The sequence below is a fragment of the Microcaecilia unicolor genome, chromosome 3 (genome assembly GCF_901765095.1).
Source record: "Microcaecilia unicolor chromosome 3, aMicUni1.1, whole genome shotgun sequence".
Lineage (NCBI taxonomy): Eukaryota > Metazoa > Chordata > Amphibia > Gymnophiona > Siphonopidae > Microcaecilia > Microcaecilia unicolor.
This window is the reverse complement of record NC_044033.1, coordinates 372724216-372949188: the sequence shown is the minus strand read 5'-3', so window position 1 is coordinate 372949188 and position 224973 is coordinate 372724216. Positions and strand designations below refer to the sequence as shown.

Below are 224973 nucleotides of genomic sequence, written 5' to 3'. Positions count from 1 at the left end.
CTTTTTCCATTGTCTGCTAAAATTGACCCATGGACCCCAAGTTTTAATGAAAGAGCTGAGGCTCTACACACCAATTCTGCCTTGTCATAGATTCTGTGACTGGTTGCAGGGGGCCAGGCTATTGTGGGGTGGGTCCCTTAGTGATCACCCCACCCCTGAAGTATGGCTTAGGATTTGAGTATTGGCACCTTTTTTGGTATAAAAAATGCTCTGGTGATAACCCAGGTTATCTCGTTAATGCAATCATCCAGGTCCTGGCACACAGGAGGAGGAGGACATGACAGACCAAGGGAAGAGAAACAGGAAGGTGGGGGGGGGGGGGGCGGTTGGCTATCTTGCCCCAGGTCCGGCTGTCTCTCTCAGTGGCCCTGGTTCAGAGAGAAACTATTTATATGAGACTGTTCCCAAGAAAGACACAAACATGCATACACACATTCTGTTGCATTCAATCACACACAAATGTACCTGCATTTACTCCCCCCCCCCCCCCCAAAAAAAAAAAAAAATCCTGAATCAGGCACACACATAACATTCTGACACTTTTCAGAAAGACGCACATTCTCTCTCATGCTGCTGTGTTGTGCTGCTATTTATGTGCTCATTCAGTCAGTGCTCCCCTCCCCCAACCTGCTCTGCCCACCATCCTGTAAAGTTCTCAGATTCACTGCCAGATCCTTTTCTCAGTTTGTAACAGCCCCTTCACACTTCATCCTATTCCTCACTTCACCCCATTCCTCTTAGATTTTTATCCCTTCTTAACAACCCCTCTCAACCCCCCCCCCCCACTCGTTCCCCTGGTTCTTTCCAAGGGTGGGGGGAGAGAGCTCAGCTACCCCCGCCCCCCAGCTTAGCTCCTCCTTCGTCAGCCCATTGGCTGGATCCTCCCATAATTGTTGCACTGGAAGTTGGGGAGGGGATAGGAGAGCTTTAGAGGGCTAAAATATCTAGACACTTTAGCCATCACTCTGGCTTTGACAGAATTAAAAGAATTTGTAGAATCCTTAATAGAAAGTTGTGGAGGCTGTGTTAGTCCACTTTTAAAGGTAATTTATAGAAGTAAAAACAAAATAAGAATATGACCCTTTTTTTATTGGACTAACAATCCTTTTTTCTGTTTGTTTTACTAGCTTTTGAAAGCTAGTTAAAAATATATATTGTTAGTCCAGTAAAAAGGTATCATCGAGTTTTCTTTTTTTGTTTTATTTCTATTTAGAATCCTGAAAAAATCCAGACAGTTGGTAATTCAGCTCATCCAATAGGACCCCTCTGAACTTTTGGACCAGTTTTTCTTTACAGTCAGTATTGCTTTGCTCTTGTCTGATCTCCAGTTCTGTCTATATTTCTTATTGAGCCTCTTTCTTTTTTTATCTTCTCTGTTTCTACTAATAACGTCATACATTTTTACTCACTGCATGGGTTGGAGTGGAGGAAGAAAGTGGGGATGGTCTCTCTCCAGTTGTGTCTTCACTCGAGTATCCCTTCCAGCCCTCATACCTGTATCTCCTATCCATCACCCATCTCTCATTCTGGACTTTTTTCCTTCATAATTTTTTCAGTTCTGTACGTCCTCTTCATTTTCTCACATAGTTTCTTCTCTCTTTGTCTTCTCCTTCACTAAACTCATCCCTTCTTTCATATTCCCTTCCCTCCAACTCTTCCTCCAGCTTCTTCTCCTAGTCCTAAGGCCAGTTCAAGTTATTAGTTCTCTAGGCAAACTTTCAGCTGTGCACACCCCCTCAATTAACTTTCAGACACCCAGACCCACTGCGATTTTAGATAATTAATAATCATGATCATTTAAAAACCATCCCTTTCAAAAGAATCCTTTGCAAAACCTAAAGGACAAGGTTTGTTTTGTTATATATAAAATGCACAGATATACAGACGTATGCAAGAGCTATTTCCCTGGGTAGATGTCCTATTTAAGACCCTTGGTCTTTTCCCAGTGTAGCATTACTTATGTACTTAAAAAGTACCCATCTTTCCTGCAGGTAAGGATGGGTGCTTTTCCTAAGAGCAATGGTTAAAAGTGATCTGGACTCGAACAATAAACTCAGACTTACTAGGCAGGAGAGAAATTCCAGTGGTCAGCTTTTCTCTTCTTAATTTTTAGTACATTATGGGGCAGCTTTTGGATATTTTTCTCACCAAAATGTCCAAATCTGTATTTTTGAAACCCATTTTCCAGGTGTTTTATATGTAGTTTGTCTACAGTGTGTCCAGATTTCTTGGGGGAGTGTCAGGGGCTTGTTAAGAGCAGGATTTGGGCATTCCTAAGGCTTGGACGTTTTTAGCTATAATGGAACAAAAAAAAAACAAACTTCCAGAACTAAAACCAAGATGGTTTGAGCTAGACCTGTTTTAATAATGTCTAAGTGCCCTAAATGATCAGGTGACCACTGTAGAAATAAAGGAATGACCCCCCCCCCCCACCCCCCAAAGATGTGAAAGAAACAGTACATACCAGCCTCTATGACAGCCTCAGATGTTATATCCAGGCCTATTAGAGCAGCAAGCAGGTCCCTGGAGTAGCCCAGTGGTCAGTGCAGTGCATTGTGGAGAAGGGTCACAGGCCCATAATCCACCCTGTTACACTTGTGGTGGAAAGTGTCAACCCTCCAAAACACATTGTACCCATATATAGGTGACACCTTCAGACATATAAGGGCTGTTGGTGGTGTATAGTTGGGTACAGCAGGTTTTTGGAGGGCTCATACAATATAAAGGAGCAATGGTGAGATGTGTATCTGGAAGCTTTTAAGTGAAGTCCACTGCAGTGCCCCACTGCTCTGCTGAGATGTGTGTGTGGTCAGTCTGCTAAGAATGCTGGCTCCTTCTACATCCCAGTGGCTTGATTTTGTGCATTTTTCACTTGATTTTTTTTTCTAAAAATGGACCATAAAGATAAATGTAAAGAACACAAAAAAATCTAGCAAGTGGCCATTTTCGGAAAAAAAAAGTTTTACTGTTTTGAAAATGGCTATATTTGTTGTTTGGATTCTGGATGTTTTGAGCAAAATGTCCAAAGTCAGACTATGATGTCATAAATAAAATGCCTCGCCATGTGTTGGAAGATAAATACTGTAGCCTACAGAATAATGCTGCATTGTGTGTAAATGACCCCCCCCCCCCCCCCAAAAAAAAAAAAAAAAATCTGTTCTCTGAACTTTTTCCCTCTTCCTTGTTTCCTCCCTCTTTCCTCCAATTTTTTCTTAGCGTTGCCAAGATTCTGTCCCTTTCCTGGTCTCTCCAGGTTCTTTGATATTGTACTTCCCTCTCCTTTCAGATACCTTCTTTCCTCCTACAGCCTTCAGGTTCTTCTCCTGCATTTTTCACCTCTGACTTTTTATTCAGGTTGCCCCAGCTCTCCTTTCCTGCTTTAAGGTTCCTTTCATTCTTTATCTCCTCCTCCCATTCCCCCGCCCCCCCCCCCCCCCCCCCCCCCGGCTAAAAAAAAAAAAATCCTAGTTGAATATCGAGAGTAACAGTAGGGGACAAGCAGCACAAACACACAGGGAACACATTACTGTGGTGGTTTTTAGCCTCTCCTTCCTCTACCCCATGCATTTCATTCCTAAATAGATTGATACAAATTTAAAATAAAAAAAAAAGGAAGATGATACTTTTTTTAGTGGACTAACGATACATTCCTTCCTCAGTTTATTATATTGACTTGAGGAAGGAAGGTTTGGTCTCCGAATGCCAGTCAAAAATATAGTATTAGTCTAATGAAAAGGTATCATCTTATTTTCTTAACCTTTAAAGTGAACTAACATGGCTGACGCATGACTTATTCCTTGATAGGGAGAACACTCACAGAGCGAGTATGCTCAATGTGCTTCCAGTTTTCTGCCTTCACTGATGCATTATACTTTTCCAATTAAAAAAAATAGGATTAAAAAATTGTTTCCTCCCACTGTAGTCTTACTTATCAATGGCAAGCAAATGAGTGGATTTTTCAAGCTTTTTCACTAGTGAATATCCAACATTTACAAGCACCATTGGGAAAGGTCAATGATGTGATGAGGTCCTAAATTTCGATGCTGGGCAGCGAATAGACCGATCAGACCATTTAATTTCTCTGTCATTTTCGAGACCAGTGTTGTAAGTAATGAATATGAGATGAGATGGGTGCTGAGGTGTATGCACATTGTAGATGTGTTTGGTTGAGTGCCTTTTGCACTTGTGAAGCATTTCTATATGTATCTTGGTGTGTGTTAATTCAACTGATAAAGTGCTTTCTTTAGTATCTGCATTTATACTAACTGATGAAAATAGTCCCACCAGTTTTCTAAGTTGTTGTTTCTAGCTGCTGTTTCATATGTTTGTTGATTAAAACAACATCTGAACGGAGAATAGCCCTGGACATTTACAGTAAAAGCATCATTCTCTGGCATGTGTGGGGATTAGGCTGTGTTTGCTAATTGAATATGCTTATTACCAGAATCTTCTGCTGCCAGGAGCACAACAGAACGAAGCTGAGAAGAGCGACTCTGATTAACAAATGTGAAAAAAAAAAGCCACGTTGGAAGATTTGCTTGTTTTGTTGATTTTACTAAAACTTTTCTATCTGGTACCCTGGCTGCAATTTCAAAGTACTACAAAAGGTGGGGGAATTGGGGGAAATACCTATATTATAATTAAATGAATGTATTCATCCATCAGCTGTAAGATAAAAATAAGCATGCCAACAGAGGGCTATAAACAAGAATAAGGTATTAGACAGGGATACAGCCTGAGCCCCACCTTCTAGTATCTACAGTAGTGGTAGTGGAGCAATCTTCAGCCCCAGCCCTAAAAACTCAGTGACCCAGAAATCTAATGCATGTTCATTTTATCTTCTACAAGTCATCAGAAATCAACTAGGCCCTACAAGTAAACCTGATTTAAAATAAAAATGAGCCTCCAGCAAAGCCTCAAAAAATCTACACCTAATTTCAAATTCTCCTTAATAAGTTGAGCATACTATAAAATAGAGATAACCTTGTCCTAGGCCAACGCATATATATTATCAGATTTCTGATTTACAAATCTGGAACACCTGCATGGGACAGGGCAAAACGTGGTGGGCAAGCTTACACCACAAAAATGATCATCTATTAAACAATATTTAGTTCCTTAACCACCCAATCATCCCCTGCCCAAATTCATGATTTAGCAGTGGTTTTATCATCCTCACTGTTCTTAATGCCCACTCCTTAATTTCAAAATTGATTCCTCTACTCTCCCCCTTCCCGGCCAGGTTTCTCAGTCTTCCCCAGTCACCGACCTCTCTCCCTGAGTTCCAGTACCCTACCCTCCTCTTCATCACATCTGTGTCTCTTCCCCCCCCCCCCCCACCCAAATAACCTTGTTCCAACCTCGCATTCCATTGAAGATTGGAGGGTGGCCATTGTAATGCCTATTAAAAAGAGATCCATGTGTGATCTGAGAAATTAGAGACCGGTAAGCCTGATATCAGTGCTAGGCAAAATAGTGGAAACTATTATAAATAATAAAATCACTGAACTCATAGACAAACATAGTTTAATGGGACAGAGTCAACATGGATTCAGCCAAGAGAAGTCTTGCCTCACCAATTTGCTTCATTTCTTTGAATGCATGAATAAACATGTCAATAAAGGTGAGCCAGTTGATCTAGTTTACCTAGATTTTCAGAAAGCATTTGACTAAGTCTCTCATGAGAGACTTCTGAGAAAATTAAGAAGTCATGGGATAGGAGGCAATGTTTGGTTGTGGATTAGGAATTGTTTGGTGGATAGAAAACAGAGAGTACGGTTAAACGGCCAATTCTGTCAGTGGAGGAGGGTGAATAGTGGAGTGCCCCAAGGATCTGTACTGGGACCAGTGCTATTTAACATATTAATAATCTGAAATGGGTTTGATGAGTGAGGTGATTAAATTGGCAGATGACACAAAACTGTACAGAATTGTTAGAATGCATGCAGATTGTGAACAATTGCAGGAAGGAAGTTGGAAGACTGGGCATCCAAATGGCAGATGAAATTTAATGTGGAGAAATGCAAAGTGATGCACATTGAGAAGAATAATCCAAATCATAGTTACTTGATGCTAAGATCCACCTTAGGAGTCAGCATCCAAGAAAAGGATTTAGGTGTCAACGTAGACAACACGCTGAAATCATCTACCCAGTGTGTGGCGGTGGCCAAACAAGCAAACAGGGTGCTAGGAATTCTTAGGAAGGGATAGAAAGTAATATTATATTGGCGCTGTTTCACTCCATGGTGCGATCACACCTTGACTATTGTGTGCAATTCTGGTTGCCGTATCTTAAAAAAGATTTAGCAGAATTAGTAAAAGGTTCCAAGCAGGGTGGCCAGAATGATTAAGGGAATGGAATTCCTCTCATTGAGGAAAGGCTTGAGAGGTTAGGACTCTTCACCTTGGAAAAGAGACGGCTGAGGGGGGATATGATAGAGCTCTACAAAATATTTTGTGGTGTAGAACAGGTAAATGTAAATCAATTTTTTACTCTTTCAAAAAGTACAAAGACATGGGGACACTCAAAGAAGTTACATGGTACTACTTCTAAAACGAACAGGAGGAAATATTTTTTCACTCAACAAATAGATAAGCTCTGAAACTCATTTCCAGAAGATGTGGTATCGGCAGGGTTTAAAAAAGATTTGGACGAGTTCCTGGAGGAAAGGTCTATATTGTTCAGCTATTGAGATAGACATGGGGAAAGCCACTGCTTGTCCCTGGGATCAGTAGCATGAATCTTACTACTATTAAGCGCTGCGTACGACTGGTAGTGCTATCGAAATGATTTGTAGTAGTAGTAGTACTATTGGGGATTCTGTCAGGTACTTGTGACCTGAATTGGCCACTGCTTGAAGCAAGATACTGGGCTAGATGGACCATTGGTCTGACCAAATATGGCTATTTTTCATCCACTCTTTCTCATTGTACTTTACAAGAAGGTAAATTACTTGCACTGTATGTGGTCACCATCATCTACCACCCACTGCCATTCAAATTCTTGATAATTGCTGCCTGCTTGGCCTCATGATGTGCCTCTCCGCCATGGTGGCGCTCCCTTTCCTGCTGGGGTTCTCGCAGGCTGCTGGTCCTCTTACACTGCTCTCTGTCTCCCAGCTCCTCCTTACTGTACTGCAGGGGTGGGTCGGCCCACAACTGTTGTGTTTCAGCTGTGTGTCAGGATGGTCCTGCAGCATGGTTCCTTGCCTTCTCAATAGCACGACCCTGCACGGAGGAGCTGGAATTCTTGATCCGCCAGCAAAGAACTTCCTCTGTTTCTAAATGGTCTGTGGATAAACTAGGCTTTAAATGCATTAAGGGTCTAATGTACTAAAGAATTTTTCTCATCTTGTTGTCAAGGAGCCTTGATCTACTTCTAATTTATATAGTTTGATCAGCACTAAGCATACCTGGGAGTTTTTTAGGTTTCACTCACCCTGAACATTTCTGGTTACAGAAGGGGGTAGGTCAAGAGGTGAGGCAGGAAATGAAAAGTCACGCAGCATTTTTTTGTTCTTCTAGAATAGCAGTAGAAGGGGCACCTAGAGCTCACTGGCAGCACTGCTGTTCCTGAGTCAGAGATTCCTACCATGTGCATTACCAGTTGTTGAAATAAGCCAATATGGGATGAGCTATGAGAGGTGTACCTGGAGCTTACTGGCATCATTGCTAGTCACAAATTAGGCTGCAGGTTCAGATCTTCACTTGGTTAAATGTGAAGCAAAAAGCCAGTGCCACTTTCCATAAATGGAATGCACTCCAGTGACTTTTTTTTTCCTGCATGTGCGTTTGCTGCTTCTTCATGTCCTGGCTTTTCCTAAAATCATTACTATAGGTTCTGAGCAATCAGTAACCCTTTTTTGGCTTTGACTGAGATTTAGAATCTGTACAGTACCAATGACTGGAAAGATTAATGCTTGGTCACTCAATTCCACGTTGGACACACTATGATGACAATTACCGAAGCAGAAGCTAAAAGCCGCAGCTTAAAACAAACATTTTTAAAAACGAAAGTTACGATTGTACCATAAATTCTTGTATACATTAATGAAGTTTTTTTTTATGGAGCGAGGAGCAGTCTTTAAGCTGAAGAGAAATAGAGACCATTGTTGTCTGATGACACCCACTTTGGGGGAAAAACATATTAGAATCTATATTTTGATTTTTTTGGCACATCTGTATACCAGACAATCCTATTTTCCTCTCTCTCTCTCACTATCATCTACCTCAGCTTTTATTTTTCTGGCACTGCATCTCTTACCTTCCTCCTTTTCCTCCCTACGCACTGGTACAGATATAGAAGTTGCTTACCTGTAACGGTAGTTCTCCTTGGACAGATGTTCTTGCAGCCATACAAGTGGAAGTGACTCCCCCATGATGTCACGGGCCTGGACCTATACCAAAGCCTAAAGCTTTAAAATAAAACACTAATAGAGTACGCATGCGTGCAGATTCCCGCCATATCCCACCCATAACCCCCCGGCCGTAACCACCCCTTTCCAGTTTGGTAAAAGAGCTAGCGGCAACTTAAGAGAGGGTTGGGAGGGATTGTGTGGCTGCAAGAACATCTGTCCAAGGAGAACTACCATTACAGGTAAGCAACTTCTATTTCTCCCTGGACAGATTTATCTTGCAGCCACACAAGTGAAGACTCCCCAGCTCCACAGGTAACAGGTTCAGGCGAAACCATACAGAAAGAGATGTTATGGAAAAAATAACAAGAGAGAACCAAGGTGAACTGGTACCTGTGTGAGGAGGAGGTGGTAGTTGTCGCCTCAGAAGACCGAAGAAAGGACAGCATGGCCGAAAGCTGCATCAGTAGATGAAGCTGTATCCAGGCAGTAATGCTTCACAAAAGTGTGTACTGTTGACCATGTAGCTGCTCTGCAAATGTCCTGCAGTGAAGTTCTCTGCAAGTGAGCTGTCGTGGCGCCATAGCACTCAGATTATGAGCTGTAATATGAGGAATGGTGGAGGGAGTGGCTGCAGCGAGCTGGTAACATAAAGTGATACACTGTGCAATCCATTGGGACAAAGTCCCCTTCGTCACTGGCCGTGGTTGGTGAGGAGAACGGAGTGAGAGGAATAATTGAGAAGGTCGATTGGTGCCTTTAGTTCTATCCAAATAGACGAGCAGAGCTCTCCGACAGTCCAGAGTATGAAATCTTCTATGGTCCTCAGAAACATGTGGAGGAGGAAAGAAGGTTGGCAGGATGATTGTTTGATTTAAATGGGAAGGTGAGACAACCTTTGGTAGAAATTTGGGATGAGTACGGAGCAAGGCCTTATCGTGCAGCAATTGAGTATAGGGTGGATAGCGGACGAGTGCCTGGATCTCACCAATATGGTGAGCCGATGTCAACGTGATCAAGAATAATGTTTTCCAAGACAAATACTTGAACTCTGCTGAGTGAAGTGGCTCAAAGGGAGAGGCGGTAAGCACATTGAGCACCAAATTAAGGTCCCATGCCGGGGTTGGCGGACGAATGGGAGGATAGAGATGCATGAGGCCTTTAAGAAATCGCTTGGAAATAGTGTTCCATGCTCCGGTGGATGATCTGACACTCATGCAACACCCTGAGAGAGCCGAGAGATGAAGCCGTATGGAGGAATAGGACAATCGCGATTCTGAAAGATGGAGAAGATAATCTAAGACACGAGATATAGGAGCATTGTCGGGGTGGAGATTATGGCGGGCACACCAGCTGGAGAAACGCTTCCATTTTGCGTTGTACGACTTCAAAGTAGAGTCCTAGATGCGAGGAGAACTCTCAGCACCCCATGTGAGAATATCCTGTTGGATTGGGACCGATCCGCCAAGCTGTAAGGCGTAGGGATACGATGTCTGGGTGAAGAAGAGTGCCGTGTTGTTGTGTTATGAGATCCGGTTCCAACGGCAGCGGAAGTGGAGGCTACGATGTGAGGTTTAGGAGAGTCGTGAACCATGCTTGCCTTGGCCAGTACGGCGCTATCAGCAACAGAGACGCTCCGTCTGACTTCACCTTTTGGATCGTCCTGGAGAGGAGTGGAATTGGAGGAAAGGCATAGAGGAGGCCTTCTGTCCACGGAATTTGAAAAGCATCTTCTGCCATCCTGTGCGGACTGGAAAACTTTGAGCAGAATCTGCAACACTTGGCGTTGAGAGGGTACGCAAAGAGATCGATGAGAGGTTGACCCCACTTCTTGAAGAGAGCATGCGTAACAGTGGTCTTGAGCGACCACTCGTGTGGTTGTAACTTCCTGCTGAGTGAATCTGCTAGGCATTTTGCACCCCGGTCAGGTAGGATGCTAATATGGTGGACTGGAGTCCCAAGACCACCTGCCAGATGTGTAGAGCTTCCCAGCACAGTAGTCTGGAACCTGTTCCACCTTGCTTGTTGACATAGTACATCGCCACCTGACTGTCTGCACATGAATTCGCTGGTGGGAGAGGTGAGGGCGAAACGCCTGAAGTGCTAATCTTATGGCTCTCAACTCTAGAAGATTGATACTGTATGTCATTTCTCCGGGAGCCCAAAGGCCTTGAGTCTTGTAAGAGCCCATGTGCGCGCCCCACCCCTGTTTGGTCGCATCGATGATTAGATAAACGGACGGTAGAGGAGGCCTGAATGGCATACCCTGGAGGAGATGTGGTGCGTGGGCCCACCATTGCAGAGAGGCCTTCACACTGTGAGGTAGACCTATCTTTGCAGACAAAGGTTGAAGAGCTTGGATCCACCTGTCCCTTAGGGGCCACTGCAACGGCCGCATATGGAGCCTGGCGAGCGGTGCTACCGGGATGGTGGCTGCCATATGACCTAGAAGGACGAGTAGTGTTCGAGCTGTGGTGAACGATACCTGCATCAGGTGAGAAACGAGGATGGAGATCTGCGTGGCCCTTTTGAGGGGCAAGAATGCTAACATCTGGGGTGTTTGAAGAGCCGCTCCTATAAACTGGAGGTCCTGAGTTGGAATGAGTTGAGATTTTTCGGAGTTTATGAGGAACCCCAGAATCTTGAGGAGGTGACCTTTTCCAATGATTGGAGAGCCTCCTGAGCCGTTGGCGACGCGATGAGCCAATCGTCTAGATAAGGGAAGATAGCTATCCTTTGCTGGCGAAGATGAGCGATGATGGTGATTACACATTTCGTGAATACTCATGGCGCCAAGGAGAGGCCAAAGGGAAGAACTCAAAATTGGTAATGCTGAGAATGTAGTTGAAAACGAAGGTAACTCCTGGACGAATGGTGAATCGGGATGTGTAGGTATGCATCCTGCAGGTCGAGAGACACTAGCCAGGCATCTTGGTCCAGAAGTGGAAGAATCATCTGGAGAGTCGTCATTCTGAATTTTTCTTTCTTGAGAAAGTAGTTTAGGGATCTTAAATCTAGAATAGAGTGAAAACTGCCGTTCTTCTTTGGGATAAGAAAGAATCTGGAATAAAATCCTGTATTCCGTTGATCTGTCGGCACCGGTTCGATTGCCTTGATGTGCAAGAGGTGGGAAATCTCTTCTTGGAGAAGATGAATATGAGATGAAGGAACTTGTGAAATGACTATGCAGGGGAGAGGCGGAGGGGTCGTAAAGTGAAGACGGTACCCGTGGTGGACAATGGAAAGGACCTATTTGTCTGATGTTAACGGGACCACTGAGGAGCAAAAAATTGGAGACCACCCCCCACCGGTAGCTGCATAGTCATCTGCGTGTCAAAAGGAAGATAAAGGTTTGGGTGCCATTGAGGGCGCTGGCTTAGATGTCTTCCGCTCCCGATATGCTTTCCTAGACTGCTGAGGTCTTTGTGGTTTATTGTTGATTCTGTAATTAGCATTGTACTTATTGAAAGGGTATTGTCTACGAGGCTGATGCCTCCTTTTAGGCGTGACATAGGATGAACGATGAAAAGAAGACCGAGGCTGGTTAAGATTGTCCTCTTCCAGGGTGTCCAGAGTCGTGCAATCTTGTTTTATTTTATCAATGATGTCTTTAACTCCATCACCAAAGAGATTATCCTCTGTACAGGGAGCATCAGCCACTCGGTTGTGAACATCTTCCCGTAGGCCAGATGCTTTTAGCCACGCTAACCGCCATGTGGAAATGCCTACCACGGCCCCTCGAACCGACGTGTCATAGGAGTTGTGGGCAGCTCTGATTAAATTGGTGGCACATTCTTCTAGATTTTGTAGACATGGCCTTAGTTGAGGTTGCATTGTGGCAGGGAGAGAATCCAGTGCTCGAGATAGGTTGTCTAGTATGGTGAATTGGTAGTCAGTATAATGGAAGATGTGAAGCCCTATCCAGGCATGGAGCTTTGATACATCTTACCCATGAGATCCATGAGTTTTATGTCTTTAGTTGGTGGGAAATTAGAATGGTCTCGTGAGCTTTTATGTTTACGCATGGCTGAATGAACCACTATGGATTGGTGAGATAGTTGAGGTTTACCAAATCCCAAGGTATCCTGGCCTTTGTATTTGGTATCTAAATTCTTCTTGGTAGGGAGAGATGTGAATGGGGTAGACCACACCAGCTTGTGTTGGTCCGCCAGCACCTCGTGCAAAGGCAACGCTATGATGTCTTTCGGTGCTTTCCTATAGCGTAGAGCTTGTAATTTCTTAGACCGTGGGTCAGGTTGAGAAGAGGAAGGAATATCCAAAGCTGATGCCAACTTGAGGAAAAATTTTGGATAAGAAGTATCCTCCGGTTGAGATGACTTAGATGGTTGCGGGGGAGAGGGGTCCAAAGGTAGACCAGGAGAGCCCGCGTCGAGTTCCGAATGGGTATCAGAAGCGCAAGATCCAGACCACCCCTGAGCTCATGGTGGGGAAGATCCGTAGTCCGAAAAAATTTCTGCTGCCAGAGATTCTGAAGAGGACCCGGAGCACGAGCACTGCCTATGAGATGCAGGGGCAGAGGGCGAAAACACAGCTGCCGGGCGTGACGCTCGCTGAGTAGCCGAGAGCTGCTGGTGAGCTGCCTGGTTTTGATTGTTCAAAAAGGCATGCAGGAGATTGCGAAGATCCTGATTTGAGTGTGACGGTAGCATAGAAGAGGAGAAATCAGTAGGAGGGACTGTGTCTTGAACTCCTCAATGATGGTGAGGAGAGGGTATTTGGTCAGTGGCAGCCTGCCTGCCATGTGGAGAGAGGGATGGCATCGCCTGAGCCTGAGAAGGAGAAGAGCCAGAAAGGTGCTGAGGAGAAGCCTGTTGCTCAGGAGGGGAGGAGTAGCCCTGATGATGTGAAGAATGGGAGGAGCTGTGTCTGTGATGCACCGAGTGGGCGGAACCAGCTCTGTGATGCGAAGAGTGGGAGGAGGGAGCTCCGTGATGAGAGTGGGAGGAGCCCTGACGGTGCCGAGGAGCTACTGCTGTGCCAACGATCAGGGGAAAGGCTGTCTCGGTGCCTAGGATGATCGGAGGCACTCCCACGGTGTCGAGGAGGCCTAGGGGAAGAGCTGCTCTGGTGCCCAGAATGACCATGCTGATCTATGGCAGATGGTGTTTGCTGGGGTTGAGTCTGAGCACCGACAACTAGCTCGAGTTGTGGTGGCAGAGACTGTTGCCTCTTGCTAGGCAGGGCACTCTCCAGGGGTTCATCAAAGTGCCTCTTTTTACTCTTTGCCTTTTTACTGGGCTGCTGAGAAGAGGGAGGAGGTAAGTCGTCCACTACTGCTCTCATTTTGAGATCTCTGATTTTCCTCATCTGAGCGAGCATGGCTGCACATTTCTCACAAGTGGAGTCCAAGTACGCCGTGCCCAAACAACGTACACAAAGATCATGAGGATCTGTGTTGGACATTTTGTTAGCACAATGTGTGCAGTGCTTGAATCCGTGCTTCTTCGTCGACATAGTCGGGAAGATGATAGCTGCTAAATTAAATTTGGTATACCCGGAGGTAATGTTGGTGAAAGAAAAAAGTAAAACGCGAGAAAACTGCACGAAGTATAGTCAAAGGGTCTGACCACCAGAGCGGAAAGAATAAAAACTGGAAAGGGGCGGTTATGGCCGGGGGAGGGGAGGGTTATGGGGGGGATAAGGTGGGAATCTGCACGCATGCGTACTCTATTAGTGTTTTGAAGCTTTAGGCTTTGGTATAGGTCCGGGTCCTTGATGTCATGGGGGAGTCACTTCACTTGTGTGGCTGCAAGATAAATCTGTCCAGGGAGAAACATGATTTATTTTTGCAGCAACAAATTGCTACTGCTCTTCCGCATTCCCTTCCTTCTCTGCTCTCTAACCTATACCTCCTTTTCCCTTTTGTTCAAGCCTTCATTCTTCTTTCTTACTTTGGTCTCTTCTTACCTCCCCTCCTCAGTCTCACCCTCTCTCATGTCCACTTTAGAGTATGATATTGATCAAGCAAGACAAGTAAAGGATGTTCCTGGATGTTGCTTCATTTTTTGACATTCTGACCAGTTGGTCAAGGGAGGAGGGTGAGCAGCACTTGTCTACGCTGTACAGTGGGATCTTGAGGACTGGAGGGCTCCTGAATACGTGGGAACTGTAAGCAATGTTTGAACCCCCAAACCTTTCAATTCTGACCAGAACATAAGATGCAGAAATTATTACAGTATGGTCTGCTCAGCTCAGTTAAACAACATACTTTCTTTTGAATTATACTGCTCTACTTAGAATGAGAGAACTAATTAGCATCAATGATCATTTGGCATTTTGTAGGTCCAGATCCCAATATTGAGGTGAGTCCTTCCCTTATTGATTCCACTTGTTCCTTGTGTGCCTTCAACTGCCTTTCTCAGTTTTCTTTCCAGAAAATACTAACTATGAATTAATCAACTTCAGTTTTAGATCTACTCCCAGCTTATTTGGTCCAAGACCCAGAACTGGGCCTGTTGCCCTTTATTTATTCAGTTGTCAGGACTAGCATAGTTGTCTTCTACCAACTGAAAAAAAAAATCTTCACTCTCTGTACTGTTTCAGGAAAAAGTATGGAAATACTATTATCAGCAATTTTGAGGTGGCTATGTAGGGTCCTCAGTTCTAGCAGACTTTCCATTACTATTTCACGTGACCTCTTTTTTTTACTTTGATCTAGTTAATCACCATTTTCTGCTATCCTGCCCTGTAAATTGTAGGATTAACAGTACAGTACTATGATGGAGCACCAGCTTCCTCTTTGTAGAACATTTAGAGTTCTTTCTAACTCTTGGCTCTCGGCTCCATATCCCTGGAACTGTGAAGTTCCACAGAGGATTAGTCCTTGCCCCTATACTCTTCAACTTTATTCCTTAGCTCACTAGCACCATGGATCCCAATCAAATGGTGCAAAAAGTTCCTTTAACGGGTAAAGAACTTCTAGATAACAAGTCCCGGACAGAGCAACTCAACACAGGCTGTGTTTCAGCTGGACAGCGCTCATCAGGAGAATCTGTTGAGACTCCACAAAACAGAATTTAATCCAACCGAAAATATCATTCACTGCATTAATTAAACTGGAAGGGTGCATATGGTCAATATAAAATGTTTAATCTGCAATGGAATATATCTGCATTTACATGAACCTACTGCATACCAGCAGTCCAAACTGGCATATCCGCATCAGTACACAAACTGACAAAAAGTTGATGTTAACCCAAAACATATTGATCTGACCCTTCTTTGCAATGTCATGGATTCTGGGTGTTAGGTGGCTAGATGCTTCCCATTATTTCAGCAATACTATGGGGTAGTCCAATTCCCTGTTCTCTACTCCATTTCCATTTTGTGTGCTATTTTCAATGCGCAACTCAAGATTGAAGAGGAAATAGCACCAGGTAGCAAGATGTCACTACTGAAGCTTAGATGTATTTGCACTGGTAGATCCTCCCTCGACACATCAGCTCTTCAACCTTGATTTATTCATTTGTGTTGAGCTGTACGGATTATGCAAATCTCAACATTCTTCCCTCAGCAATGATTGCTTATCTTGAGAGCAAACATTTATACATTTCAAAGTTATGTAGTATGTGAGCTTTTCAGATCACACCCAATGAAGCGACTGATGGTGTGTAGAGACCTCATGTTGTATACTGTCTTTACCTTATTCTTATGGTAGTCTGAGAAAAGGTATCCATTCCTGCAGTGATATGCCCACTAACTTCTTGTGAGGTGGTTTATCTTGCCACTTGTACTCTATGTAGTTACCAATTATTCATTCCATAAAATAATTTAACATGGATTCTCCTACCAGCACAACATTTGCAAATAATTCAGTACATGAGTGTGGGGGCACAAAACTCAATATGAATTGTTTTAAGACACCTGGAAATCTAGAAAGTATTTTTAATTCAACTGAAATCTTTACAGTTCACATTTCATTAAAGGAGTCCCACGCCTACAGATCTGTGAGGGTTTGAATACGAGTGATGGTTTTATTAACACACACCATGATCTTAAAGCTGAAGCCACCAGAAATCAGTGTAGTTTTTATATCTCCTCAGAATTATTTATTGAATGTGTTAGGATTTTAGTGGCTTTTCATAGAAAGAGGTTACAAGTGCAATCTGGTTATTTGCAGTTCTACTGTGTAATTATCCCCTAATCTTTGGTCTTGTATTTGACTGAATCAATTAAACCTTCTATTAAATAAACCAAATAGTAAACACATGTTTGAAAATGACTGGTTCAGAGTATCATATTAAAAAAATTATTTAAAACATTTTTCTTGTTGACATTCCTGATAGTTTTGGAAAAAGGGTAGTTTTGCTGTTTATGATGGACATTACTTGAGATAAGTCTCTAGACAAGTAAAGAAATTCTGCCTAAAAGTTGTATTTTCAGGAACACCTAAGTCTCTTGTTCAGATATTTTATTCAAGACTGTGTGATGCAGTGTCCTATTTCTTGCATATGTTATGGTGCTTTTAGACCCACATAGAAGACACCTTAAGAGGTCTTCTGAACAAGAGATAGATATGGTATCTTTGGAAATGATTCACAGAAGGCATTACAAGCTGAAAAAGTATCCCATTTGTCTCCAAAATGAGACTAGCTACTGTAACACTTCACTACAGAAGCTGTGGAGAAAAGAGACAGAGCATGCCAACTGACCTGTTGAGGTACGTTTGCTCGTATACTTAACCAACTGTGAATGAAAGCACACAAATTTTATATGTAACAATGTCTGAAATGCTCATAAAAAAATTTTTTTTTTCAAAAACCAAGGAAAACAAACTTGAAAGCAGGTGAGAGTTATATTACTTAAATGTTTATTTTGCCATGAATTATGATAGCAAAAAAAAAAAGCTTAAGCTTACTTCAGAAGTGAAAGTGTTTGTTTTTCTATGTTATGGACTGGGGCATGTACCATGAATCTGGGATTTCCCCTACCTGTTGCTGCTGTTTTAATTTTCTCTTAAACTTTGCTGTCATGTAGGTGGAGTTCTTGCAGTACCCTAGGTCACTGAAGGCAGTTTGGTGATATTGAGGTGTCTTAGTACACAGATATTCATCCTGTCAGTGGTGTTAGTCTTGTCTGCAAAGCTCAGAAGTATCTGTGCTACTACACAGTTTTATTCTTTTCAGGTATTTTTGGTCATTCATTTCCAAAATTTCAGACATTTCCATCTTTTTAGGGGTTATTGAATGAAACTACTAGCATTGCTCCCAGTGCCTGAGGCTGTTAAAATGAGTTACTCCACATGGGTCCATTTCACTGTTTCACATTGAGGGGCATAATCAAATGGTGCCGGCAAAATCGATCGCCGACGATCTATTTTGGCGGCGCCACAACAGCTCGCTGGAACCGTATTATCGAAAAAGATGGCCGGCCAACTTTTGTTTCGATAATACGGTTGGGGCCGGCCAAATGCCACAGATCGCTGGGTTTGAGATGGCCGACTTTGTTTTTCAGCGATAATGGAAACTGGAACCGGCCATCTCAAACCTGGCCAAATCCAAGGCATTTGGCCGTGGGAGGGGCCAGCATTCGTAGTGCACTGGTACTTCTGGATGTTTAGATCTTGCTGATCAGTTATGTTATGACTTACTTGTTCAGGAGTGCTGTATTTTGTGATACTGTTTTGAGAAATGTTCAAGAAAGACTTCATACAAATGAAAAAAGTCCCTGCCGTGCATTTTCCCTTGATGGCCGTCCCTGACGTGCACTTCCCTTAATAGCCGTCTTTCTCTCCGAAAGTGCACTTCTCTTAATGGCCGTCTTTCTCCCTGAACAGGGAAATCAAAAGTTTTTGCACACTGCTTTTTTTTTTGTAGTAACAGTGGGATTTGAACCAGCTACCGCTGCATTTCAAGAGCCATGAGGCAACCACTTGGCCACAGCTCCACTTACTTGGGTGTCCCTCCCTTTTGATTATACCCCTCCAGGTCTCTCTCAGCCACTCACAGACAGCTTAATGCACTGTGATTGGCTGAGAGAGACCTGAAGGGGTATAATCAAAAGGGAGGAACACCCAAGTAAGTGGAGCTGTGGCCAAGTGGTTACATCATGGCTCTTGTAATGCAGAGGTGGCTGGTTCAAATCCCACTGTTACTACTAAAAAAAAACTGTGAGCAAAAACTGTTTTGATTTCCCTGTTTGGGGAGAAAGCCGGCCCTTAAGAGAAGTGCACTTTCGGAGAGAAAGACGGCTATTAAGGGAAGTGCATGTCAAGGGAAAATGAACGAACAGCAGGGACTTTTTTAATTTGTACGAAGTCTTTCTTGAACATTTCTCAAAACAGTATCACAAAATACAGCACTCCAAAACAAGTAAGTCATAACATAACTGATCAGCAAGATCCTTTTTTTTTTAACGAGCTGGCCGACTGGCTTCCCCTCCTAGGAAGGAAATGTTTTAAAGTTTTTTTTTTTGGTGGGAGGGGGTTGGTGACCACTGGAGGAGTATGGGGAGGTCATCCCCGATTCCTTCCGGTGGTCATCTGGTCAGTTTGGGCATCTTTTTGAGACTTGGTCGTGAAAATAAATAGACCAAGTAGAACCGGCCAAATGCTCGTCATTGCCGGTTTTCTTTTTTCCATTATCAGCTGAAGCTGGCCATCTCGTAAGCATGCCCACATCCCGCCTTCACTACCCTGCCGACACGCCCCCTTGAAGTTTAGCCGCCTCCGCGACGGAATGCCGGTGTGTCCAAAAATCGGCTTTCGATTATACCGATTTGGCCGGTTTTAGGAGATGGCCGGCCATCTCCCGATTTGTGTCGGAAGATCGCCGGCGATCTCTTTAGAAAATAAGCCTGATTGTTATTTGTATCAAAATAAGTAGATTAAAAGTGGAGGGCAAAGATTTTTATATACTACAGTTTTTATACATTCTTTAAATTAGAATTTCAAGGGAATATATAGACAAATACCAATGAATTTTCAAATTACCAAGCCCTGTCATTAGGCCACAGTCTAAGAGACAGCTCACCTCATTTTTTAAAAATCCATATAATCAGTGGTGTACCAAGGGGGGTGGGGGCAGTCCGCCCCAGGTGCATGCCGCTGGGGAGGGGGGGGGGGTGCTGCGCGCCGGTCAGCGTTGTTCGTTTCCATGCTCCCTCTGCCCCAGAACAGGAAGTAACCTGTTCCGGGGCAGAGGGAGCATGGAAACGAACAGCGCTGACCGGCACGTGGCACCCCCCTCCAGCGGCGTGCACCCGGGGGGGTTCTTTCACTGGGGTGGGGGGATGTCCTTTTGCTGGGGGGGGTCACGCTGCACTGGGGGGGGGGGGGAGGTCGCTGCACCCGGGAGGGTGGGGGCGCATTGGCAGTCTGTCCCAGGTGTCAGCCCTTCTAGGAACGCCACTGCATATAATACAGGGGTTTTCTTTTGTCCATAGTTTGTATCATTCAGGTGCCTTATGACCTTGTAAGGTCCTGCCCAATTAGCCTGAAGTTTATTCTGATGAACTGGGACTAAAACAAGTACCAGCTGGCCCTCATAAAACTCTCTTACGATCGATCGATCATACCAGGTCTTTTGCATAGGCTGGGCTGCCTGCAGGTTATCTCTGACAATGCCCACAAGGACTTCTAATCTCTGCCACATATTAACTACATATTCAATTATAGGAGTGTCAGAGGTATCAAATTTCCCCTCTCAATGTTCTCTTATTAGGTCAAGGGGTCCTCTCACCATCCGACCAAAAAGCAGCTCAAAGGGGGAGAACCCTGTAGACTCCTGGGGTATTTCTCTGTATGCAAGCAGTAGGTAGGGTAAATACTTCTCCTAATCTTGGGCTCCTGTCTCCACGAAAGTATTTAAGAAATGTTTTAATGTCCCATTAAATCTTTCCACCAACCCATAGTGTCAGGGTGATATGGTGTGGTACGTAGAGAATTCACTCCACAGTGTGCCTGCAGATTTTGGATCAGCTCAAACATAAAATGTGGCCCTTGGCCAGAGTATTTCTTGTGGATATTCTACCCAGGAAAATATTTATAGCACAGCAATGGCGATTTTCTCTGCTTCTATTGAGGATAAGGCTACCGCTTCAAGATATCTGGTAGCAAAGTCCACAACTGGCAGTATATATCTTTTCCCAGTCCGGTTAGGGACAGCTAGGGGCCATACTATATCCACAGCTATTCTCTCAAAAGGCTCACTGATAATGGGTAAAGGTTTAATTCAACACAGGTTTAACAATAGTCAGCTATGGCTCGAGATATTCCCAGCTAATAGAAGTTCTGTGTCAATCTAGTGCATGTGCGGGTCACCCTCTGATATCCTGCTAGTGGAATGTCGTGTGCAATCTGTACATAAGTAAAAGTATTGCCCCACTGGGACAGACCAAAGGTCCATCAACCTTGCTTCTAGAATGCCCCTGTGTCTCTGTTGCAGTGTGTCTGGCTTCTAGAACAACCATGTTTCTTAGTGTGACTGTGGCTTCTAGAATTCCCGTGTCCATGTTGCAGTATGACTGCCTTCTAGAATGCCCATGTATCTCTGATGCAGTGTAACTAGCTTCTAGAATACCCCTGTGTCTTGGTGTAACAAGCTTCTAAAAAACCTCTTTGTATTAATGTTATTGGCTTTTAGAATGCACCTTTGTCTGTGTTCTAGTGTGACTGGCTTCTAGAACACCCATGCCTCTGTTGCAGTGTGATGGGCTTCTAGCAAGCCCCCTGTCTTGGTGTGACTGTCTTCTAGAATGTTCCTGTGTCTCTGTTGCAGTGTAACTGGATTTTAGAACGCCCAGTTTCTCAGTGTGACTGGCTTCTAGAACTATCCTGTTGCACTGTGACTGGCATCTAGAACATCCCTGTGTCACAATGTGACTGGCTTCTAGAACATCCCTGTCTCCCTTGTAGTGTGACTGGCTTCTAGAACTCCCCTGTGTCACAGTGTGACTGGCTTCTAAAATGCCACTGTGCCGCAGTGTGACTGGCTTATAGAACACCCTTGTGCCTCTGTGGCAGTGTGACTGGCTTCTAGAACATCCCTGTCTTCATGTGATGGGCTTCTAGAACACCTCTGTTTTGCAATGTGTGTGGCTTCTAGAATGCCCCCGTGACTCTGTTGCAGTGTAACTGGCTTCCAGAACACCCGTGTCTTAGTGTGACTGGCTTCTAGAAAACCCGTCTCTGCTGCAGTGTGAATGGCTTCTAGAATGCCCCCGCTCTCTGTTGCAGTGTTACTTCTAGAACGCCCATCTATCTTAGTGTGACTGGCTTCTAGAATACCCTGTGTCTTAGTTTAACTACCTTATAGAAAGCCGCTGTGTCTCTGATGCAGTGTTACTGGCTTCTAGAACATCCCTGTGTTGCAATGTAACTGGCTTCTAGAACACCCCTGTGTCTCTGCAGTGTGACGGGCTTCTAGAACATCCCTGTCTCTGTTGCAGTGTGACAGGCTTCTAGAACCCATCTCTTCTCCCTTGCTTTTGGCGCCTAACCACCTTCCCCATTCATGATACACTGACTACATAGTTTGTTACCTTTAGATTGTAAGCTCTCTTGAGCAGGGACTGTCCTTCCCCATGTTTTAACTTGTACAGCGCTGCGTAACCCTAGTAGCGCTATAGAAATGCTAAGTAGTAGTAGTAGAACACCCCTATGTCTCTGTTGCAGTGAGTGGCTTCTAGAACACCCTTGTGTCTCTGCTGCAGTGAGTGGCTTCTAGAACACCCGTGTCTCTGTTGTAGTGACTGGCTTCTAGAACACCCCTGTGTCTTAATGTGAATGGCTTTTAGAATGCCCATGTCTTTCGCAGTGTGACTGGGTTCTAGAACACCCCTATCTTAATTTGACTGGCTTCTTGAACACCCATTTCTTAATGTGACTGGCTTATAGAACACTCCTGTATCTGTTGCAGTGTGACTGGCTTCCAGAACACCCCTGTGTCTTAGTGTGACTAGCTTCTAGAATGCCCATGCCTCTGTTGCAGTGTTACTTCTAGAACGCCCATCTATCTTAGTGTGACTGGCTTCTAGAACACCAGTGTCTTAGTTTGACTACCTTATAGAAAGCCGGTGTCTCTGATGCAGTGTGACTGGCTTCTAGAACAACCATGTGTCTCTGTTGCACTGTGACTGGCACCCCTGTGTCTCTGTTGCACTGTGACTGGCTTCTAGAACACCCCCGTGTCTCTGTTGCAGTGTGACTGGCTTCTAGAACACGCCTGTGTCTCTGTTGCAATGTGAGTGGCTCCTAGAATGCCCGTGTCTTAATGTGAATGGCTTCTAGAATGCCCATGTCTTTTGCAGTGTGACTGGCTTCTTGAACACCCGTTTCTTAATGTGACTGGCTTCTAGAACACTCCTGTGTCTGTGTTGCAGTGTGACTGGCTTCTAGAACACCCGTGTCTCTGTTGCAGTGAGATTCACTTCTAGGACACCCCTGTGTCTCTGTTGCAGTGTGACTGGCGTCTAGAACACCCGTATCTCTGTTGCAGTGAGATTCACTTCTAGGACACCCCTGTGTCTCTGTTGCAGTGTGACTGGCTTCTAGAATACCCGTATCTCTGTTGCAGTGTGACTGGCTTCTAGTATGCCCGTGTCTCTGTTGCAGTGTGACTGGCTTCTATAACACCCTTGTGTGTCTGTTGCAGTGTGACTGCATTCTAGAGCACGTGTCTTAGTGTGACTGACTTCTAGAACATCCGTGTCTCTGTTGTAGTGTGACTGGCTTCTAGAACGGCCTTGTGTCTTAATGTGACTTGCTTCTAGAACACCCATCTTTTTCGCAGTGTGACTGGCTTCTAGAACACCATTGTGTCTCTGTTGTTGTGTTACTGTCTTCTAGAATGTCCCTGTCTTAGTGTGACTTGCTTCTAGAATGCCCGTGTCTCTGTTGCGCTGTGACTGGCTTCTAAAATGCCCTGTGTCTCAGTGTGACCGGCTTCTAGAACGCCCCTGTGTCTCTGTTGCAGTGTGACTGGCTTTTAGATCACCCTTTTCTTAATGTGACTGGCTTCTAGAACACTCCTGTCTCTTTTGCAGTGTCACTGGTTTTTAGAATGCCTGTGTCTCTGTTGCACAGTGACTGGCTTCTAGAACGCTCATACCTCTGTTGCAGTGTGACTATCTTCTAGAACGCCCGTGCCTCTGTTGCATTGTGACTATATTCTAGAACGCCCCTGTGTTTTAGTGTGAGTGGCTTCTAGAACAGCCCTGTGACGGGCTTGTAGAATGCCCGTCTCTGTTGCAGTGATTGGCTTCGAGAATGCCCGTGTCTCTGTTGTAGTGCGACTGGCTTCTGGAATGCCCCCGTGTCTCTGTTGCAGTGTGACTGGTTTCTAGAACTCGCCGGTGTCTCTGTTGCAGTGTGACTGGCTTCTGAAATGCCCTGTCTGTGACTGGCTTCTAGAATGCCCGTGTCTATGTTGCAGTGTGACTGGCTTCTAGAACTCCCGTCGCTGTGCGACTGACTTTTAGAATGCCCCTGTGTCTCTCTAGCAGTGTGACTGGCTTCTATAACACCCCTGTGGCTTAGTGTGACTGGCTTCTATAATTCCTCCATGTCTCTGTTGCAGGGTGACTAGCTTCTAGAATGCTCCCATTTCTTAATGTGACTGGATTCTAGAACAGTGCTGTGATTCTGTTGGTGTAGCTTGCCTTTAGAATGCCCTTTGTCTATGTTGCAGGGTGACTGGCTTCTAAAACACCCGTGTTGCAGTGTGACTGGCTTCTAGAAAGCTTCGGTGTTTGGATATGCATAGGTCTGTGGTGAACTATCTGTAGGGCACCAATGAGTTCAGGCATTCTGCTCATCTTTGCCTGGGTTGCTGGTCCCAGGAGTAGCAAACGGTCTTCCTGCCAACTAGGTGGCTCACGGATGCCTTTTCTTCAGCAAATATCTTGACTGGTAGGAGACTTCCTTTAGATCCCTAAGTGCACTCTATAAGGTTCAGGCTCCTTCCTTTGTTGAGTCACAATTTATTTCTATTGTCAGCAAGTACTGCTCCACGGTTGGTTTTCTACTCTCACTTCACTGCAGCATCTTCACTTGAATGTTGGTGGCTGGTGGCCTTTGGGGCAGCAGTCTTTTCTACATGGATTGCCATGTCCTGGACCTATCCCACTAGTGGACGGCTTTGGTACATCCCATACACCTCTGGACTGATCTGTGGCACATAATGGAAGGAAAAATTAGTTCTTACATGATAATTTTCTGTCCTTTGGTCCCAACAGATCAATCCAGAGGCCTGCCCTTGGGTTCTATGGAGGCATGCTGTTACATGCGTTCTGAGTTTGTTTGGATCTGATTGCATACACCATTTTCAAAGTAAATGAGAAGCAGGGATAAAAGAATTGGTGGTTTATCCTGTTGGTTTGCCACAGTTTCTGCTACTACTTCCCTTTTTGTTTCAGAGGCAAGAGATTTATTAATTGTCTCCTGCTGGGACTAAAGGAAAGAAAATTCATCAGGTGAGAACCAATTTTTCCTTAGATTTGATTGGTCTCAGTAATCTCTCCATGGCTAGGATTCTGGCATCCATCAAATTTTCTGTGCCCTAAGACATAAGTCATCAACCAACACTGCCCTTCAGTAAATTACTGCTGACCCTGCAACTCATTTTATATAGTTCCTTCTCTTACATTTCCAGGACCTCATACTAGTTCTTGAGCTCAAGGAAAAGTGGAGTTGGGTGTAGAGTCATGGCTGATGACAGAGTCCAGCTGTCATTGTATGGTCCCCCATTCCCTCATACTTTTTGCAACCTCTATAAACATTTAGTAGATATTGTCCTGGATACTTCAGAGCTTTGTAATCTCTATTCTCAGTTCTGCAGTATCTTCCATATTGAACTGCTTCTTCACTGTAGATCTGAAACAGCAACAATGGAAATAGCTTTAGAGACATTGCTTCTAGATATCCTTCATTTTAACTTACTACGTCAGCCTGTATGCTTACTGTCACCAAGTAAAACTTTTAAAATGTTTGCTGATTGGTCTCTGAACAGTTAAGGGACTATAGGACAGAAATAGTGTTCTAATTTTGTGTAAAAGTATCTCAAATATCTAACCAACCTCCAGCTCTCAGATACTGAACCCAGCATCAACATCTAGATAGATTGCCTTCAGCACCCAGATACTTGGGCCAAAATCAACCAATCCCTCCATCATATCCAGATGCCTGGCCCAAATCAGCCATTGTCTACACCAATACAGATGCAACTGTAATTGACCAATATGGGTGTGGTACCTACCAAATATCTCAGAAAGCAATGCAGAATGAAAAAAAAACCCAACTAATTAGGATTCACTTTAATCATGTTAGCACTTTTGTAAACATTATTTGGTATTATACATTAATGGTCATATCAATTTGTAAACATAGAATAAACTACAAGCTTAAGATTACAAGCATGTGAATATTATGCTATAGTTTCTATTTATAATGAAAAATTAAAGGTATAGTAAATCAGAATACTGTCTCTTCCAATAATGTTTACAGATATAAAATTTTATTTCTTAAATTGTTCTTTGTGCAAAAATACTAAACACTAATTTGGCATTTATGAAGAAACAACAGTTAAGCTTTACCATTTCAGAGAACAAACAGTCCGTCTTATGCTTCTGAGGCATCTTTCTAAGTACTCTTCTTTCTATTCTGTGCAAATTGACTGGTTATATAAGTGCAAGCTTGGATGCAGGATTGGCCAGAGGGACATTTGACAGTACATTTTATCCGTGACTCACCAGACAGTTTTCAGTTTCCATGATTAATGCTCAATACATAGGGTCTTTCTAGGAAGTTCACTATCAAACAAAACTGTACACAATTTTTTTTAAAAATCAGATAGATTTTTATACTTCTGATAATCTTTCCAAGATCACCCCTCTCTCTTCTGGAATCTCAATACTTGGATTTCCTGGCAGTCCTGGGGTTCACGTCCAAAGGAAGGTAGGGTGCAGACAGATCTGAGTTGGTGGTACTCTGAAGGAGCTGAGCAGATTCTAATAAGCTCAGAGGTCACAGAACAACAGTGAAGATCAGGCAATGTAGAAACACAGAAGGAACAAAAATCAGCACTTTGGCCCTGATTTGGTAAAGCACTGGCAGTCATGAGCAAAGGCCAGATAAGAGCTGCCTGAGCGTGTGAAACCTCTCATACACTCTAGAGAACAGAGAAGACATGAAGAAAATTACAAAGATCTCAGTTAAGACGAGAATCCCCCACATCTATCCTTGGCCTCTCTGGCCAGTCCTGCATGTCATTAGGCATTATAGGGAATGGGAATTTACAGGTCATCGTCTCCGATGCCCTCGAAGGCGTAGTTCCCGTGGAAATCATTGGCACTCAGATCATTGGAAGAGCTGGAATTGCTGATCCCACGTAGGCTGACTGAGGTTAGCTTACTCTGAAGCACAGGAAAGAAAGAAACAAAACATTATAAGTAAGTAACAGCACAATCCCCCATCTCTGGAGCTGCCTTGCTCTTTTCCTTTTATAGTCCACATTCAATTTAGCTTTTAGGAACAAAGTGTATTCAAGAGATTAATTCTTTCAATACCCACACACTTAGCACACATTCATCTGCACTCAAACACACTGCAACACCAACATCTACTGACCGACATAAAGGTGCGCTTGTATCAGACAAGAATGTTGTACAATTCATTCTGTTGAAGCAAACAAACGTAATAGGGATGCCCAACAAAAGGGGATAGGAAAACTGGTTTGCAAAAGCCTCATTTGAGTAAAAATAAATCTCAAACCCTCAGGCTTGGAAAGACTCAAGATGACCCTGTTGGTGACCTTATTGCAAGAGTGCCTTCTTCAGCGGGGATCTGAATGTCGGCAATCATTTGATGTCATCACCTGCGCTGCTACTGGATGAGCTTAATAAAGGCATCAGGCCTGTGATGCATAGTAATAGGGGCATGCCAGACCCCTTTGGAGCCTGAAGAACTATGGACTCCATCTGTCATCCGAAGCTGAAGTTTTAGAATCAATGGACTCCTGATGCAGGCAGTTATGCCAAAATTCAGCCCTTGTAGAGTCCTTACAAGCCTGATGGTCAGAGATGTACTGTTTTTACTCAAAGATGCTTTTGAGAACCAGGTTTCTTATCCTCATTTGTTGCCACCCCTACCATATTTGTTTGCTTCAGCATGCTTTGGGATTCCAGTTCTCTTTGACGTGTCAAATTTTATTGCCACCAGAAGGCCTGAGCGGAAATTACAGTTCACTCTTTTTTCAGACACAAGTCTGGCAGCGTGGACACATCAGTATTAAAAAAAAAAAAAATCCATCTAAATGGATACCTCCTGGCTCTACAGACCCAGACCCTCCAATATATGCATTTGATCAATGTGCATAGCATGACATTGTGAATCTAGAACAAAATAAAAAGCAATTATTTTTTTTTTACTTAACTAAGGAAGAACAAATGGTTGTTCAGTCACTTGCCCACAATTCCAACATTGTCATTAAGTCTGCGGATAAAGGCAGCAGGATAGTGATTTTGAATAGGACTGCTTATATCATTGAGGTGGAAAGACAACCTAATGATACAGAATACTACATCCCTTTAGAATATGATCTCACTCCAAAAATACAAAAAAAAAATTTGACGAAATTGTAAACATAGGCATTAAAGCTGTTTTTCTTACTCCCAAGAGTGATTTTTTGATTGTAAAAAAATCCTGTTATTCTACCATCTATACGTTACCTAAGATTCATAAATCCATGAACAATACTCCTGGAAGACCTATAGTATCTTGCAGTGGCTCTATCCTTGAACCTCTATCTTTGTAGACTTTTTTTCTTACGTCCGTATGTATCATTAATCCATTCTTTTGTTAGAGACTCATCACATATGATTAATCTTTTGGATGAGTTTGATGGAGATCTGTCCAGTATCATATTTGCCAGGTTAGATACTGAATCTTTATATACTAATATACCACAGACTGAACACACTTAGAGGCTGCATACAGAAACAAAGAATTCCTAACCATTTGATTCTTGCCCTCGCAAGCATTGCTCTCACCAAGAATTATTTCAGTTTTCAAGAGACCTTTTACCAGCAAATAAAGGGCACAGTCATGAGGGCTTCCACAGTCCCAGACATTGTCAGTTTATGTAGCAAAGTTCGAGAGCATTCACCTGCAAAACCATCCATTTAGACATAATATATGCTTTTATAAGAAGTATACTAATGATTTCTTTTTACTCTGGCATAGTGGTTTGGATAGCTTTAATGATTTCTATACATGGCTTAATACAAGGGGCAGCGTAAATTGTGGACTTGAGATTAGAGGGAGGAAATAATGTTTCTTGTTATATGGATATTTGCCTAATTTTAATTTATATTACCTATGTCCCCCTATCTTTCATATCAAGAGTTTTCTTGAATTATTGTGAATATTTATAAAAATAAATAAATAAATACAAGGGGCAGCAATTTATCATTTAAATGCAGTACGAATGTTCTGAAATCGATTTTTTGGATATCTGAATAAAAACATCTACCATACTGTCAATTTCTTAGGTTAAGGCAGCTGTGTACGGACCTTGATGAGTTTGATAAACAATCTACCAATAGAGCACAAATGTTTGTAAATAAGGGATACCCAAGGAAACATATTAAGGAAGGATACCCTAAAGCTAAATCAAAAACTAGGGATGAACTTTTATCAGCTTCAACTAAGAAACAGGCTCCAGACATTGTAAGCACTTGGAGTTTTTCTCCCTTGGCACACAAAATCCAGCAGGTAATCTGTAAATATTGGTATATTTTGGAAGGCCACCACTGTTTTAAAGACAAGAGAAAAACTTAAACGAAATGTTGGTACCTTCAGCATTACCAGTGGCACAAGATAAACACATATCGAGCATAGAGGGCACATATAATGCGGCAAATGTATCATTTGCCACCATTCAATCTCAACTCCCACATTCACACATCCGGTAAAAGTGAACTTTTCATCTGAAGCATACTTCTGATTGCAATACAACACAGGCCATTTATATCATTCAATGTCCATGCTCCCTAATTTATATAGGGAAAACCAAGAGAATGAACAAAAAGTCACACTACAGAGTGCCGCAGTTGCATTAATCTTAGCAGTCATTTTGGCAATCCATGCCGATACTGTGGGGCTGGGCGGGCTTGCAGGCGGCGCCATTTTATCCTCCACACCCTTACCGCGGTTTTTCTTTATGCATGCTTCTCGCTGCCATATCAGCACCGTTGGGAAGGGAGTCGCTTGCCCCGCTGTTGAGACACGGTCTGGGACCTCGTTAGTCCCGATTTTAGTTTAAAAGCAAAAAAAAAAAAAAAATGAATCGGAGGGGCAATGGGAGCTGGAGAAGTCTGTACTAAAAGCCTCTCGCGGTCATGGTGTCACGTGATCTCAAGCTTATGTTTATAGTTTAATATTTTTGCCATCACCACTCTCTGCCGATTTTGATCTTCTGATGGGTGGCCTGTGCGGTAAGCTCTTTCCAATACCAATGGGCCAACTGAGTCTGATAGGGCCAGTTCCTTGCAAAGCCAGCCTTCCATGTAGCCAAGTTTTTGTCTGGAATTTTCTCAGTAAGGCCAACAACCCGTATGTTATTTCTACGAGAGGGGTTCTCCAGATCCTCTAACTTTTGCAAGTGCCCCTTCCATCTGTTGATTTAAATGAGCAGGATCCGGCGCACAGCCACGCACATCGTCCTCCAGGGCAGAGACCCGAGTTTCTAAGTCTCCTGTGCGGGTTGAGAGCCCATCTAATGTTACTTGAAACGCATCCAATTTTTGATCCATCACCTCCCAGCGTGGTTCCAGCGCTTTTTCTACGGCTGTGGTCAGTTGCTGTAGCTGCATGTCTGTGAACAGCACGGGTGAGGGCGCACAGGTCTCCGCCATCTTGGGCTCCCGCCGCTGGTTTTTGTTTTGTCTTTCTTCGCTGTTTTCTACGTCATAGCTAGCGGCAACTTCTCTAGGTATTTGTCCATGTGATAGGGCATCGAAAGAGGCTAATCAAAGGCACATGCAAAGTTTTTATCCGATATTATTTTGTGCGAAAGCGGCGAGGGCCCCGGAGCTACAGCGGAGCGCTGCTTCCACGCTCACAGTATCACGTGGTCTCGGGGACACTGATTTAATTCTATTATGTAGGAACAAAGATTGATTTTCCAATTCAACTCATAGCAGCACATGCCTTAAATATGGAATTTGATCAGAGACCTTTTCTTTAATTAGAAAAGAATAGGGCTATTCCAGTTTTCTCTCTTGTCCTTCCTCCTTCTTCCCCTTATTTTTTAGCCCATTTTTGAACCCCCTTCTCAAACACTCCCCTTCTCCACACACCCCCTTTTTCCACCCCTCCTCCCCTTTTCTCCTCTTCACTTTTTTTCTCCATCTCCTTTCCTATTTTTCCCTTCCCTCCTTCCCGTGTGTTCCCTAACACATTCTTTCCTCTTTCTCCTTTTTTTTCCCTTTTCCTCTTCACTGATATGTAAACCCATTAGTTAATGGAATTTGTGTGCAATTAGATGATTCCTATATATCTATATCGATAGATATAGATATCTATAAAGCTACCATTTATGCACTTTAATGCAATACCACTTTGTATTTCTTAATCCGGAAATGGCGATCGCCATTAAGGCATAATGTAAGCCACACTGAGCCTGCAAATAGGTGGGAAAATGTAGGATACAAATGCAACAAATAAATAAATATAGATATAGATATCTATAGATATAGCGAAAGATGCATACCTGTAGCAGGTATTCTCAGAGGATAGCAGGCTGATTGTTCTCACATGTGGTTGACATCCACGGCAGCCCCTCAGATCGGAAGGGTTTCCACAGCAAATTCCAAAAGTCTCCGGGGAGGTCCAGCGCGCGGGGCATGCCCACCACTCATGCGCGGCCGTCTTCCTGCCTGTGCGCGACCTCTCCCGCTCAGTTGAATGAATAGCAAAAATGAACAAAACAACTCCAAAGGGGAGGAGGGAGGGTTGGTGAGAACAATCAGCCTGCTGTCCTCGGAGAATATCTGCTACAGGTATGTATCTTTCGCTTTCTCCGAGGACAAGCAGTTCTCACATGTGGGGTATTCCCTAGCACCCAGGCTCACTCAAAACAAAAAAGGATCAATTGGGCCTCGCAACGGCGAGGACATAAGAACTGACCTACGAAGAACAACTAACTGAGAGTGCAGCCTGAACAGAATAAAACAGGGCCTAGGAGGGTGGAGTTGGATTCTAAACCCCGAATAGATTCTGCAGCACCGACTGCCCAAACCGACTGTCACGTCGGGTGTCCTGCTGGAGGCAGTAATGAGATGTGAAAGTGTGGACTGATGACCACGTCGCAGCCTTGCAACTCTCTTCAATAGTGACATGACCCTCCAGAGTAAGCCCAGCTTGGGCATATGTGAAGGAAATGCAATCTGCTGGGCATAAGTGAAGGAAATGCAATCTGCTAGCCAATTGGAGATGGTGCGTTTCTCTTCCTATTGGGGTCAAAAGAAACAAACATTTGGGAGGACTGTCTGTGGGGCTTTCTCCGCTCCAGATAGAAGGCCAATGCTCTCTTGCAGTCCAATGTGTGCAACTGACGTTCAAGCAGGGCGGGTATGCGGACGGGGAAAAAATGTTGGCAAGACAATGGACTGATTCAGATGGAACTCCGACACCACCTTTGGCAGGAACTTAGGGTGAGTGCGGAGGACTACTCTGTTATGATGGAATTTGGTGTAAGAAGCATGGGCTACCAAGGCTTGGAGCTCACTGACTCTACAAGCTGAAGTAACAGCCACCAAGAAAATGACCTTCCAGGTCAAAGTACTTCAGATGGCAGGAGTCCAGTGGCTCAAAAGGAGGTTTCATCAGCTGTGTGAGAACGACGTTGAGATCCCATGACACTGATGGAGGTTTGACAGGGGGCTTTGACAAAAGCAAACCTCTCATGAATCGAGCAACTAAAGGCTGTCCAGAGATAGGCTTACCCTCTACACGGAAATGATAAGCACTAATCGCACTAAGATGGCTTCTTACTGAGTTGGTTTTAAGACCAGACTCCGATAAGTGTAGAAGGTATTCAAGCAGGGTCTGTGTAGGACAAGAGCAAGGATCTAGGGCCTTGCTGTCACACCAGATGGCAAACCTCCACTTGAAAAAGTAACTTTTTAGTAGAATCTTTTCTGGAAGCAAGCAAGACTCGAGAGACACCCTCAGACAGACCCAAGGAAGCAAAGTCTATGCCCTCAACATCCAGGGCACGAGGGCCAGAGACTGGAGGTTGGGATGCAGAAGCGCCCCCTCGTTCTGAGTGCTGGAAAACACTCCAATCTCCATGGTTCTTCGGAAGACAACTCCAGAAGAAGAGGGAACCAGATCTGACAGGGCCAAAAAGACGCAATCAGAATCATGGTCCCGCAGTCTTGCTTGAGTTTCAGCAAAGTCTTCCCCACCAAAGGTATGGGAGGATACACATACAGAAGGCCATTCCCCCAATGCAGGAGGAAGGTGTCCAACACTAGCCTGTCGTGGGCTACAAGCCTGGAACAGAACCGAGGCAGCTTGTGATTGGTTTGAGTGGTGAAAAGATCCACCGAGGGGGTGCCCCACTCCCGGAAGATCTTGCGTACCACACTCGAGTTGAGCGACCATTTGTGCGGTTGCATAATTCTGCTCAACCTGTTGGCCAGGCTGTTGTCTATGCCTGCCAGGTATGTGGCTTAGAGAAGCATGCCGTGCCGGCGAGCCCAGAGCCACAACCTGACAGCTTCCTGACACAGGGGGCGAGATCCGGTGCCCCCCTGCTTGTTGATGTAGTACAGGGCAACCTGATTGTCTGAATTTGGATAACTTGAAAGGACAGCCGATATCTGAAAGCCTTTAGCGCGTTCAAGACCGCTCAACTCCAGGAGGTTGATCTGCAGACCTGATTCCTGGAGGGACCAGAGTCCTTGAGTGTTTAGCCAATCGACATAGGCTTCCCACCCCAGGAGAGATGCATCCGTCGTCAGCACATTTTGCGGCTGAGGAATTTGGAAAGGGCGTCCCAAAGTCAGATTGGACCGAATCGTCCACCAGTGGAGTGAATTGCGAAAACTGGTGGACAGGTGGATTGCATCTTCTAGATTCCCCACAGCCTGATACCACTGGGAAGCTAGGGTCCATTGAGCTGATCTCATGTGAAGACGCGTCATGTGACGACGAGCCATGGGAGTCACATGGACTGTAGAGGCCATATGGCCCAGGAGTCTCAACATCTGCCAAGCTGTGAGCTGCTGAGACGCTCCGGCCCAGGAGGCGAGGGACAGGAGATTATCCGCCCTCGGCGCAGGGAGATAGGCATGAGCCGTCTGTGAATTCAGCAGTGCTCCTATGAATTCGAGGGACTGGACTGGGCAGAGATGGGACTTTGGGTAATTTATCACAAACCCCAGTAGCTCCAGAAGTTGAATAGTCATCATCTGCATGGACTGTAGAGCTCCTGCCTCCGAGGTGCTCTTCACCAGCCAATCGTCGAGATAAGGAAACACATGCACTCCCAGCTTGTGTAGCGACGCCGCAACCACTACAAGGCATTTCGTAAACACCCGTGGCGCAGAGGCGAGCCCAAAGGGTAGCACACAATACTGAAAATGCTGTCTTCCCAGACGGAATCGCAGATACTGCCTGTGAGCTGGTAGTATCGGGATGTGGGTATAGGCATCCTTTAAATCCAGGGAGCATAGCCAGTCGTTCTTCTGAATTAGGGGAAGAAGGGTGCCCAGGGAAAGCATCCTGAACTTTTCTCGGACCAGATGTTTGTTCAGGCCCCTTAGGTCTAGGAAGGGAAGCATCCCCTCCCGTTTTCTTTTCCAAAAGGAAGTACCTGGAATAGAATCCCAGCCCTTCTTGCCCTGGTGGAACGGGCTCAACCGCACTGGCGCTGAGAAGGGCGGAGAGTTCCTCTGCAAGTATCTGCCTGTGCTGGGAGCTGAAGGACTGAGCTCCCGGTAGGCAATTTGGCGGGGTGGAGATCAAACTGAGGGAGTACCCACACCAAACTATTTAAAGAACCCACTGGTCGGAGGTTATGAGAGGCCACCTTTGGTGAAAAAAAACTTTAAACCTCCCCCTGACCGGTAGATCGTCCGGCACGGGCACGTTTATGGCGGCTATGCTCCTCTGGATCCAGTCAAAAGCCCGTCCCTTGCTTTTGCTGGGGAGCCACAGGGGCCGGCTTGGTCGCACGCTGTTGACGCGAAAGAGCGCGCTGGGGCTAAGCCTGGGCAGGCTGACGGGAAGGAGGATTGTACCTCCGCTTGTTATAAGTGTAAGGAGCAGTCTTCTTTCCCCTGAAAAACCGTCTACCTGATGAGGTAGATGCTGAAGGCGCCTGGTGGGAGAGGTTATCGAGGGCTGTTTCCCGATGGTGGAGCTGTTCAACCAACTGCTCGACTTTCTCACCAAAAGTATTATCCCCCTCCCCCCCCCCCCCCCGGCAAGGGACATCCGCCAGCCGCTGCTGGGTCTGGTTGTCCGGGTCAGAGGCACGCATCCATGACAGTCTGCGCATCACTATACCTTGGGCAGCGGAACAGGATGCAACATCAAAAGTGTCAAATACCTCTGACAGGAATTTGCGACATGCCTTCAGCTGCCTGACCACCTCCTGAAACGACCTGGACTGCTCCGATGGAAGCTTGTCAACCAGGTCCGCCAGTTGCCTCACATTATTCCGCATGTGGATGCTCGTGTAGAGCTGGTATGACTGGATCTTGGCCACGAACATGGAGGAATGACAGGCCTTCCTCCCAAAAGAGTCCAGAGTTCGAGACTCATGCCCCGGGGGCGCCGAGGTGGTGTCCCTCAAACTCTTGGCTCTCTTGAGAGCAGAATCCACCACCACAGAGTCATGTGGCAACTGGGTCCTCATCAACTCCGGGTCGTTGTGGATCCTATACTGGGACTCAGCTTTCTTCGGGATGGTGGGATTAGATAAGGGCTTCAACCAGTTACGAAGCAGCGTCTCCTTCAGGACACTGTGCAACAAAACCGTGGAAGACTCTCTAGGTGGTGATGGATAGTCGAGGACTTCGAGCATCTCAGACCTAGGCTCATCCATGATGACCACAGGGAAGGGAATGGACACAGACATGTCCCTTACAAAGGAGGCAAAGGAAAGGCTCTCAAGTGGTGAAAGCTTCCTTTCCGGTGAAGGAGTGGGGTCGGAGGAAAGACCACAGGACTCCTCGGAAGAGAAATACCTGGGGTCCTCTTCCTCTCCCCACGAGGCCTCCCCCTTGGTGTCGGATATGAGTTCTTTGACTTCCGTCCGAAACCGGGCTCGCCTCAACTCCGAGGAACCAGGTCCTCTCGATGGTGACGTCGAGAAGAGGACTCCCTTGCCGGCAGCGATGAAGCTCCCTCCATCGACGTTGACGGGGAGTCCACCTGAGCGGCGGCCGAGACCGATGCCGCAAGCGGTACTGGTGTCGGAGGCCGCAACACAGGGCCAGAGCCACCCGGCGCTTCCATCGATGGAGCCGAGGGCGCAGGCACCCCCGGCACCGGTAGAGACTGGCGCAACAGCACTTCCAGGATACCTGGAAGAATGGCTCGGAGGCGCTCGTCTAGGGTGTCCGTCGGAAAAGGCTGAGGGGCCGGTGCAGGAGTCAGAGGCAGAATCCGCACGGGGCCAGGAGACGGTACCGGACTGCCCGATGACCGGTGCGTCAACACCTCTTGGATAGGGGGGGGGAGCGGTCCTCCCAGCACCGACACTTCTCGGGTGCTGAGTCCCTCGACGCCCTGGAGCTCCCGGTACCATGGGAAGGACGGGACAGATGACGATGCTTCCTAGACTTCTTTTGGTGCACATCATCGGTGCTCCTTGGTACCGACGAGGACGTGGAATCCACACGCCTCCTCGGGGTCGGGACCGACCTGCACCACAGGAGCCTTCAAGGCAGGTCGAGACCCACTCGACTGCTCACTGCTCCCAGCGGGGGTTGGTCGTCGGGCCGGTGTTACCTGCTCTCCTGATGTTGATGCCATCTCCGGCGCCAAAGTCGACACTGCCAGTGCCGATGCTGTCGACGTCGAGGAGCCAGGTCCAGCTCCAAACAGATGATTCCATTGAGCCTGCCTCGACACCTGTGTCCGCTTTTTAAGGCTAAGACACAATTTGCATGCTTTAGGGTTGTGTTCAGGCCCAAGGCACTGAATACACCAAGCGTGGGTGTCGGAAAGCGAGATAGCCCGGCTGCACCGACCGCACTTTTTGAAGCCGCTAGAAATCCTCGATGTCATCGACGGAAAAATAGCGGCGGTGAGATCAAAATTGTCGATGGTGGCAGAAAAAAAGGCCACAAAAGGGAACAATGCACGGCCAAAAGGGCTGCGACGGCGGCGAAGAGAGACTTACGGAGGGAGAAAACTAAAAAGTAAAGAAAACGCAACAAGTGTTTTTTTTTTTTTTTAACTAAGTAGAAGCGTGAACGGCACCTATACAAGAAAACAAGAAAGAATCGAAAACTGCTTAATGATTTCCAAGGGCTGAGAGGAGAGGGACGCAACGCAGTCTCTCTCCACCGCGGAAAATGAGAAACTGAGTGGAAGAGGTCGCGCACGGGCGGGAAGACGGTCGCGCATGAGTGGTGGCCATGCCCTGCGCGCTGGACCTCCCGCGAGACTTTTGAGTTTGCTAGGGAAACTTTTCCGATCCGAGGGGCTGCCGTGGACGTCACCCACATGTGAGAACAAGCAGCCAGCTTGTCCTCGGAGAAAGATACAGATATCTATAGATATAGATATCTATCTATACCTATCTATATTCACACACACACATTTAGGAGCATCTTTTGGTATTCTTTCTTTCCCTACCTGTCTTTTTTTTTTTCTTGTGTTTTGGTATTACATTATTGGTTTATATTATAACAGTATTCTTTTCAATTTTTCAGTGCAGTACATTGCACATAGCAGTCAAAGAACCCGCTATACTATTTTCTTGTTTCCCACCATCATTTTGCTTCTGAAAAGTAGGACAGAAGCAAAGACCATTTATCCTTACAGGAAACAAAACAAGGTGATTTTTTAGCAAGATACAATTCAAATTTATAAGTTTGATATAGTAAATTCCACCATTCTTGATGAGTAGCTTGATGCAAAGCTTTGCAGTGCGCAAAAACTACTTTCAAGGCTAAGGTAAGCATGGTTTTAACAAGCATACATGCACCAGAACTTAACATGCTACAAAAACACTGGTCCTTAAGTAGCAGATACTTATATAATATTGGACCAGTAAAGTGAAACATCTGTCAGAGTGAGCCAAATGCCACTCCAGAATTCTTGGATACACCTAGTGTCAAAAATAAGATGCTTAAGGTACCTTGTTGGGAATGACAAGACCAACATATGCTGGAAATATGTGGGTCAATTAGGTGAGCCTGATCTCTTTGCATGTTTTCTATTTAAATATATAAACATATTTTTCTATTTGTATGTAGCTTTGACTTCTGAGGCAAGCATTTCATGTCGAAACACGACTGTGTCAAGTCCTGGTTTAAAGATGATTGAATAAAGGTTGACTTTTGTGTTTAACTTTGGAGTCTCCTCTTGGATTTGTTTTGGAAGGCTGTTTGATGTTCGTACTTTGGTGTTTTTGGACTGGGTGGAAAGATCATCAGAGCACGTGACATCAATTTTAAGGCCATGTAACAAAGCACAAATTAATTTTTTATTTTATCTGACATAGTTAAGACCACAAACCATTGCATGGCGCTGTAGCCTGCACCAAGTTTCCTCTCTCCTGCCCTAACTTCCCTTCTCTTCACAAAAGGAAGATTGAACAGTTTAAGAATAAAGCTGTCCTCAGGCTCACTTACTAATATGAACAGCCATGAGCCCAGCTGCCTCTGCTCATATTTTCCTCAACTTCTCAGTGCCAGAGGAAACAAGACAGCAACCTAAGCCCAGCATGGCTCTCTAGCTGACATATACCAAACTAAAATACATTTAAAGAATTGGCAATCTTAGTTACATATTTTCTCTCCTGAATTCCCCAAACCCCAGCTCACTCCTACCACCCAGGGAACACACTGCTGCTTGTTGGCTGCTCTCTTCCTCCCTAGCCCTCAGTGCATGGCCTCCACAGTGCAACCAGGCCTAAATGTCCAGATGGGTGATCTGAACCCAGATTCTGTGCTCTGGATTGCACTGTACTATGGTTTAAGCCATAAGGCTAGTCATCTATTTCTCTCTCTATTTTGGCACTAAACTGTAAGGGTTAAACCTTCCTTACATTCCCTGCTCCAGTTCCAAATGGCAGATTTTGTTTTATCACGGACTGCTTGAATAGCTATTTATTTTGGCCTCATTTCTAGTCACAAAACAATTGAACTGACCCCTCCCCAATATTAGATCCTCCCTGAAATAAAACCAATATAAATTTTGTCAGATATGTTCTCCTACTCTTGTGAATCAGTACCATAAAATAAAATATTAAACTAGCACTGCCACCTTGGATGTTTTCAAAGTGAAAAGTTTTCCAGATATCCTGAAGAACAAAAGCAGTGTGCTCAGAAGAAATAGCTGCCCAAGTTTCTTTCTGAACGGAGTAAACAACTGCAGCATACCAGAAGCCAAGCCTGGAGGAATGGCCTAATGGGCAGGTCTGGGACTGCCACTGTTGATGACTCATGTGGCCCAACTCTGAGCAACAGTAGCATTCCTCCAACACTACAAGATAGTACAAGGTCTGCATGCCTTCAAATGGCCCTGCCCTCAAATGGCTTTCCATGATAACCCAAAGTCTTGCTAGAGGAAGGAGACAGCAATGCAGAAATCAGTACAACTCACCGAAAGTTTGACAATAGGTTCTCTGCTTGAATCCGGTGAATCCTAGAGTGGACAGGGAAGAGAGGTGGCAATATTATATATACATGTTAAAATGTTAAAAGATATGAGCTGCCATTGTGCTGAAAGTTTCAAAGTGGGATTTCTTCCCTCTTACCAGCAAAGGTGGAGATTTCACAGCTTGCTGGCTATTGGACCGACGCAGAGCACCATTCATGCGCTTTCTTAACATCTGAAAGTTGAAGTATAATTGTAAGCCTTAGTTACATGATTCATTAGATAGCTGGAATACAGCCTGGAGAGACTTGGGCTATCAGTGCACCCATCTTCTCCCTAAAATGGCTTTTGATCCAGGGATGCTGAAGACTAAGTAATTCAGCTTTAATTCTAATATTTTGCCTATTTTATTGCTTAATCATAAAGCATCAGCAACCACTAACTGTTTCTTCTGTTGAGCTCTCATCTGATCAACAAGAACAAGACATCTCAGAAAGCACAAAGCACTGTATTGACAAACCACAATCGTGAAGCCATCCATTCAGCAGCAAGATCCTTTATCACATCACATAATTCACAAACTTGCTTACCATGCTCAGCAGTTAGACCACATCACAACTGTACATTACCTGCAAACACCCTAATGAAATCCACTGCAGCAAAAACCACCACCTGGTAGGCTCAGAAAAGGGTCAAGACCTGAGAGGGTCCAGAAACTGAAGAACACTTCACAGGCAGCAGAATGAGGTTGGCCACAGGGGCCATGACAGCACCAGTATTTTCCTCAAAACATTCAGCAGCAACTAGACTTGCAGACAGGGCTGGAATCTGGCTTGTTTGATCCCTCCAAACAAAAAGATGTTCCGCTGCTCCTGCTTTTTGAGGTGGCTTTCAAGTAGTGCAGGGCTGAGGAATACTGGTAAGGGGTAATAAGGAAGCTTGAACTGCTGCAGCTCCTGCTCTATATGTTGTCAATTTTTGGGTACAGCCTCCAATCCTGTCAAACGTCACCTTGGAGGTAATTCTAGTAGTCGCCGCATAGATTTCAGTGGCAAGTATGTGTGTAAATGCCCTTACTCTAGTCATGTACATGCATAAATAATCTCTTCCATAGCATGTACTCTACAGCTGAGCCTTCATGTGGATGGAGTTTGGGCGGAGTGCTATGCATGTATCTCCCTAGTCTAGGCAGGAGCTTTTATACCATTCTATTGCTGACATAACTTCTCATGCCTAAACAAATACGCCTCTGGTTACACTGGTATTATGTAGGTTACATCCTTTAAAAAATAGGATCCTAATAGGAATGCTCTCCTTGTGCAAGCACATATATTCTCTGCAAAAATAAAAAGCAATCTCTGCACCCCACAATGCTGTTGCCTTTTCACCATTAGAAATGAGGGACAAAAGTTTAAATTTTCCAATCACCTTGTATCCAGTTTTTTTTTCTGGTGCTAGGGTTTGTCACTCACCTTTTTGATGCTGCCTCCCGACTTCTTCACCATGAGCTCATCCACCATGGACTGCAGACAGATACTCATCATGATGGCCTGAAGAAGAGAGGAAAAAAAAATCAGACCTGGGAACAAAGGACCCCTCTTCCCCCCTCCCCCCCCCCCCAAAAAAAAGCAACATGTGCAAACTGCCTTGTCAGGGAAGGAGAAGAGCATTTCTTCAGAGAATCCTTCATCTTTAGGGCCCCTTTTACCAAGCTGTGGCAAAAGGGGGCTGGTGTTGGAACGTGTTTTACAATTGCGCCAAGGCCCCCTTTTACCGCAGCTGGTAAAAGGGAAGGTCTCACTTTCCTGTAGGAAATAGCCGGGCGGCAAGTAAAATACGGCCACTTTGTGGCGGGGAGGGGAGGCCCTTACCACTACCCACTGAGGTGGCGGTAAGGGCTCTAGTGCTAACCCAGCGGTAATCAGGCAGTGCGCTGCACCACCCCATTACCGCCAAGTACTGTTTGGTGCTATAAAAACACATTTTTGTAGGGCCAGAAATGATGGCGCGGTAGGAGTGGGAAGTACTGCCAGGCTGCTGCAGTAGCCTGGCGGTACTTCTGTTATAGCGAGCGGTAAGCTCACGTTCAGCTTACTACTGCTTAGTAAAAGGAGCCCTTAATGAGCTCTGCTCCATCATCCCACTGCAATCCTCCAACAAAACACAGAAACAGTTCTACACTTATACCCAGGGCCTGCAGAATACTGCAACTAGAATACATTTTCTAAGGTTATTGTTTTTAACCAGCTTAATGGCTTGCTAGATTTATTCATTTTTACGGTTTTGCTGCATTCTTCACCTTGCAGATTTGCAGTTATTTGGTCAGAACAAGGTCCAAGCCAACTTTCTTCCCTGAAGATATAAAAGGGTGAAATACTTTTGTCTGTTTTTGGTCACATAGAAAATTTTTTTTTATAAAGGGGCACCTGGTTAAAGAGGGTAAGTAGTGGGTGCTGTTTTATTAATGCACACAGTTTTGTATATTGCACAGTCTCCGGAAGAAACAGTGTGAAGATGTATTATTGAATGATCATAAACGAAGTGTTAAAACGAGAGGCACACAAGCATGTGCATCTTTATAAAATACTAACATAAGAAGCAGAAACTGCGCCTACTTTGCAGGTGTAGATACTTACATTTACTCTCAAGCAGATGTAAATGTCCACGTCTGCACATTTTATAATCTACACACATACTTGAGAATTCTGGCCCGTACATTCCTACCAGCAATACTGGACAGTATTTTATAAGAGGCTACATTTGTCCAAATATGACTAAAATTATCTCCATAATGACACCACAACTATGCCAAGGACAATGCCTACAATACAACCAAAACGATGAGTTACAACTAGACTGACTCGATCCTACCTTGCATTTCTAAACTCAATTCTTTTGCATTCGCAGACTTGGTGATGATCTTAAGAGGAAAACATGTTAAAAGGCTTGAAAGTCCCAAGATTTGCTGGAACAGGTTTGAAGAAAAGGACTGATCAGCCCATCAAAGCAGAGCAGTACTGCACATTCTGGTTAGTAGATGTAAGTGCTCTCATATCTCAATCACACCCAAAAACTCCAGGTGACAATCGGTGACTGTCTTTATTTACTGTGCAGGGACTACAGACAGTGTCTGTATGCTACTTTTAGAGTGCCACAAATATCTACATAGGAATTGGCTTCATACATGATTTTTGGCCACGCAGTTTTCTCCTGCTCCTTTCGGTTTTCAGCTCAAAAGGAACCAGCCTCTGTTGGAAAGCATCACTTGTAACTAGACAGGGTTTCTTCTCATTTTGAACTCTCTCACACCTTCTACTTAGCCCAGCTATCACACAAAGCATGTCTCCCTCAGAAATCCTGTCTGATCCATAGACGCTTTCTAATATGGTTTAGCTCACATTTTCAGTAGTAGTAGTAGTAGTTCAAGGGGAGTTAAAAATCAGGTAGAGTAGGTATTTCACTGTTCCCTGAGGGCTCACAATTCAAAAGTGAGTACCTCAGACATTAGAGAGTGAAATGATTTGCCAAGATCACTATGAGTGTCAGCAGGATTTGAATTAGACTTCTCTAACCACTAGACTGCTCCTCTACCGGATGCTGACACAGTGCAATAACTTGGACTCTCTACCCTCACACAAAGCATTACTCCCTACAGCATTTCCATCCTTAGCGGACTTAAAGAAACCACACTTTGGAAATGAACCATCTTTCTTCAACATGACAGCTCACAGAATTGCCAGAGTTATCCAGATAGCCTTCTACAGATAAGATTGTGTTGTGGAGTAACCACCTAGTGGTTACAGCAGTGATCTAAGAAACAGGAAAGTCAAGGTTCAAATCCCACTGCAATTCACACTTAACCCTCCAATGCCTCACGTACAAACTTAGATTGTAAGGTCTTTGGGGATAGCACAATACCATACTTGAATGTTACTCAAATCCAATTACAATTTTAAAAATAAGGAAAACATACAAACAAAAAGATCCAGTTTTTAGCAAAAACCACACACTTCAGAAAACTGGAGACCTGTGCATCAACGGCTTTCTATTTTGCTGCATGGCTAACAATCTCCACAAGGATATCCTGGCTTTTTACTAACCCTCATGTTTTCCTTTCTTGTAAGGAATCTGAGCACCCATGGGATTTTCATCCAATGGATTATCAGAAAGACCACTCCTCCCCAACCTAGTAATTCACTATTTGTGAACGCAACACTTCATCATACGCCTTTGCAGCTTCTCACATACGAACAGTGCAAAACTTGTGATAGTCTCGTATTACTGTTGTTACACCTCATCTCTTACCTGAGGGCTGGTGATGGTGACCCACTGCAGCCGGTCTTTGCTCATTAAGTATTCAAATGCCAACTCCAGTTTCACCTCTGATTTATCTGGGCTGGTGTTGGCTGTGCCATTCATCATTGCAACCTAAGAAGAAATGAGTGTATTTGCTACAAGTATTGAGAACCCTATATATTTACATTTATTTAACCAGTTGAGGTATCTCATCCCCATTTCTATTGTTGAACCACACACACACATCTATGGAGAAATTAGGTCTTACTTGATAAAAATCCATTAGTCCTATTCCAGAACCTGTGGGATAGTTGTGTCCATCAACCAGCAGATGGAGACAGAGAACTGAAAACTGAGCTGAGACCTCTCTTAGCATCCAGTTCAGCTCCTCAGTATTTATGTAGACAAGCAGTAAGGAGAAAATCAGAACAAACACGACAACCTTAAACAACTCGCTAGCCTAACACTAACTAGATCAAACATGTGGACCTAATTTCTGGACAACTTGTAAAGAACAAGAGATATGCAAGAAGCACCATGCAAGGTGACAGTCGTTATCTGACATTACTTCACACCAATATCTCAGAAATCTCGGGTGGGCCTTTGAAGTAGTGGGAAGGACTAATGGAAAAAAAAATGGTCAGGTAAGGCCTAATTCCTCCTTCCAATATGTAGCTTCCCACTACTCCAGAACCTGTGGGGATGTTCAAACACAATCCTTAGAGCGGTGTGGGATCCTGGCGCTGCCACCCTGAGGACCGAAGCCCCAAAACTAACCTCTGAATGTGGTGCGAAGTCCATCCTGTAGTGCTTGGCAAAGGTATGAAACGTTGACCATGTTGCTGCCTTACAAATACCTACCAGAGACAGTAAGCTAGTCTTCACCCAGGATGTCGCTGGACACCTTAGAGGATGAGTCCGCAAGGCATGAGGAGCCTGCTTCCTCACAAGCAAATAAAATTGACACAATAGTCTCCTTCAGTCATCTAGCAATTGTGGGCTTGGAAGCCATGAAACCAAGTTGTTTACCAAAAAGCATAATCGGTCCAATTTGCTAAGCTCATTCATGAGTTCCAGATATTTAATGAGGACTATGTACATCTTAATGAGGACTATGTACATCGAGAAGTTTCAAGAAAAATAACGAGCCTCTGCGAAAGGATGGAAACTACATAGATTGCCAGAAATGAAATGCTGATACCACTTTCGAAAGAAAGGAAAAAACTGTGTGCAGGGAGACCTCCACCTTGGGAAAGCGAAGAAAGGGACCCAGACAAGAACACTGCCTTTAGCGTAATATCTTTCAAGGAGACTTTCTGGAATGGCTCAAAAGGAGGCTTCTGCAGAGCTCAAGGGGCTAAATTAAGGTTCCACTCTAGACACAATGTACGAAAGGAAGACTACAAGTGGTCCACTCCCCACAAGAATCGCACAATATCCGGGTGAGCTGCAAGAGACGTATTCTGTAGCCAGCTCCTGATACAGGCCAAAGCCGCAACCTGAACTTTTACAGAACACAATGTCAATCCTTTCTAAAGGCCTGCCTGGAGAAATGCTAGAATGTATGCAATCTGAGCAGAGAAGGGAGAAGTGTCTGTGCTCTGAACACCAGCCCTCAAACGTCTGCCACACTCTCGCATATGCCATGGATGTAGAGCATGTCCAGGCCTAAAGCAAGGTAGCAATTACTGAATCAGAATAACCTGTCCATTTTGACCAAGTCCTTTCAATGGCCATGCTGTATGACAAAGGGGCACAATCCTCCACAAGCACCAAACCTTGCTTCAGTAGGCCGTGTACCTGCAGAAGATGAAGAGGACCCCTCTCCAGCAGTAAAATCATGTACCATGGCCTCCGCAGCCAATCCGGGGCTACAATTATTATTTGGCCCTAGTGCAATGTGATCTTTTTGGGCCAAGGAGGGAAGCCATACAGTAGATGCATCTCCCGTTAGGGCTGCAGTAGGACATCAATCCCAGTTCTATCAAACAGCTGAAAAATTTGGCCACTTTGTCATTCCTTTTCATCGCCATCAAGTCCAGAAGTGGAGAACCTCATTGGTCCACTATCAGTTGAAACCCCTGGCTGGATAGTTCTCATTCTCCCAGGTTCAAGGAGTGCCTGATAAAGTCTGCCTCAACATTCAAGGACCCCGCCATGTGTGCTGCCAAGCAGCAGATAATTTTTTTTCCATCCAACTTATGAGGGAGGACACCTCCACTGCCACTGGACGACTACAGGTCCCGTCTTGCTTATTGATATATAAGCCACTGTCACCACAATATTGGAGAAACCTCAGACCAGAGCCCCTGCCATAAAGGGAGCAAAGAGTGCCCTGAGCCCCGAGCCATTTATCGACTGTCATGAAACACCTAGCCATCCACCTGGCGTTACCCCATGGCCGCTTAGAGGGTCTATCCCCAGCACAGCTCAGGTCCGCCTGCACCTGCCGCTTGTGCTCTACACTAACACCCTCCTCTAACTGACTGGGTCACAACCGCCTCCGGGCGAGTCTCCAGCTCTCAAATTATCCCTAGTGATTTTTAGGTTACTGAGGCCATGTTCTCAGTGGTCCCACAGTTCCCAAAAAGCACTCACAGACCCAACCCACAAACCACCAGGATTCTTTATGTCCAGATAGAGAGGCAATAAACTAAATTTATTGTCTTAAAAATTGAACAATGAACAAAAATGTCCAATCAGCAGAACAATAACGGAAATATGGATCAATTATAACATTAACTAGACATTTGTATACTTTCTAAAAAGTACCTGGGGAGTTCAGGACATATAATTCACCGAGCCTCAGCAAAGAGATCTGTCTTTTTTTTTCTCCTGGGCTAAGACTGAAGCAACAGATTGGCCTGGGTAATTTCAAACTCCAGGCCAATCAGAGCCCAATCAACAAGTTTTAAAAGTATACTGCTGCTTGCTTCCTGCTTGTGTTAAAGAAAAAAAAACATTTAGTTTCCTATAATGATGGCTTTAGAGCAAAGAAACACCACCTGCTGGCCAAATAGGAGAAATACACTTCAGGGCATTATTAAAACAGGAAAATATCCAATACATTTTACAGGCTTAAAACATACCGTTTCTTAACATCAACCACCGAGACTCCTGTTCCGTCCATCCTCTCACCGGAGGAAGAGAACAATGGACCAGCCTCACATCATTGCAAAGCTCTGGAGGTATTAGGCACTCTCACTGACTGAGAGGAAGACTTCCTGTTCACATAAAAGGAAGATTAACGTGCTTGAAAGTACTTGCCTACGACTAGGCCGGTACCATTTGCCATCTCAAAATCAAGATTGAGAGCCCCTGAAGACAGACAACTAGAGGCCTCTGGCTTATCCTCTAGCAACTGCTGTGGCTTAGTTTCCCCCAGTTTTTTCCACCAAGTTACTGAGATCTTCTCCAAATAGCCACAACCTCAAAAAGGGAATTTAACTAGATGTGACTTGATGCTGCATCTATTGTGCTGGAAAAGAAGAGTTCCACAGGAAACAGGGGACAGGTGAAGGAGGGGAAGAAGTAAATTTGCAGGGCACCAGAGAAAGGGATCTGAAGACCTCCAGATATGACTCTGCAGACGTCACCTGCACAACTCAACTGAGAACAAGTTGACCTACTGGACCAGGAGCAAAGCATTCTGAACCAGAGACTGAAAAGTGTGTCCATCCACCTGTAGAGATAGAAAATACTGAGGAGCTAGACTGGATTTCAGTTGTTTATCTCCACCTGCTGGCTGATGGACACAACTATCCCACAGGTTCTGGAATAGTGGGGAAATACACACACATATACTATATATAATACATACATCATGTGTGTGTGTGTGTGTGTGTGTGTGTGTGTGTGTAAATATATATATATATATATATATATATATACACACACACACACACACACACATATATATACACAAATACAGTCATGAACACTTTCTAGGATGCCATATTCACCGTTGTAGAACTCACAGAAGATGTCACCCTCCAACACCTCATCCGTGTAACCTTGAAGCTTCCCTCCTTCATCTGCTCATTTGGGAGCTTCACCTGGAAGTTCAGTTCATTGTTACCAGCACTGACAATCACTTGACAGCCCTTCTCTGGGAAATCTGTGATACACGGGTCAAACTTCAAATAGCCATAGTGCTTCAGCGTCTGTGCCAGCCGGATAAACTGCAAAAGAAACCATCAGCATTGCTCCCAGCTGCTATTGCCTCCTCACTGTAATGTTCAGTTCCCAAAGGACAGTAACAGGGCGTATGAAAGAGTGAATATGGTACATGGAGATAGACTGGCAGAACCACCTTCTGAAAGGAGGAGTGGAGCAACAGCCTAGTAATTACAGCAGCAGGCTGAGAATGAGGGAAGTCAAAGTTCAAATCCCACTGTTCCCACAGATGCTCCTTCTGACCCTTAGAAAGACATTTCTATTTCCTCAAGCATAAGCATATTATAAGCCCTCTGGGGGAGGGAATATAAGCACTCTTTGAACTTTGGAAAGCTGAGTAATTAAATCTAAAATCAAATCCAACGTGTGTGTTAATTGATATTCCCCCCTCCTCCGTTGTCTTAGTAATTCCAGGAAATGCAGATCAAATTATTAAACCATCTCTCCCATTGCCCAATTTTATTTGAAAGCTATACTTAAGTTCAGAACACAGACAGTATAAGATATCCAAAGAGGAAAGTATCATCAATTCCAGAAGTCCTAAGGGCACAGCAAAACAAAATCCATATTGAAGCAGTCTACAAACATCTAACACAGATTCAAGGTGCTGTTATACAATTGTGTCTGAATGGCAAACAAAAGTATAGCAAAGGCTGAACTTTTAAACAACTTATTGCTCAAGTCTGTGGTTCAGTGCAAAAACTCTACTGCAGTGTTAGCAGCAGACATGCCCAATACTAGAAAACTTGGAGAAAGCCAAGTTTTGTTTTCTATGTTCACATACCTCAGTTTACTTGTTTGCTAGCTTTGGAGGTGTACTCTGAGCCTCTCTGGAGGGTGAGATGCCATTCCTCTTGTACGTTAACTACAGATTTCAGACCAGGGTCTCTCTGAATGAGGTGTTCCCTGCTTCAAATAGGCTAGCAACGGATATCCAGTATTGAGCCAAAGAAATATTACTAAACACTAGGGCTGCAATTTAATCGCAGTTAACCCTGGGATTAGCACATTTTCAACTTGTGATTAAAACTATTAATCACACTGCAGCATTTTCTGTCTCCTCCAGACATCTATTCTGTTATCTTCCACTCCCAATTCCTGTCCTTGGCACAATATGGCAGCTTTCCTCACACCCACAATTAAAGGTGGCCTTCTGCTGGTCCCCAGAAGCGTTGCACATATATTGCCTGTGGCCTGGTCTGAAGCTTTCTCTCAGGCCCATCCTGCCCGTGCAGAAACAAGAGCTGATGTCAGAGGATAGGTCAGAGGAAAAGCTTTAAAGCAGGCCATAGGCAGTGTATGTGCAATGCTCTCACTGCCAGGAGGCAGATGTCAAACCCCAGTTGTGGGGAGGGGAGTGACTGGAGGGGCTACCAGTGGAAGCTATGGCCTAGGCAGTGAGGTCCAACAGCCATAAGAGTTTGGTGCTACTCACCAACAAGTTTGTGTTGCTGTTCATGGTGGGGGGGGGGGGGGGGGGTGGAAGGGAAGAGAGGAAGAGAATGGGTCCCAGAAAAGAAATATAATAGACCAGGTGAAAAGGAGGGAAGTAAGAAGAAAAATGGAGAGATGTTGGATCTGGGGATGGGAAAGGAGAAAGATCAGTCTTTTAGGGAAGAGTAGGGGGATGAAACTTAATATACGGCCTTTCTGTGGTTACATCAAAGCAATTTACATATGTTTAAATTTGTTTATTCAAGCACAAAAGAATGCACATATACAAAACAAAGAAAAAAAAAAGGCAAACAATCAGTGCAAACTGTCACAAAAGGACCTCAAGAGTGCTCCAGTTTTATCGCCAAAACAACCCCCCCCCCCCCCCCCAAAAAAAAAAAAAAAAAAAAAAATCTTCCCCCCACTCCAACCCTCCCATGGGTGTGTTAAACAATATTCAACAAATTAAGCAAACGACTACGAGCCCATGGTGTTAGTGTAGACCAAATCCATTGCAAATCTTGAATACAGACGCACTCCAATTGCAACAAAGTGAGCATGGAGGCACGCCAGGCCTGCACGGAGGGCATCTCAGAACAATGTGCAGCATTGTCTTTAAGGCCAACATGGCTCTTTCACGCCACCTGGGGTAGGCCTCTCCAATTCATAATGTCCAAAAAGCAACAAAGGGTCAGTTGAAAAAGCGTGGATAGCAAGCATGTCCAAAAGGCACCAATCACTAGAGAATGCCAAAACACATGTCCTAAACTCGCTTCTGGTAACCCACCCTATTCCCTGCCAATGTCTCTTGTATCGCACAAGCCCCTTTCGCTAACCCACTCCCTCCCTCTGCCTTCCCCCTCCCTATCGCAGCCCACAAATTATCCATCATTCAAAGAGCAGAGGAATGGAGATCACTATTACATGGTTGGAGCCCTGCACCCCTCCATAGCTGTGAAGATAGTACACTCGTAATGAGAAAACCTGCAACATTATAAAAAGACAAATCGGATAACAAAAATACAGTGCTGTATAAATGACAGGCAAGAGCTAGATAGCATAAGGTACAGCAGTTAAACATGCTTACGAGACAGCAACAGGACAAAAGAGAGTCCCGGATGCCCTGAGGACCAAACTATACTCATTTGTTCGTGTTAAGTTGGTTGACAAAAGTTTGTGCAGCTCCAAGGGAGTCTAGTGTTATCCATTTGCCCTCAGAAAACACCTTAAGGATGGCAAAATACAAAAACATAAAACATGGTTTTAATCAAACAGTGTGGTACAGATGGGGGAGAAATGCTGATGCTCCTGCAAGACTGGCGAAAAATCTTGAAAGATCTTAATGGGCACTCCATCATACTGAAGCTCATCCTGTTTAAGTTTGTATCTCTTATTTCGATAATTTGAGCAGCTTCATAACCATCACACGTGGCCATCTTGCATGTGGCCCACATGGTGCAAACACTCCAAACAAAGCAGGCCCAAACCAAGAGTGAGCCAATGTTCTAACAAATCCGGTAACTGGAACTCTACAATGTGTTCCGGTAATCTGACTATATGCAGGTTGCTGTGGTGTGACCGGTTTTCCAGGTCATCCAGTTTGGCACCCTGTTCTTTCACTTGCATTTCCAAGGCTGTAAGGTGGGTGGCCTGAAATGCAGCTCAGTCTTCCATGCCAGACACCTGCGTTTCTAGCTCTCCGGTATGGCGAGTGGTGTCCGCAAGAAGGCTTGGCCTGCAAACTGGTCTGACAGTTTGTCCAGCCGCAGATCCAAGGCACATCCCACCACCTTCGTAATCTGTGCCTGCTGAGTGTCAGTAAATGCAGGCAGATCCGCGCCATGTGTGTCAGCCATCTTAACTTCCTGCCCACAGCCTTTTCCACGATCCTTATTCAGCGCTGTACTGGCTATCGATCTCCGCTTCTCGACAAACATTTTTCCTTAAATAGGTGTACCAATTGCAGCAAATGAAAACACCAAAAAGTCTCAGAAAAGACACGATGCTAAGCTGGTGAGGCACAGGAACCCCAGAGCTCCTCCGAAGAATGTCTGAAGGACTTAGTGCAGCACGATCTCCAGAAGGTACTTATTTTGCACCTGGGGCAATGGAGGGTTAATTGACTTGCCCAAAGTCACAGAGAGCTGCAGTGGGAAATAACATTTAACGGTGCGATTAATCCCTATTAAACATTTTTTATATCCTGCAATTAATCACTCAAAATGTAGCCCTACTAAAATGTGCGTATAAATAGGGGCCGAGTCTCAAACACTTTATAGTCAGTAGCAAGCTAAATGGCAAACATGACTGTTCTTAATCATTGGTTTCACTACATGTTATAAATCCAATGTGCTATAATGCAAAAATTAGTGCTAAAATATTGTAACTCTAATATGGAAGAAATTTCACCCAAACAATGACTCAAGCCTCTATACTGTGCAGCTCAAAGACACAGCTTGCAAAGTCCAAACATCCTCTACTTCACGGTAAATTTTTGTCTACACAACTGCTCCAAGGGTAGGATACTTTTGCATCACATGGGCTGGGATGAAACCAGAGCAAAGTTGAGGACGTTGGGACTTTACATGCCAAGTGTCCTTGAGCGACACAGTATAGAGGCTTGAGTCATTATTTAGGTGAAATTTCTTCCAGACTGTTTTGAATTATAATAGTTCGATTAACACTAATTTCTGCATTACAGCACACTGGATTTATAGATGCAGTGAAACCAATAATTTATTTTATTAGGATTTATTTACCGCCTTTTTGAAGGAATTCACTCAAGGCGGTGTACAGTAAGAATAAATCACACAAGCAATAGACAATTAGAGCAGTAAAAATATTCAAAGTATGGCATAATACACTACTTACAATGTCAACACAATACGTAAGGTAAAATTATGTATCATACCTGATAATTTTCTTTCCCTTAATCATAGCCGATCAAGCCATAGACTGGTGGGTTGTGTCCATTTACCAGCAATTGGAGATAGAGAGCAATCTTTTGCCTCCCTATATGTGGTCATGTGCTGCCGGAAATTCCCCAGTATGTCGATATCAAAGCTCGATCCGCAGGACTCAGCACTTAGAGAATTACACCCACAAAGGGACACTCTGCCCAGCTCACCACCACCGAAGCGGGGGAGGGGAAATATTCCAGCGCACCACCGCCGGGGCGGTGGGCGGGAAACCACACCCGCCAACGCGGGGGGAACTGGCTTATCCTGCTACCGCAACTGCGGGAGGAGCTGGCTTACCCTAACACCGCCGAAGCGGGAGGGATACAAAGCTACCCTACAGCCGCACGAAGCGGGAGGGAGCGCCGGCATAATTTAGTTATCAATCCAGCCACCGCCGAAACGGGGGGAGAGGAAGCAGCAGCTCACTGTAACACAAAATCGTCTCAACTCGAAGAAACCTCAATTGGAAGAACTTGAACACGAAGACTGAACTTGAACCTGAAATATAACCAGAACACAAATACAGATATCTGGGAGGGGCTATGGATTGATCGGCTATGATTAAGGGAAAGAAAATTATCAGGTATGATACATAATTTTACCTTCCCTATCATCAAGCCGATCAATCCATAGACTGGTGGGATGTAACGAAGCAGTACTCACCCAGGGCGGGACATGGAAATCCCTGAACGCAACACTGAAGCCCCAAACTGGGCTTCGGCCCGAGCAGCCACATCCAAGCGGTAATGTCGTGAGAAGGAATGAGCCGATGACCAAGTAGCAGAGGAGACAGATCTGGACTCAGTCATCGAGGCTGCTTGTGCTCTAGTAGAGTGTGCCTTCAGCTGAATAGGCGGAATCTTCTCTGCCACCACATAAGCTGCCGCGATCGTCTCATTGACCCAACGTGCCACCGTAGGCTTAGATGCCTGCAGACCCTTATGAGAGCCTGCGAGCAGTTCGAACAGGTGATTCAACTTCCGGAACTCATTGGTCACTTCCAAGTATCTGATGATGACCCGTCTAACATCCAGGTATTTGAGCGCAGGGTACTCCTCTGGGTAATCCTCCCTATGAAAGGAGGGTAGGCAAAGCTGCTGATTCACATGGAATCGAGAAACAATCTTGGGCAGGAAGGAAGGCACTGGGCGAATCAACACTCCTGCCTCAGTGAATCGCAGGAACAGCTCTCTACACGAGAGCGCCTGGAGCTCGGAAACTCTTCTGGCTGAGGTGATAGCCACCAGGAAGACCGCTTTCAACGTCAGGTCCTTCAGCGATGCCCTTGGCAAGGGCTCGAAGTGCGGCTTCTGCAAGGACCCTATCACCAGACTGAGATTCCACGTAGGCACTACCAAGCGCAGCAGAGGGTGCAGGTGATGAACTCCTTTGAGAAATCGCACCACATCTGGCTGTGAGGCCAGGGAAGCCCCCTTCAGACGACTCCTGAAGCAAGCTAGAGCCGCCACCTGGACTTTCAGCGAACTGAGTGACAGGCCTTTCTCCAGTCCCTCTTGCAGGAATGCCAACACTGAAGATATTGGAGCAGTGAAGGGCGATACAGAGTCTGCCTCGCACCACGACGCAAAGGTACGCCAAACCCTGGCGTAACTGGTAGAAGTAGAGCACTTCCTCGCTCTCCGCATAGTGGCGATGACCTTGTCTGAGAAGCCCTTCTTCCTCAGCCGCTTCCACTCAAGAGCCAGGCCATAAGACCAAAGGAGGAAGGATCCTCCATCACCATGGGACCCTGATGCAAGAGGCCCCGCTCCGCTGGCAGCCGCAGAGGGCCGTCCACCGAGAGTCTGATTAAGTCCGCATACCAGGGACGTCTGGGCCAATGCGGACCCACCAGAATCACCCGGCCTGGATGCTTTGCCACCCGGCCTAGCACCCTGCCCATCATGGGCCAGGGCGGGAACACGTAGAGAAGCTCCTGTGCCGGCCACTGCGGGAGAAGAGCATCGACTCCCAGAGATCGAGGGTCCTGTCCTCTGCTGAAAAAACACGGCACTTGGCAATTGGCTGAGGATGCCATCAGATCCAGGCTCGGCCGGCCCCAGCGCTTCGTGATGTCCAAGAACGCCCGAGCCGACAGTTGCCACTCTCCGGGCTCCAAGGTATGGTGACTGAGAAAGTCCGTCTTCACATTCATGACTCCCGCAATGTGGGCTGCCGACAGCTGTTCCAGATTCGCTTCCGCCCACAGACATAGCTTCATGGCCTCCTTGGCTAGAGGGGCGCTCCTGGTACCTCCCTGGCGATTGACATAGGCCACAGCCGTGGCATTGTCCGACAGGACCCGCACAGGCCTCAGCACCAGTACCGGGAGAAACTCTAGAAGCGTCAACCGAATGGCTTGGAGTTCCAGGAGGTTGATGGACCATTTCGTCTCTGCAGGAGACCAGAGCCCCTGCGCTGTCCATCCCAGGCAGTGGGCTCCCCAGCCCGTCAAGCAGGCATCCGTTGTGACGACAACCCACTCCGGGGTTGTAAGAGGCATTCCTGCGGACAGCTTGCCTGGCCTCAGCCACCAACTCAGCGCCTTTCGCATCGCTGGATCCAAAGGAAGGCGTACAGTGTAATCTTCCGAGACTGGCGTCCACCGCCGCAGAAGAGAGTGCTGTAGTGGTCTCATATGAGCCCTGGCCCAGGGCACTATCTCCATCGTGGCCGTCATGGAGCCCAACAGCTGCACATAGTCCCAAGCCCGAAGAGTAGAGGAGGCTAGGAACTGGTCCACCTGGGTCCGAAGCTTGACGCTCCGGTTGTCCGGCAGGAACACTCTGCCCACTTGGGTGTCGAATCGAACTCCCAGATACTCCAGGGACTGAGTTGGGCGCAGCTGGATTTTCTCCCAGTTGATGATCCATCCCAGGGAGCTTAACAGAGCAATGACCCTGTCTGTAGCTCTCCCGCACTCCGCATAGGAAGGGGCTCGGATCAGCCAGTCGTCCAGATAGGGATGGACTTGCACTCCCTCCTTGCGGAGGTAAGCCGCGATGACCACTATTACTTTGGAGAAGGTCCGCGAACCCGAACGGGAGGGCTCTGAACTGGAAGTGTCGGCCCAGTACTGCAAAGCGCAGAAAGCGCTGATGAGGCGGCCAGATGGGAATATGTAGGTAAGCTTCCTTGATGTCCAGGGATGCCAGGAATTCTCCCTTTTTCACCGCAGCTATTACGGAGCGGAGAGTCTCCATCCAGAAGTGCCGTATCTTTAAGGCCTGATTGACTCTTATATTCCGCCAGAACCGATATACTCATATCACCCCTCTCCTCAAGTCACTTCACTGGCTTCCGATCAGTTACCGCATACAATTCAAGCTTCTCCTCCTTACCTACAAATGCACCCGGTCTGTGGCTCCTCACTACCTCTCTACCCTCATCTCCCCCTATGTTCCAGCCCGTAACCTCCGCTCACAGGACAAATCCCTCCTTTCAGAGTACCCTTCTCCACCACTGCCAACTCCAGGCTCCGCTCATTCTGTCTTGCCTCACCCTATGCCTGGAACAATCTTCCTCAACCCCTACGCCAAGCCCCCTCCCTACCCATCTTCAAATCTCTGCTTAAAACTAACCTCTTCAATGCTGCTTTCGGCACCTAACCTTCCGAGAAATATAGTATGCCCTATCAGATCAACTCTACACTTGTCTTTTAGATTGTATACTTGTCTCTAGATTTACACCTGTCTTTAGATTGTACACCTGTCTTTTAGATTGTAAGCTCCTTGAGCAGGGACTGTCCTTCCATGTTAAAATTGTACAGTGCTGCGTAACCCTAGTAGCGCTTTAGAAATGTTAAGTAGTAGTAGTAGTAGGTCAAGGATAGGCCGCACAGCACCTCCCTTCTTTGGCACCACTAAGTAAATGGAGTAACGTCCCTTGCCAAGTTGATCTACTGGCACTGGGACCACCGCGCCCAGGCGGAGCAGGTTGTCCAAAGTCTGCTGTATTGCCGCCGCTTTGACTGGAGACTTGCAGGGAGAGTTTACGAACCCATCTCTTAGGGGCCGGCAGAACTCTAGTTTGTAGCCGTCTCTGATGACTTCCAGAACCCAAGCGTCTGAAGTTACCCTGGTCCACTCGCCCAGAAACGAGGATAGCCGTCCTCCGATCTGCTCTGGGGCATGGACCAGGGCCCCGTCATTAGGTACGAGACCCTGGGGGAGGGCCGGAGGAAGAACCTCCAGGACGGCGGTCCCTGCGAAAGGAATGCTGCTTGGGGGAGAAGTTCTGCTTGAAAGAAGAGGAGGAAGAGGAGGCCGACTTGCCCGGGCGATACCGACGGGCTTCCTGAAATCGGCCATTGGAGGGACCAGGGCAAGCACTGCCGGCCTGAGTCCTGACCTCCGGCAATCTCATGCCCTTAGATGTGCCGAGCTCGGTCACAATCTTGTGCAGCTCGTCCCCAAAGAGCAGCTTGCCTTTAAAAGGCAACTTGGCTAGGCGAGATTGTGAGGCATAGTCAGCCGACCAGTGCTTAAGCCACAGCCACCGCTGGGCAGAAACTGTCTGAGCCATACCTTTAGCCGAGGCTCTCAAGACATCATACAGCAAAGTCCACCAAGTAGGTCAGGCCCGACTCCAGGGCCGGACAGTCCACCCTCAAGGAAGAATCTGAGGGAGAAGCCCGCTGCAAAACGGTCAGGCATGCCCTGGCCACATAGGAGCCGCAAACCGACCGCCTCAAAGTTCGACCTTAAGGACGCCTCCAATCTCCTGTCCTGAGCGTCCTTCAGGGCAGTGCCACCTTCCACCAGCAGAGCCGTCTTCTTAGTCACCGCAGTGATTAACGAGTCTACAGTAGGCCAGAGAAAGGCCTCCCGTTCACCCTCAGGCAGAGAGTACAGACGGGACATGGCTCTGGCTACCTTAAGGCTTGCCTCAGGGGCATCCCATTGAGCCAAAATTAAAGTCTGCATGGCTTTATGAACGTGGAAGGTTCTGGGCGGGCGCTTAGTTCCCAGCATAATGGCAGAACCAGCTGAAGCTGAGAGAGGGCCTTCCTCCGGAGAGGAAATTTTCAGAATGCTCATGGCCTGCACTAACAGGTTGGGCAAATCCTCTGAGTGAAAAAGTCACGCTGCAGAGGGGTCATCCGCTCTGTCCGAGCGGGGATCAGTCTCCTCCACAGAATCCCCTAAGGACCTTTGAGAGAACTCAGATACGCTGCCCTCATCCACATCAGAGGAGACCAAGTCCCCTAGGGCCTGGAGATCCACCCGAGAGCGCTTGATCATGGAAACCTCATCACCCTTATCAGACAGAGGAGCAGGGGCAGCATTTTGCATAAGGGAAGCCTGATGCAGTAGTAAAATAAACTCAGGGGAGAAACCCCCCAGTTTGTGCACTTCTGCAGCCTGGGCCACGGCCCTAGAGGCACTCTCAACCTGTGCTCCCAAGAGCGGGGGAGAGGGGCGCTGCGCGTCTAAAATGGCGTCTGCCGCGACACTCCGCGAAGGGGCCGTGTGGGATGAATGGCGCTTTAATTCGCTGACTTTATACCATCGCCCGAGTCAAGGGCGACCATACCATTAACGTCTCCCACCTCAAAGGCGGCCCAAGAAGGAGCCGACCGAGCAGCGTGGCCGGCCACAACTGGGAGGGCGGCCAGCGGGGGATGGGCGCCTAAGGCGGGAAAAACCGCCGCACTGGAGGAAAACCCGGGGAACTCTCCCGATTCCGAAAAGGCGCCCAAGAAAGGCGTCTCTGCCTTTGAACCCTCCACTTCCCCGCTAGACGCGCGCACGCGGTCTGGGGAGCGTTTTTTTCGCGCCCTTGCCATCCGACGCCATAGACACGTGGAGACCGTTCGGGGAACCCCCTGCCCGCTAGGAAAAGGTAAAATTACCTGCTTCTCGCTCTGAGTTGCAACGATTTGGAGTCCCAGTGAGTAGCTGCAACCAAGGATGTCTTTCTCTCAAAGACGTCTATTTTTCTGGGGTTTTTTTTTTTTTTTTAAACGGAGCCAGCGGGAAGGGGGGGAGAAAAGGAGGGACCTGGCACCACCAGGTTTGCACTCGCTCACGAAGAACCCTCAACCCCAGGTACTCAACAAAACCTAAACAATTAGGCTTGGAGACCTAGCCAGAGCTGCTGCTGTGTGACCACACACTTACTACTACTACTACTACTACTATTTAGCATTTCTATAGCGCTACAAGGCATACGCAGCGCTGCACAAACATAACCTGCTAGATAGAGAACATACTGGGGAATTTCGGCAGCACATGACCACATATAGGGAGGCAAAAGATTGCTCTCTATCTCCACCTGCTGGTAGATGGACACAACCCACCAGTCTATGGATTGATCGGCTTGATGATAGGGAATAAAATATTTTAATAGAGAGCGTAGGGTATAAGCAAAGATGGAACATACAGATAGGCAACAGTAAGAGGAACTAGAAAATAAGGTGACTAATTTAAAGTTGCACATGAGGTCAGAGAGATGATTAAATGTAGCATCACAGTAATAGGTTCTTCCCTTTCTTACTCTTTTCTCTCAAGTTCTTAATAACTCTATTAAAGTTGAATACTATTTCCTACCTTTGAACCTTCTCCCCCCACCTCTTAACCCTATTTCATACAATTTTTATTCAATTTTTCAACTGCTCTATACTTTCTCCTGATCCTTCAAATACCAAAGCTGTATTCCCTCCTAACTTCACTATTTTCCAACCTGTTAATAGCAAGAAGCCATGGCAGCATGATTATAAATTCACACCTAAAATTTACCTTCCACTCCCACCCCTACCCTCTTCTCTTAAATCTAACTTTCATACCACCATTATCTCTCAAATCCCCAAACTCTACACCTTCTTTGAGGATCCTATCCAGTTTTACACACACATCATATTTGCCACTTAGCAGCACTTTATAGCAAGCTCTATGTCAGCATGGCGTTTTAAATTGACTATAAAATGTTTGAGACTCACCTCTATTTATACACAAATTTAATAACATTTCTTTGGCTCCACATAGGATGTTCTCTGCTTGTGTGAATTATTGATTCCTGTTTGAGGGTTTTTAAAAACAAAATATTATATGAGAAATACAGCTTTGCCCCTAAAAAGTGAATAAGATTACAAAGACACTTTTGTTACCATATATTTCAAAATGTTCCATCCATCGTGATCAAGATTTTTTTATACTACCTATGTACTCTGAACAAAGAACAGTAACAGGCTCATACAAAAATCAGTGAGATATCAGTGTCAGAAATGGTATTCAATGTTGATTGCTAAGGTAGAGAAACAAACAAATCTCTGTAAACTTGGAAGATGTATGGGAGCAATTTGATAACTTAAAGAGTAGCAAATCATCTGGATCTTAGAGTACCCACAGATTTGAAAAATGAACTTGCACAGCAATTGTTAGTAATATGTAATTTATCTTTAAAATTAAACAAGGAACCCAAAGATTGGAAGGTAACACCAATTTTTGAAAGGGTTCAAAGGTGATCCAGGAAAATAATAGACCAGTGAGCCCGATATCAGTGTCGGGCAAAATGGTACAGACTATTATAGAGAACAAAATTACTGTACTGGTCTGCCCAGAGAGCTGAGGAACGTGAGCCCAAGGTCCTAGTTCAGAGAACTATAGACAGCCAACAAACTCCTGGGTTCTTCACTACAACCAACTGCCATTCCCCGGAGGTTGAGCCCCCAGGCTCGAGCGGCCAGAGGGACTAGACCATAACCAAGAAAAGTCAGTGTGAGAGCAGGAGGTACTGGACAGGAGCAAGCCACACAAACATAGACAAAGGTCAGCTGAGAGCAATACTGGCAGGTCACGAGGACCAAAGTCGGCCAGGCCCGGCAGGCAGGCAGCGTGGTCAGAAGTCAGCCAGGGAGGCAGGCAATGTGGTCAGAAGTCAACAAGACCAGCAGTTGCCGAAGCTCCGAGGAAGCCGCAGAGCCAGAAGAAAACTTAGCATGCAGCTGACATTACCAACAAACTGACAGGTCAAGACGCGAGGGGATGGAACCTATCTCCAGCGCCACGAAGACATGCCTTCGGAAGACGTGCCACAACACCACCCACTGAACTATGCCACCAAGACACAGACTCCACATCTCCACCCGCCGCCAGACATCTCCTCACAGCACCCCCTACGCGCTTCCAGGTAGGATGGCACAACAATTACCATGCATATACATAGGCATGTTGGGCAGACTGGTTGGAACGTACAGGGTATGATACATACCTGTAGCAGTTGTTCTCCGAGGACAGCAGGCTGATTGTTCTCACGACTGGGTGACGTCCGCGGCAGCCCCCACCAACCGGAAATAAGCTTCGCGGGACGGTCGACACGCAGGGCACGCCCACCGCGCATGCGCGGCCGTCTTCCCGCCCGTGCGCGACCGCTCCCGCCAGTTGAATGACTAGCAAAAAATATGAAATACACAACTCCAAAGGGGAGGAGGGAGGGAAGGTGAGAACAATCAGCCTGCTGTCCTCGGAGAACAACTGCTACAGGTATGTATCATACCCTTTCTCCGAGGACAAGCAGGCTGCTTGTTCTCACGACTGGGGTATCCCTAGCTCTCAGGCTCACTCAAAACAAGAACCCAGGTCAATGGAACCTCGCAACGGCGAGGAAACAACAGAAATTGACCTACGAAGAACAACTAACTGAGAGTGCAGCCTGACCTGAATTAATTCGGGTCCTGGAGGGTGGAGTTGGATTTACACCCCAAACAGATTCTGCAGCACCGACTGCCCGAACCGACTGTCGCGTCGGGTATCCTGCTGGAGGCAGTAATGTGATGTGAATGTGTGGACAGATGACCACGTCGCAGCCTTGCAAATCTCTTCAATAGTGGCTGACTTCAAGTGGGCCACTGACGCTGCCATGGCTCTAACACTATGAGCCGTGACATGACCCTCAAGAGTCAGCCCAGCCTGGGCGTAAGTGAAGGAAATGCAATCTGCTAGCCAATTGGAGATGGTGCGTTTCCCGACAGCGACCCCTAGCCTGTTAGGGTCGAAAGAAACAAACAATTGGGCGGACTGTCTGTGGGGCTGTGTCCGCTCCAAGTAGAAGGCCAATGCTCTCTTGCAGTCCAATGTGTGCAACTGACGTTCAGCAGGGCGGGTATGCGGCCTGGGGAAGAATGTTGGCAAGACAATTGACTGGTTAAGATGGAACTCCGACACCACCTTCGGCAGGAACTTTGGGTGGGTGCGGAGCACTACTCTGTTGTGATGAAATTTGGTATATGGAGCATGAGCTACTAGGGCTTGAAGCTCACTGACCCTACGAGCTGAAGTAACTGCCACCAAGAAAATGACCTTCCAGGTCAAGTACTTCAGATGGCAGGTATTCAGTGGCTCAAAAGGAGGTTTCATCAGCTGGGTGAGGACGACGTTGAGATCCCATGACACAACAGGAGGCTTGATAGGGGGCTTTGACAAAAGCAAGCCTCTCATGAATCGAACGACTAAAGGCTCTCCAGAGATGGCTTTTCCTTCCACACGATAATGGTAAGCACTGATCGCACTAAGGTGATTCCTTACTGAGTTGGTCTTGAGGCCAGACTCTGATAAGTGCAGAAGGTATTCAAGCAGGTTCTGTGCAGGGCAAGAACGAGGTTCTAGGGCCATGCTCTCACACCACACGACAAACCTCCTCCACTTGAAAAAGTAACTCTTTTTAGTGGAATCCTTCCTAGAGGCAAGCAAGACCCGGGAGACACCCTCAGACAGACCCAACGCAGTGAAGTCTACGCCCTCAACATCCAGGCCGTGAGAGCCAGAGACTGGAGGTTGGGGTGCAGCAACGCTCCGTCGTTCTGCGAAATGAGAGTCGGAAAACACTCCAATCTCCACGGTTCTTCGGAGGACAACTCCAGAAGAAGAGGGAACCAGATCTGGCGGGGCCAAAAGGGCGCGATCAGAATCATGGTGCCGCGGTCTTGCTTGAGCTTCAGTAAGGTCTTCCCCACCAAAGGTATGGGAGGATAAGCATACAGGAGGCCGGTCCCCCAATGGAGGAGAAAGGCATCCGACGCTAGCCTGCCGTGTGCCTGAAGTCTGGAACAGAACAGAGGCAGCTTGTGGTTGGTCTGAGAGGCGAAAAGGTCCACCGAGGGGGTGCCCCACGCTCGGAAGATCTTGCGTACCACTCTGGCATGGAGCGACCACTCGTGCGGTTGCATGACTCTGCTCAGTCTGTCGGCCAGACTGTTGTTTACGCCTGCCAGGTACGTGGCTTGGAGGAGCATGCCGAACCGACACGCCCAACGCCACATCCCGACGGCCTCCTGGCACAGGGGGCGAGATCCGGTGCCCCCCTGCTTGTTGACGTAATACATTGCAACCTGATTGTCTGTCCGAATTTGGATAATTTGACAGGACAGCCGATCTCTGAAAGCCTTCAGTGCGTTCCAGATCGCTCGGAGCTCCAGGAGGTTGATCTGCAGATCCTTTTCCTGGAGGGACCACAGACCCTGAGTGTGGAGCCCATCGACATGGGCTCCCCACCCCAGGCGAGATGCATCCGTCGTCAGCACTTTCGTGGGCTGCGGAATTTGGAATGGACGTCCCAGGGTCAAATTGGTCCGGATGGTCCACCAGAGCAGTGAAGTGCGGCAACTGGTGGAGAGGCGGATGACATCTTCTAGATTCCCGGTGGCTTGAAACCACTGGGAAGCTAGGGTCCATTGAGCAGATCTCATGTGAAGACGAGCCATGGGAGTCACATGAACTGTGGAGGCCATATGACCCAGAAGTCTCAACATCTGCCGAGCTGTGACCTGCTGAGACGCTCTGGTCTGCGAAGCCAGGGCCAAGAGATTGGTAGCCCTCGCTTCGGGAAGGTAGGCCTGAGCCGTCTGGGTATTCAGCAGCGCTCCTATGAATTCCAGAGACTGAGTAGGCTGGAGATGGGACTTTGGGTAATTTATCACAAACCCCAGCAGCTCCAGAAGTTGAATAGTGCACTGCATGGACCGGAGGGCTCCTGCCTCCGAGGTGCTCTTGACCAGCCAATCGTCGAGATATGGGAACACGTGCACTCCCAGCTTGCGTAGATACGCCGCCACCACCACGAGGCACTTTGTAAACACTCGTGGGGCAGAGGCGAGCCCAAAGGGCAGCACACAATACTGAAAGTGCCGTGCGCCCAGGCGGAATCTGAGATACTGTCTGTGAGCTGGCAGTATCGGGATGTGAGTGTATGCGTCCTTTAAATCCAGGGAACATAGCCAATCGTTTTTCTGAATCATTGGCAGAAGGGTGCCCAAGGAAAGCATCCTGAACTTTTCTTTGACCAGGAATTTGTTCAGGCCTCTCAGGTCTAGGATGGGACGCATCCCCCCTGTTTTCTTTTCCACAAGGAAGTACCTGGAATAGAATCCCTGCCCTTCCTGCCCGGGTGGTACGGGCTCGACCGCATTGGCGCTGAGAAGGGCGGAGAGTTCCTCTGCAAGTACCTGCTTGTGAAGGGAGCTGAAAGACTGAGCTCCCGAAGGACAATTTGGAGGCAGGGAGGCCAAATTCAGGGCGTATCCGCACCGCACTATTTGGAGAACCCACTGGTCGGAGGTTATGAGAGGCCACCTTTGGTGAAAAAATTTTAACCTCCCTCCGACCGGCAGATCGTCCGGTACGGACACTTGTAGGGCGGCTATGTTCCCGTGGATCCAGTCAAAAGCCCGTCCCCGGCTTTTGCTGTGGAGGCGCAGGGGGCTGCTTAGGCGCACGCTGTTGACGAGAACGAGCGCGCTGGGGCTGTCCCTGTGCCTGGCGAGGCCTTCGGGCCGGCTGGTTGTACCTACGCTTTGCAAAAGAATAGGGTGCAGCCTGCCGTGCCCGGGAAAAAACGCCCACCCGTGGGGGCGGGTGCTGAAGGCGCCCGGTGGGAGAGCTTGTCGAGAGCGGTTTCCCGCTGATGCAGTTGGTCCACCATCTGCTCGACCTTCTCACCGAAAATGTTATCCCCCCGGCAAGGGACGTCAGCCAGTCTCTGCTGGGTGCGGTTGTCCAGGTCAGAGGCACGCAGCCATGAGAGCCTGCGCATCACTATACCTTGGGCCGCAGCGCGAGATGCCACGTCACAGGTGTCAAAAATCCCCCTGGACAGGAACTTTCTGCACGCCTTCAGCTGCCTGACCACCTCCTGATAAGGCCTGGACTGCTCCGGCGGGAGCTTATCGACCAGGTCCGCCAGCTGTTGCACATTGGTCCGCATGTGAATGCTCATATAGAGCAGGTAAGATTGGATGCGGGTCACGAGCATGGAGGATTGGTAGGCCTTCCTCCCAAATGAGTCCAGAGTGCGAGACTCCCGCCCCGGGGGCGCCGAGGCGGTATCCCTCGAACTCCGTGCCCTCTTGAGAGCAGAATCCACGACCGCTGAGTCATGGGGCAACTGGGGCCGCATGAGCTCTGGGTCAGAGTGGATCCTGTACTGGGACTCTGCTTTCTTGGGAATGGTGGGATTAGTTAGTGGTCGCACCCAGTTCCGGAGCAGCGTCTCCTTCAGGACATTGTGCAGCGGTACCGTGGAGGACTCTCTAGGTGGTGATGGATAGTCGAGGACCTCGAGCATCTCGGCCCTCGGCTCTTCCACAGAGACCACGGGAAAGGGAATGCTTATAGACATATCCCGCACAAAGGAGGCAAAGGAGAGACTCTCAGGAGGTGAGAGCTTCCTCTCCGGTGACGGCGTGGGGTCCGAGGGAAGGCCCGTAGACTCCTCTGAGGAGAAATATCTCGGGTCCTCCTCTTCCCCCCACGAGTCCTCATCCTCGGTATCGGACATTAGCTCATGTAGCTGCGTCCGGTACCGGGCCCGGCTCGACGTCGAGGCACCGAGGTCTCGGTGTCGTCGAGCGGTGGACTCCCGCGCCGGCGGGGACGGAGCTCCCTCCATCGACGTCGACGGGGACTCCACCTGCGTGGCTGTCGAGACCGGCACCGCAAGCGGCGGCGGTGTCGACTGCCCCGGCGCCGGGCTAGAGCTCGCCGGCGCCACAGTCATCGGCGCCGAGGGCGCAAGCACCCCCGGCGCCGGCACAGCCTGGCGCATCAGCCCTTCCAGGATCCCCGGAAGGATGGCTCTGAGGCACTCGTCCAGGCCCGCTGCCGAGAAAGGCGGTGGGGCCGGTAAGGGTGTCGGTGCCGGAAGCTGCTGGGGGCCAGGAGACGGCACCGAGGTGCCGGAACCCCGACGCGTCGGTACCTCCACCACCGACGGAGATCTCTCCTCTCTGCGATGACGCTTCGGCGTCGACTCCTCTTCAGGGTGCACCGAGGGCTCCCGGTGACGGCGCTTCTTGTCTTTTTTCCGGTGCACGTCACCGGTGCCGGAGGGCATGGAGGAGGAGGAGGTCGATCCCCCTCGGTCTCGGGGTACCGGGTCCGACAGGGTTCGGTCCCGTGGCTCACGAGTTGAGGGAGTGACCGGGGCCGACTGCCCACGCGGTCTCTCTACCCCACTCTCGCCGGCGGACCGGCGGGCCGACGGGACCTGTTCTCCTGGGGTCGCTGCCATCGGTGCCGATGTCTCGGGCATCGATACCGGTACCGAAGAACCGGTCTTCGATACCGATGCCGTCGAGGTCGACGTCGAGGGGCCGGCGCAAGTTCCAAAAAGACGGTCCCGCAGAACTTGCCTCGCAACCTGAGTCCGTTTCCGGAGACCGAGACACAAAACGCACGACTTGAGATTGTGCTCCGGCCCGAGGCACTGGAGGCACCAAGCGTGGGTGTCGGTCTGCGAGATCGGCCGGCCGCAGCGACCACACTTTTTAAATCCACTCGGGACCTTCGAGGACATCGACGGAAAAATCGCGTCGGCGAAGTCAAAGTCGGCAATGGTGGCTAAAATCACACCACGAAAACTGAAACCGACCGAGCGGCCACTAGGCCGCAACGAGGCGTCCCCGCTAGAAAGCGAGGGAAAAGAAGGAGCGCGTGCTCCACACGCGCAAAATTCTTTTTTTTTTTTTTTTTAATAAAAGAGAAAAAGAAGAAGAAGAGGCCGAACAGGCCAAAAGCGACGATCCGCGTAAACGCGGTCGAAAAAATCCGGCGGCTGAAACGAGAGAGAGGGGAAAACACAACTCTCTCAGTCGCGGAAAAAAAGTAACTGGCGGGAGCGGTCGCGCACGGGCGGGAAGACGGCCGCGCATGCGCGGTGGGCGTGCCCTGCGTGTCGACCGTCCCGCGAAGCTTATTTCCGGTTGGTGGGGGCTGCCGCGGACGTCACCCAGTCGTGAGAACAAGCAGCCTGCTTGTCCTCGGAGAAAGGTCTTTATCTGCAGTCATCTACTATGTTACTATGATTCAGAAGAAAGCCAACATGGACCTAGTCAAGGGAACTCTTACCTCAACAATATACTACATTTCTTTAAAGGGGCGAATAAACACATGGCTAAAGGTGAGCCAGCTTATATTGTGTATCTGGATTTCAAAAGGCATTTGACAAAGTACCTCATGTATGACTCCTAAGGAAATTAGAAAGTCACAGGATAGGAGCTAGTACTGTGAATTAAGAACTGGTTAAAATGGTCAGTATTCTCAATGGAGAAGGGTAGATAGTGGGGTTCCCCCAGGGGTTTGTGCTGGAACCAGTGCTTTTTTATAAAGGATCTAGAAATGGGAATAACTAGTAAGATAATGAAATTTGCAGATGACACAAAAGTTATTCAAAGTCAAAAAAATTGGAAGACAACTGTACAAGACTGGGAAATTGGGCATTCAAATGGCAAATAACATTTAATGTGCGCAAGTTCAAAGTGATGCATGTAGAAAAGAGGATCCCAAACTATAGCTACATGATGCAAGGTTCTATATTAGGAATCACTGCCGAGGAAAAGGATCTAGGTGTCATCGTTGATGATACGTTGAAACCCCATGCTCAGTGGCAGCTAAGAAAGTGAATAGAAAGTCAGGAATTATTAGTAAATGGCTATCTGGTCTTGACCAGGGGGTGGGGGGGGGGTGGTAGAGATGACTGGGAACATTCATGGAAAACGCAGAAAAACCACATTAGTGGAAAGAATACCAATGACCCACAAAGAGTCACATGAAAAGACAAGTGGGAACAGAATCAGGCTCTTCAAAACAGACCAAAGACGCTCAATATAGATTGCAAATTTTAATAAAGGATGACTCAACATGGTACCATGTTTGGGCACTGGAAGTGCCTTCTTCAGGAGTCTTGGTGAACGTGTCTGACAATCATTGTTGTCAAATTTGGATCTTTAAAAAGTAAAACGCTGTGGTCTTTACAAAGACTGTTGATAGGTGTTGTGAGTGATATTGCTTCTGGACACCACTGATGGGCTGGAAAAACACATTCATGGCAAACTATCCTACTAGCAGTATGCAAAAGAGTCATGCAAGCGGCAGCCCCCATAAGTTTGTTCACAACCTGATACTTGTGTACAGGGGACTAACCTATACCTAGTTTCTCTGAAACCCCATCTGATTTGGCCCATTTTTAAAATGTGATGTCTCTTTTAAACCCTTTTTGCCAAAACCACACTCGACCACATGAATTTCTGGAACGCACTAAAAACAGAACTGTTCAGAAGGGCATACCCCACCAACCCAACATAAAAAACCTGGACATCTGCGACACAACTTAACCAAAGATCGTAATGGACATATCCTAACTCTTCCTTTCCCTCTCTAAGTTCTCCCCAATTGTCTTTACCATACATGTATCTCACTACCATATCATCACCTTGATATTAATCGCAACTTGTATTTGTTCATACCGAAATCGGTTAACGCCGATTACGGTACCATGTAAGCCACATTGAGCCTGCAAAAGGTGGGAAAATGTGGGATACAAATGCAACAAATAAAAAATAAAATAAATAGATGCCAAGTTTCATCCCATTCTTTTAAGAGTTATTTGGCCTCCTCAGACACACATATACATTCTTGACCCCTTCCACTGGATTGGAAAGCACAAAAAATATATACATAGTAAAGAAAAATTCTGAACAGCTTATCTAGCACTTTGTAACACGCGGACCATAGACCCTGAAGCAGGTCCACGAAACGGCGGCCATCGTTGGTCGTGGCCGACGTGTTATAAGGATCCGCACGATATGATACCGGCTAAAAGTTAAGTACAATCCGGTTTCTGTTGGAGCTCCATAACTTGAGTGAGATAAAAATAAAATAAATGGATAAAAATTAAAAAATGGAAGAGTAACATTTACAATAGAAAGAGAGGTTTTTCTAGGCCGATGATGAAGAAGTCCAGCCCCTAACAGCAAAACTTTTGCTGGGGGCTTCTCAAGGCCTTTTCCTCTCTATAATGTAGACATGATCATGCTTTTCATAGATCCCCTTAATATTATTTTTGTTACTATTTTTTGTTACTTATATAGCTAATACTCAAAGGAAAATAAGTGACCTTTCAAAATTGATAAGGTCTATTTAAAAAAAAGTTTTTTTTATTAGGATTTATTTACAGCCTTTTTGAAGGAATTCACTCAAGGCAGTGTACAGTAAGAATAAATCAAACATGATCAATACACAAATACAGCAGTAAAAATATTCAAAAAAACAATACAAAGAATGGCATAATACACTACTTACAATGTCAACACAATAGAAATAGAACATTTTAATTGACAGTGAAGGGTATAAGCAAAGATGGAACATATACATAGGTAAGAGTAAGAAGAGTTAGAAAGTAAGAACTACTTTAAAGAAAGTTGCACATGAGGTCAGAGGGATGGTTAACATATAGATAGGTAAGAGAGATTGTAAGCTCTGTCGAGCAGGGACTGTCTCTTCATGTTCAAGTGAACAGCACTGCGTATGTCTAGTAGCATTATAGAAATAAGTAGTAGTTAGAAAATAAAGTGACTAATTTAAAGAAAGGTGCACATGAGGTCAGAAAGATGGTTAAATATTATGTCAGATAGGGTAGGAGTGGATAAACATGTCTTGCTGCAGTATGTGCAGCCCATGTCACTCCTTGAGTGAGACTAACAAGTTATTTCTTCCATTAAAGGCCTGGTTAAAAAGTCAAGCTTTCACCTGCTTCCTGAAGTAGAGGTAGTCTTCTGTTAAGCGGTGCCTTTCAGACAGTGCATTCCAGAGTGTGGGGGCTACTCTGGAGAAGGCTCTCTTGTGGGTATCACATCGTGTAATGTCTTTTGGAGAGGGTGTGGTTAGTGATAGTCCTTGAGAGGACCTTAGTGTCCTTGGCGGTGTGTAGAGGGTCTTCCTGTTCAAGTACTCGGGGCCATTTCCTTTCAGGGCCTTGAAGATCAGACAGAGTTTTAAATTTAGCCCTGTATTGTTCTGATAGCCAATGAAGTTTTTGTAAGAATGGTGTGATGTGGTCACGTCGCTTGCAACCTTCTACGAGTCCTGCTGCAGCATTCTGAATCAAATGAAGCTGGTGCAGGCCCTTTGTCATCAGACCGTTGTATAGTGCATTGCAGTAATCCAGTTGATGTTATCATGGCATGCACAACTGGGATAAAAGATTTACCTTCTTGATGTAAGGAGAGAGGCAGTGTACCTGTTGCAAATACTTCCTGAAAGAGATTTTGATGTCAGGTATGTATCCACTTGTGTTAGGGACCTAGAGAAGCTCAGTTTTACTTGAGTTCAGGCCAAATTTGTTGTGTTTAGCCCATTCTTGAATTGATGTTAGGCAGGTAATCAGTTTATTCAAGGCTGTAGGTAAGTCAGGTTCAATGGGTATGAGTAGCTGCACATCATCTGCGTAGATGTAGAACTGGGTGTCCACTGACCGAATCAGCTCAGCTAGTGGCTTGAGGTAGATATTGAACAGAATAGGTGACAGTATCAATCCTTGTGGTACCCCACAGGTCAGTGCCCATGGTGGCAATGAGTTACTGCCCATGGATTGTTGCCTATCTGATAGGATCTGAACCAGGCAAGTACTGTTCCAGTGATACCTGTTTCAGTCAGTCGTGCTAGCATGATATCATGATCCACAGTATCAAAAGCTGCTAAGAATCTAGCAGTACTAACACCAAAGTGAATCCCGTCTCAGTTTCTGTGAAGATCATATAGTAGGGATACGAGGACCGTTTCTGTTCCATAACCGGGTCTGAATCCAGATTGACATGGATCTAGCCACTCATTAAGTTGAACACAAACTGTTTGTTCGATAAGTTTCCCTAGAAATGGGATGTTGGATACTGGCCAGTTAACTTTCAAGTTTGTCCTGGTCATGGTTGTTTTTCTTTAGCAAAGGGTGAACCATTGCCCTTTCTAATGCTATTGGTAGTTGTCCATTAGAAAAAGAGATATTCACAATTTTTGTGGTACTTTTTATGAGGCCCATACTTGCCTGCTAGACTATCTTTGATGGGCAGGGGTCGAGGGAGCAGGTAGTTGGTTGAAAGTCTCTTAGGATTTTGTCAAGGTTCTCCTCTGTCAATGGATTAAAAGTGTCCCATCTGTCTCTGCTGTTAGGAGGGGGGGGCACGTCTGTGCACTCCTGGTTAACTGATTGGAGACTGGGTGGGATTGCCTGTACATCCTGGTGGAGACTTAATTTTGTTGGCAAAGTATGCAGCAAAATCATTGCAGTTCAGTTTAGACTGGGCAGGCTGGTTCTGTTGTGGGAGTTGCAGAAGGCTGTTTACTATACTGAACAACTGCTTGGTTGAATTGGCAGCCTGTGCAATGCATTGAGAGAAATATTGTTTTTTAGTTGCTGTTAAGGCTTGGCAGTACTTTGTCGTGTGCTTCCTACAGTTTAGCCTGTCTTCATCCAGGCAAGATTTACGCCATCTTCTTTCCCGTTTCTGTCCTTCGCGATTAAGGATCCGAAGTTCTGGAGAGAACCAAGGTGACCATTTGTGAGTGGGGCATAAGACCGTTTTTAGTGGTGCCATTTTCTCTAAGGTCTTGGCTAAGTTTGTATTCCAAATGTCAACCTGTACTGACACTGTACTTGTCTTTTCATTCACATATGGATAGTCCAAGGCCTCTAGGAAATACTCAGTGGTCATCTTTTTTTGTCTCTGATCTCCTTCCAAACTCTGGGAGGTGCCATTTGTTTCAGGTGGTCACTTCGGGAAAATTTAAGTAGAAAATGGTCTGATCATGATAGGGGTGTTATTTCAATACTGTTATCCCATAATTCTGGGATGTCAACCCCTTTGTAGAATACCGGGTCTAGTATGTGGCCCTTTTCGTGGGTTGGAGAACTGATCACCTGTGTAAATCCTAGTGTTGTCATTGTGTCCAGAAAGGCGGCTGTGGTGGTATCTGGGGTTTCAATGTGTTGACTGAAATCTCCCATGATCACCAGCCTAGGGTACTTCAGGGTCACTTGAGTAATTAGGTCTAGGAGTTCTTGCACAGATAATGTGTTGCTATGAGGTGCTCTGTATACCATGAGCAGCCAGATTGGTTTCTCCTCTTCAAGTTGGATTAAAAGAGATTCTGATTTATGTAGCTGGGGAATGGAGATTCTGTGCAGTTTGATTGTATCCCGAATCAAGACTGCTACCCCTCCACCCCGTCTTCCTGGTCTTGGTTGATGTTGGATATTGAAACCTGTTGGGCATAGTTCAGCCAGTAGTAAACCCCCACTTTCATCTAGCCATGTTTCACTTATTCTTAGGATGTCAAGATGCTGTTCATGTACGACATCATGGATCGCTGAGGATTTCTTTCCAGCTGATCTGGCATTCACCAGTCCTATAGTTCCCATGGGTGGTCTGGGGGTAGCTTTGGTGTGGCAATGAGGTGATATGTAGGTGTTTGACCTCTTGCACTTTTGCCTTCTCTTTGATTGGTGAGGATTATAGTTTGCTCTCCCACACACCACTGGGATTACCGATGTCTTGTGGTCTGCTGGACTATGAGTCAAAATCCTCAAACTTTGCACCTGCTATCTGTACAGTAAAACCTTTGTATAGAACTTGTAGACCTGAAAATCAAATTTATGTACACTATTTTCCTAACACAGAGTGGAGGACAATTTTCAAGCCTACTTAATTTGTCCTCCTAATATGCATGCAATGCAAAACATTGATTTAAGTATCCTCAAACTCCTCCCTCACCCCACTCAGCTGGAGAAATCAGTGATAGGCATTGACAGAGACAACATTCCTGGAAATGTGCTGGTTTTCCTGGCTGTCCTATACTCACACAGCTGTCATATGCTTGCCTAGTAAAGGGATCTCCTCTGCTTACATACTCCGTCAGAACAAATGCACCTACCTCTTTCTTGGACACTTTCTCCTGTAGTGATTTCAGCTGTCGATGTTGTTCCTTGTTCACCAGGATCCACCCTTGCTCAATGTCGGATACTGTCTAAAAAAAAAAAAAAAAATTAGCAGATAACAGCTAGCTATATTTTTGAGGACCATTAGCAAAGGAAGGAATACATTCTGGGATACAGACAGCTACTTTTTCTCCTTTTTTTGCAGAAGTCTTCAAGACCCACTCTCACCTGAGCATACAACAAGTTGAGTCCGACCCGGTTTTCCATCACATCATTGTCGTAAGATGAATCCCAGTAGCTAAAGAACAAACAAAAAAAAAAAACCTATCAGTTACAAGTGATCCATTTTACTGTTCCAAGCCTTTAACATATTTGTGTGCATATACAGGCATCCATATGCACATATACAAAGAGAATGATACAGGCGTTGGCTAACATTTTCACAGAAAGTGAAAAAACAATTCATAATTATTCTAACCAGTGCAAAGTAGCTCTGAAGCAATCTACTGCTCTGAATTATGTCCTATAAAGTGCATAAAAAGAACATATCAAAAGTTAAATATAATAGCTCATCTCCAGCTGAAACCCCAAAACAAGAATGATCTTCACAAAAAAACCAAGGATTATGGAACATCTGTTAGAGATACTATATTTTGCAAGTATTTTGTAGCACTCGTGGTCCCTATGCTGCTTATCACAATACATAAGAAAAGTCTCATCACCAAGAGAGAACGAAGATCTATGGAAAGAGCCACAAGTTGTTCTATTTTTCAAGAAATAATGCGCAATACCTGGAATTGTTAAAGGGGGTAATTTTATAATTGTGTACAACTAAACAATAAAAGCACCTCTCTGTGTGGGTACTGGAAAAAAACAAAAAGTATGTGTGTGCTTCCATTACGGAAATTACCCCCGAGAATTTATGCTCATGTATTTATACCTGCTTTATGGCATGCATAAATTCCCCTAAAGGGAATAGGAGCAGACACAACATGGCAACAGAAACCAAACAGAACACATGTCCAATATCAACTTATAACATTTGTTTTTAGATATTTCTTATTTTTTTATATAGAGAAACAGAGGCAAGATATATGTTCCATAAGAGTGAACTATCAAATCTCTAACCAGCGCACAGCTATTCCAAATCGAAGCTCTATCAATGACTTGCCTTGTGTGTTTGTTTTCTAAAGTTCTCTGTGTATGCCTTAAAAACATACTTGAACAATAGGTGTTTTTGCATCAGTTTTTTCAGTCCATGGTTGAAGAGTACAGACTTTGGACTGCTAATGGTTATAAGCTTGGAGGGGTTCGCTTTAAAGTCTGCAGACAGGGGGGGTTTGGGTGGAGAGGGCACCTGTTTCAATGATATATAAAATTTTACCATCTGTTGGAGTGGGAAGGTATGTACTTAAGGAAGGGGGGTGATGGGAAATGTGGCTCCTAGCCACTACTCAATTGCTCTCCCCTTGTCCCTTCCTTCCTTCTCACCCATTACTTCCTTCACCCGTAACTATCTTGTCTGTCTGTATTATTTAGTTTGTAAGCTCTTTTGAGCAGGGAGTGTCTCTTTGTGTCATGTGTTCAGCGCTGCGTGCGTCTGGTAGCGCTATACAAATGCTAATAATAATAATAAATGTGAATCAATGGAGCTATATATGTTATATGTTGTATTTTCAATAAAAATTGTTGAAACAAAAACATACTTGAACAAAAGGAAAGAAAAACAGAGCTACTACTAAGCTTAAATGTGCAATTAGCACATAGCGCTGGCCAACTGAGTGTGTCCCTTTGACAGCTGGCCAGAGAAATGATACGCCCCTGGCATTAGCTTAATCTTTAAGACTGTTTACATTCTAAAGATAAACTTTTATTGGAGGAATCAAGTACACTTGATGGCGACTTGGGAAGCAGGAGACGCAAAGGGATCCCCCAGGCGGACAAGGAATTATTTAGCAATATGGAACCCATATTTGTCCAGACTTAACCCCAGGGGGAGAAGTCTTATTATTAACACCTTGTGATCTACGAAAGCGATACCTAATAGGGTAAGGGGGGGGGGGTTAGAGGGGTAGGGGGTAGGTGAAGGGGAAGGGAGGGATGGGGGAAGAGATCAACGGGGAACCACAGGGGGATAAGTGTTGGAAGGGAGAGGGGGGAATGATGGGGGGGGGGGGGATAAAGAAAGTTTGATAACGGAATGTATTTGTTTGATATAACGGAGGAGTATTACATAGTTGACTTGTAGTAGTTTATATAATTTTGTGGGGAAATCTCTGAATTGTCATCGAAAATAATGTTGTAATACAAAGTGTAGGAAAAAGGGGGTAGAAAGGAAGTTAGGAGATAGGGGAGAAAATGTTAAAAAGTGAGGGTTGTTGTTCAGCAAAGTGCTGGATTTATACAGCATGATGCGTTTGTGAAAAGTTCAGTGAAATATATTGTTTTGGAGTAACAAGCTGAATTATCAATAAAAATGTTTAAACAAAAAAAAATTACCCTCAGTATGTGTTGCTTGCAGGAGTACCTAGCCTTTAACGCTGGATGAATGTAGACAAGTGAAGACAGTCTACTCCATCGACTACTTATTCATGAACAGTAAACAAAGCAATCACCTCTCATCACTTCTCTATCAAACACTGTACTAAAGGCTTTCTGGCAAGACTGACATACACAGGTAGCAGCAGTGGCGTGCTTTCTGTCATCCAAGTACCATGACAAACTTTTTCCTTCCTTCTGGGAATGATTTTATTTGTTTCAGATATAAAGATTGCAAACAAAAATCAAGCAAAGAAACAATGACAGAGCAATTAATGAACAAGGAAACAGAAGAAAAAATAAAACCCATCATCTATAATGCACTTCACAGAAGGAAAACCCCAAACAAAAAAAAATTACAAAAAATTTCTAGAAGAGTGTGGGAATGATTTTTCACCTTTTTAAATGCAGATACTGCAGCAGTTCTGTACTTTGGATTGCTTGCCACCTGACTCGGGGCCAGATGCACAAAGCTTACCATGCTGTTAACTTTTGCTTTAGACTCGTTCTAGTCACTCTAAAGCAAGCGTTATATAGCTAGTAATGCACAAAGGGTTTTTCCGTGGCTCTAACATGTACTGTTAGCAGCCACCGAGAACCTCATGCAAATGTATTACAATGAGCTCATTCGTATTCTAATGAGCATTCCAGGGGATGCTTAGCTCCAGAGAAGCTATAATTTAACAAGCAAATTTTACGTCTGCTCTAGAGCTGTCGGAGAGGAAGGAAGAACAAGCAAGCAGCTGCAAAGGCTGCCTCCTTGTGTTTCCTACCTCCCGGCGATCTCCCCCACCCACCAATTTTTTTATTTTATTATTTTATTTTTTAAATTTCCCTGGTGGTTCAGTGGACCCAGACACCCTTCCCGCGACCCTCCCCAAACCAGGGAAAATTAAATTTAAAAAAAAAAAATTCTGGGAGGGCCACAGGAGGGGGGTTGAGAGGCAGGTGTGTCAGGAGGCCGTGAAGAGACGTGGAGAGGGGGGAGGGTTCAGTAAGCAAGCTGTCGGGATGGCACGGGAGGGGGGGGTGCAGGTGGGGTCAGGGTCCGGTGCATGAGAAGTGTCAAAAGCATTTGACAGCTCAGGATCGCAAACAGTGAGCAATGCACAAGAGGGATCTGTGAAGCTCATTTGCATGTAATCCCCTTTGTGCATTGCTTGCTGTTTGTGAGTTGCTAAATCTTATATGGCTGCCTTTGTGCATCTGGCCCTCAGAAATATTGTCCAGTAGGTGCATCTGGTTGCCTGGCTAACCCATGACTCAACTTTCTGCCATGTCGCAACTGGAAAGGAACTGGTTCCAGACGTAGACAAACATTTATACTTTACATATAAAACATAATGAATGAATTGCATTATGTTTTACTTATATGTGGAATTTTTAGATCTGCAGCATATACTGTCTTAACGTTCAGTAACTTATTTGAATATGCTGTTTTGTATAAATGTTTTGTTAACAGATTTGAACAATTCGTAAAGCAGGATAGAAAAAACTTGGATTGGACCCCTTTTTGATGATCCCTGGAGAGCAAGATAGTTTAAAACTTTTTACTGTACATGATGCTTTACTGCAACTTTCTCTCAAGCTCCTAAAGAACTACTACTTATTTCTATAGCACTACTAGATGTACGCAGCACTGTACACTTGAGCATAAGACAGTCCCTTCTCCAAAGAGCTTACAATCTAATCAGGACAAATAGGACAAATAATGAATAAAGGAATTACTAAGGTGGGAGTGATAAAACAGACAAGGGTACTGTACAAGTGAATAGGGGTTAGGAGTTTAAATTTAAAAAAAAAAAAAAACATCCAAAAGGTGGGCTTTTAGCCTGGATTTGAAGACAGCCAGAGCTTGATGTACCGGCTCAGGAAGTCTATTCCAGGCATATGGTACAGCAAGATAATAGGAACGGAGTCTGGAGGCAGAAGAGGAGAAGGGTAAATATAACAGAGATGTACCTAATGAACGGAGTTCCTGAGCAGTACAGGGAGAGATAAGATTGGAGAGGTACTGAGAAGCTGCAGAGTGAATGCACTTGAAAGTCAATAAGAGGAGTTTGAACTGTATGTGGAAACAGATAGTGAGCCAATGAAGTGACTTGAGGAGAGGGCCAATATGAGCATAGTGACACCGGCAGAATACAAGTTTGTGCAGCGGAATTTTGAACAGATTGAAGGGGAGAGAGATGGCTAATTGGGAGACCTGTGAGAAGCAAGTTGCAATAGTCTAAGCGAGAGGTGTGGATAAGGGTTTTGTTGTTTGATATGTGCAGAAAGAGAGAGAGAGAGAGAGAGAGAGAGGAGTCATAGATAACCCCAAGGTTACGAGCTGATGAGACAGAGATGATGAGAGTTATCCACAGAGATAGAGAACGGAGGGGAAGAGGAGAGGAGGGTTTAGGGGGAAAGATAAGAAACTCAGTCTTGGTCATGTTTAGTTTCAGATGGCGGCGAGACATCCAGGCAGCAATGTCACACAGGCAGGCTGATACTTGGGCCTGGATTCCTGCTCAAATTTCTGTGGTGGAGAGGCAGATTGGGAGTCATCACCATAAAGGTGAAACCGAAAACCATGGGATAAGATCAGAGCACCAAGGGAAGAAGTACAGATGGAGAAAAGAACTGGTCCCAAGATAGAGCCCTGAGGTACACCAGCTGATAGTGAGATAGAAGTAGAGGAGGATCCACCAGAGCATACACTAAAAGTGTGATGGGATAGATAAGAAAACCAGGAAAGAACAGAATCCTTAAATCCAAGTGAGGACAGAATATCAAGGAGTAGGCAGTGATCAACAGTGTCAAAAGCAGCACATAGATTGAGAAGGATGAGGATAGAATAGAGACCTTTGGATCTGGCCAGGAACAGGTCATTGGAGACTTTAACAAGTGCTGTTTCAGTTGAATGAAGGAGGGTGAAAGCCAGACTGAAGTGGATCAAGAATAGCTTGAGATGAAATAGTCAAGGCAATGACGGTGAACAGCACACATTCAAGTATCTTGGACAGGAAAGGGAGGAGGGAGATGGGGCGATAGTTGGAAGGACAGGTTGGGTCCAATGAAAATTTTTTGAGGAGTGGTATACTATGGCATGCTTGAAGGCATCAGGAACAGTTGCAGTGGAAAGTGAAAGATTGAGGATATGATAGATAAATGGGATGACAGTAGGAGGGATAGTGCTAAGTAGATGGGTGGGAACAGGATCAGAGGAACAGGTAGTCAATTTGGAGGAAGAAAGAATCTGTGCAGTTTCCTCTTTAATGATTTCAGAACAGGAAGAAGGAGGCAGGGGTTAAAGGAAGGTTGAGAGAATGAACTGAGGGAGAGGTGGAGGGTGACCTGATTGAGAATCCAAGGTTAATCTTGTGAACTTTATCATGAAAGTACTTAGCCAGAGTCTGGGAAGAAAGTGAAGGGGGAGTTGGAGGTGAAGGCACTTTAATGACAGTTCAGTGTGGCAGAGAAACATCAAGGGTTTGAGCCAAGAGAGTTTGTCAATTGGATGTAATAGTCCAGTTTGGCACGTGAAAGAGCAAACTGGACGGAGGTCAGCAAAAATTTGAAATGTATGAAGTCAGCATGGGCACGGGATTTCAGCCAAAGGAGTTCAGAAGATCGGGCACAGGAACTTAGATAGCTGATTCTAGAGGTCAGCCAAGGCTCGGGTTTAGTACGCCTTACAGAAACGGGGAACGGAAGGAGCGAGAGTATCCACAGCAAAGGAGAGAATAGTATTATAGGAAGACAGTGCCTCATTGATAGACTTGGATAACATAGTGGTTGACAAGAGGTTTGAAACACTGGAGGACAGAGTAGAAGAGTCAATAGCCTGAAGATTCCTAAATGTATTGGTGGAGATTGGACAGGACTGGGGGGGGAAGGGGGCAGGGAATTTAAGTGTGAAAGTTATCAGATGATGATCACAGTGGGGGAAGAGCTAAGGTGCAAAAACTGGAGAATGAGCAGTTGGAGAAGATAATATCAAGACAGTGGCCATTCTGGTGAGCATGGGTAGTGGAGCACAGTTGAAGATTGAAAAAGGATGTTAAAGTGAGAAACTTAGAAGCATAAGAGACAGAGGGATCATCAGCATGAATGTTAAAATCCCCAAGAATGAGAGGAGATGAAGTTTTGAGAAAGAAGGAAAGCCAGAAGTCAACGAGAAAGGAAGAAAGGGACTTATCTGGGGGGGGGGGGGGGGGGTCGATAAATGACAGGAGTGATTAGACAGATGGAGTGGACTTCAAAAGGAAGAAAAGCAGCGAGACTGAGGTGGAAGAATAGGTTGAAATCTAAAAGAGGGTGACAGTAGTAGCCCTGACACCACCACTGCGGCCAACCGGGTGAGGAGTATGGGGGAAAAAAGGTAGCCTCCATGGAACAGGGCCACAGCTGAAGCAGAGTCTTCAGGGCAAAGCAAAGTCTCAATTATGGCAAAAAGATGGAGAATACACGAGATAAAGAGGTCGTGCATGTAAGAAAGTTTGTTACAGACAGAGCGGGCATTCCACAGAGCACATGAGAAAGGCAGAGAAGGGGAGAGAAGAAGAACAGAAATTAGATTGGAGACATCACTGTGTGACCTGCACAAATAGGATGAGAGCTGATATGGAGGACCAGGATTTGGATTGATATCCCCAGCAGAGAGCAGGTGAAGGAGCAAGAGAGTACAGAGAAGAGTAGGAGAGGCATGACGACAGCTACGAAGACGAGATGCACTGAGAATGGAGATGGTTGAAAGAAAGGAAGGAAACGTTGAAGGTTAAGAGCTGAGAAGGGAGAAGACAAAAGGGATGGTGAGATGATGAAAACAGAAGGTGGGCAATGTGTTCCTGCAGTATACAGTGGTTTCAAATAGAGAAAGAGAATGGGAAGGAAAGTACCATGAAGAGAAGCTGTACTGAAGCCATAAGAAATAGCAGAGAGAAAATATAACAGTATAGAGAAGAGGCCCTGGGTGGATAGGGATGGTGGACCTGGGAGTCACCTTGGAGAAGGCTGTAGGATATGCTGATGGGCTGCAAGTCCGCCACAGCACCTGGAAGGTAGCTGGTGGAAGTGCTAGGCACCTAGAGTGGCGGCCCTGGGTGGATTGGGGTGGACCTGGGAATCACGCTGGAGAAGGCTGTGAGGATATGAAGATGGACTGCAAGTCCTCCACAGCACCTGGAAGGAAGCTGGTGGAAGTGCTAAGCACAAAGGGGTGTATCTGGGAGTCACCCTGGAGTAGGTTGTGAGGATATGCAGAAGGGATGGGAGCCAGAACAGGTCAGCTGCAGGTAGACTGAGGAGGCCAACACTGCAGTACAGCACAAGCATCATCCTTCTGTGCTTACCTTTTCCGCAGAATAATCCTATACTCTTGATTTCTGAGACTTGTCACAGACACATATGGCAATTCAAATTCCTGCAGTTTCCTTACAACTGAAAGTGAAGAAGCAAAAGCAAAGCTGAGAGCAGCACCCAAGGCAGAAAACAAAATAAATGAACCTGTGATTCAATTAGCAATACTTCCCACCACAAGCAAATTTGTAAATTGTAGCCCAATACAATGTAATTGAACGAATATGGCTACAATGTTGCACGAACACACAGGTAAAACTTTCTACTTAACGAAAAAGGAAACCTCAGCAGTGGTACTTGATGAAACAAACTTACATCATCACGCTTCATCCACCAACCTCCTCATCGGTTCTTTTAACTATAAAGTCATTATTTTTAATAAACTTGCAATGTTTAGAAAAAATTTTAAGGCTCAAATAACTTATCTGAACAAATGTCCTATATTTGTTCTGATAAGTAAACATTGCAAGTTCAGTTAAAATAACACATTGAATATGACTTCATAGTTAAAGGAATTGATGAGGAGGTATTGGTGGATGAAGCTTGACGATATAAGTTTGTTTCATCAAGTACCACTGCTGAGGATTCCTTTTTAGTTAAAGTAAAATGTTTTACGTAAGTCTATATGTGCAACACTGTAGCCATATCTGTTCAATTTCATTAGCAATACAGCACCCAATCATTCTCTTCTTTCTCAGGACCTCCCTATTCCCTGCCGGGAAGGGGGGGGGGGAGGGTCCATCTTACCACTCTAGAGCTGCAGTTTGATATATTGTGGCGAGCAGACAATATCAATCCACTATTTATTTATTGGGATTGTCTCTATGAAGAGATTTACCTAAGGCGGTGTACGTCAGGTACAACTTAATATAAAACTTACAATTTTGTTAACAGTATAAACATCAGTACAATGAACAAAAAGCATGAATACAATCAAGGAAGTAAATGTGGAGATGGCAAAACTGAATTCTAGTAATAGGACTATGATGAAACAACATCAGAAATTAAAAAATTTAACAGACCTGAAACACTGAAAACAAAACAAAACATGACATATGATAAATGTAATAAAAATACAAGTGATAGCATAATAGGCAGTGTGTAAGAACACATATAATATAGATATGCCATGTCCTAGTACCTACAGGTCTGGAATCTCTCAGACTTTAGTTTACTGGAGAAAGGGGGAAATCCAGGATTTTTAAGGATGGTTGTAGTGGGTCAATATAACCTTGTCCAGGTAACAAGGACAGTGTATTTAATCTGATATTCAACAGCAATTATACGCAGATAATGCTTGCTCTTTACTGTTATTTATACAAGAGAAGGTTTCATCCCTCCATGACCTACTAAAACCAGTTAAGATTTCTCTAATGCCTGTACTGAGAACTGATTGGTAATAACAATGTCTAAGCTGCTTTGCATCATGGTACCGAAGACCTACCTTAGGCTTTCTGGTTGTTGGGGTTGGCAGCAAGTAGTAATATCTCAAAAACTATGGAGAAAAAAATGCAAATCCTGGGATGGAATTCTGCTAGTGGGCAAGCAGGACTGAGTGGCTCACTGCTGCTGGGGGTGAGGTGGGGGGGACACTTTCTTTTAACTTAGTTGCATTTGTATTCCACTAGTCCAAACCAATGCTTTTCCAGAATATGGTCAGTAATGGACATGCCTTTCCCAGAAGTCACCCTGGGAATGAAGTGTTGGAGATGTAGGAGTAAAACAATGCAAGAGGTGATGCAGCTCAGATTGTCTCTCATGCAATCCAGAAATACTCCTTTCACCATCAGAACAGAAATGGGAGAACTAGGAATGCATATACGTTTCCCTCTGCCAGCCTAACCCAAATCACTTAGTACTAATATGCAGCCAGACAATACACTTGGGCCACATCAATTCTAGTGGTGTGCAGCTCATCTGCAATAGGCTTGCTAGGAGAAAGCAGTGGGACAATGCAATACTGGTAAAACTAATGGCAAGAACCTACAGAAAGTGTAACGTGTTCTCTGTTTATAGAGGAAGGTTTTGACCCAGTATAATGGCTCAAAAAAAGAAGTACAATGAAGTGAAAGTGTTTCCCACCTCCTGATTTTCCTTATTATTGCATGTATGTCACACTGAATGGTTTCTGATCTTTAAACACAACGTAATATTAGACAAAGGTAGCCTTTCTTGACTAAATATAATCCTGTCTTTTTGTTGTTTCTTTCCTATAATTTATTGAAGTTCTTTTCCTTTGCTTTTTATTATTATTTTGATTGTAAACCGCTTTGTTCTGTTTCTGGTAAAGGTGGAATATCAAGTTTAAAAACAAACAGAAAGAAGCAAAGGTCTACCCTCAGATAATGTAAAAACAAATAAAGAGAAGTGGTTTACTGAGTAGTTACTCAGCATGGCCACGTTTCACCCACAGGCTGCATTGGGGTAAAACTTAAATAAAAAATTATACATCAAAAAAATTCTTAACATAACTAGTAATTGATAAAATACAGTACATAAAAATATAGCAAAGGGCTCCATGAGTGATCTGGGAAATTACAGACCGGTAAGCCTGACATCAGTGCCCGGCAACACAGTGGAAACTATTAAGAATAAAATTACAGAACACAGCGGGTCCTCTTAAAGATTTGTTTAATAAATCCTTGGAGACGGGAGAGGTTCCGTGGGATTGGAGAACAGCGGATGTGGTCCCTCTTCACAAAAGTGGTGATAGGGAAGAAGCTGGAAACTACAGGTTGGTAAACCTCACTTTGGTTATTGGAAAAGTAATGGAAACGATGCTGAAGGAAAGGACAGTGAATTTCCTGGAAGCCAATGAGTTGCAAGATCCGAGACAACATGGTTTTACCAAAGGTAAATTGTGCCAAATGAATCTCATCAATTCTTTGACTGAGTGACTGGAGAATTGAATCAGAAACGTGCTATAGATGTAATCTACTTAGATTTCAGCAAAGCTTTTGACACGGTTCCCCATAGGAGGCTCTTGAATAAACTTGACAGGCTGAAGATAGGACCCAATGTGGTGAACTGGATTAGAACTGGTTGACAGACAGACGCCAGAAGGTGATGGTAAATGGAATTCACTCGAATGAGGGGAAGGTGAGTAGTGGAGTGCCTCAGGGATCGGTGATGGGGCCGATTCTGTCAATATATTTGTGGGTGACACTGCCGAAGGCTTAGAAGGTAAAGTTTGCCTTTTTCCGGATGACAACAAGATTTGTAACAGAGTGGACCCCCGGAGGGAGTGGAAAACATGAAAAAAAGATCTGCAGAAGTTAGAAGAATGGTCTAATGTTTGGCAATTAAAATTCAATGCAAAGAAATGCAAAGTGATGCACTTAGGGAGTAGAAATCTATGTTAGGCGGTGAGAGGGATCTTGGGGTGATAGTATCTGAGGATCTGAAGACAACGAAACAGTGTGACAAGGCGGTGGCCATAGCCAGAAGGTTGCTAGGCTGTATAGACAGAAGTGTGACCAGCAGAAGAAAGGAGGTGTTGATACCCCTGTACAAGTCATTGATGAGGCCCCACCTGGAGTATTGTGTTCCGTTTTGGAGGCTGTATCTTGCTAAGGATGTAAAAAAAATTGAAGCGGTGCAAAGAAAAGCTACAAAAATGGTATGGGATTTGCATTACAAAACATATGAGGAGAGACTTGCTCACCTGAACATGCATACCCTGGAGGAAAGGAGAAACAGGGGTGATATGATACAGACGTTCAAATATTTGAAAGGTATTAATCCGCAAACGAACCTGTTCTGGAGATGGGAAGGCGGTAGAACTAGAGGACATGAAATGCGGTTGAAGGGGGGCAGACTCAAGAAAAATGTCAGGAAGTATTTTTTCACAGAGAGAGTGGTGGATTACTTGGAATGCCCTCCCGTGGGAGGTGGTGGAGATGAAAACGGTAACTGAATTCAAAAATGCTTGGGACAAACAAAAGAATCTTGTTCAGAAGGAATGGATCCTCAGAAGCTTAGCAGAGATTGGGTGGCAGCACCGGTGATTGGGAGGTGGGGCTAGTACTGGACAGACTTCTACGGTCTGTGCCTTGAAAATGGTAGATACAAATCAAGGTCAGGTATACATATAAAGCAGCGCATACAAGTTTATCTTGTTGGACAGACTGGATGGACCGTGCAGGTCTTTTTCTGCCGTCACCTACTATGTTACTATGTATGTTACATAGACAAGCATGGTTTAATGGGACAGAGTCGGAATGGATTCAGGCAAGGAAAGTCTTGCCTTACCTTATCAACTGGCTTCATTTCTTTGAAGGCGTGGATAAAGGCGAGCCGGTTGATATAGTGTATCTAGATTTTCAGAAAGATTTTGATAAAAGTTCCTCATGAGAGACTCCAGAGAAAATGAAAGAGTCATGGGACAGGAGGCAAGGTCCTGGTGTGGATTAGGAATTGGTTATTGGAAAGAAAACAGAGGATAGTGTTAAATAGTCATTTCTCTCAATGGAGGAAGATGAACGGTGGAGTGCCGCAGGGATCTGTATTGGGAACGGTGCAAGTTAACATATTTATAAATGATATGGAAATTGGAACCACGAGTGAGGCGATTAAATTTGCAGATGACACAAAACTATTCCAAGGTAGTTAAAACACATGCCGACTGTGAAATATTGCAGGAAGACTTTAGGAAATTGGAAGACTGGGCATCCAAATGGTAGATGGAATTTACTGTGAACAAATGCAAAGTGATGCACATTGGAAATAATAATAAGAATCATAGTTACCCGATGCTAGGGTCAACCTTGGGGGGGGGGGGGGGGGGGGGGTTAGCGCTCAAGAAAATGAATAGGGTGTCGTAGATAATACACTGAAATCTTCTGCTCAGTGTGCAGCGGCGACCAAAAAAGCAAACAGGATGCTAGGAATTATTAGGAAAGGGATGGTGAATAAGACCGAAAATGCTATAATGTTTATGTATCTATCGCTGCATGGCATCTTCAATATTGTGTTCAGTTCTGGTTGCCATATCCCCAAGACTTTTCAGATAAAGTTCTATGGACAGACAAGTCAAAAGTGGAATTCTCTGGACAAAACAGGTTCCTTTTTTTTTTTTTTTAATGGTTTCAAACAAAAAAGCAGTACAACACAGAAAACATGCAACAATCAAGTGTACTAAACTGTGCAAAGGTTATAACAACACTCTTAGGCCCAAGGCAAAAGAAAACCCTGGTACAGCAAAAGAAGCTCAGATCCAAAATCCCCCAAGCAACCCACTCCTCACCCCCCAAAAGCAGGAACCAAAAACAAATCATTGCCCCTTAATGTCCTTTGAGGAAATTCTGCATATTGTTTCACCATAAGGGGCAGTCAGTTTAGACATGTATCAAACTCCACTTTCACCAGTAATTGGTGCCTCATAGGCATATGGACTTAAAAAAATTTCCCCTGAGCTCCGGAGAAGTTCAGCAATCCACAGCCCATCGATGGTGATAATGAGAACCCAAGGATCTCCATGAGCAAATCAAACACCACTGTCCAATAATGCCAAGTAAGGGGACAGTGCCACCAGATATACAAGAAGGACCCCTGGTCCCCACAACCCTGCCAGCAAAGGGCAGAAATGTTGGGGTATATAGCATGTAAACAATCCGGGCTGAGATACCACATATACAGCATTTTGTAACTATTTTCTACCATATTACCAGCCGCTGATACTTTTAACAGTCACTTAAAAGTTCGCTCCCATTCCTGATTAGTATACCCATTCCCCAGAGAACTCGCCCATTGACTAATATATTTAATAGGATGAGCTCCCTCTTGAATCAGAGCTCAGAAGCGTGAAATGCAACACTTGCCATTCATTGCCCACTGCAAAGGTGTCTCTGCTTTATGCAAGTCCGTGAGGGTCCATCGAGTGAGGAATTCTGACACTTAATGGTAATGAAAAATATCTTTCTGGGTCAACCCACACTCCTCTTCACGTCAGGGAAGGGTAAAAACTCCCCATCCTCTACTAAATGTCCCAACTGAGTCAGCCCTTTAGCTGCCCACCCATACCTAGGATCTCTACATCCTGGTACAAACTCATCAGCCACCACAATGAGGGTGGCCTGAAAACAGGCCTGCCCTGGAAAGAAACTGTGCCGTACCCAAGTACCATTGTCAAAGACATATAGGGATTCACCCCCCTCAGTAAAGCTTGGGTAACATGTAAAGGGAACCAAGGAACCTGAACCAAGGGTACCTCGCCCAGGACATGTTGTTCCATATGGACTCAGCTCTTATGTGCATCCTTCTGCCAAGCCACCAAGTATTTCAATTCAGCTGCTATATAATATTGATGAAAAATGGGAACCTCCATCCCCTCCTTGAAATCCAGGAGTGGCCTAGTGGTTAAGGTGGTGGACTTTGGTCCTGGGGAACTGAGGAACTGAGTTCGATTCCCACTTCAGGCACAGGCAGCTCCTTGTGACTCTGGGCAAGTCACTTAACCCTCCATTGCCCCATGTAAGCCACATTGAGCCTGCCATGAGTGGGAAAGCACGGGGTACAAATGTAACAAAAAAAAAAAAAGCTGAAATAGTCGCCCTAACCACCCAGGGAGGTTTACGCTTTGAAATATACCGAAACACTCTCCAGTGAAGAGTGTGGAAAAAGTTATCAGGCAACACAGTCCGGAATGCCACAAAAAGCACAACAGCCTAGGCAACACCATCATCTTAATGGCATGTACTCTGCCCAACCAGAAAGTATATAGATGTTCCCATTTCTCCAAGTCAGTCCATAAACAGCACAGAAGGGAGGGATAATTTGCTTCATACAAGTCCTTCTGCTTAGCTGTAAGATACAGTGGGGGAAATAAGTATTTGATCCCTTGCTGATTTTGTAAGTTTGCCCACTGACAAAGACATGAGCAGCCCATAATTGAAGGGTAGGTTATTGGTAACAGTGAGAGATAGCACATCACAAATTAAATCCGGAAAATCACATTGTGGAAAGTATATGAATTTATTTGCATTCTGCAGAGGGAAATAAGTATTTGATCCCCCACCAACCAGTAAGAGATCTGGCCCCTACAGACCAGGTAGATGCTCCAAATCAACTCGTTACCTGCATGACAGACAGCTGTCGGCAATGGTCACCTGTATGAGAGACACCTGTCCACAGACTCAGTGAATCAGTCAGACTCTAACCTCTACAAAATGGCCAAGAGCAAGGAGCTGTCTAAGGATGTCAGGGACAAGATCATACACCTGCACAAGGCTGGAATGGGCTACAAAACCATCAGTAAGACGCTGGGCGAGAAGGAGACAACTGTTGGTGCCATAGTAAGAAAATGGAAGAAGTACAAAATGACTGTCAATCGACAAAGATCTGGGGCTCCACGCAAAATCTCACCTCGTGGGGTATCCTTGATCATGAGGAAGGTTAGAAATCAGCCTACAACTACAAGGGGGGAACTTGTCAATGATCTCAAGGCAGCTGGGACCACTGTCACCACGAAAACCATTGGTAACACATTACGACATAACGGATTGCAATCCTGCAGTGCCCGCAAGGTCCCCCTGCTCCGGAAGGCACATGTGACGGCCCGTCTGAAGTTTGCCAGTGAACACCTGGATGATGCCGAGAGTGATTGGGAGAAGGTGCTGTGGTCAGATGAGACAAAAATTGAGCTCTTTGGCATGAACTCAACTCGCCGTGTTTGGAGGAAGAGAAATGCTGCCTATGACCCAAAGAACACCGTCCCCACTGTCAAGCATGGAGGTGGAAATGTTATGTTTTGGGGGTGTTTCTCTGCTAAGGGCACAGGACTACTTCACCGCATCAATGGGAGAATGGATGGGGCCATGTACCGTACAATTCTGAGTGACAACCTCCTTCCCTCCGCCAGGGCCTTAAAAATGGGTCGTGGCTGGGTCTTCCAGCACGACAATGACCCAAACATACAGCCAAGGCAACAAAGGAGTGGCTCAGGAAGAAGCACATTAGGGTCATGGAGTGGCCTAGCCAGTCACCAGACCTTAATCCCATTGAAAACTTATGGAGGGAGCTGAAGCTGCGAGTTGCCAAGCGACAGCCCAGAACTCTTAATGATTTAGAGATGATCTGCAAAGAGGAGTGGACCAAAATTCCTCCTGACATGTGTGCAAACCTCATCATCAACTACAGAAGACGTCTGACCGCTGTGCTTGCCAACAAGGGTTTTGCCACCAAGTATTAGGTCTTGTTTGCCAGAGGGATCAAATACTTATTTCCCTCTGCAGAATGCAAATAAATTCATATACTTTCCACAATGTGATTTTCCGGATTTAATTTGTGATGTGCTATCTCTCACTGTTACCAATAACCTACCCTTCAATTATGGGCTGCTCATGTCTTTGTCAGTGGGCAAACTTACAAAATCAGCAAGGGATCAAATACTTATTTCCCCCACTGTATATGTCCAAGTATTTCAGGGTCTTAACAGCCCAATGAAAAGGGTAATGGGACTTGATCCACACATCAGGACCTAAAGAAACATTTAAAATTTCAGACTTAGTGTAATTTATTTTAAAACCAGAGACCTGACCATATGTTTTCAAAGTCTCCACCACACCCAGTAGGGACTCCCTTGGGGCACCTAAAGTTAGGAGCATATCATCAGCGAATCAGGAAAAATTAGTTCTTACATGATAATTTTCTTTCCTTTAGTCCCAAAGGATCAGTCTAATGGATTATATGCCCATCCGCCAGCAGGTGGAGATAAAGACTAATTAGCTGGCTTTTGACTCGTAACCACTCGCCTCCACCTACCCTCCTCTCTTCCTTCCCGTTCACATTAATTGATTTGATTTGCTTACTTTATTTATTTTTTGTCTATTAGATTGTAAGCTCTTTGAGCAGGGACTGTCTTTCTTCTATGTTTGTACAGCGCTGCGTATGCCTTGTAGCGCTATAGAAATGCTAAATAGTAGTAGTAGTAGGGACACATGCAGAATAGCTCAGGCAGTATTTGATAACAAAGTAGTAGAGTGACTTATTGCTAAAAAAACAAAACAAAAAACTTCAACCTCTATTAAAACAATATAAACAAATTGTAAAGAGGGCTAAATACGTACCTCAGAAATAAAGAAACAATAGAACTATGTACACTAACAAACCACTAAGAATAACAGAAGGGTGGTTCTGAACTGATCCTTTGGCACTAAAGGAAAGAAAATTATCAGGCTAAGGGTTAATTTTTCCTTCCATTATGTCACCAAAGGATCAGTCCAGACTAATAGGATGTAGAAAAGAAGTCCTTAAGTAGAGAGGGAATTAGATAAACCTGCAAATAGTACCTGAGCTCCAAAGGAACTATCCGATCTTGCTTCGATATCCAAACTGTAATGTTTGACAAAAGAATGTGAAGAAGACCAAGTTGCTGATCTACAAATTTCTTCCAATGGGATAGCTCATGATTCAGCAAACAGAAGGATATCTGGTAAGTGAGCTTTAATCTGCAATGGAGCAGGTTTGTTTGAGAGGATGTAAGCCAAAGATAGTCTCTTAACCATCTAGCTACTGTTGCTTTAGATGCAATAAGACCTCTCTTGGGCCCGGAAAAATGAACAAAAAAGATGATCCAAGCGCCTGAAATCACTGATAGCCTTGCGATAACACATGAGCACCTGTTTAAAGTCCAAGAGGTAAAGAGAAGAGTATTCAGAAGTATAAACCTCTTTGGAAAAAGGACAGAAGAAATATAGTTTGGTTAATATGAAATGAAAAGACAATTTTCGGAAGGAAAAGTGGGAACTGTTTGAATAGAAACTCCTTCATCCGAAAAACAATGAAAGGGTTCTCTGCAAGAAAGTGCTTGAAGTTCCAAAATGCTCTGTGCCGAAGATAAGACAAGAAAAATAGATTTCAGACTAAGATCTTTAAGAGTGGCTTAACGGACATGCTCAAAAGGAGCTGGTTGAAGCGCTCAGAGAACGAAAGGAAGTATCCACTCTGGACAAATCATCCAAAGAGGATGCAAATTATTAACTCCTTTCAAAAAGCACACAATATCTGGATGTACTGCAAGGGAGAAATGTATTTATTTCTGTATTTGTACCCCACATTTTCCAATTAAGTTGTTGGTTCAATGTGGGGTATAATATACTTCTGTTAGACGTGTTACACAGATGTTTAGAATAGATGCATGCCTCGATTCAGTTTCTGTTAGTGGTCAAGCAACATGGTCATCGGTGGTCATCTTAACTATGTGGGTTTATCAAAGAATTTTCTAAAGAAGTGTGCTTTCAGGTGTTTTCAGAATGCTATGTAGCCATTCGTGCATTTTATGACTTTCAGTATTGTGCCATATCTTGGGGCAAATGTATGTGAAGCTGGTTGAGTATGAGGATTTGTATTTTAGGCCTTGACATCTGGGAAAGAGTAAGGTGAGATAGGTTCTTGCACCCCTAATTGCGTTGCGCATAGGTAGTTCTTTCAGGTTTGTCATGTATTCTGGTGCAAGTCTGAAGATGATTCTGTATGCCAGAGTGCATATCTTGAAGGATATACATTCTTTAATGGGTAGCCAGTGGAGGTTTTGAAGGAATGGTCTTGCGCTTTCGAATAGATTTTTACCAAATATTAGTCTTGCTGCTGCCGTGTTTTATGCTGTTTGCAGATTAGTCCATGCATCCGACATATGCCGTTGCAATAGTCTGCGTGGGCGAGGACATGGATTGGATTAGTGTGCGGAATAAATCTCTTGGAAATTAGTTTATGCGTTTCAGTTCCACGTGGTTTGGAACATTTTCTTCATAGTGTTTGAGATTTGTTTATTGAGGGATTGATAGCAGTCTATGATGACTCCTAGGATTTTTAAGTTGTCAGATATTGGGAGGGATGTATCCATGGAACTGATATTTGGGAAGTGGTCGGTATTGTGTGGTGATGAGAGTATTAGGCAGTGTGTTTTTTCCTTGCTCAGTTTAAGCTTGAACGACGATGCCCAGGATTCCATTACGTTTATGCCATCCGTAATCCTGGTCGCGATTTTGTACAAATTATTTTAAAACAGGATATAGATTGACACATCATTGGCATATATATGAAGGGACTGAAACCTTGTTTGGATACTGTTTGGGGAAAGGGGTCCATCATTAATTTGAATAGCATTGGTGAGAGTGGCAAGTCCTGGGGAGGACCCCACATTCAGCTTTCTATAGAGGGGAGAGAGAGGAAATTGTCTTCACTTGATAGCATCTGGTAGTCAGGAATCCTAGGAGCCATTCAAGTACCTTCCCTCCAATTCCAATTTTGTTGAGTATTTTATTGAGGGATCTGATGGTCAACCATGTCGAATGAGCTTGACAATGTCAAATTGTAGTAGAAGAATGTTTTTTTCCATTTGCAATTTCCTTTTTAAAGTTGGCCAATAGTATAGTCAGCACTGTTTCGGTGCTGTGATTAGGTCTAAAGACTGACTGGGATTTGTGTAGTATGGAGAATTTGTTGACGTAGTCAGTTAGCTGGTTGCCCACTATGCCTTCCATTATTTTAGTAGTTAGAGGTATGGATGCCACTGTCCTATAGTACGAGGTTTCATTGATGTTTCTCTTGGCATTCTTTGGGATTGCTGTGAGCAGTATGCCCTTGAGTGAGAAGTGGCCTTCCTGAAACATGTAGTTGAGATGGGAGGTGAGTTGATCTAGATATTATGGATACGGCCCCTTTAACATGCCAAAGCCGCAACCTGCTTCTTGATAGAATTGAGGGCCAACCCTTTTTTTTAAGCCCTCCTGTAAAAAGGCGAGAATATGGGGTAAAGAAGCTTTAAGTGGAGGAATTCTAGATTGCTTTCACCAGCTTTCAAAAGTTCTCCAAACTAGAGTATAAGAAGCAGAAGTCAAACGCTTTTGTGCCTGAAATGAAATAGTAATAACTTGTACTGAATATCCTTTCTTCCTCAGCCATGCCCTTTCAATAGACAGGCCATAAGACCAAAAGGGGAGGAATCCCCCAAGAGAATGAGACTTTGATGAAGCAAACCCTTTTGCTGAGGAAGATGCAATAGACAGGCGACTTGAAGGTGCATGATATCCGCATACCATGGTCTCCTTGGCCAATTCGGAGCCACTAGAATCACTTTGCCTCGATGAAGAGCAATGCAGCATAATATTCTGCCTATCATAGGCCACAGGAGAAAAACATTTAGGAGATCCCAAGTCAGCCAAGGTTCAACCAAGGCATCCATCATCAAGGAGCCCCTCTCCTTTCGGCAAGTGAAAAAGTTGTGTACTTGAGCATTGCGACTGGATGCCATGAGATCCAAAATAGGTAACCACCAGTGGGTTGTGATGAGGTGAAATGCTATTTTTGAGAGTTGCCATTCCCCTGGATCCAGAGATACCCCTGCTCAGGTAGCTGCCAGAGTATTCAGAGACCCTGCAATATGGGTCGCTGGTATCGGAGGAACGTTCATTGCCACCCACTGAAAGAGAAGATTGAGATTCCCTGGCTAGGGAAACACTCTGTTCCCCACTGCCTTTGATGTATGAAACGGTTGTCATGTTGTCTGAGAAGTTTCTCACTGGTTTGCCTCATAAAAGAGGGGCAAAGGCTAATAGAGCTTTCTGAACTGCTCGGAGCTCCAATCTGTTGATGGACCAAGATGCTTCCATGGTTAAGCATTGGCTCTTTGCTGTTTGTTGAAAACAATGAGCTTCCAGCCCACTAGACTGGCATCGGAAGTGACGCTTTGGAGCAAGACACTTTGTTGTCTCCTCTGGCAGCTATTCTACCTTTGTCCAGTGGCAGAAAGGGTAGTGTCTGCGAATGAACTTGCTGCGGAAGTCGCTGCAATAGATGTCGATGGTGGTGAGGCTCTCCCTCTAAAGCAAGCTGCTGAATTGAAGAACTCTGGAGAAGCTGAAGTGCATGCAACTCCCAAAGAGGTAACGCTGGATATTCTCTGGATGGCTATCCAGAAATTGGATATTACCCTAAGAAAGACCGCAGTGGACACTACTATACTTGAAAGTAAAGTTGACAATCTGACTTTTAACAGTGGATAAAGACAAAAATGTCTTGATCAACACAAAGTGAAAATTCTTAACGCTGTTGCCACTGTAATTACTGATCAAAAATCTTTTTATATAAAGATCGAGCAACTTGAGAATTACAACAGAAGAATGAATTTGAGAGCGCTGAACTTTCCAGAAGTATTTGGAGTGACCCCTATAGATATGTTTAAAACGTTTCTTCAGGAAATATTGCATTTCTCCTCAGATTCAGTTCCCCATTATGAATAAAGTATATTATTTATGTAGTTCAACAAAAAATGCTATGGAGGTTCAACCTATGGATGATGAAGTAAAAGCTGGAGCTATAGTTCAGCCAATTGATGGAGGAATCGATTTAAATAATATTTCTGCTATTTTGGAGGCCTCTTTTTCAGAGGTGAATGATCGTGCTACCTTGACTGTTAACTTTGTTTTCAAACAGGATTTAAACTCAGTAATGAGATTACACTTTAGAAATGCTGGATCCTTATTCTGTGGATATATCCTGATGTGACAAAATCTACACAGGAAAGGAGAAAATAAGTTTTGGTTATGAGAGAAAAAACTACGTTTGGGGGCCTCCTTTATTAGTGGAGCCCTGTAAGTGCTCCTTCCCACTCTCTTTCCCCTAACATAATTCAGGAAAGTCTGATCCTCCCATGTATACTACTAGAAATAAAGGTCCAAATATACAGTGCAAGAGATAGCCTCCTCTTGGAAGTTTGTGATACTGATCCTAGACTTTTCTTTTTTTTTCCCCTTTTTTTATTTTTAATTTGGTGGACCAATCTCTGACCAGAGACTCTGGTCAGTTGATGTACAGTGACACACAGCTGTTCCTTTATTCCTTCTCTAAGCCTGATGCTTCTGCTCTGTGGGCACAAGTTCACCATTTTTGTAGAAGAATATGAAACAGGGATTTTCATGTTTCACCCAATTTCAGGACTGCTATATCCCACAGGTGCCGGCCTGGTCAAATATGGATGCCATGGAAGGAGAAATTATGTTTTACCTGATCATTTTCTGTCCTTTAGTCCTACCAGACCAGTCCAGAAACTCTTCCTAGTTGTATATCACTGAACTTGCTTCCATTCTGGATGGTTCTCTTTCTTATTTCACAGTTTGAAATATTTCTATTTTGAGATTCCTATAACTTGTCATCAGATTTTCAGGCAGCTCCTGACACAGTTGGAGAACTGTGTATCAATACAGTATAGTGGTGCTTTATGGATATGCATGATGAATGAATTTGATATTTGACCTGAAGTGTGAACATGAGCTTGCCTGGTCATTTAAAATACTGTGCATTCTAAGGAGTAAATCAAGCAGAACTACATTTTTTTCTTTGTCTCCATCTGCTGCTTGATGGACATAACCCCCATGTTCTGGACTGGTCTGATAGGACTAAAGAAAAGAAAATCATCCTCAAGTAAAGACAATTTCTCCATTGATAATATGCATCATACTAGGACTTTTTGCTCAGTATAAGATGAACTGATGGCACCTGTAGAGTGCAGCAAACTTTTTTCTTATACTGTATATTGGAGGCTGTTTGTCATTTTATACTGTATGATTTATTATGGATTTTAAAAAAATTGTAATGTGCTTAGCTCAGCCTAGGCTGAAAAGGGCAGAACACAAGTGCAAGTCAATTTTAAAAAATAAATTAAAAGACCACCACCACTCCCCCTTCCCTGAAATAACACACTACACTGTGCACCTTAGTCCATGGACAAGCAGTAGTACACAGTAATGTTACTTTTAGTTAATTCTAATTATTCTACAGCTCTGCATTTGATACCAATCTCAGAAAACAGCATCGCAGGCTGCACAGATTGGTATGTGACCAGTTCCTGCTGGTATGTAGGGTCATTTATCACAGCACAGCCAATGAGTGGGAAGCCATCTGCAACACTGTTCTGATCAAGGAGGTTGGATAAAACAGGAGACGAAGTGAGCCTATCTAGTCCATTGTACGAGCTGAAGCCAGTAGGCGGAGCTTGCCATTTTAGTATACCCAAAACAATAGCAAACACTACTGAAAACAAACAGCAAAAGATTATTAGAAATAAGGGACTGCCTATATGTGGTCCATCTGTAACAAGTCTAAAGCTATTCCAGTTGGATAGGCAGTGTCTTAAAAAGTGGAGGACAAAAGTTTTTTTTTGTTTTTTTTGTTTTTTTACTTATTGGACAGCTTTTTAATTTTTTTTTAAAGCTTCCCATATGTAGATATAAATATCATGAAATCAAAACTGAGTATCATTAGAACAGCTTCAAAAATTACTGTAGCTGGTAGAAACAGCAATTATAAACTCTATTATGTGCACATTTTTCTACACTGTTCCATACAATACAGATGGCCTAATTTCACTGAGGATATCCTGTTTCCTGATGGGTTTATCTTAACTGTTGTTGTAATCTGCCTTGGAAAGCCTGGTGCTATAAAGATGACAGAATATACTAAAATTAAATGGAAGTAGAATTAAACTCTCCTTTCATTGGGGTACGTGGAATCACATCTTCATCTGTTTTGTAGAAGTTTACCTTTTAGATACACAAATAGATTATTCTGTTTTTGAAACATATTTCAGGAGCAAGTGGTTTTATAAGTCAAAATAAAAAATAAAATTTTGTTTCATGCAGGTCTCTCTTGCTTAAGCATAACTAAATGGGCTATAAACCCCTAATGCTGTCCATTGGTTTTCTTATATTTTGTTATGACTTATAGTGTGCCAAAACTAAAAACTCTTCTCTCTTCTATCTGGTCGCATTTTCAATATGGTAATACTAGGGTCCAGCTAAGAAACAGGTTATTTTGAGTTAGTATTCACTGGACCAAATTTGATTTCCTTGTGCCATCACTATCCAGCAGGTAGGCAGCGTCTTAAAAGGTGGAAGATAAAGGACTTTTTAAATTACATTTATATCACACATTATCCCAAGCAAACTCAGGTTCAATGTGGTTTTCATTTGAAAATACAATGAGACAGAATAATAGAATTCAGTTATATCATGGGAGCAAATAGATGGATATGTAAAGTTGGGATTAGAATATATACACAACTGGGCATTTAAAAATGTGTCCTTTAATGATGCCACATGTTCAGAAATCATACCCATAAGTATAGGCAGTTATTCAAAGATTATCACTTGCACACACCAGAACAGGCATCCATCATATTGCAAAAGTAAATAACCTCCTCAGAGTACATCCAAAATTTAATTTTTATTTTCTTATTTCCAACTTCCAAAATTCCAGACAGCACATGTACAGATCAGCAGGACCCAAAGCACTCCAAAACAAGTAAAGTCACAAACAACACAGTTTCTAGCTAACTGTTCAACCACCCTTAGGATTCACCTTTGGGTTTAAAAAGCAAAACTATATGCATGTAAGGTCTGGATAAACAAATTATAACAAAGTTTAAAGCAAATGTCCATATGTAATAAGTGGTAGCAATAATGAAACAATGATGGAATATTCACATTACAGGCAGCCTGAGCCAACCGATTTAATTTTCCACTGAACATAATTAACTTTGTATGAACTTGGTGGCTAACAGTGTGCTGAACTGGACAATGTTGGCACATTTAGACTGACTCTGGTCTTCTGCATGAAGGTAGCTCTGCCCTCATTATTCAGTATCTGTCTTTTAAATAGTAGTAATAAAAAATATCAAGTGCAGTTTTATAATATACCACTGCAATCCATAAAACAGAAGGAGCAAGTTCCCACAAGCCATCTTTTCCTTTAGGCACAGAAAAAGAAAAAAAAGATTGCTCCCAGGTTTCAACCTAATTCATGTTTAATGTCATAAATAACTAAATAAATAGAAACTCTGAATGTTGAGCATCTGATTCTCATAACATGATGGCTGTTTTAGTGGCCCTTTACCAGGAGAAAACAAACCTCTGCATGAATGTAACATGCTAGGGTGTCCCTATAACCAGCCCCTCCAAATGACACACTGATTACGACTCATGTAACTAATTACTACTCTACCTATGAAAAGTTATTCAGTTATTATATTTTCTCTGTGTACATCCATATGCTGCAAAAGCTGGCATGTTTGAAAATATAAGTGAGATTAAATAAAAATGCTACCAACAATAAAGAACGACAACATGGACGAAGCAGCTCATAGGTTTGTTTGCTTTGAGTGTATGCAGAACGACAGCTGTGAAAGGAAGGGGAAACACAGACTAACCTAATTGGCTTCAACGTTTTCACGTCACTTCATTTCCTGTTTTATCTAACCTCCTTGGTTCTGATAGTGGCTCATCTCAGGGATGGAGATGAACTGCAATTAAGCTGATTAAAGAATGTCAGTTGAAATCAAGTTCTTAACCGAGGGTGCCATAAAAGTTTATTTGCATCATTTGCTATACTTCTCCTCCGCCCCCCCCCCCCCAAAAAAAAACAACCCACACAATCAAAGCAGTTTAAAAAAGGCAAACCAGCTGAATTTAATGCAGCACAGAACAAAAAACAGTAACAAAAATTTCTTGGTTTCCCCACTGCTTTATTTTCCTGCACTATTCTAGTCACTCATGACCTCAAGAAGGCTAGCTCAAAGAAATGGGTTTTCAATCTCCGTTTTAAACAGTCTAATCGTACCTCAGTGCTAAGGTACTGAGGCAGAGAGTTCCACAAGTGGTGGAATAAGGTCAGCTCAGAGAATAAGAAATCAAAAATCAGACAAGTAATGAGGTAATCCCAAACAGATTGTCTTATGTGCTAACACAAGTATCTTGTACATTATATAATATAAACATGGAAACCAATGTACATCCTTAATAACGGTGTTAACACTGTCAGATCGCCAGACTACTCCAGTAAGTTTAATGGCTACATTATAGAAAGTTTGGAGAAGTCGATTAAGGAGAAATTATGTCTTACCTGATTTTCTTTCCTTTAGTCAGCTACACTGTTTTGCACAAGTGGGTGTTATCCCTTCCTACCATCTGGTAGAGGAAGAAAAATCCAAATTCTACCAGTTACATCAGCAGTATAAGCTGGAGTGCTCCCTGGAATAATGCACTATGCACGCACCAAGCATTAGAAAGTCCCTTTTTGAAATGCACCCATGCCACAATCAACCACTGCAGCCGCAATGAATAAAGCGAGTATACCACACAGAGTGGCACTCGCTATCCTGTATATTCCAGGATACAGCAATATCACAGGAAACCTGTATTGCTGCCAATTACAATAAGGACAGATTTCTCTGATTTCAATTTCATTTTTTCTTTGAAAGAACTGAAAGGAATCACAGAGCACATCCAGAACTCCGGGCTAAAGTTTTCCAAGGGTGGACTGCAGAACAATGTAGCTGACTAAAGGAAAGAAAATTATCAAGACAGACAATTTCTCCTTTCTTAGCATCTAGTTACACTCTTCTGTACAAGCGGGATGTACCGAAGCAAATACACAGAGTGGTGAGAAAAGGCCCCCCCCCCCCCCCCCCCCCCCCCCCCCAAATGACAAAGACCCCCAATCTGGCCAACACATCCCCCGCCACAAAGAAGCTCCCAGAATGCCGAGCCTCCCTGACCCAGAACAATGGCCACCTTCATGACCACAGTAACCAAGGCATCTACCTTGGGGGAACGCCCAATACAACCTCCTCAGGGGCAAAGATATAAAGGCGATCAAGCACCCTAGCCCCACTGAGGGGCTTATCCACGAACTCCCATTCAGCCACCATCATCTGTAGGGAGGCCTTATGAAGCAGGAAATGCTTCAGAGGCCCCCGTGAGGCCCTCCATCACATTTCCTCCTCCTCCTCAAAGCCCGAATCCACAAGGGACTGCAGCATCCGAAGGATCCAAGGCCTCAGGAAGGCCCAGGTCCTCTCTGTGGTGCTTAAAACCCAGAATAGGGGCTCCACCAGCCCCCATTAGAGGAGGAAGAACTAGCCTCCGCCTGCAGGACCTGCTTAAATCACCTGCATTAAACTCTGGAGCCAAAACTCCAAGGGCTCCATCAGAACCCCTCCCCTCTGCAGGTGGACCCAAAGTGTGTAGGGAAGAAACACTCCCCCCAGTCCTCCAAGCCCCTGAGAAGCAACAGCAGGAGAGAAAACTGCCTCAGAGAAAATAGTTGCTGGTCCCACCAAAGATATCAGGACCGTGGGTCACAATGATTCAGTGCGGGAACAGGCAACATCAATTCCAACGGGCTACCACCCCCAGGGGCCATTTCTGAAGTAGGAAACAGCTCACTGAAGAAAGGACAGATAGGGATGGCAGCTGTGCTAAGCAGCTGGCTCTTGCAGATGCTACAATATCTGCCGGCAGGGATGCTTTCCCTATTGATCAGGCCTGACCTGGTCCAGGGCTTTGGCATATCTGCTACTCCCCTGTTCTCCCTGGGTGCAAGCGTTTTTTCTTTTTTGAAGCCATAAGGCAGCTTTTTCTCCCCCCCTCCCCCCCTTCTAATTAGCTTTATTCCATGTAAAGAGGAATACAGCTAGCCAGATCAAATTGAAAATGGCAATTTTATTTTTCTTTTGGAGCCCTGGGGCTGCAGAGGGAGCCCGGGGACATTTTGCACCCAAACTGGGTATATAAGCAAGGAGGGGTGATAGGGGACGAGGACCCACACCCCTCATGCAGGATCCCTTAGGATCATGCCAAAGCCTCACCCAGAGGCATTAAGAAGTGCAACTTGGGGCTATGGAGCCAAGCCCCATGCTCTACCAGGACCAGAGAACCTGGGAATGGCTGTTAGGTTTGCCCACACTGTACAGCTGCGGCCAGCAGAGCAGGGAGCTAGGCCAGGGAGTAGAGCAACTAACAGCACAACCGAGCAGAGCAACTAACAGCACAACAAAATACTGGATTGTTCCAGGGAGCACCCCAGCTTATACTGGTGATATCACTGGTAGAATTCAGTTTCTTCTACCTCCACCCACTGCAGAGCAGTGTGGCTAGATGCTAAGGAATGGTATATTTCAGTAGACAGTTAAAGTGAGTTCCCATAATCTAATCTACTGATAACTAAAGCATATACTCGTTTATGTAATGAGTGGTCCAAGAATGGGCACACAAACCTAATGGCACATAAAGAGCTAAAGCAGCTTAGAATGGCTTACGCAATGCGTTGTTCAAAGGATAGAAGTGAATCTAAAATTTTTATTGAAAACTTCAGTGACAGGGTGTGACCTAATAACCATGGGGTACTGTAGGTAAGGAGAGATCTTCTGATACCCAAATAGCTTGAGATTTAATAGGATTTAGTTTCAGGTGATCAATTAACCATGATGCAATTGCATGATGCCCTTAAGGCAGAACAATCTGGTAGGCTATTATCAACATAGGTAATCAGTTGAATGTTGTCTGCAAAGAAATGTGCAATGATGTCCAAATCCTATTTTAAAAAGTGCTAATGGGCTAAGGAAAAGGTTAAATAACTTAGTTATGAATGTCAAACTAGTGCACAACACCCAAGGTGTACAATATTTGTTAAGAACAAAAGGATTGTTAAAATCTCTCACTTCAACCTGATGGGAGCACATGATACTCCAATGTCTTAAAAGCATCTAAAGTTTATATTAAAAAGAGCAAGTTTCAAAACTACCTACTATGAGTACTTTTTGGCCATGATCTTAGCTCCCGAAGATAAAGGCAAAATGTATCCAAAGATTTATACTTATCTGCTCCACAGATACACATGCAATTCTTGTCTGAAAATGTAATTCTTTACCTCCACAGAACAAGGAACGACCACAGAAGGTGGAGGAACCCACAATCCTATGTCAAACTAGTACAGCAGAAAGGAGGATGATGATCTGGCCTTTGCAATAACCCAGGGAGATGTCAAAATTCAATTGCAAAGGCCAGACCATCCTACTCCTTTCTACTGTATCCCTTATCTCCACCCCAGAACACCACCACTAAATGCAATCACACTTACATGCACTGTGAAACAAAGTGCACACACACATATGCATATGGGCTAGTCAATTTTCAGACAGGTGCTTTATGCAGGCAAACTGCTTTTTACCTGCAGATACCCTTTCAAGACCGCCCTCCCCATTTCAGTAACCTATACTGAAAATTAATTTCTGTGTATTAAATTCAGCTAAAATATATTTTCTTCACATGAAACATTAAGTCTGTAAGAAAACTTGTGACGTATAAAAATGAAAAAAAAAAAAATCTTTTATATCTCCACAGTTGTCTGTTTCTTTCTGATAAAATTCCTTTCTTACTGATAAAATTCCTTTTGGGGCTTCTACTCAACTTTAACTTTACAGCAATATGTTTTCTTTGACCTGGATAATTTTGTTGCCCAATTGTGGTAAACCAGATACAGTGCTGTTTACAAATTTTCCTGATTTTTGTTCCCTTTATTAATTTGCTGCTCAACCCACACCCCACGCCAATGTGGTGGACTGGTGTGTATGTGTAAGTTGCATTTTCCATGTTGTTAAGACCTGAATATAATTTCTGTGTATTCACACACACGCTCACTCAAGAATTCTTTTATTATTTGAAATTTCATTAATTAAAAAATTGTAAAGAAAACTTCTCTGGTCCAGATAAATCTACATGATGCTGATGACATGTATTTAGGGGAAGGGGGGGTGGAGTGAAAAAATGGGAAAATATCAAGATTTAAGAAGGCCTCTGAAGAAAGCAGTCCATAACAGTTTGGTACAACCAGCTACTTGGCACTCAAGGTAAATCAAAAAACAAAGCAACAAAAAGGCAAGACACTTACAGGAAAATGACCCATCCTTTCCTTCCCTCACAAGGAACAGGCTGAAGTATCCCACCAAGTCATCTGGCAGGTCAAGCTTGGAGGCTGCAGCCTGCAGACAGAGAAGAACTCATTTTCAAAATGTTTATCCTTTAAGTAAAGGAATTAGAATGCTCTGAAAGAATGAACTACCAGATCCTTGGGGTTTCAAGGGGCTCGATGAAGGATGGAACACAGTTATTTGTTTGTCCTGATTTACTTTCATAATGTTTACTGAAAGATATGAGCAGACTGAATTAAGGAGTTGGGAATGTTAATCTAAAAAAATGTATTGGCATTTTCAAATTTCTTTTTCATGGCTGTGATGTTTTATGTTAGGATATTATGTTTATTTTATGATAAAATTATTTTGTTACATGATTTGTTAGCATTCTGTTGTAACTTGCCATGAACTGGCTTTCTCAAGAATGGCTGAATATACATGCCACATTAAATGAAATTAAAGGTCACTTGAGATAAATTGGCATGGAGTAGCCACCAAATGATTAGAGCAATTCCCAATGTGGCTCCTTGTGACAATGGGCAAGTTATTTAACACTCCATTATCCCACGTAGAAAACAAACCTTAAATTATGAGCTCACTAAGGACAGGGAAAGTACCTGTACATAATAAGTAAACTGCTTTGGTTGTACCACAGAAAGGTGGTATATCAAATGCATAATCCTTACCCTCATTTGCAGGACAAAATGTATGATGGTTCTACGACTCTGGATTTTCTCATCTCTTAAATAGAAATTTTATTCATTTCCTTCCCTAAACTTTATAGTCTACTAAAAGAAAGTGCATCAATTTCCAGTGTTCAGCATGAGGAGAGCTGTTCACTTAGCAATCCTCCACTATACCTGCTCAATGAAGCAGGAAGACCTAGTATGGCCAGTGGGATTTGGTTTAAGTTTCTTCTGACTCCCTAGGATCTGCCTCTGTTGACCTAGATATCTTCTCCCTACTCCCCCCTTTCATGTTCCTTAAGATCTTCTTGAGTAACCCTCCGTCTTTACCAACTACTTCAATCATCTGTCTTGAACTTAACTCACAAAGCATCTTTTAACATTCATTCATTCTGGCTGATTCATGGGCGAATAGAGGGGGGAAAAAACGTTTTGCTTGGCATCCCTGCAATGAATGTTTTACCTTTAAAATATTGGGGATCCTGAAGGGCTACATAGAAATCCAATACACATTATGATGAGACATACTTCCTAGATTACAGATAGGCACTTAAACTCAGTTATACTCAAAAATAAGTTACTTCCTTCTGCCCCTGCAGGACAATATATCTCTAGTTCCTCTCCTCAACCTTATGTACCATTTTTCTACCATCTCCCACTCCTTTTTTTTTTGTTTATTTCAACTATTACCGACTATACATTAGTTTATTTGTATTGACATTCTTTATTTGAAGAGTGGTTAATCATTAAACATTTTCATTTAGACAGCACATGAGCATGGTAAAGATCACAAAGCAAAACCACCACCATGCATATCACTGAACACCCAGATTTCACACTTACTTCCAGCACCTCCTCTGTTCGGTCAGACGTAAGAATTGTGACCTTGATTTTCTGTCCATTTGAAAGAGACACTTCCAGCTGTACCTCTTCTGTGGGGATCTGTTGTGTTTCCTTACAAACAAGAACATTTTACAGGGTTTAGCACTGGCCATCACAACTCACACATATGAAGCAGTACCAGAAGCATGTATAAGATAGAAGAGACCAGACAAAGGAAGAGGGAAGAGGAAACTGTTGCAATATCCCAGGAGGAAGGGTTATGATAGACACAAATATATCAAAAGGTACAAAATCAGACACAAGTAACCTTTTCCAGTAGAACGAGGAGAGACAGATGCAGTAGATTCAGGAATTTTAATTTATTATCATGTCTAGCTTTTCAAAGTTTAAATTTTACTCACCTGCTGGGCTTTCCGCAAGAAGCTGTTAAATGTCTCACTCACTCCCAATAATGGGTCTTGACGCACTAGGGATCCACAAAATATGAGCATTAGAGGCACACCACCAAATCAATGTACTGGAACAGACAGCCATAAAGCGAACGCTACATACCTGTAGAAGGTATTCTCCGAGGACAGCAGGCTGATTGTTCTCGCTGATGGGTGACATCCACGGCAGCCCCTCCAATCGGAAACTTCACTAGCAAAGGCCTTTGCTAGTCCTCGCGCGCCCATGCGCACCGCGCATGCGCGGCCGTCTTCCCGCCCGAACCGGCTCGTGTTCGTCAGTCCCATATGTAGCAAGACAAAGCAAGGGAAGACACAACTCCAAAGGGGAGGCGGGCGGGTTTGTGAGAACAAACAGCCTGCTGTCCTCGGAGAATACCTTCTACAGGTATGTAGCATTCGCTTTCTCCGAGGACAAGCAGGCTGCTTGTTCTCACTGATGGGGTATCCCTATCCCCCAGGCTCACTCAAAACAACAACCATGGTCAATTGGGCCTCGCAACGGCGAGGACATAACTGAGATTGACCTAAAAAATTTACCAACTAACTGAGAGTGCAGCCTGGAACAGAACAAACAGGGCCCTCGGGGGGTGGAGTTGGATCCTAAAGCCCGAACAGGTTGTGAAGCACTGACTGCCCGAACCGACTGTCGCGTCGGGTATCCTGCTGCAGGCAGTAATGAGATGTGAATGTGTGGACAGATGACCACGTCGCAGCTTTGCAAATCTCTTCAATAGTGGCTGACTTCAAGTGGGCTACCGACGCAGCCGTGGCTCTAACATTATGAGCAGTGACATGACCCTCAAGAGCTAGCCCAGCCTGGGCGTAAGTGAAGGAAATGCAATCTGCTAGCCAATTGGATATGGTGCGTTTCCCCACAGCCACTCCCCTTCTGTTGGGATCAAAAGAAACAAACAATTGGGCGGACTGTCTGTTGGGCTGTGTCCGCTCCAGATAGAAGGCCAATGCTCTCTTGCAGTCCAATGTGTGCAGCTGACGTTCAGCAGGGCAGGAATGAGGACGGGGAAAGAATGTTGGCAAGACAATTGACTGGTTCAGATGGAACTCCGACACAACCTTTGGCAAGAACTTAGGGTGAGTGCGGAGGACTACTCTGTTATGATGAAATTTGGTGTAAGGGGCCTGGGCTACCAGGGCCTGGAGCTCACTGACTCTACGAGCTGAAGTAACTGCCACCAAGAAAATGACCTTCCAGGTCAAGTACTTCGGATGGCAGGAATTCAGTGGCTCAAAAGGAGGTTTCATCAGCTGGGTGAGAACGACATTGAGATCCCATGACACTGTAGGAGGCTTGACAGGGGGCTTTGACAAAAGCAAACCTCTCATGAAGCGAACAACTAAAGGCTGTCCTGAGATCGGCTTACCTTCCACACGGTAATGGTATGCACTTATTGCACTAAGGTGAACCCTTACAGAGTTGGTCTTGAGACCAGACTCAGACAGGTGCAGAAGGTATTCAAGCAGGGTCTGTGTAGGACAAGAGCGAGGATCTAGGGCCTTGCTGTCACACCAGATGGCAAACCTCCTCCACAGAAAGAAGTAACTCTTCTTAGTGGAATCTTTCCTGGAAGCAAGCAAGATGCGGGAGACACCCTCAGACAGACCCAAAGAGGCAAAGTCTACGCTCTCAACATCCAGGCTGTGAGAGCCAGGGACCAGAGGCTGGGATGCAGAAGTGCCCCTTCGTCCTGTGTGATGAGGGTCGGAAAACACTCCAATCTCCACGGTTCTTCGGAGGACAACTCCAGAAGAAGAGGGAACCAGATCTGACGCGGCCAAAAAGGAGCAATCAGAATCATGGTGCCTCGGTCTTGCTTGAGTTTCAACAAAGTCTTCCCCACCAGAGGTATGGGAGGATAAGCATACAGCAGACCCTCCCCCCAGTCCAGGAGGAAGGCATCCGATGCCAGTCTGCCGTGGGCCTGAAGCCTGGAACAGAACTGAGGGACTTTGTGGTTGGCTCGAGATGCGAAGAGATCTACCAAGGGGGTGCCCCACACTTGGAAGATCTGTCGCACTACACGGGAATTGAGCGACCACTCGTGAGGTTGCATAATCCTGCTCAACCTGTCGGCCAGACTGTTGTTTACGCCTGCCAGATATGTGGCTTGGAGCACCATGCCGTGACGGCGAGCCCAGAGCCACATGCTGAAGGCTTCCTGACACAGGGGGCGAGATCCGGTGCCCCCCTGCTTGTTGACGTAATACATGGCAACCTGGTTGTCTGTCTGAATTTGGATAATTTGGTGGGACAGCCGATCTCTGAAAGCCTTCAGAGCGTTCCAGATCGCTCGTAACTCCAGAAGATTGATCTGCAGATCGCGTTCCTGGAGGGACCAGGTTCCTTGGGTGTGAAGCCCATCGACATGAGCTCCCCATCCCAGGAGAGACGCATCCGTGGTCAGCACTTTTTGTGGCTGAGGAATTTGGAAAGGACGTCCCAGAGTCAAATTGGACCAAATCGTCCACCAATACAGGGATTTGAGAAAACTCGTGGACAGGTGGATCACGTCTTCTAGATCCCCAGCAGCCTGAAACCACTGGGAAGCTAGGGTCCATTGAGCAGATCTCATGTGAAGGCGGGCCATGGGAGTCACATGGACTGTGGAGGCCATGTGGCCCAGCAATCTCAACATCTGCCGAGCTGTGATCTGCTGGGACGCTCGCACCCGCGAGACGAGGGACAACAAGTTGTTGGCCCTCGCCTCTGGGAGATAGGCGCGAGCCGTCCGAGAATCCAGCAGAGCTCCTATGAATTCGAGTTTCTGCACAGGGAGAAGATGGGACTTTGGATAATTTATCACAAACCCCAGTAGCTCCAGGAGGCGAATAGTCATCTGCATGGACTGCAGGGCTCCTGCCTCGGATGTGTTCTTCACCAGCCAATCGTCGAGATATGGGAACACGTGCACCCCCAGCCTGCGAAGTGCCGCTGCTACTACAGCCAAGCACTTTGTGAACACCCTGGGCGCAGAGGCGAGCCCAAAGGGTAGCACACAGTACTGGAAGTGACGTGTGCCCAGCTGAAATCGCAGATACTGTCTGTGAGCTGGCAGTATCGGGATGTGAGTGTAGGCGTCCTTCAAGTCCAGAGAGCATAGCCAATCGTTTTCCTGAATCATGGGAAGAAGGGTGACCAGGGAAAGCATCCTGAACTTTTCTTTGACCAGATGTTTGTTCAGGGCCCTTAGGTCTAGGATGGGACGCATCCCCCCTGTTTTCTTTTCCACAAGGAAGTACCTGGAATAGAATCCCAGCCCTTCTTGCCCGGATGGCACGGGCTCGACCGCATTGGCGCTGAGAAGGGCGGAGAGTTCCTCTGCAAGTACCTGCTTGTGCTGGAAGCTGTAAGACTGAGCTCCCGGTGGACAATTTGGAGGTTTTGAGGCCAAATTGAGGGTGTATCCTTGCCGGACTATTTGGAGAACCCACTGATCGGAGGTTATGAGAGGCCACCTTTGGTGAAAAGCTTTCAACCTCCCTCCGACTGGCAGGTCGCCCGGCACTGACACTTGGATGTCGGCTATGCTCTGCTGGAGCCAGTCAAAAGCTCGTCCCTTGTTTTTGCTGGGGAGCCGAGGGGCCTTGCTGAGGCGCACGCTGCTGACGAGAGCGAGCGCGCTGGGGCTTAGCCAGAAGGAGGATTGTACCTACGCTTACCAGAAGAGTAGGGAACAGTCTTCCTTCCTCCGAAAAATCTTCTACCTGTAGAGGTAGAGGCTGAAGGCTGCCGGCGGGAGAACTTGTCGAATGCGGTGTCCCGCTGGTGGAGCTGCTCTACCACCTGCTCGACTTTTTCTCCAAAAATGTTATCCGCACGGCAAGGCGAGTCCGCAATCCGCTGCTGGATTCTATTCTCCAGGTCGGAGGCACGCAGCCATGAGTCTGCGCATCACCACACCTTGAGCAGCGGCCCTGGACGCAACATCAAAGGTGTCATACACCCCTCTGGCCAGGAATTTTCTGCACGCCTTCAGCTGCCTGACCACCTCCTGAAATGGCTTGGCTTGCTCAGAAGGGAGCTTGTCCACCAAGCCCGCCAACTGCCGCACATTGTTCCTCATGTGTATGCTCGTGTAGAGCTGGTAAGACTGAATTTTGGCCACGAGCATAGAAGAATGGTAGGCCTTCCTCCCAAAGGAGTCCAAGGTTCTAGAGTCCTTGCCCGGGGGCGCCGAAGCATGCTCCCTAGAACTCTTGGCCTTCTTTAGGGCCAAATCCACAACTCCAGAGTCGTGAGGCAACTGAGTGCGCATCAGCTCTGGGTCCCCATGGATCCGGTACTGGGACTCGATCTTCTTGGGAATATGGGGGTTAGTTAGAGGCTTGGTCCAGTTCGCCAGCAATGTCTTTTTTAGGACATGATGCATGGGTACTGTGGACGCTTCCTTAGGTGGAGAAGGATAGTCCAGGAGCTCAAACATTTCAGCCCTGGGCTCGTCCTCAACAACCACCGGGAAGGGGATGGCCGTAGACATCTCCCGGACAAAGGAAGCGAAAGACAGACTCTCGGGAGGAGAAAGCTGTCTTTCAGGAGAGGGAGTGGGATCGGAAGGAAGACCCTCAGACTCCTCGTCAGAGAAATATCTGATGTCTCCTTCGTCTTCCCACGAGGCCTCACCCTCGGTGTCAGACACAAGTTCACGGACTTGTGCCTGCAACCTGTGTCTGCAACCGTGCCCGACTCGACTCCGTGGAGCCACGTCCACGATGGGAGCGTCGAGAGGTAGACTCTCTCGCCTGCATCGGCGAAGCTCCCTCCGCCGACGTAGTCGGGGAGCCTTCCTGGGAGGCGACCGCAGTTGGTGCCGCACGCGGTACCGATGCGGAAGGCCTCACCTCGGGCATGGGACCAGCCGGCGCCTCGCTCGACGGTACCGGTGGCGCAAGCACCCCCGGTACCGGAGGGGTAGGGCGCAACAGCTCCCCCAGGATCTCTGGGAGAACGGCCCGGAGGCTCTCGTGCAGAGCGGCTGTGGAGAAAGACATCGATGTCGATGCAGGAGTCGATGTCAAAACCTGTTCCGGGCGTGGAGGCTGTTCCGGGCTGTCCAGAGTGGAGTGCATCGACACCTCCTGAACAGAGGGTGAGCGGTCCTCTCGGTGCCGATGCCTACTGGGTGCCGACTCCCTCGGTGACCCAGAGCTCTCGGTGCCGACACGGGAAGGAGACCGGTGACGATGCTTCTTCGATTTCTTGGAGCGAAGCATGTCACCAGAGCTTCCCGGCACCGACGAGGAGGACGTCGAATCCAGCCGTCGCTTCCTCGGGGCCGAGGCCGAAGGAGGTCGGTCTCGGGGGGGGCTGTACCACGGGAGCCCTCAGGGCAGGAGGAGACCCACCCGAAGGCTCACCGCCACCAGCAGGGGAATGGACAGCCCTCACCTGCGCTCCAGACGAAGCACCACCGTCCGACGACATCAGCAAAAGAGGAGGTCTCGATGTCACCGACGCCGACGCGGCCCTCCGATGTCGCCCCGATGCAGAGGGTCGATGCCTCGATACACTCGATGCAGTCAGGGGCGAAGATGAAGGTCTGGGCGCTGACAACGTCGATGCACTGGATCCTCCCGGTGCCGATGCCGACGAAGAACCCGAGAACAAAACGTTCCACTGGGCCAATCTCGCTACTTGAGTCCGCTTTTGTAAAAGGGAACACAGACTACAGGCCTGCAGGCGGTGCCCAGCCCCTAAGCACTGAAGACACGACGCGTGCCTATCAGTGAGCGAGATGACCCGGGCGCACTGGGTGCACTTCTTGAAGCCGCTGGGAGACTTCGATGTCATGGGCGGAAAAATCACGCCGGCGAGATCAAAAGTCGAAATGGCGGAAAAGGCACCACAAAAACAAGGGGAAGAAAACTTCGACCCGAGGCCTAAAAGCGGCCTACCCCGACGACGAAAGAAAACTTACCAGGGCAAAAAAATGGAAATATGGGAAGGAAAAAGACCGGAGAGTCTCCTTCCACACAGAGTTTTTTTTTTTTTTTTTTTTTTAACACGAAGTAAGAACGACGCGCGAGGTCGACTTTCCGGGGCGCGACACGGCGAAAACACGACCGTACCGAGCGCGGACAAAAGAAGACTGACGAACACGAGCCGGTTCGGGCGGGAAGACAGCCGCGCATGCGCGGTGCGCATGGGCGCGCGAGGACTAGCAAAGGCCTTTGCTAGTGAAGTTTCCGATTGGAGGGGCTGCCGTGGACGTCACCCATCAGTGAGAACAAGCAGCCTGCTTGTCCTCGAAGAAAATTCTTTATAATCAGAGCACTGCAGGACCCAACACAGATAGAATTTATCATGCACTGCCAGATCACCTCCACTCCCAAAAGCCTCTGAAGACAGAGCCAGGGCCTCCAAAGCCCTCTAAGTTCAGGTCTAATACTTAATTATGAGAATAATCGCTATGCATGCAGATGTGTGTCCTACGATAGTGGCGACAAGCCTACATACCAGCATAAGAGCAGCCAAACCAAATAATCCAAGAGCTCACTGGTAAAATGATATAATACCAAACAAAACTGTGAGAAAGCAATAAAAAATAAGGAGAAGTGCCCTTGGATAACACACCCACATGGTAGTCAGCTTAAGTGACCACTAAATGGTGTGAAGTATTGCACTTCATTCATCAGACAACTCAGTCCAAGTGATACTTTTTGTGCAATCATGTGCCCAACTGTGCCATCAAATAAATGTGCACAAATATAATGAAACAACAACATAATATTAATCATCCAGCGCATGAAAGTGAATGATAAAGTACTTTGTGACCTGGCGTCAACTAACATTGAATGATGCCTTGGGCTCCAGCAGGTACAAAACTTCCAAAATATGTCAGAGATCACACGAAACTCCCCTGGAATGAAGCACACCTTCATTCCAGGGGAGTTTCGTGTGATTTCTGACATACTTTGGAAGTTTTATACCTGCTGGAGCCCAAGGCATCATTCAACGTTAGCTGACGTTGGGCTCAAAAGATAAGTACTTTTTCATTCACTCTCATATGCTAGCTGATTATATTATTTCATTATATTTGTGCACATTTATTTGATAGCACAGTTGGGCACATGATTGCGCAAAAAGTATCACTTGGAGTGAGTTGTCCGATAAATGAAGTGCAATACTTCACACCCTTTAGTGGTCACTTAAGCTGACTACCATGTGGGTGTGTTAAAATATCCAAGGGCACTCCTCCTTAAATTTTAGTGCTTTCACCTGGTTTTGTTTTGCATAAGAGCAGCAGAAGCAACTCACCAGCCTGCATATACTTCTCTAGCTGTTCCCTCCTTTGCTCCACCTCTGCAGCTGTGAGAGTAAAAAGCTTCTTGGGAGGAAAGGCCGGGACCACATTGGTGCCATACTCTTTTCTTAGCTGAGGAAAAAGAAAAAAAAGATAGCCAAATTACTTTAACCAAACAAACAAACAAAAAAAAGTCAACAACATGAGTGTGGGAGGAGAGAGTCTAATACATACTCTAGGGTTCAAGTTAGCAGAACAGCCCTCTGAAAAAAAAATTATGGGGCTGTTCTAGTATCTGGAGACCCAGAATTAGGGATGTGCACAGGAAATATTTTTTTCCCCTAACCATTCATCCATTTGGTTTATATTTGGATTCTGAATCATTCATTTCCATTAATACCAACGGAGAAACACAGACGTAGTCTGCCTGCTTTGTTTTGGGGGTGGGGGGGTGGGGCCTCTCTCCCGCCCCTTAGATGGGTATTATTAATTTGGATCTTGCTCACACTTTTTTCAGTTGTAGCTCAAGGTAAGTTACATTCAGGTTCACTGGGTATTTCCCTGTCCCTGGGAGGCTCACAATCTAAATTGTACCTGAGGCAATGGAGAATTAGGTGACTTGCCCAAGATCACAAGGAGCAGCAGTAGAAATTGAACTGGGCACCTCTGGATGTCAAGACTGGTGCTCTAAACACCAGGCCCACTCCTCCACCCCCAACCTACATACACTCTTCTACACATACTATAATTCCTTCAGCTCGCACCCTTTCCTCCCAGCATGCCACCACTAGCATCTACTTTCCCACTTGTTCAGCAGTACTTCAAATCTTTGTACTATTTTATAGGCTTTTATTCTTTTATTTAGACTTTCATTCCTCTAACTTTTCCTAACTTATTTTTCCTTTTTCCATGTTTCCCCTCTGAATTCTAAGATTTCTTCTTCTGCTACCCATTTTATTCTCTCAGCATTTCCTTTAGATTTTTCTGTCCTATCATCTTCTCTCTTTGACTTATTTTACAGGCTCCATTTCTTTTCCCTTGTGTTTTTCTTTATCCTAACTATATTCTTCTATGTCCTGCTCCCTCTCCTTCTGCTCTCAAATACACCACCCTTGACACAGTAATTCAAGGCTTCTCAAACTACAGGTTATGACCCAAAATAAGGTCACAAAAGCCATATTTGGGGTCACGATCTGGGTGAGCTGTACTAGAAATATAATGAGCCTGTACCTCAGGGTGAGGCTTTGTGCTTTCTATGGCTGTGATAATGGGTTTGAAGCAAAAGAAAGTTGGATAAGCCATCTAATCCTCACACACATTTCTTCTCTCCTCCACATCTTCCTCCTTGCTTCTCTTTACACCATCCTTTCCCTCTTTCCTTCTCTACTTCCGCCCCTTCTCAATCCTCTCTCCTCAAACCATTCTCTCAGCAATTCTTCCCCTCTCATGTTTCCTCCTTCCTCTCCATTTCCTTTCCCACTCCTCCCTCTGCCTTCTTTCCTCCTTTATTCACACCTTTTCATACCCCCTCCTCCCACCCTCCCCTTCTCTAGCACATACACACTCACACTCTTTTCCTCCTCCCATACACATTGTTTCTCCCTTCACTGCAAGTTTTTTTTTTTCAAATAATATATTTTGATATTGCAACATATGTGGAGTTCTAAAAACATTTTTGATAAAATGAGATTTTTGGACCAATGACTGAAACCTTAATCATAGGGTATCTGAGGTCCCCTTTTCCTCATTTTTTGATGAGTATATATGAGTTATCAGTGTATTAAGTAACATATGAGCTTGCAAATGACACTCAGCTTACCATGCCATACTAACACCAAGCCCAAGAACTCAAACTGCACCAACCCTACCTATGAAAAGCACATCAGTACACCTTCAGTTTGGGAGGGGGAAAGAACAAAACGGACTGCAACAGATTCCTACACAGAACCTACATGGTCTCTCACCTGTTTTGCATGGAAAACCCAGACTTTCATCTAGTGAAGCATAAGAGACTAAAAATTAGAAACAAATGTACAGACAGAAAATAAAACACAAAAACCCAAGAACCCAGATTCAGAAGTGGAACACTAGTGAACAAAATACAAGAAATGAAATATCAGATTTGAAAATGTGCATAATTGGAAATAAATACTTTGTACCTTTGATCATTCTATTTTTTCAGATGGGTTAGTTCCAGCCTCTACCACTTTTGCTTGTTTTTCCTCCTAAGCTTTTTTTCCAGGATCTGAATTGTATTTTCTGTTTTCAGTTTTCCCTGTCTTCCCTTCCTCTCATACCTGCCTCAGTGATCCTTGTTTCATTTTTCTCCATTGCCCTTTTATCTACCTATAGCTAGATTTTATTCTTTCTTCTCCCCCCTTCAGTCTTCAGTGTCCCTCCACTTTCTACACTTAGCTCTCTAGTCCTACCAATTCCACGAGTGTCTCATTCCTACTAATAGATATATTCAGCACTGTACACAAAACATGAGTGTCCCTGCTTGACAGATATTACAATCTGCTAAAGACAAATAGGTCAAATAAGGGATTAGGGATGTATTCATTGTATGAATGATTAAAACAAAAAATGGGGTTAAGAGTTAGACAGCTCAAACTCATCCATAAGGTGTCACCCTAGTACAATCAAGATATTCGCCTCCTGAAGAGGAAGTGTAGAAAACTAGAAAGTGGTCCAGACAAATCTGATGAGAACAAAATGCTTTGGAGGAAGGCTATCAGGGATTATAAGAAAAAGACTGTAAAAGCTAAAAACCTTGACTACCAAGAGCAAATTGGTTGCAACCACTTAAATACCCATAAACTCATTCTTAATAGGCTTCTGTCCACTGAAAACTTATCAGTAACTGTAGCCACTCCCTCTGCTAATCAATTAGCTATGTACTTCAAACAAAAACTAAAATTAAGGGGGCTAAGGGGGCTGTACTGCAATTTAAGGCCACTAGCGTTCAAGCTTGCATCAAGAATCCTAGTCTGGATGCTGGTATTGCAGCTGACTTTGGCCCTCCTTTCTGCTACCCACTCATGAGACTGTCAAATTCGTTCTCAAAAAGTATTCTTCCTCACAGTGCCTTCTGGATGCTTGTCAGAGTTATTTATTAAAAACTGCACCGACAGGATTCATTGACCTTCAAAGCTCATATCTTGTTTATGCTGACTCAGGGTGCTTTTCTTCAGAGGAAAGGTTCCATAATGCTTACCCCGATCCCTAAGATCCCTAAGAGAACCTCAGCTTCATTGGAGACGTTACTAATTACAGGCCAGTCACTTCTATCCCGTTGTTAACTAAGGTAATGGAGGGAATAGTTGGCACTCAGCATATGAATCACCTTTCCTCTTTCTCTCTCTTGCATAAATCCGTTAGACTTTAGGCCTTGTTATAGTTCCTAGATAGTCTTGACCACCTTAGTCCTTTAGTATCTAATTTTAGGAAAACAATCAATCTAGGCTTTTAGTGATGCAATTCAAAATGTCACGTGCCTTTGACCTTGTTGATCATGAGTTACTTTTAAGCCTGTTGGACCAATTCAGACTGTGTGGGGAAGTTCACTGCTTCCTAAATTCTAGATTACATCAGGTGAACCTGTCAGGTTCTCTCTCACCATCCTGATCTCCAGACTGTGGGGTGCCACAGGGCTCACCACTATCTCCAATCCTGTTCAATGTTATGATGGCTCCATTAAGTGAAAGACTGGAAGCAGCGAGGTTTTGCTCTTTCATTTACGCAAACGATGTCACAATCTATATCCCTTTCAAGAAATAGTCCCCAAGATTAGGCTTAAGTTAATAAATAGATAAGAATTTCTTTTGGTAACCAACCCCTTTAACCATACTGTATATAATAATGTTAACACTGACAACGCATCCTAGTCCCTGGACACTATGCTTAGGGTAATAGGTGTAATGACAGTCACCTCACGTTTGAGCCTCAGGTTTCCTCAGTAGTGAAAAAATCCTTCTCTTTGGAAGCTGAGGAGAATTAGATCATATTTCTCACCCAACATCTTTAGTTCAATCCTTGATTTTAATTCAATTTGATTACTGCAATTCCATCTATACTGGATGTAAAGAGGGTGTCCTAAAACAGCTGCAAACAGCTCAAATACAGCAGTTAGGCATGTCTTCAAGGTATGTTTTGATAGAGCCGTTCCGTTATGCAGGCTGCATTGAATGCCCATTAAAGACAGGATTATTTTTAAATTATATGTTTTTGTCTTTCAAATATATGGCATTGACACCAGATTACACGCAGCCCATAATAACTATTCCCCTACGCAATATAGCCTCTGGTTCTAGGAACTACCTTAGATCTTCCAGATTGCAAAAGAGTGTACTATAAGTTACTATAAGTTGGTTCACTCCCCAGACTTTAGATACCAAGGTGCTAAATGGAGGAACTCACTGCCAATGGCAATCAAGGGCCAGCCTGATTACTTGGCATTTCGCAAAAGACTGAAAACTTTCCTTTGAGAGGTTTCTACCCATTGATGGAGTGTGTTAAGATTATAACTGGCCAATGGTTTATTATTTAGTTCTTACTTGTGCTACTCTGGTCTTACTTGATACTTTGTTTATGGATTTGTAAACCTTGCCTACCGTTTTATTTATTGTAAGCAACATTGAACTCAAATATGCTTGGGATAATGTGGTGTATAAATGTCCACCAACCATCCTCTCTCCACTGCCCTCCCCCCATATCCAACAACCCTCCTCTTTCCCTTGACCTCCCCCCCACCCCCCATCCACCAACCCTGCTCTCTCCCATGCCCTCCCCCATGTCCAGCAACCCTCCTCTCCCCCTGCCCTCCCCTCCATCGATCCATGTCCAGCAACCCTGCTCTCTCCTCCATGTCCTGCAGCCCTCCTGTCTCCCCTGACCTAACCCTGTCCACTGACCCTCCTCTCTCCCCTGCCCTCTCCCACATATCCAGCAACCCTCCTCTTTCCCTTGGCCTCCCCCCCCCCCATGTCCAGCAACCCTCCTATCTGCCCTGCTCTCTCCCCATGTCCAGCAACCCTCCTCTCTCCCCCCTGCCCTTCCCCTATGTCCAGCTACCTTCCTCACCCTCCCCCCTCCGTGCCGGGTCCCCTGCACTGACATGAGAGCGCCTCTCACCTTGTGTGAAAGCGCTGCAGGCAGCAGCAGATCGCTCTGCTGCTGCCTGCAGCGCTTCCACACAGAGGTGAGAGGCGCTGTCATGTCAGTGCAGGGGGCCCGATACGGAGAGGGGCGGGAGCGGCGGCGGCGACATCGGGGATGGAGGTTGGTGCGCCGGCAATGTTCCTTCGTCTCCAGCGGCAGCGTCCATTTCCCTCTCTGTTCCTCCCTCTGACGTCATCACGTCTTGACGCAAGGGCGGGACAGAGAGGGAAACGGACGCTGATGAGCGTTATGGATGACCAGACTGGCAAGGATAAACGCGCTGTTGAACTGGCTCGTAATCACTGTTAGATTCCCTACATATGCAGAAAAAAGCCTGGAATCATGTTACACAGACAACCATTGTGAACTGCTACAAGCGGGCAAGCTTTGTTAGGGATGTGGAGAGGGACAAAACAGAAGCAGCTGTTGCAAACGCGTCAGATGAACAGGCTATTGACATCCCAGCCAGTGTTACTGAAGAGGAGTTTCATCACTACGTAGCTGTTGATTACGTTCTACAAACAGCTGACGACAGCACTGATGTTCAGATATGTGCCTACACACAGGCAACGGTTGATGATGAAACAGATGATGAAATGAGCAGCGAGGCACATGCTGACGAAATTCAACAACCTCCTGTCACTTTTGCAAGAGCGCTGGAGAGTCTTAACACCATGCGAGCCTATCTGGAGGCCACTGGATGTCAGTGCTATGACAGTTTTTACCGTCTGGCAGACGTAGTCTATGGAACTCGCAGACACAAGAGTGTACAGAGGACTACGACTGATTACTTCAAGTAAGCATAACGTCAGTTAACGGAGACTGTATAACGCCAGTTAACGGAGACTGTATACTATACGTACAATAAACAGTACTGTACATATGTTTATCAGATGTCAAGCTTCTTTGGGTCACAACAGTTAAGTGCACGCTCCGGTTAACTGCATATATGTACATATACACATATACATATACATACATATCCTATATAATTCTCACCTCCAACGTGCTAATGTGAGACTGCCTCTGTCCTTGGCTCCTGGAGTTGCTGAGCTAGGCTCCATAGCCAGGCTGACATCACTCACTGCCAATTCCCAGGCAGGGGGAGAAGTAGGGAAACACGCACCGCGTGTTGCCCTACTCCTCCCCCTGCCTGGGAATCAGCTGTCAGTGCACCACTCCCTGCCACTTCGGAGCAAGTGGCAGGGAGCGGCGCATCAAAAAACTACAAGCGCGGCACGGCAGAACCCCCCCTCCCCCCGGGGCACATCAACCCCCTCGCCACCCGCAGCTGCCACTGGTAATGCTGTCCGGCCGCTGCTGTCTCTCACATACACTCTCTCTGACACACTCCCTATCACACTATCTCTGTCACACACACACACACACACACTGTCTCTCTCTGACACACACACTCCATCTCTCACACACTCTCTCTCTCATACACACTCTGAGGAAAACCTTGCTAGCGCCCGTTTCATTTGTGTCAGAAACGGGCCTTTTTTACTAGTGTGTGTGTGTATATATATATATATATAATATATATGGATTTATTTACCGTCTTTTTGAAGAAATTCACTCAAGGCGGTGTACAGTAAGACTAGATCAAACATGAGCAGTAGGCAACTACAGCAGTAAAAATATTCAAATAATACAAAGTATGGCATAGTATACTACTTACGTCAACAATATGTAATAGAACATTTTAATTGATAGTGAAGGTAAAGCAAAGATGGGACATATAGATAGGTAAAAGAGTAGGAAGAGTTAGAAAGTAAGGTGACTGATTTAAAAAAAGTTGCACTTGAGGTCAGAGAGGTGGTTAAATATTATTTCCCTAGGGTAGGAGTGGATAAAGATGTCCTGCTGCAATATGTGCAGCCTGAGTCACTCCTTGTGTGTATGAGTAAGACTAACAAGTTAGTTACTTCTTCCATTAAAGGCCTGGTTGATGATTTAACCACCCATTCATTTATCAATTATAAGAACTGATATAATGACCGACTATGTAGATACCTAGATATCTATCTTTGTTCACAGGGCGTTTCATAGTCACAGTTCTACAAGCATACAACCCCCGATGCAGGTACTGCCCAAACTGGGTCTTATCATTGAAATTACTTATTCCTTTATCTATTTGTCTTATTGTTTAACAGAAAAAAAAAAGATCATTTTTGACTGTTTTTTATCCTTTTTTATTCCAGACATTTGCTCTTGGACTGCACACTGAATGAACCATTTCAGTATTTTTCTGCCATCATTTACCATGGAACATAAACACGTGCTTTGTAAATTTTTTTAAATTCTCAATTTCTCTATATAAAACCTTATATGCAGACTAATGTGTCAACCATATTCCACATCAAATTATGACAATGGCAGCAAAAAGGAGCCCATCATGAACCTCTCTGATCCGTCTGAAGGAATGGGCAGGAATCCACTGAGAAAGAGGTTTCAGATGAACTTACAGCTGGGCTTTCATCCAAACAGATAATCCACTTACCTGTTCATGCAGGCCCAGGAGCTGGCTGTATCTAACCCGACAGTGCAAGACACCATTCACATGGATATTATAGGCCTGCCAGAAAAGAGAAATTAAACATTAGAATAACATGTACATAACTATTAGAAAATATACCCACAAACAAGCACTCCCCCCTCCCCCAACCCCTATGTGCAAACATTCTCTGCTTTTCTGTCTGGTAGCTGGTTCCATGGTCTATAGCAGTGGTTCTCAACCTTCTTTCTGTTGTGACACACCTGATAGACAATGTTCTCATGCATGACACACTGAATACTACAAGTTGCAGCTCAAGAAAGACAAAATCTTCCATCTTTTCATTGTTGCTATCAATGATGCAAGGGAAATACAAACACTGGGGGGTCTGTATGATGCCAGGGTGGAGGAGAGGGATGGGCCAGAGGCCAGCATTATTTCCCACTGGGACTGGTGATAAAAATGTGGAGGTTAAGTACCTGACTTCCTTGTTCTCAGGTCTCTCCAATCTGCCACATACAGGATTGTTAAAGAAAGCACAAATGTGCTGTGTCACATTTTTGATGACACCTTCCAGATGCTGGCGACACAGTGGTTGAGTACTTATCGAGAAGTGTTCTATTCTACTGGAGAGGAGATCCAAAATCAGCCAGGAAGATGAGAGCTGAAATGGCCAGCTTTAAAGGGGAGGTGAGCCACTCAACTCAAAAAGAAAGCTACAGCACTGAGATCAAGAGCAGAGCAAAGTTGCTCAGGTACTAAAAAAGCTAGTCTACTCAGGCCAAAAGTAGAGCTGAGCCATTCAGGTTAAGAAGAGTACTATTTAGGTTGCTCAGATACTAAGCCTATGAATAGCCTGAGAAGTATCACGGTAGAAATTATATTGCAGAGATAGGGTGAATCGAATGCTGCAGGACACAACACATCTTAGAATTCCTATGGCAAGAAATTCCATACTATGGCAAAAATTCCATGTGTAAAGGGGAAAAGAATAGTGATAGGAGTGTACTATCATCCACATGGCCAGGATAAACAGACAGATGCACAAATGTCATCAGAAATTAGGGATGTAAAACTGGGGAACACAACAATAATGGATGATTTCAATTACCCCGTTAATGACTGAATACAAGTAACATCAGGGCATGCTAGGGAGGTAATATTCCTTGAAGAAATCAAGGACTACTTTATAAAACAGCTGGTTCATGAACCAACAAGAGGAGGAACACCTTAGAGCAGCAGCTGCAAAAGTCAAAACCTTACATCAGGAGTACATACTATTAAAAAATACCATGTTGGAAGCCCAGACCAGATGTTTTCCATGTATTAAAAATGGAGGAAGGCAGGCCAAACGACAGCCAACATGCTTAAAAAGTGAGGTGAAGGAAGCTATTAGACCTAAAAGAAAATCCTTCAGAAAATGGAAGAAGAATCCAACTGAAAACAACACGAAACAGCACATAGAATGGCAAGTCAAATGCAAAGCGTTGATAAGGAAAGCCAAGAATTTTTGAAAAAAAGATTGCATTGGAGACAAAAAAAAAAAAAAAAAAAAAAAAAAACATAGTAAAAACTTTTAGGCATAATAGAAGCAGGTAAAAAAATCAGTTGGACCGCTAGATGACCGAGGGGTAAAAGGGCATTCAGAGAAGACAAGGCCATAGCAGAGAGATTACATAAATTCTTTGCTTCAGTTTTCACCAAGGGAGATGTGGGAGAGATACCAGTGCCAGAAGCGGCATTCAATGCTGATAAGTCAGAGAAACTGAAACAAGTCTCTGAACATCCGGCAGACCAAATCTGGACAAACTTCGCTTTACTTACCGATGAAAACGTCGCCCAATCAACAGATTCGCCAAATCCCATTGCAAACTGGACACCTGTCCTAACAACCTAATAAAATCCGCCCCTCAACGCTTCATAGCAGACCTCACATCGCACCTCAACTACATGTTACAACATGGACTCTTCCCTAAGGACAAAGAAAACATACTACTCACCCCAATACCCAAAGACTAAAAAAAAAAGCAGACGACATAACCAACTACCGCCCGGTAGCATCCATCCCTTTGGCAGTCAAACTAATGGAAAGCATGGTAACCAAGCAAAGTACCGACTTATCTAAACAAATTCTTAATTCTAAACGAATCACAATCAGGATTCTGAACTAATCGCAGCACTGAAACACTACTAATCACTCTCCTAACCAAATTCAAACAAGAAATTGCAATTGGCAATCGTGTACTTCTACAATTTGACATGTCCAGTGCGTTCGACATGGTAAACCACAAAATACTACTAAACATCCTAGAATACTTTGGGATTGGGGGAAGCGTACTCAGTTGGATCAAGGGCTTCCTAACCACAAGAGCATATCAAGTGACATCAAATTCGAGCACATCACCACCATGGAAACCAGAAAGTGGAGTACCCCAAGGATCACCGCTTTCACCGACCCTTTTCAACCTAATGATGACACCACTAGCCAAATCTCTATTTATCCAAGGCCTCAACCCTCACATCTACGCAGACGATGTCACAATTTACATCCCGTTCAAACATGATCTAACTGAAATCACAAATGAAATCAAACACAGCCTCCAAATCATGAATTCATGGGTGGATGCATTTCAATTAAAACTCAACGCAGAAAAAACACAGTTCCTCATCCTCTCGTCACAACATAACACGAACACCCACCACCATAAACACCCCAGACTACACCCTTCCTGTTTCAGATAGCCTGAAAATTCTCAGAGTTACAATCGACCGAAATCTCACACTTGAAAGCCAAGCGAAAAATACAACAAAGAAAATGTTCCACTCAATGTGGAAACTCAAAAGAGTAAAATCTTTCTTCCCAAGAGAAATATTCCATTGCCTGGTACAATCAATGGTGCTAAGCCACCTAGACTACTGCAATGCAATCTATGCCGGATGCCAAGAACAAATCATTAAGAAACTCCAAACCACCCAAAACACAGCAGCCAGACTCATATTTGGAAAAACGAAATACGAAAGTGCCAAACCCCTAAGAGAAAAGCTACACTGGCTCCCATTCAAAGAACGTATTGCGTTCAAAATCTGTACCCTGGTTCATAAAATTATTCACAGCGAGGCCCCAGTCAACATGACAGACTTTGTAGACTTACCAACCAGAAACACAAAAAGATCAGCACGCATGTTCCTGAATCTTCATTACCCTAGCTGCAAAGGACTAAAATATAAATCAACATATGCATCCAGCTTCTCCTACATAAGCGCACAACTATGGAATGCATTGCCAAATGCCATTAAAACAATACACAACCTAACAAACTTCCAAAAGTCATTAAAAACCAACTTGTTCGAAAAGGCATACCACAATGACCCATCCTAAATACCAGACAACGAAACTCATACCAGAAGGAACAAAACTGAACTCTCGATACTGGATTGCTTAATTTTACTCTAGCACCAATGAACTTTATCACAATACCACTTTACTTCTCATTCCAGGAAAGCACTCTCTACACTTGACTGCTTAACTTACTTACCCTGTCACTCATGAACTTTATAACAATACCACTCTATTTCTCATCCCAGAAATGAACTCGCTACACTTGATTGCTTAACCTACTCTATTACTTATGAACCATTTTGTATTTCTCACTCCGGAAATGGCAATCGCCATTACGGCATTATATAAGCCACAATGAGCCTGTAAATAGGTGAGAAAATATGGGATACAAATGCAACAAATAAATAAATAAAAGCCTAGTCCTTATTCTTCTACAACTTATCTGAATGCAGATTTGTCCTGTCCTTTGCATAATGCTGTTGGTTTTTTATGCAGAGCAGGTAGTAACAGCAACAGCAGCTCCTCCATCCATGCTGATAAAGTAGCAAGAGTGTATGGATCTCAACAGAATACCAATAAGGTTTTCTGTAACAGCAGAGTGCAGTCAGCAACAGCCAAACGAAAGAATCAGAACACAGGGTATATACCCAGATCTACCCCACACATATAACAGGGTAGAGAAAGGAATGGATACCAGAAGGGTATGGAAAACTATTCAAATGATGGAGAAAGAGGAGAGAAAAAGTGCTATTATAAATTTTTGCACGATGGCACCACTGCAGTTGCAAAGAAGGATATATGGGAAGGAATATAGAAGAATTCAACTACATACTGAGTGACAAAGAACAGAAATGAAATTCAAAGAACAATTCATGGATTTTCTTTTGTAAAGTTCTTAAATAACAATTTTCTACTGTTTTCTAGATGAGGAAAACCATAGGTCTGACAAACTAAACCTTATTTCAGAGTAAATATGCATTTTTATATAACAACTTCACAAAACAGCACTGATTTTTTTACAATATTTTATATCTGTACAGTCTGGAATAAAGGGAAGCATACTGCACTACTATACTGGTTTGCTTTCAAAAGCGATGACTCATTCCTTCACCACCCCCAAACTGTGTGATCATCACTGGCAAACCAAATGGACGCCTATCCCAAAAAAAAAAAAACGTCTATTTTGGCCGTCATTCCCCCCTGCAATAATAAAAATGTCTTTTTTGGCAGTGCTTCACTCAGCTGAGAGACCAGGAAGTTTCTGAGCCAATCACAGCGCGTTTAGCTCGGCTAAACGCGTAGTGATTGGCTCAGGGACTTCCAGGTCTCAGCTGAGTGAAGCACTGCCAAAAAAGACATTTTTATTATTGCAGGGAGGAATGACGGCCAAAATAGACGTTTTTTTTTCGCGCCTTCTGTCTCGCTGCACTCTACGCCTGGAATAAACTTCCTGAGCCCCTACGTCTTGCCCCATCCTTGGCCACCTTTAAATCTAGACTGAAAGCCCACCTCTTTAACATTGCTTTTGACTCGTAACCACTTGTAACCACTCGCCTCCACCTACCCTCCTCTCTTCCTTCCCGTTCACATTAATTGATTTGATTGCTTACTTTATTTATTTTTTGTCTATTAGATTGTAAGCTCTTTGAGCAGGGACTGTCTTTCTTCTATGTTTGTGCAGCGCTGCGTATGCCTTGTAGCGCTATAGAAATGCTAAATAGTAGTAGTAGCAGAGGAGACGCTTCCGGGTTAGAAGCAGGAGGTAGCGTGTTTGAATCGCTACCGCTGCTGTTGAGAGTGAGACAGAGGGAGGAGGTAGATCGTGGCGGCGGTAGGCAGCATCTGGGAAGCGCTGCCGTCAGAGAGAGGGCGGGCAGGTGGAATGGAATGGGAGGAAAGGATGCATGGGGGTGAAGGAGAATCGCTGGACATGGATGGGAGCGGGAGGGGAGGGGAGAGAGGAGAGTCACTGGGGATGGACGGATGGAGGTGGGGGTCAGGGGAGAGAGGAGAATTGCTGGGGATGATGGATGGATAGATGGAGGTGGGGGTCAGGGGAGAGAGAAGAATTGCTGGGGATGGATGGATGGATGGATGGAGGTGAGGGTCAGGGGAGAGAGGAGAATTGCTGGGGATGATGGATGGATGGATGGAGGTGGGGGTCAGGGGAGAGAGGAGAATTGCTGGGGATGATGGATGGATGGATGGAGGTGGGGGTCAGGGGAGAGAGGAAAATTGCTGGGGATGGATGGATGGAGGTGGGGGTCAGGGGAGAGAGGAGAATTGCTGGGGATGGATGGATGGAGGTGGGGGTCAGGGGAGAGGAGAATTGCTGGGGATGGATGGATGGAGGTGGGGGTCAGGGGAGAGAGGAGAATTGCTGGGGATGGATGGATGGATGGAGGTGGGGGCAGGGGAGAGAGGAGAATTGCTGGGAATGGATGGATGGAGGGGACAGGGGCAAGAACAGAATTGCTGGGGATGGATGGATAGGGGCAGGGGAGAGAAGAGAATTGCTGAGTATGGATGGATGAAGGGGAGAGGAGAGTTGCTGGACATGGGTGGATGGATGGGAGGGCAGGAGAGAGGAGACTGCTGGATATGGATGGAGGAGAGGAAAGGGAGAGAGAAGAAATGCTGGACATGGATGGAGGGGAGGGAAGAGTGAGGAAGGAGATGAGATGAGGGAAAAGGAAGAGAGGAGAAAATTGCACATGGATGAAGAAAATAGGCAGAAGCTGGATCCACTGGACAGTCAAGTCTGCGGAGGACCCAGAGCAAGAAATGAAGAAGAAAGGCGGAAAGTAAAGAAATAAATGGAAAGGAAGCCCTGGAAACAGAGTAAAGAGGACAGATAGCAGCAAAATCAGATACTGGGCCAGTATGATCAGAAAAACAAAGTTACCAGACAGCAAAGGTAGAAAAAAAATCATTTTATTTTCATTATAATGATTGGAACATGTCCACTTTGAGAATCAGGTGCTCAACATTAAAAGTTTATATTTATTTACTTATTTATGGCATTTTATCCCACATTAAACATGAATTAGATTGGAACCTGGGATCATTTAATCTTTTTTTTCCTGGAGAGAGTAATGCATTGCCTCCCCCACCCCCCAGGCTCTCTCCCCGGCTATAGCCAGCTCTGTAATTTTGAGGAAAGGTGCACAGGTGGACGGGGGGGGGGGGGGGGAGGAGCCGCAGAGGTGGACCGGGGAGAGAGCCTGTTAAACATTTACCAGCACACCACTGTCTAGTGCCCACCCATCCAACCTGTTGGCCCACCCAAAAATTGACTTCTGGCTACGCCACTGGCTCAAAGGACTAATCCCTATGCCCACCTTTGCTGTGTCCGAGGACTGATGTGCAAGCACACAACAAAAAAGGCGCAGGCCTGGCATCAGCAGGAACAAGCACAAAGGAGTCTTTGAGCCTATGTGCTGATGGGAGCCTTGCTGGTCCCTCCCCCTCCTGAACACATTGAGGGGGCGGGACTAGCAGGGGCTTTGTCAGCGCATAAGCTTGAAGGCTCCGCTACGCTTGTTACTGTTGATGTTGGGTCCATTCCTTTTCCGTTGTGTTCCTGCATATTGGGGACTCAGAGACAGGAAATGATGGCTTTATGAACTGAGGGAAGTGGGAAGAGTAGGGGAAAGAGAGGGACGATATGCACATGGATGGAGGGGAAGGGAAGAAAAAAGAGGGATGAGATGTACATGGATGGAGGTGAGGAGAAGGAAAGAGATGGAAAACTAGATTTGAGACAAGGTAGAAAAATGAAAGAAAGCTGAAGGAGAAATTAGATCTTACCTGCTAATTTGCTTTCCTTTAGTCCCTCCGGACCGGACCAGGATTGGACTGTTGGGTTGTGCCCGCCTACCAGCAGGTGGAGACTGAGAAAAAACTCTGACTCTAGAGAGCCAATAGGAGCCCTGGCCATGTGACCTTAGCCTCAGTATTTGAATAACAAAGCAGGAAAGAAAGAAAGAACTTCTGTGCCGTATGGAATCCTAGCAGCCACAAATTCCTCGGCAAAACCGAGTACTAGAGCTCACCAGCAACTCTCACCAGAGAAGTGGTATGGCCCATTTGTATTAGAGCTCGCCAGCAACTCTCACCAGAGAAGTGGCATGGCCCATTCATATTAGAGCTCACCAGCAACTCTCACCAGAGAAGTGATATGACTCACTTAAGGTTTCATATATATTCCATCAACTGAGCTCACCAGCAACTCTCACCAAAGAAGTGGTATGACCCATTAAGGTTTTATATATATATATTCCAGCAACTGAGTTCACCAGCAACTCTCGGCAGAGAAGTGGTATGACATATTTAAGGCTTTATATATATTCCAGCAACTGAACTCACCAGCAACTCTCACCAGAGAAGTGGTATGACATATTTAAGGCTTTATATATATTCCAGCAACTGAACTCACCAGCAACTCTCACCAGAGAAGTGGTATGACCCATTAAGGTTTTATATATATTCCAGCAACCGAGCTCACCAGCAACCACCAGAGAAGTGGTATGGACCACGCAAAGTCTTTTTTTTTTAAACATTCCACGTGTGGTAAAGGAACGAATACACTTCCAAACTTAATAAAAGAATCTAAAGAGTTGATAGAACATGGGAGGGGCCTGGTCCGGTCCGGAGGGACTAAAGGAAAGCAAATTAGCAGGTAAGATCTAATTTCTCCTTCCTTAGCATCCCTCCGGACCGGACCAGGATTGGACTGTTGGGAAGTACCAAAGCAGTAATCTTACGGGAGGGACAGACATTGAGAATGTGGTAGAGTCCCTGAAGACACCCAAACTAGGATGAAACAAAGCCAAAGCTTGACGATCCAAGAACCGCCAATAAACTAAATAGAAAGCAAAAAAGCTGAGGCTGAAAAGTCCAAGCGACGCTGAACATTGTCCCCTACCAAGTGACCGCTATATATTGTCCCCTACCGCATCAGTGCAGCGCAAAGGACAGAGAGACTCGAGAAAAAACGACTGAAAGAAGGATGACAAAGGTAGAAGCAGAGCCGCCTGGCAACAAAAAACTGCAATGAATCTACCTCAGCTGAGAAAGTGGAAACCGAAATCCTGAAGTACAATACTCCAGATATTGTAGACTACTGCTGACCTAGCAACAGATTGGAAGTATGTAAAGCCTGTCAGTGAGAAAGTACCTGATCACTAGAAGCTAAATAGGTAAAAACAAGAATGCAGTTAAATACTATGCAGAAGAAGAAGGTACCTAAATCCTTGCTGCAAACTAGACTGAAGGTCCAAATAAACTGACAGCCGCTGCAGTTACCCAACATGAAAAAAAAACATATCTCAGAGCGCAATTCAACTGAGAGAGAAAGAATCATCTGTAGCTGTTGCCTCTGCAAGCCAATCACCTGAGACTCTTGTCGTAGACCCCAATTAGTGAAAACGGGAATAAATCAACAGTAGACACTTGTTAGTACCTTTCATCTGTTAGAAACATATAGAAGTCCATAAAACACTACACAGTTCCAGGAACAGCATGTATAGAATGTTTGTACGTTTAGGAATCTAGCCAGGTGCTCATGGTCTGGATTGGCCGTGGACAGAAAGGTGGGCTCAATAGGACCTTTGAGCTTTTCCCAGTGTGGAATTAAATATGTACTTATGTAGTAGAACTATAAATATACATATATATTTTCACAGATTTAGCCATCAAAAAACTGGTCACTGTGTATATGCTCCCGGCATACCTGCAGGAAGAATGCTCAATCTCAACCACCAGACCACTAGTGAGAATACAGAGGCCAACTGAGCGGAGGGATTCCATCAGAGATAAATATCTGGATACGAGAGGGCATCTATCTCTGCCGCTGACAAGTCTTTTTATCAAGAGAGTAAGCGAGGCACATGGAAGGTCAGAGCGAAAAGAAATAGTTGTAGAACTGGGACCTCCTCCCCTTAAGGTACTATCCACTGAGAACTCTTTTTTTTTTTTCTCTTCAATGGTCACGAAATTGACAGAGTGAAAAGCTGCCCAAAAGAGACTACCGAGACTCCAAAGCGAATGAAGAAAAAATTCCTTCTTGGGAGCTAGAAAGTAAAATTTTACTCTGCAAAATAGAGCAAGGTAATGGCCGAAGGCCCAAGAACATCCAGAGAAAACAGAAAGTGGGACGCTTATAGAGAAGACAAAAACAGTCTGTGCCAACTTGACTAAACAAAGAGAGAAAAAATAGAAACATGCTATGAAATCTAATGAGATCACACGAGAGCTCAAAAGAGAGCTCAAATGAGAGACCTGGCTACATGCACCCCATAACCTAGGGTGTGCCCGAAATGCACCACCCGTTGCTTGACCTGACAACTCTGCCAATAAGACTGTCTGTAATGAACCAGACATCTATGGAAAGGATGAAACGACGAGACGTAGTTTCATGAGCGCCGCTGCTACTATGACCATAACTTAAGAAAAAAGTGTGCGGAGCCGACGCGAGACTGAAGAGCAGGGCAAGAAAACTGGTAATGAGGACCTTATCATCCTCGTATCACGGACATTACTCCTCTTATACCGAGATGTACTAAGATGTACCGACCCACATCCATAAGAAATGAATGTGGTACTTGCAACCTGGATTGACCACAACTGAGAACAGGATGCTGGGCTTAATGAACTCTTAGACTTTCCCCGTATGACCATACTCATATACTAATAGCAAAAATACACAGGAAGTGAAAGAATCCCCTTCCAATTGAAAGGAAGGTCTGGAATGAGGACATATAGAATGAAAATGAAAGGATCACCATATGTTGAGCGTGGACTGAGACACACTGGCCTTTAATTTTACCGGATCTCCCCAAACCTCGTATCATGTCATGCCTCCTTCCTCACTGAGATGTACAGAGATGAACAGATGCACACTCACAAGATATGAATGTGGTATTTGCAATCTGGATTGACCCCATCTGAAAACAGGATGGGGACTCTTGGCCTTTCCCATTATGGCAACACTTATGCCCTTATGGCAAAAAATGCACAGAAAATGAGTGAATCTCCTTCCAAGAGAAAAAAAAAAACTCTGGAGAGAGGAAGAATAAAATGAAAATGAAAAGGAATAGACTTGGAAAATACCTATTACGGAAAAGGTGGTGAATTTGTGCAACAGGAGACAAGACTGTACCTGACGTCAAGAAAGCTTAAAACAAGACCCTAAAATCTGTAAGGAAGAGAAATGGATAGCAGATGTTATGGATGGTCATACTGGACAAAACCAGAATGTTTACCATGTGCCCAGGCTGAATAGATAGAGGAAACAAAAATACAAGTAGATGGCATGAGGACCTCCCAATATCCTTAAGTGGGAGAAAATGCAAATTGACCTGATAACTTTACTCCCCAAGTGGACATATATCTTGTAAGTCCTAGAAGAAAACTAAGATAACACATGAGAAACTCCAAGACAGTTGGAAAGTAGAGAAGATGTGAATAAAACATGCCTTCTAAAGCATCTGAGAAAACTGGGTGCTTGGTAGACAGGACTGAGTCTCCTAGAATATGAGAACCATCTGAACCATGTAGCCTATGCAGCTGTCATCTGCTATGCCAAAGAGAACGCATAGCCATGAAAGAAAATTGCTGAAAGGAAGTAAGACCTTATGTCCAGAATTGCAGAGTACGCAACAATTGAGTATCAGACAATGTATTTCATTGCACATGGCATCTGAACCATATAGCCTACGCTCTAGAGAACGTTTGTTAAGATCTTAAAACACTGTATAAGAACATAGCCACGGAGGAAAATTTCCTGAAAGAAATTAAGATATTATGTCCAGCATTGTAAAGTACCAAACAATGGCACCTGAACCAGATAGCCTATGCCATAGAAAATGTTTGTTAAGTTCTTAAAACACTGTATAACATCATAGCCATGAAGGGAAATGCTTGAAAGGAACTAAGATATTATGGCCAGATTTGTAAAGTACTAATCAATTGACTATTAGACAATGTAGTCCTATTCACCAGGAAATGAGAAAGACACAGAGTGACACACACTGGACCTCCACAAAAACTGCGCTAGCCAATAGCAAAGACCTTTCCTCCAAACATCACACACAAGGGAAAGGAATAGGAAATTTGTTATTTTGGAGCTGAGATATAATTTAATTCGCCCCATTGTCTAAAACAGAGAATTCCCGACTGAGCTGCACTTTGCATCGGAGTCTTGCCAAGAACAAAGAAATCGCCAACTGAGCTGCACTTTAATTCACAACATTGCTAGCAACCAAAAAGTCCCCGACGGAGAAAAAACAGAGGGAAAAACAAAATGAGCGCCATTCGCATCGTAACATTTCGTTTTTTTTTTTTTTTTTAATAGCTTGAAAAATACATGTAAAAATTAATTGCGGGGAAAATATACTACCAATTGCCCCAACTACCGGAGAAACAATATCTCCTTTCCACTGCACCAACAGCCAAACACAGTAAAAGCAGAAAAACGCTGCCGCATCAAGGGAAATTGCAGCTGCAGGCAAAACAATGGCGGCCAAGCGCGCCAAAATGAGAAGAATAAAGTTCGGGGCAGAAAACCACTGACCAGACCGACGAAGAAGCAGGAAATCCGTGCCGCTGAAAAACAGATAACCTCCGATGCCGCCCAAAACATGGTTTAGCCTCTGGCCAGACAGGAACCATCAATACAGCTCCCAAGCTATACAGACCTGTCCAAGAGCGAATAAGACAGAAGAGCTACCTGCTCGTTATAAGACTGGGGAAAGCAAAAACTACTTCCTTTAAATTCCTTTCATTTGTTTTTTAAATTTTCTTTTACTTGATTTAATTCTTTAAAAACAGCTGCCTATTAAAAGTGGCTGCCTCTCCCAAAGACGGTACACCTTTCCAGAGAAAGGGACGGCCCTTCCCTGCTAAGCCAGGGAGATGGGGAGGAAGGGGGGTGGACTCGAGACACCCGAGTTTAACACCCCAGAGGCTGTCAAAGAAAGAAAAGAAACCCTGTCAAGCCTCTAATTACGATTCCAGGCACAGAAGAAGTATAATAAATATATCTGTAATATCTTATAGAGAAAAAGAGAGAGAGAGACTAATGGGCTCATTTCCTACCTGCTGAGAGACTGAGAAAATACTGGGGCTAAGGTCACATGGCCAGGGCTCCTATTGGCTCTCTAGAGTCAGAGTTTTTTCTCAGTCTCCACCTGCTGGTAGGCGGGCACAACCCAACAGTCCAATCCTGGTCCGGTCCGGAGGGATGCTAAGGAATATGAATAATGTTCAGTGCCAAAAGATGGATATAGGAGAGGAAGTAAAGAAAACAGGCAGTGAGAGCAGACATACCAAATGGACAGCAGGCCCTGGAAACTAATTTAAGAGCACAGAGGGAAGAACCACCACAGTCTGGGACCGATATGATCAGAAAAATTAGATCAGACAATAAAGGTTGACAGAACAGTGGGTTTTTTAAGCCTGTAAAACTGTCTTAATTAATTCTTGACGTGTTCGGCCAGCAGGTGGTGCATGTTTATGCTAAAAGCTGTTACAGAGAAAAGAACTGCAATGATGTGGCCAGTTTTGTTTTTTTTTAATTTGTTGTTCTGGGCTCTGATTGGCCCAGGAGCTCAATTTCATTTGGATTTTACTGGCTTTTTCCCCAGTATTAGCCAGGAAGAAGAGAGAGAAGAATCTCTTTGCTAAGGCCCTGTAATCAGTTATATTTGATAAACTTGTGAGCAGCTATATGTCATGATCTTCCCAGGTGCTTTTTAGAAAGTAAACAAATGTTTAGATAATTTTATAATTGATCCATATATTTCAGTTACTTGTTACTGTTTGCACCTTTTTTGTTCATTGTACTAATTTTTTATGACAGTAAACACTATTAGTTTGTTGCCTCTGCCTGTCTGGACTGATAAAGAATCCTGGTGGTTTTGTGTGTTGCATCTGTGAATGCTTTCTGAAAACTGTGGGGCCACTGGGAGTGTGGCCTCCAGTAACCTAGAAATCACTAGGGATAATTTTTTGAGTGGGAGATTCACCCAAAAGCAGTTGTGACCCAATCGGTGGAAGGAAGGTGCTACTGCAGAAGACAAGCAGCAGATGCAAACAGACCTGAGCTGTGCTGAGGATAGACCCTCTAAGTGGCCACAGGGTAACCCCAGGGTATAGGTGCTACCAGCATGATAAGAAAATTCAAAAATAAAACAAACAGAACATCCGAGGCAACTATTGGGGGGGGGGGGGGGGGAGTGAAGCAATTCCAGCTTCACTCCTATTCTCTCTATTCCTTTGTTTCCCCTCTTACCAACCCCAAAATGACATCCTCTCTATTTCTACCCCCATCAATACCCCTAGTTCTATTTCTCATTTTCCCTGGACACATATTTCCATCTCACTCTTTACCTCTCTCCATTCTATCCACTGTTACAAAATTTTCCCCTCCAAGATCAGCCCTTTTTTGTGTTCACACATTTTACTTGGATTTTCAAAATCACCCCAGTCTATTACAACTTATTTATTCATTTCATTATTTAGCCCGTCCTCCCAATAATTCCCAGAACAGGTTACAAAAATTGCATACATAACAAGGTTAAACATACAAGGTACCTCATGAAAGGCTACAGAGGAAATTGGAGGGTCATGGGCTAGGAGGAAATGTCCTATTGTGGATTAAAAACTGGTTGAAGGATAGAAAACTTTCTGGGGTTAAATGGGCAGTATTCACAATGGAGAAGGGTAGTTAGTGGGGTTCCTCAGGGGTTTGTGCTAGGACCAATGCTTTTTAATATATTTATAAATGATTTAGAGATGGGAGTAACTAGGGAGGTAATTAAATTTGTTGATGACACAAAGTTATTCAAAGTCGTCAACTCGCGACAGGATTGTGAAAAATTACAGAAGGACCTTACGAGACTGGGAGACTGGACGGCTCAATGGCAGATGATGTTTAATGTGAGCAAGTGCAAGGTGATGCATGTGGGAAAAAAGAACCCGAATTATAGCTACGTCATGCAAGGTTTCACGTTAGGAGTTATGGACCAAGAAAGGGATCTGGGTGTCGTCGTCGATAATACACTGAAACATTCTGCTCAGTGTGCTGCTGCGGCTAGGAAAGCGAATAGAATGTTGGGTATTATTAGGAAAGGTATGGAAAACAGGTGTGAGGATGTTATAATGCTGTTGTATCGCTCCATGGTGCGACCGCACCTTGAGTATTGTGTTCAATTCTGGTCGCCGCATCTCAAGAAAGATATAGTGGAATTGGAAAAGGTGCAGCGAAGGGCGACTAAAATGATAGCGGGGATGGGACGACTTCCTTATAAAGAAAGACTAAGGAGGCTAGGGCTTTTCAGCTTGGAGAAGAGACGGCTGAGGGGAGACATGATAAAGGTATATAAAATAATGAGTGGAGTGGAACAGATGGATGTGAAGTGTCTGCTCACGCTTTCCAAAAATACTAGGACTAGGGGGCATGCGATGAAACTACAGTGTAGTAAATTTAAAACAAATCGGAGAAAAGTTTTCTTCACCCAACGCATAATTGAATTCTGGAATTCGTTGCCAGAGAACGTAGTGAAGGCGGTTAGCTTGGCAGAGTTTAAAAAGGGGTTAGACGGTTTCCTAAAGGACAAGTCCATAAACCACTACTAAATGGACTTGGGAAAAATCCACAATTCCAGGAATAACATGTATAGAATGTTTGTACGTTTGGGAAGCTTGCCAGGTGCCCTCGGCCTGGATTGGCCGCTGTCGTGGACAGGATGCTGGGCTCGATGGACCCTTGGTCTTTTCCCAGTGTGGCATTACTTATGTACTAACATAATATAAAAACCAAGTAAAATTAATCACAAATTAAGGGAAAATGGGAAGGGAAATGAGACTTGATATACCGCCTTTCTGTGGTTTTTGCAACTACATTCAAAGCGGTTTACATAGTATATACAGGTACTTATCTGAACTTGGGGCAATAGAGGGTTAAGTGACTTGCCCAGAGTAACAAGGAGCTGTGGTGGGAATCAAATCCAGTTCCCCAAGATCAAAGTCTGCTGCATTAACCACTAGGCTACTCTTCCATTCCTCTAGGATATCTGCCCAGAGTATAGTGATGCACAGACTCTCATACTATTTAAAGACAGACATTAAACAAAAAAAGTTTTAACAGCTCTGCAATACCTTTTTATCCTTCCCTCTCCCCCCCTCCTCAAGTCAATCATATTGCAAAAGAAGAGCAGCCGCATTTTGCCATTTCATCCTCTCCTCTGCCACCTGGGGCAATCTGGTGGTCTCTGAAGCCAATGCAGGGCGTAACCGAGTTAACTATTTGAAGAACCCACTGGTCGGAGGTTATAAGAGGCAACCTTTCTTGGTAAAACTTCAGCCTCCTCCCGAACAGCAAGCTGTCTGGGGCAGTCACTTTTACAGCAGCTATACTCTGTAGGAGCCAGTCAAAAGCTTGGCCCCTGCTTTGACTAGGGAGCCATCCAAGCCTTAGGTACATGCTATTGATGAGAACGAGCATGCTGGGGTGGAGCCTGCTGAGGCTGGCGAGAAGGGGTATACCTACATCTATAAGAGTAATAGGTACTCCTCTTTGACTTGTCAAAAAACTTCAGAGTCATAGAGAAGGCAAGTACAGAAGGCGCTCAGCATGAGAGGGAATCAGTGGTATTGGTTCTTTCTTGATGGAGGTCTGCTCCGGTGGGACAGAGTCTGCTAAATCAGATAGACATACTGCACACCAAGGACTGCAAGTACAGGCTCGAGTAGAGATGTTATGATTGGATACAGGAGATGAGCACAGAGGTCTGATACATTTTCCACACAAAAGAATGCAGGATTCTAGCTTCTCTGCCAGGGGATTTCTGGCCCTTATGAGTGCATGTTCTACCACTAGGGAATGATGAGGTAACTGGGGCCTATCAGACACAGAAGACTGAATCTGGTACTTAGTGTCAATCTTCTTAGGGAGGAGAGGATGCGACAGACGGGGCTCCCAGTTCTTCATTTCAACATCCTGCAAGATCTCATGAAGCGGGACTGTCACAGTCTCTCTAGGAGGAGACTTGTAATCCTGGACCTTGAACGTCTCTGGAAGTGTCCTCTACTTCCAAAGGAACTAGAATGGCAGCCACCATCTCCTTTGGAAAAGAGGGGAAGGAAAGGCTCTCATATGGAGCCTTCCTCCTTTCCTGTGGAGGTGAGGAATCAGATGGGATGCCATAGGACTCCTCCTCTGAGAAGTACCATGGAGCCTCTTCCGAGTACCATGAGCACTCCCTCATTGGTGTCAGTCAAAATCTCCTCATGGGAGGGTTGAGACCAAGTCCGATTCAACGAAGAGGTAGCTTGATCCCGAGAGGGGCGTCAAGGTCTCCGCTCCATCTTGACTCTGGCGAAGCTTCCTCCACCATTGTCAAGGGTGTGCCAACACAGGTGACAGTCAATGCCGAGACTACAAGCAGCACCAGCATCAGAGACCTCACCGCAGGCTGATGGCTATGCGGGACAGAAGCAAGAGGCATGGCTGGCACAAGCACCCCAGACACCGATCCACTCTGCAAAAACCCAGTTAACAGTTCAGGAAGCAAAGCCTGGAGCCACTCATTCAGCGCAGATATTGGGAAAGGCTGGGGTGCCGGGTGCCTGATCCTGGCTATGTAGAGACCTACACATCAGCATCTCCTTTCCGGAGAATAGTCCGCCCAGCACAGACGTTTCTTGGGGATCAGTGAAACCCTATGTTCCCCAGAGATCCCGGCACCATGCTTTGAGAGGAAATCAATGCCGATGCTTCTTCCGATGTCCGACATCAATGTTACCTGGTGCCGAAGAGGATGACGTCAAAACCCTCTCGTCACCTCGGGTTCAGGTCTGACTCGATCGATCCAGGGGGACTTACATAGTGGTCAGTGTCAAGGTAGGTGAAGAGCCACTCAATGCATGGTCACTCCCAGTGTGTATGGGTCTCGCAGCCATATGGACCGATGTACCCAAAGCAACACCCCATGTCAAAGCCGAACAGACACCAATGCAGACACCAACGTCGATGCTTCGGACCTGGCTCCAAAACTGTAGACACCAAGAATGGATGTCCTTGCCAAACATAGTCCTGTTGAGAAAGTGCAGTGCTTGAAGCCACTGGGAACCTTTGATGACATAAAAGGAAAAGCAGGTATGGCCAAATCAAATGACTCAATGGTGCTAAAAAAGGGGCGAGCACCAGAAAAAAGGCCTAAACGCAACCTAGCGAGCGTGGTAAAACAAAAAAAAAAAAGTTAGAAAAAAGGGAAAAATAACCTAAAAATACAGGAAGAAATAAAATAAAGATAAACCTCAAAAGAAGGATTTAAAAAAAGAAAAAGTAAGGCACAAAGACCAAATGTGAGGAGTCGATAACCAACACATTCTCTCCTCACCTCGGGGGGGGGGGGGGGGGGGGGGGGGGAGAAGAAAAAAAGAGAACTGCTGGGCCCACATTCTCACTGTGGGAGGGAAGGCACTCACGCACGCGCAGTTGAGCACATCTTGTGCTGAAAGACCTATTTTTAAGCTTGTTACAAGCTCTGGACCAGCAATGCAAACCCACATTACCCATCTGTGAGATTTATAAGCCTGCTTGTCCTTGGAGAACCCAAAGGCTCATGAACATTTGTTATAGTTTCAGTTTACAAAAACAAGATTTGATAATCTGATTAATCAGTGACTCAAAAGCCAATAACGAATCAATTAAATTTCCTAAACTTCAGATTACTGATTGCAAAGGCATACCCTTATTGTCAGAAGGACCTCTTTTGGGGATAAGTGTTCCTCTCCCCCCACAAAATCAAGGTCTTAGCTGTATTTAATTTTTTTTAAATATGTCCGTCAAATTTGTTATCCTATCTAAAATGGTTCTTCTGAAGAGTGTTGAACAGAAAAAAATAATTTGAATATCTGCATAAATATTTTATTCCCAATGCCTGCAACATTTTACCCAGCAAACACAAAATATATATTAAAACTGGGGATAAAGATGACTCCTGTGAAGCCCCACATCCCAGAAACCAGTACTCTTGAGAACTGATTTATTTATAAAACTTTTTTTTAACAAACTGAAAACCATTTCAGTACCTTAACAGATAAGTCTCATTAAGATAAGACAACAGTATTTCAGGCTCCAGAAGACCAAAAGCTAAGCTCAGAACTGCAGCAATAAAGCTGTTTTTCCTTTATCTACAGAGTTCAGTATAAGTAATGCTAATAAACAGGTCTCTATGCTAATATAGTCTAAAACCTGACTGCATACAATCCTAAACAACATTTCCATACATAATCTACTGACTGATTAGCCACCACTGTTTCAAGTAGTTTTGCCAGAGAAGGTATGTGGTGACAGGTCAATAATTGGAACAAACTAGACTTTCATCCTGTAGAAACAGAGATAATGTAATCTAACAAGAATCAAGGAAGAAACCAGGTTTAAGAGAAACTCACAACTGAAAAACAGCCATACATAACCTTCCTTTGGGAAATGTTTAAGCAGCCTAGCAGGGCACAGATCAAGAATATAAAATCCTTTGCTTAATTTATTCACAAATTTTACTTTGTAACTGAAAAGGAAAAAGTCCTCCCAAAGCTGGTACACACATATCCCAACCAAACTGTTCAAAAAAGAATAAGATGAAACAATCATACTAGATTCACCATCCACTGCAGGCAGCCATATGTTTATTTGAATCCCCTTAGTACAAACAGCCCCTTAAGTGTAGATAGATCTTATTCTCAAATAAAGCTGCTAGCTCCACTGCAGAAAGTCCCCCTCCTTTATTAAATCGTAAGTGAATAATGTGGAAGATTTTCTTCATCCAGTTTGTATCTTACCTGATTTTTTTTTTTGCCTGTTTAAACTCTTGCTCATAAACAGAGATTGCTGCCCTCCAAAGTAATCTGAGAAGAAGTTTGAACCAACCCATGTCCTTTCTAATTTCCTACAATTCTATTTCAAAACCCTCCAAGGCTCATTTTCAAAGCACATAGAGGTAGATGCACTAAACGTTTTTCATCGTTAAATGAGCCCTCAGGGAAGAATTTCCTATCCTTTCCATGCACTTAAGCCTATTTTCCGACGACAGTAGCAGCTAACGAAAACGGAATGGAGATGAGCAATCAGTGTGAAAACCCCATTGAAACGACATGCACTAACCTTTTCCGATTGCCTTTACGCAGGAAAAAGGCAGGAAAACTAACGAGAGGTCTGGACCTCTCGTTAGGACAGCTCTGTGCCAGGAAAAAGTGTTAAGTGAAAAAATAAACAAACTTTGAGCCAATCCCAGCGCATTAGCAGAGCTAAAAGCGCTGTGATTGGTCCAAAGGACCTCAGAAAACACATAAAAAAATAAAATAAAAAAGGATCGGGAGGGGGCAAGGGCGCTCATCAGGAGCGTCCTGTACGGACGGCCTTGCCCCCCCCCCCGCTGCTCCCACTTTCCGCCGCTCCCCCCACCCCGAAAAAGCAAACTTCTAGAAGCCCCTGCCCCCCTCCCTTCCTCACTACTCTCTCACCTCAGCTCCGCCTCCCGACATCCTCCGTCCGTGCCCCGCCCCCTTTTGGGGTCGTCGCCGCCATTCCCCTCCTCCATCGGGCCCCCCTTCCTCTTACCGGGCCCGTGCAGCGCCTCTCTCCTCTGTCCGAAGGCGCTGCACGGGCAAGAAGAAAGCTGAATCAGCTGATGCCTGCCTTCGCGATGGCGCGTCTTTCTCCTGCTGCGCCCGCCCCTGTCTGACGTCAGTAACCTACGTAGGTTACCGACGTCAGAAAGGGGCGGGCCCAGCAGGAGAAAGACGCGCCATCGAAGCTGGGCAAAGGCAGGCATCAGGCTTTCTTCTTGCCCGTGCAGCACCTTCGGACAGAGGAGAGAGGCGCTGCACGGGCCCGGTAAGAGGGAGGGGGGCCCGATGGAGGAGGGGAATGGCGGCGACGACCCCAAAAGGGGGCGGGGCACAGGACGGAGGATGTCGGGAGGCGGAGCTGAGGTGAGAGTAGTGAGGAAGGGAGGGGGGCAGGGGCTGCTTGAATTTTGCTTTTTCGGGGTGGGGGGAGCGGCGGAAAGTGGGGAGCAGCGGGGGGGGGGGGGGCAAGGCCGTCCGTACAGGACGCTCCTGATGAGCGCCCTTGCCCCCTCCCGATCCTTTTTTTATTTTTATTTTGATTTGGGAGCCATGTGCTTGTGATTTGACTTTGTTTTGACTGTTTGTGGCATGCGCAGAGCAGCTAACATAACGCTTGGCTGCTCTGCGCATGATTTGGGGGCCGATTAACGATGTGTATTGTGATTCTTTGGTACATTGTACGTTTCAATACCGATCTCAGCATGTGTGACTTTTTTTTTTGGTGCATTTTTCGTTATTTTAAAATCGTTAGGGACTTTAACGATTTAGATTTTTTTACGTTTGGTTGCTGCATCTGCCTCATAGACTCATAGGTTCCTGTGTAAATTTCTAAGTCTATGTGCTTTGAAAATGAGCACTTCTATACATCAAGGGGAAAAATGAGATCTAACTTTATACTGTTTTAAAGGTGCAAGCTGATCTAAAATATTTGAAAGTTCAGAAATCCAGTTATCAATCCTTGTTGCCAGATTTCTATTTTTATATAGTTCTGAAAAAATTATCAATCTTCTTTTCATAAACAAGAAACAGTAGCCTTATCTTTCTTCCTTTCCAAAGACATAAAACAGATTAAAATAGTAAAATAGTAAATGACAAAAGAACTGCATGGTCCATCCAGCCAAATGTCTTCCTCGTCCCCCAAAATCAACCTTAAAATAATCCAATTGTATCTCTACATCTTCCACACCTAAAGATGTAAATACGAGCATTGAAAAGTAATGCCTCCACCTCCATAATTCAGCTGATGGCAAACACTAAAAGTACACACTTATTCTTTGAAATCTCTTTCTTCATCTCAGTTGGCAAGAAATTCATGTGAAGAGACTGTTTTGCTATTGCTTGTGAAATGGAAGCATGCAATTACAGGGGTATAAGCCCCTGCCACAAGCTACCTAATTATTACACAGCTTAATTATGCCAGACATGTAGTACATCCTACATACTTCACAGAATATGCAGTGCTCTAAAGGAAGGACTTTTGTTTCAGGCATGCTTTTCTGAAGAAAGGAACTTGTGACCCTGTTAGAACTGTTCAGATGGCAATCTGGCTGATGCAAGCAAAAAGGAACATAGGCAATGGGAGAAGGACCCTCAGTCATTGTCCCAGCATGCCTGGAGCCTGGAATTTGGGGGAAATCCTCCCAAGTGATGTCAAAAGATAAAATATTCCTGTCATATGTTAAGGCACAAGCTAATTATCTACCAAAATATTATCAAACCCTTGGAGACATTGCTGATATCAAAATGATATAAAAGGGCATCTGCTCTGGCAAGAGAGCCCACTTTCTACCTACTGTAAACCTCACGGCCATGGGGCAGCGTGATACGATCTCCCCTCCCAGCTCAATCTCTGCTCTTTCAGTGTGGAAGGTTTTTTTTTTACCCTCAGAGTTCAGTGGCTCGGAATTTCACAAGGTCCTTGGTAATCTACCAGGCCACGGGACGAGCTATATTGTAATCCACAGCCAGGGTAATCTCACTCAGCCTCTTAGCGGTTACAGTCTGGAGGGTTATCCCTCTTAGCTGTCCCACGACTTGGGACTACAGCTCCTAGGCGGGCGTGGTCCCTCAGTGTTTACCGGATTCCACCCCCTCAGCCTCCAACTCCTTCTGAAACAATCCCTCCATTTCCCAACCCCTTACCCCCTTAAAAGGGGAGGGGAGTAATGGGGCTCTCCCGTCTCCCCCTTCTCTCTCGCTTCTTCAGTTTTCCTGATGAGGGAGAAAGTCCTGTTGCAAACCCCCAGTTCAACAGTTCACTTTTATCACAGCACAAACCCTAAGATTCTCTCTTCCGCTTCAACCTTCTCTTCCCCTACCCACCTACTAACAGGCCAACGGAATGTAAGGGTCCCACCCTTTCTCTGTCAGCACCAACTCCTGACAACCATCCACACGACCCAGGTTGAAACATTCACTTCTTAATCCCTCCTCTGATGCAGCCACCCATAGGCGCCCGGTATAAGAGGCTTGGGGAAGTTAAGCCTCCCCAGCCGCCCGCAGCAGTCTCATTCTCCGACGTGACGCCGGCCCAACACGCCGTCTTTCTTTATGTTTTCCATTCTTCTAGACCCGTCCGTCCTCTCTGCAGTGCTCTGAGTGCTGCCGGCAGACTCACCATCACCTGAGCGCCATGCCCAGTTCCAGCGCGCCGCATCCCTCCTCCTCCTCTTCTTGCCCAGATGACACGGGCCAGGGATCCCGGATGGGGACAGTCAGAGCTCGTGGGGGGAAGGAGTGAGATGGATCAGCAGAGCCTCGGAGGGTAGACTGACGCTGACGAATCGGGTGGGATATTCGTGATGTGCAGGCTTCTCAGCCAGTCAGCCTTTCCCTACTCGAGAGCAATGCAACTTCCTGTTCCGCGCGGGAGGGGCCGTCAAAGTAGGGGAAGAAGGCTCAGTGCTCAAGGCTGGTTACAGTGGTTGTCTGAGGTGTTCCCACTTCCTTCCCAGACCCAGACCATAATAATTCAAGAAGAGAAAATTGTGGCACGCAGTGCACGTTGGATTTCAGGAGAGGTAGGTGCTGACTCTGAAGGTTTAAGTCAAAATAAAAAAATAAATATTTTGTTTCATGCAGATCTCTTTTGTTTAAAGGTAACTAAATGGGCTATAAGCCCCAAATGCTTTTGGTTCATATATTTTGTTTGTAATGACTTATACTGTGCCAAAATTGAAATTTCAAAACTTATCTCTGTCTGGTCGTTAATAAAAGGAGTTCATTGTGAATTTCCACCCTAAAAGGATGTTTTGTGGCTGTACATGACATGAGAATTGTGATATCTTCTGATCCGTAGTCAGACGCGTTATCCATTGCGCCACTGGCTCACATTATGATCCCGTTTCATATTGTTGTCGGTCTGTGATGTTGTCCGTTTGGGTGGTATATGGTGTATTAGGGTCTGCCCAGTGTAATATTTATGGTACAGTAAGGTTCTGAGTGTGTTTTTGCACAAAGTTGTGCATAGTGTTTTGCAGTTCAGCAATTGTGGTTAGTATATGCTTTGAGCAACCACTTTATTATTTGACATATGATACGTATCTAATATGGGAAAATTAGGTTCTTACCTTGGTAATTTTCTTTCCTTTAGTCATAGCAGATGAAGCCATTACGTATGGGTTGTGTCCATCAACCAGCAGGGGGAGATAGAGAGCACTCAACTTTTCACAGTGCCTCATGGCCAGCCAGCTCCACTGCCTCTTCAGTATTTGAAGCTTCCAAAGCAGCATGGCAAACCGCAATGGGAATAACATGAACTTTCCTCACAGAGAAATATGGCCCATTAACAAGGGCATGAACTCATAAGGAGGAAATGAACACATCCTCCTGGAGGTAATAAACTCGTCCTCCTTATTGTATAACTGGAGGGGATACACGCAACCTGCTGGAGGGAATAAAACTCATCCTCCAAAACAAACTGGAGGGAATGGACTCATCCTCCTATAAGTGAACATGAATCCTGAAGACTGTTTTCCAACTTTCTCCCAAGGAAGGAACTTCAGGAAACAAGAACAGAACCTGAAACAGATTCACAGCATACAGACAATCATACAGGGAGGGCTCATGGCTTCATCTGCTATGACTAAAGGAAAGAAAATTACCAAGGTAAGAACCTAATTTTCCCTTCCTTGTCATCAAGCAGATGAAGCCATTACGTATGGGATGTAACAAAGCAATCCCTAGATACTACTACTACTACTATTTAGCATTTCTATAGCTAGGGTGGGCACAGGTCACACCACGCGCTAGCACTTGTGCTCCAAAACACGCATCCCTCCTAGCAGCCACATCCAGCCTGTAATGTCAGGCAAAAGAGAGCTTAGAAGCCCATGTTTTTGCACTGCATATCTCTTGACGAGAGAGTGCTCCAGTTTCAGCCCAAGAGGAAGAAATCGCTCTGGTAGAATGCGCCTTAAAGGCTACAGGCGGAGACCGGCCGGCAAGCAGATAAGATGAAAAGATAGTTTCTTTGAGCCAGCGGGCAATAGTGGCTTTAGACACTGGAGACCCTCTGCGAGGACCTGATAGCAAAACAAACAGATGATCATAGATCCTGAAAGAGATAGTAACTCGCAGATACTGCAGTAGAGTCCTGCGCACATCCAACAGGTGTAACTGCCCAAAAGATTCTGGACACTCCTCCTTATCAAAGGAGGGCAAGAAAATAGGCTGGTTTAGGTGAAACGCTGAAACCACCTTAGGAATGAAGGAAGGCACGGTCCGAACCGTGACCCCGGACTCTAAGAATTGCAGAAATGGGTCTCTACAGGACAGCGCCTGGAGCTCGCCGAAGTAATGGCCACAAGAAAAACTGCCTTTAGTGTCAAATCTTTCTCCGATGCTTGCCGAAGCGGCTCAAAAGGAGAAGCCTGCAGGGCCTTCAAAACTAGCCCCAGGTTCCAAGCTGGACAGGGTGCTCGCACGGAAGGCCGGAGCCGAAGCACCCCACTAAGAAACCGTGCCACATCTGAATGAGCAGCTAAAGACACGCCTTCAACATTACCACGAAGGGAGGCCAACGCTGCCACTTGCACCCGCAGGGAATTATAGGCCAAGCCTATTTGTACACCATCCTGCAAAAAGTCCAGAATCGGCGAGACAGGAGCCCACATGGGTGTGATCGCTTTTGAAGCACACCAAGACTCAAACTGGTGCCAAATCTTGGCATAAGCCACGGAAGTGGAACGCTTGCGGGACTGCAGGAGAGTGGAAATTACTGTGTTTGAATAGCCTTTGTCCCTCAATTGCGCCCTCTCAATCGCCATGCCATAAGACCAAAGCGGCAGGCATCCTCCATGGCTACCGGGCCCTGTGACAACAGGTTCGGTACCAGAGGTAAAGGAAGGGGAGCCTCCACTATCATATGTCGGAGGTCCGCATACCAAGGCCTCCTGGGCCAATCCAGGGCGATGAGGACCACTTCTCCTGGGTGCAGCCGAATCCACAGGAACACGCGCCCTATCAAGGGCCACGGAGGGAACACATATAGTAGGCCCGGAGGCCAGGGCTGAGTCAAGGCATCCAACCCTGCCGAGCGAGGATCTCTCTGTCTGCTGAAGCAGCACGGGACTTTGGCATTTGAACTTGTCGCCATAAGATCCATCACGGGCTTGCCCCATTTGGCACATATCTGCAGGAATACTTAGTCTGCTAGTTCCCATTCTGCTGGATCGATCTGATGCCTGCTTAGATAATCGGCTTGCACGTTGCTCTGACCTGCAATGTGAGCTGCCGACAGAAACTGAAGATGCAGCTCGGCCCAGTGGCAAATCTGTTCGGCCTGCGCGGCCAGTGCTCTGCACTGAGTGCTGCCTTGTCGATTTATGTAGGCCACTGCTGTCGTGTTGTCCGACATCACTCTGACAGCCAATCCTTCCAGGGTCACTTGAAAGGCCAGAAGCGCCTGAAACACCACTTTCAACTCCAGGCGGTTGATGGACCACTATGACTCCTTGGGTGTCCATAGACCCTGGGCATGCTTCCCCTTGCAATGTGCACCCCAGCCCTTCAGGCTGGCATCTGTCACTAGTAGACACCAATCGGGGAGTGCCAGCGGCATTCCTTGCTGCAGCATGCTGTGTGAGAGCCACCACTCCATGCTGAGTCGGGCCGCAGGGAGCCAAGAAAGTCTGCATTAATAATCCTGAGAAACTGGAGACCATCTTTGAAGTAGGGAATACTGTAGAGGTCTCAGGTGCACTCTCGCCCAGGGCACCACTTCCAATGTGGCTGTCATCGATCCCAGCTGCTGGACAATGTCCCAAGCTCGCGGGCGGGGCATCTTCAGGAGCAGACGGACCTGATTCTGAAGCTTGCACCGCCTTAGCTCGGGTAGGTATACATAGCCCGAGTCTGTGTCGAACCTGGCCCCCAAATATTCTAGAGATTGCAAGGGGGTCAGGTGACTCTTGGCCATATTGACGACCCAGCCTAGAGATTGAAGTACTGAGACCACTCTGGCTGTAGCTTGATAGCTCTCTGTTACAGAGTCTGCTCTGATGAGCCAGTCGTCTAGGTACGGGTGAACCCTGATACCTTCTCGCCTGAGCAAAGCAGCTACTACCACCTTTACCTTCGAAAAGGTTCGGGGAGCTGTGGCGAGGCCAAAAGGCAAGGCCCGGAACTGGAAATGTTTTCCCAACGCCGCAAACCTCAAACTTCTGGTGCGGGGGCCAAATTGGTATTTGCAAGTAAGCTTCTTTCAGGTCTAGAGACCTGAGAAACTCTCCTGGCTGTACTGCAGCAAAGACGGAGCGCAGGGTTTCCATGTGGAAATGCCGCACTCTCAGGGACTTGTTTAATTCTTTTAAGTCCAGAATAGGGCGAAAAGACCCACCTTTTCGCGGCACCACAAAGTAGATGGAGTATCGGCCGTGTTCGGCGGGAGGTACCGGGGACACGGCCCCTAACTGAATCAGACCTTGCAAAGTCTCCTCTACTGCCGCCCATTTGGCGGCAGAACCGCATCGGGACTCCACAAACATGTCTCTTACTGGGGCGTTGAATTCTATTCTGTAGCCATCTCTGATCAGGTCCAGAACCCACTGATCTGAGGAAATATTGGCCCACTCCTCGGCAAAGAGGGAAAGACGTCCTCCGATAACAGGAAGCGAGGAGGGGGCCGGCGCACCATCATTGAGAGGGTCGCCCCTGAACTCCAGGCCTAGAGCCGGTGGCTGCAGAACGCTTGTCCGAGCGAAAGGAGTTCCTCTGCTAAAAAACGGGCACGAGAAGTGAACCCAGCAGAACGCCCCGGGCGGTACCTTCTAGCTTCACGGAAGCGAGGTCTATAAGAGGAGTGGACCGCCTGGCCCTTGGAGGAAGGCCTCGGCCTATCTTCGGGCAAGTGCTAGGGTTTAGGATCTCCCAGGCTTTTAACAATTTTTATTTCCAACTCCTCACCAAATAGGAGAAGGCCTTGAAAGGGCAACTTCACCAACCTTTACTTAGAGGCCATGTCCGCCGCCCAATGTCGTAGCCAAATAAGACGGCGAGCCGCCACTGCTACTGCCATTTGTTTAGTCGAAGCTCTGACAATATCATAAAGGGCATCAGCCAAAAAGGACAAGGCTGACTCCAGCCGCGGATCCACATCCGAGAAGGGCTCCGCTCCATCTCCGGGCTGTTCCACTGCCTGTTGCAACCAAGCCAGGCAGGCTCTAGCAGCATAACAACTGCATGCAGACGCCCAAACAGTAAGACCTGTAATTTCAAAGGACTGTTTAAGTGCTGCTTCCAGCCTACGATCTTGTATATCCTTCAGGGCAACTCCTCCTTCCACAGGGAAGGTAGTTCTCTTTGTCACCGCAGTGACTAGGGCATCTACTTTAGGCATTGCGAAGCGAGCCAAATGCTCCTCACGCAGAGGGTATAATTGCCCCACAGCCCTGGAAACTTTCAAAGGTCCCTCGGGGTCAGCCCACTGAGCGGAAATAAGCTCTTGGTTGGAGTCATGCAAAGGAAAGGCTCAAGCAGGCTTTTTGGTACTAGCCATCCTAGGATTCACAGAGGAGGCCATGCCACTGTCAGGCTCTTCAACAGAAAGGACCTGTAGAGCATCTGAAATAAGCGCTGGCAGCTCATCACGGTGGAAAATCCTCACCGCGGAGAGATCATCCAGATCCTGTGGTAATTCTGCACCTGACTCTGGCTCCTCAGACCACGAAGGCCTGCCAGAACTCTCCGAATCCTCACAGCCTGACCATGGGGGGGGGGGGGGGGGGGGAGGAGGTGCACCACAATCTGAAGGGGAATTAGCCCTTCTATGCTTTTCTTTATGCCAATTATCAGGGAAAATAGCCTCAGTGGGCAGTCCCAGGCCAGAATCCACCGGGAGGGGGGACAATAGAAGGGGCCTCAGATAACCCTTGAGGGAGAGCTCTTTTCAACATGTATGCTTTATGCAATAACAACACAAAATCAAGGGAGAAATACTCGCCCTGGGCACCCAGATCCCGTCCGAAGCTAGCCGCTCCCTGAATAGCTGAATAGCCTCAATTCGAGTCCCCCCCCCCCCCCCCCCCCGGGCTCAGGGCTCTCCGTCTCTACAGAGGCCACGCCATGCGGAGAATTCAAAATGGCGTCCGCTGCCAGCTCTGAGTGGGAAGAATCATCGCTCGCCATGCTCGGGCCGGCTCTTACACCTGTACAGCACGATTTACAGAGCCCCGCTGCTCATTTGCGCTTGCCACACCGGGAACAGCGCTTTACATTCTCTGCAGCCATCGCCGAAAACGGCAGGAAAATTCAAAATGGCGGTTTCGCACCAAGCTCCGATCGCAGGCCCACCCCGGAGGAGTTAGAAAACACTCTTACCTCACCGGACCGAGTATCACATCTCCGGTCCCATAGAAGAATCAAAGGAAAACCTCTGTTCCATTTTTTTTTTTTTTTTTTTTAACGCTGTGAGGAAAGCAGAGGTAATAAGAACTCCGGAGGCTCAGATGAGTGGGAAAGGCAGGGAAAGGCGAACCAATGTGCCTGCATCCACTGAGTGGGAAAGGACAGGGAAAAGCAAGCTAATATGTCCACATCCACGGGGGCATGGGTAAGGCAGGGAAAGGGCTAACCTATGTGCCTTCAAAGTGAAGCTGCTATAGCCTCTAACACCCCGGCTAACAACTGGCAAGCCAGGAGCCACCCCCAGGCAGATTTTTGATGGAGCTCGAAGAAGCTGCAGCCACCCTGCTTGGGGAGATAGAGAATACTGAAGAGACAGTGGAGCTGGCTGGCCATGAGAAGTTGAGTGCTATCTCCCCCTGCTGGTTGATGGACACAACCCATACGTAATGGCTTCATCTGCTTGATGACAAGGAACTAAATTTAATAAAATGTATTAATTGTGACTATTTTATTTTTAATTATTTTTTTTCTGTGTGTTGTCAGACGGTTATGGATGTAAGCTCCGCCCCTGGCCCCACCCCCTTTAGCCTCCCCAAACAGTTGGGCCACGGACCGCCTATGTAGCCACCTTTTCCCTCCCTGCATTAAGCCAGAGAACCACGCTGCCATCTGCCCTCTTAATTCTCTACCTTTAGCTTTAAGCAAGAGCAGAGATATCCATGGGCTCTTCTTCCAGGCTCTCCTCTCTCTCTCTCCACCTCCTCCTGATTGCCAATCCATGGGTTCTTCGACACTCCTCCCTCCCAGCTGCTCTTCATTCCCCTGATTGAACTTGTTCAGAGCCTCCTCCCTCCCCTTAGACTTCTGGGACTGATAGTGTGAACCACTCTTACCTGCTATACCCTGTGTCTCCCTCAGGGGCTGCTGAGAATTGTAGTCTTTGGCTTTCCTAATTGCATCTGGGGAAGGTGACCAGCTGTTTTCCCTAGCATGCTGGATCCTTGGGGACCAGAATCTAAGGCGGCCACCCCAAAGGAGCCTCTCTCTCTCTTTCACTAGCAACTACCCCCTCCATGTCCTCTTCACACTACCCACCAGCAACTTCTATAATTTCACTTCAGACTTCATCTGATAATTGTCAAGAGCATTTCAGATCATCAGACTGACCGCAACAGCTGAAGGTCAAGTGCAAGCACTGCCTGTGAATACCTGCTGTTCCGGTCCTCCTCAAAAAGGAAGAGACTTGCATCACCTACTCAAGTCCAGATCTGTAATCACTTTCCTATCAACCAACAGTTGCCATTTTGGCCACAGAGTCTGTTTATTCCAACTGATACCCAACTAGTATTCATTCTAGCATTTCAAGAATTTTTATTCTAATCTTTTATTCTGTCACATTCTTATACATAACATTAAACCCCAATCATTTCTATTTTCGTTTTAGTTTATATTTCACACTTGTAAATAAATTCCCTATTACCATATCTTCCCTTGGACACCTTCTGAAACCTAGTACAATCCACTGTACTCACACACGCAGATTACTGCAACAGTGATTTTTTTAGTGTAATGGTATCAGTTTAAATTGTCAGGATTATTGAAATATATGTAGCATGATGTTGTGTTGGATCAGATACAAATATATACCAAGTATAAAAACACAGCTCATTGAGATCAGCTAGCCTGGATTTCATCTCCCCCTCCCTTTTCTCTGGGAACCTTCTGACAGCCAAAGCTTGGCTAGGTAGTTAACACCTCTAGGACGCTTAACAAAAGAACTGTTCAAATACAAACTCTGACAAGTAAGAGGCTGCTCCAAAGGTTTAACTTTCTTCCTCTGATCAAAAGCCTGGCTGGTCAACAGAACAATGGATCAAAGGTAACCAGTAGATACAAGGAGACAGAAAACCTGTGAAGGTGGGAATCCACACACCTATTGACAAAAGGAAAGTATAATGTGTATCTGCTACAGAGATTGAGACAGGAAGCCTTGTGCTTCAAAAGACCATTTATCAGCAAAATCCAGACAGGAAGTCTTGTGATGTCATAAGACATGAGACCAAGATACCACAATGCTTTGCAACTACCCTGGGTCAAGTGCAAACCAGGAAGCAAATGCACACAGGACATGCACTCATATTTCCCTGCAAACAGACTGTATAAAAGCCTGGAAAAGCCCAGCTCTCGCATCTTCTTGGGAATCTGCTCTTGGAAATCTGCTGCTCTGGGGACCTGCAGCCCACCTGCCTGCTGTGAGGACTTGCCTCTGCCTCATGGCTCTTCACTGGACCACAGCATGCTCTACAACAAAGACTGTTCTGTAAGTTATAACTTCTGATTTAAAAACCTGCTACCTACTTTAAGCACAGATTCTCTGTAAGATCTCTTAAAAGAACTATATCTCGCTTGTAACCTTATTTATACGATTGCATTAATCATATTGTAACTTAATAAATCCTTTTGAAGCTAAATATATATATTCTGTTCTTTACACATGCTCTTAGACCTGGTAATGCAGGTTAATGTAATCCAATAAATATACTTAATTCCTTTTATTAATTGCAATTGTGAATCATGTTGCTTTAATCGGCAACTGGTGGAGAATTAAAACTTATAAATATAGCGAGTACTCTAGCTATCCCCAAGTATAAATCATTCCTTGTACATTAGGTTGTTAGTCCCTAATATTGAAAAAGCTCCAGACTTCCCAAAACATGGCAGCCAGACTTATTTTTGGCAAGTCAAGATTTGATAGCGCAACACCTCTTCAAGAGAAGCTTCACTGGCTCCCCATCAGAGAAAAAATTAATTTTAAAGTCCACACAATGATTTACAAGGTATTACACACAGAGAAGCCCCCACCAGCTTTGGAATGCTCTACCAAGATCCATCCGAACAATCAACGGCCTTTTGCCCTTCAGGAAAGCACTGAAGACCCATCTCTTCAAGATAGCCTACCCTAGTGATTCAACCTAATCTAAAGCCTGCCCACATGATTCTTATCGACGATTGTTATACATTGACTATGTTTCCCATTATCCTTATTGCTATCCCATATCCATTCCTCTCCATCTTCCTACGCCTACCTTCTAACACTCATTTCCTTCTACACCCAATTCCTCCTATGTTCAATTTACTTATCCGTTAACCCCATTAATATTGCGTTTACTACAAATTGTATATTCTTTTTTTACGACTTTGTAATTCTTCATTTTATTACTATGTAAGCCGCATTGAGCCTGCCATGTGTGGGAAAGCGTGGGGTACAAATGTAATAAATAAATTATACATGTCTTGTAGTTTATCAGTATATATCTAGAGCAGCAGTTCTCAACCAGTGTGTTGCAGGGCCAACACTCACAGCAGCACTAGTGCTGGGTGGGGGGGGGGGGGGGGGGGGAAACACTTTCCTATCCTTCCTCCCTGCTGCAGGACCTTCTCTGACTCTAGCTCCCTCCCTACCCCCACCGTGACTGCAGCTTCCCTCCTTCAGCCCCCCTCCTCCGACAGTCAAACATCACCTCTATGCCAGCAGCGGCAGTCAAAAGGAACTCCCAGGGCGGCCAATCCAGAGCCTTTTCTCTGCAGCCGTCTCATCCTCTAATGCAATTTGCAGTTTATGCAAGGGCTGGACAACTGCAGAGGAAAGGCACCAGGTCGGCCCAGGAAGTTCATTATGACTGCTGCTGCCAGTGAAGAGATGAGGTGCTGGAGTCACGGGAAGGGTGCTCAGGGCAGAAGAGGGTGTGGTCTGAGGGCAAATTGGTGAACTTGGGGAGAGGTGCTGTCTCATGTGTAGGGGGGGGGCTGAGAGAGGACATGAGAGAAATGCTGGCACTTGACCCATAACAGGGGACGTGCTGAACCTGCAAGGAAAGAATGAGGTACAGGAGAGCTGCTACACCTGTGAGGGTAAGAGGACATAGGAGAGAGGGGTGAGGCACCAGACTGTGGGGAGAAGGCTGGGAAAGGGGTTGCTGCTAGGTTGTGGAGGGGGTGGAGGGAGAGAGAGCAAGAGTGAGTAAAAGAGAGATCTTGGATTGTGGGGGATGGAGGGAAGAGAGGATTTTGTATTTCACAAAGTGCCTAGTAATGGAGAAAAAGTAATTAGAGTAGCTACTGCCGGTGGCTGTGCCAGATTCTGCAGAGCAAGTGCAGAATTCTGCACACATTCTATGCATGTGGGGAATTCTGTACTGCAGTTTTCCAAAATTCCCCTGGGGTATTATCTCTTAGTGTCTCATCATTTTTTCAGTACACTGTGAAGGGGTCTTGGTGGTAACTCTTCACACAGGGAACACAATCTTATTAAAAAAAAATTATATATATATATATATATATATATATATATATATATATATATATATATAATGTAAATTACCAAACATTATATATATTTATTAAATTTGTATCCCGCACTTTCCCACTAAAAGCAGGCTCAATGTGGCTTACATAGTAATAGGTAACACAGAATTTTGTTATGTAAAGTAGGAAATTAAGTATAACATAATAGAAGGATGGATGGGTAATAAATGGATGGGTAGGTAGGTAGAGACAGGTGATAGAGAGAGGAGGGTAAGGTGGGAGATAGATTCTGGGTCAATGTCGTTTTCTCTTCAGTATATGTAAGGTAGATGGGTTCATGAGATTAATCATATATATATATATATATATATATATATATAATGAAAATTACTAAACAACCGTTACAATATTTATCAAGCAATTGAAATCTTTATTAAATATCTTAAATATAATCAAATTTTACAAAACACAATGACGCATATTTCCAAAGTACTTAGCCTTCCAAAGTTCCATAGAAACCTATGGAACTTTGGAAGGCTAAGTGCTTTGAAAATATGCCTCAATGTCATGCATCAACCACATTCATACACTCACATTCACCCAACATATGATATACATAAAACTTACTACATAAAACAATCCAGCACTATCCTCACTGTATGGATCAGCCTCTCCTATACCGTGTATAAGAGAGGCTGATCCATACAGTGAGGATAGTGCTGGACTGTTTTATGTAGTACTAGTAAAACAGGCCCATTTCTGACAAATTAAACAGGCGCTAGCAAGGTTTTCCTCGGAGTGTGTATGTTTGAGAGAGAGAGAGAGAGAGAGAGAGAGTGAGTGTGTGTGTGTGTGTGTTTGTGTCAGAGAGAGAGTGTATGTGTGTGTGAGAGATGGAGTGTGTGTGAGAGAGAGAGACACAGAGTGTGTGTGTGTTTGTGTCAGAGAGAGAGTGTATGTGTGTGTGAGTGTGTGTGAGAGAGATAGTGTATGAGAGAGTGTGTGAGTGTATGTGAGAGACAGAGAGTGAGTGTGTGTGTGTGGGGCTCCGAGTAAACACCTACAGAAGGTGATCTCTCCACAGGAGAAACGAAAGTCAACACCAACACACAGTGGATCCAAAAAGAGTCCTCTCACAGCTGGTGTTTTCCTAAACAAGGTCTTTTATTTTGAATCAATAAAAACAACCCAACACGATTCATTTTTTGGCTGTAGAGGCCTGCGTTAGGGGTTGTATAATTATGGTACAGCCAGAGACCCCCCACTGGAATGGTGGCGGGCCCAGTCATAGAGCTCAGGCCATTACAGACCTTGGCTGAGTCAGAAATCTGATGGCTGACATAACTGGGAGCTTACTGGAAAAGTATGGCCTAGTTTGTAGCCCGGATTGAGGCCTAAATAAGCTAAATTAGGAAAAGTTAGGTCAATAGATATGGAAACAAAATGGAGGATTTCAGCACAAAATGGAAGCCGTATCTGTTACAAAGTGGAATTTTCTCTAATGTAAGTTAGAAAAACAAGTTGAGAAATGAGTGAGTCATGCCAGGTGTAGCTGGATGCAGGGTCTTGCTTAAGATTTGTGGTCAAGCGAGCTAAAGACAAAACCATGTTAGCAAGATAGAAGCTACTCATTAGCATGAGCCAATCAGTGACAACCATGACATTAGCATAGATCCAATCAGGTATATCTGCTGTCATATTATCCATATCCTGAGGGCACCTATAAAAATCAGAGTATTTCCTGGTTTAAGTTAGAGAGAGAAAAGGGTTGCCACTCTCTCTCTCCAAGGGAAACCAATGTGTCCAGCAGAATTGACAAATTACCTAATTGCTTTCCCTTGTAAAACCTCTAATTGGTAAAAGAAATTATAAAAGATTAGGAACTAATTAACACCCGTTTGCAGCTGGATTATTATATTCCTATAATTAATTGATTGTACGTGCCTGTTGTCAATCACTGATTTGACTTGTATCTTGGCAAATAAACTCCTCATTCCAAATGATGATTTGTGGACTTCACTTTATGATCAGAGACTAAGTATAAATGCTTTTGCTGTATCAGGCTGTCTTTCACTGCATTGTATAACCTGTGACATAAATCCAGTTTGTCATAAGGCTGGTATCTTTCCCTTAGACCTAACATTTCTCTTAGTGGCAATTCCTTTTAGAACTTCACAACTCCTTGATTACCCCAGTACTAGTGCTATTTAGAGATGGAGTCAGATTTAAGGTCACTCCAGCCTTCTTGGGGGGCTCCAGACCCCTAAATTTACAACAGGGTCTATTGATTTTCAATACAAAAATAATCTGGCAGAACAAATGACCAACAGTTATTTGTCTGCTTCCATGTTCGATAGAGAAGGTTGTGCGGAGATACATTGAGGCATATTTTAGAAGCACTTAGCCTTCTAAAGTACCATAGAAACCTATGGAACTTTGGAAGGCTACGTGCTTTGAAAATGAGCCCCATTGTATGTGATTTCTCAGGAAGCAGACAAATAACTATTGGTCATTTGTTCTGCCAGATTATTTTTGTATTGAAAATCAATAGACCCCTAACAAAGGCCTCTATGGCCGAAACACGAATCATGTTGGGTTGTTTTTATTGATTCAAAATAAAAGACCTCGCTTAGGAAAACACCAGCTGTGAGAGGACTCTTTTTGGGGCTCCGAGTTCCATGACCCCCTCCTTCCCTCTCTCCTCCGAGTTCCAGGCCCTCCCTCCCTCTTCTCTCCTCCGAGTTCTTGCCCCCGCCCTTCCCTCCGAGTTCCATGCCTCCCCTCCCTAGCGTGTTCCATGCCCCCCTTTCCTCAGAGTGTGTGTGTTTGAGAGAGAGTGTGTAAGTGAGAGATGGAGTGTGTATGTGAGAGAGAATGAGTGAGAGACAGAGTGTGTGTTTGTGTCAGAGAGAGAGAGTGAGTGTGTGTGAGTCTGTGTGTGAGAGAGTGTATGTGAGAGACAGAGAGTGAGTGTGTGTGTGTGTGTGTGTGTGTGTGTGTGTGTGTGTGTGTGTGTGTGAGAGAAAGTGAAGCCTTGAAGCATTCGTGTGCTCTGTAAGGCTCCATCTCCTCAAAGCAGATCGTAGATAAACTAAAATATAATTTATTGATATAATAGAAATAAAATATGCATATAATAGACTTTCTCGGCTTCAGAATGTTGGAGGTGCGTTTTATTATATACGATGATTTATGTATATCATATGTTGGGTGAATGTAAGTGTATGAATGTGGTTGATGTATGACATTGTGTATTGTAAAATTTGACTATATTTAAGATATTTAATAAACATTTCAATTGCTTGATAAATATTGTAACGGTTGTTTAGTAATTTACATTGTATGACAACTACAACCACTAATGGTGTTTGAACCTTGCTTATAATTATATATATATATATATATATATATATATATATATATATATATACACACACACATATATATATACACACACACATATATATATACACACACATACACACTAGTAAAAAAGGCCCATTTCTGAAAGAAATGAAACGGGTGCTAGCAAGGTTTTCCTCGAAGTGTGTATGTTTGAGAGAGAGAGAGAATGTGCGAGTGTGTGTGTGACAGAGTGAGACTGGGTGCGAGTATGTCTGTGAGAGAGAGTGTGTGTGTGTGAGATTGAGAGTGTGTGCCAGGGCCCCCCATCCTCCCCCCTCCTCTCCCCTCCCCCCATCCTCTCCCCTCCCAGTTCCAGGGTCGCCCCCCTCCCTCACTGCCTCCCAGTTCCTGGAAGACCGACTTGCGCTTTCAGAGCTCAGTTGTCATGGCCCTGCAGGAGGCTAGCGAGGCTTACCTGGTACACAACCAAAAGGCTCTTTTAAGAACCACCACATCCCTACACAAAAAGAGCTGACGCATCAGTCTGCTCTATGGTTACTACGTAGCTCCCGATTTCCAGGCTGTTGGAAGGTGTGTTCTTTCTTTTTCTCTTCAAGGCAGTGCAACAGTCCGCAAAGAGATTATTCGCATCCTTGCTATTGGGAAGATGGCACGTGTGTTCTCTGTCCTCCGGTAAGAGCCTGCGTTGCGGGAGCATTGCATGACAATGAGAGAGAGGTGCACTCCCCCTCTTCTTCTAAGTTTGGGAGGGGGGATCGGTGGCGACCTTGGGGGGGGGGGGGGGGGGGGGAGCAGCGGCGGCAGCGGTGACCTGGGGAGGGCGTGGCATTGCGGCGAGGGCGGCAGGGGCGGGGCCTCATGCTGCTGGCATGCGGTTGATCACTGCTGTGGGTGACGTACCCGAAACAATTCAGGAGATGGAGCCTTACACCAGGTGCTCATACAACACCCTTAATACACAGAACCTCCACCAACATGGAACATGTTTCGTCTATGCTACATCAGGGCATGGTCCTGAAACACCATCAACCCTCTTCTGGCGTCTACCCACACAGCAATGTTACCTGTGTGAAAAAAAATAGTCACTATCAAGGCCCCTTCACAGTATACTAGGAATTGTTGGCCTCCATACCTTTGACTTAATAGACACTTTATGCATTTTGTTTTAGCTATTGCATGAGATACCCCTGCCAATAAAAATAAAAATTTGGACTGTCAATTTTTTTATTATCCTTTCCATGTCAGACCCATCTTCCCTTTCATTTTATTCTCTTCCTGCCTACTTATTCTTCCAAGTCCTCTATTTCTACCCTTCCCCAACCCTCCTATTTTCTCTTTACTCAGCGTCCTATTCCTCTTATCTTTTACACCCCCTCCCCATCTCTCATTTCCATCCTGTTTTCACCCCTCTCCCAAACCCTTGTCTACTTTCCTCCAATACATTCTATCAACCTCAGCTCCTTCCCCTATCAACCCTCTCAGTATGCATTCTTTTTCTTTTCTTAACCCCTTCCAATTCCTCTCCAGACCCATCTGCACATTTTCATATCCCTTCCAATCTGTTTTTTCCACTCACTCTCTCTCTCAACCCAAATACTTCTGGGATAAGCAGCATAAAATGTTGCTGGGCTTGATGGACCTTTGGTCTGTCCCAGTATGGCAATACTTATGTACTCTTTCTGGCCACTCCAAATCCTTATTTATTTGTTACATTTGTACCCCACATTTTCCCACCTATTTGCAGGCTCAATGTGGCTTACATAGTACCGTGAGGCCTTTGATGATGAAACAAAAGCAAAGTGATGTTATTATCAAAGAGGTTCACGTGTTACAGACATATTAGGAGAATTGTAGAGGAGTTATACAGTGTTCATTACGGGCTTTGGTTTTGTTGTGTTGCTGGGTTCAGACACTTAAGTTGGGTCAGTAGGGTATGCCTTTTCGAACTCCAAATAAAAAAAAATAAAAAAAAAACTAGCACTCCATTCCTCCCTTCATCCCTAGAGGCTCTTTTCCTCTTCACATTCGTGCAGGCCCCATTTTCACCAGCTTCAATCCTTCCACCTGTTCAGCAGCAGCAGAAAAGTTTAAACAGAATATTTTCATACCTACACAAGTACATAAGTATTGCCATACTGGGAAAAACCAAAGGTCCATCGAGCCCAGCATCCTGTTTCCAACAGTGGCCAATCCAGGTCACATATACCCGGCAAAATCCAAAAAATGTATAAAACATTTTATACTGCTTATCCCAGAAATAGTGGATTTTCCCCAAGTCCATTTAATAACGGTCTATGGACTTTTCCTTTAGGAAGCCATCCAAACCTTTTTAAAACTCCGCTAAGCTGACTGCCTTTACCACATTCTGTGGCAACAAATTCCAGAGTTTAATTACTTGTTGCGTGAAGAAAAATTTTCTCCGATTCATTTTAAATTTACTACATTGTAGATTCATCGCATGCTCCCTAGTCCTAGTATTTTTGGAAAGCGTGAAGACGCTTCACATCTACCCGTTCAACTCCACTCATTATTTTATAGACCTTTGATCTTCTATTTTATTTTCTTCCTATAAATAACTCTTCTTCAGGTTTTTCTTGTTTTAGTTTTTGAGTTTTCATTTCTTTCACCCCTCCTTATTTATTTTGGCTCTCACTCTTTGATGTCTAAGTTATCCATTCTATTCTCAGCCTCGTCATTAACTAGATTTTCCGCCCTGCTGCTTTCTATATTACTTTCATTTAGTTTACCTTTATTCTACTTATGAAACACAATCTAAAGAGAGATTTTAGTAAGACATGGTTTTTGTGCATTGAAGAAAGCAGGCAGGCTGGCTAAGACCAGTAAGAAAATGTAACATTGCATTTTACTCTCTCAGTGTGTTGGTAAGGGGAAGGGTGCAGCCATATGTAAATTATTAAACTTACTGTGAGAAAAGGGGTCACAAACTGAATATTTGTACATGTAAAATATTTACAGCAGCTAAAAGGAAGAAAAATCAGAATACAGTATATGTTTAAAGACCCATATCTCTGGATTCTATAAAAGTCACTCAAATTTGTGCACAATCATGAGATGTGTGCCTCAATAACCGGATGCTAACAGTTGATGTTAATTGGTACCAATTAAGATTTGTGCACTCATCTTACTGTGTACTATAACAGTGCGCACAAATCCCATAGCACACAATCCAAAAAGGGGCATGACCATGGGATGGGCATGGACAGGGCATGGGTGTCCCAAAAAGCTGCACGCAGTGTTATAGAATTCCGGGGATGTGCGCCCATCAGGATTTACACCAAATTTCAGCTGACGTAAGTCCTCATGCCTAAAGTTGGGAGTGGGAATTGGCACTGTTATTCTATACTCATCCTGGAGCACCCTTTATAGAATAGTGCTGAGCTCTGATTTTTCCCAGTGCCTAATTTGACGCCATTTACTGAATCCAGCCCATACTGTACAGGGGAACCTGAGGTGTTAAGATAAATGCCTCACCCTGAAACCTAGAGAGGGCAAGTGAACTGGCCCTGGGGGAGCTGTGGGGTTTTCAGCAACAGGGTGATGAAAGGTTGGGGTATATGGGGAAAAACAAAAAAGACACAGGATTGAGGCTACAGGGACCTTTCTGCTCTTCTCCCTCTATCTGGCGGGGGGGGGGGGGGGAGAAGGAGAAGGGTCCTCTTTGCTGTACAAGGCTGAAATTCCAGAGTTTGGCCAAGTGAGGGCTGGAATTCAAAAGGAGCTAGGACATAGGGAAATTTATCTGTCTCTGTATTTGCGAGGACGGGTTTTCCTTATTGTTGAGCAAGGCTGCAGTTACAGGCCTCTACCAGGAGAGGGCTGAGGTGAGTAGAGACTTGCAGGGGAACGGGGTTCCTGTGGGGACAGAAGCCGTTCCTACGGGGTTCCCGTGGAAGTGTATGCTGCACTTGCACCAGCCTCTCATTTACCAAGTTCTTTGAGTGCTGTCTTCTCCTCCTCCTTGCTTTAACAGCACAGATGCGGAAAGTCTCCATTAAGGAGGTGGCAGAGAAACAAATGGTGATGGAATTCAAAAAGGCATGGGATGAACAGAGGATCTCCAATTGGAAAATGGAAGTCATAAAAAACCTAAACTTAAATGACTGTATGTGTGTGTGTGACGCTCAGATGTTGACTCCGGCTGTCATGAACTAGGGCCGATACCGGACAGACTTGTATGGTCTATGTCTCATATATGGCAATTTGGTTTAGGATGGGCTGGAAATGGCTTAGACAGCAATTTTACAGTCTGTTTCCCACAAATGAGAAGACAAATAGGCTGGAGTGGGCTTCAACAACAACTCCAGCAGTTGGAACATAAGGATAAGGCTGGGTGGACTTCTATCCCAGAAACACCAAAGAAAGACCATAATCAAGCATATAACATCACGTTCATTGTTGATTTAATTATGAATTGATAATGAGCATGACTATTGGGCAGACTGGACCGTTCAGGGTTTTATCTGCTTTTACTTACTATGTTACTATTAATGCTCTCTGCTCACGGGCTGATGAGCAGAACTCAGCTCTGATACAGGCAGAAGCATCAGATGTCACCTGACCTACTGGCGCATGCATGTGGCAACCTCTTGGCACAGTGCCAGTGAATCAGAGACAAGTCTTATATGTGCGCACCAGAGTGTTCCAAGTTCCAACTTCTGTTCCTTCCTCACCTGCAGTGTAGCGGCTCAAACTCAGAAAGAGACAGAGAGCAGACCAGAATTAGTTTTTTTATGTACCATTAAATTCTTGCAGGGACAGGTTAGATTCCAGCGGGGACGAGTAAGATTTCTGTCCCCATGCAACTCTCTAATATAGAGATGGGATTTTCAGCCCAGTCCTAGGGACACACCCAGCCAGTCAGGTTGTCAGAATACCCACAATGCATAAGAGATTTCCATACAATGGAGGCAGTGCATGCAGATTTGTCTCATGCATTGCCATTGTGGGTATCCTGAAAACCTAGCCAGCTGGATGTGTCCCGAGGACAAACTGAGAAGCACAAAGTGATTCCTCTGTTCTGAGAAACCTGTCTGTGTAAATCAGATGACACAGGATTCAAATCTTCACAGAGATGATCACAGTTGTATTTGTTTGGATTTTCCTGGGGATAAGGGAAGGAAATTCCACCCACCAACACGTTTCTGCCCCAAGTGGAGGCACTAGGTGCCACACATACTTAAAGAAGCAATAGAGCTGGTCCAAGGGGAACTCCTGCCAGGTCAGGCCCCAAACCTAGGGAGGCTAACAAAGGAGATGTTACATTTATACTCTTCCATCCTCTTCTCCCCTCTCTCAAATCCCTCTTTTTCTTTTTGGCTTGAATGTCCTTTTTGGAGGAGTAGCCTAGTGGTTAGTTCAGTGGACTTTGATCCTGGGGAACTGAGTTCGATTCCCACTGCACTACTGCAGCTCCTTGTGACTCTGGGAAAGTCACTTAACACTCCATTGCCCCTGGTACAAAATAAGTACCTGAATATATGTAAACCGCTTTGAATGTAGTTGCAAAAACCTCAGAAAGGCGGTATATCAAGTCCCATTTCCCTTTCCCTATCTGATTTTTTTGAGTTCCTGTTATTTGTAATTGTACACTGCCTGAAACAGTCACAATAAATAAATGCTCCCACCCACTCATATACATCTTTATATTTCTCCCAACCCTCTCTAATCCCCTCGCCCTCCCCTCTCTCATATACTCTTCTCCTGCTTCTAACACACATCACTTACTGCCCAATGATCAGAAGCAAACGCAGGCTAGAGGCTGTTAGCAACATACTAGCGCCTGTGTTTGCTACCGTCCCACAATCAGAGCTCCCGAGAGAATGAAACAACGCACTCGCGGGCTCTGAATGCAACTAGCATGCAAATGCATGCAAAACAGGGCTCTTAGCGCAAATAGCATGCAAATGCTTGTTAAACCTATTCATCCTCAATGATCAGTGACCAGCGCACCAAAGATTAGGTCACTGGTCACGGCAAACCCTACGCCAGCTCGGAGCTGGGGGGGGTTAGAGGGGGGCTGGAGACCCACCGGATCTCCAGCTCCCCCGGAACCTGTGTCGAGGGGGACTGGAGGTCCGCTGGACCTCCAGCACCCTGTTGCTGGGGGGGGGGGTTGTCGGTCACCCGCTGGGCCACCAGGGACATGTTAGAAATGCTGGGAGGAGGGTTAGGTGGGGCTGGAGACCCACTGGATCTCCAGCCCTCCCTGAACCTGTCGGGGGGGGGGGGGAGACAGGAGGTTCGCTGGGCCTCCAGCCCCTGTTTTGCCTTGCTCGGGGCAGGGGTTGTTGGGGTCTGGTGGTCCCATAGACCTCCAGCCCCTGTGTTTGACAGGTCTGGGGTTTTGACAGCCCAGACCTGTCAAATAAGTACAGGATCCTCCTGCACTTCTTCCCTATGATCAGAAAGAATTGCGCGCTTAAATTATAAGGTCATTATCTCTGATAATAGGTCCAATAACGCCCCGTGCTGTTCCAGCGCTATTTTTAGAGCGCTGTTTGGAACAGCGTGGGGCTTTTGATCATCTGCCTGTCTGCTCTTTCCCTTATCTAATCTTTTCATCCACCCTCCTTTTCCAAAAATGTGTGGGATAAATACAAAGGAATCCTATTCAGAAGAAATGGATCCAAAGAAGCTTATTGGAAATTAGGTGGCAACACCGATAATTGGGAAGCAACATCAGTACTGGGCAGACTTCTACGGTCTGTGCCCTGATCATGGCTGAATAGATTTGGATGGGCTGGAATAGAGCTTTTCAGGGGCTTCAACAACAACTTCAGAACAAGGACAGTGCAGGGCAGACTTCTACGGTCTATGCCCTGAAAATGGCAGGGACAAATCAAGATCGGGTGTGCACATGGAGTATCACATCATACCTTATGTAATGGGTTTGTCTTGTTGGACAGACTGGATGGGCAGTACAGGTCTTTATCTGCCATCATCTATTATGTTACTATGTTCCATTCCTCCCCATCCCCTCATCTCTCCCTTCACTCACATCCATTCTACCTCCAATCTCCCTCTCCTTGTCTTCTCCCTCCACATGCTCTTATTCTCCAGTTCTTCTCCTCCTATCTTCTCCCACCTTGATAGTGCTCTCAATTATCCTTCCACCTCCCTCCAACCCTCTCTCTCATCTCTACTTCCCCTTCCATCCCTCAACTCTTTCTCCCCTTCACAACATGCACACTCATACCAGGCTCCCTCTCCTTGTCCCTGCAAACCTTCTCCAAACCCTGAGTCCTCTCTCCCCAGCTGCTCTTGTCTCTTTTGGCTGGCCTTTATGCCCCACACCTTCCCAAGCAGCACCACGCACAGAATCAGTTTCTTGACCCACGCTGGGCAAGTCCTGTGGTATTTTCCGTAAAATCTACGAGAACCCTACGTCTTGCCCCTTCCTTGGCCACCTTTAAATCTAGACTGAAAGCCCACCTCTTTAACATTGCTTTTGACTCGCAACCACTTCACCTACCCTCCTCCTTCCTGTACACAATAATTGATTTGATTACTTTATTTTTTTGTCTATTAGATTGTAAGCTCTTTGAGCAGGGACTGTCTTTCTTCTATGTTTGTGCAGCGCTGCGTATGCCTTGTAGCGCTATAGAAATGCTAAATAGTAGTAGTAGTGAAGAGTGCAGGTTACGCCAGGGAGTAGGCATATTCATCCACTACCTACCTGCAACTTTTCCAGGACTCGTCTCTGCTGCTGCGTGCCCAGACTAAAACGTCACAGTGTACATGCTGGAACCCCCGAGGTGGCAAGCACTTTGTTAGAGTGGCAAATGCCACCCCGCAGGAATGCCTATTGCAAACCACACTGCCCTCCACACAGTCTAGACACAGTTCCAATTAATCCTTCCCCAGGGCAAAACATTTATCCACAACAGACCTAAAGTCTTCCTTCTCGATCTGGCTAAATTAGTATTTTTGCTAATAGCACATATCATGCTACTCTGTCTCTATGTGCCTGATAAGACTGGAGTTAGTCATGGGGCACACCTTCCACTCTCAGCCACATAGTTGGTATAGCCCCCAAATAGAAGGGGAAAAAACTAGTCAGCAATCACTCCACATGAAAGAGGAACCAGGGAGGCTGCTGCTGGACAGGAAAGGCCCTAGTGCTGCCTTAAATCTAACAGAGCACAGCAGACTGCTACAACAGATCTGCCTTTTGTTCCTCCCAATTGTGTGACCCAGAGTGAGAAAGAGTGCAAAACTGGGCAGGAACAGATGGGGAAAACAAGGAGATTTAAAAAAATCATCATTGCACAATGGATTTTCCTGTTTGTCATAAGTTATGAACAGGGGTCAAAGACCAGCAATGGCAAAACCATGCTTAAAACTACACAAATTCTTTCTACTGCATATTTAAAAAAAAAAAAAAAAAAAAAAGGCACAAGCACATGGTTCAACTTTTCCAAAGGGCACAGCATGCATATATATCAAAAGTCTGATTTTCATTTATTGTTCTCTTTAAATATTCTTCACATAGTTTTCTAACCATCATGGAAGCAGTTCTAGAATCTGTCTCACTCTGGAGACAATTAAAACAGAAAAGAAAGAGAAGCAAGAAAACGGGAGTAAATGGAGAAACACCAGAGCAAAAAGAATATGATGAATGGCAAAACAACTATACCAATATATACACGTGTGCATACGATGAAAGTGCTGAACTCTGTAGAACCCGTCATTTCTTCCACCACTCCACAGAATTACAAACCTTGTCAGCATAAAAACCACACACAAGTAGTCAAAGACAACGTAAAAGGAGAAAAAAGTTTCAATATCAAATCGTATGAAAGGGAGTTCACAGCTTACAGGTAAGACCTCTGGAATCCACACTACATGACAAATGCGAGGCAATTGCAATTTCTTCAGTAGATAGGAAAATCTTATTTAAAGTAAGAGGCTGTATTTCATAATTATTCTAAATTGGATACGTGGAAAAACAGTGAGGAATGCACAAAGTGATCCCATAAGAAGGATAATTTACTGAGACTGAAGCTGCAGGTTAAGAAACAAACCAATAGCCAAATAAAAACCAAATAACCTTATTGGCAAGTTATACTTCCACAAACTAACTATCCAACAGTAGGCATCAGAGTGAGCTAGAGGCGCTGACACCATGCAGACACCAGAGTGACATGTGTAAAAAAAAGCATAACACAGACTAACAGAGCTCAGAATCTGGGAACAAGGGTCCAGATGCACTAAACAATCGTTAGAGCCCTTCCGTTACAGATTCCCTTAGCGAATCGGTAAGGAACGGGTATGCATTAAGGAAAGGGAATGCAAATGAGCTGCTCGTTGTAGCTCACTTGCATTCTCTATTCCATCTTTAAACACTCGGCCAATCGACCGGTCGAGCATGCGAAGAGCAGCCAAGCGTTATCCTGGCTGCTCTGTGCATGCCAAATACGCCTCCCTGTGCTGCCCGAAGACGCCGCACCACTCACCCCCTCTGATGCGGCTGGATCCAGAGGACAGTGCAGTTGAGGACACCCAACCAAAAAAAAAACACGTCAATTTTGGCCGTCATTCTCCGCACCCCCCCCCCCCCCCCCCCCCGCAATAATAAAAACGTCCTTTTTGGCCAAGCTTCACTCAGCTGACAGACCTAGAAGTCTCTGAGCCAATCACAACGCGTTTAGTGAGCTAAACGCGCTGTGATTGGCTCAGAGACTTCCAGGTCTCTCAGCTGAGACACCTGGATTTGTCTGTAGATTGTACCAATAATGTCAAAATTATGTTTTTATACGTATTTGTTCCCCTCCATCCGTACAATCAGCTTACCCTGCATCTGGCCGAGGCTTTGTCTCCCGTTTGCTCTAGCAGAGCTGGACTCTAAGGAGCATCGAGGGCTCAGAGAAGAGGAGGAAGAGGAATTACAGCAAGGCAGTCCATTTTGGTCGCCACCCCCCCACACACACAATAATAATAAAAACGTCCTTTTAGGCCGTGCTTCACTCAGCTGAGGGACCTGGAAGTCTCTGAGCCAATCACAACGCATTTAGCCGAGCTAAACGCGTTGTGATTGGCTCAGAGACTTCCAGGTCTCTCAGCTGAGTGAAGCACGGCCAAAAGGGACGTTTTTACTATTGGGGGGGGGGGGGGGGGATGACGGCCAAAATGGACGTCTTTTTTGAAGCGGTGCGCTATTTTTTGTTTTTTTGAGTGAAGGACATCCATAAAGGGCATCCCTGACAAGCACTTGAATTTTTTTCCCCCATTTTTTTAAACTTTTGTAGCAGTTTTTCAATCCCACACAGCCCCAATGAGAGGTACAGACCTCTCGTTAGATTTTCCAGCGTTAAGGCAATCGGAAAAGGTTAGTGCATCTCATTACAATAGGGTTTCTACACAATTTGCTCATCTGCATTCCGTTTTCGTTAGCTGCTACCTTCCTTGGAAAATGGCTGGGAGAAGTCTTTAGTGCATGCCAGGGTTTACTACTTGCTCGTTAATGGCTGGTTAAGTTTAGTGCATCTGGCCCAAGGACTGTAAGAAGTACACATCTGTTCACCCCTCCCCCTCCATAGAGGGAGGACACAAAATTACCTGTTAGGGTAAATTACAAGGGCAATCTAGGAAAAATGTCACAGTAAGCCATTGATCCAAGTAACAAGCAAATTTATCTTCTGAAGACTAAGCTGCTGATACTGTTTTAAGGCCATCTGGAAGCTTTTCTTGAACCCCCCAAACCAGACCTACACTATTATGAAAGCGAATGGTGGACAAGCAGTAGGCATTAGAGAATGAAGTCTGTAGTAACTAAATTTAACAGAATTTGAAGGGATGGAATGGGGACAAACTTTGTCCTCTCTTCATTCTCTAATGAAAGTTTCCGGCTAAGTGATATTCCCTAAGTATGTACCTAGAATAGGCTTCAAGGGTTTTCCTAACACTTAACTCAGTGATTCCCAAAACTTGTCCTGAGGGAACCCCAGCCAGTCAAGTGCAATTTCTACTACAAACAAGTCAGGGCTCTTCTTTCTAATTTTGTGCAGAAGCATGTGGTAAATGAGAGTTCAATGCACACATTAGCAGATGAACAATGAGGAAAGGGATTCAGCGCCTGAATTAATTCACTCACAGTATAGTAACAAGTTTATTATCTATTCTTCAGCAAGGCAGAAAAGTCCACAGGACTTTCTAATGTGACACAACGTGAGCAATTTACCACCAGGTTTGAAGCGGCATACAAAGGTTGGTTGCCCTGGAAATCTAGTGGCCCCGCTCCAAAAGAATGAAAATGGATACTAGCAGTTTTCAGAGAAACTTTTAGTTGACTGGTTCCCGAAAGGATAAAGCATTGGTGAAATTCCACTCGACCGGATCAAATATCGTCAATATGGACCATTTAACTTTAATACGCTAAGTGCCCAATTGATTATATTGTTTATTATATAGAGTATCTTAAAGACATTACCATAGCATATAGATACCTCATTGAATTATGAAAGTAAGAAGGGAGTTATATTCTCTCAAAAAAAATTCTCTCACACGTGTATGAGGTTGGAGGGAGAAATAGATAGGATTGATCCAGACAATTTTAAATATTGCATTAGATTATTAATTATTCTGTGAAATAAACACGGGTGTGTAAAAATTGAGGCGCAGTTCCATGATCGAGAAGCTTGTCCACCCTTAGAGATATAAATCACTTTGGTGTAGTCTCATTTGGGTGAGTTTATACTCTGAGAACTCTCCACTATTAATTAAAAAAAAAAATTTTCTATAGAATATTTGTGTCTGGTTAATCTTATCTATTTTTTCTGCTCCTGACTATACTCTGGTTTGTGGATAGTTAGTATTTTGATTTTTACCAGGGATTTTCTTGTGATTGATATTTTTGATAAACTGGTCGACAACGTTTTGTCATTTTGGAAAAATAAACAAGAGTGCTGGACAAAACTTGCAAGGGGAATCTTGTGTATTCCTGCTACCAGAATGTCTTCTGAGAGCACATTTTCTATTGTGGGAAGGACTGTGGAAGGAAGGAAGAACTAGACTGAATCCTGAGATTGTTGAAGTATTCATCCATGGATTAAAATCATAAAGGTATTTTGATTTAAAATTTAAAAATATACATTTAATGTTTTTCTTTTATGTTTATGTTTGTTATACGACTACAAAAGGCCTTACATAATATATAAAACAACAAAACATGCAGGAGTAGGTCCAGAGCCTGCAGGGATCAGGTGGGGATTAAAGTTTTTAGTTTGCGGGGATGGGGACAAACTTTGTCCCCATGTCATTCTCTACTAGGGATGAAGGGACCAGAAGGCTCATAATGTAGCAGCTTGATTCAAACATTTTATTTATATCACTCCATTACATGCCTCTCCAACATACATTTCCAAGAGCGCTACACATAAAATACAGTATACAAGACATTTCTCAAAGCCCCACAAAATCCCCAACCAAATGGTTGCTTAAAAAAGCTCCCTTCCAATTTGAAACACCAGTACTCTTCTCTTGGTAGCAATCACTGATAAAAGTAATTGGTCAAGGAAGGCAGGGAGGAAACAGACTATATACACAGACAAGCCTGACAGGATACAGGAACTCATTTACTAATGTGAACCACACACATTTAGTAAAACAGGCCCCAGTGAGAATAACAGGGAGTGCTTAAATAACGTACATTAAGTTATATTAATGGACATTAGTAATGAGGCCCATGGTTTGGAAAAAGCTGGCCTGGCATTCACGCTTCTGCAAAAGTATTACTTTTTGCAGCCAAGACCCAGGGTGGTAGCAGTGGGGAGATGTTGTGAAGGAATGAAAGTTAAACTTAACCTGCCAGCACAACCTGACCACAAACCACAGCTCAGGCCCAAAAGTCACTACACGGTGTTCCTGGAAGAAAACCAAGGACTTGTATGGGCAAAGGGGAGAGCTCAGTACCAGAATCCTACTGTTTCCTGCCTAGCAAGGAATGGCAACATTCCGTAAACTATCTCCAGCAACTCAGTTGGCACAGATCAACAAGACTAGGCAGCTTACACTCTCCTCCTGGTTCTAATTTCATTCTGGAGGAGTTACTAGAATTAGAAGTTTGGAAGGGTCCTCAGATACAGAACAGAAGGATTAGCTAAGGACAGGACAGATGTCTGGGTTCTCTTTTGAACACCATGGAGGTACACATACAGCATAAATAAAAGAAGGATATCTGGAGAGTGAGGGGGGGAAGGAGTTGCAAAAACAGTCCACAGCCATACATTATGCTGACAGCATTCGTTTCTTTTTTTCCATTAGCTTCTACTTTTGCTGAAGCCTTGACATCTGTTTTAATCGAAGAACAGATGTCTTAAGGGGCTAGCAATAAAGGTGGGAAAAACAGAAGTGATAGTTAAAAGTGTTAGACTACCCATATCCACTCATCTAGATGACACAATGTGATCCCTATAGCTACTCAAGTACAATATCGAAGTAATTCTTGACCCTATGCTTCAATGAAACCATAGATGACAGTCCATACTGCATTTTTCAAGATGTTTATGCTGTGCGATTTAAAGTGATTAATTCCTGCTATTGATTTCAGGACTTACGTCAGGCCTCAGTCTTGATGTGACTTATCTATTGTACGTACCTTTACTTGGGGTTGTCACTTAATCCTCAATTGCCCCAGATACAAAATAAGTACCTGTATATAATATATAAACCACTTTGATTGTAACCATAGAAAGGTAGTATATCAAGTCCCATCCCCTTTCCCTTAAAAGCTCTTCCAGTGGCTCAGCATGCTACTGCCAGATTTTGGACTGGTTCTCTGTATTATCACCACATTCCTCCACAATTGATCAAGCTGCACCGGCTTCAGGAAGCCTCAAGCATCAAGATTAAAATACTGACAAGTCATAGGGCTTTGCATGAGAATGCCACTCAATATTTCAGTACAGTCCTCAATGGATTTACAACTGTCTGATGTCTTGAGATCAGAATGTTCAAAGCTGTTACCTATTTCTTCAATTAGACAGATCTATTTATCAGACAATGCAGCCTGTGTTTACTGCTACAGGGTTGAGTGAATGGACAAAATTACATCTAACAATTTGCAATATATCCTTTAGGAACAGGTTACATGACATTTTTTTGCATGACTGCTCTATAAGAGTGGAGGAGTGGCCTAATTGTTAGTGCAGCGGATTGCAAACCTGGAGAACCAGGTTCAATTTCCGCTGCTACCTGATGGTCAGCAGTGGGTTGAGAACCTGGGGAATCAGGTTCAATTCCTTCTGCAGCTACGTGTGACCCTAGGCAAGTCACTTCACCCTCCATTGCCTCAGGTATGTTTATGTTTATTTGGTTACTTAAAATACTGCCACTTCTAAATCAAAGGTCACAGTGGTTCACAAAATCCATAAAACAAAAACCATAAAATTAGGAACTGATTATTGGAGAGAAAACAGAGGGTAAGGTTAAATGGTAATTTTTCTCAATGGAGGAGGATGAACTGTGGAGTGCCACAGTGATGTGAACTAGGACCGGTGCTATTTAACAATTATAAATGATATGGAAATCGGAACGAGTGAGATGATTAAATCTGCAGATGATACAAAACTTTAAGTTTGTTAAAACATGTGCGGACTGCTAAATATTGAAAGAAGACTTTAGGAAATTGGAAGACTGGGCATCCAAATGGGAAATGAAATTTAATGTGGGAAAATGCAAGGTGATGCACATTGGAAAGAATAATCCGAATCAAAGTTACCTGATGCTAAGGTCCACCTTGGGAGTCAGCGCTCTAGAAAAAGATCTAGGTATCGTTGTAGATAATATGCCGAAATCTTCTGCCCAGTGTGTGGCGGTGGCAGCCAAAAAAAGCAAACAGTATGCTAGGAATTATTAGGAAAGGGATGGTGAATAAAACTGAAAATACGATAATGCCTTTGTATTGCTTCCTACCTCTCCTTCCGCACCTTCAGTGTTCACTCTGGTGGATCCTCTTCTACTTCTATTAGATTGTAAGCTCTTTGAGCAGGGACTGTCTCTCTTTGTTAAATTGTACAGCGCTGCGTAACCCTAGTAGCGCTCTAGAAATGTTAAGTAGTAGTAGTAGTACTTCTATCCCTCTGCCTGTCGGCGTACCTCAGGGTTCTGGTCTTGGTCCCCTCCTCTTTTCTATCTACACTTCTTCCCTTGGTTCATTAATCTCATCCCATGGCTTTTCCTACCATCTCTATGCTGATGACTCCCAAATCTACCTTTCTACCCCTGATATCTCACCTTGCATCCAAACCAAAGTTTCAGCGTGCTTGTCTGACATTGCTGTCTGGATGTCTCAACACCACCTGAAATTAAACATGACCAAAACCGAGCTTCTCATTTTTCCCCCCAAACCCACCTCCCCACTCCCCCTGTTTTCTATTTCTGTTGATGGCTCTCTCATTCTCCCTGTCTCCTCAGCTCGAAACCTTGGGGTCATCTGACTCTTCTCTCTCCTTCTCTGCTCATATCCAGCAGACCGCCAAGACCTGTCATTTCTTTCTTTACAACATCCGTAAAATCCGCCCTTTCTTTCCGAGCACTCTACCAAAACCCTCATCCACACCCTTGTCACCTCTCGTTTAGACTACTGCAATCTGCTTCTTGCTGGCCTCCCACTTAGTCACCTCTCCCCTTTCCTATCGGTTCAAAACTCTGCTGCCCGTCTAGTCTTCCGTCAGGGTCGTTTTACTCATACTGCCCCTCTCCTCAAGTCACTTCACTGGCTCCCTATCCGTTTTCGCATCCTGTTCAAACCTTCTACTAACCTATAAATGTACTCACTCTGCTGCTCCCCAGTATCTCTCCACACTCATCTTTCCCTACACCCCTTCCCGTGCACTCCGCTCCATGGATAAATCCTTCTTATCTGTTCCCTTCTCCACTACTGCCAACTCCAGACTTCGCACCTTCTGTCTCGCTGCACCCTACGCCTGGAATAAACTTCCTGAGCCCTACGTCTTGCCCCATCCTTGGCCACCTTTAAATCTAGACTGAAAGTCCACCTCTTTAACATTGCTTTTGACTCGTAACCACTTGCCTCCACCTGCCCTCCTCTCCTCCTTCCTGTACACATTAATTGATTTGATTTGCCTACTTTATTTTTGTCTATTAGATTGTAAGCTCTTTGAGCAGGGACTGGCTTTCTTCTATGTTTGTGCAGCGCTGCGTACGCCTTGTAGCGCTATAAAAATGCTAAATAGTAGTAGTAGCAGTCCATGGTGCAACCACACCTTGAGTATTGCGTTCAGTTCTGGTCGCCGTATCTCAAAAAAAAAAAAAAAAAAAAAGCTATAGCGGAATTAGAAAAGGTTCAAAGAAGAGCAACCAAAATGATAAAGGGGATATAAGGAAAGGCTAAAGAAGGTTAGGGCTCTTCAGCTTGAAAAAGAGAAAGATGAGAGGAGATATGATTGAGGTCCATAAAATCCTGAGTGGTGTAGAACGAGTAGAAGTAGATCAATTTTTTACTCTTTCCAAAAGTACAAAGGCTAGGGAACACTCAAGGAAGTTACATGGAAATACTTTTAAAACAAATAGGACGACATATTTTTTCACTCAACAAATAGTTAAGCTCTGGAACTCTTTGCCGGAGGATGTGGTAACAGCGGTTAGTATATCTGGGTTTAAAAAAAGGTTTGGACAAATTCCTGGAGGAAAAGTCCATAGACTGCTATTGAGACAGACATGGGGAAGCAACTGCTTGCCCAGGGATTGGTAGCACGGTATGTTGCTGCTAATTGGGTTTCTGGCAGGTACTTGTGACCTCTGTTTGGAAAACAGGATACTGGGCTAGATGGACCATTGGTCTGACCCAGTATGGCTACTCAAGTTCTTATAAACGCCAAAATCAAAGGAATGACTCAATCTAAGAGCACAGAGACTGTCTCTGCACAGGAAGACCAAACATCAGCCATTAACTTGCTGGATGCGTAAAACCAAAAGCTAAAAAGTGAGTTTTTAAGAGAATTTTAAGCGCAGAAATGAAAAGTCCTGAACCAGCACTGGAGGGAGATTGACCCAACATTTAGGAGCAAAGAAGTAAAAAGCTCAGTGACCGGTAGTTTCATAATGTACCCGTTTAGAGGAAGGAAGGGCAAGACGATAGGAATCAAGAGAATGGAGAGCACAATGAGGGTTTTAGGAAATGATGAGAGAGGAGAGAGAAGATGGAAAACTAGAATGAAGGACTTTGTGTAACACACAGGATTTTAAACCATGGACAAACATTTACAGGTAACAAGTGAAGAGAGGATAGAAGCGGATAGAATACTGCTTAGATTGTGAGCCCATTAGAGACAGTGCAAAGTACCTGTAATAGAAAACTGTAAACCACAGTAGCCTCAGGGATCACTTGCAGTTTATCAAGTGCTGAAATAAATTCCTGTCTATAGTTTGGAGGTGGTGAATGGTTGAGTACATATGGCTGGCAAATGATTCTGTAGGCACAGATGGGCAATAGGAGTTAGATACTTTTTTTTTTTTTAATTTACATCTTATGTTTATGGTACATACATTGCTCATTCATTTAGAACAGTGGATGGGCAGACCATAAAGGTTTTAAATATCAATTCCCCTACAACCAAGAAAAATAATGCAAATAATCAAATGAAATAAAATGCATGAGGACAATACAAATACGGCTTTTTTTTGGAACCTAATTAGTACCATGGCACAAAATTCGATCAGCAACAAGCCAGTACACAGCTACACTACCTCAGCTTATTCTCTCATCCATAAATGCTTATAAGATGGGGGGAAGGGGGGGAAAGAGAGAAATCAGTCCCAAAAGCTTTCGGAAACAGGACCATCTTCAGTCCGGATTTGAATCTATCAAGACAAAGGTTTAGTGGAATCAAATCACAAAGATCCTGTGAAGAGGAGGGTAGTGGTGGTGGCAGCAGCAGCAATAGTAGTAGTAGGTAATGAGTGCTGCTTGCTGACTTCTCCTGCTGATCTCTTTTGGTTGCATAATACATGTTTCCTCTTAATGCCGCAGAATAAATTATTATTTTAATATTGCACCGTGGTTGCACTCCTTTGTTTTATCATGATATAAGTTCGAACCGGACGTATTTAAGCTTGTGCTGGATGCAGTCAAGTCTAGCGAAGCATGTTTCGCATTATACCACGCTGACAATGCCTTCATATTGTACAACAAACACTGATTGTACTATCACTCTACTGTGCTCATTTATGCAATCTTGTGGAATGTATGGTTTATGCCCTCTTCTTATTTTTGTCTTTCCTCTTCTCTTGGTAGGAGACATATACATAGCAAGGATGTTTTTAATATAATTTGGGTAAGATAGGTGTATTTCTGTTTTCTTTCCTCTCTCATCACACTGCATGTAAAGGATTAGTTTACATCACAATATAATGTAGAGTATACACAAATGTAAGAGAGAGTGTGGGTGAGACAGAGTATGTGTGCAATACACAGACTCTCTGAGTCCGAGAGTGTGTATGAGAGCGAGCATGTGAGACCGAGAATGTGTGCGAGACCAACTGTGTGACACATAGAGAGTGAATGTGGTACAGTGTGAGACATAGTGTGAGAGAGAGAAAGACACTGACTGTGAGAGAGTGTGTGTGACAGATACCTCCCCCCTCCCTCTGGTCTCAGGACTCCCTGCCTATCCCCCACTTTGTTTGGTTGAAAGCACTGTGCGAGTGTGTCTGAGAGTGAGAGTGTGTGTGAGTGTGAGAGAGAGAGAGAGAGATTGTCCTCTCTCCCCTGCTCCCTCCAGCCACCCAGCGATTCTCCTCTCCCCTGGCCCCCCCCTCCAGCCAGCCAGTGATTCTGCTCTCTCCCCTGCCCCCCCTCCAGCCACCCAGCGATTGTCCTGTTTCCCCTGCCCCCCCCTCCAGCCACCCTGTGATTCTCCTGTATACCCTGCCCCCCCCCCTGCAGCCACGCAGCAATTCTGCTCTCTCCCCTGCCCCCCCCCCCCCCGCAGCCACCCAGCGATTCTGCTCTCTCCCCTGCCCCCCCCCCCCTGCAGCTACTCAGCTTTAAGCACCTCCAACGTTCCGAAGCAGCTGACTACGTGGCTTCCTTGAAGGTTTCGTTGGTTGATTGGTTCATAACGGTGTTTTACCCACCCTCGACATCATGACGTTTTGACGCAAAGGCGGGGCCCGCCCTCGACGTCATGACATTTAGACTGTATTCTGAGCAGTTTGCAATTTTTTTAGGAGCACGTCTGTGCATCCCCCGTAGATACTGTTTATTAATAGACCCCTGAGGCATGTGTTTTTACACCGAAACGTCATTCTTCAACCTACACTCACAATGGCTGTTAAAAGAGGCACAATGTGCATGAGTGAGTTTGATCTTTTTTGGTGCTTTTTTTTGGCATTTAGGTATATATTCCATCTTCAGGTAAGACAATGGTTTATGTTTCTATGCTTGCTTATTCATCATTTTCCCTCGGTTTGTGTATCATGCTGACTTTCTCAAATTTTCACTCCACAGACCTGCTTTCCACACAGATCTTTTAATTGTTTAATGCAATGTTGCGGTTCCTAGTGACAGTTGAATACTGTTTTACAGACTTTTTCCTTTTTTATGTACTTGAACATTTATAAATATTTTTTTCTGGCACTCACATCTCAAACCGAGCAGTGCAATACATGAACTGTATCTTGTATATAATGAAGCAACACTTATGTATATCTGTTTTGGTTCTGATGCATTTACATTTTAAAACAAGAAGTGCAATGTTAGCACTGCCACATTAGTATTGCTTCAATATAATGAAGTGGCAATTTATCTCTCTCTGGTTTATTTTCATGGAGCGTCCATGGAGTGGCACTGCTGTACTTAATGGCTTAGAATTGTCTTGGCAACGCTTTTTCTGGTTTCCATCATGATGTTTAAAAATGTGTTGTTGTTGTTGCACCTTTTATTCAACATGAACAGTGCAGGGCCAGCGTTATGTTTTTGTATTCTTGTTGCAAGTTCACTATGATGTCACTTTTTTTTGGGGGGGGGGGGGGGGGAGTAAAGACAGCACCGTAGGACACATTTACTTATTTCCTTTTGTTATTATCTTCCAGTTTATGTACTTTTTGCCACCATATGGATCATCATGACAGGCTTTAAAAGAATATTTTAATGGCTTCCTTCTGGATGCTTATATACATTTATGTCAATCTGTTCATTTAGGTGTTCTCTTACCTACTTAGATACCATATGCACTTTTAGTGTGGTTAGACAGTGGGCAGGCATTAAGCTCATGTGACATGTTTTGTTATCTATTTTTTAAATCTAATTTGATCTATGCTTAATTGTGGGCATAATATAAATTTGTTGGTTTTAACACTATGTTCATTTTTATTTTCTGTAAGTACGGTTTATGCCCTGTGATCAGCTATTATACTGGCCACAACTCAAGTTTTGAATGTTTGCTTGATTGGTAAGCTATAAGATTTTCCTTTTTTCACTACACCACGTTGTGGGTGCATTATTTGTTTTTATGTTTGGCATGTTTTCTTTTTTTATCACAATGCACACACATATATCACTTTAGCCAATGTTTTAAACTAACAAGCATCATACCACATATGGACATATATTTGTTACCATTAGTTTTCCATTGGATTACTAATGCATGAACATTATGTCATCAAAGACAAAATTTATTAGGTTGCAGGGCTCAGCATCCCTGCCAGCAAAGGAATGCCCAGCACGCCTGCACTTGGGGGGGGGGGGGGGAGGGGAGAAAGGAATGCGTTGCCTCCCCAGTCTACCCCTGGGTCCCCCCACCCACAAATTGAGGGCTGGCTACGCCCAAAAAGCCTGTTAAAAATTTAACAGCATACCACTGGGTGAAGGCGATAGGACTCTGAAGGGTAGAGAGGGGAAGGGACTGGAAGGGGAAAGGGAGGTGCTGGGTTATGGGGGTGGATACAAACCCAATGAGAGGGGGAGGTGGGTTATGCACAGCTGAGTTGAAGGTTTGCCTAAGGGAGCACTTTCACTATTTTCAAAGCAGAAGTGTCAATGCGAGTCAGAATGGTTGCCAAAGTGCATAAGTACATAAGTATTGCCATACTGGGAAAGACCAAAGGTCCATCAAGCCCAGCATTCTGTTTCCAACAGTGGCCAATCCAGGTCACAAATACCTGGCAAGATCCCAAAAATGTACAAGACATTCTATACTGCTTATCCCAGAAATAGTGGATTTCCCCCAAGTCCATTTAATAGTGGTCTATGGACTTCTCCTTTAGGAAGCCATCCAAACCTTTTTTAAACTCCACTAAGCTAACCGCCTTTACCACATTCTCTGGCAACAAATTCCAGAGTTTAATTACATGTTGAGTGAAGAAATATTTTCTCCGATTCGTTTTAAATTTACTACCTTGTAGCGTCATCGCATGCCCCCTAGTCCTTGTATTTTTGGAAAGAGTAAACAGATGCTTCACATCTACTCGTTCAACTCCATTCATTATTTTACAGATCTCTCAGCCGCCTTTTCTCCAAGCTGAAAAGCCCTAGCCGCTTTAGCCTTTCCTCATAGGGAAGTCGTCCCATCCCCTTTATCATTTTCATCGCCCTTCTCTGTACCTTTTCTAATTCCACTATATCTTTCTTGAGATGCAGCGAACAGAACTGAACACAATATTCGAGGTGTGATCGCACCATGGAGCAATACAAAGGCATTATAACATCCTCATTTTTGTTTTCCATTCCTTTCCTAATAATACTTAACATTCTATTTGCTTTCTTAGCCGCAGCAGAACACTGAGCAGAAGGTTTCAACGTATCATCAACGACGACACCTAGATCCTTTTCTTGGTCCGTGACTCCTAATGTGGAACCTTGCATGACGTAGCTATAATTCGGGTTCCTCTTTACCACATGCATCACTTTGCACTTGCTCACATTAAACATCATCTGCCATTTAGACGCCCAGTCTCCCAGTCTCTTAAGGTCCTCTTGTAATTTTTCACAATCCTCCTGTGATTTAACCACTTTGAATAACTTTGTGTCATCAGCAAATGTCATTACCTCACTAGTTACTCCCATCTCTAGGTCATTTATAAATGTTAAAAAGCAGCGGTCCCAGCGCAGACCACAGGGGAACCCCACTAACTACCCGTCTCCATTGAGAATACTGTCCATTTAACCCTACTCTCGGTTTTCTATCTTTAAACCAGTTTTTAATCCACAATGGAACACTACCTCCTATCCCATGACTCTCCAATTTCCTCTGGAGTCTTTCATGAGGTACTTTGTCAAATGCCTTCAGAAAATCCAGATACACAATATCAATCGGCTCACCTTTATCCACGTTTGTTCACCCCTTCAAAGAAAATGTAGATTGGTGAAGCAAGATTTCCCTTCACTAAATCCATGTTGACTTTGTCTCATTAATCCAAGCTTTTGAATATGCTCTGTAATTTTGTTCTTTATAATAGTCTCTACCGTTTTGCCCGGCACCAACGTCAGATTCACCGGTCTATAATTTCCCAGATCTCCTCTGGAACCTTTTTTAAAAATTGGTGTTACATTGGCTACCCTCCAATCTTCCAATACCATGCTCGATTTTAAGGATAAATTACATATTACTAACAATAGCTCCGCAAGTTCATTTTTCAGTTCTATCAGTACTCTGGGATGAATACTATCCGGTCCAGATTTGCTACTCTTCAGTTTGAAGAACTGCCCCATTACATCCTCCAGGTTTACAGAGAATTCATTAAGTTTTTCCGACTCGTCAGCTTCAAATACCATTTCTGGCACCGGTAACCCACCCAAATCTTCCTCGGTGAAGACCGAAGCAAAGAATTCATTTCTCTCCGCTACAGCTTTGTCCTCCCTGATCGCCCCTTTTACTCTTTGGTCATCTAGCGGTCCAACCGATTCTTTGGCTGGCTTCCTGCTTTTAATATACCTAAAAAAAAGTTTTACTATGTGTTTTTGTCTCCAATGCAATCTTTTTTTTTTTAAGTCCCTCTTAGCCGTCCTTATCAGCGCTTTGCATTTGACTTGACATTCCTTATGCTGTTTCTTATTATTTTCAGTCAGTTCCTTCTTCCATTTTCTGAAGGATTTTCTTTCAGCTCTAATAGCTTCCTTCACCTCACTTTTTAACCATGCCAGCTGTCGTTCAGTCTTCCATCCTCCTTTTTTAATACGCGGAATATATTTACCTTGGGCTTCCAGGATGGTATTTTTGAACAGCATCCATGCCGGTTGAAAAATTTTGACCCCCACAGCCGCTCCTCTAAGTTTTTTTTCACCGTTCTTCTCATTTTATCATAGTCTTCTAAAGTTAAACGCTAACGTATTTGACTTCCTATGTATACTTATTTCAAAGCTAATATCAAATCCGATCATATTATGATCACTGTAATCAAGCTGCCCCAGCACCATTATCTCCCGCACCAGATCATGCGCTCCACTAAGGACTAGGTCTAGAATTTTTCCTTCTCTCTTTGGCTCCTGTACCAGCTGCTCCATAAAGCTGTCCTTGATTTCATCAAGGAATTTTACCTCCCTAGCGTGCCCTGATGTTACATTTACCCAGTCAATATCGGGGTAATTCAAATCACCCATTATTATTGTGTTACCCAGTTTGTTTGCGTCCCTAATATCCTTTAACATTTCTGCATCCGTCTGTTCATCCTGGCCAGGTGGATGGTAGTATACTCCTATCACTATCCTTTTCCCCTTTACCCACGGAATTTCAATCCATAGTGATTCCAAGAAGTGTTTTGTTTCCTGCAGAATTTTCAATCTATTTGATTCAAGGCTCTCCTTAATATACAATGCTACCCCTCCACCAATTCAATCCACCCTATCACTACAATATAATTTGTACCCCGGTATGACAGTGTCCCACTGGTTATCCTCCTTCCACCAGGTCTCAGAGATGCCTATTATATCTAATTTTTCATTTAGTGCAATATAGTGTAATATCGCCTCACCCTATGCCTGGAACAACCTTCCTGAGCCCTTACGCCAAGCAACCTCCCTGCCCATCTTCAAGTCTTTGCTTAAAGCCCACCTCTTCAATGCTGCTTTCGGCACCTAACTCTTACCTTTCAGGAAATCCAGACTACCCCAATTTGACTGCCCCTATCGAACTGACTGTTCACTTGTCCTTTAGATTGTAAGCTCTTTGAGCAGGGACTGTCCTTTTATGTTAAATTGTACAGCGCTGCGTAACCCTAGTAGCGCTTTAGAAATGTTAAGTAGTAGTAGTATAGTGCCTAGCACTCCATGCAATGAAAATTTTCTCTCTGTAACCCTGGATGCATCATCCAGTTCAGCTCTTTAAGAACACTCATGGGCCAATGATTAGAACCAAACATGGGTGCTAGAAGCGTTAAGCGCCGGACTAGCACCAATATTAGTGAGCGAAGAATGTTCATAGGCTCTAGTGCAGGAGACCACGTGCGCACCAAAGGTTAGCACAAATAGCATGTAAATGTAGTCAAACTGATGTTAATGAGGTCATTTCCTATTCCCTCCCAATGCTCAGAGAACAGCGTACAAAACAAAGCCACCTTACTGCTGAAAAAATAATGCTTGCTGTTAGGGTGTTTGAAGAGAGGATTTCTCATGATTCTCTTTAAAATCTGCCACTTTTTATATAATTTGGAAGCAGAGGAAGCCCAAGCAAGCCCTTAAATGCTGTTAGCAAGGCACAAACCCAGAAGTGAAAGCACACGTTGGTGCCTATTTTCTGCGTTTAAACATAAGCCTTCCAAGTTAAAAAACAAAAAACAAAAAACATATTTAAAGGCACAGAAAACAGACGCCAACGTGTGCTTTACTTTCGTGTTTGCCAGGCGAATGCACACAGGAGCTGAACTTACTGCAAAACTCTTCTGCAATGATTTCTTCCCCACCCCCCTCTTGCTTTCGCTTTTACAGCATGCATATCATTTGAATACTATTTCCTCTAAGCATTGGCGAGCTAGGTTTCTGCTCAGTTGGCTTACTGTGGGAATTCTGAGCATCAGCTCATCAGAGCAAAGCAACACATATAACTAAAATGAAGTCCAATTCCCTGAACTCTCTCTCTCCCTTCCTAAGCCCATACTCCCCCCCTCCACTGACTCCCCACCCTATCTTATCCGGTCTCAAATCCCATCCCCTTGTCCCCAAACTCTCCAAGCCAAAAATTCACCAGTTTGTTAATGCTCCCTTACCTTCCTGTCTTGCTACTCAGTTTTCTTCCAGCAACATGTGACTCAAAGACAGCTTGCGCCATACAGTATCCACATTCCTTCACAGTTCACATAGTCTAATGAGAATAACTGTGGCTAAAATTCAATGAGCTGCACAATCCCAAAACAAAATAAAACAGTTGTTCCAGAGGCAGTGCCAATAGCAAGCCTGGAAAAAAAAAGTGTATACATTGAGAGAAGAGAGTCAGAGAGCATCACCTAGATTCAGTGGGGGCCTTGCAATGAAAAACACTGGCCTGGGCATTTGATATCACAAAGGAAACAATCCCCTATGCTAAATCCAAGGACCAAGGAGAAAGTAGGGGATGACAAAATAGAAGTCTTTATTAAACAATCAGGGGTCACAAACACTGTACAGCTAACAGCATGCGACAATAACAATCCAAAATGGAGGTACAGGCAATGGAGAAATGGTGCTCCAGCTCAAGATGTAATGAAAGCATATCCAACTGGAACAATGGAGGGTTAAGTGACTTGCCCACAGTCCCAAGGAGCTGCATCCCTACTTTCTCCCTTGGTCCTAGGGCATTTGCTACCACTGGGCCAGCCCTGTAAGAGAAACAGAGTGCAATGGAATCCTAAGCATAACAGGAGCAGTTGTGTTTAATATACAAAATAAAAAATGCAAACCTACAAAACCTACAATGTGTGGTTTTGGGGTTTTTTGGGGGGACTGCTACTTGCAGTCCATTTCAGGTGGGGCTCGTAGCCTCGTTCTAAATCAACTGGAACTGTAATGATGATTCCCTTGGGAACTCTTAGCTGCCCACAACATACATTCTAGTAAATAGCATGGGATATAGCATCCGGGAGGGAGTATAAGAAACCAAGCTTTCAGAGATGGTGGTACTGTTTCATACTGGGGGGGGGGGGGGGGGGAGAGAGGAGAAGTTTGCTGCAAATAGGATAAGGGAGAATAGTGGAAATTTTAAAAAAATGTAAAAGAGAGAAAGCTTGGAATGTATGCTGTTTTGCATTGCAACGATCTCCATGTTGAAGTGTTATATGCTATACCAATTATAAACTGTTTATTGACAACAGATAAAACCACATTATGGGGGTTTTTTTTAAACTGCTTTGGATGGCTGGATACTAAAAAAAAAAAAAAAACAACAGTATATAAATGTTATTAACATTCATTTATAAAACAACTCTTCAGGGCAAGATAAAAGTGCATAGAATAGAGAACAACTGATTAATTGAATGGCAAGGGTAATGATAAAAGTCACACTCTCTCACTGGTGTAGAGGGTATGCCTGATGTTGTAGGGTTCTACACTGGCTCCTCACAGGATTTCATTACATTCATTAATAATCTGCATTAGGAGGTGAAGGCCAACATCGATTTTTGCAGATCCTGGTAAAACTGGCAGCACAACAAAACCCACAGATAATGAAAAGTTGCAGGGAGACCAAGACAAATCAGGGGAATGAGCCAATGAGTGAAAATATGATTTTAAATAAGCATAATGCCACACACGTGGACAAAAAAAACATGCTAACTTATGTAGGAATATCTGAAGTGCAGAAACTATAAATGCATTTACATATTTCAACACACTAAAGACAAGTGTACAGCTGTTAGTCTGCCAATGATACTAGAGTCCTACAGTAAGATTCCTGTAAAACTGGAAAGCGCATACATATCTCAGTAACAGAAGGATATGGGTAAGACTGAAGGAATTCAGAGAGAAGCAAAAAAAGCTTATAACAGAGAAAGAGGCCAGGAAGGTTAAGCATGCCCCACTATTGCCCTGTTTGTGACATCAATGTCAGTGTAGTTCGCACTCTTTCATGACAAGAGTGGAAAGTGCAGCTCTGGCCACCTTGAGTAGGCTGGATGGACCATGTGGGTCTATCTACTGTCATTTACTAGGTTATGAAAAATAGAGATTAATACTGTATGCATATTCACTAGAACCACACTGAGAATTTATACAAGAAGCAGTTTGAGAGACATGCACACAATAAGACTACAAGACATATGGTGAAACTTAATATATGCCTCGACATGGAAAAACAGAAAATCATGGGAAAATTAGGTTCTTACCTTGGTAATTTTCTTTCCTTTAGTCACAGCAGATGAATCCATTAACTGATGGGTTGTATCCGCCTACCAGCAGGTGGAGATAGAGAACACTGAAAAACCATAGTGCCTCTTGGACAGCTAGCCCCAACTGCCTTCAGTATTTGAGATTTCCAAAGCAGAGTGAACCATAAAGGTATAACAACATAAACTTTTCTCACAACTAACAATCGCCCCAGAACAGGAGCATCAAAAGAGGGATGAGCTCAACCTCCTGTAGTAGAACATCATGTAGAAATTCTGATAACTGTTTTCCAACTTCTCCCAATGAGATTTATATCTGCATGAAAGATCTGAATAAAAAATAAAGTCAGACAGGGAGGGATCATGGATTCATCTGCTGTGACTAAAGGAAAGAAAATTACCAAGGTAAGAACCTAATTTTCCCTTCCTTGTCATCAGCAGCAGATGAATCCATTGACTGATGGGATGTACAAAAGCACTCCCTAAATAGGGTGGGAACAGGCCACACCACGAGCCAATACTTGAGCTCCAAAAACAGCGTCCTGCTTCGCTGCAACATCCAGCCTGTAATGACGAGCAAAAGAGAGCTGAGAAGCCCAAGCAGCCACACTACAGATCTCTTGAAGAGAGAGTGCACCCGTTTCAGCCCACGAGGAAGAAATGGTTCTCATGGAATGCGCCTTAAACGCTTCAGGCGGACACCAACCTGAAAGCAGATACGCAGCAAAAATGACTTCCTTGAGCCAACGGGCTATAGTGGCCTTAGACGCCGGGCCTCCACACTGAGGACCTGACAAGACAAAAAGGTGATCAGAAGTCCTGAAGTCATTTGACATCTATAGATACTGCAACAGTGGCCTGCGGACATCCAGAAGATGTAACTGCCCAAAGGAGTCCGGGAACTCTTCCCTAGAAAAGGAAGGAAGAAAAATGGGCTGGTTCAAGTGAAACACTGAAACCACCTTAGGCAGGAAGGAAGGCACTGTACGTACCATTACTCCGGACTCCGAGAATTGCAGAAAAGGATCCCGACAGGACAGCACCTGCAGGTCAGACACGCGTCTAGCCGACATCATGGCCATCAAAAAGACCGTTTTTAAGGTCACATCTTTCTCCGAAGCTCGCCTAAGCGGCTCAAAGGGTGAACACTGAAGGGCCTTTAAAACTAACCCCAGGTTCCAGGCCGGACAGGGAGCCCGCACGGGAGGACGGAGCCGAAGCACCCCTCTGAGAAATCTGGCAATGTCCGGATGAGCAGCAAGGGACAAGCCAGCGACTTTCCCTTGATAGCATATTAATGCTGCCACTTGCACCCACAGGGAATTGTAAGCAAGGCCTTTTTGTAAGCCCTCCTGCAAAAAAGTCCAGCACTGTCGAGACTGTAGCCCGCGTGGGAGTGATCGCCTTTGAAACACCCCATGCCTCAAATTTGCGCAAGATCCAAGCATAAGCTGCGGAGGTGGACCACTTGCAGGCCTGCAAGAGAGTGGAGATGACCTTGTTAGAGTAGCCCTTGTCTCTCAATTGCGCCCTCTCAATAGCCACTTTCAGACGGGAATTTACCCGTCTATGTTTAGCGTTTTTCCAACACTCGGGGGAGGAAATAACCTCTGAAATCATCCCCGGGGCATCAACACCTGGAGGGAAGCCAGGATGCAACGCAGTGTCAGACACCTGCGGCAGAGCTCTTTTCAGCATGAAAGCCTTATGCATTAAAAGCACAAAATCAGGTGAGAAAAACTCACTCTGACCCTCCGCCTCCAAATTAGGAGAAACGGATGTAGGAGCTCCTCTGGCAGCCTCTAAACGAGGCGTCCCCCTGCTCTCAGACTCCTCTGCAACCGCGAGGGTCGAGACATGCGGCGCTTCCAAAATGGCACCCGCTGCCAGTGCCATCGAGCGGGAAGAAACATCACTCGCCATGCTCATACTAGCGTGAGCGTCTAAGGAGCACATTTTACACAGCCCCGCTGCTGATCTGCGTTTACCACAACGGGAGCAGCGCTTAACTCCTTCAGCAGCCATCGTCCGACCGGACGGGAATATAGCAATAAAATGGCAGTTTCGCACCAAAACTTATCCCGATCGGAACGGCATCCGCAGGACCTCCCTGGAGGAGCTGGGCACCACTCTCACCTCAGAGGACCGAGTCAACGAGCTCCAGTCAAGCTGCACAGAACCAGAATCACTGGAAAAAGCCTCAGAACAGCCTCGCAGTAAAAGCGCGCTCTTTTTTTAATGCTGTGAGGAAAGCTGGAGGCAGGCAGCAACAGAGGGACTCCGGGAGGCGGGGGAATGGGTAAGGCAGGGAAAGAGCGAACCTATATGCCTTTAAAGTGGGCACCACCAGCCACAACACCCCCGCTCAACTGGCAAAGCACAGGAGCCACCCCAGGCAGTCTGAAATCCAGGAGCTGATCAAGCTACGTCCACACCTGCTAGGAGATAGAGAAATACTGAAGGCAGTCGGGGCTAGCCGTCCAAGTGGCACTATGGTTTTTCAGTGTTCTTTATCTCCACCTGCTGATAGGCGGATACAACTCATCAGTTAATGGATTCATCTGCTGCTGACAACGAATATTCATTTTTATATAGTTTTATTTCAGTATTATTTACTGGAATAAACATTCATTATACGACAGTTATAGTAAGCATCGTTGAGTAGGTAGGTGTCCTATCTTTTGTTTCTGTTTTTATTATTATTACTACTATATGTATAGAATAAGTATTTTTATAAGTATATTTATGTCTTAGGTTTCAGATAGTATTTACATGCATTTGAGAGATGTGATGTTTATTATTTTTAGTAATATGTCATATTTTATTCTTATGTATGTCATTATTTTTATATTTTAAATGACATATTTATGTCATATGTTTCCAATTTAGCGTTTTTTTTAAATGACCAATTTTTAGTTTTAATCTGTTTGATATATTTATGTATTTAGTGGCTTCTCTTTGTATTATTATTTTTTAACATTATTATTTTTTATATGTACAGAACTATTAATTATTATCTATTTGGTATTTTTAGAGTCTATTGAGAGATATAGTTTTCATTCATACATATATGTATGTAGAGAAAGTTACATATATGTTCTAGATTATATATTTATTTCATATATATGTTTTGGTCATGGTGTTATTGTACTTTCAGCTACTTTTTTAAGGGGTTTGAAACATGCTCTTTCTAATGAAAATAATTAAAAATAGTTTCCGGAAGGTCTTTTTTTGTAAAAGTGGGGTAAAAATTGTAGGAATATGTGAAAGACAAGTGCTGCATGCATTAACTGTCAACAATTCTATGAGATATGATGTCATTGGATATAGTGTAATGTCTTGTGGGTGTGTCTGAGTCACTCTAGTTGCTCTGAGAGTGAGTCAGTCTGTGTCAGCATAAGATGGTGTTAGCAATCTCTCTTCAAGCTGTATGATAACCAACTGACAGAATTTTTGTATTCAGTAGTTTTACCATGTCTACTGCAAGTATGATGTAAATAGTTATCTGAAGAAACTGTAAGTAAACATCATTTTGTTTGGAAGTTAAAGAAGAGAGAGTAATTGAATCTTTTATTCAAGAGTCTGTGAGAGAGAGAGAGAGAACAAAAAAAATGGGAGTTAACACTTCTAAAGCTCTGCTGCGTATGGGCTAAATCTGCTGAAGTAAAAGTCTATTTTTCATTTCTCCCCATCATATTGGGTTATGGGCCCAGACCACTAAAATAAAAAAAAAAAGAAAACATTAAGAAATTTTTTTTTATCTCTCCACACAAAAGACAAGATGGCAGCTGCACCATTACTATGTTCTCTCAAAGTGCCCCAACTGAATGAATATAACTATATTCAGTAGGAGATGAGATTTAAATGTATTATTGAAGCAAAGAAGCTAAATATATGTTTGGATCAAGTAAGAAATGCTGACAATTTTGAAGAATGGAATACTGCAGACTGTTATGTCAAAAGTATGCTATATGAAGCTCTGACAGAGAAACAGGCAATATTGATTGATGGAACAGACACCTCAAAAGAAATATTGCAAAAATTGAAAACCATGTATGGTACTTTATATACAAAACAACAGCCTATATGGTTATCAGAAATAATTCAATTGAAGTTGAATGACAAGAAAAAATGTAATGATCATATAACACATTTAATGTCATTATTTAAGAAGCTAGAATTATCGGGTATACCTATCTGCGATGCTTTAAAGAGAGCTTTTATGTTTACATCTCTGTCTAAAAGTTTTGAAGTATTCAGGACAGTGAATGAAGCAATTGAGGGACAATCTTTTGAACAGGCTCTCTCTAAGCTTAGACAAGAATGTATTATAACAGGAGATCTGTTCACCAAGAGAGATTAACCAGAATGAAACATTTTTCTCAGCAATGCATAGTAACAGGCGGAGCTATAATGAAAAAAGCCTGCCCAGAAACAAGCTGATTTGCTATTCATGTGGTAAAGAGGGATATGTATCAAAATACTGTAACAAGAAAAACCACACCCCTTCTAGCTCATTTAAGCCAATGGAGAATAAGCATGGTCAAAGAAAAAATTATGATCATGACAACAGTAAGAATAAGAGCTGTATAATGACAGAAAAATCTTTTAATATAATGAAGAACACTTCAGATAAAAATAGTTGGATATTAGATTCTGGCAGCACAAAACATATAACCAATAATAAAGAATTTTTCACAGATATGAGACCAGAAGATGGTAGTCTTCACACAGCAAATGCTGGCTCAACAATGATCAAAGGAAAAGGAAATGGACATTTAAAATGCATAGTATCAGATGGAGTAAAAAAAAACTCTTGTAAAAGATGTCTTATATGTTCCACGAGCAGTTTGTAATATGCTCAGTGTATCAGCATTAGACAAGAAAGGTTTTTCAATTCATTTTGAAAATAGTAAATGTACAATTTCTGATGGTAATGAAATTTATGCTGAAGGTTATATGAATAACAATGTCTATAAGTTAAACATTACAGGTGAATCATCACATCTTATAAAAACAAAGAAGAATACAGAATGTAATCTTGAGACCTGGCATCGTCGAATGGGACACAGAGATCCAAAGGTGATCTTGGAGCTGCAAAGTAAGCAACTTGCAACAGGCATAAAAATAAGTGCCAGTAATGGTAAGATGGAAAAATGCATAGATTGTATTACTCAAAAGGGGGTAAGACCCTCAGTTCCATCATATAAAGGAAAAAGAAGTAGTAAAATACTGGACTTGATACATAGTGACTTATGTGGACCATTTAATATTCCATCACTAGGGAATAACAAATATGCATTAATATTTGTGGATGATTTCTCTAGATACTGTATGGCCTATCTATTAAAAGAAAAGAATCAAGTTGCTGATATGTTAAAGAAGTTTGTAGCCTTGGTAAGCAATAAATTTGATAAAAAACCAAAGATTCTACAGACTGACAACGGTGGTGAGTTTACTTCACATACCATACAAACATTTCTAGAACAAGAAGGTATTCAGCAGGAGAGGAAGTGACGTCACACTAGCAAATGGAGCGGTGAAAACGGAGCTCCCGTCTATCAGCTTTGAAATAGCGACTTTATAGCGGTCCAACCCCCGTGGGACAAGCAGAAACCGCTGCGTTCGGTAGTGGAAAGCGCACCGAGCAGAGCGATGTCGCAATCAAAAATCAAAACGCCGGATTTAGCTGCCTTTTCCTACCAGCAAAAAGCTAAAGCGGATGGAATAGGGGCGGAAGAAGATGGCGCCCATGCGTCGACGATGGCAGAGCGATGTCTGGAATCTCCACGAGGCGAGCTATCGATCGACAGAGCGGCGGCAGAGCCTGAAGTGTGGGAAAAATTGTGCACGTGGTTCCAAGAAATAAAAACGGAGCTGAAGGAAATGCGCAAAGACTTTGCCCAATTGAGTACTGAGCTAAGAGGGGAAATATCAGAACTGGGCAGCCGAGTAATGGAGATCGAAAATGGCCAGGAAGAGCAAATAGAAGTGAATAAGGCAGTTGAACAACAGCTCGGGGAGCGAAAATCAGAAGCTCAATACCTCATGGATAAAATTGAGGATTTGGAGAACCGGAGCAGGCGCTCTAACATTCGAATACGGGGGGTGCCCGAACTGCCAGAATTCAATGACTGTGAGGAAGTAGTGCAGTCTATAGCAGCGCAAGTTCTATCCTCTGAAGACCAGCCCTATGATAAAGCAAGCATTCGCCTTGAGCGTGCGCACCGTGCATTGGGCGCCAGGAGACCAAACCAGCCAAAAGATATAGTGGCTTGTTTCACGGACTTTAAAATAAAAGAAGCAGTGATGAAGAAGGCGCGATTAGAGAGCCCCATGCACTGGGAAAGCTACCCAATTGAGCTGTATCAAGATATATCGGCCATAACCCTAAAACGTCGGGGAGAGCTGCGTCCGCTAACAGCACAACTTCGAGAGGAAGGAGTGCCTTATAAGTGGCAATACCCTTTTGCGTTAACCTTTTTTTGTGAAGGGAAACAGAGGAAAGTGATATCACTCGAGGAAGCACAAGAATATATGAAGCAAAGGGAGGCAACGACTGACTCTCGACCCAGCGCACAAGGAGAAGCAGCACGCGATAAGAAACCCAGGTGGCAAAGAGTATCGCAAGGACGAGGTCGCCTAAGGAGACAGATGTCTGGAAAGCAACTCAGCTCGTCAAAAGGAAAATGAAAGGAGTGACAGGACATCGTGATAGCAGACTGAGCGGCTTAATGGACAAATGGTGAGCAAGCCAATCCACGGGGGTGGAATTTTGGAATAAGCTGAGGGACAAAAGGGAGACGTGACTCCTCTCAGCAATAGACATGCCTCAAGAGAGATGTGGGCCATGTCTTTTTTGGCAAGGGGGGGAGGGAAAGGGGGATGGGGTGGGGTTATTATCTAAGTATCTGGTGGTTGCTGATCAAGATAGCGTATAGGGGAGGCCAAAATAGTGAATGTTTAATTGTGTAACTTGGAATGTTAAGGGCCTTAATTCCCCAATAAAGCGCAAACGAATGTTTGCTGAAGTGTTAAGAATGAAATGTGATGTACTTATGCTGCAGGAAACACATTTAAAGCATTGTTATAAGAAATTGCTGGTCCATAGGAGGTATCCCATAATAATACACTCTGTAAGTAGTCAAAATCATAAAAAAGGGGGTGTGCTTATGGCATTTATGGACACGCTCCCCTGGGAAATTATCAAAACAATAACGGATAGGGAAGACACGTTTCTGTTGGTGGTGGCCTCACTGTATAATACACTGTATACATTTGTTACACTATATGCACCTAATGAAAGACAGGGTGAGTTCTTGGAGGGAATTGAGCAAAAACTGCAACAGCATGTCCAGGGGCAGCTGCTGATGGGAGGGGATTTTAATCTGACAATAGATCCTCTGGTGGACAACTCCTTGGGACAAGCGACATATGCCAGGAAAGACAGAGAGGTTATGGGCAGCTTTATGAAAAGATGGGGTTTGATAGACCTATGGAGAGCAACACATATGCAGGATAAAGATTTCACATTCTACCAGTAACACACAACACCTACTCTAGGATAGATATGTGGCTGGGGTAGTGGCTAAAGCCATGCAACAGACACAGATAGGAATACGTACGTGGTCCGATGATGCCCCAGTCCTCCTAAGGTTACAAACAGGGAGAGTAGTAGGGGGACAAAGATATCCTATAGTATATCTCCTATCAAACTGAGCTCTCTTTTTCATCAAGCACTGCCATTTCCTCCCCTCACCCTCCCCACTGACAGTTTGAACTTCGTGGGTGTGGCTTGGATCTCTTTCAGGGAGAGAAAACTAACAACTTATAGCAGCAGCTTCAGAGAGCATTTTCCATCTCACAGATAGGCTGCAGAGAATACCTTCTCCTGCTTTAGACTTAGCCTGGCCTCAGAATGACATCCTATAGTATATCTCCTATCAAACTGAGCTCTCTTTTTCATCAAGCACTGCCATTTCCTCCCCTCACCCTCCCCACTGACAGTTTGAACTTCGTGGGTGTGGCTTGGATCTCTTTCAGGGAGAGAAAACTAACAACTTATAGCAGCAGCTTCAGAGAGCATTTTCCATCTCACAGATAGGCTGCAGAGAATACCTTCTCCTGCTTTAGACTTAGCCTGGCCTCAGAATGACATCCTATAGTATATCTCCTATCACCTTCTCCCACTACTCCAACCAGAGTTACACCTAATCACACTGACCACCCTTCAACATCTTCTGTCCTTCTGTGACTGTTCTCTTGTGCTTGACTGCTTAAATATTTTAAATTTAAATGCTTTACTTTTTGTCTATTAGATTGTAAGCTCTTTGAGCAGGGACTGTCTTTCTTCTGTGTTTGTACAGCGCTGCGTACACTTTGTAGCGCTCTAGAAATGTTAAATAGTAGTAGTAGTAGACAAAGATATTGGCGACTAGATGAGGCACTGCTAAATGACCCAGAGAATGTGGGGAAGATTGAACAATATATAAAAGAATATTTAGAGTTTAATGATGTCGGTGATATCAGCCCAGCGAGCTTATGGGAGGGTATGAAGGTAGTGGTAAGAGGGCAGCTTTTTGCCCTTAAAGCACATTTGAGGAAAACCAAAGAAGCCAAGGAGTGGCTAATCCAGGTCACAAGTACCTAGCAGAAACCTAATTAGTAGCAACATTCCATACTACCAATCCTGGGGCAAGTCCCATCCCTTTTATCATTTTGGTGGCTCTTCCAACCTTTTCTAATTCTGCTATATCTTTTTTGAGATACAACGAACAGAAATGAATGCAATACTCAAAGTGAGGTTACACCATGGAGTAATACAGAGGCATTATAATATTCTTGGTCATATTTTGCATTCCTTTCCTAATAATTCCTAGCATCCAGTTTGCTTTTTTGGCCACTACTCACTGGGCAGAAGATTTCAGCATATTTTCTACAATGGCACCTAGATCTTTTTTTTCCTGTAGGTTTAACAGAGGGCTGTTTACTGCAAACTCTGATAATCCTCAGTGGGCCTCACTGGGTTTAAAGTCACACAACCAAATTTTTAATTTTTGGTTTCTGCTGCAAACAGGCACGTTTTGGCAGAAACTGAAAAAAAGCAGTTTTAATTGGCTTCTATAACAAAGCACATGGGTTTAAACAAGTATTTTAGCACAGCTTCCTGAACCAAGTTAATCAAACCAAACACTAGCCCTGCAGCACTGATAAGCTGTAGTGGTTTACAGAACAGACAAACTACAGGGAAACTGTGAAAGGATCCTCAGAGCTCTGCAGAGTAATCCTAAGAACTATGTTAGATTATTCTACAGAAAAGGAAAATGTGGGAGATCCGTTATCAAAATGATGGCCAGTTTCTCATAAAATGTCTTAATCAAGATACATTAAAAAAACCGCAACACTGTAACATTGGGGAGGGGGTCTTAGAATAGGGGAGAAACTTACAATAAAATAGGAGTGCTCCTTCAAATAGTACATCCAATGGCAAATCATTGGAATGAAGACTTCGTAATTAGATATAGGGACGCAAGCTTCATCTCTTACCTTCACACCCTCGCGTTTGATCAATACAAGATCTCTTTAGACTAGTTACATTCGTGATCTATTCGGGCACGTGAATCTATCTAGCACAGCTTTTACCTGGCAAAGCAAATACCGGAAGTGATCTGCCAAAGTAACCCGGAGGGGGACTTAAGGGAAAGCCAAGAGCATGTGTCACCTCCTCCACAAGCAGAAAGGAAAACAAACACTACGTTCTATACATACAAAGTGTGACAGATTTGGCAAGAGATCGGATGTAGCGCTATCGAGGAAGAGGGAGAACACATGCCCCCATTCTAAAGCTGAAGGATGGAGCCTGTAAATCCAGTACCCAGCTGAAGGAAGCGCTGGCGAATAATTAAATCTCAGATCTAAATCCACCCCAGCCCCTGACCTCTCACTCAATAGAGGTGTTAGAATTCAAACGGGACTATTGGTCTATTCCGATCTTCTATTGGTGTTGCTTTCATACTTATGTATACTACGTTTTACAAAGACCGTTCACATAACTTTTAAATCATTTATTTTTATTAGGCTTCTGTTATCAACCGATATGTTCCATTAAAACGTGACGCTAAATAAAGAGAGCGCTGCCAGAGAAAGGGAAGGCAGAGCCCCCACTAACCACCCCAACTCTTAAGTACACACAACGGGAGAGACATTTGACTTCTCCAAGGGCATGGCACTTATTTGTCCCTGGTGCTGTGCAAATATGAGGTCAACCTATCTCCCAGCTCCGGTCACTAAGAGAGAAACAGGGAAGGGGAAGGGGGGGCTGGGATGGCTCCCCACTACAGGAATTGCTGCGAATTCACTAATAAAAATACCCTCCACTGTTTTCAACGGATGGTGTGCGAATATAACATTGGTTTTACTTCGCAAGAACTAAACTTCGCAGAGACATGTCTGCCGGGGGGGGGGGCTGTCTTACTCACCACATAGGCGGCGCCGTTCTCCCCGTTGCGGGACTCGGTCTCCGGAATAGAGAAATGCATCTCCCAGTAGCAACAGAAACGACGGCGGCGGCTCCCGAGGAGAAGCAGCCGCCGCCTCCTCCCCCTCCACAGCGCGCCGGGGTTGTCTCGCGCCCGCCAAGCTCGTGCAAATACTGCACGTTCTCTTCTGCTGTCTTCTCCGCCTAGCGCGAGCGCCCGTCTCACACCACCACAGTATCAGCGTCGGAACTGCACACACAAACACAACTTCCGCGCTATTGGCTATCTTCCGCCATCTTCGCGGGGGGATGGGGGCTGGACCTTGGCATAAACCAAGAAGTCTAACGCCAAGGGGATGGAATATATTTTTCCAAGAAGACACAGGACAGACACATCCGGTTTCAAACTCATAGAAATATACACCCCGGTTGAGTCAATGGAAAATCCCCCCTCGCTCTTAGGGTGTGAGAGAATGGTAGAGCCCGGAAGCACAGAATTTCATAGATAGGGATCGGTTCGGACTCCCAGTTATCTTTTTTTTTTCACGCTATTTATTTGAATACATAACCATCTACAGTTTTTAAACATAAGTCGTATAAAATTTAAAATACGTTCAGAATCCCAATGTGGTTCAGATTGCTGGAGACTGAGTCGAACTAGGGGTCGGTTGCTCCCCTATAAGCGCATTGGTATAGTCTAGGTATGTTGTGTGCCACACGGTCGGTCTAGTCTCTCGACTCGAGAGTACTCTCTTAATGAGGTGACAGGCAACTGCAGCAGTGGTACTTTGACAGTGCACGGGGCGGTGTGATGTATGCATAGTATAATTGCATGTTATTCGAACTTGAAGAAAATTAATTGACGTTTTTCTTTACAGTCTGTTGAGGTCACTTTCACACATAAGAATCAGCCTTTAAAATATTTGAGGGCGAGGTACTAAACTCGATACAAATGATCCCGTCTTGGACCCAGTGAAAGGGTTACTAGGCACCCACAGAACCGAAACCTATGCTTTCACAGAACTGGCTGTTGTATTTCAACTAGTTGATTATAACAAGGCGCAGCAGTTTTAATTGTAGACTGCATTAGATGGGGTTGGCTAATTGTGAGTTCTTTACATAGGCGCCCGGTATAGAAGCCTCCCCACGGTACCATGCAGCACAACTGGAAAGACAAAGCAAGAATCCATTAGTGCTGTAACCTGCGGAACCTGTCATCTTCGGATTTCTGCACCACTCTATTTCCCCCCCCCCCCCCCCCCCGTATTGGTCGGCACTATAGAGATCGCAGCAGCCCTGTCACCTGCCTCGGGGACTCGGCCTTACCCCCCCCCCCCCCGCCAAGATACGTCCCACCTCCTCTGACACAACTTCCTGCTTCCGCGAGGGCGGCCGCAGGATGCGTCATAGGAAGAAAGCTGACTGAGTCCTCGAGGTAGGCTCTCTGGACATCCAAGGCAAGTGTGGGACTGCTTTTTGAAGGAAAGAGTGGGCGTAGGGAGAAACTGGAACGGTAGGGGGCAAGAGAAAAGACAGAGAAAGATGCTGGATGTAATGGACACATCTGGGAGGGGGGAGGGAGGGAGAGGGATAGATATGCAAGTAATGCCCTGATGGACCAAGGTGGGGAAGGGGTAGGAAAAAAGGCTGGACTAGGAGAAGAGACAGGGAAGGATGTTGGATGGAATGGACACTTATCTGAGGGGGGGAGAGAGAGATATGCAAGTGTTACTCTGATGGCTGGGGTGGGGAAAGGGCATGAAAAAAGGCTGGACTAGGAGCAGAGACAAGGAAAGACGCTGGATGGTATGGAAAAGGGAGGGACAGACACTGGCCCCAGAGTAGGGGGATAGACAAACCGAAGAGGTGCTGAACTTAGGAGGGAGAGTGGAGTCAGAGGAGAGGGGAGAGAGAAAACTGGACTAGGGGAGAGGAAAATATGCTGGATGGAAAACAGGGAGAGACCTGGATGCGGGAGGGAGAAATACTGCACTGTGAAGGGGTAGGGGAAATTGAGGAGAGATATTGGCCCCAGAGTAGGGGATGTAGGAGAAAGAGTAGAGTCACAGAGAAGAGATGCTGGGTATGGAGGGAGCATAGTGACATGGACACAGAAGGGCAACGCTGGTCAGAGAGGGGATCGAGACACAGGGGCAATGCTGGACATGGGGGGGGGGGGATAGGGACAAGGGGCAAATTGTTGATCACGGGGAAAGGGATATGGGGGAAATGCAGGACAGTTAAAGGTAGGCACACAGAGGGGAAATGCCAAACATAGAAGAGGATAAGGACACCAAGAGGGCAGATTCTGAACATGGAAGAAGATGAATTGTTGTCATGGAGAGAGAGGAAATGTCAAATAGACAGAAGACACTTCAAAGACAGGAAAAAACAGAAAAGCAGGAAAGAGACCCTGGGACTAAAGCAAATAGAATAATGAAATACTCAAACAACAAAAGTAGAAAAAAGTATTTTATTTAGAATTTATTAATTGGAATATGTTAGCCTTTGGAAATGTAGACAAAACAAGAAGAAAAGTCCTCACAACATAGTCAATGTAAAAGAAAACAGGGAGGATGACTTAGAGGCATATTTTCAAAGCACTTTGGGAGGCTAAGTTCCATAGGTTTCTATGGAACTTTGGGAGGCTAAGTGCTTTGAAAATATGCCTCTTAGAGTCAGGATAATCCAAGGATGAGTTCCAAAAATTTCTAGTTGAAAACATTTGCTTTATTAATGCACATGACAAGTCCATAAAGCCCCAGCCTCTGAATCTTTGTGCTTGCAAGTGCTATGAGGGTGTAACCATTTGAGTATAGACAAAGTGATTCTCTCTCTCTTTCATTGGGTGCCAGCTGCAGAAATGGGGTTCTCCCCTGACAGGTATGGTCAGTGGTGGAAGAAGTTCCAAAGACAATTTTTTGGCAGCAAAGTCAGAGTTTAAATCTTCAGGGGAGTATGCTGCCACTAGTAACACTCCTTCAGAATGTAACCAGAGGTTAAATTTTCTTTCATTGTTTATATACTTTTAAGGGGGAGGCTGCAGTAGAAGGAGTGCTCCTGAGGGTGCGCGCGTCCTGCCGCAGGTGCTGGCAGTTTGGGGCAGCAGGATGTATTCCTGAGTGACGCCCAAAGATGTCGACCAAGAGCTGGAGAGGCTTATTTAAAAGTATTTGGGGGCTCTGGAGCAAAAAAAAGATGTATAAAATAAGCAGCTAGAGGGGCAGTGTGAATCCTAAAGAAAGGGAGCTTGAGGTGTCGCAGTCATGCCACGATTGCGCAATTGTGCATGCTTTAGTAGACGGCCCCAATGGGAGCTGAGGGGAAGTCAGGAAAAGCCCACTAGAAATTCAAGAATGATACGAAAATCTGTGTATGTCTGATAGTGCCTAAAGAGACTGGTACTGACATATGTTTCTAGAACCTGGGCAGTGTGGTTAAGAGGTGCTGTGAAACCTCTTTTGTACAGTTTCATGTTTATTGGGGTGAAAAATGCTAGATAACTGTTCTGGGTCTCTAGGGGTCTAAAGAATCCAAATTTTCACACAAACTCTTAGAAGCATGGCTGTAAGGTGATGTGTGAGGTTGAAAAACAAGAGAAAGGGGGTTTGGATGTTAAACTTTAGAAATTCTAGTAATGGGGGCTGTGCAGAGTGGAAGGTACTTGATTGGCTGATAAATGTCACATGGGACCAGAGTTTATTTATGGGACAGGCAAGGGGAAAGCACCAGGAGAAGACAGCTAGGCTGGAGAAAGAGAGAGGGTGAATGTGAGAATGTGTAGTTGCATTTTAGTCTTTATGAAAAATATATTTGTGTTTTGGGTCAGAAAATTGCAGGAATGTTAAGGAACTTGAAGGGAAGTGATATTGTAAGAGATGAAAAGGATATTTGGGCTGAAGTTTAAGTGAAGCGTGAGAGTTATTACAGCAATAGTACAGGTACTGTGAGATATTGTCAGGTTTTCAAGGCAGAAACTAGGTTTGTGAGCCCTTGGGCCACTGCCATGGAGCAGCAGTGGCAGGCAAAACCACCCCACACCAGAGACAAGGCAGAACTCTGACAGGAACAGCTAGACTTCACCTGCACTTGACCGCCGTTCCTCAGAAGTTGAGCCCCTGGGTGCAGGCGGCCGGCAAGACATACCGGAAACGGCAGGAACTGGATACCAACTAGGCTGAACAGGGACTGAGGGTCAGAGGGGAAAGGAATATACATGGGCTACAAGGCAGGAACTGGGCTGGGACTCATATACAGACAATACTACAGAAGGCAGGAAAATGGACAAGCTAAAGGACAGGAACTGAAAGCTGCCAAGCAGCCACTGAAACAGGGTACAAATACTGACAGACAAGAGACAGGACTGAAAGCTGCAGAGCAGCCACTAAGCAAGAGACACAGACAAACAGAAACTAGACCAGGAATACAGACCAGAAACAAGACTAGGAAATAAGCAATAAACCTAAGCTAAACTACACACAGACTAACTAGAACCGGACAAGAAACTCAAACAAGAAACCAGATTAGGCAGAAGTGCAACAAAGCACCAACAAACCAGGGACCTTAGACAATGCAAAGGCAAACACAGAAGTTTCCAGGTGACTAATAAAGCCCATCAGCTGCTGAAGTTCAGCTGCAGGAATCACAAGGCAGCTACGGGTGTTGTTCAGGCACAAACAAGAAAAGCAAGTCTGGCGGCCTGAAAGATCCAGACCGGTCTGGGCTGAAGTCTGGAACTTGTGACAGTTCATAGCAGCCACCGGTTCTGGCCACCAGAGGGCGAGGTGAGCACAGACAAGGAAACGGTCACAAACGTGACAGATATAGAAATTGGAAATTGTGTAACATATTTAAGTGCCCTTTTACTAAGCCGTGCTAGTGATTCCCAGCACGGCAAATGCGACAAAGCCCATAGGAACCGATTGGGCTTTGTCGCATGGGTATTATTAGCGCAGCTTAGTCAAACGAGCTCCTAATTTGGTTAAAAAAAGAGAGTAATAAATTATCCGTAAAGGTGTAAGATTGAAGATAATTTTATACCCTGCAAGTCTTGTCCTGTGATAGAGTATAATACAGTGACTTAAGTGAATTGAAAGGTTTCTGTAGAAAAAAAAAGGTTGGAGGAGAAATTTAAGGATGCTAAGGATTAATTGTCCTCATTTCAGAAAGTTTGTGAAAAGTTTTCCAGTGATTGTTTAAAATAAATTTTCTCAGTCTTCCCTGACTGAACTTCAAACTTCAGTGCAGTTTCCTGAAGTGTTTACTAATTAACAGAATCAAGTAGAAAGGTAAAAAGTAAGAAAATAAGTTAAGAGCTCTCTGGATAAATACACACACATATATATCTTACAGTATTTGTGGCTGATTGAATGAGAGTTACTTGTGGTGTACAGTCACTCAGAAGACATCCATCTCAACCAGAAGACACTTAGGGTCTCTTTTATCAAGCTGTGCTAGTGGTTCTTGCTTGGCAATGCCAACAGAAAACATTCAATTCAAAGTGAATGGGCTTTGTCGGCATTACTGCACCAGGATAAAAGAGGCCCTTAGAGCAGATAGGGAAATTAAAGTAAAGCCTAGAGTGGGACATGTAGAGAGGGACTAATACAAGAATAGTGCATAAACTCAGAGATAGGCAGGCAGTTTTTGTCCTTTATTTTATTTAAAGGTAGTTACAGGTATTGCAGACTTCTACTTCTGGAGAAGAAGGGCCCCAATGAAGAAGAACCTAACGAAGAAGAAAAAGGAGCAGAAGTCAGATACGTTTTTCAACAAATGCACACCACATATTCTACACAGATGGACTGAGTAGAGGAACACTTTAAAAACTTCCATTTGAGGGGAAAAGAGACTGAGTAAAAGAGGATTGAACAGTCATACTTACCTGAAATTTCTCGATTCATATTTACCAGAGGGAAAAGAATTCCATGTTCAGGGAAAGTTTATTATTCACCTGAAATAACAGAAAAGGACCCATTTCTTTGTAGCTGTTATTACCTAAAGGTAGATCCAAATACACAAAGATCTATTTAAGAGTTATTTATTGAAGGGAAGTTCCCTGCTTAACAGTTTCCTAATACAAAGTTGAAGAGACTGTGTTAAATGGTCTTATGTAAATTCATAAATGAGATAGGCATATAGATAGCTGGGTGACTGGTGGATGTGAGGATCGCCTGGTGACTTGCCTGCCTGGTGCGAAGGTGGCGGACCTCACGAGTCACCTAGATAGGATCTTAGATAGTGCTGGAGAGGAGCCTGCTGTCTTGGTACATGTGGGTCCCAATGACATAGGAAAATGTGGGAGAGAGGTTCTAAAAGGCAAATATAGGCTCTTAGGTAGAAAGCTCAAATCCAGAACCTCTAGAGTAGCATTTTTTTGAAGTGCTACCCATTCCACACGCAGGGCCCAAGAGACAGGCAGAGCTCTGGAGTCTCAATGCGTCGATGAGACGATGGTGCAGGGAGGAGGGGCTTAGATTTCTTGGGAACTGGGCAACATACTGGGGAAGGGGGAGCCTATTCCGAAAGGATGGTCTCCACCTTAACCAGGGTGAGACCAGGCTGCTGGCATTGGCATTTAAAAAGGAGATAGAGCACCTCTACGGAACTATGTAAGCCACTTTGAGCCTACTAATAAGTGAGAAGAGATGGGCTACAAATGTAACAAATAAATAAACTAGAAACTGGGGGAAGGCCGACAGTCGCTCAAAAGCACATGGTTTGGAATAAAGTATCTTTCAAAGATATTACCAAAACAGGGAAGATAGGGTATCCCAATAGTGAGGTTGCAAAAGAGACCATAGTAGATCAGGTGTTCTTAAAATAAAAATCAGACAAAAGATTGCAAATGAATACTGTCAAGTACTAAGCATGATGTAAATAGAAACAACAAACATAGCTTGAAATGTCTATATGTGAATACCAGAAGCCTAAGAAATAAGATGGGAGAGTTAGAATATATTGCACTAAATTAAAAATTAGATATAATAGGCATCTCTGAGACCTTGTGGAAGGAAGATAACCAGTGAGAGAGACACTGTCATACCGGGGTACAAATTATATCGTAGTGATAGGGTGAATCAAATTGGTGGAGGGGTAGCATTGTGTGCTAAGGAGGGCCCTGAATTAAATAGATTGAAAATTCTGCAGGAAACAAAACATATCATGGAATTCCTATGGATTGAAATTCCATGTGTAAAGGGGAAAAGGATAGTGATAGGAGTGTACTACCGTCCGCCTGACCAGGATGAACAGACGGATGTAGAAATGTTAGCAGAAATAACAAACTGAGCAACACAATAATAATGGGTGATTTCAATTACCCCGATATCGATTGGGTAAATGTAACATCAGGACATGCTAGGGAGGTAAAATTCCTTGATGAAATCAAGGACTACTTTATGAAACAGCTGGTACAGGAGCCGACAAGAGAAGGAAAAATTCTAGACCTAGTCCTTAGTGGAGCGCATGATCTGGTGCAGAAGATAATGGTGCTGGGGCCGCTTGATAACAGTGATCATAATATGATCAGATTTGATATTAGCTTTGGAGTAAGTATATACAGCAAATCCAATATGTTAGCGTTTAGCTTTCAAAAAGGAGACTATGATAAAATGAGAAGAACAGTGAAAATAAAACTTAGAGGAGCGGCTGCAAGGGTCAAAAATTTACATCAGGCATGGATGCTGTTCAAAAATACCATTCTGGAAGCCCAGGCCAAATATATTCCGCATATTAAAAAAGGAAGATGGAAGACCAAACAACAGCCGACATGGCTAAAAAGTGAGAAAATCCTCAGAAAATGGAAGAAGGAACTGACTGAAAATAATAGGAAATAGCATAAGGAATGTCAAGTCAAATCCAAAGCGCTGATAAGGAAGGCAAAGAGGAACTTTGTGTTGGAGGACGCCCATGTGTTAAGCACGCCCGAGTCAAGCCTTCGCTATGCTTCCGATACGCCCCCGTGAACTTTGGTCATCCCCACAACAGAAAGCAGTTGAGGACGCCCAAAATCGGCTTTTGATTATGCCAATTTGGGCAACCCTGGGAGAAGGACGCCCATCTTGCAATTTGTGTCAAAAGATGGGCGCCCTTCTCTTTCAAAAATAAGCCTGTGGGCGTCTAAATAGCAGATGACGTTTAATGTGAGCAAGTGCAAAGTGATGCATGTGGGAAAGAGGAACCCGAATTATAGCTACGTAATGCAAGGTTCCACGTTAGGAGTCACCGACCAAGAAAAGGATCTAGGTGTCATCGTTCATAATACGTTTAAACATTTTGCTCAGTGTGCTGCGGCGGCTAAGAAAACAAATAGAATGTTAGGTATTATTAGGAAAGGAATGGAAAACAAAAATGAAGATGTTATAATGCCTTTTTATCGCTCTGTGGTGCAACCGCACCTTGAATATTGTGTTCAATTCTGGTCACCGCATCTCAAAAAAAGATATAGTGGAATTAGAAAAGGTACAGAGAAGGGCAACAAAGATTATAAAGGGGATGGGACGACTTCCCTATGAGGAAAGGCTAAAGCAGCTAGGGTTCTTCAGCTTGGAGATGAGACGGCTGAGGGGAGATATGATAGAGGTCTATAAAATAATGAGTAGAGTGGAACGGGTAGACGTGAAGCGTCTGTTTACTCTTTCCAAAAATACTAGAATTAGGGGTCATGTGATGAATCTACAAAGTAGTACATTTAAAATGAATCAGAGAAAATATTCCTTCACTCAACATGTAATTAAACTCAGGAATTTGTTGCCAGAGAGTGTGGTAAAGGCGGTTAGCTTAGAGGGGTTTAAAAAAGGTTTGGACGGCTTCCTAAAGGAAAAGTTCATAGACCATTATTAAAATGGACTTGGGGAAAATCCATTGCTTATTTCTGGGATAAGCATAATAAAATGTCTTGTACTTTTTTTGGATCTTGCCAAGTATTTGTGACCTGGATTGGGAACAGGATGCTGGGCTTGATGGTCCTTGGTCTGTCCCAGTATGGCACTACTTATGTACTTATGTATGTATTATCTGTAAAAGAAAAATAGTTCAGTTATAATAAAAATTCAGCTGAATTTACTCAAGGGAAGGGAAAAGTTAAACAAATCTTGAATTGTTAATTGTCTGTTGATTTCTAAGTACTTTGAAAATGTTTTAATCTAGTTAATGGACTTCCCACTAGCCCTTCTGATTTCTTTTGAGGCAGTGGGCAAAGAAAGTGTTAACTCTGAGAAATGATATTAAAAGCTTGAAGTTAGAATTCTAACTTTTTACTTTGCAACTAAAGTGAAGGTATGCCAGATGGTTCATATTATCTCAATGTCTGGCTTGGCTGAGCCAAAGGTTAAAAAGGTCAGAGAAAGGAATTTCTTTCACCCTTGTGAATAATGAATGCTAGCTCAACATTTGTATACTGTTAGACATATTGTAGTTTAAAGCTGAAATACTATTTCAGAAGTTCTTGATATGTAGATTTTGTTATAAGAAGATAGCTTAGATATATAGACCATTATAAGTATTTAGAATATGTCTTATAAGAAATACTGATTCTGTGTATTCTGTGTAGTTAATAGGTAGGAAACCTTTTTAAATTCTGTATCAATTCTTTGTCTGATGTTTCTAAGCAAAGACTGTAGTGAAGAGGCCAACATGTGTTTTGACTTAGCCATAGTTCTGGCTGGTTCAATGTATAAGCTGATAGGTGAAAAAGGTCAGGAAAAGTCTTGATTAATTATAGCTAAGTGTAGGACTGGCCTCCTGAAAGTAATAACAGACCATAGCCGTATGCTATTAAGTAAGACTGACTTTTGACCTCTTTAATGAATGCCAGAGTTTAGTTAGCAGTTAGTATGAACCAGACTAGGAATATGAGAATAACCAATCTCACTAGGGCCTCTTGGTCTCTAAGGGAACCCAGTTTAAGCTATAGATGAGACATTAATCATAAGGAAAATATAAGAGTTCTGGAGACCAAATGTCTGGCTTAAGGGGCCCCAGGTTAGAGGTCAGTTTGAGGAATACCAAACCTATGTAACTGATATTTCAAAAGTAATGATTGGTTGAGGCAAAGTGACCAATCTATTCCTTAACCAATTGGAGAGTAAGGGGGGGGCCAGGCTAGGAGGGGGCTTAGAACAGTATTTAAGTAGGAGCAGAAGCAGTTTACGTCAGAAGGAGCTCAGAAGAAAGAGAAGGACAGAAGGAACAGACAGAAGAAGGAGAAGACAGCATAAGAAGAGAAGCAGCTGAGACAAAGACACAGAGAGCTGAGAGAAAGACACAAAGAGAAGAAGAGACTTAATGCTGATGTCCTGCTTTGTTTGCTGGCAAATAAAGAAGATTACTTTCTCATTCTGGTGTGTGCTGTCTGACTCCTGAAGTATCACAAATTCATGCATCCATTCCTGCAACAATTCTTGGTGGCAGCGGTGGGATGAATCCTGCATTAATCCCAGCACCCAACTGACTGGAGAACATTCGCCGGGTATGTATTCTGTATTCTGTATTGTAATTCTAGCTAGAAAATTGTAAATCAGCCCCTCAAACAAATTGAGGAAGGAGAGCCTGATCAACTCTCAGCGAAGGCCCTCGTACCTTCTAGTCGCGGGGACTAGAAGCGAAAACGCTTGAGCTTATCTGTATTTGAGAAATCTGAAATTGTTGGGTGGGATTTTCTGTATGGAATGTGTGATGCGTGAATGATTATTGAGTGCGGACTTCTTATAGCTGCATTTCCAATTAACGCGAGTTCAATTGGTCAGCAACGGAAGGAAGCGATTGCTGTCTGTCTACCTAGTGTCTCGAGAGTGCAGACCCCTTACTGCACTTTCAAAAAAAATTCCCTCCCTTTTTGTGTGTTGTAACTGTAAGCATTATGGGTGGGACATCATCTAGACAAATTGATACTCCCCTAGATTGTATGCTTAAGAACTTCAAAAAAGGATTTTTAATTAATGACTATGGACAGACTTTAAGCTCAAGTACTCTAAGAACCTTGTGTGAAGTTGAGTGGCCACCTATGGGAGTGGGGTGGCCCCCTAGTGGCAGCTTAGATATTGAAGTAATCCGGAAGGTCTACAGCATAGTTGTAGGAGAACCAGAATATTCTGAACAACTCCCTTATATAGATTCCTGGGACAGCCTTGTGACTGACCCTCCCTCGTGGTTGAAAACTTATATGGGATCCCCAGTAAAATTCATGTTAGGCCAAGTTCAAAGAAAGATTAGAAAATCTAAACTAGAAGAGGGAAAGAGCCCCAGGAAGCCTACCACCCAATCGGTGGCTTCCGCCCCTACCCTGTCTGAGAAACCCATACTCTCTGATGACCCCTCAGACCTTGAGCCACCACCTTATGGCCCATTGTTGGGGTTCCGTGCCACCCCCAGAGATCCACGCCGCCCAGCCCAAGCCTCTCCAGCACAGGCTTCTCCGGATAGTTCTTCCCCTCCTGTGCCAAACCTGCCACACCCTAGGTTGGACTTTTCACCCAGTCTCTACCCTTCTGTGCCACATCCTCTCCTGTTAACCTCTGAAGACCCGTTTTGGGTTCCACTCCCTGACTCCTCAACTCCTGACAGCCCAGCCTCTCCCTCTAATACCCCTACCCACTCATCAGGGGCCCGGCATCCCTTTCAATGGACTGACTCACCTGTGACCACCTCTCAGTCTATGAGTACCCCTCCCCATCCCTCAGGGGTTCAACATACCTCCACTGAATGGGTTAGACCCGCTGCAATTACTTTTGAGCATGATAGGAGGGTAGCTCCTAGCTCTACCTCAGGTTCCATTCCCACCTCCTCGAGAGTTCTGCCCCTCCGCCAGGTAACTACCACTCGACCGGATCCTAATAATCAGGGTCAGGTTATACAGGCACAGGCCTACCAGTATGTACCCTTCACAACCACCGATCTCCTGAATTGGAAGACGCATTACCCCTCTTATACTGAAAAGCCTCAGGCAGTGGTGGACCTAGTGGCTAGCATTATGGCCACCCATAACCCAACCTGGACTGATTGTCAACAACTTCTCCTGACCCTCTTCACAACTGAGGAGAGGCGGAAGATTTTGCAAAATGCTGAGGCCATCACGCGAGCACGTGCTCCCGAGAGGACACCGGACCTAGAGGGGTGGGTTAGAGCTCGGTTTCCTCGCGCAGCTCCAGATTGGGATCCAAATGATGGGCAGCACTATGAACTGTTGTCTGGCTATTGCCGGGACTTGCTGGAAGGTATGAGGAAAGGCATAAAGAGGCCCATTAATCTGGCAAAGGTTTCTGAAATTCTCCAAGGGGCAACTGAATCCCCTGGGGCCTTTCTAGAGCGACTAATTGAAGCCTACAGAACATACACCCCATTTGACCCTGAAGCCCAAGAAAACCAGAGAATGGTGAATAGCGCATTGGTGGCCCAGAGTATGCCAGATATCCGGAAGAAGTTGCAGCGTCAGGAGGGATTCGCAGGGATGAATACCACCCAGCTAATTGAGATCGCAACCAAGGTTTTCATTAATAGAGATCAGGAGGTGCGCCGAGAGGCTGACCGGAAGATGCAGAAGAAGGCCGACCTTTTAGCGGCAGCCATTACTAATTCCACCCTTAACCGAGGTCGACCTCTAGCTAATGGGAAGCCAAAGTGGGATCCCGGACCACCAGCCAGGCCCCGAGATTCGTTCAATCAATCCCGGCCAAGGGGGGAGAATCCCAGACCAAGATTGGAGAGGGACCAGTGTGCCTACTGTAAGGAAAGAGGGCACTGGAAAGATGAATGCCCCCAGAGGCGCCAGGGACTGAGAAGGGGACCAGGAGATCGAGGAAGCCGAGGCCGAGTTCGAGAGGGAAGATATGAGCCTCCTGAATCTGACATCATCGGGATAGCCGAGATGGCAGAATGGGACGAATAGGACAGACCGGGTTCCTACAAACTGGGCTCCCAGGAACCTATGGTCAAGTTAACTATAGGGAGCCGCTCAATTCCATTCATGATTGATACAGGAGCTGAACATTCTGTTGTGACGGAGCGATTAGCGCCTGTGTCTGGAAAAACTGTCCGAGTGGTGGGTGCCACGGGGGTGCAGAACCGGAGGCCCTTCCTGACAACCCGTAGATGCCAATTAGGCTCACACACAGTCACTCATGAATTCCTGTATATGCCAGACTGTCCAATCCCTTTGTTAGGCCGAGACCTGCTGTCCAAGCTTAGGGCCCAAATTTCCTTTGACTCTGATGGCCAGACTTCAGTCTCCTTTCGGCCCCCGATATCCAGCCCTAAGGGTATATTGAGTTTCTGCTGCCCTCTTGAAGAAGAATGGCGGCTGCATCAGTCGCAGGGCCAAGTTGACCTACCCCTGGCAGATAGCTTTCAGGTCAGAGGGGTATGGGCAGAAGATAATCCCCCAGGGTTGGCCCGAAATATTCCTCCTGTCCATGTAGACTTACTTCCAAATGCCCGGCCAATCCATCTTCGCCAATACCCAATTCCCAGAAAGGCTCTGGAAGGGATTCAAGCACACCTGAATCGTTTGTTATCCCATGGAATTATTCGTCCTTGCCAGTCTCCATGGAATACGCCACTATTGCCAGTTCAGAAGCCAGGGACTGAGGACTACCGGCCAGTCCAAGACTTACGAGTGGTCAACAAATCCACTATCTCATTACACCCTGTAGTGCCTAATCCATATGTCCTGCTAGGATTGATACCTTCTGGAGCTACCCATTTCACGACACTAGACCTAAAAGATGCCTTCTTTTGTATTCGGGTGGCCCCAGCCAGTCAATTGCTTTTTGCCTTTCAATGGGAAAACCCAGTAACAGGAAGGAAGCTTCAGTATACATGGACCCGTCTGCCACAGGGGTTCAAGAATTCCCCCACCATTTTTGGGACTGCCCTAGGACAAGATCTTAAGACTTTTAAATCTGAGCCTTCCAGGCGAGTTTTACTCCAGTATGTAGATGACCTCCTGATTGCAGCAGTGACCCAGGAAGAGTGTTTTGAGGCTACTAGAGAATTGCTGGAGCTACTCTTGGATGCAGGCTATAAGGTCTCACGCTCAAAGGCCCAACTTTGTCAGTCAGAAGTGAAGTATCTGGGCTTTTGTATTTCCCAGGGAAGTCGGAGACTGGATGCTAGTAGGAAGCAAGCGGTAGCTGCAATTCCCCAACCCAAGTCCAGAAGAGAAGTTAGGGAATTCCTGGGAGCAGCTGGATTCTGCAGAATTTGGATTCCAAATTTTGCATTGATGGCGAAACCCCTTTACCAAGCCACAAAGGGGGGTGAAAAGGAACCATTTGAATGGGGACCTACTGCTCAACAATCCTTCATTGCCATAAAGAAAGCCCTACTCCAAGCCCCTGCGTTAGGCCTTCCTGATGTGGAGAAACCTTTCTCACTGTATGTCCATGAGCGACAGGGGGTTGCTCTGGGTGTGCTGACCCAGATGATGGGATCCTGGCAGAGGCCTGTTGCATACCTGTCTAAACAGCTGGATGGAGTGGCTAAAGGATGGCCAGCCTGCATGAGGGCCATTGCAGCAACAGCCTTACTGGTCCAGGAAGCTGATAAGTTGACCTTGGGGCAAGAACTGGTTGTTAAAGTCCCCCATGCAGTTCTTACCCTCATGGAGTATAAGGGCAACCACTGGTTTACAAATAACCGCATGGTTAAGTACCAAGCCAGCTTGTGTGAGAATCCACGGATACACCTGGAAACAGTGGCTACATTCAATCCTGCTACTCTTTTGCCAGCATCTGAGGGACCACCAGATCATGACTGTATCCAAACTATGGATGAAGTGTACTCCAGTCGACCAGATCTTAAAGATGTGCCGTGGAGGGACCCAGATGTAATTTATTTTACAGATGGAAGCAGTTATGTGGAGAACTCCAAGCGACTGGCAGGCTATGCTGTGGTGACAGAAGACAAGGTGATAGAAGCAAGAGCCCTGCCCCAAGGAACTTCAGCCCAGAAAGCAGAACTTGTGGCCCTCATACGAGCTCTGGAGTTAGCAGCAGGACTGGTAACCAACATTTATACTGATTCTAAGTATGCCTTCACAACCCTACATGCTCATGGAGCTTTGTATAAGGAAAAGGGACTCATAAATGCTGCAGGCCAACCTGTTAAGTATGGACCTGAAATACTTCAGCTGCTAGAGGCTGTGTGGGCCCCTAAGAAGGTAGCTGTCATTCATTGCAGGGGACACCAAAGAATAGATACTCCAGTGGCCCGAGGGAATCGCCATGCTGATCGGGTGGCCAAGGAAGCTGCTCGAGGACCCCTAGCAAGTACTGTGACTCCCCTGTTCCAAATCCGATTGCAAGAATGGACACCTATGTATACCCAAACGGAAGAGAAATGGGCTCAAGAAGAAGGTGCAGTAAGGAGACCTGATGGCTGGTTACATCTCCCTGATACCAGAGTTCTGGTGCCACGCCACCTAGCTTGGCCTGTAGTGTCTCAAGCTCATGACCTATCACACTTAGGGAAAACAGCACTAGCCCGTCTACTCAATCGAGTAGTGGTGCTGGAAGGATTGGATAGTCTGGTTGCCACTGCCTCTGCCCGATGTACTCTCTGTGCCCAGAATAATGCTCGTCAGGGACCCCGTATTCCACCAGGAGTTCAGTCTAGAGGACTAACACCCTTTGAGTCTTTAGTTATAGACTTCACAGAAATGCCCAGGAGCGGTAGGCTCCGATACCTCTTGGTCATGGTCTGTACCTTTTCTGGGTGGGTGGAAGCATATCCTACAGTCACTGAGAAAGCCACAGAAGTAGCTCGAGCTCTCCTTAGGGATGTCATCCCCAGGTATGGACTGCCCCTTGCCATAGGTTCAGATAATGGTCCCGCCTTTGTTGAAGCTACACTTCAGGCCCTGTCCCGCGCATTGCGCATTACCTGGAAATTGCATTGTGCCTATCGTCCCCAGAGTTCAGGGCAGGTTGAGCGGGCAAACAGAACCTTGAAAAATAGCCTAGCAAAGATTTGTCAGGAAACCCAATTGAAATGGCCACAGGCATTGCCACTAGCCCTCTTTCGCCTCCGATGCACCCCAACTAAAGGAACAGCCCTCTCTCCCTTTGAAATTGTGTATGGGAAGCCCCCAGCCATTTTGCAGGGAATTAAGGGAGACATAGGGATTTTAGGGTCTGCCCAGGTGCAGGAGCAGGTAGCCCTCCTGGGTAAGATAATTTCTGAGCTTCAGTCTTATGTGAGAGAAATAAACCCTGTCCCCTTCCAGGCTCAGGTACATTCCTTCCTGCCAGGGGATAGAGTTTGGGTGAAAGATTGGAAGCTCCAGCCTTTGGGGCCCCGGTGGAAAGGACCTTTTACTGTTTTGCTTTCTACCCCTGCAGCTGTGAAGGTCGCAGGGATTACTCCATGGGTCCATTGGTCTCGAATTAAGTCTGCTGACCAGACTGAGCCCAGCACGGATCAGACGGAGCCTAGACAGTGGAGAGCAGAAAGTGATCCAGCGGAGCCATTGAAGTTGCGCTTGACCCGAACCAAAGAATCTACTAGCTGAAAAGAAGGGTCAACTGCATACTGCAGGAGCGGCTGAACTTCGGCTTCACACTGAGACTCTTTCTTGCCCTGATTCTGGCTTTCTTGGAATTTGAGAGCTTGATCCTTATCAGTTGAGGGTCTATCCCAACTGGTATAAGAACTCAAAGACTGAGAACACTATATGAGAGTAATCTGTGATTAGCACAGACTGTTGAAATATTATTGCTTAATTAGTTTGCTGTATTTGTTTTAGATTAAGAAGAAAGAAAATGTTAGTAGTTTGGATGCTTTTGTTGTTTTCTACTCCTTGCCTCCTTGTTCCTAAAACCCCAACTCGCTCCAACCTTTGGTTACACTCTGTCCAGGAACTAATTAGCCAGGCAAAGATTACTTCCCCTTGTATTGTGTGTTCCCGATTTTCTCCTTATACTACAGATGTCCCAGCTGTTCCTGTCCCTGTGCAACTCCCAGCTCTTATACCTCCCTATTTTTCGAGTTCAGGCCCTTGGAGCCAGGATTATACTTGGTGGTCCTTTTATAATGCTACTTCCCCCTCTGACTCTTCTCTAAGGCCAGTTTTTACGTCTCCCTATCCAGCCTCTGGAGTGTTTTGTTTAACAAGAAGCATCTCAACTGTTCTTCCCATTCCCTGTAACTATACTAATGTTCTCCCAGAAAAAGGAGAATCTGTGTGGGTAGTTTCTCCAGGTACTCCTATGTGCCCTGCTACCATACCTGTAGATTATGACCCAGGTGATTATCTGGCTCCTAAGCGTACCACTGAGAAGACTATAGTGTCCAAGCTTATTTTCTACTTTCATAAGTCCCCGGGGTATGAAGAGTTACTAACAAATGAGCAGCCTGTCACAATTGGGGATTGGCGCCTATGGTGTGCAAAGTCTCCATTTCGTCTTCGTTCCCCCTGGGATAGGGGCTCGCATTATGGGCACCCTAAGTACCCTGTCCAGCCTGAGCCAACATTTATTGGGAACTTTCCTCACCCTCTTCTTGGTCATTACTGGCTCTGTGATAATGTCCTCCACATGATTCTTCCCTCCACATATGATTTTTGTGTATTGGTAACCTTGAATTATTTTCCTAAAGTTATTCCTCTCAAGCCACTATCCCCGCACCGCTCTAAGCGAGAGGCTTTGTCCTTACCCTCCTCCGTTGCCACAGAGGATGAGGCGATTGAATTAGCCCTCCAGTATATTAATTCTACTTATCCTCTGACTAAAAAGAGACTTGTAGCCCTTTCTGCCACGGCCTGGATTCCAATTGGAGGCCCGGTAGCGGGTATTACTGAACTAGGTATGGCTACCCGGAGACTTCAATCCCTACTCCATGTTTTAGTTCATGAGCTGAACGTGGTAGTCAATGCATTGCAGGATCAAATTAATGAATTAAGTATAGTTTCTCGGTATAATCGTATGGGCCTTGACTATCTCTTTGCAGCCCAGGGTGGTCTCTGCACAGTGCTAAATTCTTCAGAGTGCTGTACTATTGTCATAAATAGGACGCATGTGGTTAGGCATGCCATGGATAAAGTCCTACAGTTGGCCAGCCTTAATGTGGAGGATTACCGAGGAGGATTAGACCTTACCTCCTGGTGGTGGTCATTGACCTCCTGGATACGTCCCTTGTTCATTTCCCTAATAGTCTTAGTTTTAGCAGGGTTGTTGTTTTGTTTCCTGGCCTCATGTGCTTCGGCAGTATGCCGTCGGACCTTAACAAGTAGGGTAATGGTGGTTCATAAGTCTATTCCCAGTTAGGATCACTATAATCTCCAGAGTTTGAGTAGTGAGACTTATCTCTGCATAAGCTGATTTTAGTCTCAAAGGGGGGAATGAGGCAGTGGGCAAAGAAAGTGTTAACTCTGAGAAATGATATTAAAAGCTTGAAGTTAGAATTCTAACTTTTTACTTTGCAACTAAAGTGAAGGTATGCCAGATGGTTCATATTATCTCAATGTCTGGCTTGGCTGAGCCAAAGGTTAAAAAGGTCAGAGAAAGGAATTTCTTTCACCCTTGTGAATAATGAATGCTAGCTCAACATTTGTATACTGTTAGACATATTGTAGTTTAAAGCTGATATACTATTTCAGAAGTTCTTGATATGTAGATTTTGTTATAAGAAGATAGCTTAGATATATAGACCATTGAATCCAAGATGGCTGCCGTACCTATGAACACCGAGGAGCTGTTCTCCTAGTAAAGAAAAAATAATGCCGAAAAGACGGGGGAAAACGGCAGCTCGAGCTTCGCTGCCGCTTCCCCCCTTACCTCTTGGCCCGATGGACCAATATTTCAGACCCTCGGGACAGAATATTCAGATCGGGAGCGGTCCTGAGAGTATCGCCGGCGTTTTGGAGGTATCGGCGAACTCCGGGCCAAATGTCTCGCTGAGCCCCGACCAGAGGACTCCGCCCCCACAACCGCGGTTTACCAGCTCTCCCTCAGGAGGATCAACGGGGCCTCCGCCTTTGAGCGGAAGGGTAACCCCAATGAAAGAAGCTCCTGAACAGCGCGAGGAAGAGCCAGAGGGTTAGTTTACAACTCCCGAGATGACCATTGCAGGGACCCAGGCTGTGGGACGAGGAGGAGAAGAATTCAAGGGTTCTCAAGATCCACTTCTGCCATTTTCCCTTAAAATTCCGGAGAAACCTTCTGAGGTAACGTTAGATGCCTTATGGGATTTGATGGCACAGGCCGTTACGACCTTTGCTGGTCAATCTAAAGTTTTATCTGAGAAAGTGGTTCTTTTAGAACAGAAGATAGTTAAAAATGAATCTGATATTAAAGGTATAAAAGATAATGAAGAAAAGATGAATAAAACGCTTCTAGAGACTGAGAAAGTACAGCAAACTATGGTGAAAGATGTTGTAAATCTGAGGAGGAAGATGGAACTTTATGATAACTTTATGAGGTATAATAATATCAGATTTATAAATTTCCCCATGGTCAAAATGGTGAAACCTTTAGATATGCTCAAAAGATATCTAATGGAAGTGTTACAAATTCCTCAAGAAACTTTACCACCTTTCAATCAAGCATACTATGTGCCACAAAAAGATCTTCAGCAAGAACAAAATGCCCCATTGGATGTTTCTATTTTATTAGAGACTTCTGAAACTGACCAAGCTAGGCCAGCGACTTTGATTGCTACCCTAGCACTATCATCAGATAAAGCTTGGCTATTTAGATTGTTCTTTAGAAATAAAGACAAATTATTTCTTGGACTTAAAATTAATTTGTTCCCAGATGTTTCAAAGGAAACTCAAAAGAGAAGAAAACAATTTCTTTTATTAAAATCAGCAGTTCTTCAATTGGGAGCCGTATTTTATTTGCGGTTTCCATGTAAATGTGTGATTCGATATAATTTGATGAAGTATGTATTCACAGAACCCTTACAATTAACATCCTTCTTAGCCTCTAAGAATACAATAGGAGTGAAATAAGAAGTTTTCTTTCTCTGTTAGTTCTAGGTATTATTTGACTTTGTTAAATTATTTTCCTCTAGTCACCTCCATGTATTATATCTTGGATTCTCTTGCTGGTGGACTTGAGTAATATATTTCATATTATTATTACTTTTTGTTTTTATTTTTTATGTTTTTGTAAGTACAGATATCCTGAAATATTTACTTTCCTGTTCAAGGTTGTATATCTTGATACATTTTGTAAAATGAATAAATAAATAAATAAATAAATAATAAAAAAAAAAAAAAATAGATATATAGACCATTATAAGTATTTAGAATATGTCTTATAAGAAATACTGATTCTGTGTATTCTGTGTAGTTAATAGGTAGGAAACCTTTTTAAATTCTGTATCAATTCTTTGTCTGATGTTTCTAAGCAAAGACTGTAGTGAAGAGGCCAACATGTGTTTTGACTTAGCCATAGTTCTGGCTGGTTCAATGTATAAGCTGATAGGTGAAAAAGGTCAGGAAAAGTCTTGATTAATTATAGCTAAGTGTAGGACTGGCCTCCTGAAAGTAATAACAGACCATAGCCGTATGCTATTAAGTAAGACTGACTTTTGACCTCTTTAATGAATGCCAGAGTTTAGTTAGCAGTTAGTATGAACCAGACTAGGAATATGAGAATAACCAATCTCACTAGGGCCTCTTGGTCTCTAAGGGAACCCAGTTTAAGCTATAGATGAGACATTAATCATAAGGAAAATATAAGAGTTCTGGAGACCAAATGTCTGGCTTAAGGGGCCCCAGGTTAGAGGTCAGTTTGAGGAATACCCAGTGCTTTTTTTGTAGAAAAAAAGGTGCCGGTACTCATTATGGGCGGGGTCACCACATATGGCTCCACCCCTATGTTAGCCACACCCACATTAACCACACCCCCTATACCAGCCATGGCGCATATAAACAGACATCATTGAAAATATTACAGTACTATAGGAGAAAAAAATAACGTGATTTGCTAAGTAGTAGTAGTAGTATACCCAGTGCAAAATAAGACAGCCAATGTAAATTCTCAAATTGGCCATATTACAAACACTAAAATGAAAATAAAATGATTTTTTTTCTACCTTTGTTGTCTGGTGACTGTTTTTCTTTCCATATTGGTCCCAGTCTGTGATTCTCCTTTCCTTTGTTTTCGCTTAACTCTTCTGTGCCATTTGTCATTTTTGTCTCCTTTTTCTTTGCTTTCTTCAATATTTTTCAGGCTCTCTCTCTGTCCAGATTTAATTCATTCTTACTATCCATTCTTTAATTTCCTTCATCTACCTGTGGCTTTTCATCTTTTCCTCACCCTTGTTCTCCCCATGCCCCTTCCTCTTATTCTCCAGTCTTTCTCTATTCCCCTTTTCCATCCAGCAGCTCTGCTTTCTCTCCCCATCCTTCCAGTGTCTCCCCTATTTCTTTCTGCATTCTTCCATCCAGCGTCTTCCCTCTTTCTTTCTTTCTGCATTCTTCCATCCAGCGTCTTCCCTCTTTCTCCCTATCCTTCCGTTTTCCCTCTCTCTCCCCATCCTTCCATCTGTTTTCCCTCTCTTTCCTCATCCTTCCATCTGTTTTTCCCTCTCTCCCCAATCCTTCCATCTGTGTTTTTCCCTCTCTCTCCCCATCCTTCCATCTGTTTTTCCCCTCTCCCCAATCCTTCCATCTGTTTTTCCCTCTTTCTCTCACTCCCCAATCCTTCCCTCTGTTGTTTTCCCTCTTTCTCTCTCTCCCCAGTCCTTCCCTTTGTTGTTTTCCCTCTTTCTCTCTCTCCCCAATCCTTCCATCTGTTTTTCTCCTCTCTCCCCAATCCTTCCATCTGTTTTTCCCTCTCTCTCCCCATCCTTCCATCTGTTTTTCCCTCTGTTTTTCTCCTCTCTCCCCAATCCTTCCATCTGTTTTTCCCTCTCTCTCCCCATCCTTCCATCTGTTTTCCCTCTCTCTCCCCAATCCTTCCCTCTGTTGTTTTCCCTCTCTCTCTTTCTCTCTCTCCCCCAATCCTTCCCTCTGTTGTTTTCCCTCTCTCTTTCTCTCTCCCCCCAATCCTTCCCTCTGTTGTTTTCCCTCTCTCTCTCTCTCCCCAATCCTTCCCTCTTTCTCCCCAATGCTTCCCTCTGTTGTTTTCCCTCTTTCTCTTTCTCCCCAATGCTTCCCTCTGTTGTTTTCCCTCTTTCTCTCTCTCCCCATCCTTCCATCTGTTTTTCCCTCTCTCTCCCCATCCTTCCATCTGTTTTCCCCTCTCTCCCCAATCCTTCCCTCTGTTGGTTTCCCTCTCCCTGCCACGTTTCCCGCGGCACCAGCCCCCAGCGGCCGCTACACAAAGAAAAAGATTTTAAAAAAAACTTCAAACCTGGCTGAAACGCAGCACCCTGGCACTGTAGACAGCCATTAGGCATTGGCTGTTGCCCTGCAGCCGCTCCTCCTCTTGCCTCTACGTCACTGCCCCTGGAGGAAGACCCCGGAGGAGCGCAGTGACGTAAGGCAAGAGGAGGAGCGGCTGCGGGGCAACAGCCAATGCCTAACGGCTGTCTACAGTGCCAGGGTGCTGCGTTTCAGCCAGGTTTGAAGTTTTTGTTTAATCTTTTTCTTTGTGTAGCGGCCGCTGCTGCTCAACAGGAGAAGCAGCAGCGGCCGGAAATGGGGGCTGGCACTGCGTCCGTCACGGGGCGGGGGGAGCAAAAAAAAAAAGGTGCCGGTACGCCGTACCGTTGCGTACCGGCACAAAAAAAGCACTGGGAATACCAAACCTATGTAACTGATATTTCAAAAGTAATGATTGGTTGAGGCAAAGTGACCAATCTATTCCTTAACCAATTGGAGAGTAAGGGGGGGGCCAGGCTAGGAGGGGGCTTAGAACAGTATTTAAGTAGGAGCAGAAGCAGTTTACGTCAGAAGGAGCTCAGAAGAAAGAGAAGGACAGAAGGAACAGACAGAAGAAGGAGAAGACAGCATAAGAAGAGAAGCAGCTGAGACAAAGACACAGAGAGCTGAGAGAAAGACACAAAGAGAAGAAGAGACTTAATGCTGATGTCCTGCTTTGTTTGCTGGCAAATAAAGAAGATTACTTTCTCATTCTGGTGTGTGCTGTCTGACTCCTGAAGTATCACAAATTCATGCATCCATTCCTGCAACACTTTCACTCCTTTATTTTTTTTCTTTTATAATAAAAGGTTTAATATATACATTGAGAGAGGGTGAGCTTCATTACGGAAATCATTTTTATACTGTACCATCTTTCTCTGCATATATATATTATTTTCATAAACAAATTATTTTTCCTCCTTCTCTCTCTGAGGGGGAATGATGAGGTCCTTGTTTTTATGAAGTGGAGCCTCCCATTCTCAAGCACCTTGCTGAGGTACTTCTTCGCCCCATGACCATTCTTTAGTTCCATTCTGTTAAATTGTAGGGCAAGGTCGGGTCTGGAGACCCCTTACAAGAAGGAGCAACTCCTCTCTATGTCCAGGTTCCCTTCTAGAAACTAGCAGAAACCACTCTAACCCTCTAGCAGGATCTGAGTACTAGAACAGGTGCAGGAAGCACACAGGAAAAACAGCAGGTCAAAAGTACAGCCTAGAGACCCTAGGTCTGCAGATAGCTTGAAACAAACAAATTGTTGTTGGGACAGATTGCTGGAGAAAGCCACCAACAACTTACTCCTATTGGCTGACAGAAAAAGAAGGCTGCCAGCCACCAGCTAGACACAGACACTGATATACTATTAGGAACAGCAAGGGGAAAAATACATAGAGCCCTATACTGTATATTTCCCTTACTGTTACAGTGGTTAGTGCGCAATAGACAGTAACACATCTGCTGGTGTTAACGTAAAATAATCCAGCAGCAGCCAAGGCGATTATTTTTTTGGCTCCAGAATGCATTTTTTCCAGCCAAAATTCTTTCTTCACTGCTCCTCGGGTTATTATTTGGCTTCAACTTATTCCCAGTTTAAAATCAGTGAAGTCATAGCATTGGTTCAGGAAGTTTTCCATCATGAATGCACATAACAAGTACTGGCTGTCCTTTCAGTGATTTAAATATTTCTCTCTCTTTTTTTTTTTTCAAGTAAAAAATGGGCAAATTTTAGTAGTACTCAAACTCTGTGCACTTTAGTAATAGCTCTGCTTCGATTTCAGGGGTGTTGTCTGCAGCTCTTCTCCACAAGTTTCTCCTGTCAGAGATCTGCCACCATGCCTTATCCCTAACCAAATGTCCACTACATGAAATAAAGTATCTTTGTACAATCTGTTATTTAGCTGGTAAAGCTTTTCACTAGGGAAAAAGAGTTCAGATCATCCTCAGTAAGCCTACCAGGTACCACTTAAGTATTTTTAAATTACCTTTAAGGGGGAAGTTATCAATGTGGGCTACCATTAAGATTTTATTTTACTGTTAAACCTAGTTATTAGTAACTAGATCTCATTGCATAAAATGGGATCGGTGGGATCGGTGCTAAAACAGCACGAGTTAATGGTAAAATAACACGTCTTAACAGTACTCCACATTGATAACTACTCCCCCTTAATTACAAAACAAACATAACAGAACCGCATGGGTATAAGCTTCACACATATCCCCTGTACTGAGCTTCAGCTCTGTTTTTAACAGTGTCAACTGAGGGAGTGTGGCCTCTCCAGTCCTTGACTTATCCTGAGAATGTCCACTTTTTCTGCATTCCAGTACATCCGGCAGCTACAGGCTGATCATGAACAAATAAAGAAAAACAATTCAGGTCATGGAAAGCACTGTGGCAGAGGTTTTGTGACTGCATGGTAAAGGGATGGATCCATAAGGTCCTAGTTCTGATACTATTTAGAGATATTTCATTGAAATGCATAAGGCTAGAGCTAGGATGAGTGAGTTATGAAGCTGCACTCTACCCCTTACGTAAGTAATTTGAGACACTTGTATGTTCAGACAGTAGCATCTTTGGTTTTTACCTAATGAAGAAATGTATTGTTAGTCCATTGAATAAAAATCATTATGTACTTTTCATTGGCCCTTATTTCTCTGCCAAGTAATCCAGCCCGTTCTTTCTTTGCAGTGTCTCACGGTACTGGTGAAGGTGATTACATTGGGCCCTGCAGTTCCTGGGAGCTCCAGGAACATAACAACTGCTTATTCAACACTTCTTTAGATAAACCCCAGAAATTATCTTCTTTGTGTTTCTGTGCAATTTCTTTGTTCTTTTTACTAGTATTTACTTTTGTCCTGTTTGGAGTTATTGTCTGATTAATATTAAATCCATTATTTAGTATTTTTATTGCAACACAATATACAATGGAACAGAAAGATATCAGTTGCATAAACAAACATGATGGAGGGCTTGGTTTCTTATAGCTCCCCAATGTGCTGTACAAACCAACATAAATCTCCCTCCAGTAACCCCCTCCCTCTCACCCAGCCCTACAACAATTACAATAAGTGGAAGTGTCTGATCAGTACAGAAAACATAATACTATACAACAAAATGGGTATCAGGCTATAGATAATTCAAAATCAAGTTCCTTGCTGAAGGCAAGAGACACTGAATAAATGGGTCCCATATGGATAAATATTTCTTTTCTCACTTTGCAGAGGTGCTGGCCTCTTTAAATCCAATATTTAAAAAGTATTATACATTTGGCAATATAACTTTGTTTTTAAATTTAGCAGCATTATACACATACCCACATCTCTCTCTATAAAAAGCAACACCAACGTTCTATGAAGCCTCCAGCCGGAAGTGTGAAGGGGGCGAGATATCCGGTTTCCCTATGAGTGTCTGCCCCGCCCTCTCTGTAACACAGTCAGTGAAGAAAAACAGCAGAGCACGAAATCAAATTGCTGGCTCTGTAACAGTGAAGGACTCAGAGGGGGGAGGGGAGAGAGGCCAGAGGGCAGGGACACACACACACTCCCACATGCACACAAAATAAAACATTGCTAGCCCCCGTTTCATTTGCATCAGAAACGGGGCTTTTTTACTAGTATTCTATAAATGGCACCAAAGGTTTGCATGCCAGTTATAGAATAGGGTCTATTACAGGCATAACCTAATTAACTAACAAGCTCATTGGTGTTAAAATTGGCACTTGGAGATAAGTACCAGTAATTGGCATTAACAAGCACTAATTAGCAGATGCAAAATAAGGCCAAGAATATTATAATTCTCTGCATCGCTCCATGGTGCAACCTCACCTTGTGTTCAATTCTGGTCACCGTATCTCAAAAAAGATAAAACAGAGTTAGAAAAGGCTCAAAGAAGAGTGACCAAAATGGTAAAGGTGATGGAACTCCTCTCATATGAGGAAAGACTAAAGAGGTTAGGGCTTTCCAGCTCGGAAGAGATGGTTTAGGGGAGATATGATTGAGGTCTATAAAATCCTGAGTGGGGTAGAACGAGTAGAAGTGAATCGATTTTTCACTCTTTCAAAAACAAAACAAAGACCAGAGGACACTAAATGAAACTGCATGGAAATAATTTTAAAACAAATAGGAGGTAGTATTTTTTCACTCAAAAAAGAATAGTTAAGCTCTGGAGCTCATTGCCAGAGGCTGTGGTAACAGCGGTCAGCATATCTGGGTTTAAAAAAAGGTTTGGACAAGTTCCTGGAGGAAAAGTCCAAAGTCTGTTATTGACAGAGATAGACATGGAGAATGGCCACTGTTGGAAACAGGATATTGGGCTAGATGGACCATTGGTCTGACCTAGTATGGCTATTCTTATGTTCTAACGTCCTGTTCTGTAAACTGAGCAACTAACTTTTCTCATGCTCAGCTCCAAAGGGGAGGCCAAGGGAGGAGCATGGCTGAGTCATGGGTGTTCCCAGAATTTAGGTGCAGAGTTATAGAATACTTTCATTTCTGCTCCTAATTGACAGTAGTTAGGTATGAGCATTTAATGCAGCCTTTGGCAGCTATATATGCTCACACCTAAAGTTAGGCATGAAAACAACTTAAACTAGTAATCTATAAAAACACATCTGCGTAGAACTACCTTTATAGAATTCACATTTAGCATGCATCATCCCTGCACCTACTTTTGGGCACCATTTACTGAAGCTACCCCCATTGGGAGTAATTCTCTATAGATCGCTTAAAATTAGTTGCCGGGATGATGTGCACTAAGGGTGAATTCTATAATGGCAGTTAAGCGCACAACTTTTTATAGAATACTAGAGTAAATCCACATTACACTTCTAAATTTAGACACGAACACTTATGCTAGCTCAGTGGCTGGCACTCATGCTCATGCCTAACTGTAGGCAGATAGGCATGTAAATACTAGTGTTCTATAACCAATGTTCACCAAAGAGAACAGAAAGAAACCCCTATGTCCAGTCCAATAACCGCCAAGTAGTAGGGGTGGACCAAACAAACTTCCAGTAGTTGTCAAATGGTTGTAAAATGTTTATTAAAGAAGCACCTCACATACCCCCCTGTTTACTAAGCCACACGGCAATACCCAGTGAATGGTTTGTGTCAGCATTAGCACATGGCAGCCGTTAACGTGACTTAGTAAACGGGATAGACCTGACATGGGACTGAGTTTCAGTGGAAAGCCACCTGCCTCAGGTCTCACAAACACTGTGTATCACAATGAGGTGTATAGAACTGAGAATCGGAGTCAGCTGCAACTGGATATGAATACCAAATCTTCACTAAGGAATACCGTTCAAGGTTTTTCTAGGCTCAATCCAACACACAGAACACATGCTTCATTAATAAATATTTTACAACCATTTGATTACCACTAGAAGTTTATTCAGTATTCTATAACCCACACGTATAACTGACATGCCCCCGACCCACTCATGCCCCTCCCAGGTCCACCCCCTTGGAGTTGTATGCTCTGGAATTTGAGCATGTAACTTACAGAATAGTGACTAAGGGCAGTTATGCATATAACTGCCAATTAGAGCCAATTAACACCAGTTATAGACAATAATTGGTTAAGATCATTTACTAGCTAACTAATTCATTACGCACACAACTGACTTTATTCTATAAGTTGCATGTGGAAATTTATATGCCAGTCATAAATTTGGGCACACAATTTTCTACAATTAGGGGGATAATGTTATATGTATATTCCGCTATAAATATATGTATAGTGGAGAAGCAGTATTCACTATGATGGTCATTTTAGAAGTGCTATTTGTGTTTTAGAGATAGATGTCCCCGCATAAACCATATAAAGTCCTATTCTACAATATCCCAGAGCAGAATGTCCATGTTGAAAAAGATAGGAGGTGTGCCATGGGCAATGCACCGTTCCTAATGTGTTTCAGCAATTGTGGATAGCACATTGACATTCCAGGTAACACAATAAAATGATGAGACTTATACCACCTATAAAGTACAAATAAGTGACATAGAGGGGCATTTTCGAAAGAAACGTCTAAGTTGGAATTTGGACGTCTTTGTAAAACATTCAAATTTAGAGGCGGGGAAATGGTCATTTTCGAAAAAAGATGGATGTCCATGTTTGTGTTTGAAAATACCATGGACGTCCTTGGATTTGGACGTCTGATTTTCGACCATTTTCGAACGCAAAGACATCCACTACTACTACTTATCATTTCTATAGCGCTACAAGGCATACGCAGCACTGTACACCATACAGAAAAAAGATGGTCCCTGCTCAAAGTCTAAAACATCCAAAGTCCAGCCATTTGGATGTGGGAGGAGCCACCATTTTTAGTAGACTAGTTCCCCTGACATGCCAGGACAGCAATCGGGCACCCTAGGGGGCACTGCAGTGGACTTCATAAAATGCTCCCAGGTACACAGCTCCCTTACCTTGTGTATTGAGCCCCCCACAAAACCCACTACCCCCAACTGTACACAACTACCATAGCCCTTACGGGTGAATGGGGCACCTATATGTGGGTACAGAGGATTTCTGGTGGGTTTTGGAGAACTTGCTGTTTCCTCCACAAATGTAATAGGTAAGGGGGGTATGGGCCTGGGTTCACCTGACTGAAGTACACTGCACCTACTACTAAACTACTCCAGGGACCTGCATGCGCTGTCATGGACCTGAGTATAACACAAATAGAGAGGGTAATACAGCATACACAGAAAGTATACAAACAAAAAAAGCAACACTGGGCCTTCAAGACTGAGCCAATTAAAGTTGAATCCTGGTGTAAATCCCGATCTGTCAGGCGCACATCTTGAGTGAACATGCCTGACCCCACCCATGCCCCTCCTATGGCCATGCCCCCTTTTCAGTTGCGTGCTAAAATATTTGCATTTGCATCTTTATAGAGTAGTGCTTGGCAACATGTGTGCGCAAATCCTAATTTGAGCCAATTAACTGCAATAACTAGTTGTTAGCACCCAGTTATTGCTAGTTACCAGCTCATTACTTTATTAAAATGCATGCGCAAATTGGGCATGCAGTTTTGGGTGCCATAAATAGATGTCAGATGCTGATGGCTAACTATTGCCTGGAATATATGTTAGATAGCTTCTGAGGGGAAAGTGTTTTCTTCTACAGTAGATTCTGTCCAGAGATGTGGCAGCACTGTTCTGGGGAAGAGGCAGAATTTTGGATTTTACTATTTGTGCCCCTGATGTGCCTTTTTTTTCTTTGTCCCTTAGAAAACACACTAGGGAGTACAGGATGTCCAAGAATACATCTAATTTCAGTTTAACACAGTTTGCCAGTGTTGACATATGTGAGGGTTACAAGGGGAGGAGGTAGGGTGGTGCATGGGATTTGCAAGGGGGGGGGGGCTGTTTGTAAAGCTTTGTAAATAGTTAGGATTGGGTCAGTGCACCTTATTTTTAAATGTACAAAGGGGAGGGAGAAGGGAGATCCCTGTGCTCCCAGGATGAGGCACACAGATGTTATTGCAATAAACAGAAAAGACTATACAGCATCTGGGTGCAAACACACACGCACACAATGGAATTTTCTTTTGATCAGTTATCAACAAAAATAAGGAACATTCTTTCGTATGAAAATAAATGAAAATTGAATTTAGTGTGACAATTATTAGTGCTAATGAGCAAGAATAGGCTATAATATAGTTGCTCATTTGGGCACACAACTTTCTAGAATTAGTGAGATAGAGGGCAATTCTATAAGTGAGTGAGGTGCCCCAATACCGCATGCAGGGCCGCCGAGAGCCAGGTCCGGGCCCAGGACAAGGCCACCCCCGGGCCCCCCCCCCCACCTGAGGTCGCCGCCCACCTGAAGTCGCCGGGCACCCCCCTCCACCCGCTACCGGGCCCGGAACTAACCTTAAGCCTCCTTCTTTCACTTCGTGCAAGCAGCAGCAGGGCAGACCTCTCCTCCTTCCTTCCGTGCCCCACCCTCGCGGACGTTACATCAGGCGAAGGCGGGACACGGAAGGAAGGAGTGGCCTGCCCTGCTGCTGCTTGCGCGAAGTGAAAGAAGGTAGAAGGAGACTTAAGGTTAGTTCCAGAGCGAGGAGAGGAAGAGCAAGGAGGGCGGGCGGGCCACACTGCAGCGGCAGCGCCGGGCCCCCCCCCCTCAGAGGCCCGGGGACTTTTGTCCCCCCTGTCCCCCCCTTCTCGGCGGCCCTGACCACATGATGAGAGTCTATTCTATAATGACATCTAAGTGCCCATTGGCACGCTTTAGATTTACACACTTACAGTTACACCAGCCATAGACCTGGCATATGCGGCAAGGGAATGCGCATTCTATAAGTTGCGCATGCAAGTGGAAAATCCTTCCATGCACTTCCTGTGTTTCATCCTTGGGAATGCCCCTTTGCGTTTACACACTATTCCATGGATTCTATATATGACATCTAGATTTGTGTGCCAGAATTTGGGGGCGTTCCTGAGATGCATGCACAAATTGGCTAACAAGTCAATTAACATCAATAATTGCTAATAATCAATTATTGAAGTTAATTGGCACTCATTACAATTTGCACTGTATCTAGCTATGCACTATTCTATAAGGCAGTTGTGCTTAACTCCCATAGTATGTATCTCAAAAGGAGGCGTGGTCATGTGAGGGGCATGGGTGTGTTAGGGGCATTCTGAAAAGTTACATGCTTTGTTACAGAATATGGCCTCAATGCACCTAACTTGGGCACCAGCATTTACACCAGGTTTCACCAGGCATAAGTCTGGCACCTAAAGTTAGGCACAGAAATCAATGCTAAGCAAAATTCTATAAAGGGCGTGTGCCATTTAAAGAATCATGTTTACCACCAATTTTTTCCGATGCTGAAATCTGAGCTCCATTTAGATAATTCTCTCCATTGCCACTTACACACACCCTTATAGAAAGTGATTAGTGCTGGTATTCTGTACATTTAAACATGCAAGTGGCACATACATGCAGATGCCCAGTTACAGAATTTTCCTTATAGTGCCATTGAATATATGTTAAAGATGTTGGTAGTGTGAGTGAAAGAAAGGCATGTAATCCTCGTAAGATACAGACAGAAGGCAGTGCAGTGTCAAAAGGAAAGCTTTATTGTTGTACAAATGGGAAATAAACAGATCTGTTTCCTCACAGATTTTGCACTCTCAATAAAGTCTCTCAAACATAATACTTGAACCTTGCCCCTAACAGGTTCCACACTCAATTCCTTCTTGATTCAGGGTCCCTGCAGCTTGTCTCAGACAACTTCCACAGGTTAAATATCCAGTCACTTCTTCTTAACTCAAACTCTCTTAAGTTCCAAGGAAACTTCTCCTACCTCACTGAAGCCTATGCTTCTGGCAATTAAACGGTAACAGTCTCTGCTAAGGTCACTCCTCTTCCCCAGGCTCTCCCCAGGTACTGGCAGCCAACATGCAGACCAGGAGTCCTCTGAACTGGGGGCCTCTTTGATCTGTTCAACCTTGGGGCATTTAACTGCAGCCTGGTCTGAACCCCACCCCTCTGACTCAGGCAACTAGCCCCACCGGTTGTGATGTTTCCAATTATTTTGTAGATATCCTGCTGAAATGTGGACACTATTGTGTACTCTGTATAGTTACAAGCCAAAAGAGTTTGAAAAAAAAAAATAATGCTCAAGTCCTAGGTCTGTGCTCCCCAAGCTTCCTTGGTTTACATTTGAGAGCAAAGG

The 224973-nt window shown here is 44.6% G+C and overlaps 1 protein-coding gene across 2 annotated transcripts; it reads right to left on the bottom strand.

Moving 5' to 3' along the window:
* Positions 1-25803: 25803 nt before the first annotated feature.
* Positions 25804-193301, bottom strand: SNX17 (sorting nexin 17). Of its 2 annotated transcripts, none has more exons than XM_030198587.1 (15): positions 192977-193301; positions 118745-118819; positions 111096-111213; positions 103775-103839; positions 103374-103484; positions 101823-101913; positions 80096-80183; positions 72450-72519; positions 72218-72310; positions 47430-47633; positions 43462-43584; positions 40629-40706; positions 39317-39391; positions 39163-39204; positions 25804-26723 (listed from the first exon to the last, which is right to left on the bottom strand). In XM_030198587.1, the coding sequence occupies exons 1-15, from the start codon at positions 193034-193036 to the stop codon at positions 26604-26606; spliced, it is 1413 nt and encodes a 470-aa protein (XP_030054447.1). In that variant the 5' UTR covers positions 193037-193301; the 3' UTR covers positions 25804-26603. The 2 variants fall into 2 exon arrangements, with proteins under 2 accessions (XP_030054447.1, XP_030054446.1); XM_030198586.1 differs by having other exon boundaries at positions 47415-47633; positions 192977-193300.
* Between the last annotated feature and the right edge of the window lie 31672 nt (positions 193302-224973).

Excerpts from the sequence above, each read along its gene's own strand:
- SNX17 (XM_030198586.1), bottom strand. The coding sequence starts at position 193,036 with ATGCATTTCTCTATTCCGGAGACCGAGTCCCGCAACGGGGAGAACGGC. Across the intron at positions 101,914-103,373 it reads GAACAGAGGAGGTGCTGGAA|GCTGCAGCCTCCAAGCTTGA; the intron begins GTAAGTGTGAAA and ends CTCTGTCTGCAG. Across the intron at positions 26,724-39,162 it reads AACCTATTGTCAAACTTTCG|AGTAAGCTAACCTCAGTCAG; the intron begins GTGAGTTGTACT and ends CCTGTGCTTCAG.